Raw genomic sequence first — 262,057 nt, forward strand, 5'->3', positions numbered from 1 at the left:
GGTTGTGAAACGATACCTTTTCTCAGTGGTAGCCCTGTTAAAGCCACTATACAGAGGGCTCACATTGCCCTCAGGTCCTTGACAGTGTCTCAGGACAATAAATACCCTATAACCCAAACAAAATTACCAGCAGATATGCACTTGTCCATTTGAGAAGGTCTTGGTAGAGTCACCCTAATTTACTGGGTAGAAATTTTTTCCTTTATTTTTTCCCCAGGCAAATGTATATTAAAGGAGAGAGATGAAAAAGTAAGTCAAATATATAGTATTATTGTGTTAAATATTAGAAATACATATGCATAATTGGCACTAAGAGTATATAAGAGAACAAAGAATATGTTATATGAATATTGTGATTCCAATTTTAAATGTGCAATTAGATGATTCATTTAGACATATGATTTTAAATGCAAATGCATAAAAGAATTATGGGTTTATAAGCAATATGACAACATTTAGAATAATAAATATTGTAGCTTCCTCATGTTTATGAATATAATTTAATAGATTTTAATAATTTAAATACTTGAGAAAGTGTTATTTGATCTGATAATTTAATCACTCTAAAAATATCAAATGTGTTAAATGTATACATCCTCCTTAAAATTAATTTTTAAACTATACCAAATTTTTAAACTGAATCATTAGATTTATAAGTTTAAATTTAAAGCTTAAAGAAGAACTAGAGTTTGAATTTTGTAACTTTAATCAATCAAATATTAATTTTAAAAGATCAAAGCCAGTACAAATAGTCCTCTCTATGAACAAAAACTGCTCCCAAGAACAACCAAAAGACTCACCCTAAGGTTGGGATACAATGAGCCCGTGTTTATAACCACTGTGGACTTTGTATCTTTAAATAGGCCAATCTAGCAGCCCACAAGTACCTGAATTACCAGTTCTTCTCAACAGTTTTCCTTTTCAACCCCTTCACCACCTTGTCTGGATTGCAACTAACCTATTCATTGTCTGATTTTTTTTTGGAATTATCTCCATATTTTTTCTATCAGGGCCACAACTTTCAGAAATATGAAGATGACATCCAATTGGATTCTGCAACTCTGTGATCTACAGGTACAGACTTAGCTATGCTGACATTCTATGCACCTCAACCATTCCACCTTAAAGTAGGCAAGGCACTTTGTATCTCCATTGCTTCTTCCTCTCCCACTTAAAAATAATAATTTTTTTTTGCTCTCTCTCTCCATTACCCTGGTTAGCTGAATTTTCACACTTATATGAGGTGAAAGTACCAATTTCTCTAAATAAACAAAACAGCTTTATGTTCAGAATGTTAGGTGTATGTGGGAATTTGTTTTGTTTTGTTTTTCATTTGCTACTTTCCTAAGACATTTTGTTACCTTATTAGGTGGACTCTTTTTTTTTGTATGAACTTCCTAGAAGGTTACAGGGCATTGCCCAAGTAAATAAAACAAGAAGCCCATCTGTGTAAATCAAATTCAACTATTACCAATTTTTCTAGGTAGTACTGAATAGTAATAGTTGAATTTGATTTACATAAATGGGCTTCTCAAAGAAAATAAGTAAAATGCTTACTTTTTAAAATGCTGATTACTTTTCAAAGTCATAAATCAGTCAAAAGTTGAAAGACCAAAACCTTCCATCTCTCTAGTTCACTGCCACTCTTTTACATAAAATGGAAGCAGCGGAAAAACTCCTCTTCTGTCCTACCCCAAACCAAAACCCAAACCCTACGGCTGCCAAACTCACCTGGAATCCCAGTACTACCCGGAAATCCTGTGGCTTTAACTTAAAAATTCCCATGTCATGCTTTCAAGCTCCAAACCTGATCCTACTTCTTAACTTTCAGAAGATAAGCCCACTTATTTCACCGAGGAAATAAAAGCCATCCTTTATCTCTTCCCACAAAGCCATCTAACTAACACATCTTTAGTACCTACTATGTAGTAGCCAGGTAGTATGCTAGAAAAAAGCTATGCCTGAGAGAAAAATAAGATGTAGTCTCTGCATTCAAGAAATGCATCGCCTGATAAAGAGGAGGATGTAGAAAATAATTAAAACAAAATATAATAAGTGTAGCTGAATGACTTGGGACAGTAATTCACAAAATGTGTAGCGCTCTTATAATAGCAAGTATAAGTAAAAGATGTAGTTACCCGAGATTTTTCCCTGAATTCATTCTAACTACTAGCTATCTCCTAATTTATGATTTTTTTGGTCCATCATCTGTAATTCCTGCCTAATCTAGTTTAAAACAAATAAGTGAAAGATGTGAATCATTAAGAACAAAGAAGAAAAAGTAAATCACTATTATTTATAATATGAAATTCCAATTCTGAGTTAATATTTAAAATGTTACTGTATATCTTTTTAAAGGTAAAACTTTTGAAATTTTCTCTTTCTCATGTGAGTGTGGTTAAAAGGATGAACAGAAAAATACACAGAAACATTTAAAAGAAAGATAGATCTGAAACAACAACATATTTTAATTATTAACTGATTTACTTCCTACCACCCTGTACTTCCTGGCATCCCCAGATCCTTTCCTTTTTTTAAGAAAACAAAACAAAACAAAACAAAAAACACTTCTTCCAAAAGAAAAAAAAAAGAAAGCAAAAAAACCCAGTAGTATTGTGGTTACCTATTGATGCACTCAAAAACCACCCCAAAATTCAATGTCCTAAAATAGCAACCATTTTATAACTTCTCACTATTCTGTGGGTTGACTGAGCTCAACTGGAGGGTTCTTCTGCTCCACATGATATTGGCTAGGGGTACACTCTTTCTGGACTCAATTGGATTAGAACATCCAAGGTGGCTATTTACATGTCTGGTGCTTTGGTGAGGATGACTGGCAGGCCAGGCTCAGTTGGGACACCAGTATATCAGGAGGTCTCTCTCTCACTCATATTGTATAGCCATCACAAAAAATATATTGAGCCCCTTCTCTATATCAGGCACTGCTCTAGGCATTAGCAATACAGTGGTAATCAAGAAAGAAAATCTCTTTGCTTTCATGAATTTAACTTTTAGCATGGGAAAAAAATAATAAATAAATAAATAATAATTTTTAATAGCTACAAGTACTCTGAAGAAAATTCAACAGGTAATGTGATGAAAAATGAGGGAGAGGCATTTAACAAGTGTTTGTTGAATGAATAAGCAAACATTTAGTTTCTCTCTCAGAGACATAGAACCATTATCAAACTAAATAAAAATGAGAAAATGATTGTGTTAACATTTTGCTTAAATTAACATATTAAATTTAGATCACGTGTTTCAAAGTGAATTCTGTGCTAACATAAATTCTATGTTAATCACGGAACAGAGGATATGATTTATTTTATTTGCCACTGATAAATTTTATCACAGATACTGATAGATTCTGTCACAGCACTAACATTACTCATAGCTCATAGAATTGCAGAAGTAATTTTTTGTACACTGTTACTGTTCATACAATTTTTATTATGATATAAAAGACTATCATAGACATAGTTAGCCAATTCTGGTCAAAGATACACATTCCAAACCATTTTAAAATTGAAATTAATCCAATAAATTATAATAGCATTGAAGATTTTAGTTCCTGAAATAGTTTATTGTTGAGTGTTTACGGTATAACATGAGTTATCACAAAATAAATAGGATCTTTTAAAAATTAGTGAATCACAATGGCCTCGGTTCTCCAGTGATATTTTAATGGCAGAATATGTACGTGAACAGAAAGACAGTCATGAATTGATGACCATAACCTTGAACCAGGGTTCAAAAACTTTAAAACTGTGTTCTATCTTTGCTAATGACACAGGTCATAACTTCACGCAATAAAACTTCATTCATCAGCCCTTTCTTTCCAGTCCATTGGAAGTCCTGTCTCTACACCAACTACTCTGTGACAGAAAGTCTCTTGAATACTAAAGGGATCATAATACCGTGCCTAACTCACAAAAATGTTACAGAATCTAGTTATATAATAGATTGAAAAGTGTTTTAACACCATATGCACATGTGCATAATATGATCTTACTATTTAATGCTCATGTATGTGAGAGCTTGAAGTGGCATGACTGAGGAAGTTGATTTTGAAGCCATTTGAAACAAAAAGTCATATAAAACAATATAGTAAACTGAAAAGAAAATAGATACTAAAAATTATGTACTGCTAGGCCATTTCAAGCAGTGATCTACAGTCTTTGAAAGGAAAACATTTGCTCTCATTTTAATAGCAATAATAAAGTGTTCTGTGTCAGCCTAGCTTATGTTAGCCTTAGCAGTACAGCAAAGCCAAGTTCTAAGCTTCTGATTTCTTCTTGGACCAATCCAGAAATGTGGGGTCATCCAGGTCGCTATATGGTGCCAGTAGTATATGCCATATCCTTCCAGGTGTCCTGGGCATTGGCATTCCATCTTTCTTAAAAAATACTTTGATCAAGTCTAAAACATTATTGTTTTTCATCAAGTCTAAAGCATCATTGAATATGACAATCAACGTATTATTATTATACATAATAGACGTATATAATTTCAGAGTATGTGATAATACATTCATATAATTTGTAAAGATCAAATCAGTGTAATTGGGATGTCCATCATCTTAAATATTTGTCTTTTCTCTATGCTAGAAACATTCAAATTATTCTTTCAACTATCTTCAAATATACAATAGATTATTGTAAAGTATAGTCACCCTACTCATCTATCAAACAGTAGGTCTTATTTAATCTATCAAACTGTACCCATCAATCAACTTCTTTTCATTTCCTCCTCTCCCCTACTCTTCCTGGCCTCTGGTAACCACCAATCTATTCTCTATCTTCATGAGATCTACTTTTTTTCTTCTATATATGAGTGAGAACATGTAATATTTATCTTTCTGTGCCTCGCAACATTACTTTTTAATGTATCCTATGAAAGAAAGTTCTATTAAATTATGACATGCCATGGATTGTATAATACATGCCAATTTCAAGGATTTTAAAAGGTAAAAAAAAGTTTGTCTTAGAATCAATGAATATAATAATTATTTTGTTAGCATAAAAGTAATGTATATTTGTTAAAAACCTGAAAAATACTGAGTATTAGCTGAAATATGGTTGCAGGTAACAGAAAAGCTTGATTATGTAAGAAAAATGTGTGTAACTGAAAATCCAGAGGAAGAACAGAGGGTAGAGTTGATTTAATTCAGGAACTAATGGCTATCACAACAGCAGTTTCTTTCCATCTCCCTGCTATGTCTCCCATTGTGTCAGCCTTCTTGAGACAAGCTTCTTTCGTGGTATCTGTTCCAGGTTTCCCATCTGCACCCCCTACACTACAATGGAGACAGAAATTCTATCCTAGCATTCTAAGTAAAAAATCTTTTTTTTTTTTTTTTTTTGAGATGAAGTCACACTCTTGTCCCTAGGCTGGAGTGCAATGGTGCAATCTTGGCTCACTGCAACCTCTGCCTCCCCGATTCAAGTGATTCTCCTGCCTCAGCCTCCTGAGTAGCTGGGATTACAGGAACCTGCCACCACTCCCGGCTAATTTTTGTATTTTTAGCAGAGATGGAGTTTCACCATGTTGGCCAGGCTGGTCTCAAACTCCTGACCTCAGGCGATTCACCCGCCTCGGCCTCCCAAAGTGTTGGGATTACAGGCGTGAGCCACTGCACCCGGCCTCTAAGTAAAAATTGTAATATTCATCTGCTAAGGTCATCTAAGTCATCTCAGTTCACCTGAATTGTAACCGTTTTTAGGAAAGTGAAAATGTACATGAAATGTATAGGGACCGAACAGGGAAAACTGAAAAATTTTCTTATTACTAAAAAAAAAGAATGTAAAAATGAATGCTTGAAAAGTGTGATGGTTAATTTTACTAGTCAACTTGGCTAGGCAGTGGTGCCCAGTTGTTTGGCGTCAGCACCACAGGCCAAACACACACACACACACACATACACACAACTACATATACAAAGAGAGAGACTGATTTATTTTTGACACACAAAAGCCAATAAAAATGTCTACTAAAACTTTGGGAGGCCAAGGCAGGTGGATCACCTGAGGTCAGGAGTTCGAGACCAGCCTGGCCAACATGGCAAAACCCTGTCTCTACAAAAATACAAAAATTATCTGGGCGTGATGGTGCGTGCCTGTAGTCCCAGCTACTCGGGAGGCTGAGGCAGGAGAATCGCTTGAACCCAGGAGGTGGGGGTTGCGGTAAGCCGAGATCGTGAGATTGTGACACTGCACTCCAGCCTGGGAGACACAGTAAGCTTCCGTAAAAAAAAAAAAAAAAAGGGAAAAGTATAAAAAGAAAAAAATAGAAATCCCCTATAATCAGGAATATCACCATTTTAAAATGTTTTATTCAACTTTATCTATTTACTTACTTTTACATGTATGAAAACATATGGGAACTTACTTTACTCAAATGACATCACACTGCATATATCAGATTCAAAACCTTGGAATCTTGTTTTTGTCCCGTAATATATTAAAGTGATCATTTTTCCATGCCCCTAAGTATCTTTAACGTAAATACCTAAATATATTTAACTGCTGATTTTTTTCAGCAGCTACCAAATAATCCATCACATAACTGAACTACAATCTGTTTAACTAGTTGACTGTTTCTGGGCTTTTTGATGATTTCTTTTTCTTTAACTACACAGTGCTCTCTCCTGATTTGAAAAAGCCAGTCAGACACTGTTTCTGGAATCTGAGGTTTCTAGAAGCCAGGATCAAAAGTGTCGCACTTGGTTCCACTTCATGCAAGCTAGAGCTCATTATGAATAAAAGAGCATGTTGCTAACTTGGCCTTTAGCCAGAGTCTGACCTGGCATCAAAACATATCACTGTTCTGGAGATAATCACAAAGATCTGCAACCATCATAAAGGTTTCTGTGGCAGTGACATGGACTCCTGATCCCTGTTCCTATGTTGTCATTGCTATTATAAACATGCATTTGTATTAAACTAACATAGTAATGTTTGTGACTTGTCTAAAATTTGTTTAATCTTGTAAGATTCTTGTAAGAAAGAAAATCAACAAAGAAAATAAAAGGAAAGGAGGAGTTATGAATATACCTGTTTGGTATCTCAGTAAGAACATATTTTGTATTCTATATTTACTCATACTCCCAGTTATGAGACAAAACTAAATGTGTGCTTGTGAGTGATGAACAGAATGGATGTTCTTGGAGAACAAAGGAAACACATGGTAGCATGTGAGTGTTCCTCCAAAGCACAGTTGATTTGGGAGTTTCAGGGCCCAACTCTCCCATCACTGCAGATATTGTTCTCTATCCATTATCCTCATTTACAGAAATCCTGATCCATATCCCCAGAGCCAACATACAGCTCACAGCAGCTAGATTTCTCTGAGACAATTAAGTGGCTTTTTTCCCAGTTGCTCTTCCCAGAATTTAGACGGGAGAAAAACATTTTGTGAAATGTTAATACTCTAATGGCAAGAATTAATTTGTGGATGTGGTTAAATGCTATCTTAGCAACGCCTTGAAATGTAGCGTATGATTAGCACTTCACCGGTACAGATATTCATTGCCTTTAAGAAATTCATTTTAATGTCTCTTGTTCTATTATTGTTATGTACTGCATTTTATGCCTTCCTTTTAAATCTTATTTTCCATATTCTAAAGAAAACTCTTTCTTACGAATGATGCATTTTACTTTTCAGACTAATCTTAACTTTCCTACCTCTTGTTTGGAGACTCATATAAGATGTTTATTGTCTTCAGGATGTCTGTTAGCTAAAAGAAGCTTAGAAGGACATTTTCTCCTACATGCTGAATGACTGAAACTTGAATGTGTGAAAGTTACTATCTTACAATAAATTTATGTTACATAGTGTTTCTAAAAAACAGAGTCACTAAATTACGGAGAAATAATACAACGTGGTAAAGATGATTTGGATTAAAACAACAGGAAAAAAATTCAAATCAGGATATATTTATGAATCTATTCTTTTATTTATTTATGTATTCATTTGTTCATTCAAAAGTATTTAATTATCATCTGTCATATCTCAGACACAGTTCTACGCCCTGGAGACAGACCAGTAAACTAAAAGACAAAAATTCTTGTCATCTTGGGCCCCATATTCTAGTGGAGAAAGAGACATTCCTACACTAAAATAAATTCCAATTTTATAAGGAAATCACAGCATAAGTGCTGGAAATTTTAAATAATAAAATGCCACAAAACATAAGAAAATTCCAAATTTAAATAAATATATATTTGGCATAAAACCATATTTATGAGATAAATATTAGAAATAAAATTGTATGAAGCCTGAAATTATACTGGTAAATTATCTGCAAGTGCTTAGTAAGTATAAGGGAAAAGCAAACACTTTCTCTTCTCTTACAAAGTTGACTCTCTCACAATTTTGGTTACCAAAATGTTGGGGAGTGGGCTTCTCCACACACCAAGCAATTCTCCAGCAGACTCCAACTGGATGTCCTACAATTTAACTCAATTCTCACACTACCTACCTAGAAATAGCATCAGATCCCACAGGTTAAGGGCTCACTCCAACAAAACTACCCCCAACTGGAAATGCCAATCACAAATCTAGGCCTCCACAATTTCTGAACAACCATCTATAAATTGGAAGTTCCCACAACCCCCTCCTTGAGTTTGATTAATTTGCTAAAATGGTTCATAGAACTCAAGAAAGCAGATTACTTCCATTTACCAGTTTATTACAAAGTATATTAGAAAGGATACAGATGGACAGCAAGATGGCAGTGATGCACAGGGCAAGGTACGTGGGAGGGGCGCAGAGCTGCCATGCCCTCTCTGAGCAAGCTATCCTCCCAGCACCTCCACGTGTTCAGCAGCCCAGAGTTCTCTGAACCATGCAGTTCAGGGATTTTTGTGGAGGCTTCATCATATAGGCATGACCAATTATTACCTCAATCTCCAGGCCCTTTCTCCTTCCTGGAGCATGAGGGAAGAACTGAAAGTTCCAATCTTCTAATCATAGCTTGGTCTTTCTGGTGACCAGCTTCCGTCTAGGAGCCCACAGAAAGTTGCCTCGTTAGAACAAAAAATGTTCCTATCTCCCAGGAAACTCCAAGGGATTAGGACCTCTGTGTCAGGAGCCAGGGCCCAAGACCAAACATCAGCACAAAAGATGCACCTAACACCACTATCACTCAGGAAATTAAAAGGGTTTGAGGAATTCTGTGCCAGGAACCAAGGCACAGACCAAATATATATTTCTTATTACATCACAATATGACAGTAAGAAATTTGTAGAAATGGCATGGCTTGAAAGGCATTGTCATAACTCAACAAGAACATTCTTTGACAGGTTGTTCAATAAACAATATGGAGAGGATGGAGAGTTAAAGAGGAATCGTGCTATGGTTTTACAATGCTCATGGTTCCGTAAGAAGGAAAGGCAGGGTCAGGTGCAGTGGCTCATGCCTGTAATCCCAGCAGTTTGGGAGGCCGAGGCACGTGGATCACTTGAGGTCAGGAGTTCGAAACCAGCCTGGCCAACATAGGGAAACCGCATCTCTACTAAAAATAGAAAAATAAGCTGAGTGTGGTGGTGCATGCCTGTAATCCTGTCTACTCGGGAGGTTGAGGCAGAAGAATCATTTGAACCCGGGAGGTGGAGGTTGCAGTAAGTCAACATTGTGCCACTGTACTCCAGCCTGGGTGACAGAGTGAGACTCTGTCTCAAAAAAAAGAAGGAAAGGCAAGATCAGAAAAATCATTATTTCTATAGCACAATGAAAGAAAATAAATGACCCATTTGCACAAGGTTTTAGGTGATGCAAGAAAGAGAGACTATCTTACAATACACTGCAGTCTGGAGAACCCTTGAGGAATAACAAAATAGTGAACATGGAAAACCAGAAAAGAATTACATACTTTTAAAGAGGTCATTAGAGTGCAAAACTAGCCTAAATGTCCACTTAAAATTCTAACATTGTCTGTTTGGTAATGATGTATTGCCATTACCATTATACAATGCAGTAGTTGATTCTTAATCATTTTCATTATAAATAATTATAAATGTTAAGCTGTTACATTAATTTGTCTTTAAAGGAAGGGCTATTTTTTAAGATCAGCTGTTGTAGAAAGGGCTACAGATTGAGAAATAAAAGCTACTGCAAAATCTGTGTCTTTAAGCTCTCCTGAGCTTAAGATTTTTATTTAAACCACCCATTAGACATCTTTCCAGAATCCCTTAGGGACCTCTGACTTGACATGTCCGAAAGTGAACTCAGTATCATGCTTGATATCCCATTTCATCATCTCTACTAACAGTTCTACCATCCACTTAGACTGGCTAGCTACAAACCTGGAAATAACCTCTCTCTCTCTCTCTCTCTCTCTCACACACACACACACATACACACACATTCTCTCTCTCTCTCACACACACACACATACACACACACACTCTCTCTCTCACTCTCTCTCTTACTGAAGATCACATGTTTGGTGATCTCTCCTCTCTATCATCATTATCACTGTTTTAGGCCAGGTCCTCATCGGTTTTCATCTGGATCACGATACTTGCCCTCTGGCTGATCTTCTAGACTCCAGTCTCTCGTCATCTGTTTCATCCTGTGGCTGAAGTCATCTTCCTAAAAACAAACCAGATCATAGACACCATTTCCCTAATACCGTTTTTGGTTTTCCTTCTGCCCATGCACTCCTATAAGTAAAATGTTTATCTCAAATACACATATCCATTTGTAAATAGCATATATTATACAAGTACTGCATTAATATATCATACACATAAGAAAACATAAAAATTGAAAAATTAAAGGATGAGATGAAGATGAAATAACCCCTATTTTATATGCCATTTATTTATTATTTTTGTTTTTTTTTTTTAAGAAATAATGTCGTGCTCTGTTGTCCAGACTGGAGTGCAGTGGCATGATCATAGCTCACTGCAGCTTCTAACTTCTGGGCTCAAGCAATCCTCCTGTCTCAGCCTCCCTAATAGCTGGGCCTACAGGTGCATGCCACCATACCTAGCTAATTAATTTATTCCATTTATAATGGTAGATAAAAACCTTTTGCCATTACTAAAATGTTGTTTAGTGAGAGTAATATGGTTGAATATTCTTCACATTTTTTGGAAATTTTTATTGTGATAAGGCAACTTACAAATCTGAGTACAGCTTACTTATATTTAGTTTTTATGGCTGTCAGAGCTACAGAATACACCTCACATAGAACCACATATGCAAACAGAGGAAGCATTCATTGGATGAGCTTATGAAAGTATGATACTCATTTTTCAAAGACCATCCACCAGTTTTGCAAGGACTTTTGTTAAAATTTATTAACATTTGAAATATTCATGTTATTTCAATCTTTTTAAGTTATTTGTCCATTCTGTGAGGCTTAGGTTAGTCAATCCAGATAATATAATACATAAATCCACTTCACTGAGTAACATAAATTGCTGATAAATGGTAATTTGCTTTAAGAATGAACAAGGTTGTTAAGGACACCCCTCAGCTGTGGATCCCAACCTTCCCTCAGAATTCCTTGCACATAGCAGTCCCTCTGTCTGTCTGATATACGGACCAAGTGAGAGCGCCAATGTCAATCCATGTTACTTATTAATAAAGCATAAATCGTTTCTCACATTTTTGGATAGATAGCCAAGTTTTAACCTTTTCTTCCCACACCCCAGTATATCACTCACAAAGCCCTTGAGTGGTTCTCACCCTACTTTGGAGACCACTGGCTAATGTATTACATTCAAATATCTCAGCTGGACATGCAAGGACTTTCCTGGTCACCCTGAGCAATCTCTCAATTCCTCAAAGCCTACTCATCAGCCACGTTGAACATTTCATCATCCTCGAATCTGGTTATAGCTTTGTCTTTCACATTTTCTATCTAGAATACTCTTACCCACACACTGCCTTATCCAAAAACATCTTCACCTAGTACACTCTTCTTCATCCTTCAAGACATGCACAAATTAGAGCACTTTGATGTTCTTTCTGCCTGCCCAGTGTTCTGGGCACTCTGTTCACACCTTTTAATGCCCCTTGAGCCACACTATGGACACATATGTCTCTCCCTATGCTGGAAGCCCCTTGGAGCCAAAGACCATTTGAGTAATCACAGAGCCTAACACAGAGACTTCCCAATAGACAGCACCACAAAAAATATTTTCGGGATATTACAACTTAGAAAGATTGAGCAATTTTAAATATAAAAAGCAAAGAACAGCAAATATTTGTTGAAGAATTGAAGACCAAGAGGAAAAAGCTTCTGAGAAGAGTCAAGGAATCAATTCCCTGTTATTCTTACACTGGCTGACCAATTCATAGATAGGATATAAGGGAGCTGCAAAGAAGGTGCAACTGGCAAGGTAAGGTTTAATTAATCAAGAATAGCTTTTGATTCAACAAAAACTGGCTGCATTGTCTTCCAGAAGATCCCACGATGAGATGGTGGTGACCCCAGTGATCCCTAGAAAGCATTGTACTCCATAGAGCTGCAACAGAAAACTAGAAATTCCATCTCAGCCTCAGAGACTGAGGGGGACTGAAAAGATAGCTTTACCTTCTAAGAGATAATTACTAATTAATAAATTAATTAAATCTATTGCCTTCAAAATGTATAGAACTGATTACCTTCAGCTACACCTGTTCCAAGCAGCATATTAAAAAAATATATCCAACTTATTTCTTTGCATGTGAGTTTATTTTCAGTGTGACATAAAATCATAAACATTTCTATCACACGATGGTTTTGCATGAGCCCAGGTTAAAATTTTTCTCCTTTTGATGTACGTTAAACATAGCTTATAATATACATCCCAATGTGTATCATATAATAATTTTGCTTTTCCATTCTATGTTATCTTATGGAGGCAGCAGTTTTTGCCAGTGGTCATAGCCAGAAATTAGGACATGGGTGAGTCATTTAAGCTTTCTCCTGAACTTCACTTATAAAATGATGACACTTTTTAGTTGACTCACAAATACTCCTAAGAGCCCACAGAGTTCTTTGAAGGTGGTATTATTTTTTATTGCAACACTTACTCCATGAATAAACGCTAGAGTCATCATAAAGCAGTGATCCCTGCAAGCTGTCATTTCATGCCACCTTTGCTACTCATCTTAATAAACACTATCATATCTTGGTAATGAACACTTCCATCTCAGTTTCACAGGGTATTGCTGATATATTTATAAGTAATTCACTGTAGCATATTTCTTGAAGTTAAGATTTATATTTAAAGCAATATTACAACTTAGCAAGGACTCAGAGGCAAAAATTAATTATATAAAATAAAAATAATTTTAGTAAACAGCTTAAAACATTAATTGATAAACTTTGCCTCTCCTTTGTAGTCCCTTGTGCTAGATATTTTTGGAAATGTGTGATTGATTGAAATTCTCAGAATATCAGCTTTGGGAAGATGCTCATATTATATAAAAATATTTAATTGGTAACAGTCTTATAAAGAAGTAAATGTTTTAAAAGGAGAGTAGATGTCACTGATGGATGTGGGCAAAGACAACGTAAAACTGTTGAGATCAAGAACACTATTCAGTGCCCAGAAACACATTACAATATCCTAGATCTGCATAGCACTTCAGAGCTTACAGCATCCATCAGTCCTTTATCTCTTTTAAGCACATGAAGTGTTGGGAGATGCAGGAAGCAAGTTTAGTTGACATAATCTCTGCCCTTTGGAGAAAGAAACCCAAAACTTATTGAAAAGCATGATTTTATTTTTCTCACATTGATATCAGTGTTTTTTCCCTTTGTTTATGAACTGAATTTTACTCACAAAGCTTTATTTCAACATTCCCACGAACATGACAAGTAAATTATTTGGTAACGCATAAGCAGATAATCATGGGAAAAACATAGGACAATTTGATACCACTAAAATATTTCATTTATACACATACCTTCACTCCTCAAGGAGAGAATGACCAACAATGTCATCAAAATTAGCAAATTTATTTGTGTTAATGTAACCTTACTTACCTAATGGTTGGTGTGTTCCCTAGGGTATCATACAGATGATCTTTCCTGAATGCTGTGTCACAGAAGAGTTTGGATGATCAAACTGCACTCTAACCTGGAGTAGACTAACCTTGGCTAAATCATAAGATAACCCTGGCAGGCAGAGAGAGAGAATTTGTCACCTTTAAGTGTTTTTCTACATAATATTGTATAATGATAACAACAACATTAATGTTTCCCAAAGACTCTACATGTAACAGAGTACCTTCCTTGAACTGGTAACCTGTTGCTTATCCTCTACTATAGCTAGACTATTTTCAGTCTAGCTTTATCCCTAACCCTCCTATGCGAAATGGATCCCTGTGGCAGGCATTACTCAGAATCACCAAGATTCCTAGAAAGTACGATCTAGAATCTTGGTGATTCCTAGAAACATAAACATAGCCCTTAAAGTTAGGCAATGACCATGTGACTTTCCTTGACAAGAGAAATGTGAGAAGTGACCTGTATCACTTCTGGATGAAAGCACTTGAGGTTTGGTGTGCAGTTCTCCACATCCTTCCTCTGCCATGGTGCTCATGGAAATGTCACAGGAATGAAGGTGGCTAGAACAATGAGTCACTGTGATAGCAGCACTGGAAATTTTGCATGAGAAGGAAATTTACTTTTGTTGTATTAAGCCACTGATATTTTGATGGCATTTGTTACAGCAGCATAATTTAGCCTACCCTGACTGATACAATCTCTCACTAGCTCAGTCACCATTTATGTAGCATCCCACAACTGCATATGTGACTGTTACACCAGTAGGTAGTATATACATATACATGAGTTGACTCCAGTCACTGTTGAGAGCAATGTCTCAAATAAATACCTAGGAGCAGCAGGAAGGTAGTTGGGATAAATCACACTGGGTTCCACACCATTGCCAGGTCCCTGGATTAGCACTGAGGGCTCCCCACTGCAAATAACCATCTTGATTTATCACCAAGGAGGTATCAGTTTTATGGGAGGAGAAAGGGGTTTAATTTAGAACACACTAAAATCTAGTGGGTAGCCACATTGACAAATGGAATAGAATAGAGAACACAGAAATAAAGCAACATATTTATAGCCAACTGATCTTTGAAAAAGCTGACAAGAACTTACACTGGGAAAGGTCACCCTCTTAAATTAATGGTGCTGAGAAAATTGGATAGCCACATGCAGAAGAGTGAAACTGGACCCCCTATCTCTCAACATATACAAAAATAAACTAAAAATGGATTAAAAACTTAAAGGTAAGACACCAAATTACAAAAATACTAGAAGAAAATTAGGGAAAACTCTCCTAGACATTGGTCTAGGTAAAGAATTTATAACTAAGACCTCAATAACACAGACAACAGAAACAAAAATAGACAAATGTAATTTAATTAAGCTAAAAAATTTCTGCACAGCAAAAGAAATAACAAAATGAAAAGACAACCTGTTGAATGAGAGAAAATATTTGCCAAATATTCATATAACGGGGACTAATATCTAGAATACATAAGGAACTCAAACAACTCAACAGGAAAAAACAACCCATTAAAAAGTGGGCAAAGGACATCAGTAGACCTTTCTCAAAAGAAGACTACAAATAACCAACAGGCTTATGGAAAAAATGTCCAACATTATTAATAATCAAAGAAACTCATATCAAAACCACAATGAGATATCATCCATCATACCCCAGCCAGAATGGCTATTATTAAAGAGACAAAAAAATAACAAATGTTGGCTGGGATGTGCAGAAGAGAACTCTTTAATACACTGTTAGTGGGAATATAAAGTTGTATAGCCACTGTATAAAACAGCATGGCAATTTCTCAAGAAAACTATAAATAGGATTACCATCTGATCCAGCAATCCTGCTATTGGGCATCTACCCAAAGGAAAATACATCAATATATCAGAGATACCTGAACTGCCATGTTTATTGCAGCACTATTCACAATTTCAAAGATAGGGAATCAACATAAGTATCTATCAACAGATGAAAAGATAAAGAAAATGTAGTGTATATACAGAATGGAATATGATTCATCCCTAAAAAAGAATGAAATTGTGTTATTTGCAGCAAATGGATGAAACTGGAGATTATCATAAGTGAAATAAGCCAGGCACAAAATGATGTAGTATGTTCTCACATATTGTGGGAGCTAAGAAATCTGAACACATGGAAGTAGAGAGTGGAAATACAGACAAAGAAACTGAGTAGTGTGAGTGTAGTGAGGGGGAGGAGGATGAAGAGAAGGAGGTTAAAGTGTACAAACATAGAGTAAGAGAGAAAGAGTAAATTTAATGTGTGATAGGGAATAAGATGACTATGCTTAAAAATATATATACATATTATACTCAGGTGATGGACACTGTAAATACCCTGACTTGGTCACTATCCATTATATACCTGGGAAAATCTTTCGGGTACCCCATACATTTACACAAATAAAAATATAGTTCAAGTGGAAAAATAAATAAAATTTTAAAAGCTCGTGAAAATGGAAATTCCTAGCAACTAAGGGAAAGGCAGAAATAAGGCTTGCAAATGGGTTAAGAATGTGGGTACGGATTCAGAAGTAATCCGCTCACACTTGAAAGATGAACATAAGACACACATAAAATTTCTAAAGAAAATGGCATAGTGGGAAAAAAGGCAAGAAATTAGTCTGAGGAAACACTCATATTTGGAGGACAGAGAGAGAAGGAGAAGTAAGGAAGGAAGATATGAGAACTATGATGACAACAGCCATTCATTTTGAGAGCTAAGAATACCATATCTTCATTAATAAATTCATTTAAATTTAAATTTCAAGGTTTTTAACTGAGGATAAAAAATGTACTAAACCTTAACAATCCATGTACTGTCTCAGATATTAAAATAGATTACCCATGTGACAAGCAGCTGGACATTATCTGTAATAGAAAGCAAAATGATTTTTTAATTCAATGTCTCAGAACTAATTTATCATGATTTAAAGGAGAAGCAGAACTTTTTGAACACATACGATCTGTTCCACATTAGAGTCATTTATTTATTCATCAAACTTATCCTATACATCTGGCACATGCTAGGCACTACAGGGCACAGTCCTTGTTCTTGGGCAGGCTACCTCACCCTTGTGCCCATTTCACACATTGCTCCCCCTGCAGCCATGCTGCACTTGGTGCCAGCTTTCCCCCTGCAAGGATGACCTCTACAGTGACTTAGCTAGCATTTTCTGAACCCTAGGTATGTGTGCCAGGCACTACACTAAGTGCCTTATATGGACTTTCTCACTTAATCTTCAAGACAACCCTATGAGGTGGAAATTAGTATCATCCCTATTTTACAGTATGTGAGGCTTAAATGTTGAGAAACTTGCCTAAGATCATATAGCTTGCAAGTGGTGTAGTCAGGACTCAAAATAGGCTGGCTAATGCCAAAGCGGCGATCAACACCTCTCTACTGAAAGTGTGGTCCTCAAACTAGCAGCAATGCCATTAACTGGGAGTTTGCTAGAAATGCAGAATCTCAGGCCTAACTCTCGACACGCTCAAATTTGGCTTCAACAATATCCCCAGGTGATCCCTCTTAAACTTTGAGAAGCACTGTGCTAAATCACTCCACTACGAAGACTTGGCTTTAACGAACGCTGGGGGAGACATGGACAATCTTTCCCCTGAGTAGCAATGTGTAGGGCACAGGAGGGAAGGTATATAATGCGTTTTCCAAGGGCTAACAGAAGGATTCAGACAAATCCTTGCTGTTTCAAACACTAGAGATCACTGCGATCAGCACCGGTCGGGACCACTTCCAAAAGCAGCAGATCTTGAGCTGGGTCTTGAAGCCAGAACATTTTCTCATTTCATTAAAAATAGCTGCTGTTCCAAATGGACAAGCGCCCACATCAGTAGACTTCTGGAGTTCGCTTCTCCAGCCTGCACTCCATTTTCCAAATAGAACCCAAATATCAACAGCATCAACAAGCAGATTTGAAACCCCCCAAAAACACGCTATTATTAAATTGTTAATTGTATTAGAATTGCCTAGTTTAATTAGTAATATTCATGACAAAACTAGTTTGCCCCTTATCATCAATCGTGCTCCAGGTAGGAGTACAAACACTGGGTGTAAAAAGCAGATGCACCCCAGTTGGTGTGCAAGCCCCCGTTTGCAGGTAATTAATTCACAGTGTGGCGGCGCCTTTTCAAGCCCCCTCTGCAAGCCGCGCCGGCCTCCTCCCTCTCGAGCGGGGTCAAACCACTTAGTTTATTTCACCCGCTGGCACTTTCTTCCCTGTCACGAATTCAGCCTGGCTTCCTTTGGCCTGAGACAGCGTCTTCAGGCGGGTCGGCTCGGACCTGCCCAGTGGGGCGCCCACCTGCACCCGCACCCGCACCCGCACCCGCGGGAAGGGGCGGCGCTGGCCGGACTCTCTCGGGTGGACTCCCGGAGCGGCGGCGGCGGCGGCGGTGGCAGACTGCGAGTCACGTGCGACAGAGGAGGCGGAGCACGGCGGCCGGGTGGGTGGAGAAAACAAAGCCCCCAGCTGTCAGCAGAGGAAGGAGGCGACAGCGCCGGAGCAGGTGAGTCAAGTGCATTTAAAGCGGTACCGCCCTGGCGCACCCCGACACCCCCTGCACTGAAGCAGTCCCTCCCAGGCCAGGGGCTGGCTGCGCCTCCTCCTGCCGCTGAGGTCTGCAGCCCGCGGGGCTCGGAGCAACCGGAACCGGGGGTCCAGAGTCTAGCAAGAAGTTGTGCAAGGGTCGGCTAGGCGGTCTCCGGGTGTGCACCCCGCCGCTCTCCCGCGGGCCACATCTCTGGTTCGGTGCCCCAGCTCTGTGCACCCCAGGAAAGTGGAGGGAGGGAGTTGGGGCTGCCACGCTGGCAGAAGCGAAGTGGACTGGTTCTGAGGGGTGAGGCTGGGGCTGTCCAGGGTAGGAACACGGCGTTGGTGAAGGAGGGGGGCTCGCGACTGCGCGACCGCGGCGCACGACCCTCCAGGCTCTAGCTGGGGCGCCGGCACTGAGAGAGCTGGGGGCTCTGGCAGGGGCTGCGCGCTTGGGGGCAGATCAGGAAGTGCAGCGCGCTGGCGCTCGCGCGCTTGGGAGCATCCCCTGGACCCCGGGCACTTCCCCTTCGGCAGCCACCACTCTCCCACTCCGACGCCGGCCACCATCCGCGCTCCCGGGACTCAGGAGCCGGGTGGGTGCAAAAGGAAGCGGGTTGTTATTCTGCGCCCAAGCATCTCTTCTGCAGGGAGCCCCGGGAGCGCAGGGCGAGGGCTACTCAGCGACTTCGCACTCGGCTTAGTGGGAAATTCTTCGGTCTACCCTTAGAAGGGCTATGCGGAAGCCAGAAATCCCACAAAGAGCCAGGAGAGGGGTGGACGCGGAAAGCGGTCCCCTCTGAACCTGGGGCGCTCGATAAAGCTGATTTTCAGACCCCAAAAGGGCTAGTGGGTTTGGTCACTCCTCCAGTGACTTCGTCAATACAGTGCCAAGGGCAGAGCCGTAACCTCGGAGAAGGGGCGCTGCAGCCATTTGATCAGGAGAAGCCTTTGTCTTAACCCCCAAGCCCCTCCTGCTAGTCCTCGCTGGGTCAGTAGCGCTGGGAGTAATTAATATTACGAACATTAGCCTTTCCTTCACCTCCGCACCAGCCAACACTGCTGTCCCCTCCCTGATTGTCTTCTCTATCACTTGTTCACATCTCCTTTTCCAAAAAAAGAAGAACAAAAGGAAAATAGTGTAGACCCGCTAGGCAGGAAGAGGTCACTAAAAATACTATCGTGCTGTCAATGTAGAATGAAGGGTTAAGCGCTCAAACCCGCGCCCGCGCGCACCGAAACGGAAGAACTTCCTTGATTAGCATAGTATCGACCCTGGGGCCGCGCTGCGAGGCGGAGGTTCGGTCCCAGCTGGGGTGAAGTGTGCAGACCGGTTGCGATTGTGGTCAGACGCAGCACCTACTTCTAATCTGAGGACCCGCGATTTACACTTTTGCTGAATAGGACACTGTGGAATGAAACAGAACAGAGATCAAAAGGTAATCTGAAGAATGGCAACATTTCCCCTGCTTCTCCTGAACGCTAAATTTGGCCAAATTTTTATCAAGCAAAAAGGGGTATGGCTCTTGGTTAGCCAGTGTCCCCTCTGGAAATGAAATGCTTCCTTACTTTGCTTTCGTTCTTTTCTGCCAAACTGATTAAAGACATCAGTTAGGGGTAAGATAAGAGGTCCGGGAGCTCACCGAGTGATTGGTAGATAAGCTTAACTGGTAAATTTTCCTTGCGTGGGTAGAGCTATGCTTCTTCAAAGCACTGGTTCTCAAATTTTGCTGCATAGTGGAATCATCTGGGGAGCTTTGAGAACTCCTGATGTCCTGATCACATCCCAAACTATTTAAATCAGGTTGTTTGGGAGTGAGAAATAGGCACAGTATTTAAAAGCAAAAACAACTCCTGGTAACTTCATTGTGCAGCCAAGTTGGGGAAACTCTACAGCAAAGGAAGAGTTCAGCGGCCAGCAGCAGCAGGCATTGCAAGACAAGATGCCACTTTAACTACTTGGGTGGGTGAGAGAAAAGACGCTGAAACTGGAGTGCCGATGACTAACACCCTGGGGCGGGGAACTGTCATCTAGCAGCCTAGCTGGTGGTGACACCTACCACAACATTTTTCCCTTCCCTGGCTAGGGTCTGATTGGAAAAATCGAAGCTTACTTCAATGCCTGGTTTCTGCACTGTTGTTAAGGGAGACGGATAGAAACTTCCATTCCTGTGATGACTCATGTGTAGCAGTCAGTAGGAAAACCCAGCAGAAACATACTCCAGCAGCCTGGTGAGTCAGCAGGCTGCACAGCGATCCCAGTGAATAGGAAGTAATTACAGCGAGTAGTTTGTTGACACGCACAAACTGCACTCCTTTGAAAGCACATTTAATATCTGATCAGGATCTACTTGCTTGCAGGAGCCACTCCCTTTGTAGCACACCATTCTGCCTGTTTCATATAATGCTCTCTTCTGTTAGAAGGGGAAACACAAAGCTAACTAGACATCCTGTAACTTTCTTGGTGGGAAGCATGTAAAAAAAAAACTGTTGGGAAAGTGTAAACTGGTTTGGGTTATTTCAGTTATGTGAAGCAGAAAGGATGAATATGTAACACATAAATTTTGCATACAAAAAAGTCAAATACTACTTGATTATACATCCAGGAGTGAATTAAATGATCTATTTAAATAGAAATGGTTACACTTAACATTTTATATAAAACCTCATGTTGGCTATTAACCAAAGGTTTCTTGCCTTTAAAACTGTCATCCCAAAAGGATTACTCCAGGATAACCTGTTATCTCTGGTTCTCTGTATCTTTAACAGGTTATCTTAGAGTCATCAAAAAACAAACTTTCTTTTTCTTCTTTCAGTTTTAATACCTCTTCACTATTTTTAATATCACTATCACTCTCTGCACTGTTGTCTAAATGCTTTCTTCCCCTTCCTCAATTTCTTTTCTTTTCTTTTTCTTTTTCTTTTTTTCTTTTTTTTTTTTTTTTTTTTTTTGAGACAGAGTCTCACTCTGTTGCCCAGGCTGGCACGATTTCGGCTCACTGCAACCTCCGCCTCCAAGTTCAAGCGATTCTCCTGCCTCAGCCTCCTGAGTAGCTGGGATTACAGGCACACATCATCATGCCCAGCTAATTTTTGTATTTTTATAGAGATGGGGTTTCACCATGTTGGCCAGGCCGGTCTTGAACTCCTGACCTGAGGTGATCCACCCGCCTCGGCCTCCCAAACTGCTGGGATTACAGGAGTGAGCCACCACACCAGCCCTCAATTTCTTTAAGGAGGAAAAACAGTGTCTTGCACACAGCAAGCACTCAATATTTTTGGCCGTTGAACTTTATCTGAACCTCTCTTAGAGCATCTATTGTAGCCTGCTTGGTATTCTATTTTCTCATAGGGGCCTCAGTGTCTGTAGCCCCCAAAGCAGGGGCACAGACTCTGTTAGTTATTGATACTGCTTGTTCGTACTGAAGAGTATCAAAAGGTGGGGAGAACATTGAAAACCAAAGCATCCTGAGTACATTCAGTTTGCTGTTTTCCAAGACAGACATTCCAGATATATAGAAGCCAAAGTCCTGTCACAATTCTTACTTGCTATGATAGCTTATTTGTTCACTTACATTTCATACCCAACAATTTAGCATTTTGAGCATAACTAATAATTGTTATCACATTTAACCACACTCTAATGGGCCAAAACAATCACTTCACAAAATTTCACTCTCTACCCATTATTATGAAAAACCACATATGAATTTATTGAGCTAGGAGAAACATTGTAGAATAGATTAATAGTTAAATAGCTTTTATTTTCACCTGTGTATTGCCCATTAAAATAGCATAAGTACATTTAAATAGCCACCATATTAAAAGTAAGAAGTTGGATGTATTTTGTGATAAGTACAACCAAAACTAAATGTTAATAAGAATTTCCAAAGACCAAAATGATATAAATGCATTCATTCTCACTTCTTTGTAGCTTAGAAAAAGAACTGGGGAGGCACTTCTGAAATGTTAACACCTTTTTGGGAGGCATAAGAGATAAAGTAGTTTAGAAAAATAGAATTAACTTTGGGAGGCCGAGGCGGGTGAATCACCTGAGGTCAGGAGTTCAAGACCAGCCTGGCCAAACATGGTGAAATCCCGTCTCCACTAAAAATATGAAAATTAGCCAGCCAAGGTGGCACACACCTGTAGTCCCAGCTACTCGGGAGGCTGAGGTGAGAGGATCGCTTGAATCTGGGGAGGCAACAGAAGTTGCAGTGATCTAAGATTTCACCACTGCACTCCAGCCTGGGGGACAGAGAGGGAGATGCCATCTTAAAAAAAAAAAAAGACTAATCGGATTACTCCATATTAATCAGAAACTATTTCTCAGAGTATGATATATACCTAGCTCTGTAATATTTACAAGTAGCTAAAAGGGGTAGAGTAGAAGAAAGTGTGTCATCTCTATTTTATAAGCTCTAAAGTGTTTGAGAACAGACGAGAACCACCCAGTCTTATTACCTTAAATTTATATAGCCCTTTGGTCTTACTAACATATCAGGGCTTAATCATAATTGGGTAAATGGTATTCCCAGGTGCCAAATTACACAAGTGAATCCAATAAGTTAGGTGATCCTGGCAATGCCAAGGCATTGACTCCTGGATTATTGACTCCTTTTCCAGTGTTTATTGCAACATACAGGTTTTCATGTAGTCTTGCCTGGAGGCTTTGGCTACACAAGACTAGTTTGAATTAACTCCTTTCTCCTTAAAAAGTAGAAACTACTCATATACATCATTGTCTCAGCGACTTTATTTATTTTTTTTTTTTATTTTTATTTATTTTTTTTTTTTTTTGAGACGGAGTCTCACTCTGTCTCCCAGGCTGGAGTGCAGTGGCGCCATCTCGGCTCACTGCAAGCTCTGCCTCCCAGGTTCACTCTATTCTCCTGCCTCAGCCTCCCGAGTAGCTGGGACTACAGCCCCCGCCACCACACCTGGCTAATTTTATGTATTTTTAGTAGAGACGGGGTTTCAACGTGTTAGCCAGGATGATCTCGATCTCCTGACCTCGTAATCCGCCCACCTCGGCCTCCCAGAATGCTGGGATTACAGGCGTGAGTCACTGCGCCCGGCCAACTTTATTCTTAAATAATTAACCTTTGGAATTAACCAACCCCAAACATGTTGAGCCATCTTTAGCTTTTCATCTAGGTAACCAAAATAATAAGTTCTTCAAGTCTTTTTCCAAGTCATAGAAGCATAAACTTCACTACAGACCCTTAGAGATTAGTTCCACCACCCATAGAAATCTTAAATACCTAGTGCTTCTTCACTAAGGAGTCCTCCAACTTACACTTGACTGTCTCCCTCAAAGCACATTCCCATCTCTTCTTGCAGCATTCACCTATTGGAGGCCACGAAGAATAAATCCAACTCTACATAATTCACCCGCAACCATCTTAAACATTGAAAGAGAATTTATACTCTTTAATCTGAGATAAGAAAAAGTCTGGCTTTGGTATTTCAAATCTCTTAATTTCACAAAATTTTTGTTCCAAATTTGCAAGATTTGAGAAGTATCCAAAATTATATTTCTTAAACCAGAGCTTTATAGAATAGAATTAATTGGTAAATTTGCTTCCAATAAACCTAATCTAGTAATCTATCACTTCTAAAATCACTGGCAAACTTCATACAATTACATTAAGCTGTGTTGAGATAAAACTCACGACTCCATCTGTTTCTAGAATCAGCAAACTATAACCCATTGCTTGTTTTGTATGACCTTGAAGCCAAGAGTGGTTTTTATATTTTTTTAGTCATGGAAAAATATCCAAAGAAGAAAATACTAGAGGACACTTGAAAATTACATGAAATTCAAATTTCTGTGTCCAAAATAAAGTTTTATTGGACTGCAGCCATACTTGTTTGTTTACATCTTGTCTATGGCTGTGGCAGCATGGAATTGTTGAACCAAAGACTGTATGCCCACAAAACCTAAAATATTTACAGCAAAACTACTGCAGACCTCTGATTTACCCCAGTTTAACATACTTCAAATTTTAAATAAAAATTTGTTCACTTAAAGCCTTAGTCTTTTTTGTTTTTGTTTTTGTTTCCCTTAGAAAAGGTTAAGAAAAAATGTAGTTACCAACCATAGGTCAACTAATCACTAAAAATAAAAGATAGTTTATTTTCATATTCTTCTTGTGTATGTACTTTGCGAAAAGCAGTATATTTCTAAATATATGAATTTTAGTGATACGGTCAACTGTAAAACTTCTGAATCCAAACAAGCCCAAATAGTGCAATACTAACTAGTAACCGTTTCCAGAGCTCTAGAAAATGTGAAAACATGTCCTTAAGAGCAATCCTAATGTGAACACTTGCCTTAACTCTTTAGTCAATGTTTTTTCAACCTGTGAGGGCCTTCCTATGCTTATTTTAGTATATGAAGACATAATTTGGAAATTTATTCAGATTTAGAAACTTTTTATTCACTGTCACTTCCAACACTTAACATGATGTGGAAACTTGCTGTTTTTGGAAATAGCCCTACTATTTTATTTCTTTTCATTTAATTTCATTTATTTTATTTTGAGACCAAGTCTCATTCTGTCACCCAGGTTAGAGTGCAATGGTACTGTCTTGGCTCACTGCAACCTCCACCTCCCAGGTTCAAGTGATTCTCATGCCTCAGCCTCCCAAGTAGCTGGGATTACAGGCACATGCCACCATATCCGGCTAATTTTTATGTTTTTGGTAGAGATGAGGTTTCACCATGTTGGCCAGGTTGGTCTCAAACTCCTGACTTCAAGTGATCCACCCGCCTCAGCCCCCTTAAGTGCTGGGATTACAGGCATAAGCCACAGTGTCTGGCCTGGAAATAGCACTCCTTTTCTAAAACATGCATTTACTGTAAATTGCTTGCTACTTGTAATGGCAAGGATCACTAAATACTAAAAGGATATACACGGTTACTAACACTGCTAAAGCTGACATTATGCTGTGGACAATTTTGTTTAAAATTTCCAAATTCAAAAGTAGACCAGATTATAATCCAGAAATTCAAAATTCATCTTAAATTATTTCCAGTCTGCTCAAAGCTGGAAAGATTACCATTAAGATTCTAGAAAGGATATTTGAAAATAATAACTACATTGATGGGAACTAGTCTCAATTTTTTATTGTAAGTGTTGCTTGTCATAAAACTTCCTTCAGCTAAAAGAACTTCTTCCTTTTGATGAATTGTTAATGCCACAGAATGGGAGTTTGCTATGAGTTTCATTTAGATAATAGAGCAACTTTAAGAGTTATATATAACTGGTGTTCTCTTCACCCCTTCCAGAATGAGCTGCAATTTATAGACTGAAAAGACAAAGGGATTCCTTTTTCACCAAATCAAAAAACACATTATAATTAACGTAAGTTTTGAGGTACATAACATCAGCTAAATTATTTCTAAAAGCAAAAACTTGTAATTGTATTTAATCCCATCCTAACACCAGTGATAGTAATGGCATGTTAGGTCACTAACTTCCACGTTAACCCCTAGTGCTTCTGATGGGGGAAAGGAGGAAAGGGATGGCTGGAGATTGATGTATAACTCCCATGCTGACTGGGTAAGGAACCAATCCAAGTAAAATTAACTGCCCTCCTTTATCATAATCTACATTCACATTTTAATAATATATTATTTAATATATTACATACTATATATAATAATATATTAATATATAGTTATATATTATATAATTATATAATACTAAAAATATAAATATATAATATTTTATATGTTATATAACATATAAAATATATAATATATTTTATGTTATATAATATATAATATATTTTATGTTATATAATATATAATATATTTTATGTTATATAATATATAAAATATATTATATATAAAATATATAATATATAAAATATATTATATATAAAATATATAATATATTTTATGTTATATAATATATAAAATATATAATATATAAAATATATTATATAATATATAAAATAAAATATATTATAAAAATATATATTATATAATATATAAATATTATATACTATATTATATATAAATATATACAAATATATTTTATAATATATAAATATATAAAAATAATATATAAATATAATATATAAAATATATATAATAAAAATAAAATATATAATATTATATATTATATAATATAAAATATATAATATAATATATTATATAATATAATATATTATATATTATATTATATATTGTATATATTATATTATATATATAATATAATATATAATATATTATATTATATATATAATATAATATATAATATATTATTTTATATATATATAATATATAATATATTATAAATATAATATGTAAACTATATTATATATTATATTTATATAACTATATTGTATATTATATAATATATAATATATATATTGTATATTATATAATATATAATATATATATTATATATTATAAATATAATATATAATATATATATTATATATTATAAATATAATATATAAACTATAAACTATAATATATAACATATGATATATTATAATAATATATAACATATATATTATAATAATATATAACATATGATATATTATAATAATATATAAATATATATTATATAATATGTGATATATAAATATATATCATATAATATGTAATATATAAATATATATTATATATGTAATATATAAAATATATTACATATTTGTTTAATACCTTGTTGAAATAATCCTTAATAAGCTGTCTCTTTTAACCCCCTAGAAGAGAGGTAAAGTATCTTCCAGGTATGAAATATATAGCCTATTCTATACATGTAGCACTAATAGTTCTCTCCAAATTAATTTCTAAAATTAGAAAATAGTTAGGCTTACTATATTTTTACTAGAGCAGGGACTTCATAATTATCAATTGCTTAAACAGAGGCAAAACATCCAAAAGTCTTCTGCTAACAGGCAAACCTTGGTCCCAACTTATTATAAACATCATGGCAGGAATGACTATCGGTATTTGAAGTAGGTAGGAGGTAGGTAAATACACAAGAAAAGGTACCTAGAAATGAGTAGATTCCTTTGTTTTGCTGAAGTACCTGAAACTATTTACTGCACATCATACATAAAAATGAAATGAGAGGATTAGCTTGCTCCTTTAAAAGCTGGTAAAGGCTTTCAAAAACTGGTAAGAGATGACAGGGCCTGAAACCACCTTGAACGTTCCTTCCTTCTTTCAAAGATCATCTTAAATCTGATCAATTTAACAACATTTGATATGAAGAAGAAAAACCTTTCATGATTCTTACCAAGAAACTACTATCTTAGCTCTCCCACTGAGCAGCTTCAGCTCTCCATAAAGTGGAAAAAAAGAGAGACCTTACAAGAAAGACCTTGCTGGTTTTGCTCCACCTGGTTCTTCCCGGGAAAGACGCTATTGATATAAGTAAGGCTCTTCGGTAGTTTCACTTCCAGCTTGCCCTCTATTGTGATTTTTTTAAAAGTGTGGTCTCCTGGGCACAGATCCCCTAAAAGGAGCTTCCACAAATTAGCAGCAGTAATAACCAAGTGTGTGATGTAGTATTGGCAAATCCAGAAGCAATTCCCTCTACAGTTGAAATGTTTAGGCAACTCGGTCAGTGGGTCTGTTAATTCTCCATCCCAGCACCTGACCTTCAGCACTTCAAGATAAATTTGGAGGTATGCTTTTCTGTAGAGTTGCCAGGTAAAATGCAGGATAACCAGTTAAATTTGATTTTAGATAAGATTTGTTTTGGTGTATCTGAATTTGAATTAACTGAGCATTTCATTTTTCTGTTATTTGGTTTTTAATTTTTATTTTTGCTAAATTCAGCAATCCTACTTTTATGATACAATAGATTTCAAAATGACTAGCTTTCCTGGTCTGTAAAAGATCTGAGGTTATATTTATGAGATAATGAATTAAAAATGTCTTAGCTGCCTTCACTTACTCAAGGAAAAAAAGCCATTAACTGAAGTTTTTTTGCACAATTTACTAGATTGAGAGGAAATAAAAAGTAAAACAAGAACTAGAAAATTAGCAATGTTTTTAATTTTGTAAGATATTTTAAAGTACTTTCTATTCTTTCACCAATTTTTTAATAGAATAAATACTTCAATAGGTATATTGTTAGTTCAAGTAGGGCTAACATGAGAAATCCATCAACGATGTCAACAGTATGTTCCTAATCAAAGTGAGATTCCAAGTGATTGCAATGATGCCTTGCTACCTAGATGAGGCATCAGCATCACCTAGGAGTGTCTTAAAATGCAGAATTTGAGACTCCATTCCAGACTTCCCCAATCACAATCTTCACGTTAACAAATGAACACAGGTGAATCACATGCGTGTTGAAGTTTGAGAAGCCCTGAACTAGAGGATTCACTTTTTCCACACATTAAATTGGTATTTTTGTTTAATACCTTGTTGAATAATCCTTAATAAGCTGTCTCTTTTAACCCCCTAGAAGATAGATAAAATATCTTCCAGGTATGAAATCATTGTATTTCCATTTTATTCATATAAAATTCCTAAATGGCCATTTATAATATTATGAATCAATGTGAAAAAATATTATTTTTTGAGACAGGGTCTCTCTCTGTTGCCCAGGCTGGAGTGCAGTGGTACAATCACCATTCACTGCAGCCTCCACCTCCCAGGCTCAAGTGATCCTCCCACCTCAGCCTCTTGAGTATCTGGGACTATAGCTGCATGCTGCCATGCCCAGCTAATTTTTGTATTTTTTGTAGAGACGGGGTTTCACCATGTTGCCCAGGCTGGTCTCGAACTCCTGGGAACAAACAATCCACCCACCTCGGCCTCCCAAAGTGTTGGGATTACAGGCATGAGCCACCGCACCTGGCCTATAAGTCAACTTTTTCAAAGACCTCATGGAATAAATGAACAGGCTAATATATAATTCTGGATTTTCCTTGATTAACCTGTAAATTAGGTGGATCATAATTCCTGGCACTCAGATCACCAGCAAATCTCTTTTGTTTTTCATTTTATTATTGTAACTTACAGAACAGTATTTATATACCAATACCACATATTCATATACTTGTATCCCCAGATTCCTCTAAAACTGGACAAAAGGAGATCCAGTTGGGTCTATGGGAGATTCCAAACTATTCTTGTGAAATTTAAAGTTTTTAAAAGTAACAAAAAGAGTCCATAGATAATTCTTTTTGAGTTCTAAAACCTCACTTCTTTATGTCTGCTTTCCTGTCTTTTAGAAATTATAGTATTGTATCATAGAATGAATTCTGAAATTGGAGCAAGAATGCCAAGTAGCTTGAGTTTTAAAACTGGTTCTGCTGCTAACTGGGTGACTTTAGAGATGTTATTAACATCCTTCATCAACATCCTTCAAATTGAGTTTTTTCATCTGTCAAATAGAGAAAGCGAAGTCTGACAAGAGTTACAAGATCAGATAACATCTGTGTACATCTTTATGACTGTAGGACGTACAGTGATGTCCTAAGACTTGTTTAATGATCTGCTTCATATAGGGCTGCAGTTGACTATTATAGGATGTGGTTTCCTGCAACATGCCTGATTTTGAAGAAGGGTGATCTACACACTGGGAATGAAGCCACAGAGCATGTATGTTACATGTAGCTGCTGGCTATATATGTCCACGTCAGCCACACACTCCCTTCTGCTCCTCAGAACCTTAAAGTTCTCCTCATGGCTGGGGAACAGTGATGTGCTCCAGGGCTCCAAGCAATGGATTCCTCAGCAGACATTGCTCTGTGAAATCAAAAGGCAGGTTTTCTTTTCTTTTGTTTTTTTCTTCTAGAATTCTGTATAATCTTGCCTGCACTCTCTCTCAGGAAATGATTATTACCACATTATTACATAATTGTGATTAGTTATTAAGTAGCTTTTTATCTTATCCAATCATACAACCCCAAATTGGAAGAGCCTGCACAGTCATTTTCTTAAAACATCCCAGGGCAGAATTTCCACTACTAGCACACAAAGGAGAAATCTATTTATCCTTTTGTTGTTTTAATAAACATAAGTTCATTAGTGAGAGCCCAAACCAAAAAAGGAAGGAGGGGAGTGGGAGGAAGTACTCCTAATGTTAACCACCCTCATGCAACTATTACAAAAACTATTTTTATTATTGTGTAAAGTTCTTCTTGTCTGTATTTACATTCAACAATGTCTTACATAAAATGTTCCCTTAGCATTTGTAATGTTCCCTTTATCCAGCTTAATGTCTCTAGCTTTGGGGTCTTTGCCTGTGCCTTCTCTCGGTCTTCTATCCTGGATGTCCTAGTTGATTCAAGCTTGGACTTTGTCTTGTCTCAGGTTCTTGGTATGCAAAATGTGTGGTTCACCTGTGTGTGGTGGCTCATGCCTATAATGCCAGCATTTTGGGAGGCTCAGGCAAGAGGATTTATTGAGGTTAGAAGTTCAAGACCAGCCTGGGCAACATAGTGAGACCCTATGTTTACCAAAAAATTTTGAAAAAATTGCCAGGCATGGTGCCGTACTTATAGTTCCAGATGCTTGGAAGGCTGAGGCAGGAGGATCACTTGAACCTGGGTGTTCAAGGCAGCAGGGAGCTATGATCACGCTACTGCACTACAGCTTGGGAAGCAGAGTGAGACATTCCCTCTCTCTCTGTCTTTTTTTTTTTAAGTTGTGGTCCATTGACCAGTGGCATCAGCATCACCTGGGAGCATCTCATAAATGCAGAACCTCAGGGTCTTCTGCAGACATTCTCATTCAGAATCTGCACTTTAGGAGGATCCCCCGGTAATCTGTTGTTTGGCATTAATATTTGAGAAACATTGATATGGAAAGCCTTTCCTAACCTCCTAACCATGGTCTCCACCCATCTCAATGGGGTGAGTTAGGTGGCCCATATTTGGTTTGCTTTTCATCCCCCTTGCATGGCAATCCATTGAAGATTGCAATAAACTTTCATTCATTTCCACATCCCCAGATTCTAGCACAGTGCTTGACACAAGATTTTAACTTTGGGAATTGTTTCATTTTCCAATACAATGATTTGTAGATGAAGAATTGCAATGAGAATCTTCTTGTGCACTCAGAAAGGTTGCTCTCCACCATGGGACTACAGTTTGTTAGAGGGTCCCCTTTCGTTGCAGTCTTTCTTATAAAAAACATGCTTGGTGGGGAATGCTTCTCTGTGAATAACTTCTGGAAGTCCACTGCCAAAAACTTCATTTCTTCTGCTTTGTTAAATACTAATACCTCTGGGAGGGATGGCATTTGAGGCTTGGTGTGAGGGTTGACCAGTTGGCAGGTTTTGGTAAGGGTTTAGAAGGAACAGAATGCTTGTCTGACAGGAGAGGGTAAGGAACACTAGGAAAGATATATGGTGGACTCTTGGAGAATTGATTTCTAACTCTGACAGGTGTTGGGATATTTTTGTCTGGAATCTTAATGTAGGTCATTTTTTTTCATTTAGAAAAATCCACACTTCTTATCTAAAAATCTCAGATGTGACTTTTTTCTCCAATCCTGACTCTCATCTATGATAAATTTCATCTAGCGCTACGTTCAGTGTAAACCACTGATGCCCTAGGGAATTTTTTTAGATGTTTGTTTTAAAATTTTAGACAGTCAAAAGCACAGTACTTCTACACTGATGTTTCTAAGTTATATTAAGATTTATCAGGCTGGGCATGGTGACTCATGCCTATAATCCCAACACTTTGGCAGGACAAGGCAGAAGGATCGCTTGAGGCCAGGAAATCAAGGCCAGCCTGGACAATATACTGAGACTCCATCTCTATAAAAAGAAACACACAAAAAATTAAGCAATAACTGAACTATAGGGAGCTTTCGCTGTATTCATGGATCCCTTGGTCTTTTCATTGTGGAAGGAATGTTTTGTGAACTTGGGGACAGATAATCTGATGGGGGGAGGATCAGCTCCTGAGCCTCTGCTTTTTGTTTTTCAACTTCTATTTTAGATTCAGGGGGGCACATGCAGATTTGTTACAATGGTATATTGCATGATGCTGAGGTTCGAGGTACAACTGAACACATCACCCTGGTAATGAGCATAGTATCCAACAGGTAGTTTTTCAACCCTTGTCCACCTCCTCCTGCCTCTTTCCTCCCCTCTCTTCCTCTTCTCTCTCTCTCCCAATTCCCTTTTGTAGTCCCCAGTGTCCATTGTTCCCGTCTTTACGTCTATGTGTACCCACTGTTTAGCTCCCACTTCTAAGTGAGAGTGTGCATCATTTGGTTTTCTGTTTCTGTGTTCGTTCACTGAGCCTGTTTTGAGTAACAGGAGAGACCGAGTAGAGCTTTGGAACCAAGTTGTGCTCAGAAACAAGAAACGTCTGTCCTACAGAACTATTATTTGCCTTATTTGAAAGGAACGAGAGGCTCCTGGTACTGCTTACCCACAGCTCTCACAATTAGCCACACAGACTGCAAGACTAAAGGGAGTATAATCATATTCCAGAATGCGTGGCCTTTTTTCTCCTCTTGGGAGTCTACCGCTATATTATACTTACCCATCACCATGGACACAGCTCCAGGAGCATTGTGAATTGGAGTTAGGTTCATCTCTTTTGTGGAAGAGTATGTCAGGCTGTCTTTCTGGAATCTCTTATCTGAGTGTCTGTGATGATGCTATTCATGGTAATTTGCCCAGACCTGGGACCTTGGGTGGGGTTTGTTAGGAGTCATCTGGCACCTTTAGAGTATAACTTGTTGAGCAATCTGACGCAGGTAAGCCATGCGGGATAGGTAAAACAATTGTTGTGTTCTGTGCTCTATAATATCAAGTCATATTTTGAGTCATATTTTCCCATGGAGTTTGTGGCCCATCCCAATGGGAAGAGATTTTTAACACTATGTTCTTGTGAGGCCTAGTGGTGTTTTAAGGGTTGCTATTGGAATCTGAAAGCTGTGTGAATTTTTTCGTTTTTTATGTTTTGGGTTTTCTTTTAACATTAAAGAATGATTCATAGCCCTGAGCTTTGTTACCACCCTGTTAATAATTTTGTGTGACTTTGGTTGAGCGACTTTTGGACGCTGATTTCTCTAGCTGAAAAATTATGTAAATATTGTTACTATCATGAGTAGAGGCTCTAGAGATTAAAAAAATTAAAACAGCAAAAGTATTACAGACAAGTAAAATTAGAGAAATGATAAAGTGGAGACAGCAATAGCTACTAAAATATTCAAAAGAAAACATGAAGTAAGACAAAGAATGGTTGTCTCCAACTACCCCTCTTAGTTCAAAGTCTGTGCAATGATCTTCACTCAAAACTTTTGCAAGTTGAGCACATCATTCTTATTGTTCTTTATTATATGAACAATAAGTTAATTTGAACTGATTGTCAAGGGACCTAGTTCTTGCCCCAGCTGTGCTTAAAGTACAATCTAAGCCAACTCAATTCACTTTTGTGACCTCTGGTCTCATAATAAAATGAAAGCATCCTACATAACTTTACCCATCCACTCTCCACAAAATATCCCAGTGCTGTGAAAGGTGTTTGTTAATTCATTTTCTTATAATAAAATATAATAGAAAATAGAGTGGGAACTATATTTTTTTCCTTTGGGGAATCCATAAATTACATTTTAAACGTGAGGAAAACATGCAGTTTTGATAGTCCATTAGCACATTGAATTCTTTAAATTGGAATAGGCAGATGCAGTGATAAGTTTAAACATCCATTTAACATATGGAGAATGCCATTATAGCTGTTCAAAATACGAAAGCGGTGTGATTTCCGGCAGATCAGACACATTTTAAAAAGCACCCACTCAGAAAACTTCCTGAGCTCACGTTTCCCTGTGCATGTGGTTTTTAGTGTTGGGTTGTCTCTCCCTCATAGGCTGACAAATAAAGAGTCCATATATCATATCCCATTAGCGATAAGGGAAGACATGGAAAAAGCAGAACCACTGATGGAGCCCAGGAGTGAGTTGGATTGTGCTGCCTCAAAATACAGGTCAAGACACTAAGGCCTGAATCTTGTGATTTTGTGCTACTGCACAATTACTGGACACTGATTTATTTATAAATGAATGAATGAGTGAGACAGGATCTCACTCTTGCTCAGATTGGATTGCAGTGATACAGACATAGCTCACTGCAGCTTCAAACTCCCGGGCTCAAGTGACCCTCCCAAGTAACTGGCAATATAGGTGTATACCACCATTCCCGCCTTTTTTTTTTTTTTTTTTTTTACTTTTAATAGAGGCAAGGTCATGTTTTGTTGCCCAGGGTGGTCTAGATCTCCTCGGCTCAAGGGATTTTCCTGCCTCTGCCTTCCAAAGTGTTGGGATTACAGGCATGAGCCATTGTGCCTGGCCCAGGCACTGATACAGCACCTGCCTGAGGCACTAGATCATGCAAGAACAAGAAGAAAATAGACTTAAAACACAGGGAGTGAACCAACTATAACAACCTTTTCTTTGAGCCTAATCAAAGGGACTTCCCCTTTTTAAGACTGTAGTTGAGTCATGCTTGTGAGTATAGAAAGACCATACATCAACAGTTGTGAACAGAAGTCGGAATCATTTCTTCTCTTATGGCCCTGGCACCTAAAAGTTAATGCCAAATGATGCCCAAAGAGGGGTCTGTGATGAGCAAAGCCTTCTCCTGGCCAGGCCGTGGTGTTACTGTACTCTGGACCAGAGGTACAGCTCCATGACACTTTCTCACTCCTGATGGGAACAAATGAAGCTAGTTGTGTTCTACCCATTTTGAATGTCTGGCATAATCAGAGGGTTGACAGAGAGGGTCTCACAAAATCAGTACATAATTCTTGAAATATATGCCCTTCATTATTTATGTCGAATAACAAATTAAATGAATCCTAGTGTTTTAGAGCTGAGAGCAACCTTGGAGATGATCTCATTTAATGCCATTTTATAGAGGAAAAACTGAGGCATGGATTTTCTTTTTTTTTTTTTTTTTTTTTACTGAAACCACTAGTAATTGCAAAGTTTTAAATGTTTATAGCACATCATTTGCTTTTGACATTGCTTTGCAGATCATCTGAGCTGCTTCCTGGCTCTCCAGTACATTGTACTAACTGGGAGGATGGGGAGACATTTGCTGTCCCCATGGGGAATGAAAAAGGAAACCATGTGGGATGGGGAGGGGCAAGAAAGAAGAAAAACAAGCTTCTCTAGGCTCCAAAAAATTTGAAGGAAATAAAGATATTAAGCACTTGTTAGATGAAGTGATAGCTACAAAACACGTAATCTGTACAACAATCTTATGAGCACTATTCAACATTAAGCTAACAGAAGAAGTCTCAGTTGTGGTCAAAAAATAGTTTTGTTTTTTGGCTTCTGTTTTTTGCTTTTTTTTTTCTTTTCCTAGGCTGCCAACCTTAGAGAAATGATGGTCAAACTGGGGCTGCCAAGGTCATGTATTACAGAAGAGGCAGCAAAAAAGGCCTTGGCAGGGCCAGAAAGGCCAGAGAAGGTCCTGTTCCAAGGATTTCTTGGGGCCCTTTTCATCGAGGCCGCATCCACATGATCCCTGAAGATAGGTATTCCCTCCCATTCTGTTTAAGCTGTTAGTTTTCCCTAGATTTAATTCTATTGTAATATTTTATATCCCTATAATCAGGAGATATTTTCAAATTCAATAATAATAATGATAAATTTAATAAGTATTTTCCATGTACATAGAAATTTATAGTTGCTAAAGAATTTTTATATGTAACAGCAGCTCTTTAAGGAGCTGTACTTTACAGAAAACTGTAAAAACTGGGTCCCAGAGTTTAAGTGGCATGCCCAAAGTCACATAATTGGGAAAACCTCAAACCCAGGGGATGATACCCCAAGTCCCAATGCTCTTTATACCAGGCAGCTTTACAAATGATAGTTGAATTCTCAGGGTAGCCCTCAAAGATCCCTTTAACCCATAAAAGTATTAACTTATACCAGTATGTTAACCTCTAACCAACTCATATTTCCATAGAAACATGCATTGGGTTTTAAAAACTTAGGTAAATACATTTTCTGGACACATCTCCCTGTAGGTGAGGACTCCTGATATTCTAGCATCAGTGGGCGCTTCTTTTCCCTCAGTTTGAAAATGCAAGTGCACCAAGAGAGGAATGTTATTATAAAGTATGGGCAATCTCAAATTCATTTTGAGCCTGACACTTTTAGGCAGAATAATGGTCCCAGTATGGTATACAGTTGTGGAATCAAGTAATGCAGTTTTTAAGTTTTTTAGCTCATTGTTTGCTAGTCACAGAATTTGGCAGGACTTCCAAGCATCTTCCTATCTCTCAAGCACACTGGATATATGTGTGGCAGCTTCATCTGATCCAATTGCCTACACAAGAAAATAACAGTGGCTTCACTGAGGGTGCTCATGTAACAAGATCCAGAGACAGCCATTTGAGTCAGCAGAGGAAAAAATAACAAATTTTTGTTAAAACACTCTCTAATGCATTTGCACAAACTAGTTAATCAATTAAATACATATCATCTTCAAAAGGGGAGAACTTCCCTAAGAACCTGGAACTCTGGGTGAGTATGTTACCACTGGGGGCTAGGAATAATTGCAGGAAGGAGGAGCAAGAAAAAAGTGGTGTGCACCAAGGATGGACTTCACATCCTTAGTTTTGCTTGCTTGGGGGTAAGGTCTAAGCTATATGTTTGTGTCCATTGTTTGGTAGTAAGGTCTAAGCTATACATTAGTTTATCTCAGTTGGGATCATGTGAGTGAATGGCTCCTTTACCAAGCGCATGTTAATCTGTCACCATAGCAGATTCTAGAAAGAGCCTGAAGCACAGAGAGTGTGTGTGTGTGCCTTGCAACTCAAGGTGTGGTCTTTAGACCAGCAGCATCACCTAGAAGATTTTAGAAAGGCGGATTCTCACACCCCTCAACGGCTAGACGTACTGAATCATAACCTGCATTGTAACAAAATTCCCAGGTGATTCATAAAGTCAGGAAAGCGCTGTCACAGATGAACCTGATAGTTAAAATGCTTGTTTTCCTCTAATTTTCAGAATGAGAAAAACAAATGATCTTCAAACTCTATATGCTCCCCAAGAAAACAGCAGTCAGGAATTTTTCCACCCCTGCTGTCAATATCATTGCCTTCACAGCCCTGTGATATGATTATTTTGTGTTTATTACCTCGGCGGTCCTAAACCTTTTTGGCACCAGGGACCAGTTTTGTGGAAGACAATTTTTCCATAGACTGGGGGTAGGGTGGAGGATGAGGGATGGTTTCGGGATGAAACTGTTCCACCTCAGATCATCAAGCATTAGATTTTCATAAGCAGCGGGCAACCTAGATCCCTCATGTGCACGGTTCACAATAGTGTTCGCACTCCTATGAGAATCTAATGCTGCAGCTGATCTGACAGGAGGCAGAGCTTAAGTGGTTACCCAACTAGACTTAAGTCCTGGGTGGCTGTTCTGTGTCTTGTTCACCCTTAGAATCCCAGCACCCAACATGGTACCTGGAATCTAATAGGTGTGTATGGTGGTACTCAAGAGTCCCAGCTTCAAAGTACAACAAACATGGGTTGGAAGCTTCAGTTCATACATCTATGAGATGGGATAAAGAATAACACCTCTTATAGGGTTATTGGGAGGAGTAAATGAGCTGATGCACCAGAGCCCCTGATGTACTGTAGCTACTCATAAGTGGCTAATATGTTGAACAAATGAAAGAATAGAAACCTTGTATACGAAGTCTTCAGAGGTCTGAAATGTGGTGCCCTGTTGCTTCAAATATATGAAATTGAATTTAAAAACAATATGCAAAGGAAGCCTGATAAACATAAGAAAACGGTAGAATAGATCCATGAGAAAAGCCTGTGATTTGGAATCACAAGACCAGTGTTTGGGTTTCAACTCTCCCCTTTACTAGCTGTGTGATCTCATGCAAGAAACAAGCTTCCTGAGCCTCAGTTTCTTCACCTAAAGAGTGGAGTTAGTAATCCTCTTCTTTTCATGGCGTTATGCTTAAAAAAGGGGGGTGGGAGGTTTACAACTTGCAACATTCATTCATTATTCATTTTTGTATCCCTTATTCATTTTTGTATCCTCCTTATTCATTTTTGTATCCCTACCTCTCCTGACAAATAGTGATGCTCAATAATGCCTGTTTGCTCCAATGGATTACAGCATAAACTCTCAAGGGGAATGAAAATTGGATATTGCAATGGCTTGTGGCCTCCAAAGGTTAAACTTTATGGACAAAATCTTATTCCATAGCATTTAGGGGATCCTAAAGGATTTCTTAGCATCCTTAGGGGATACAAAGACTCCTTGTGAGTGGGGAGGAGGAGTGAGGAAGATGATTTTTAAAAACTTTGAGAAGCACAATTAGAGCTCTGACTCTTCAACTTGGTACCACATGAGAGCTCTTCAGGAAAAAGCATAAGGAGAGAAAAGCAGCTAACTAAAAGGCAAGCAGAGTGAACCTCTAGAAGAAGTAATAAAAGAATTACCATTTCAGCTGGGCACAGTGGCTAACACTTGTAATCCCAGCACTTTGGGAGGCTGAGGCGGGCGGATCCCCTGAGGTAAAGAGTTCGAGACTAGCCTGGCCAACATGGTGAAACCCCGTCTCTACTAAAAATACAAAAATTAGCCTGGCGTGGTGGCAGGCACCTGTAATCCCAGCTATTCGGGAGGCTGAGGCAGGAGAATCTCTTGAACCCAGAAGGCTGAGGTTGCAGTGAGCTGAAATTGCACCACTGCACTCCAGGCTGGGCTACAAGAGTGAGACTCCGTCTCAAACAAATAAACAATCAAAATGAATTACACTTTCAAGATCTGGGTGATGTGATATATATAAAATAATTTTGCAAAACTAAGAGCTATAAACAAGTATAATTACTAAAGGAAAAGCCTTTAAGAAATATTTTCAAGTTGTATATGTTACCTGGATTTATTTCCATTAATATATTGATTTCCCCAGTAGTTGTTTTAATCCCTGACAGTGTAATTGGGGTATCGGCTCCACAACTTCACTGGGATATTTCCCAGTTGAGTGGAATTTAGCATGAATTTTTTTTCTATCAAGGAATTTAGTTACTGATGTGGCCCCCAAACCTTTTGAAAGTAGATTCCTTTGTAAGGCAGACCCCACAGCAGGGAGCCCAAGAGCAAGGCTGTTTGTTGTTATGTCAGCATCCTGGGGTCTTCACATTGGCTCAAACAGGAAACTTATGGACGGAGGCTATGCTAACATTCCCACAGGTCTCTACAAGTCCCATTCACTTACCAGCATTTTTCTCTCTCTTTTTTTTTTTTTTTTTTTTTGAGATGGAGTCTCACTCTGTTGCCCAGGCTGGAGTGCAGTGGCGCCATCTCGGCTCACTGCAAGCTCTGCCTCCCAGGTTCATGCCATTCTCCTGCCTCAGCCTCCCAAGTAGCTGGGACTACAGGTGCCCGCCACCACACCCCGCTAATTTTTTTATATTTTTAGTAGAGACGGGGTTTCACCGTGTTAGCCAGGATGGTCTCGATCTCCTGACCTCGTGATCTGCCCGCCTCGGCCTCCCAAAGTGCTGGGATTACAGGCATGAGCCACCGTGCCTGGCCTAATTTTTTTATTTTTAGTAGAGACGGGGTTTCTCCATATTGGCCAGGCTAGTCTCGAACTCTTAACCTCAGGGGATCTGTCCAACTTGGCCTCTGAAAGTGCTGGGATTACAGGCGTGAGCCACTGAGCCTGGCCGAAGTTGCAATTTTTTTTTTTTTTTTTTTTTTTTTTTTGGACAGAGTCTCACTCCGGACTTGGCCAAAAATGTTAAAATATAATTTGAAAAGATTTCCACAGAGCACAATACAGGGCAAAAGGTCACAGTAGCCCTTGATACCCAATGTCTTTTCAGCCCTTTTGCTACTGTCAGTCTTACTTAGATTTCACATGTAACCCTTAGTATGTTACTGTGTTCCTTCTTTGCATGGTCAAAGGAATTACAGACTATAAAAACAGCAAGCATGGAAAGCAGGGCTTTAGTTTCCACTATGACCCAAACACTAAACTTGAACCCTGGGCTCTGAAATGAAACCTCTCTCTGTGCTACTTTGACACGTAACATGCATTCTGCCACGTAACATGCATTCTCCCACATTTCATTATTAATTGCACACATGAGGAGAGGAGCTATTCTATGCTTACGACTCTATTTTCAAAAATATCTGATTAAAAATGGATAAAAGGATAAGTGAAAATAATGTAATTATAGAAACACTTTACAGAACTATAATATATGTGTTATTTCCCATATATGTAGTTTTGTCTCATGTAATTTTTTGAAAGAATTTTACTTTTGTACATTGAGCACTATAAATATTCTATTCTAAAATAGAAAGGGCAATCTTAAAAAATATTTTAATTCTGATTCACATGGAAAGTAGCAGATGGATAAATGATGATTCCAAGAAGAAAGGGCTAGGCTACATTTGTACGAAAAGAACTGAATTTTTATTTTATTGTAACTATCATTTTAGGTATTTTCTGGGGATTATCTTTTATTTTTATAGAAACCTAAATCATATGACCATCAGTTTATAACATCATTACCATTCTTAATATATACCACCCAAATCCATTTAGCAGTGAGCTATAATTTTTTTGAAGTCCTTAAATATACAATATGGGTCATTTGGTAGTTTGTCTTTCTGAAGGAGAAGAATGAGTTGTACCAGACTTAACCCAAGATTCAGTGTAATCTGACCTCCTTTACTTGCCAGATACGCTCATTTGGTTTTTGGTTTCCCTGTTGTGTGCTCAGCTCTGTGCTTCCTGGCAGTCTTGCCCTGGGGAAGTTGCACAGGAGAGGGGAGGCAGTCTGGGCCTCCCCTCTGCTGCCCCTAGAGAAGGCCCTGAGCCCAACCCAAGACCATTAATTGAGGCAGTGCGTGGCGGCGGAGGCAGAGCTCTCTGAAAGATTAATATCTAGTAGGCTCCACCTCAGGATTAATGGCCTGTGACCTTCTGCTAATGCTGCAAGCTGCTTTATTCCTAGAAAGCTATGGACCTCCCACACTAAAGAATGTGATCTACAACTGAAGGGATTCAATATCTCAAAGTGGCCATGGGGAGTTTGGAATTCAGGATACAGCTTATTCTGGAGATCCAAAGACAGCTTAGTAAACTCCCTAGATGAAAACTTGGGCTCAGGCCCCAGTAGTGTTCTCTTCTTGGAAAAGCTGTGAACAGCTGGGGAGGTAGTAATGCTGTCTCTTTGTGAGGAGGATGCTTTAACCTTGTGTTGACCAGAAGCCTCACTGGTTAAACACATAGCAATGAAGAAAGAATGAAATCTTCTTTCGATGGCATGGCATGATTTGAAATATTTTTACAAACATATTTTTCATTCTGATATATCTTTCATGTTCCTGTAGATTTTGTGGCCAGACATGAAAGTAGCAGTCTTTGCCAGAGGATGGGGGGACTCCCTAGCTAGGATAGAGGTTCTGCTGCTATGCCTTGGACATGGGATGCTGGAATTCTGGATTTGTTTGTCAAAGAAAGAGGATTTGACATTTCTAGAGGATGGGGAAAATGGACCTTTGTAGAAACAGAGAATGTGCTTTGTTAAAGAGTCATGACTCTTATCCTAACAAAGATATTTGGTCTTTTCAATGAAAACAAAACCAACAAACAAGCAGAGCCATAAGCCAGAGAAAGCAGCTGGCTTATGGCTGCTCATTTCTGAGGAGCTGCCCTAGTGCTCACAATGGCTAAAGAATAAAAGTCAGTATGATCTTTCCAAACGCGAAGGGGGATTTTGCAAGTTCCTCTGTGTGTGTTGGCGATTAAAATTCTGTCGTTATTTAGTGTATGGTCCAGTTTTGAATACAGAACACCTGCCTTGTCATCCATAAAATAGTACCACAAAGGATAAAATTCCACTCCATACACGTACCTGTAGTCCCAGTGACTTGAGATCAATCCGGAGGCAGGTGGATCACTGGATCCCAGGAGGTTGAGGGTGCAGTACATTGTGATTGTGCCTGTGAATAGCCTCTTGTACTCTAGCTTGGGCATCACTGCAAGACCCCATTTGTAAAAATAAATGTTAAATATTCCATTTCTATGCAAATAAATGTGGACATTTTATAAGATTTTGAAAATTCCTAGATAGTGTGAACTTAAGGGTATGAGAGATAAGTTAAAAAATACAGGATATATCAGCTGGGTGCCATGGCTCACACCTGTTATCCCAGCACTTTGGGAGGCCGAGGCAGGCAGCCTCACTTGAGGCCAGGAGTTCAAGACCAGCCTGGCCAACATGGTGAAACCCCATCACTACTAAAAAAATACAAAAATTAGTGGGTGTGGTGGCACATGCCTGTAATCCCAGCTACGCGGGAGGTTGAGGCACGAGAATCGCTTGAACCCTGGAGACGGAAGTTGCAGTCAGCAGAGATGGAGCCATTGCACTCCAGCCTGGGCAACAGAGCAAGACTTTGTCTCAAAAAAAAAAAAAAAAAGATACGTGATGTATCAAGCTGCTATTTCAAACTCACTTCTGGTTTTGAATATGTGTATGGTGAATTTTAATGGATTAAGAAGGTACACGAGGGAGAAGGGAATAACAGCAAAGAAAATTCCAACATAGGCAACATTGGATAGCAGAACATTGGCAGTGGTTTCTGAATGCTAAGTTAGTGGGTGAGTTTTTTTTTTCTTGGATCTGTGCAAAATGGAGCAAACTCCTGGTCCATCTTGCCCACTGCTTTGGGGCTTTTGCTTTTCTTTGAAAAGGTAAGAAAATAAAACTAATGTATCTTGCTCAATTCTAGTTCCTGTCCAATTACCTGATTTAAAAATATATATATTTTGAGATGATTGTACAGTAAGATGTAATTGTAAGAAATAATATAGAGAGATCCCATATATTCTTTATCTAATCTGCCATGGTAGCATCTTGCAAACTTACAGCACAATGTCACAACCAGGATATTGATGTCAACACAATCAAGGTTCAGAACATTTCCATCACCACAAAAATATTTGTGTTGCCTTTTATAATCACACTCATTTCCCTCCAGCCCTCACCCCCTCCTCTTAACCCCTGGCAACCACTAATCTGTGCTCCATTTCTATAGTTTTCCCATTTTAAAAATGTTAGATAAATGGAATTATGCAGTATATAACTTTTAAGGACTTTCTTTTCTCACTCAACCTAATTCTCTGGAGATTCATTCAGGTTGTTACTTTCTATCAATAGTTGGTTCCTTCTTATTGCTGGGTAGTATTCTGAAGTTTGGATGCAGCACGGTTTGTTTAACCATTAACCTGTTGAAAGATACCTGGGTGGTTTCCAGTTTGGGGCTACTATGTATAAAACTGCTATAAACAAATTTTCATTTCTCTGGGGTATACGCCAAAGTGAGCAATTGCTGGGTGATATGGTAGTTGCATGTTTAGCTTTTAAAACTACAAAACTGTTTTCCACAGTAGCTCTACCATTTTACATTCTCAGAAGCAATATATGAGTGATCTAGTTTCTTCAAACCCTCGCCAACATTTGGTGTTGTCGCTATTTTTTATTTTAGCCATTCTGATAGGTATGTTGTGATGTCTCATGTAGTTTTAATTTTCTTTTATCTATAGGCTAATAATGTTGTATACCATTTAATATTATTTGCTTTCCGTATATGTATATCCTCTTCAGTTAAATGTCTGTTCATATCTTTTTCCCATTTTCCGACTAAGTTGGTTTATTTGGTTGCATTTTGAGAATTCTTTATTTTAGACACTAGTTCTTTGTCAGTTATTGGGCTTGCAAATACTTTCTTCTAGTTTATATCTTGTATTTACATCTGCTTCACATGGGCAAAAGTTTTTAATTTTGATGAAGTCCAATTTACCAATTTTTCCTCTTCCAGATTGTGTTTTTGGTGTCAAGGCTGAGAACAGTTTGCCAGCCCCGATCCTAAAGATTTTCTCCTGTTTTTTGTTTTTTCTATAAGTTTTGTAGTCTTACATTTCACATTTATGCCATGATCCATTTTGAGTTCGTTTTTACGTAAAGTGTGAGACTTGCAGACAATGAGAGCTCTACTCCTGCCAAACACAGCAGGAGCAAGCTTTGCCTCACTCCTATCCCCACAAGCAAAGGCTGCATGGGAAGGCTAGACTTCTATCCTTGCAAGGCTGGGACTTCTTGAGCACCTACCACATGCTAGGTCCTGAACTTATGATGATGGAGTGAAAGCTCTCCAGGTATTTCGAATCTATGTCAAATGACTGCTATTAAGGTATTTTAGTGTGGACATACAGATGAAAGAGAAAGGAGATAGATACTGGTCTGCCAGACTCAATTAAAATCTATCCCTTTCTAGCTGCATGATATTGGGCAAATTGCCCCACTACTCTGAGCCTCTGTTTCTTCATTTATAATAAGATAGTTTTGAGGATTAAATTAGATAAAATATGTGAAATGACTGGTGCATAAGGTGTTCAATAAATAATGTCATTCTTCTCCAAACTGATCCATTGCGGCTGCTGGAAAACCTAGCAATGGACCGTTGTCAGAAAATAGAAAAAGGCCAATTGTATACAGACAATTCTGAATTTTCTAAGGGCTAATTATCTGCTTTATAGATAAACTAGAAACCTTATGTTCCTGCTTCGTAGCTTGGTGGCCAGTGGCTTGCACAGCTACTGGGTACTATTAAATAAAGTAGATAAATGAAAATTTCATTCTGATTCAGTTGAACTTTCTGGAAAATTGAAGGACTTAAGAATAGAAACTGACATGGATGGGAACCAATATTGTTAAAATCTGAATTTAGGTTTATCAACTATCATTCAGTTGTAGAAAGATATAACGTATTCGTAAAATTAAATTCTGCTGCAAAATATGTAAGGAAATTCAACTTATTGTATCTGAAGGAAAAAACTTAGATTGTAGTCAATATATCTTAATTTAGTTATTGACACTATGTACACCATTCATGTTAAGTTTTCTGATTTTTAAACAAGCCCAAGTTTATTAATTATTTTTGAGATCCTTCACTGAGTAGTATAACAATTCAGTTGTCACCTTTACTTTTATTCTCTTGACTCTTGCCATTTTGTTTTTCACCTTTTTTTAACTAAACATCTCCTTTTTCCCTTAGAGAAAAACTATAAAATGCCACCTCCTCCCTTTTAATTAAAAAAAATAATAATTCTACCAGCAACATCTCCAGACCTGTGTCTCGGAATAATCACATCATGTTGGATCTATCACAAATATTTTATTTTTACACAATGATTTTAAGCTAAATAAACACCAAGTCATTTCTGAAATGGTCATAGAAAACACAGAAGAGCAATGTAGGGCTTAGGTGGAAAGTGGGGAAGAGAGTTAAGGCTCATATGTATATGCAAGTCAGGTCATTCATAGCAGCATCCAGTTGAAACATAGCAACCTCCTCCGTAACCGTTCATCCCCCAAACACTTGATTCTCAAAGCAAACTCAGACTCCTCCATTTCTTAGCCTCCAGAATTGGATTTGTCCCTCATCAGTTTACTGTCTTACTGCCTCATTTAGTCAAAGCATATTTTGAAAATAAATAGGTAATTCATATAAAGAAAGTCAATTGGCTGTGCACGGTGGCTTACGCCTGTAATCCCAGCACTTTGGGAAGCCAAGGCAGGCGGATCGCGAGGTCAGGAGATCGAGACCACCCTGGCTAACACGGTGAAACACCGTCTCTACTAAAAATACAGAAAAATTAGCCGGGCATGGTGGCGGGCGCCTGTAGTCCCAGCTACTCGGGAGGCTGAGGAAGGAGAATGGCGTGAGCCCAGGAGGCAGAGCCTGCAGTGAGCCGAGATCGCGCCACTGCACTCCAGCCTGGGCGACAGAGCGAGACTCCATCTCCAAAAAAAAAAAAAAAGAAAAGAAAGTAAATTACTAAATTACTGCTTATTGGTATGTACATTTTAAAGTCGTTTATAATGCTTATCCTGTTGAAATTAAAAATCTTTTTGACTAGAAAAAGCCTGTGTTGATACTAAATATAAAACCTGGTTAAACCTAAGTTTGGGGAATTCAGTACTTTAATTGATGTTGGTATTTGATACCCCACTAGAGGCACTGCTCCTTGGGGTTATCCGCCGACATGATTCCCGTCACATCAGACTATCAGGGCAGGGGAAAAACAAAAGAAAAAATATTTTCATAGGACTGACATTATACTAAATTTTTATCAACTATTAATCAATATAAGAATTGATCTAATAATATATATTGAGAGTATAATTCTATTGTCTGGCTGACTTAATCACTTTCATATGGTAAGATTGATTGACTTTTGGATATTTGGCGTGTATTTTTTCTTTAATTTTTTCCATTGCTGGCCACACCCACTAAACTAAATTATAACTCTTTGCTTCCATATTTTCATCATATTAAATGCTTGCACTCTTTTTTTCTTCCATTTTTACTATCCCAGTGTCCTGTTTCCCAGAGGAACAGTTCATTTCAACAGCCAGGGAGAAAGCCTGGATGCTCAAGGTAAGGTTTATATAAATTACGTTGCATGACTCCTTGCTTAAAAATTAATTTAAAGTGAGTAGTAATATTGTCATTGTAACAAATTTATTTTCAAAATTCCAGTACACAATTAAAGCCGATATTTGAGTAAATATGCTCTTTTAAAACACTATTTTTCAAATCAAATTCCATTTCCCAAGTGTACGAAGGGCTAATTAATTGCTATTAGTAATTCCTCCAAAAATGGTCAAGCCAATTAATTAAAGTTTAATTTTGAAAAATCTTATGATAGGTGGGGAGGGTAGAATATCAAGATATGGTCAAAATGAACTCATGACATCGCTATTTATAAATAAATGATTTTTATTTGATATTGTTAAGAATCAAGAAAGCCACTCTGTTGGCTTTGAGAGGCAGAAAGAGAGACAGAGTGAGAGCGTGCGAGCGTGCGAGCATGTCTGTGACAGAGATGACGAACCTGGAAAGCCTCATTTTTTTCTGTCTGGGATTTGTCTTTGAGATGCAATCATTTTGACCTTCAGTTATTTCGAACTATTACTCTAAGTCTCTGTAAGTAATGTCTTCAAGAGTCACCTCCAGGAGCCCTTAGAACAAAGGAACAATTAACTGAAATTCCACCAGATGGCAATGTTTGGAAAGCCATTCAGAGAGGTCCCAAGCTACAAGCTATTATTGTTCACACAGAATAGTCTCACAAAGTGTGGTGTAACATCCTATATTTCATCAAAGGTACTCTAAACATCTTTTATTTTACTCCTATTTCTCCACAGCATCAAACATTTTTACTTAAAAAAAAAGTGTGTGGGGACGTATGTGTTTTCTTCTTTCAAAAAAAAATTCTGGAATGATAAAATTAGAAACCTCATTCTTGAATAGTAATTCTCTAAACAGTAATGGTGACTATTAAAAGCTCAAATCATGAATAATATACCATATTTGTTTTGGGGCCTCATTGTAATAAATGCTATGACTGGTGGTCACTTTTTAAATATTTGAGAAGAGAAACTGAAATTCTTCCACTTAATAGCATTTTAAGAAGTTGTCTTGATATTAAAATTTGCAGGTATAAAATTCACTGTATTGACTTGGAACAATTAGTTTATTTAGTGTGGAAGAATAGATGTTTTCTCCTGTTGCTCTAGTGAAAGTGGAAATATGGAGCACTTTTGTAGGCTGAGGTGAGCACATTACCAGAGGTTAGGAGTTAAAGACCACTCTGGCCAACATGGCAAAACCCTGTCTCTACTAAAAATATAAAAACTAGCTGGGCATTGTGGTGCATACCTGTAATACCAGCTACTCGGGTGGCTGAGGCACAAGAATCACTTGAACCCAGGAGGCAGAGGTTGCAGTGAGCCAAGATCGTGCCACTGCACTCCAGCTTGGGTGACAGAGCAAGACTCCATCTAAAACAAGCAAACAAAGTGGAGATATGGTACCCTGCATGATGTTCCAACAGCTGGAATATTCAGGGGCCAGAGCAGGCTCTAGGACAGAGTTGGGACAGGGCTCAGTGGAAAGGTACCTGAGGGCATTAGAAATAGGAAGAACCAGGAAGAGAAACCACCTAAGCTTTCTGTGTCTATAGCTGCGGATCATAAGTGCCCTTTGAAAACTGATCTTGTACTGCTAGCCCTTATAGTAGGTGGTCCATATGTCGGGTCTGTATGAGGCAATCCTGGTTCAAGTCTGTGTTCCTGGAAAATAGTCTAGTTAGCACTGCCTTTCACCCTCAAAACGTTTCATTTTGGATGATAAATTATATGATCATCCTATCTTCCAGGCTGGTGAAGAAAAAGTAACAGGAAAAGGTGGCCCACTATCTAAATAGGGTGTTGCTTTCTAAATCTCCTTATATATGGGGGTATGGGACAAATGTGTTTTTAAAGAGCCAAATTGTAAATATTTTTTGCCTTGCTGGTCATACAAGTCTCAGTCTAAACTGTTCAACTCATTGTAGTGTGAAAACAGACAAAGATAACACATAAAGAGATGGCCTTGGCTGTGTTCAGTAAAGCTATTTACAAAAACAGGCAATGGACTATACTTGGCCTGCAGGCCATCATTTGCGCATCCATGATAGATAACAGAGATGGGTTAAGTTGGTAGGAGATGGCAGAGAACCAAAGAGAGAACCATCATTAGTCCCTCTCCCTTCTCTCTATATCCCTTCTGGGTTGCACCCTCCTTTATTTAACCCTTTCAGGAACTAGTACAGTTGACCCTTGAACAACATGGGTTTGAACTGCACGGGCTTACTTATAAGTGATTTTTTTTTTTCAATAAATGCAGTCAAACTTCCATATCCGTGGATTCCAGATCCGCAACCAAAAGTAAACTGAAAATACAGTATTCATCGGTATATGAAGCCAAAGGCAGCCAGCTTTTCATATTGCTGGATTCAGTGGGCCAACTGGGGGACTTGAGCATGAATGGATTCTTGTGGGGGAAGGAAGGTTCTGAAACCAATCCCCTAGGGAAAGCTGTATTGATCATTTCCTTGAATGAGTAATCCTATCTGCTATTAAGTGGTTCCTGAGATTCCTTTACTGGGTGTCACTTCTTGTTTCTCATCCAAATCTGTTCCTGCACCACACACAACATGCTTGTACTTTATACCTCATGATGTATAAGACTCAGGTGACACCTGAGTCTTAGTGTTAAATACTGAAGCAATAGCTCATTAGTAGGCAATTTAATTTTATGCTTTGATCCTCACTAAATAGTTATCTTTGGGAAATATAATCAGTCACGTTAAGGAAAAGTTCATGTCGACTATACCAAATTTTTTATTATATTAATGAAAAGTAACATAATACACTTAAAGAAAACCTAGAGGAGAAAATCACCCATAACAACACCATCCTAAAATAACTATTTTTCCATTTTTGCATATTTGGTCTTCTCACGGGCATTCCTAATTTTCCACAGTGCATATCATAATGAGTGTGAACTTTGTATTTTACCTACTGTGAGTCACAGCATCTTTTACTTTCATGGGTCATCAGAACTATTATTGGAATTGCAGTATAATGTTATATCAACATGCCATAGTATGTGCTTTAATTCTTACTATCTTCCCATTTTCACTATAAAAAATGCTATGCTAAATTTTTATACAGATCTTGTTGTTGGTTTGGTTTCGTTTGGTTTGTGTCTATTCATCTATTTTCTAAGGTCACAATCCCAGAAGTGGGATTATCTGTCAAGGACAGACCATTTTTATGACTTTTAATCTAGTTTACTATATTTTTCCCAGAGATTTGGAATAATTTACAAACATTTATAGTTTTAGGGTACTAGTTTCACCATAACATTTTCAGAAAGCATTTAATTTATTCAATAGTATTTACTGAATGATTACTAACTGTAAAGCACTGTGCTGAGTGTTTTGGGGTGTGTGTGTGTGTGCATGCACGTGTGTGTGTGTACATATATATATATGAATGATGTGCTCATTCTACATTTATTTTGTGCCTACTATCAGCTAGGTATTGTAGTTTTTCAATAGTGAGCAAGAGATAGCTTCTATCTCAGAGCATTTGACTTTACTGGGGAACTAAGATATATGTAAACGACTTTAGTAAGAAAATAAGATGCACCATAGGAGAAATACAGTTACAGTATAATGGGAGTTTGGGGAGGGGGAGGTAGAGATGACATCTGAGCTGAGCCATGAAGGTGAGTTGGTGTGGAATACTCAGGGATGGTGAGATTAGCTATTCATTCCATAAACATGTATTGATCACCAACTCTGTGCCAAGTTTTATGGTAAAAGCTAGGGATATAGAGGTGACCAAGGCAGAGCTCTTAAAGCATACTATCTAATAGTGTAAAGAATATTTTTTAAAAAATCATTATAAGGGTGATAAGCAGGCTAGCTTGCCTGGCAGAAGATACACAAGGTTAGGGATGAATGCGAGTTTCCCCTGGAATGAAACTTTTCCATGGCTTCTCTTTTGTAAGGCACAGCCTTCATCATCAGTTATTGTGTCAGAATCTGTGGGAACATCTGCTTCTGGAAGCTTGAAGTTTCTTGTAATTGCACTTGTACTGACCAACATTCCAATTAAAGTTGGCCTGCATTGACAGTCCCCTAAATGAGTACATTTACTGAGAATGCACGGAGGATAGGCCTGGGATCGGTGAGACCTACAACTTGGCCCTCACCAGATGATGATGGAAGTAAATCACTAAAAATTGTGGGTTTCATTTGTGTTTTGTCTTTAAAACAGCTGGAAGGAACCTCACTGATAATCTAATCCAACATCTCATTTTACAGATGAACATTCTTGAGTGAGGAGAGTTTGAGTGACTTTTCTAGGGTTAGACAGTGGCATTACCACAGCACCAGAACCTTCACTTCTGATTCTTCTTGTTCTATGGTCACTGCTTTAATTAGCCCTGCCTCATCTAAACCATAGAGGTAGTAAGAATTAGGACTAGATTAACCTAAGCATCCCTTGTATAATAAAAGCAATAAGATAAATTTTACCCATCTCACACCACAGTAACAATTTTTTAATTTACAATTTTTAATTAAAATTTTAATTTAGACCATGGTAGGTCACGCCTGTAATCCCAACACTTTTGGAGGCTGACACTGGAGGATCACTTGAGGCCAGGGGTTCAAGACCAGCCTGGGCAATATAGCAAGACCTCATCTCTCTACAAAAAAAATAAATAAATAAAAATTAAAAACAATTAGCCAGTGTGGTGGCCCATGTCTGTAGTTGCAGCTATTCAGGAGGCTGAAGCAGGCAGATCCCTTGAATCCAAGAGTTCAAGGCTACAGTGAGCCGTGATTGTACCACTGCATACCAGCTTGTGAGCTGGACAAATAGCTTGACCTCACTAAGCTCCACTCTCATCTTCAAAGTAGAGATGTAATACATCTTGTTTGTTGTGAGAATAATTAGAGGTAACATAATTGTTGGGTGCATCATGGACACTCAGAAAATATTGAAATATTGATTTTCTTTCCCCTTCCCTCCTAGAGCTACAGGTTCTTCATGGGATTCCTTTTGTTTATTCATCAAGTTGCCTTATAAGACTTCTGAGAATTAAATGATGGAATAAGGGTACATTTATAAACTGTGGTGCAGAGATTAACGTTCTCATTTCTGAGTTTTACTTAACTAGGCTTAAGTAGAGGTTTAGAGATTTTCTTTATGGTTCCTTTTCCTCCTTTTCTTCAGTAGCTTATCTTACATGTTCTATGGATGTGTTGGTAAGACTTAAGAATTCACTTGTTTTCTCTGTGTTTTACCTTAAAATAATGTGTCAAATAAATATAGAGAGGTAGATGGTTAGATAAAGAAAATATGGCTAAATGTTAACAATTGCTGAATATAGCTGGTGGGTATGAATGTCTGTTATACTATTATAAGATTTTTTTTACCCTTCTGGAGGTTTGAAATGTCTCAAGCAAAATTTTTTAGAGCATTATGTATCAGGTATTAAGCTTCTACCATGGCTCCATCACTGTTCAGGGGCAGAGGGTAGATTTTGCGTGAGACAGTCAGGGTTCTCAGCCCTGATGGAGATATGGCCCACTGCAGGGAATGTTAATGAAATAGGCAGTTCCATTCCAGAGTGCTGAGTGCTGTGGTGGGAGAAGTACAGGATGCCGTGGGAGTCCTCAGCAGCAACAGCTAAGCCAGAACTGGTGTGCAGAGGCCAGACAAGGCTTCCAAGTTTCGAGGCGTCTAATCTGAGACCCGAAGGAAAAGGAAGAGCTAGCCAAGTGTTGGGGAGAGGAGGACTTCAGAGAAAGGGAAATTGTTTGGGCAGAAAGAGTAGCAGCTTCAAAGATCTGGAGGGAAAATAAGAGAAGCATTTGGCATATTAATGAAATTGAAAGAAGTTAAGTAATGAGCTGCAGCATTGAGGGAATAGTGACAGGTAGGGCTGGACAGACAGACAGATCAGGAAGGGCCTTGCCAGGCTAAAGAAGAACTCTTGGTTGTATCATAAAAGATGTTGAAGTCCTTTAAGCGTAGAGGTAAAACTACCTGTTTTATATCTTAGAATGGTCACTCTGATGGCTGTGTAAAGGAAAGATCAGGAAGGGACATGATTAGACAGCAGAGAGACCAGGCGGAAGATGATTAGCATCTGGCTATAGTGGTGACAGCTGGGGTAGAGGTTAATGGGTGGATTTGAGTACTATTTAGGTGGCAAAAAAAAGGAAAAAAACCACAGTTACTTTTGCACCAACCTAATAGAAAGGACTGGGGAAGGAAGACGTCAAGGAGTTATTCATTCATCTAGCGAACACACAGTGAGTGCTTGCTATGTGTTAAATGCTGTTTCAGTGCTATGAAGAGAAGTAAAGAAAGGGGGACAGGAATACAGCCGGAGGAGGTGCTATTTTATGTAGGGGGAAGTAATGGAGAGGGATTTTCTAGAGGAGAACACATTGATCTTTAAGGGATGGCAAAGTGAGAAGTAGTCACCTAAAGATCTTGGGGTTCAGTGGGATCCCTGGGAGCCCCACAAGTGGCAGTGCTGTGGTTGGCAGAAGATAGTGCCCAGTGTCTGGCATGAGTAAGTGGGGGCTTTGGTGAGTGTTATTTACTGAGACAGGACACATTGTAAACGTGAGGACAAGAATCAGAAGCCCAGTATTGCCCATGTTGTGCTTAGGGTGCCTGTGACGTTAAAAAAGATATAGATATAGATATCTTTATGTATATATATGGATTTGAGACCTGAACTCTGGAAGAAAAAGAAATGAATTACAGCTTTGAGGGTCACTAGCATGTAAGCAGTAAGCCACAAATATAGATAAAATTGCCCAAGGAGAGTATAGAATGAGAAAGGGAGTCCAGAGTAGAACCTTGAAAATCACCAATATTTGAAATGTAGATTAAGAAAAAGAGAGAGTACACCTATGTTCACAGCAGCAGCATTCACAGTCGCCAAAAGGTGGAAACAACCCAAGTGTCCATTGAGAGATGAATGGATAAACAAAATCTGGTATATACATACAATGGAATATTGTTCAACCATAGGTAGGAAATTCTGACTCATGCTACAACATGGGTTAATCTTGAGGCCAATGCGTTAAGTGAAATACACCAGTCACAAAAAGACAAATACTGTATGATTCCACTTATGTGAGCTATCTAGAGTAGTCAAATTCATGGAGACAGAAAGTTGAATGGTGGTTGTCAGGGGCTGACAGGAGGGGGAAATGGAGAGTTAGTGTTTAATAGTTATAGAGTTTCAGTTTAGGGGAATGAAAACATTCTGGAGAAGGATGGTGGTGATGGTTGAACAAGAATGTTAATATATGTAATGTCACCAAACTGTACACTTAAAAATGGTTAAATTGGTAAAATTTTGTTATATGCATTTTACTACAATGTGAAAGTGAGAGAGATGAAGATTAGCCAGAAACACAAGAGAAAGACCAGTTGAGTATGCTATCATGGAAGCCAAGGGAAAATAGCATTTCAAGAATAGCAGGGTCAGGAAATCCACATGCCCATAAAGGTTATATAAAATAATAAACACTAAAAATGCCTATTGCTTTAGCAACAAAGAGGTTGTTAGTGATCTTGGTGAGAATAATTTCAATGTCATGTTCAGAATGGGAGCCAGATGCAAGAAGTTGAGGAGGAAGGGAGAAATTGAGAAGTGGAAAGGGCAGGTTTAGATAACCCTTAAGATACTGACTATAAAGATGGAGACAGAAAGCAGGACCTGTGGGGAAGAAGAGTTGATTTAAGGTAGAAGAGACCTGAGTGATTTAAACACTGCCTGGAGGCAGCCAGTGGACAAGGCATAGGAGAAACTGGTAGAAAGTTACAAACTAGAGCTTTTTAATTTTGTTAATTGACAAATAGTTCTTGTACATATTCATGGGGTACATAGTGATGTTTTGATATGTATAATGTAAGTAATTATATCAGGGTACTTAGCATATCCATCATGTAAAATATTTATAATTTCTTTCTGTTAGGAACATTTAATATTTTCATTCTAGCTATTTGAAACTATATGTTATTGTCAACAATAGTCAACCTACAATGGTATAGAACACTAGAACCTATCCCTCCTGTCTAGCTGTAATTTTGTATCCTTTAACAAATCTCTCCCTATCCTTTCCTTCCCCCAACCCTTCCCAGCCTCTAGTATCCTGTCTTCTACTTTTTACTTCTATGAAATCAACTTTTGTTTAGTAATAGCTTTCACGTATTAGTGAGAATATGCAGTGTTCAACTTTCTGCTCCTGGCTTATCTCACTTAATATAATGACCTCCAGTTCCATCCATGTTGCTGTGAAAGACCAGATTTTGTTCTTTTTCATGGCATTGTGTGTATATACTACATTTTCTTTATTCATTCATCTGTTATTGGACACCTAGTTTGATTTAATATCTTGACTATTGTAAACAATGCCACAATAAACATGGGGGTACAGATGTCTCTTTGACATAATGATTTACTTTCTGATTTAAATATACCAGGGCTTTGAAAAGGCAGGAGGCAAGAGGGGAGACCATAGCCCTTTATTGCAACAAGCAAGAATCCGAATAAGATGGCAATCCTTTAGGTAAATATGTAGGTTTGGGGACAGAAAAGTTAAATTCTGGTCTAATGGCTTCAATACCTTCTATAAAGTCAGATGCAAGGCCATCTGCTAAGGGAAGAGAAGGTGGTAGGGTCGGAGATATAAGGACACGGAAAAAGTATTGAAACATCTGGTTTATGAATAATGACGGAACCCAAACTAGGGAAACAGAAGGGTGATTTAGAAGCATTGAGATCCACTGGGTTTGGAGGCCATCAGTTTACAGTTGTGCTAGTCTCCCGGGCAGGGTGATTTTTTTTTTTTTTTTGGTCCCAGCAGGTCTCGGCAGTCTATATAAGGCATATATACCTGGCAGATAAAAATTGTATAAAAGCTCTTCTTTGGGGAAACGTGAAAATTGATCATGAGGGTGACACATTTATTTTTAAATGGACTAATGCTTTATTTCTTTCTCTTTACAATGTTGTAAGAGCCAAATGACTGGGTTAAGAGTTGCAAATTGTTTGGTTTATAATGAGTTTGTTATTGGTACAGAGATTGTAACTAACTCTCCAGGGCCCTCTGTTGACTACAGAGATTATTGGGGACCAACCTTAATTATCAATTGATCATTGATCAGAGTGAAACTTAGAACAACTTACTGAGCAGTTTGATGGTGTTACATCCCCCCTCACAAACTTGTATTCCCTTTTAAGGGTACTGTGGCCCCAGGGACAAGCACTGTGTTGCATATACAAATACATCTACACTATGCTTAGTGCACCTTTACCACGTTGTAAATCCATGGCATTGCCATAGATTTTTGCCTTTTGCATGGAGTACCAGGATCTAGTTAAGTAACAGTCATTTTTGCTAGCCAAAATGTCACTAAAATTACTCTGAGGTTGACATGTCTTATCAAAATTTTCTGTACAAGTAGGCTGTGGTATATGGAAAGAATGCTACTGCTGTCTCACAGGCCAATGCCTAGAATGCTTGTATATATTCAGACCCCTAAACAAGAAATGTGTTTCCTCTACCCCCCTTCACTTTCTGACTTTACTTTCCTGGCCAGAGAGTCACTAAGAATAACAAGTCCTGCCATCAACAAGTTGGTGATAGCCTAGGGATTCTGGTCCTGGTGAGGTTGAGTACAGGGGAAGGAGCAAGACCTGTAAACAGTCCACCAAGCCAAAGTGGATTCACCTTCATTTCCTAAACTGTGTAATACCTGAACACCAGACCCCTGTATATAGGGGAAAACATGTGGGAGAATAAACTTTATTTGATGCCTACGGTGTACCAGATACTCTGCTAGCAACTTATCCTCATATGTTCTACATGAAACTTCGTTGTTGCTTTTTACAAATGAGGAAATTGTTTCAGAGAGGTTACTGACTTGTTCAAGGCATATAGTTAGTAAGTGGTAGAGCCAAGATTAGGACCCAAGCGGGTGTGAATGCAAATTTGTTATCTACCCTAACGAATCACGTTTTATTTTCCTTCTAGTCCTCATTCACATAATTTTACACAGTTGGTGGGTGTGTATAGGGATGGCAGTGTGTGTGTGTGTGTGTGTGTGTGTGTGTGTGTGTGTGTGTGTGTATTTTTGCCTTTAAGCCCTGGTTGGGAAGAATTTTTTCCTTTCTACAGTTGTCAGATCATGAACAAAAATTCAGAACAAACCCCAATAAATTGCAGAAACACTAACTAAAATCAAATGCTACTTTTTACATTTCTACTTTTATTTTAGATTCTTGGGGTACACATGCAGTTTTATTACCTGGGTATATTGCACGATGCTGACGTTTTGGGTATAACTGATCCTGCCACTTGGGTACTAAGAAAAGTACCCAATAATTTTTCAACCCTTGCCCCCTTCCTTCTGCACTCTAGTAGTCCCCAGTTTCTATTGTTGCCATCTTTATGTCCATAAGTACCCAATGTCCAGTTCCCACTTATGAGAATATGTGGTATTGGTTTTCTATATCTGTGTTAATTTGCCCAGGATAATGGCCTCCAGCTGCATCCATGTTGCTGTAAGGGACATGATTTCATTCATTTTTATGGCTGCGTAGTATTTTATGGTATATATATATACCACATCTTCTTTACCCAATCCACTGTGGATAGACTCCTAGGCAGATTCCACATCTTCACTATTGTGAACAGTGCTGCAGTGAAAGTGCAAGTGTATGTGTCTTTTTGGTAGAATGATTTATTTTCCTTTGAGATATATATATATATCTCCAGTAATGGGATACCTGGGTTGAATGTAGTTCTGTTTAAGTTCTTTGAGAAATCTACAAACTGCTTTCAACAGTGGCTGAACTAATTTACATTCCCACCAACTATGTATAAGCATTCCCTTTTCTCGACATCCTTGTCAGCATCTGTCGTTGGTTAACATTTTAATAATAGCTATTTTGATTGGTGTGAGATGGCATCTCATTGTGGTTTTGATTTGCATTTCTCTAATTAGTGATGTGGAGCATTTTTCATAAGTTTGTTTGCCACTTGTATGTCTTCTTTTAAGCAATGTCTGTTCATGTTTTTGCCTATTTTTTGATGAGGTTATTTGTTTTTTGCTTGTTCCGTTGCTTAAGTTCCTTATAGACTCTGGATATTAGACCTTTGTTGGATGCATAGTTTGTGAATATTTTCTCCCATTCTGTAGCTTATCTGTTTACTTTGTTGATAGTTTCTTCTGCTGTGCAGAAGCTCTTTCATTTAATTTGGTCCCATCATCAATTTTTGTTTTTGTTGCATTTGACTTTAAGAATTTAGTCATAAATTATTCCTCAAGGTCAATGTCCAGAATGGTGTTTCCTAGTTTTTTTTCTAGGATTCTTACAAAGTCTTCACTTAAATCTTTAATCCATCTTGAGTTAACTTTTGTATATAGTGAAAGGTAGGAGTCCAGTTTTATTATTCTGCTGCATATGGCTAGCTAGCTATCTCAGTATCATTTATTGAATAGGAAGACCTTTCCCCATTGCTTATTTTTGTCAATTTTGTTGAAGATCAGGTGGCTGTGTCCCTTTATTTCTGAGTTCTCTACTCTGTTCTGTTAGCCTGTGTGTCTGTTTTTGTACATGTACCATGTTCCTTTGGTCTGTATATAGCCTTATAGTTTAAAGTCAAGTAATGTGATGCCTCCGGTTTTGTTGTTTTTTTTTTTTTTTTTTGCATAGGATTGCTTTGGCTATTTGAGCTCTTTTTTGGTTCCATATGGAATTTTATAATTTTTTTCTAGTTCTTTGAAAAAATGATGTTGGTAGTTTGATAGGTATAGCATTTAATCTGTAGATTGCTTTGGGCAGTGTGGCCATTTTAACAATATTGATTCTTCCAATCCATGAGCATGGAATGTTTTCCATTTGTTTGTGTCATCTCTGATTTCTTTCAGCAGTGTTTTGTAGTACTCCTTGTAGAGATCTTTCAACTTCTTGTTTAGATGTATCCCTAGGTTTTTTCTTTTGTTTTTTGTTTTTTGTTTTTTTTTTACAGCTACTTTAAATGGGATTTCAACCTTGATTTGAGTCTCAGCTTGAACATTACTGGTGAATGGAAATGTTACTTATTTTTGTACATTAATTTTATATTCTGAAACTTTATTGAAGTTGTTTATCTGTTCCAGCAGTATTTTGGTGGAGTCTTTAGGGTTTTCTAGGTGTAGAATTTTTATTATTCATGAAGAGAGATAGTTTGACTTCTTTTCCTATTTGGATGCCTTTTATTTCTTTCTCTTGCCTGATTGTTCTGGGTAGCACTTCCAGTATTATGTTAAATAGGAGGGATGAGAGTGGGCATCTTTGTCTTGTTCCAGTTCTCAATATGAATGCATCCAGTTTTTGCCCATTCAGTATGCTGTTGGCTGTGGGTTTGTCATAGATGGCTCTTATTATTATGAGGTATGTTCCTTGAAGGTTTTTATCATAAAAGGATGTTGGATTTTTATCAAAAGCTTTTTCTACATCTATTGAGATGATCACAGGGTCTTTGTTTTTAATTCTGTTTATGTGGTGAATCACATTTATTGACTTGCATATGTTGAATCAGCCTTGCATCCTGGGAACGAAGCCTACTTGATCGTGGTGGGTTAACTTTTTGATATGCTGTTGGATTTAACTTGCTAGTATTTTGGTGAGGATTTTTGCATCTATGTTTGTTAGGGATATTGGCATGTAGTTTTCTTTTTTTGTTGTGTCTTTGCCAGGTTTGGGTATCAGGTTGATGTCTGATAAAATGAGTTAGGGAAGAGGTCTTCTTCCTCGATTTTTAAAAATACTTTCAGCAGAATTGATACCAGTTCTTCTTTGTATATCTGCTAGAATTTGACTGTGAATCCGTCTGGCCCAGGGCAATTTTTGGTTGGTAGGGTGTTGTTTTGGTCTTTTTTTTTTTAATTACTGATTCAATTTTGGAACTTGATATTGGTCTGCTCAGGGTTTCGATTTCTTCCTGATTCAATCTTGGGAGACTGTGTATTTCCAGGAATTTATCCATTTCCTCTAGATTTTCTAGTTTGTGTGCATAGAGATGTTCATAATAGCCTCTGAGGATCTTTGGTATTTCTCTGGGGTCAGTTGTAATGTCACCTTTGTCACTTCCAATTGTACTTATTTTGATCTTCTTTTTTTCTGTGTTAATATAGCTAGCAGCTATTGATCTTGTTTATCTTTTCAAAGAATCACCTTTAGGTTTCACTGATTCTTTGTATGGATTTTTGGGTCTCAATTTTATTCAGTTCTGCTAGATTTTAATTTATTTATATTCTCCTGCTAGCTTTGGGGTTAGTTTGTTCTTGTTTCTCTGCTTCCCTTTGGTATGATGTTAGATCATTAATGTAAGGTCCTTCTTTTTGAGGTAGGCATTTAGCACTATAGACTTTCCTCCTAACACTGCATTTGCTGGATCCCAGAGATTTTGGTATGTTGCATGTCTGTTTTCATTTATTTCAAAGAATTTTTTTAGAATTTTTTTTTATTTCTGCCTTAATTTTATTGTTTACCCAAAAGTTATTAGGGAGCAAGTTGTTTAACTTCCATATTATGTACCTTTGAGGAGTCTTCTTGGTATTGATTTCTATTTTTATTCCACTGCGGTCCAACAGTATGTTTGGTATGATTTTGATTTTCTTTTAATTTATTGAGACACTTTATGGCTGAGCATGTGGTTGATATTGGAGTATGTTCCATGTGCAGATGAGAAGAATGTATATTCTGTGGTTGATGAGTGGAGTATTCTGTAGCTGTCTATTAGGTCCAATTGTTGAATTTGAGTCCAGAATTCCTTTGTCAATTGTGTATTCTGTGGTTGGTGGAGTATTCTGTAGATGTCTATTAGGTCCAAGTGTTGAATTTGAGTCCGGAATTTGTCAGTTTTCTGCCTCAATGATCTATCTAATGCTGTCAGTGGGATGTTAAAGTCCCCCACTATTATCATGTGGCTAGTTTTATACAGTTGTAACCAGGCCTTGTCATATTTTATTTTCTTCTTCTTTACTTTATGTCATAAGCAGTTTTCCATGCTACAGTACATATTCATGATTGTAGACATGTTTTAATGTGTGTCAAATAGTCTGTAGAGTTGACCATTATTTATCCAACTTGCCATTGTTTGCCATATGGAGTCTGTTTCAAAGTTAACTTTGGTGTGCCTGAAACTTATAGATCATAACTGGTTAAATAATACTCTGAGTGGCAATCTCATACCTATGTGTCCCCATATCCCTGTGAATATAACATGTTTTCTATTACAGCGTGGAATTCCTGATTGGATATTACCTCAGATTTTTAAAACCTTTTTCACATGTATAATTTTTGCTTTCCAAATAATAATATTCTTAAGAACAATGGATGAGGCATTCTAGTTTACTTATCTCCCCAGACATTAGATACTTAATACATACTTCTGAGTTCTGTAAAATCAGCTCGGCCTCAGGTTGCCTGGCTACTTGTACTGTGGATGACACAGATTTTCAGCACCCCTTACCTCAAATATCATTCTGCTTAAAATGTGTGCATGATGTGTTTGTCTCTGTTCTAAAATTAGCTGTGCTTCAGTCTTCAAGAAAGCAATTCAGATGAATCACAGATTATCAGGATAACATCAAACTACAGAAGGAAAAATGAATAATACAGGTCAAGATAAGCCCCAGAGTGCCTCCCTAAAGAACTCGATTCTAGGCCATGAGGATATTTTATTCTCCAGCTGGACTCTAAATCCTACTTTGGATGCTGATGTGTTATTCTGTTATGATTTTTCAAGGCAATGACTATGCTTTATATTTGGTTGGTAGTTTCTCTCATGGAATTCTTTAACTTTATTTTCGCCCTTGGTGAGTGCCATGTTCAAACCTGTGTCAGGTAATGCCATTCATGCAACATTACTTCGGTTTATAAGCTGGCCTGAACCATTTGCACCCTCTTTTAGTGAGTGCTTAGCTTAGAGAAAAGCTTTCCTTGGCTTGTCAAAAAAAAAAAAAATGTGCAGTGAGTGCTTAGAACATTTGTATACTGATATTATTGCCTCTGACCAGAAGCAACCTATTTCTGTAAAGGTGTCTTCGAATAAGACTATCTAACCACTCTTGCCTCCTACTCAAGAAAACGTATCCCCTCAATTATAAAATAAAAATTTCCTGGCTCGAGAACATTACTTTATTTAAAAAGCTGTGTCCATAAATTTGATATTTTCGTTGTATAGTGAGACATAAAAACATGAAGCATTTGCTTTTAAATTTTCATTTAGGTAAAATGATTTTAGATTATATACTAAAAATGGCAGAGAAGAAAATTCTGGTTGGAAAAATTGCCATTGCTGGCACAAGAAACAGAATTATTTGTCTGGATGGAACTCAATACATATTTTTAACTGATACAGAATTAGGGGTATCCTGGAATGTTCAAAAAGACTTCAGAAGATGTGGTCTTTGAGCCGAGCCTGCCTGTGTAAAATGGTAGATGAAAGGAAAAAGGACATTCCAGGCGAGAAATGAAATGTAGGCCATCTCAAGGGGGCAGAGAGAACCTGGTACTTTAGTGTGAATAATGGAGGATTAAGGAAGAAAGATAAGCTAGGGTCAAACTGTGCAGAGTCCCAAATACCAGACCATTACTTAAGCTTTATATTTTAGACAATGAGGGAAATGTTGAACATGATGCAAGTATATTCTAGAAAAATTCGTGAGTTTTAAGATGACAGTCTAAATACAGTTTTGCTCCCATCTTCCCAGCTCTTCAACTGAAATAACAAAATTTAAAAAGGAGAGCAAATCCATGACACTTACAGAAACATGAATGGGGACCAGAAATGGACAAAGTTCTGGAAGATGGAAAGGGCATAGGATTATATTGCCAGCTAAATAAGAGCAAAAATTGAAAAAGAAATAAAATAGCTAATTTAGATGAAGTAATTCAGAGAATAGAAGAAAACGTTTAATAAATATCCTTAAACAGACAAAAAGTATTGCATCCCTTAAACTTCACGGCCCCACTCCTCCCAGAAAAAAAGAGTTGCTATGAATAAGAGGTAATCAGAAAGTGCAAGAGCTTTGGCGAATTAAAAATATAATTAAATCAAAAATCAATTGGACTTAGTGTGGCTGAGAGTATCACAGGGTATAAAGCAAAAGATGAAAAGACAGAAAATACTAGAAAAGTATTAGAGAAATAGAAGAATGATCTAAATGGCCTGGCATTCTTTATGAAGAGTTTCAAGAAGACATTGAAGACAAAGAAATAAAGGCATAAAGATTCAGATTAAAAGAGGCTACTGAATGTTGACCACGATGAATTTAAAAAACCCAAACCTAGGTCCACCCTCATGAAATTTCAGAATAAAAGAGATGTTAGAGCTTGAGGGTCAGAGAGAAGAGTGATTACATACAGAAGAGTGATCACCTGAATGTTATAGACATCAATATGCAATTCTGAAGCCTCAGAAGCAGTGGAACCATGCTTTCAAAGTTCTGAGGGAAGTGATTTTGGACATTTCAACTATCAATAAAATATAAAAACAAATAGATAACTTCTAACATGAAAAGGTTTGAAAACTTTACGTCTCTGTATCTCTCAAAAAATAATTTCTAGATGAACTCCAGCAAAGTAAAAGAGAAAAAATAAAGAATAACATAACATCTAAAAATCTATGGAACTAATGAAAGAATCCAATTACAAGAAGTATAAGAAATACCAGGATGCTAGCAGGGATATCAAAGCAATTTGTTCAAATTAGTAAGTAAGTTTCATGCAGAATGTTTTGAAGAAAAACCCAGATTCTATGGTTTATACTTAGACCTAGAATCTGAGTATTTTTTATCATAAGATAACGGTATATGCTTCTTCTGTCAATAAAAAAGTAGTTAAAAGCTCTAGAAAAAAATATATATTAAGATTCAAGTTTAATCTTAAATTGAATCATGCTTTTGAACAATAAATGGCATGTGAAAAAAATCCATTTGACTTTGATGTTTTCATTGGAACATTCTTCGGGTTGCAAGATTTAATGAGAGGATTATATTGCCTTCTCTATGGAGGTAATACCACTTGATTCTGGAGAGGATAAGAAATTACATAATCATAAATCCTCTTTACTAGATTTCAAGCTTAGAAGCAATCTGTGTCAAAACAGGGAAGATAACCATAGTCACAGAACATAATGTAGATGCTAGTCATTTTTATAAAGAAAACACAATGAGAAAACCATACAAATTCAAAGTAGGAAAGGCTGCAAGAAAACACAGTAGAGAGTCAACAGGTACTGTGCCTTGGAATCAGCCAAGAAATATAATTTTAAGAATTTTACTTAAAGGTTGTAAAAGTAACCACTAGAATAATTAAAACTATTACCAATAAAATTCAGAGGGGAGGTGAGAAGTAATTAAAATGTGTAATAGAAGCACTATAAATTTCTTTTATAATACAAAATAGATACTGTGTTGATAAGAATAGAATATACCTGAATTTTTAGAGTGACACTCATAAGCTCAGAAAAACTAAAAACAGAAATAAGTTTAAAAACATTAACTCTTTAAAATGGGATTGGGTAAAGGCAAAGGATAATAGTTAAGAAAGATGTTTACTTTTCATATTATACATTCTGTTCCTCAATTTTTAACATGTGTCTGTCTTATTAAAAATATAAATTGTTGGCCGGGCGTGGTGGCTTACACCTGTAATCCCAGCACTTTGGGAGGCCGAGGTGGGTGGATCATGAGGTCAGGAGATCAAGACCATCCTGGTGAACACTGTGAAACCCCGTCTCTACTAAAAATACAAAAATTTAGCCAGGTGTGGTGGCAGGCGCCTGTAGTCCCAGCTACTCGGGTGGCTGAGGCAGGAGAATGGCATGAACCCAGGGGTCAGAGCTTGCAGTGAGCAGAGATTGCGCCACTGCACTCTAGCCTGGGCAACAAAGCGAGACTCCTTCGCAAAAAATATATATATATATACATATATATATATAAATTGTTTACATATATTAATGGATTGGAAGGAAGGGGAATAGAAGTAGAGAGATTCTTGGAAGTTATTGCAGTTGTCTACATTTCAGGTAACATGAATCTGTTGGAAATGAAAGATTGAGAGAGGCAATTGGAGAAGAATTGGTAAGATTTGGTGGTCCAGTAGATGTTCTGAAGAGGACAGGTTAAAAAATGAATATGAAGCAAAGATGAATAATATTTTTAGATTCATTAAAGAGATAATTGAAACTGAAGCCACTGACTAAATGATGCCCAGGATAATTCTTAATTTTTTTATTTACTGATGCCTTGCTGTTTTTCACTGAGTACTATGTCTCCAGGATAGCTGAGGAATCAAAATATAACCATTTTACTATATTGTCAAATATTGTCAAGTATGTACCGTAATAAGAATATGACAACCTAAATTTGTTTTTTATTTAATCACAAATGTCAAATATACTACCATAAAGAACCACCGTAGGGCACAGTAAAAAATAAGTTAAATAACATAATTTTTTGGTCATAATGTTCATATAAACAAAGCGTTGATGCTTCAGGCTAACAGTGTATGCTGGCTCTATCAGACACCTTTCAATGATTTGGTTTGTAGCAGGGGGAAAGTGCCCAAGTGTTATTGCATTAGAAGCACTCAGAGTTCTGGAGCTATCTTGTTCTGGTACCATGAGCTGGGATTTTTAGCAACTTTCAGGTCTTTGTCCTCGTTCCTAAAGGTTTTTAAACTCCTAACTTGAAACTAGGAGGAATAGAGATTTTCTCCAACCCCTCTGTAAATGATGAACTCTGTGTCCCTCTCCCTTTTATTCATGCTCTGACAGCATCCTTGACTCATGAAGTATCTTTTGCAATAGTTGCTGAAAGCCTTTTGACTATAAATGCTGTTTTCTTCAGAATGAAGTAGAACAAAGCATTTTATGCAAATGAACCTATTTCAGTTCTATTGATAACGATATAACTTGCTTTTATTCAGTAAATGAAGAAGAGAATCTGAAGATGAATAAAATTTACTACGAGTATCTGCAGATCAGGATCTGAAAGTTAATTTAACCTTCATTTCCCATTTTGGAGAGAATTATAATCATGCAAAAATTTGGTTCTTACATTTGCCTGGCTGATATTCAAGGGGAATTTAGAAATAGACCTTTTCAGTAAATTTAGTATTGTCCTTTATATCATAGACAATGTTAAGGATGGCAACATCTCTCATTGCTATAGGACATTCTCTTTTGTCAGATAAACTAGTGCTAACCTCTGAGGGGACTGATTCTTTAATTCGTTGCTGCTTGTTTTCTTTCTCCATGTTGTGAGTAGCTATTAATACAATGATGAATTTGCTTGGAGGGTGAGTGAGAAAAATATAAAAAAATACAGGTTAACTATAAATTTTAGAATTATATAATTGGGAAACACTAGAGGGTTATTCTGAAGTCTTTTTAGTGAAATCCAGCTTCTCACCTTGATTAGTACTAGCAAAGCCATATTTCTACTCTTGATCAAATGTGTCCTTTATAGAGTATTTGTACAAAGCATGACATAAGCATGGATTTGCAGCTGTTTCATAACCACTGTGAAGTTTCTTGGCTCTGCTCCACAGCACTGTGTCCAAGTTTCAGGAACTCTTCTCAAGTACTGTGAATGTGGAAGGAGGCCACTTGTGGAATGATTTACTTTACCCAGAGTTGAGTGTTTTGCGTGCAGAATGTGAAGCTGCTGTTCAGCCTGTTGTGTCCAAATGTAAGTGACTGGCCAAAGAAACTTTTTTTGGAGCTTGTCATCCAGCCTCAAAACTTACCCTCTGTGGATCTTTGCATGTTCTAACCATCAATAGGAAATAGCAATGCTATAACTTTTCATTTCTTCCAGCCAATAATCCCCTATGAATTTTTTAGCTGATATTTTAATGAGCTTAAAACATTGTGATTCTGACTTTAATGATGTACTCGATTGTAATTAAAGCAGTTATAAAGATGAGACAGTCGTGGCTGAATGTTCCCAACTCTATGTGCTCTTCACCCTAGGAGGACAGGGACTCAGAGGTAACAACTCGGATACTGTTAACATTTACATCATCAGAATTCATTTCACTAAATTGCCGTCCTCTCTGTAGTTTTTTAATAAAGCAAGCTGAAGTTATTTTCAAACAGTAGCTTAGAAGTCTAGCAGTTCCACTGAACATAGTCCAGTGGAATAATCAGATGTAGTAATAGATTCTTCCAAGAGCATTTATGAAGGATTCCAAATAGGAATGTTTACAGGTTCTTCTCTTTGTTTACCAAGTACAGAGGAAGCTTTGCTTATGCTGATACCAGGTGGCAAAACTAACATTCCAGGTTAGGCCGAAACCAAATTCAATCTTACTCTTTCTATACACGGTGGGGCATAAGTTTCTAAAGGTAGTTAGGTTTTACAGTGCCAAAAGAAAAACTTAGAATTTTTGTCTTGAAATGATAGGGAACCCCTGAAGACTTCTAAAAATGAAAGGAGGGAAGATAGAGCTGGTGGTGAGATGTGAATTGATTGTGAAGCAAGGAAACCTCTCTAGAGAGACTCATGAGGTAGGTGAGAGGAAGGAGCGTGTCTGAAGCAGGGTGTGAGCAGCGGGAGAGGAATGGGCAGGACATACCTGTCCCCCTGTGAAATGAACAGGTATGATGTCTGAATCAGACAGATGGGTAGAGAGGGAAAAACATTCTGAGGATTCAAAGCTAAGTGCTGGCTATCAGTTTAGCTCAAGCAGGAGATCTGGAGAGGGAGCCAAGTAGGAGAGAAGCTTCCTCATTAAATGTACTGTGTATTGTCTAAACCAATGGCCGCAACCTAATTTCTGTGCATGCCTCTGACCTGCTTATTCAGCAAGTGAGAGAATGCAGCGATGAATATGGACACCACACCACAGTCTCACATTTTTACAAGGTGCTTTTGGAAACCTGAATGGAGATTTGACTTTTTTTTTTTAGTTGCTTCCATGGCAACCCTCCCCATGAAAACAGGCGCAGTCTGCAGAGGCCTGTTCTTTTCTGTTGATGTTTGTCACTACCACATGGGGTCAGGTTTGTTCTTTCTCCCTCCCCAAAAATATTTGCTAGCTCTGTGGAAAAACTGCTGTTGCCCTAAACAGTTTACCTGCATCTGTACCCCGCTGTTCCTGTGCCAAGGTGACTAGGGACCTTCTGTGTGGCTTTGGCATCCCTCAGTTTCCAGATATAAAGCAGAGGACAGGTTCCCTCTACTCTCAAATTCCCATGGGCATGGCTGGGGATAGGAGAGCAGGCAGAGTCCCTCTTCAAGGACACTCACCAGCTCCTAACCCAACATCTCTAACCAGTCATGTAGTCTTGTGGCTTATAGTACGAACTTTAGTTTCTGAATCTTTGAAAGATCTTAAGCTTTTGATACTTGAAAATGAGACTCTGAGGCTCATAAACATTTCTTCAGGGTTTTTTCTCTGCCATGGGCTTACAAGTTGATTTTGAAACTCCGAAGTTGAACATTCATTCTTTTCTTCCTCTCTTGCATTCCTGCCCCATGCTGAAAACTCAGCGAGTAAAGAAGGTTCAGCAGGTGTGTGTGGCAGGTTTTCCAAAGTGGGTTACTACAATCTCTCCCATCCCACAGGTTTTCTTGCAGTGTGAGATTGACATTCCTCCTAGTTATGTTACCAGTGGTGTTGATAGCCCTTCCTCTTGAATCTGGGTGGAACTTTGTGGCAGCCCTGACCAGCAAAATACAATGGAAGTGATGCTCTGTGACTTCCAAGACTAGGTTTTAAAACTGCCATGCCCTTCTGCCTGCTCATTAGGGATGCTTGTGCTAGGAACCCAGCCACCATGCTGTGAGGAGCCCAGGCCACATGGGGAAGCCTTGCATAGGTGTTCCAACCAGAGCCCCAGCTGAGGCCCCAATTAAAAGGCAACGTCAGCCACCAGTCATGAGACTGAGGAAGCCTTTATGAAGACTTCAGCAGTCAGTCACCTTCCAACCATAGCTACATGAGAGACCATGGGTGACAACCACCTAGCCAAGCCCAGTCAACCTCCAGAATGACAAGAGATAATAATAAAATGATTATTGCTATTTTAATCCACCAAGTTTAGAGTCACAATAGAGAACCAACAGGGTTTTTCTGTTATCTGTTAATGCATAACAGCCTACCACAAAACTTATTAACTTAAAATAACCATTTGTCCTACATTATGGTTTTGTGGACCAGGAGTTCAGGAAGGTCTTGGTTAGGTGGGTCCTTTCTAATCCATATATCCATATAGTGTCAGCTGTGGTGGGTGAAGATGCAGGATGCTTCCTCAGTCACATATTTGGAGCCTTGGTACTCTTTGTGGTCTCTCCTCTCTTCCCCTCCCTCTCCATGTGTCCCACCCTCTGGGCCTCTCTACATGGTTGGTACTTCCCCCAGAGTAGCTAGACTTCTCACAGGGCAGCAGACCTGCCTTCTTACAGAGCAGCATGGTAGTCCCAGGGTAGCTGAACTTCTCACAGGGCAGCTGACCTTTAAGAGACAAAGGCAAAAGCTGCCTGTCATTGTAAGGTCTAGGTCAAGAACTGGTCGGCATCATTTCTACCAAAATCTATTGATCAAAGCTGCCACCATGATTCAAAGGGAGGAGAAATAAATCCAACCTCTAGAATGGAAGGGTAAGAAAAAATTATGGCCACAGGGGCAAGGCAGGAACCTAGGTTTATATCTCAAAATGTTACCTTACAAATCTTATTATACCTGTTTTATGGGTGAAGAAGCTGAAGCTAGAGGAGTTAAGTAATTTGGCCAAGGTTACACAACTTGTAAGCACTTGGATTCAAATCCAAAGCATATGCATCAAAACCATGAACTCTGAATTTTGCTATTCTTCTATGCAAAATATAGTAAATATATAATGTATACTATATTTTCTTAATTCCCCAGTACTAACTTTTATAAGGAAGATAACATCCCCCAACCCCCCAAACACATACACATTACAGCTCTAATTTTAGAAAAACCTAGAGAACTATTCTAAATGACCTGATTTGGGTCATAGGCCTATCTCTGCATCAATCCTCAGGGTCTGGAGGATGGAATAATTATATTTGGCAAGCTCTGCTACAACCACAAGGATTGAAGAAATAATTTCCCGAAAGAGGGAGGAGCAAACAAAATAATGTTCACTGTGCATGCTCTTTATACTGCAAGCCATTATTTCTCATTCATGATTTCATTGCATCATTGAAGGCAGATAGGATCTGTCCCAGTGAGACTGGAATTGTGGGCTGGTGGGAATGGCGTGAAGACAGGCTGTGTAGAGAAGTTCATTCCAAGCATTGATTCTAGATCTATCAGCTAACTATTAACTCATTATGTCTCACATATTAAGACTAAGACCTCTGGTTTTCCTAGGGGGCTGATTCCTTTATGTAGAAGTTAAATGGAGGCTTCTTAAAGGAGGCCCATTATGTTTTCATGTGCTACACTATGCAGTTGGACCCTTCATTTCTACTTTCTGTACATGTTGAGTCAATGTGAATTGAGAATAGGAAGATGCTTGGTGTCTAAGCACTTGAGGAAACAAAACATAAGCTCTAATTAAAACATTTCTGATGGGAAACTTAGTCTTACTTCATGATTTCCAGTTGCATTTTTTTTCCTAATGAAATAAGCTGCTTTAATTTTCTTTTTAAAAATTTTATTTGGATGAGGTCAGAAAATGAGGAATTTCTCTTCCATTACTCACACTGCTTTCCAGCTGCCGGCCTCATGTTCCCTTGACACGCTGTCGAGGAGCCATCCAGAAGCCATAGCTCTGCCATGGTACACACCAGACTTGACAGAGAAGTTCCAGGCTCAGGAAGACGCTTCCTTCCAATGTCCCTGGTTGCCACTTGATGGCCTGGGTTCTGAGTAGCTCTGGAACTCTGGAAGTCCCTGGTACCTGATGGAATGACCATTGCCCCACTTTCTCCTGACTTCCTTTGTATGTATATTAAGGAGTTGCCACTCAGCTTGCACTCTTTAATATCAAAGTCAGAAATAAAGCCCAGTGAGTTAGTTGATTTTTAAGAACCCTAAGGAAATCTTCTCTGGGAAGCTTCTGAATCGTCTGCAAGATAATTTATTTGTTAGCAGTACTTGGAGTCTCTTCATTTCTCTTGCCACCCAACTGAGCCCAAGGTGCCTTTTAATCCCTTTTAGCTGTCCTATGCAGTCACTTCAACAAGATGCATTTTATTTTAAGATGGAAATAAAATAGAGAAAGGAAATAGAGGAATTTCATAAAATTGGACATAGACACGTTTTAACGAGAGCACTCAAATAGACATGTCTGTATCTGGATGGTTGAATTATAACAGTCTTGGCATAGTGAAAATGAAAGCAGATTGTAGCTTTGAATACAAATACCAAAAAAATGCCTGCAGTTTCCTTTCCCTCCAGAAGGTATCAAAGAAATGGACATTGCTAGCTGACGCTTACTGAGAAATAAAATAGCTAATCACTATATAAGGACAAGAAAATTATTTTTTTCTCTATCAATCACATATACTGCTAACACCAAATCCTAGCATTTCTTCCTCCTTCCCCCTCCCTTTTTCTTAACCATAATTTACAGCTCCTCTCCCTCCATTTCTTTCAATCTCTCACCCTCATGGATACTGCTATCCTGTACAGCCTCCCATCCCTGGGTCCTTTTTATTCTCTCTGTCTCTCAGCCCTTGTATGTTTTTATTTCCTTGCTTCCTACACGGAAGTGCCGTTTTATGGCAGCAGTCTCTTGCCTCTGCAACCATCAGCTATCTCATCCCTGCCACTCCCCACCCTGGATTCTGCATTCTTCCTTCCAGGTTAATCAGACCTTAGTGGAAGGTAGACTGAGCTAGGGAAAAAGAATGACATGTTTGACATCTGGCAAGTGTGTTTGTGCTCAGCTCTGCCACTTCCTGTCTGGTTATTTGGCTAAGTTATTGAACTAGTTACCTCCTGTGACAATTGGGACTTAGAATAGCCCCCTTTCTTGTGAGAATAAAGTACCTCCTCATTGTTAAGCATAGCACTTGGCCCATAAAAAGTATTCAAATATTAGGTGTTGCTATTAATGTGATTAGAGAATATTCCACATCTCTGTTGCCACTACTAACACTCCTGCAAATGCCTGGTTTCTAACTTTGGTTTTAAGCCAAGTTCTTTACAACAGACTTTAAAAGCCCTGCACATTCTGGTTTCTCTGTGATCTTTCTGACCTTATCTTCTACAGTTATCTCTCCCATCCCCACAATACGCACACATTCACACTCACTGTGCTACATACATGTGACCTGACTTCCTTAATGTTTCTTGAACAAATCATGCTCCTACCTCAGGGCCTTTGCACTTTCTGTTGGCTCTACCTGAAATATTCTTCTGATATCACAGGTCTATGTCCCTCACCTCTCTCAGGTCATCGATTAAAGATTATCTTTTCAGGAATGTCTACCCTGGTCACCCCATTTAAAATTACAACACCCTTCCTCTGCAGTCCAAGTCCTCCTTCCTTGCTTTAGTTGTCTCTATAGCATTTGCCACCATCTGACACACTACATATTTTACTTATATATTGTCTGTCTCCTGACCCTACCACATACACTTGCTCATACACTCAAGTGTAAGTTCAGGGAATTTTGTCTACAAATTTCTGCATCTCTGATGTCTAGAATTGTTCCTAGCACATAGTAAGTTCTCAATAAATATTTGTAGAATGAATGATTGAGGACTAATTAAAATATTACTATCTTAATGAAGCTTTTCTAGTGTCCCCAGGCCTGACTACTTTCTTTTCTATATTCCTAATACTTAATACACTTTTCATTATAACTTTTATCACATTGTATTTTTATGGAAAACACATTTAAAGCTCTTAAATTTAGCCAGATGGTATAATTCAAAAGTACATTTTTGTTTAATAGACTGAAACCTCACATTGTACAGATTTGATTGAATGATTACAGAAATCATAATGCTCTGAGTATTTTTAAATTGCATTCACATCATGTTCTATGAGTTATTCTACAAAATTAAATCCAAGCTTGAGAAAATCTAAGAAAAAGCAGATTAGAAATAAATTCCAACACAGAGAGAAATCTTGTCTCATGCAATGGCATGTTCTGTGTTTTCACATCATGGACACCTTGCTATTTTGCTAGCAAGTATGAGACTTAAAAATTCTGCCTTTTGAGCATAAATAATCTGCAAAGACAAGTAATCTCAAAAGTCAATTCTAGAGGAGCATACCTGTGCATGTTGGTTTTGAAGAGGCTTTCTTCATCTGGAGGAAAACATTATTCACCAATTTTTTTTAAAATAAAATGCTATTACTTAAGGCCAGGAGGTATTTGCATGTCATGGAAATTTCACCAGATCCAGAAGAACTAATAAAATCTTCCTATGCCTCTGGGTGAAAGGTAGTGAGGAAGAACCAATCTCAAATACATTTCTGTGCCACCAGTGCAATTTCAGTGCCGGTACCACTGGCTGGCCAACCATATACTTTTTCACTGCTATCATTTTGGGTGTGGAGCATATATTTCAGCCATTGATAACTACTGTACCTGCCATTCCCTACTGGAAAATATCTTAAAATATACACATGGGGGAAATGGCTTGTCCTGAGCCAGCAGAGGTGACTGCTAAGTGGAATCTTCTGTCTGTATTTGAGGTGATAATGATCTAAGGAAGCCCCGATCTAAGGTGATGTGACAGCTGTGAATGCCTTTGACAGCAGTGATTATCAGCTTCAGTGAACACATTTTTAACCTGAAAAAAGGCATTCATGTGATGAGTAGGTGTTTCTGGGATTGAGTCAAGATTAACATTCATTCCTGGCTAGGGAATTCATGTCTTCTCTGCTATCATAGTTGAGAATTTCTCAAGTCCAAGGCAATGCAAAAATCCCTGTTCTAGATGAACCATATGTGTTGGAGAAGTGGAGGGATGATGATTTCTGTCAATACAGAATTATTTGTACTCTCTGGCCTAAGTTCTAAGAGAAACATGATTGTGCTATAAGCTAGGGACTCGAAATTAAAATTCGAGTTAATGCCAGGGTTCAGTCTTCCTCAATTGCACCTGTGTGCTGGGACCTCTTCCTGGGTTTTTTTTTGTTTTGTTTTTTTGTTTATTTTTGGCTCCCTGTTCTCATGCTTCCAGCTCTGTATCCTCTGGGTCCATTTTAGAAATCCAGCTCTCCAAACAGGCACTTTAAACATTTGTTTGTTTGTTTGTTTGTTTTTTATTTTTGGTGGATCTAGACCTCAAGAGGGGCCTGAAAGTAGGATCAATTCATCTGATGCCTAACAGTTGGTCATTAATTAACATATCCTTCCTGTATTGCTGGGAGCTTTTTAGTACAGATAGTTGCTGATTCCCATTAGTTGCAGATACGTTAGATACACCCTTGATTTAGTATATCTCTTCCTGGAATATCTTGCTTCAGTCATAAAATTCATGTTTTTATGAAAAATTGCAGTGGTCACCAAAAAAGAGAATTTTAGACCAATATCCTTGATGAACATTGATGCAAAAATCCTCAATAAAATACTGGCAAACTGAATCCAGCAGCACATCAAAAAGCTTATCCACCATGATCAAGTGGGCTTCATTCCTGGGATGCAAGGCTGGTTCAATATACGCAAATCAATAAATGTAATCTAGCATATAAACAGAACCAAAGACAAAAACCACATGATTATCTCAACAGATGCAGAAAAGGCCTTTGACAAAATTCAACAACCTTCATGCTAAAAACTCTCAATAAATTAGGTATTGATGGGACGTATCTCAAAATAATAAGAGCTATCTATGACAAACCCACAGCCAATATCATACTGAATGGGCAAAAACTGGAAGCATTCCCTTTGAAAACTGGCACAAGACAGGGATGCCCTCTCTCACCACTCCTATTCAACATAGTGTTGGAAGTTCTGGCCAGGGCAATTAGGCAGGAGAAGGAAATAAAGGGTATTCAAATTAGGAAAAGAGGAAGTCAAATTGTCCCTGTTTGCAGATGACATGATTGTATATCTAGAAAACCCCATTGTCTCAGCCCAAAATCTCCTTAAGCTGATAAGCAACTTCAGCAAAGTCTCAGGATACAAAATCAATGTACAAAAATCACAAGCATTCTTATACACTAATAACAGACAAACAGAGAGCCAAATTATGAGTGAACTCCCATTCACAATTGCTTCAAAGAGAATAAAATACCTAGGAATCCAACTTACAAGGGATGTGAAGGACCTCTTCAAGGAGAACTACAAACCACTGCTCAAGGAAATAAAAGAGGATACAAACAAATGGAAGAACATTCCATGCTCATGGGTAGGAAGAATCAATATCGTGAAAATGGCCATACTGCCCAAGGTAATTTACAGATTCAATGCCATCCCCATCAAGCTACCAATGACTTTCTTCACAGAATTGGAAAAAACTACTTTAAAGTTCATATGGAACCAAAAAAGAGCCCACATCACCAAGTCAATCCTAAGCAAAAGAACAAAGCTGGAGGCATCATGCTACCTGACTTCAAACTATACTACAAGGCTACAGTAACCAAAACAGCATGGTACTGGTACCAAAACAGAGATATAGATCAATGGAACAGAACAGAGCCCTCAGAAATAACGCCACATATCTACAACTATCTGATCTTTGACAACCCTGAGAAAAACAAGCAATGGGGAAAGGATACCCTATTTAATAAATGGTGCTGGGAAAACTGGCTAGCCATCCTATGTAGAAAGCTGAAACTGGATCCCTTCCTTACACCTTATACAAAAATTAATTCAAGATGGATTAAAGACTTAAACGTTAGAAACCATAAAAACCCTAGAAGAAAACCTAGGCATTACCATTCAGGACATAGGCATGGGCAAGGACTTCATGTCTAAAACACCAAAAGCAATGGCAACAAAAGCCAAAATTGACAAATGGAATCTAATTAAACTAAAGAGCTTCTGCACAGCAAAAGAAACTAGCATCAGAGTGAACAGGCAACCTACAAAATGGGAGAAAATTTTCGCAACCTATTCATCTGACAAAGGGCTAATATCCAGAATCTACAATGAACTCAAACAAATTTACAAGAAAAAAACAAACAACCCCATCAAAAAGTGGGCAAAGGACATGAACAGACACTTCTCAAAAGAAGACATTTATGCAGCCAAAAGGCACATGAAAAAATGCTCACCATCACTGGCCATCACAGAAATGCAAATCAAAACCACAATGAGATACCATCTCACGCCAGTTAGAATGGCAATCATTAAAAAGTCAGGAAACAACAGGTGCTGGAGAGGATGTGGAGAAATAGGAACACTTTTACCCTGTTGGTGGGACTGTAAACTAGTTCAACCATTGTGGAAGTCAGTGTGGTGATTCCTCAGGGATCTAGAACTAGAAATACCATTTGACCCAGCCATCCCATTACTGGGTATATACCCAAAGGACTATAAATCATGCTGCTATAAAGACACATGCACACGTATGTTTATTGCGGCACTATTCACTATAGCAAAGACTTGGAACCAACCCAAATGTCCAACAATGATAGACTGGATTAAGAAAATGTGGCACATATACACCATGGAATACTATGCAGCCATAAAAAATGATGAGCTCATGTCCTTTGTAGGGACATGGATGAAATTGGAAATCATCATTCTCAGTAAACTATTGCAAGGACAAAAAACCAAACACCGCATGTTCTCACTCGTAGGTGGGAATTGAACAATGAGAACACATGGACAAAGGAGGGGGAACATCACACTCTGGGGACGGTTGTGGGGTGGGGGGAGAGGGGAGGGATAGCATTAGGAGATATACCTAATGCTAAATGACGAGTTAATGGGTGCAGCACACCAGCATGACACATGTATACATATGTAACTAACCTGCACATTGTGCACATGTACCCTAAAACTTAAAGTATAATAAAAATAAAAAAAAATTGCAGTGCCTCCTACCTGTTAAAAGATTTCATTATTTTCTTCAGTAGTTATTGATGTGTCTGACCTGAAACCCAGCCTCTTAAAAATATCTTTAAGAACATCTTATCAAATCTAGTAAACATATCTCTTTCCTTATCTGATTCATACTCTCTGTGACATTTGACCTTAGAGACCTCTCCCTCCTTTGTGAGACCTGCTTCTCCTATGGGCCCACTGAAATCACTCCTTCCTGTGATTTGCCCTACTAGGTAAAACCCTTCACAGTCTCTTTTTGCAGGTTTCTCTTTTATCATCAGCCTTTAAAGAGTTTCATCTCGGGTCTTCTCTTTCCCCCTGAATGAGAGCGCTCACAGCTGTAATGACCACCTGTTACGTAACTTCCTCCAAATAATATGTGTCTCCAAGTCAAACACACCTCATCACATTAAGACCTATATATTCCCTTATTCAACAAATACTTAGTGAACACCCATACTACATGCTAGTATTTACCACTAGCATGTTCTAGAGGTACTTCTCTATGTCCAAAACACATTATGAGAAACTTTATCGCAAAAGAACAATTTAATCTGTATTCCTTAGCTTGATAAATGGTACTATTATCTACTTGGCCACTCAAGCCATACACTTGGGATTCATTTGAGATGTCTCTTCCTCCTTCATTACCCACTCTTAACTCCCACCGACGATTGCATCCACATCCAATTAGTCACCAAATCCTGAGTTATACCCCATGAATTTTACGACCCCTTGCCTCTGTTTAGTTTAGGTCTTCAAAATAAGTCAAAGAGTGATGAAGACCTAAACTGCTTCTTCAGTATATCCACCATACTACTGTCAACATCAGACTTTTTTGTTATGGTGCAAGTGTCACCGTAAATTTCCCTTCCTATGGCACTTTGTGGTTCCAGGTCACCTTCAGAATTAAGATCAAGCTCCTTAGCTTGGCCATAAGACCTTTCTGCACCTTCATCCTTGCCCCATCTCCTACCACTGTGTTTGCCGTCCATACTAAACAGCCTGCTGTTTCCGAGAGATGTTATAACCTTCCCTACCTCTGTATGTAGGAATAGTTGCATGAAAAGCCCTTTATCTTCCCTCTACACTGCCATTCCTCTTTTAAATGACAATATAGCCTAATGGATAAGCATGTGAACTTTTGGGCTAAGAAAACCTAATATCCAATCCTGAATGAGTTGCTTCTCTTTGAGCTTAATGTTTTCTCATTAGGGTTGTTGTGAGAATCAAATCAAATGATATTTGTTGAATAAATGAATTGATTATATATTCATTGAGTGCCTACTATCTGCCAGGTCCTGTTCTAGGAACTGCAGATAGAGCGGTGAACAAAACTCCTGAAGCCCTTGCTCTAAGGGGTCTCACATTCTGTCTGGTGCATAGAAAATGAACTATAAAGAAAAAGGTTACTATTATTATTACTCATCCAAGATTTTAGGTGTACTTTTCGGACCTACTTCCAAGTTTCCATTCTGACTTAGGTGCTCACCTTCGATGGTCCCATCCCACCCTATGTTGCACCATTGCTGTAGCACTTGTGTTGTAATCATAATTGACAATTATTTTTACCCTTGCTCACCTACAACACTGAGAGTTCCTTGAAGTGAAAGCCTGAGGCTTTTTTTTTTTTACCAGCTCCTAGTATACAAGGAAGCCAGTTTTAAGTTTCAAATGGATGAATGAATGTTTTAGGATATGCCTAACATGTTACTTAAAAATTACATTTACCACTAAAGAGCATTTGCTGTATAGCCACTGGGTTAAGTGCTTTAAATACATTATATAATTTAATCTCCATCTCCACAGCAGCACTATGGAGAAACCAGCATTATTACCCTACTTTATCGATGAGGAAACTAAATGTTAGAGATACAAAGTAACTTGCCAAGGTCATAGAACCTGCATCTGGTGAAGTCAATCCCAGGCCCCAGGCCCCCTCTTTAATGCTGATGCTTGGTGACAGGAGTTATTTTCCAATAGGCAGTTGGAGGTGAAGGGCAATGGTCAGCACATGCTTTATTTTAGATATGCCAGCACATGCTTTATTTTAGATATGCCTGTGTACATAAGACAAAACCTAAATCCACAGTCATACGTACAAACACATTTTAGCTTATTTTTTTTTTCCCTTAGGATGACCTGGGTAATTCTCCCTACCCTGCTGGGTAGTGGGGAACCGGAAATAGTCTTAAACTTGCTAGTTCACAGTATTACAGCCTCTTCCATTTTAGACCATCTTTGGATGGATGGCTTCATCTCTTGGGTGACTATTCGATCTCTATATATCTTTCCTTTCCCCAGCCCCTCTGCAAGATGGTGTCTGTAGGAATATGTGAGTGGGGCTTATAGGAGCACAACAGGGTTGGGAGAGTAGGGGCCTCCTGGTCTCATGCTGGTTCTTGGGCTTGTAATATCTGAGTCTGCTGAGGAGTCACTGGTCTGATCTCATCCATGGGCACTCTGCTGGTGGTCTATGCTGACCCCTACAGCTGTAGTATCTCTCTCTCTACAGATGTGGCCCTTGCCCCTGTGTAGATTCCTCAGAGCTAGCTATTTCTCCTATTTGGGCTCTGCCTTAAATGTTCCATCCTGTGGACCCACTTAAATATCACTTCACCTCTGCTGTAAAGACACTCCCTCCTGACACCCTCTACCACCACCACCATCACAAACTCAGCCCTCTGATAGCAACATCTCCTCCACTTCCTGATTATCCCCTTACAGGACGGACAGAAACTTCTAGATATCTTCTACATGGCATGCTAGCAAAAGAAGAGTCTGAGAGTGAAATTTAAGCCAACCCTCTCCTTAACCATACTAAGCTACTGATTTTAGTCTTTACTGTGATGAAGCTACACCTTGCTTGGTGTTGGGGAGACCCTCTTTATGGCAGTGGTTTCCTAGAGTATCAAATGGGAAATGATGCAAAAGGAAGTCCCTTAGGTTTAGGCTTTGCCTTCAGCCTATCCAATGTCTCCCTTCTGGGATTTGAGCCTGGAGACCTGAAGCTGGGAGGCCCTTCCTTGCTCTGCCTTCATCCATTCTTTCTACCCTCACTTGGGGCTGGAAAGAGTGAATTCTTCCCTCATCCTTCCTGAATTTTCTGTACTTTTCCTACATCGTACCATTCCGCTTCCCAAAGTGGAATTTGCCCTCCCTTTTCCCTAGGGCTCAGCTGGAAAATGGCTTCCAGGTAACCTGATTTATGAGGAGAGGAATGAAAACACATCTGTTTAATATTTTCAAATTATTACCCCTGTTACCCCTGCATCTCAGAGGGTAATCACTGGTCTCTGGAGTTCTGTGGGTCCCTTTATAGTAGTGTGGCTCAGAGCAGTCTTAGAGGAAGATTTACGCGGCCCTTGGGGCCCTTCACCTGACTCACAGCCCCTCCCTTTTTAGACCATCAGCCCAAATTCTTGGCCATCATCCCATCCCTTCCTTCATGAGCAGACTAGAAACAAAGTGGGTGTGTTCTCTCCACAAAATTAGTTGGTATGATCAATGAACTATGCATTCAAATTCTGACAAATTTAGTCCCCACAATGACACAAATTATGTTTTACATACTACTTAAATATGGGATCATGGAAAAGTGATCTGTACTAAAGAACCCAGATTGAGAACATACTCTGAGGACATTAAATATTTGATTTGTAGACTGTGCCTTTCAATTTCAGACTGTCCCCCCAAAAAGGGGAAGTTTTGTGAAAGGAAGCAAATTAGTAAGGAAATTGACAGCAGCAGGTCAAGTAACAGAAACAGTAAGAGGAAGCATGGGTCTTTGCAAGAATGACTACACTCTCATGCCCCTTTAGCTCATAGTGCAATGTGAAGCTTGGTGTGTATCTTTGATACTTAGATATTCATCTGTGTACCTTGTAAGTCTTAGGTCAGAATTGGATCTGATTGTATAAGAAAAAAAATCTTATGTAAAGTGAGATGTGGACGAAGGAATCAACTTGTGCACTGTGGACTAACTGGAGAAGCAAAAGATAAAATTATTAAAATAATAGCCCAAGAGGAAAGTATAAAATAGGAAGGAAAATAAGTAGGGCCCCTTGTTTGAGATTATCCTTACCATCTGGGTTGTAAAACATTTGATTCTAATTCCAGAAACTTGATACCAGAAATAACTTATTACCAGGGACATATGCTGAAGAATTGTCAGGAATGACAAAGTGTTTACTTGTTTTTAATATCTGTATCACAAAATGATAAAGCTGATAAACCATACAGTGATGTGAAGGAGTGAGTCATAGCTTAATACTTTATGACACATATATTTATGCTGTATCTTTTACACCCCAATTCTTCCCTTTTCACCCTATAAAAGGTCAGAGACCACTGCTGATAAGCAAAGAATCCTTCAAAATCTCTCCTGGCTGGGCGTGGTGGCTCATGCCTGTAATCCTAGCACTTTGGGGCGGGTGGACTGCCTGAGCTCAGGAGTTCAAGACCAGCCTGAGCAACTCGGTGAAACCCTGTCTCTACTAAAATACAAAAATTAGCTGGGTGTGGCGGCGTGCGCCTGTTATCCCACCTACTCAGGAGGCTGAGGCAGGAGAATTACTAGAACCCAGGAGGCGGAGGTTGCAGTGAGCTGAGATTGCGCCACTGCACTCCAGCCTGGGTGACAGAGCGAGACTCTGCCTCTAAAAAATAATAATAAAAAAAAAATCTCTCCTCTCTGGAGGACAGTACTGAACATATGCAGGGTCTTTTCAGTTTATAATCTAATCCGTAGACTGCACAGTGCTAGCAATTCTGTTCACAGTTATCTTTTCACAACAGTCATCTTGGAAGTACTTGATTCTTACCTTGATTTATAATATTTATTGAGCTCACATTACAGATCATTACTGTCCAGTCACATTGATAAAACCATGTCACTTGGAAGCTCCAGTTCACCACTCCTAGCTGTGTGACCTTAAGCAGTTTACTTAATCTTACTAGTTTACTCATCTTTAAAATGGGAATAATAATAGTATCTGTCACATAGCCAATATATTTGAAAGCGGTATTGCAAGGATATAGAACAGCTTGAATGTTAAGCACTTTCAAATACTAAGTGAGGTGATCACTTTTGTAATTCAAATGGAAATAGAATAAATGTCAATGAATTAATGATCTGTATCAGGAGGCAGCATAAAGAATTTGAATTGGAGGGTTTTGGGTAACTGGTAAAATGGTGGTTATCTTTTTTTAAAAGAAAAACCCTCTTTGGGGATTCCTTTGTACAGATGATCTCTTAATTTGCCATCTTTAATCCTCACATTATTAAAGGCTACATTGATTAGAAGGAAATACAGCTTCCTTGTAGGTTTTTAGCTTTTTGGCTTGTTTTTGGGGAGATGGTTGCTGCTATTTGGAGAAAGGGAGAAAGGCAGAAATTTTAACCTTAGTCTGATACCTTTTCTACAAGCTGGCCACCAGGTCCTTTTTAGGTTTTTCTGAAACCTGACCAAGTTTAATTGTCATGGCATAAAAACTTGGTATTGAAGGAGTTAAAGGGTCTCCCACACCCCTTTGCATGAATCGTTCTTTTGTGTACACAGCTGCAGTGGCAGCACGGGTCGGAAAGGAAATGGTTAGAGGAAGAGCTGGTTTTCAGACAAGGCGAGTCTGCGAGGGGGGCTGCAGGGTGGCCTGGGGTTTTACATGCCAGATGTAGGCCTGCCCCGGTGCCTGCCTGGAGCTGCTGGCGTGGTCACGCCGCGACCCTGTGCGAATTGAGGCGAGGTGATGAGTTAGCGGGTTGCCATGGCAACAGGCTGGCCACGTGACCAGGGTGCTGCTGCCGGCGCTCTGACGTCAGCTGCCAGAGGGCGGGGCCGCAGGAGGGCGGGGCGCGAGCGAGAGCTGGGAGAAGGCAGTGAGCGAGCAGGCGGCAGGCACGGTCCGTGCGGAGCAGGCGAGCGAGCGGGAAGACGCAGCCACCTTCCTCACCAGCCAGCCCACAGCGGTTTGTTCCCCTTCTCGGGAGTGCGCCAATGCCTGGGCCGACCCAAACCCTGTCCCCAAATGGCGAGAACAACAACGACATCATCCAGGATAATAACGGGACCATCATTCCTTTCCGGAAGCACACAGTGCGCGGGGAGCGTTCCTACAGGTAATGGGGCTGGCACGAGAGCAGCGCCGGGGACCGCCGTGAGGGCGCGCGGAAATCCAGCCCGTTATATAATGGAGCAGACACTGCCTGCGACCCCTGCTGCAGGCATGCATTTGTGAAGGCGGTTGTGATTATTTGGTATCTGTTTCCATGTGTCATGTTGGGTTTGCATTGAGGCTCCGCGACTGCAGATGGAAAGCATTTTGTGAATAGGTTTGCTGCCTTCGAGGGGTCTCCCTCCATCTCTTTCCTTCCACACTGATAAAAATGCATGCTGTTTTCCCCCGCTGTCCAAAGGGAGACAGGCAGTAGCACTTCCTTTCCTCCTTCCCTTTTAGATTTTAAAGGAGCCATTAGGTAGCAGTGCCAAAAGGCAGAAAACGGGAGGGTGGGGAGAAAAACGTTTGCGCTTAACCTGGAGAGTGTGCAGGAAAGATGGAATCCTCTAGATTAAGCTGCAGTCTGTGATGTTAAACCGCCAGATTGATGGAGCTTTGTAAGAATTCTGCTCGCTGATTGGTGCAGGGATTGACAGCAGAGGTGATAGTGTCAGACATTCACCAAAATTTTCTCCATAGAACCCTAGGTTTATTAGAAAGAGACTGGACTGCAAAGGACTTGAAAAAAACTGGGCGCTGTTATGCATTTTCTAAGGAGTTTATGGCCACCGCTTGGGTGGGGGAGCCTTTCCTTCTTATTTACAGTAGGAAGGTGATTCCTGGTCTTTTGCTGAGGTCTGTTTTGAGGATGGGACTGATCTTGGTCATTGTATTGTGAGCCTTTTGATTAATGAGTTGGCCTGTACGGTTGGCATCATTTTTACATTAACATATCTGGCAATATGTTCCAGTAGATAAGCTCATTAAAATTGTTTGCATTGTTTGATAAGGATAACAATGTAATGGAGAATGCAGCTAGAGTCTTATGCAGCTCAAGGCCAGACTTGAAGGGAGACTGATAGCTTCGGTCATATTTCCTCTGAAGTTCTTTTGTACTGGGGTAGTTATTTTTAAATGTTACCTTGATAAACGCTAACAATGCTTTTGCTTTGAGGCAGAGCACACATACCTCTAAAGCGCATCCTCTCAGCTGATGAGCAACAGGAAATAACTCTTTTTTTCCTTTTTAGAGCCGTCATCTAAACATTCAGATGGTATTATGGGTAGAATATTGTGTGTGTAAATGTTGCATATCACAAAATAGAACCAGAAAGTACCCTACTTCCTTTCTCTTTGGCCAAAGAAATGCAGTATTTGTTGACTCAAAAAAAAAAAAATTATAAGCAACCTTTGCCCTGTCATCTCTGGCAGTTACATAAATACTTGGAGTTAATTTTGGCTGTGCCCATGAGGTCACCAAAATCTCATGCCTTATGGTTCCAACTAATGTGTTGATATGGCATTCTTACAGATTTCAAGTGCTTGTTATTCACTTAATGTAAATCAAAATTCCTCCACAACTTCTGGAGATATCCTTTCAGAGACCCTGTGATTGGAAATTTGGGCCTCTTCTCCTCTTACTCCTCCACCTTTTTCCTCTGTGACCATCCCAAAGCCTAAAAATAGAATTTAAAAACAAAAAACTTGAAGTGATTTTAAATCTCACTAGTTTGAACTTTTTTTGTAGAAAATAAATTTGAAGCCTTCATTTTCTAAATGATTTAATCCCTGCTGTGTAGGTAGCAGTTGCTTTTAAGACAGAATTCGAATTTTACCCCACGGGCCAAAGGAAGTTGCCTGGTTGGGTTTTATTACTCATGTAAACTAACTTGAAACGGCAGTGGAAAATCATTTGACAGAAAGGTTAAATGTTACGTTTTGGTGACAGATTATTGCTTTAAAATGAAATTTTATTTACCTCTTTAATTCAACCCAGGCTATTATTTGCGTTTCCTAAATTATTTGCAGTTTGCTTTCTGAGTCCCTATAATGGCATTCAAAATTATGTAAAAAACAAAACTGAATTTTAATAAAGATCTTACTGAACAAATTCTTAAGTCCCTAAGAGCATCACTGCATTTGTATTTGATATAATAGGATTACTGGATGATATAGCGAGAGGTGTCATAGGCTAAATGAAGAAGGAAGCCTCTCAAATTGCATTTGTCTTGTGTTATACAAAGGGTGCACATGGAGACAGACACATTCGATGTTTTTCTTCTTCTGTTTTTCTTTCAAAGTGGATGTCCAGTGTAATAATTACCACTTATTTTTTTGGAGGGGCATAGGAAAAGGAAAAATGTGACACATTTTTCTATCCAGGAAGCATTCCATCATTATTTTGGCATCCCAAGACTGGAATATTATAGCCATTTAATTGCTGAGGAAACTTGGAAGGCAATTTGAAAGCGAAGAGTAGAGATTTAACCAAATAAAAGTTTTGCCTTGGCTATAGGTTTGGTATGGCCCTCAACAATGAAGATGTGCCTGGAAGTTCTGGGTGGAGTCCCTTATGGTGGGGTTGGGGTTGAGTGAGCCCAGTTCCCTGGCAAGATCAGAGGGAATTCTTTCCCTGGATCCTTTATTGACTTCTAGGTAGGCCCCCGAACAGGTCTTTATCTTAGGCTTTCTTTTCTTTTCTTTTTTTGCGACAGAATTTTGCTCTTGTTGCCCAGGCTGGCATGTAATGGCGCAATCTCTGCTCACTGCAACCTCCGCCTCCCGGGTTCAAGAGATTCTCCTGCCTCAGCCTCACGAGTAGCTGGGATTACAGGCATGCGCCACCACGCCCAGCTAATTTTGTATTTTTAGTAGAGATGGGGTTTCACCATGTTGGTCAGGCTGGTCTGTAACTCCTGGCCTCAAGTGATCCACCTGCCTTGGCCTCCCAAAGTGCTGGGATTACAGGCGTGCCCCACTGCACCCAGCCTTAGGCTTTATTTTCTACCTTTGCCTGTTGTATATAAAAATATCTAGCCCCCGTTGTTAGAGAGATATTGTGAGGCTAAACTCCATATTTAAACCAAGTAATTTCCTAAAAGAGCTATGTAACATAAGAATACTGTTGTTACTGAAAAAGGGCTCTTGCAGGGGCTCTTGGACAAGAACATGTCTCACCTTGCTGGCAGCACAGGTGAGAAGAGGAGGGAACACCTAGAGGATAGGGTGGCTCTCCTGAGCATTGTTAATGGGCAAGCAGTCACTCTTTGGAGAAGGAGACATTACTGTTATAGCATTTGCACCATATTGTTCATAAGTATGTCAAATTTGGTTCCTGACCCACATCTCTTAACCCAGGTATCTGATAGTGTAAACAAAGCCCATTTTCACAGCATGGAACAGAGTGGGTGGCAGCTCATTATTGAAACTAGCTTGCACCTTGATTAGAAAAGCAAGCTTCCTTTAGAAAATTACCCCTGGATTAGTAATTCCAATTGAAAAGAGTAAGTACAAAAATGGCTTAGCAGACTCATAGAGACATGTTTTCACTCCTGTGTGATTTCCTTCTCAGCCTCAGCTTCCTCACTGTGTTTATGAATGCTAGAAATCTATGTATTTTAAGACCTGCTTAAAAAATAAATGTGGTGTGGGCCATCCGAGGTGACACTGTTTAATTCACAGAGCGAATGAGTCGTGCTCTGGATCTCCCTGGAGAGGATGCTCCCCATAGCTCTGTTTCATGCAGATGCTAGTTGGAAATGAGATTTATTAACTGGCTCTCTGCCCACTGCATCTTTGTTTGTATACTCCAGGCTTTTAAGAATGAATGTATAAGTCTAGAGGACTATTTCCACATGGGTGTTTTGAGCATGCGACTACAGTAGCACATGTTTCTGAATACTTTAAAAAAAAAAATTACTTGGCCCCAGGAAATGGATTGCAGAGAAAAGCAAAACTAAAATTTAAGCCTAAAGCATTGGCCATAACATCCAGCTTTGCCAGTTTTAAAAAACATGCTGTTGTTAAGGAAAACAAAGAGAAATATCGTAATATTGTGCATGTGTGTGTGTTTTTTTGTGCACGTGTGTGTATAAAAGAGTTGTGAAAGTGTGTTCCATTCAATAGAGGCTATTGTAACATGGCTCACTTTTATCAGAACATAGGCTTCACATCACATTCCCCAAAACAGCAGTTATAGATTGCAAAAGTCTACGTTCATGTCTTTATTATGTATTTGTTAGTATCATCTAGGTTTAATACTGTCAAAGGAGGTTTTCCAAAAATAAAGATTTTTGTCCTTACTATTTTTCTTAGTGTTTGTAAAAATCAGAAGATTACTTGATGCTTTAGTACATGCCCAACTCTGGAACTTCTTTTACGGATTTTCAGAGCTTCTGTTAATGGAATGGTCTTCCGGGTGCTCTTGCTTTGGGGAGAGGCTCACTCCTGCTCTGTAGCTGGTATCTGTTGACAGTGCATTATCTTAGAGCAGTGCTGTGAGATTGTCCTCTGGAATTCAGAAGGTTGATTTCCTTATGCAGCATCTTTTCTTTATTTACAGGGACCTCTTGAAGCTGCAGTGAATAATTCTAGATTAATTGGAAGGGGAAATTTGGGACTAATTTAAATATTCTGTTTGGTTTAGAGAATTAATTAATTTTACAAATATTTGAAAGTCTGCTCTGGCCAAGGTCTGTGCTAGATGCCCCTTGAAGGATCTTGAGTCCTAGTAAAGTCCGATGGAAAACCGCTCATTTTGTAAAAGACTTACAGTGTTGGTATTTTGCTTAGTCTGATAGCGAAAGTGGTTTGCATTTCCTGAACCCCCAGTGACCCAAAGGGGGAAAAAAAGTTTCTCTGAAGTCCAGTGTGCTGTAGGAAGCTAAAAGACACTGAGAGAAACCAGAAATTTTGCTGAAAAGAATGTAGGCTTTAGGATCAGGCAGAATTTTCACTGGCCTGGCCAGGTGTGTTGGGCAGTGGTAGAAAATAAAAGCATTGAAAAGCAGGCGGGGTAGTTGGAACTTGGAAATAAGAAGCTACTGAAAGTTTATTGACTGAAGATAGTGTAATGAAAACAGATGCCTACTGCAGTGGATCTTCAGTTTTGAAATGAGAGCTAAAAGGAAAACGGGATCCCAATGCACCACTGTGTGGGTCTAGAATCACTAGAAAATACTTAATGCCATGCGAGAGCTTGAGCCCTCTAATGTGCAGAGATCAGGACTAGGTAGATGTTCTCTGGCTCAGGATGTCTTTCCTTGAGTAGAAGCAATGAATGCAGCTTTGTTCCATAATGAGACTGGTACTTAGCCCAGACAGTGGCTTTTATATTTGCAGATGCCCACTTCATAGCTATCAGTCTAACTTTTAGGAGTGGCAAGTGTGGAGAGCTGCCACTATTCTGATCTTCCCAAACAATGAACCAGGTTTCTGGTTCATTATGAAGCATCTTCCCTTGGCATTTAATGATGTAAAAAGTTCCGATGTGGCTGATGAAACTGCTCAGGACACTCCCTGTGACTTTGGGGCCAATTCCTCTGACAGTTAGAAGGTTATCACCTTGGTGGCAGACTCCAGAGTGGATGGAGTTTACCCTAAATAGTGTGTGTGTGTTTACTTCTTATTTTAGTCAATTTCACTTTAAAGGACAAATTGATTTTCTTCTCTCCTGTGAGAAGTATCTTTTTTCTACAGTGAATTAAGTTAGAATATATATCTAAGAACAGTTTTATTCTTCCTGACTTCAGGCCATCTTTCAGCTAGCTGCCTCTGTAATACTACATTGAGTATGTCAAACTTAGCCAATATCTGAAGCACTATTCCAACAGCCCTTTTTCTTTCTAACACTCCACACACATCCCATTGGTATCATACAAACCTTGTTTCTTAGCTCATTTTAAAATTCCGATTGTTTATCTTAGTGTTTCTGGCCCTTGGTCTTTATTATTAGATTGAGAGAATTCTCTCAAAGTGGAAACCTACAATTCACATAGGCAAGAAATTATGCAACATTTACCTTATAGCATAAATCAAAGAAATTTCTCCTAAATATGTTTTTATAAAATGCCTCCCCAAAGATGATCATTTACTTTAATGAAAATAAATCATTAGCAAGGTAAAGACTGAACAGAGTTTTATAGGCCACCAATAAATAATTTCTTAGTAGGTTACTTAAAAAAAAAAAAAAAACACTGTGTTTTCAGTGTCAAATCTCCCCAAGTGAATTAAGATTTTACTCACTTGAACCAGGACAGAGTTTCTTAAAGAATTACTGTCTTTTCTAAGGGAGCAGAAGTTTGTGATAAATACATGAAATGATCAAGTTGACAGCTTTGAGTGATGGTGTCCTCTAATGCTTATCTAGTTAAGAAAATATGGCAAAAACTCAAACTTTCTGTGATTTCTAGGCCTCTCTTTGTTCCAGCAGGTAAAATGACCATGCTGGAAGAATCTGATTTTAGCAATGACTTTGGAACAGAAAGACAACATGGCAAGAGGTTTAATTGGCTTACAGTTCTGCAGGCTGTATAGGAAGCTGGCACCAGCATCTGCTCAGCTTCTGGGGAGGCCTCAGGGAGCTTTCACTCATGGTGGAAGGCGAAGCGGGAGCAGGCATGTCTCATGGCCAGAGCAGAAGCAAGAGAGAGGGAGTGGAGGGGGAGGTGCCACACACTTTTAGGCAACCAGCTCATGTGAGAAGTCACTCAGTGTCATGAGGACAGCATCGAGCTATGAGGGACCCGACCCCATGACCCAAACACCTCCTACCAGGCCCCACCTCCAACACTGGGGATTTTAATTCAACACAAGATTTAGAGGGGACAACATCCAAACTATATCATATATTTATATAGTATTAACACATATACTATATATGTGTGTGTGTGTGTATTTATACATATGTACACTATAGAAAGTATATATACACATACATATATACTTTTAGAAAGTATAATTATATATGTGTTACATATAGTATTAACACATATACTACATATACTATATTCACACATATATAGTAGTAACATATATGTATTATATATGTGTGTATGTATACTATATACACATAGTATTTATAGTATTAACACATATACTATATGTGTATATGTGTTTATAGTATATGTATTAATACTATACGTACACTATACTATATATACTATTATATATAGTGTATATATAGTATATGTGTTAATACTATAACACAATGGTGAGAACTGGGCATATATAGTATGTGTTAATACTATATATAACACATATATATGTATATATAATTATACTTTCTAAGATTATACTTCCTAAAGGCATTTTGGCTATCCATAAAAATTTATACAGAAGAAAATACAAATTTTTATAGAAATTCACATTTTAATTGTGTGCAAAATCGATCCTGAAGTTTATGGCCAATGTTTGTTGTTGCGTATGACTAAAAAGATGGTGCTGTTGATGTGAGACACACTTTAGATTTCTGTGATCCTATTTCATTTTTCATAGAAGTAATACTTGTTTTTGTTTTGTTTTGCTTTAAAGACATTAATTTTTTGTTCTTTATTTAGTGTCAGCCTACCCTGGCAAAGCCCTGGGAGGTAATTTGTCAAAAACGCCAGGTAATTTGTCAAAAAACATCTCTGGGAGGCTTTCTTATGTTCACAGCTATACTTTGATTATAAACAGTGGTATCCCTGATTGAAGGGCCCTCTGTGATTCCCTGAGAGGTCTTCATTTGGTGCTGTGCAAGTCAGGAGAAAGTGAAGCTAAGTGAGCTCCTTCCCCCACTCCCTCACGCCATCTACTTCCTTTTTATCATTTTGGAGTGCCAGAAAGTGTTTTCAGGTTCTAATAATGTCATTTTTAAAATCCCCACTCTTGGGTTTTACACAATTATTGTTACATTAAAGTTTAAGCCAAAAATCCTTCTTTCAGCAGACTTACCGAGTTCCTTTAATGTGCCAACCTTCCTCCATGCTGGGCCCTTGGAATACAAAGATAAATATTGCACAGCCCTCCCTTGATAAGAACCTCCAGGGGCCTGGACAGTGGGCGAGAGTACGTGGTGGGAGGGATGTGAGATGGAGAGGTTCCCACACCTGACCCCAGAGTATACACAGGGTGTGTGTTTTGTTTTTTGCTGAGGTGTGGCTGTCATTGGTTCAGAAGTCTTCCTGATACTTGTCTGAATAAAAGTAATTTTGTGATTATTGTGTTGATACTTGGGAAGGGCAAAATTATCACTCCTATAATTTTCAAAAGCTTTCAGAAATGTAGCGTGTAAGTAAAAATGTGTGTGTACCCTACTATGACCTCTATATTTGTCTTACGAACATAGCCTTGAGGCACAAGCTTGGGCATTGTTGAGTGATTTTTGTGGCAGGAAGTTCATTTCTGCTTTTCAAAAAGTCGAGGAAAAGTAAAAGGCTTATTTATCTGTTTTGCTCTTCCAATTTTTATATTTGTATTGGTCATCACTAGGTTAAAAATATTTCAGTATGCTATTACATAAAAAGTGAAAATGAGATCATATATTCATACTTTATTCATAGAGAAACTGAAAGGATATAAACTAATAATGGTAAGAACTGGGAAGATTAATCACTGTGTACCTTTTTATGTTTTTTTTTTCTAAACTGAAACTAAATGCATTACCTCATCAATCAGTGATGTTTCAATTAGCCCTTTAATAGCATAGGTTTTTAAAATTAAATAAGTTTCAGTTTGAACTTAATGAGGTTTACATGTTGAAATATGTTAGGAAACATCTGATAGATACTCATGAACTTACCAAAGTCACATGGATGACAGTAAAGATTTGCCTAATGCAAGTACCATTCTTACATTAAACATCAGTAGTCACAAATGAAATGTGCTCCTATAGCATCTGCCTCATTTAGCCCTTTGAGGTTTCACACATAGCAATCCATAGTGGAGATTTTGTTTCATTTTCTCCAGAGTACATTGAAGCTGCCTGTGTGTTTTGTGATGCGTCCAGCCTGTTTAGTATGCTCTGTGAATCTTACACTAACTGCAAAATAATACTCTGTGAGGATTATTTTAAAATATCCTCTTTGCATTTTTGTTTTCTTCTCATTTATCAAGCTCCTGCCATTTATCAAGTACAGCAAAGGGCCCTAAAACTGAGATTGCAGGTAATTGCCAATTTTTTGGCCACTCTGAGTGCAGTCCTCTGTCCTCCTCCAACTCAGCCTAACCTCCCACCTTAGGGAACTTAATTGGGCAATATCTGGCCTTCATGTGACCCCTGTGTGTGATGACGGCCAGGAAACAAGCCATCTGCATTCACCATGCATTTCTGTTTCAGCCCTCTCACCCAGGAGTCTGGGTGAAAACTGAGAGAACCCCCAGGGAGACTGACCAATTAAGAAAAAAACAAGAACAAAGCTTTGAATATATTATCCTCAGTATAGGGACCTGCTCACTGTCAGCAACTCTGAAATAAAAAAGCTTGTGGAACTTACGAGCTGAATGTCTGCTAGAAAAGGAGGAAGCAGAAGACAGGATCATTGGGAGATGGAGTGTAATGGGAAGTGAGTGCAGCATGGAGGACAGTGAGGGTTTCTTGGGGTGAACATGCCAGCCTCTAGAGAGAGTTTAGTTCTCTGCCTCCCTACCCCCACCCCATCTCTCTCCCTGTCTTTTCAAGGGCAGAGTAAACCTTCCCTTCGACACTTGTTCTCCAAGGACAGAAGAAAATGAAGAGCTCTGTGTTAGCCTAGGCAGGGGTCTGGCAGGAGAAGGGAAACAGGACCAACAAGTCTCTCCCAAGTCCCTTAATGGGGCCTGGAATACACAGTAAATTGTTAAGTTTGAGTTTGGGAAGCCAATTTGGGAAGCCAAATTGATAAGTTTGGGTTTGGGAAGCCAATTTCTTTCCCCCTGAAATTTTTGACAGGCAGATAGCATTGTCATAACAATGACTTTAAGATGTCAGCATGTACCTATTTCCAGCCTGTATGATAAGTGTGTCACTGCTACCTCTACTCCAGTTCAAAATTTGGTCTGTACCGAAAAGGGAACCTGGATTGTCCCCTACCTCCTTTCCTAACCTCCAGGAGGACCAGTTGGGGTCCTCAAAGTGCACAGCCAGGAAGTTGCTTGAAGAGGCAGTGAGGTATAGTGGGCAAAGCTTGGCTCTGGTGTGAGACTTTTACTTTCTGTCCCAGCTCCATCCCTTTCTAGGGCAACATTTTTTTAGCCTCTCTAAGCCTCATTTTCTTACCGTGCATATGGAAATAATAGTAGCATCAACTTCCCAGGGTTCTTATGCAGATTAAATGTGTTACAGAACATAAGGTGTGCCAAACGGTGCCTGGTGCAAAGTAAATGCCTCAAAGAATGTTAGCTAGTATTATTGCTTGCAGCTTAAATCTACTCTTTTACCCTGTATTGATAAAAATCTATAATCTTTTTGTTCTAAGTACCCTGTACAATACTTTGCACATAGCAGATGTTCATTAAAAGTTCAAATTGAACCTGGAAAAAAGTCAAACAAATTATACTACAGTCTTTTTTCCCCCTCATCAACTTTATTAAGAATTTATGTACAGTAAACTGCAGCCATTTAAAGTGTCTGAGTCAGAGTTTTGGCAGTGTGTCCACCCTGAAGCCATCACCACAGTCAAGATGCAGAACATTTCCATCACCCCCAAAAGACTCCTTGTACCCTTTGCAGTCCAAATCTTCTCTGCCCAAAGCCCCAGGAGCCAGTGATCTGCTTTCTGTCACCACAGATTAGATTACATTTTATATAAATGGGATCACAGAGAATGCACTCATTAGTGTCTGACTACTTTGACTCAGCACAATGATTTTAAGATTCATCCATATGGGATGTCTCAGTAGTTCATCACTCTTTATTGCTGAGTAGTATTTCATTGTATGGCTATACCATATTTTGTTTATCTGCTCACCAGTTGATGAACATTTATGTTTCCAGTTTTTAGGAATTATGAAGCAAGTTTCTATGAATATTGTTATACAAGTCTTTGTGGAGGTGTTTTCATTTCTCTGGGGAAAATACTTAGGAGTGGAGTGATTGGGTCATATGGCTGGTGTTTAACTTTTTGAGAAACTGTTTGGCAAACAGTTGTCCAAAATGGTTGTACCATTTTACATTCCTAGCAGCACAGTATGAGAGTTCTGATTGTTTCACATCCTTGGCAACACTTACTATCAGTCTCTTAAATGTTGGCCATCCTTATGGATGTAGAATGGTATCTCATTGAGATTTTAATTTCTATTTTCATGATGACTAATGATGGGTATGTTTTCATGTGCATATTGGCCATTTGTGTGTCTTCTGTAGTAAAGTGTTCAAATCTTTTTCCATTTAAAAAAATAGGTTATCTTTTTAAATAGAATTATACACATATGTTTTGCATAATAATATAGTCTTGAATTGTATTTTAATATGTACAGGTCTTATATTCTTAACTTGAATATAAAGTCCCCCCCACACACACACACAAAAAGACCTAGTCTTTGTTCACAATGACTTTTACAGCAATTAGTTACATGGTCCATCCTCAGTAAGTACATATTAAATGAGTCTATTTAGCCCGGGCACTGTGGCTCATGCCTGTAATCCCAGCACTTTGGGAGGCTGAGGTGGGTGGATCACTTGAGGTCAGGAGTTTGAGATCAGCCTGGCCAACATGGTGAAACCCCATCTCTACTAAAAATACAAAAAATAGCTGGGAGTGGTGGCACTTGCCTGTAATCCCAGCTACCTGTGAGGCTGAGGCAGGAGAATCACTTGAACCCAGGAGGTGAAGGTTGCAGTGAGCCAAGATCACGCCACTGCACTCCAGGCTAGGCAACAGAGCGAGACTCCATCTCATAAAAAATAAAATAAAAATAAAAAAACAGTATTTAATATGTAAATAGAGGGTAAAATAGTAACAGAATAATTATTTTAGCTGAGAAAAAAAAAACACTGAATCTACCTTAGAAGTTTTATATGAACATGTTACATTTGGGAGGTAGTCTTGGTAGATAGGAGATGCTCTTCTAGTTCTGTGGAGAAGAACCCTATAATTAAGACATTCTTTTCTTTGTATTGTGTGTCCCCTTCTTGCTAGATTCCACTATTAAATTTAAGAGGAAAGTGTGCATAGAAAATTTTTTTTCTTTAATTGTAACAAGGATACCATATGTTCTCACAAGTGGCAGCTAAATGATGAGAACTAATGAACACAAAGAAGAGAACAACAGGCATTGGGGTCTACTTGAGAGGGGAAGGTAGAAGGAGAGAGAGGAGCAGAAAAAATAACTAATGGTTACTGGGCTTAATACCTGGGTGATGAAATAATCTGTACAGCAAACCCCCATGACATGAGTTTACCTATATAACAAACCTTCACATGTACCCCCAAACCTAAAGTAAACATTTTAAAAACTAAGTAAATGAAAAGAGGGAGGAAAAATAAATGTAACAAGGAGCCATTTGCATGCTTCCAAAATTTTGCCAAGAATAGCCAAAGCGTTGGATGCCCCCCTTTTAAAAATTTTTGTGGTGAAGATCCCTAAACTTGATCTCTTTCCATTCCCATTCCATCTAATTTGGCAGTTTTGTTGTTGTTTTGCTCCTGACTTCTCTAACTCCCTAAGAAGAAATTGTCTCAAGTAAAATTTAGAGACTGGGAAACAAAAGCTTAGTAAGGTCATAGGTTTGCCTAAAAGGATCGACTGAGGGACCTCGTTTTGGAGAAGATGAGGATCCTTGGCTCCCAGAATCTGTTCAGAAATCTTTCCAGCTAAAAGCCAGTTTCTTAACTACATATGTTTCAAAATCCAAAAATGCAAAGTTTAAGTTCACTAATGATTTCACAAATGTCCTAGGCCTACTACTAGATTTCGTGGGTGCCACTTATTTCGTTTAACATTTATTCATTTTATTGCCAAAAGGTTCAGGCCGAATTTCAGGTGAGTCGCTGCCTCCATGGTGGCGGCAGTCAGATGATTCTCTCTGTTCTGGTTGGGACTGAGTGGACCACAGCCACTCAAGGATCCCTTGAGAGTTGCGAGTGTTCTTTTTGATTTGAGGATGTGCCGTGAACGGAAGCCAAATACTAATAGACAGGACATCCTGTGATTCCCTTAGTTTACGATGGCCAAGGATGTGTGGGTTTTTTTGTTTGTTTGTTTCTTTTTTTTGATAAGATGATTACTTGGTTTTTTTCCTGTTAACAAGGGAGCCTAGATGATGATGTCCATTTGGCTTTTAGGACTCTTAACTAGCAAACAACTAAGCCCCTGCAAAATCACATGAAGACATTGGAAAATCTTTTTATGTAAGGCAGAGATGATTTGGTCATAGTTCGCAATGAAGTGACCGTCAGTTCTATTGGCTTGAAATAATAATGAACCAAAGAGGGGAAATGACCGAAGTCGAAGTTCTTGAAATTAAGGATGTTAAAATAAAATTCTGAAATCTAGTATACTGTGGTATACCTATACGGTTAAGTATTATACAAATATTACATGTGAAGAAAATATGAAAAAAGTTCACAAATGTACCAATGTTAACAGAAGCAAGATGATTATTACAAACGTTTATATGGATTATATTAGTTTTCCAGGGCTCCCATAACAAATTACCACAAACCGGGCGGCTTCAAATTGATCCTCTCACAGTTGTGATGCCGGAGGCTAGAAGTCTAAAACCAAGGTGTTAGTAAGGCCATGCTCCCTCCAACAGCTCTGGGAGACCCTTCCTTGTCTCTTCCCGCTTCTTTTGGCCCCCATGTGCTCCTTGGCTTGCAGCTTCATCACGCCCATCTCTGCCTTTCATTATCACCTGGCCTTCTTCATCTGTGTTTTTTACATGGTCGTCTTTTAAGGAACCAGTCATTGGAGGGCCCACCTTAATCCAGTATATCCTCACCTTAACTAATCATATCTGCAAAGACCTTTTTCCAAATAAAGTCATAATCTGAGGTTCCAGGTGGATATGAATCTTGCAGGGACACTATTCAGTTCTCTGTGTGTGTGTGTGTGTGTGTGTGTGTATGTGTGTGTGTGTGTATACATATGAACCCATTTTTATAAATAACTGTATGTGTGAAACACATACACACAGGTACCCCTCACCAGACACACATAAAAGATGTTTAGGGCCAGATGTGGTGGCTCACGCCTGTAATCCTAGCCCTTTGGGAGGCCGAGGTGGGCGGATCATGAGGTTAGCAGTTCAAGACCAGCCAGCCTGGCCAACATGGTGAAACCTTGTCTCTACTAAGAATACAAAAATTAGCCAGGTGTGGTGGTGCCAGCCTGTAATCCTACCTACTGGGGAGGCTGGGGCAGGAGAATCACTTAAATCCAGGAGGCAGAAGTTGCAGTGAGCCGAGATCATGCAACTGCACTGCAGCCTGGGTGACACAGCAAGACTCTTGTCTCAAAAAAAAAAAAAAAAGATGTTTAGGAAGATATGAATATGAGTGTTATAACTGGGTGATGGAACAGTGGAAATTTTAATTTTATTTTTTATCTGTATTTTCTGCATTAGTGAAAATGGACAGATTTTTTTAATAGAAAAATCTGGCTTTTTGAATAAACAGTAGCACTTTGACATCTTAAAAAAATTGTAGATTTTTATTTTTACTAGCATCCTACTTTAAGTTTGTTGTTACTTTGCCTCATCCAACTTTAATGAAATATTTTAACTTTAAATAATTAATCCTTTGTAGCATTATACATATATAAATATACATAATGAACCCATTAATATATTTGTGATATTAAATGTTTATTATGCTTATTATTATAACAATAGCTAAAGCTGAAATAATATAAAGTAAAATAGGTTTTTGAGACATTGAATCAACCAGTGTGATTGTCAGGTTTTTGGTTTAGGTTTGGAAAGCCAAAAAAAGAAAAGAAAACTTATAATTCTTACTCAATTGCTGAACTCAAACCTTTTTTTCCTTAAAAATGTTTTTAAAGTCTCTAACCCTAGGAACCTAGAAACTCGGTATGGAGGCAGGATGGGGAGGGACTTTACCAAATTTTTAAATTTCATCTGTTCAAATTGGCTCAAATACTGGGTAACTTTTAACACATGTATCTACTCTAGAACTACTTCATCCACTGACCCTTCTTATTTAGACATTTGTGCCTATAGTAACATCTCTAGTTATTTAGTCAAAAAGTTTACTAGGTCTTGTGGTAATTTCCTTTTTCTTAATTATCTTTGAATGCTTATTAACTAATTGTTACTGTTCTGTCTTTATCCCAAGTTTAACAAAACATTCTCAATTCAGTAATGACCCCTATCCCTAACATTTGTTAAACTACTGCAGTATACTGTATTAAAAATTTTGTCCTTTGCTCCTGTAAGTCCTCATAGCATAGCGCTGCAGAATCTAAAGAGGAGACTGCAGTTCAAAAAGCTTCCCTGCTTCCACTGTCCTTCCCAAACCCATGGTCTTACCATGTATCTGCCCCTCTGTTTTTTTGTTTGTTTGTTTTGTTTTGAAACAGAGTTTCACTCTTGTTGCCCAGGCTGGTGTGCAATGGCGCAATCTCAGCTCACTGCATCCTCCGCCCCCCTGGTTCAAGGTATTCTCCTGCCTCAGCCTCCCAAGTAACTGGGATTACAGACACATGCCAACATGTCTGGCTCATTTTTGTATTTTTAGTAGAGATGGGGTTTCTCCACGTTGGCCAGGCTGGTCTCGAACTCCTGACCTCAGGTGATCAACCCGCCTCAGCCTCCCAAAGCGCTAGTATTACAGGCATGAGCCACCATGCCCTCTGTTATTTCTATACCTGATTTGGTTCAAACATGGCACAATTTTTATCTGCTTTTTACTGGAATGCTCAGTTTCTGTACTTCCCTTTGAAAATTGTAGTGATATTACACTGATGCTAGAAATGTTGTAACTTTACGTTTGACCTGTGACAAGGTAGTAGAGAAGGAGAGCAGAGAGATACTGCAAGGAGTGTGTGCGTGTGTGTGTGTGTGTGTGTGTGTAAACTGATATTTGTCAGGGGCTGCTAGGTACTTCTAATGCAAAAGTCTGTCAGTTCATTCTTCATTCCAGTAAATAAATAAAGATGTTTATTGATTTAAAAAATTCTTCTTCTGTTCCATATACAATATATACAATGATGGTATCTGGTTGCCCAAACAAGAGTACCAGAAGAATAGGGAAGGGAAAAGAAGGATGAACTCTGATCCTGGGATGGAATTTTAAGAAGATACAGGGAAATCCATTCTCTGGCTGAAATGAGAGAATCATTTCACATGGGAAAAGAAGTTTTGGGGACGATGCCCTACGAAGCTGGTAGTGAAATAATGCTCCTAGTTTTGATAGTATTTCCCCACTGCTCCACCAACTTAGCTGAACATCGTTTATCTTAGCTCAGCTGTAGCAATGACCAAAATTTCCATTTGCTACTCATCATAAAGTGCAGGAGAGAACCTGTCTTGTATATAATTTGCAGTTTCTTCTTTGGGGCTGGAGCATGGGTTTGATGTAGAGGCAGATCAGTACCTTGCCAACTGAACCCAAGGAGTTAAGTTTAATGTTGTGCTATTTCCCAGTTTGAAGTTTTCAATTTTGATTCTGTGTCAGAGTCTACTATGGAAATAATTAAGAAGAGTAGATAAGCACAAATATGGCTGGGGGCATAAGGATGTCTTTTGGAGTCAGATTCACTGGAATATTTTTTGCCACTGGCCTGTACTTCCCTTGTCCTGTTAATAAGCTTAATTTTATTGGTACTTCATTTTCCATTTTCATTTCAAAATGTTCTCATGAGTTTAAAAATCAATTTTACCATAATGTAAATACAGACCTTTGGATAGGCACCAATCTCTAAGAGTAGAATACTGAGAGGCTTGTCTATTTTTTTTTAAGGAATAGCTTTTTCTAAACACATAGTCAAGATACCAATCTGAAGTCTTTCATTAGCTTTGAAAAAATTATAAGCAGTATAATGTACATGGTCTCTGTCCATTTTGACTAATTTACCACAAAAAGCAAATTGAGAGGCTTGAACCTCAAATCTGTAGTAACTAGAAATGCACGATGTGATGACTCCTACGATATTAACATACCTTATATGTTACAGCTGGCAGATTTGCCAGCCAAAAATTCATTCCCAGCGATAAACTGAGTAACTAGCCACCCAAATCTCTACATTTTGAGCTTTTCTTCACAGAAACTTAAAATCATCTTGGTTAAAGTGAAAATGTAAAATGAGATCTTGGTAGAATTTAAAAAGACAAAATGGCTTTATTAAAGACCACAATTGTGTCCTCACTTGGAATTATTTTTTCTTCCTGCTTAATCTCATGACATAAACACAAGAGCAGGGAGAGTCTCAATTAAAAGCAAGAATCCTGGAATTCATCCTAGGTCCAAATCCCTGCTTTGCCACTTAATAATGGTGACTAGACAAGTCACTAAACCTCTCCGAGTCTGTATCTTTTCCTACATAACATAAAAGCAGCAGTGATCACATGGCATTGTTGCAAAGATTAAATTAAAAAATTCCTGTTTTACTCTTTCATTAGGCATGTGGAAAGTTTTCAATAAATATTAGTTATTGTAACTTCTAATCTAGTTCCCCTTGTTTACTAGTGAAGAAAAGGAGATCCCAAAGAGTTGAGACACATGTGCCCACATTTATCCAACTGGTTGATAGTTCTGGAACTAGAAGCTGCTGCCCCTGATGCCTAGAACAGAGCTCTCATTAAGCTGCAGGGCAGCTAGGGAGCTTTTGGTATCTGTGTTCCAGACATTTCCCTACTCACCTTTAAAAAAAAAAAAATGCCTAGAAGACAGGGTCCTTTAATTCACTCAACCCTAGTCTGTTCCTAGCCATCTCACATAGCACTAGGGGCACGTATTGATATTTGCCTTTTGTATGATTTGGCACACCTTTGTTTGCATTCATTCAGCATTTATTTATTGTGTACCTACTGTGTGCCACACACAGTTCCAGACACAGGAGATAAAGCTGTAAACAAAACATATTCTATAAAGTTTCTGCCTTCATAGAGCTTACATCCTGGGGGCAAGAGGAGTGGACAGATGGTAAACAAACAAGATAATTACCAATGGTGTTAGTATCACCGAGGGCAGAGTAGAGAGATGTGGGAGTAACTGGAAGCGGCCACTTCAGAAGTGGGCATGGAGGGTTCACTGGGGAGTTGACATTTGAGCCAAACCTGAAGCATGAGATGCAGCCAACCCTGCCAAGTGCTGGAACAAGCTGCTCTTCCGTGGCATGAGGTCTTGAGCCCCAGTTATCCCTAAGGATGAAACTTGAGGCTTTGCTCTGTCATTTGTTTCTTATTATGAGAAGATTTAGAAAAAGCAGACACCGAAGTACCTGAGAAGGAACTAGCACCACCAAGAGTACAAGAGAGCTCAGAACCAGGAGGTGGGGACCACTCCTACAAAATGTGTGCACCACAGGACTTTGCCTAGTGGCAGCATGATTGTTTGATGACCGCATATGCTTCTGCTATATTGCATGCGCCTGATTTTATGCAGTGGACTAACAACTGAGCATGACCACCCACTATGGTACCAGCAGCACCTATGTCCTGAAAGGTTGACCCAGGGCCCTGCTCGTTGGGGGCAGCGTGGGCATGACTGGAAAAGACCTGGGATCATGGGAAAGAGCTAAGGTCAGGGTAAGAGGGAACGAGGCCAAGTAGGGCTGGGAAAGTAAACAGAAGGCATATGGTCAAGAAGGAGTGGATGTGCTGGGAGCTGAGTTGGCGGGGGAGGGGGTACTGAGAAAAGTTGGTGCCCTGAGGAGACCAGCCAAGCCCTGTGGCATGGGAATGAGCTCTAGGTCATTGAAATTATTTTCAGAGCATGGACGAAGCCACCCACTGCTAGAAACAGATGGACATTTAGGCAAATATAATCAGCTGCATTTCTGACCATATGAAGAAGCGTATGTCTATGTGGGGCAGGGAAGGGTTAGCCTTTTACTCTCTCATTGTACATGTCAAGTTTCATTCATATCCATGGACGTTATGAATGCTACAAAGAACTTTTTTAGAATTCCAAAATTTTGTCATACCCTGGATAGGAGCCAAATTTCCAAGTCATTTCAGGGCTGTAGCTATTGACTTGTTAAGTCTGAGTTTAGAAAACAAAACAAAAATCCACCCGTATATGCTGTTTTGAAAGTTTGTCTTTTTTGTTTAGTTACGATAGGGTGGCTAGCCAAACTAAGCCCTGTATGCAAGGAGCTGCCTAATGAATAGTAGTGGATGAGGTTAATGCAGATAAATAACAATGAGGCTGTTAAAAATGGAGTTGATTTTCAAGGTGACTTACGGAATGTCCTATTGTAGGCGGTTGGAGACACCTGTGTTTTAATGATATTCTGTTGGTTTTTTTTCTTAAAACATATGTAGAATACTTGGTGATATGGCAAGAAAGAGCTTAATCTCCGTGTTTTGAAAAATAATCATTAATGGTAAAAGGGATGGGCACCCTGAAAAAGAGTATTATTTTTATGTTCATTCTCTCTTGGAGGTGGCAGTTATTAGCTGTCGTTAGGAGTTCTGATTGTCAGACTAAATGGAACTTTGTATGCACATTAAAAGCATTATCATTAAGAAGTGACTGATAATGAAGAGCACATTCATATTGGAATGATAGGCAGCCTGGAAAAGCCTGCAGTAGAGAGCAAGCACCTCAAACCTGATAAAACTCACATTTATCTCATCTTCCTCTAAACAGCATAGTTTTGAAGATTCTTACATTGGTCTTCTTCACTAGTTCTAAACCATCAATGCCTAATTTTGAGAGAAAAAAATAGTATATTTCAGTGTCTATATTTTAATAAAGTATGTGCATGTTGTCATATGGACAGTGTCCTGATATTTCTCCATCATCCTTGTGTGAAGTCAGTTCCGTGCTCACACCCCTGCCACATGGAGAGGCCCGGCCGCAGGGAGGGTCTGTGCCTGGAGGAGTTGGTCTTGCATTGTCTGTCTAATCCCATCACAGTCATAGAGCCCCGTAAAAATAAAATACGTGCAGGTCTGCCCACAGCAGCTTATGTGTGCTATTACCTGGAGACAATAAATGACTTCTTAAATTCCCATTCCAGCCCTAGAATCCATGCATACGGCAATTAGTCCACAAGTTAAACAGAAGCTTTAATACCCAGTTTTAGGCGAAACTCCATAGTTCCTGTAATCTCTCTCCAGGAGATTTTATCCTGTCAAGGTTTGTCTTTCAGAGACACCCTCTTTGACTCCCTCTTTGCTCCATCCTGATCTCCCTCCTCAAACAAATACTTTCTCTGTGCCCCACATTGCAGGTCACAAATAAAGAGAAAGTGATGAATCTAGAATGATCTGGTGATATTCTTTCCTTGGGTGAAATGTTTAAATCCTGCCTCTCGAGGTATTGAACCTAGAGAATGAATTATGCGCAGATGAAAAGCGGGATATTTCTGGTTCAGGAGACACATTTACACTGTCCCTCCCTATGGAAGCCCAGTTCATTATTAGGGGAGGCTGTGGGAGATTTAACATCAGCCTTTTGTGGTGAGGACGCTGGGAAGGAGGCACGCAGGCAGGATCTGTGTTTACAAGGCTTTTCAGAGGAAAAGACGTTTGGGGGGATGTCTGTGATGGGACTGAATATCTTCATTCCCCTCCGGAGGATAACATATATTCTAATGCAGAAGTAGTCTTTGAGAAAAACTTTTGAGGTTTCTTCCTTTGGCTAAGTATTTAATCTGTGGGCATGAATGTACAATTTGCAGGTTATTTTAGAAAGATGCCACTTCTAAGAGAAGAAAATATTGGTGATTGATAAATCTCTTTTTAAATTCTCATAATATTTGCAGATACTTAGAAATGTTTACAAAACGGCTATTTCTGTTAGAATAACACAAAATTCTTCTAAGTAAAAAGCCTTCTTTACAAGCGCATTTGAAATAATGCACCTCACTTTACCTGCTATGCTGGAACAGGCCAACTTTGGCAATCCTAAAACCTTTAACCAGGAACAACTCTGTGAAATGAGAACTGACAGTGTGGCCTTGACCTGGACCGAGCGAAAGTCCAGTGACTGGCAAAGAAAGCCATTCTTTTGGATCACAGGTCCTTCTCCCCTGTTGGCATGTGTAGAAACACTTTGAAAGGATCTCAAACACCTAGTCAGTTGGACTTAATTTCCAAGGAAGCATCGATATTTCTAACCATTACCTTAATAAACCACTTGGGTTATAAGAAATTCAGAAATCATTATATGCTCAAGCCCAAAGAAATAAGTTTCTTAGGTGAAAGAAAAATATACTTTTTCTTTATATCTCTCTTCTAGTCTGCTCGTTGTTTCATTTATGTGAAACTGGGTGAAGAATGCACTGCATGTATTTACCCTAAACTGTTGGTAGTGGATTACTTTCCCCAGTGATGGGAGAACATGTTGAAAATAGAGATTGTTATGAGAGAAAAGAAAGACAGTCACACATATCACACATATGGGTATGGTTGTCACTGCAACATGTGTGAACAGAGTACATTGGCATGCGGTGGGTTGAACTTTCAGAACTTTTGTTGTTGTTTTTTTTTTGAGATGGAGTCTCACTCTGTCGCCCAGGCCGGAGTGCAGTGGCGCGATCTCGGCTCACTGCAAGCTCCACCTCCTGGGTTCACGCCATTCTCCTGCCTCAGCCTCCTGAGTAGCTGGGACTACAGGCGCACACCACCACGCCTGGCTAATTTTTTTTTTGTATTTTTAGTAGAGATGGGGTTTCACCGTGTTAGCCAGGATGGTCTTGATCTCCTGACCTCGTGATCCGCCCGCCTTGTCCTCCCAAAGTGCTGGGATTACAGGCGTGAGCCACTGCGCCCGGCCTCAGAACATTTTATGTTGAACATGAAGTTTCCAGTTGAATGTGGACTCCTTTAAGGAGTGACATAAAGAAGGTAACTTAAAAAAAAAAAAAAGGAGAAGAAGGTAGCTTAAATCCAAAAGGCCCTTTAAAGGCTCAGCCTCCAAGTGGGTTTGGTATAAGTAAATCCAGGCCAAATGGGGTCTCCTTGCAGCGCAGCAGATAGCAGTCAACCACTTATGGAGGCTGTTCTTCTGCAGATGAACTTGCCTGAATTTGGGAAGTTTGGTAAACTCAGACTTTAGATGATATAAAAACAAAAAAGTCAGGCTGGGTACTGTGGCTCACGCCTGTAATCCTAGCACTTTGGGAGCCCAAGACAGAAGGATTACTTTTTGAGCCCAGGAATTCATGATCAGCCTATGCAACATAGTGAGACCCCTGTCTCTACAAAAAAATGAAAAGTAAGCTGGGAGTGGTGGCACACGCCTGTAGTCCCAGCTTCTTGAGAGGCTGAGCTAAGAGCATTGCTTTAGCCCAGGAGATTGAGCCTGCAGTGAGCTATGATGGCACCACTGCACTCCAGCCTGGACTGCCGAGTGAGACCCTGTCTCTTTAAAAAAAAAAAAAAAAAAAAAAAAAAAAAAAAATCTGGCCAACGTGATGGTTCACACCTGTGGTCCCAGCTACTCAGGGATGCTGATACAGTAGGATTGCTTGGGCCCAGGAGGCAGAGGTTGTGAGCCAAGATCTCACCACTGCATTCCAGCCTGGACTGCACTCCAGCCTGAACAACAGAGCAAAGCCTCATTTCAAAAAAAAAAAAATCAAAATAGGTTCCACATTAAACCCTTTTCCTTATAGCCACACACCTCAAATGGGACCAGAGCCAGATCCCGGGACAACAACTGGCCTATCATGAAACCTGCTGGAAAAAATATACATATATGTATATATACTGTTTTGTCCTCCAAAATGAGTGATCGGTGAAGTGTGAAAAGAGAAAATGAGGACAGGCAGCCCCCTCCCCTGAAGTATGGCTGATAGTGTGTTTGCAAGGGGTGGGGCAGGGCAGAGAGACAAAATGAATTACATAGGAAATAATTTCAGTTAACACTCATAATGCTAGCTAGCACATATTATATATTTGCTTAATTTTGAAGAGCCACTTCTCTGGAATAATTCACAAACCTTGCCAAATTTGTTCTTGAACAAAATTGTTGAGTATTTTGTAGTTAAGCTTTAGGTGCAGAACTGGTAAAGGTGGTAGAATTCATATTTTGCTCAGTAGGCTAACTCAGGTCTCATTGACTCACATAAAACTCCATTTATTGTAGTAAGCAGAAATACAGTGTCTAATGTGTCTGATTCAATCACTACTGCAAAGCATAACCTTGCTGTACCTCTCCACCCAACACCACCGCCAAATACTGAATAAAGGATGAAACTGAGCAAAATCTACACATTGGCCCTCAGCTGGAGGCTTTCCTTTTTCTAAAGTCATGTGTATCAGTGGTCACTATCCACAGACAAGCTAGAATCGTGACTTTGCCTGCTAGAGGTCTGAAGGGATTTTTGTTTTTTCTGTGTGTTTTTCTCTCTTCTGTTTGCAAAACAAAACAAAAAACCAGCTGGGTGTGGTGGCTCACGCCTGTAATCCCAGCACTTTGGGAGGCCAAGGTGGGCAGATGGCCTGAGGTCAGGAGTTCCAGACCAGTCTGGCCAACATGGTGAAACCCTGTCTGTACTAAAAATACCAAAAAAATTAGCTGGGCGTGGTGGCATGTGCCTGCAATCCCAGCTATTTGGGAGGCTGAAGCAGGGGAATTGCTTGAACCAGGGAGGTAGACGTTGCAGTGAGCCAAGATCGCGCTGCTGCACTCCAGCCTGGGCGACAGAGTAGGACTCTGTCTCAAAAAAAAAAAAACAAAAAGTGTATTCCCACCTTCCAAGAAAGCTATTCTAATATTCATGTAAAAAGTGTGTAACTATATTGTGATTATTAGTTTATTTTCAAGTAGGGGCAATAAATGCAAATTTGTTTTAAAATAAAATTTAAATACAATATTAAAGTGTGGTGACCCAGGGACTGCAGTGCTAGGAAAGTGTTCCTCCCTTATCTCCTGCTTGTTGTGCTGTTGCACTGACCAGATCTTTATTTTTATTTATTTATCTTTTTTATTTTTTTTTGAGACGGAGTTTCACTGTCACCCAGGCTGGAGTGCAGTGGCCCAATCTCAACTCACTGCAACCTCTGCCTACCGGGTTCAAGCGATTCTCCTGCCTCAGCCTCCCTAGTAGCTGGGACTACAGGCGCATGCCACCAAACCTGGCTAATTTTTGTATTTTTAGTAGAGACAGGATTTCGCCATGTTGGCCAGGCTGGTCTCGAACTCCGGACCTCAGGTGATCCACCCGCCTCGGCCTCCCAAAGTGCTGGGATTACAGGCATGAGCCACCGCGCCTGGCCTGCACTGACCAGGTCTTAAACAACACAGTGATCTGGTTGAGATTCCAATTGAAAGCCACAAAGTGGGAGACAGCGCTTTGACTTTCTCCTTTGCAAGGATGGGACAGAGAGATGCTCATGTCCCAGAGGCCATGTGGCAAGTCACCTAAGAATAAACTGTTGTTTCCATGTAAAAGACATGCTGAAGATCCAAACATGAGAATAAACCCCGCACAGTGAGTTGCTCCTTGTTCTGTAATAGTTAGTATGACCTTACCTTTCATAACCATTTATCTTTCTTGACTGAGTCTTTGGGAAGTACTCCATGAATTAAAAATTAGCTTTTTGAATTGTATAATTCCTACCTTCCATAGGATGTTGATGTAATTGGTAATATCCCTAAGGACTAGCAGTCGTGAATTGAAGTTTGTGTCCACTTTTGTAAGGGAAGAGTATGATTCCTGCCCTGCTTTCCTCCCAGGATTCTTCCAAGGGTCAATAGAACCACTTTATCTCTAAAAAGATATAAAATTTCCTTGTGTTATCCACACAGCATTTCTGCAGACTAGGTAGGGACAAGTACTTTTACCTTTATATTGTCATATAGATTGAGACCCCAGAAATCATAATGAAATCTTAGGATTTTAGAATGTATCCACCTAGGGACTAGGACAATTTAATACTCTCTCACCTGAGTTTAACATTTGGAAAAAATATATAAATGTTCTGTGAATGTTGTAGCCACTTGTATCATTTAAGTTTAACTATATGGAAAGCATACCTGTAGAAAAAGCAGGAGCTGAAAGAATTGGGAAAACAAAAGGGTGGATGGCAGTGCAGGAATAGAATCCTTTTTCCACTTTGGCTGACACTTCACTTGCGGGAGGTTCAGGACAGTTCCCCTTCCAGGGAAAGTGAGTCCAGACTCAGAACTCTCAGGCCTAAAATCGGAAAAGCTGGCTTGTTTGGGTTCGGGGCAAACATTGGGAGCAAAGACAGCCACAGAGTGAAGTGCGCTTAGAAGTACCTTGCTGAAATTTGGAAAGAGGAAGATCGATTATAAGAATATTCCCATCAGCAGGGGTGTTAAATAGAAATTAACTATATTGATTTCATTGTTATTAATTTGAAGTAGGTATTGAAGTCTACTCATTTAATGTGTTGTTATTTTATTTTAGGAAATGGTGAAAAATTTCTTGCCTTCATTGGTTCACTTATTCTTAATCTGTCTTCTAAACTAGTTATCCCACAGGTCCCTTAACACATGGTAGCCCCTGCCACAGGGCTTGTGAGGACTACAGCTGTGTTGGCTAGCAATGGTGGAGATTTGAGTGGTATGCCTGGTAACTAAGTACCCAGAATTTTTCTAAAGCCCAGATCTGGTGCTGTTTTCATTGTTTACCTGATCATCTTAATGAACTGCTTGAAGGCAGATAGTGCCTTGACTTACCTTTGTGAGCTGAATGTCTGTTTACATTATGAAAGGACAATTGTTGTCCTTAAGTGAATGTTATCAGCAAAGACCTGGAGGAAAGTGTGATTTATTGACAAACTGCAGCAAATGACCTGCTTCCTTGTTTATATGGATTTTTAAAAAGCTGTCATTACTCTTCTACCTGTACTTCTGTTGTATATTAATTTCTCTTATGTAACCACAGAACGTTTTTACTCACTTGTGTATGGGTTATTTTTCTAAAACACAGATCTGTTTGTGTCTTTTCTGCTTTGCATTTAGATTTTTTTTAAATCATCTTGATTAAAAATTTCATCTCAATTTGGTTTGGTGCCATCTAGCATAACCCTGGGCCTCGACACCACATCCTCCATCAGTACATTGCCCGGTAATGCAGAAGCTTTCCATTACTGCCTGAAGAAGAAACCGCTAGAAAAGCCCATCAGCTGCCAAAAGTTATGCCAGTATATGATCATTTCATCAGTCCAAAATATTTTAAATTTTGAATTATTTACCCTTACTAAGATTATACATAATTTACATAGATGATTTTAAAAATTGACTACATTTAAAAAGCAAATGGTTTCGTTTAATAAATGATAGACTAAAGAAAACAGTGGAAGTTATTAACCAAAAAGTAAAAAACCTTCAATAATGGTGTACAAAGCAGTAATTATGGTCACACTATCTGAGATTCCTATGCTGTGAGATTTTTCAGATCCTTACGAGAAGACAATTTAGAGATAAGGGTGCTTCTGGGAATGGAGTGATAGATATTTATTTTTACATTTATTTCTAAATGAAACCTTCATTTAGCACTTTAAAGTAGAAAACAGATTTTTATTGCTTTCATGAGCATAAATAGGAACTCCAAACACAACTATTTCATAAAATGTAGATTTTTGTCTAAAACCTATATACTATAGATTTTGCTATTATATCTAGTCATGTTTAAAAATATTACTTCTATATCTGTAAATACCATTTTTCACTAAAAGGAATCAGGAGCGCTTGGAGAAATTACTGGTTTTAGGTCTGAGGCAAGAAATATACAAGTTGGCCTTGGAACATCTCGTCATATTGGAAAAGAAGAAGGTTATCAAAGACCACTAAGACTGTGTCAAAAGAACTTAGAGGCTAGCTTGAATAAGCTCTTGCAAGCTTTTATCAATAAAGGTATAATTTCAATGGATTGAAACATATCAAATATGTTTAAGTCCATGGATTCATAATTATACTTCAAAATATAAGAACAAAAACTTCATTGGTCATGTTTGGAGAATATTAGGGAACTACTCATCACTTTGAAAACTGGCAAATAGAGAAAAAGAGTTAGGCACCTCTCCTGCCTTTCCTCGATGACCTGTATCTCAGGGTACCTCAGGGGGAAACTTCTCTTTGTAGAATTATTCCAGCTAATAAATCAAGAATGAATAATAGAATATTTGAAGTTTTAGTGAATTATTGGATCTAGGCAAATATCAGAGCTAACAATATCATGGAAGCAGGCAGTCAGAGGTAATAGTTATCTGCCTTCTGATGGAAGTTCAAACACGGCGTGAAATAGTCTGTTTGATGCAATTGTCATATACTGGCATAACCTTTGGCAGCTGATGGGCTGTTCTATTGGTTTCTTCTTCAGGCAGTAATGGAAAGCTTTTGCATTACCAGGCAGTGTATTGATGGAGGATTAGGTGTCAAAGCCCAGAGTTGTGCTAGATGGCATCAAATCCCCGTCCCATTAGAACTTGAATAAGATCAAGGCTCTAGATGGAATTATCAGTCTGTAGGGATGCAGAGGACAGCGGAACATGTTAAACCACAGCAGTGTGATACAATGAGAAAAATCCAGAATGTGGAAACTATCAGACAACCTAGTTCCTTCAACAACAACTTTTTTTTTAATTGCAAGGAAAGATTAGAAATAGAGAAGAAACTTTATAAAGAAATTTAAAGAATGTATCAAAGAATCATAATGTATGAACCTTATATGAATCCAGATTCAAGCAATCTGAAGTTAAATTTGTATTATAATATATTGAAATGCATATTTGATATAAGTAATTATTTTCATTTTTAGGTGTGATAATATTCTGTTTTTTTTAAAAATTATTTTTCAGAGACACACTGAAACACTTATAGGTGAAATTATGTGATTATTGGCACTTACTCCAAAATAATCTGGCTTGGTAGGCTAGGATGGGATTGACACAAGGGGAGTTGATAGGAGTATAAATCAAACAAGATGGTCAAGTATTGATAATTCTTGAATCCAAGGGGTAAACCTAACTGGTTTGTTATTCTCTTCTCTCTCCTTTTGCATGTATTTGAAAGTTTCCAAAATAGAAGTTAATACATAGCTACAATATATACATAAACATACATATACAATATATCAATATATATATATTCCACAAACTAGGTAAAATTGCAAAGTTTCATCCAGGTTTAAATATTAAAAAAAGAATCCTTTATCACTGCACACCTACTAGAATGGCCAAACCCCAAAACACTAACGTTTCCAAGTCTTTGTAGTGAGTACTGAAATAATGTATGAAACTAACAGATTACTCTGGTGTATACTGCTACAAACCTGGTAACTTTTTAATATCACACGTAGACTTACAGTCAAAAGGGAGACTCTAAATTGTGTTATAAATTAGGAATCTCAGAACCTGAGGAACATTTGGATTTAGTTGGAGAGATATAAAATGGTACTGCATGAAAAATATGTGAAATTTAATAATTTTAATGCAAATATGTAAAATAGAAAAAGATGCTAAAGGGCTTAGCCAGAGCAGGACTTTTACATGCCCTGGAGTCCTGCCAGGATCTTGACCTCGAATAGGTATCTTTTGTGTTTCTGAGTTAATTTCCTTGTTGTTAAATAAACTTTGTTTTTTTTCTAGTTGGGGAATGGCGGTCAATGTGTATTCTACCTCGATAACCCAAGAGACTATGAGCAGACATGACATCATTGCATGGGTTAATGACATAGTATCTTTAAACTACACAAAAGTGGAACAGCTTTGTTCAGGTAAGACATATTCTTTTAAGTGTTTACCTAAATATTTACAGTCTGTCATGTGGAATGTGATTTTATGAACCACAGCTGCTATATTTTGGGTAGGAAAAAGTATATATTGCTATTGGCATGTAATTAAAGGGGGAAAAACTCAGATATAACTAAAGGACGTATTGGGAAAAGTGTTTATGAGCATCCAGGAGCACAAGCAGAGCCACACGGACACGTATTGGAAAGGTCTCTTGCTTGAGCTTCGTAATGCCTTTCACTGGCTCCTAGCCTCTTCTCTGTCATCCCATCTGCCATCACACTTGCCTCCTGAAAACACCAATTGGTTCTTACAACACTCCTCCTTTAAAACCTCTAGGGCTCCACGTTGTCCTCACTACAGGATAAACTTCAAACTCTTTTCATAGACTAATGAGGTCCTTATTAGTCTCAATTCCACCCTCCACATCTCTCTCCCTTATACCTCAGACCCACAATATAATCTTTGTTCCCTAAAGACTCTTTCCCTTTTGTATCCCATAGCTTTTTTCATGGTTCCTTTGCTGAGATCTTTCCCCTTCTTTTCATTTGTGGGAAAATCTTGCTCATACTTTAAAATCTGGTTCACCTGCCACCTGCTCTGGGAAGCATTCCCCAGCCTCGCAGGCTCCGTGGTGTTCCTGAAACACTGTGCTCATCCTCCAAAATGACACTTGCCACGTCGTGTTAGGATGTCTAACTCCTTCTAGCCCTGAAGGTGCTGAGAGTCCTTGAGGACAGGACTGCGTTTTGTTCTTTGTTGAATGCCTGTAGTTGCCTCTACTTGGTATGAGGTAGGTCTGCAAGGAATATATATTGAGTTAAACTTCTTTAAAAAATAAAAATATTTGACTTCAATGACAAAATAGGAGGATGTTTTAAAAAACGTGCTGCTAGGCCAGGTGTGGTGACTTACGCCTGTAATCCTAGCACTTTGGGAGGCCAAAATGGGAGGATCGCTTGAGCCCAGGAGTTTGAGGCTGTGGTGAGCTATGATTGTACCACTGCCCAACAGCCTAGGTGACACAGTGAGACCCTGTCTCTAAAACAAAACAAAACAAAAAATATGCTGCTAGTAAATTAATTCATTCTTAGGTCTGAGTATTTATGAAAGAAATAAGCAGTCCTCCTTTGGAAACAGGGAATGTTTCCTTCCAGTAAACAAATAGATAAGAGATTTCTTCTTTCCCTTTGGCTTCAACATGAAAATGGTATTAGAAAATACCACTGAAATGTATTTGTGTGAAATTTCATGAGTCAGAATAGGTAGGAAGAAGTCAACATTGCTCTTTTTCCCAGAGGGTCAAGTATAAAGATTTTATACAGTGCAGTTAGAATTTCAAAAGCCCCCAGTAGTCACTTTCAGATGTTGTCTGAGTCCAACACCCACCAGTGTAAATATTCTCCCTTCACCAGGTCTGGACTTGATCAGAATACTCCTAGAGCACTAACTTTGAGTATGATTGACATCCTTTTCCCTGTGATCATTTTTCCCACGAGGAAGACAGTAAGGTTGGCCAGAACTTAGGCGTTGCCTCACTCACAAATCTATGCCTAGGTCTCAGACATGAAGTCTTGTGATTTATGAGGTCAGTAGTGGGTGCTAGCTAACCACTCCTTTGCCCTTCAATACAAGATAGAGAAAAGCTGACTTAGACTACGATGATGATGTACCAGGCATGTATATTGTTGATCTACTGAAATGTCTCTAAAAGTTACTTTCAGAAACAACTTGTATTGCAGCTTATGCAACTTCAGATCTCTACATACCCAAATATTACTGTGCTGTTCTTGCTGTGCATTCTTGAGCTAATATTTTATTTTTAACTTGCTGCCAAAAAAGAAACCAAAAACAGTTTCTGTTATTAGCAATCACTTTGTTGATAACACATACCCCTTTGTATTGTAATTGTGAAATTGTCTATTTCTTCACAATGCCTAATGCATGGTTTTCCTTCAGAAATACTCATTTTGGAGATGAATGAACTGCAATTTGCAACTGCTAAGGGGCAAAGACAAAAATGTGTATCTTACCCACAAAGTGGGTATATGTGCATTTGGATAAGGGAAACAAGGTTGGTTATCAAGAAAAAGAGACATAGGAAGGAAGGGGATAAGGAAAAGGCTCACAGAGAAAATCCCCAGGCATGAGTCTTAAATGTTAAAGGAAACCATGAGGAACTTCCTATGCTGAAATACACTTGGAGAGTTTTTGGTAGCAAATGAAATAAGAACAAATTGTAATTTTTAGATACTGTAGTAAATGTATTTATAAGCAATATACATAATCTTTGCAGATCTTTGAAATTTCTCATAAAGCAAATTCAACAAAATTTTAAGGGACATTTGTAAAGGATTCATATATGGTGATCTTAAAGCATTGGTGTACATTTATGGCCTTTGTAGCTACACTGCCATCAAGCGTGGCTTGATTTAAAAACACAAAAAAACCTGTAGAAGCAATTTTGATCACTATCAAACAGATACACATAATTACCATTAGGATAACTTACTGGCTGCCTAAAATTACAGGATTGATGGTTCAGAAGAATGAAGTGGATTTAAAGTTTCCTTTCTGCTCTGAAATATGTTTCTCGCTAGAAAAAAAAAAGGAAGTTAATCTCCATAGTAGAGAAACAGGTCTTTTATTTTAGGTAGCAGTTTTCTCAAGGTATAAACTATAGACTCTATTCTTTTATAATTTCCTGGGGAGCTGCTGAAAAAAAGCAGATGACCTTCTAAATCGGTACCTCTGAGTATAGCCTAGAAATCTGAGTTTAACAAGTACAAGTTTAAGTACTTTTGTGCTGCAGCCTAGAGCTTGCAGTACATTTTACCCCAGACCAACAAAAATGAGGTTAAATTATCCAAACGTCCTTGGAAGTTTCCTTGTTCATAATTTAATCTGTGACTTTTGTCTTTAGCATTTAGCAGGAAGAAGCTATCTTTCTATTTATTTATTTATGAAATTATTTATTTATACCCTTCATTGTTCTAGAAAATATTTAAGGCAGCTAGGACAGTGCTATTAGGATAGGAACAAAGCCAAGTATTGTTGACTTAAGTGACTTATATTCCTCATACTTATGAGTAGTCAGATTTCTTATGTAATATTTTCTTCAATGTTTATTTCAATTTTTTTAGTTTACTGTGTGGGATTTTATTTTAGCAGTATGCCCAGGAAAAACATACAGGAAATACTTTCTCATATTTAAAATGATTTAAAATGTCAACATCATTTCTTACTCTCTTTCCTGAAGACTTACGCTCCAATCCTGGTGGTTCCCATTTTGAATTTTTTTCCTATTGCATTATTTCCTATTTCTGTTTTTAAAATTTTCCAGCTAAGAGATCTCCCTCCAGCTCAGTATTAAAACTAACACCAGCTTTTCTTTAATTTGTGAAGAGCTAAAAGATTGCCTCACATTGGTGTTGTGTTTTACTCAGTATTTTCTGCCTTTATGTAACATCTAATTTGTTTCCAGGTAGGCATTTTTAAAAGCTCTTTAAAGGAAAGATGGCGTGAGAAAGTAGAACACTTGGAAATATGTTTGTAGTAAGTTGCAAAACAGTGAAAATGACTCACTGTTATCTCCTGTTATTTTATCCCAAGAATATAACCTCATGAAAATTTTCTTTGAACATTAAATCTGGGTCATGTAATTATATGGGTATCTGGTTTTCATTTATTTCTTGTGACAAACAACCTTTAAGTTTCAAGTAAAAGGTGAGCTATATAAATGGAGAGTGGGCTATCAATGAATGTGAATACTACCTATAATAATTCAGCAATCTATTGCTCACCTAGATCTATTTTGAAATGAATAATTGTAGATTTTCCATGGTGGAGTGAGAAGGTTGAACCACATGTAGTATCAGATTGGTTCAGCTTATAGATATTTTATATTTTAATTCAAAAGTTATACAGCTTGGGCAGGGGGGTGATAGGGAATTTTTTTTTCATTTTTTGCTTTAGTACTAGCTCAAACTAATTTACTAAATCTTTTATAAGGTAGCAATGAGGGTGAATGGACAGCATGGTGCTAAAAATCTCTAAAAGCTTTAGCAACTTTAGATACCTTAGTGGAGGTGATAGAGAAGATAGGGGACTTAGAGGGGAAGAAAAGGAAATGGGGAGGGAGGAGTAGGGTGGAGTGGGAGAAAGTACATCTTTTCCTTGAAAGTACATATTTTCCTTCTTTTCCTCTCCCTCACTCCTCACCTCAAGCCTCCTTTGAGACTTCTTTGTGACATTAATTTTCTGTGTCTTGATCCTCTGCCCTAGGCTGGAGCTAAGCAGCAAAATCACTGGGTCCAATGCTGGGTCATTCTTGCTGCTTGGCAGACTGAGTGCCTGCCTTGACTCCCATCCTCACAAGGCTAGTGCAGCCTGCCCTTTTCTCTTTGTGCACCTTGCCTCCCTCCTCCCCACCCCTCCACTAGCCGAGCAGACACCTGACTTGGGGCAAATGTTAAATACAGTCTGCATGTAGGGCTGGCACTGCCTGGACTGTCACTATATCCTGGACTGTCACTGTCTGTCACTGAAAGCTGTTATTTTCCTGAGCATTTTAGTATTTTAATAAAATGTCATTTGAATTAAACCATTTTTAGATGGAAAATTGAGATATTTTCTTGACTTGCTTTAAAAAAAAGAAAGAGAAAATGATCAGGATTTGATTCAGTTTCAATTTGTGCTTCCCCAAATTGGTGCGAGCTTTGTCTTGGATCAAGTCACTGGTATTTTGTTCTTCCAGGAGAGCTTCTGAATTTGGCTAATGATATTGTAGTCACATTTGCAATTCTGGTTACGTGATGGCTATGTGGAAGGAGCAAGTATTTAGAGTACACTCTGGCATTCACACAGGTGTAGCCATCAGATGGCCCTGGGACCCGTGGTGCAGGTGCTCCGGGCCCCACCCTGATGGCCATCATTCCTGAGCCCAGCAGAGTGTTCTTTGTGACCATTTTTGGCCGCAGATTTGTGCCTGTTAGATAGGTTGATCCCAGCCTCGTGTGTTGTCCCTGTGCCTCCTCTCTTCCATCCACAGAGACCTCTGTCAGGACAGGTTACCGATGAAATCTGCTCAGAGTCTAAATTTAGTAGGGCTTCTCTTATTGGCTCTCTGGTATTGAAACCAAGTAAGGATATTCTTTCAGTGTCTGTAAGCATAAGAGTTTACTTAGCTTTATAAAATCATTGACTGTTATTTGCTGTAAGAAAGTTAGGTCATCTTAGATTATATTACTATTGTTAGGGAGGTAATTGTAATGGAATATTATTCATACTTGTGATATATTACATAGAGTCTTTTTGGTTTTTTTGCTGACAGTTTTTTTCTCTAATTATTTGACTCATGCTAATTTTAAAAGTTTACATGGTCTCAGCATATCAACTAATTGGAGAAGAAGGGGACAAAAAAAAAAGAGTTGGATAATGGTGGGGAGGGGTCTAGCCTCATGTTCAATTGCTTCAGGCAGTAATATATGGTAATATACTCTAGTGTCTCTACTAATGCACTGGTTGAAAGGGAGTTTATTTTTGGAGCAGGATAGATAATACAGTAGGTTTTTTTTCCCTCCAAATTTGTTCATTTACATCTTGACACTTTGCTCCCGAAGATGAACGTAAATTGCTGTTTCTGTTTTTCTTGGGACTTTTTGTTTGTTTACTGTCTTTTGTAATGCTGAATACCATGGTGGTGAAAAGTGTGTATGCATTCACTTTCATTTACCAAACTGCTCTATAATTTTTTTTACACATATGGATGATATATCTTTGAAAGCAACCAGCCACATCTTCGTTTATGTCCTTAACTACATTCAATTCTATAATCAATTTAGTTTTATTTAATAGGCATATTTTGAGCCTTTCTTTGGGCTAGGCCCTGGGGACCCAGCGATAAATAAAACATAGTCATTGCCCTCAAATAGCTCAGTACAGCAGAGTACTGTCCTACAAAAGACCAGAGACCACACTGTGGTAAGTGCTGGTTTGCAAGTGCTTTGAGCATACAAAGAAGGAAGTAAATGAAGGGAGGTAGGGACATAGGGAGTCAGTAGAGAGATTTACTCAGATTCTTTGGGAGTGGCTGGGTGCTTCTGGATGAAAGAATGGCCATCGTTTGGGAAACACCTCAGAAATGTCCCCCTCCCTCTTAAGTCAGATGGAGTGACAAGTGTGTATGTAGGATAATGTGTGGGGTACTTAGTTTCATTTACCCTGACAGACTCCCCAGGCTAGGGGGGCCTTTGTCTTATGACACAGGGACTCTAGTCAGTAAAATGCATGTGCTTTAGTGGGTACAGCCCTTAAGTACATGAAGCATATTGTCATCTCTAAAGAAATATAAAGGATTTTCTTGATGATCTCATCACATGAGTATGTGAGAATTGTTATTACTCTACTTGTTTGAAGGAACTAGGCATGCGTGTGGGATATTCTCAGGAAACCATAGAATTGGCCACTTCTTTGGGAGGAATGCACCAGATACTTTTAAATACTAAAGCCAAACCTCAGTGATAACTGCTTGGGTCTCTAACTGGGTAGATGTCATGTGACTGCATTAGTATTTATCACAGGAACAGACCTACAGATATATCCCTACATCCTATTACCCATTTCTGCTGGAGTCTCTCCTGGTTAGTGACGAACACCATAAATAAGGGGAAATTAGAAAAACAGGCTTAGGGAAAAATAGATCACCTGGAATGCCATTGTTTTATTGAAGACTAACAATATATATACTGAACAAAAAATCAAGGAACATGTGATCACAGTTAACTTTATATAGTGCCTTAACAGGAATAAGTGAATCAGTGACATATTAGAAACAGGATTAATAATTGCCTTTGAGAAGTCTCAATAAGTTCTCTCTCTCTCTCTCACAGATACGCGCGCGTGCGCGCGCGCACACACACACACACACACACATACACACACACACACACACAATTGGTACAAAGCAGTACCATTAGTGGGAATCTCATATTTTTTTCCCCATATGTGAGAAATTCCCAGATGTCATAGTTGAGTGCAGTCTTTGAGGTTCTTATTGAGTATATCACTAATTCACAAATGCTATTGTATCTACCCTACTATAGTAAGACCCTGCTGAGATTTACCTGCCCCCAAGCCATGAATAGGTGGGTGGTTGTGAGCCTAGAGATGAAAACTGTTGTACCAAGGGATGGGTCATCAAAAGAAATCTAAGTTGGATACAGTTAATGAGAGTGATACTGAACATAGTACTAAGGAGTCTCTAAAGCCTCATCATTGATTTCATTAACTTCAGTGACTGGAGCCCTAACTCCATAGCCCCAGGGATCTTGACAAAGGTTGTGAGAAAACTTGCTGGAGTCCAAGGACATGACAGGTTTTAAGACTCATTTATAATTCATAATTCTAATTACAGAAACCTTTAGAGCCATTTCTCTTCTGATTTTGTCTCTGTTATATGATAAGTTGCTTTCTTTTAAAGTACATAATGATATGCTTATTTTGAAATCATTCACCAAGATCAATAAAAACCAGTATCTTAACAAGAAAAAGATTTATCTTTCAACATATTGAAAGTTATTTTGAATTTTTAAAAACATGTCAATCACTTTATATGATGGATATGTTCCTTATAAAACACTATTTTGTATTTACCATGATACTTTTTCTTTTTCTTTTCTCCCTTTCAGTTTAGATTATCTAAAGACTTTAACAGGAAGAGTGTAAATTTGGGGAAAAATAGTCATTTCCTTTTATAAATGAATTTATGATTACTTAAGCACCTCATATGTTTATCTGAGGAAAGACTTAAGAATTACAGAAACCCTCAAATGTTTTTCCACAGATGAACTGGAGGATCTTAGAAATGTGTTCATACCCTTTCTTGTCTGGTAGGAAGCCAAGGACCTCATTTTATTCTTTGGTTCCTTGTCCTTTGAATCTAAAACATGCATTTTGGAGATTCATGTTTTGCATCTGAAACAGTCCAATTCAAGCCCATTCATTTTTATAGCTCTGATTATCTTAACCGGTTACATACTATATAGTTTTATACATTAGGGGTATAATGATGTCATAATGCCTCAGCTTTTATTTCTCTCTCTCTGCCATTTTCAGTGTGTTTTTATATGTATTATTTCTTTTAATTCATATAACAACCCCATGAGGAAGAATAGGAATATTTTATTCCTATTTTATGAGGCTAAAAGCTCCAAGAAGCCATGTTCACAGCTGATAATGAGAATTGAGGTGTCCTTGGATCATAGCCCAGTACTCTCATTGCTGTATGTGTGGCAGCTGTGGATGCAACGAAGGGTTCACTGTGTGTTTGCCCATGTGGATGTGTTTCTGATTCTTTCCATATCCATTTAGCAGAAGTCCTTTAAGCATCTCCTCTAAGAAAAGAAAGAAAGTCTTTATCTCCATCCTTTACATTCTACTTGAAGAAATGAGACATATCTGGTAATTCTACTAATGACAAGGGTGTGTCCCAATGGTATCATCATCAAGAACTTTCTTACCAAAAGTAACGAGACAGAGACATTTGCTCCTAGTCTTATGAAGTTCTTCCTTCTCCACCTGCTGCAAGTAGAGTGGGGAAAGAGCCGCCTGTTCTCTCTGATTGTTCTCCTTGTTCCTTTTCTTCCTCTAACTTCTTTCCCTCCAAGCAAGATGAGGTGGCTCTGAAATTTTGCCACCTGCCATGGAGGAACTTTGCAGCTCTCTCAGGATAATTCTTGGCCAGTGAAACAACAACCAGGATGATGCCTCCTTAGACATTTGCATGTGCATGTCTCTGCACTGTCTACATTTGAATCCCAAGAATATGGTCCTTTTCTTATTTTTATCCCAGGCTAGCTTTTGAACAAGCTTGTACCTGAGAGAACTACACATCCTTATTTCCTCCTTTCTATGCTATTGAGGAAATTACAACATCTCCTAGGATAATTTTCTTACAAGCTTGGTTCCCACAAAGGATTTACTTATCAAGTTATCACTGTTTTCCATGTATTTAATCCAGTTCAATAAACCTGTATTGCAGTAGCCATGCTAAGAGGCTCCATCAGTACTTCTCCAACCCCTTCTTTAATATGAAAAGTTGATGGTTTCTTAGTCTTACGTAAAAGGACTTACTAATGCAACATTTAAGAGTAGACACCGATTTCCCATCCAGCTCTATCCCTTCATTCCCATGTCTGGTTTCCCAACTCCAGCCAGATTGCAGCTCCTGAACTTTTTCCATATAGCCATTCTAGATCTGCCAGTGGGTATGGTAGCAGACACTGTGCTAGTGAAGTAGAAAGATGAATTGAACATCATCCCCAGTCTTAAAGATTTACTCACCAGTCAGCCAGGAGAGAGAACTAATTAAAATGTAAGTCAAATCCCTGTTAGATTTCTGTATCCAGTATAGTGAAACAATTTTGTGTTGGAAACAGGAAAGCTTCGTAGAGGAGGTGATGTTTTGACTAAGCTTTTAAGAATGAGAAGTTATTCAAGTATAAAAGAGGACGAAAGGACATTTTAGACAAAAAGTTTGATCAAGGCAAAAAGAAGTTGCAGTGTTTTGTGCATGTACATTGCATGTGTAAGACATCTGTAACATTAAAATTCAAGGCAGCGAAAGAGGGACAGTAATACTTCAAGTAATAAGTGCTGTATTCAAAGAAAGGAAAGATTATTTCCATCTAGAAAAGCTTTTTGTCTTACCCTTGTTTGGGTCTTTGGCCAAACAGTCATTCAAATTTAGTGGATGGTCAATAAATATTTATGAAGTTGAATTGAATTGAAATGCTATTCAAACTAGGATTTTAATATGGATAGGATTCAGACGGAGAAGAAGATGGTGATTTTGAGGAAAGTTACCATTTAGATATCATTTTGATATTCTACACATTGCTTTATTTATTCCTGCAGTCAGCAGATATTTATTGAGTACCTGCAATGTGTCAGGTGGTGGATTAGGATTGGAGGATACACCACTATACAAAACACAACACAGATCATATCCAGTTAGGACCTATCCCTTTACTACCAAAGTTCTCCCTGACAGGTCTATTCAGAGAGAGCAAATTCCTTTTTCTCAGCTTACCTGAGTATGAAGCAAAGGCAGAGAAAGGCCCCTGGAGAAAGGTACACGTCCAGCCTGTCTTGCCATCATTCAGTGTAGGGCACTAATGGGCAGTCTGTACATGGAAACATCTGAAATATTAGCAGGCATCTGGTTTCTACACAGTTAAGATAATCAAGCCAAACATCTCCAAATTCTTCTGCTCTTCAAAAGAAAACATTTTTCCTAACCAATTTTTTTCTGAATTGTGTTTTTAAATTTCTAGTTTATCAGACATGTAGACACTATTAAAAAGGAGTGTCAGAAATCACTGTCAAATGTTTGGGCATGTTAGAATTGCATACCTGGAAACAGAATAATGAAATTGCTTGGCAACTCGTAAAGACACCATCATTTTTCAGATTGCGTTTTTTTTTTTCCCACCCTGAAACCATTACGTAATTCTGACAAATAGCAAATTACCTGTGTTTGTCCCCTCCCTCCCAAGGGTGTGTTCTTACCCAAATATTAATACTCATAAGCTTTTTATGACCAAATTATTTGACATGAGAAGCATATAAATGTGAAACTAATGCGAGTCCTGTTTCCTGCAGTTTCTCTTCGCATTCTGCATGAGGAGGATCGTTCTCCATTTTCATTTCTTCTAGATTACATTTGTATGACAGCTCATGGAAGAACTTTACAAAAGTGTAGAAGGAGCCAAATTTTAATGAAAAGATGTACATCAACTTTAAAATTGCGCAGAATTGTGTTAAAATCTACTATTTAAAAACCTCACAGAAATCTTTTCCTGCTTCTTTTTTTTTCCAAAAATTATTCCATTCTTTTATTTCTACTGTGGTCATATGATTGAATCCCTGAAGTAAATACTGTGCATTCTTCAAACTGATTTGGGATCCTTCTGATACTAGAGTGTACCTAGAAAGCAAAGTATATTTTGGGATTAACCTGGGAAATATAAAGAAAGCAACTCATAAAGAACAATATTCTGTTAGTATCACAGTCTGCACGAATGTTATGTGGTGCCTGAATGTGAGTTCCTCTCTGTCTGTAATTGCTGGAGGCTTCCTTTGGTGCCACACCTGGCCTTCTGGGCTTTCTCTGGACGGGACTCTTTTCAGGGAGCTGCCGGGGAAGGAGCATCCTCCTCTGGAAAGTGGTAATAGGGGATGTTATTGGTGTAGATGAAAGCTAGAGGACTGGACTGGGGAGAGTGGCCATAAGTATGGAGTTCTCACCTGCAAGTCTTGGGGAGAGGGTGAAATGGCTGAAATCTGGGGAAGAATCCTGGAGCTTCTAGTCTCTAGTGCCAGGGATAGTGACCTCAGCCTCAAAATGAGCAACTTGAGAAAGGGGCGCATTGTGTAGACGTGGACCGTGGGTTTGCGCTGGTCCACTCATACCAGTATATTTTACCTTATACTAAAAGCCTCTCTGTGGGCTGCCATACATAGAGTTCATGTAGTGGCCTGGCCTGTATAACTGTTGATAGTATGATGTGGGTAATGGTTCAGTAGAAATTCTCTGAGAAAATGGGGAAAGGGATCAGCTTTAGGTTTCTTACTTGCAATTTAATTTGACCTAAAAATACATACGTTCTGGGCCGGGCGCGGTGGCTCACGCCTGTAATCCCAGCACTTTGGGAGGCCGAGGCGGGCGGATCACGAGGTCAGGAGATCGAGACCATCCCGGCTAAAACGGTGAAACCCCGTCTCTACTAAAAATACAAAAAATTAGCCGGGCGTAGTGGCGGGCGCCTGTAGTCCCAGCTACTTGGGAGGCTGAGGCAGGAGAATGGCGTGAACCCGGGAGGCGGAGCTTGCAGTGAGCCGAGATTGCGCCACTGCACTCCAGCCTGGGCGACAGAGCGAGACTCCGTCTCAAAAAAAAAAAAAAAAAAAAAAATACATACGTTCTGAAAATTAGAACTTAAAAATGGCATTCTCTAAAGACGTTTGTGCCCAGAAATCAGCATTGGTTTGCCTACCAAATTAGTTAAGCTTCTTCTTTTCCTGGCATTTAAAGCCTTGAGCAATCTAGCTGCATTCCACCTTTCCAACATTTATCCCCACAGCCTCCCTACCCATAACCTGTATTTCCTCAAACGCACGTTTCACTTATATGCCCTGATTCCTTGTCTTTGCTTGGAGTATCTCCTTTGAAATTCATATCAAATGCCACTTTGCCCTATTCTTCCTGATCACATTCAACAAAATGTGAGCTCTCTCTCTCTTTTCAATGATCAGACCTTTACAAAGCCTTACGCTCATTGAGTACTTGTTTTAAGTCTTCAGCATTCGGAGTTAAGCTCCTTGGGGACTGAAATGATCATGCAAGTTTGGCTTGATTTTATGTGTTTGATAATACTGATTACTCTTTGTTGTTTTTTTATTGGGCAGACTTTGAACTAACTGTATGGAACTAATATTTATGTATCTATATTTATAAATATTACTAATATTTATGTATCTAGGCCATACAGTTTAGCACTTATAGTTGTTTTGTATTTTTGCTGTTTTTCCATGTGTATTTCTCCAGACTCTCAAGACTAAGTTACTTGGTTCTTATTAAGACTAAGGTCATATTCCTCAATAAGTATTTGCTGGTTTGTTTAACATTGCTAAATAAACAAAGTGACATCTCTCCATGCCACCTACAGATGGGCATTTCTTTAGAGGTGACCTATGACTACAAAAATTAGATAAGATCTCATATCTTTTCAGATTCTTACCTTCTACTCAAGCTCTTCTTAAGTCTTACCTTAAATTTAAGTCTTACCTTAAATTTGACCTTACATATTTAATCAATCCTTTAAAAAATAAAGCACCTTTTTGTCCATTAAAGTAGAAGGGTAATACAAGTGTGTGAGAATACGTGAGTGCACATGTGGAGAAGCTATATCCCATGATATTAGAGCTTTATGAAACTTTCTATTTTCATGACCCTAATGAGAAAACTGACTTCTTCAGAATGGGTTTCATATGTAACTTTCGAACTTGTTTTTCATTTGTAGTAAAAGCTTTTTATGTCCCCTTTGCTCCTCTATCTGGAATGTCAAATTCTAACTTTAGCTCCACTCTCAGACTCTAGCCTGTGAGACATCGCACTGCCAGTTTCAGTATCAGCCTCCCTGGAAGCCAGTGACATTTTGTCCTGCACACCATTCCTGCCCTGTGCTCCCAGTGCCTCTCCTACTTCTTCCTTCTTGGCTCCTCTGGAGAAGCCAAATCATATTTTACCAAGTCAGACACCTTATTTTGGTAAAATTTGATGAGCACATTATCCTACAAGAAATCACTGGTGTTAGAATCTAGGCATGAAACTGAGCGCTGGCCACTGCACCATTAATCAGCAGACGAAAAGAAATCTGAAACCAATGAGATATTTTACTTGCCAGTAAAATCTCTATTTTCTAAAATTTACTTTTTAATAAAAATGTTGATACCTAAATCTTAATCAAGGGCTATTTGTTATATAGGTTTTTACTCCATTGAAATTTCCTTTTGAAAGATAGTAGAAAATACTCTTTATTCTTCCATGATGTTTCTATGAAGAAGCACTTTTAAAATCAATTTGTTACAGTAATATTAATATCTGATCAATTTTCTCTACAGCAGGCCTAACATTTAATGTAGTTCTGCAGGCTTCTTAATAAATTCAGATTTAAACATTACATTACTTTTTGGTGAAACCCTGTCTCTACTAAAAATACAAAAATTAGTCCGGTGTGGTGGCACACACCTGTAATCCCAGCTACTTGGGAGGCTGAGGCAGGAGAATCACTTGAATCTGGGAGGTGGAGGTTGCAGTGAGGCAAGATTGTGCCACTGCACTCCAGCCTGGGTGACAGAGTGAGACTCCATCTCAAAAAAAAATAATAAATAAAATAACATTACTTTTTAAAAAAGTATTCTTGGTTCTTGTTGAAAGCAGGTTATAAACAGAGGATACTGGCACCTTTAACTGCAGTTTGGTGCAGGCCTATAAGATTCTTAAAAAGGTTTTAAGATCATATGAATTAATGAAAAACTGAGGGCATTTATCAGATAAAAGACCAATCACATGATTTGACAAGGCCTTTTAATTAATCTGCTGATGCTCTTAAAAATCTGCCTCTCTGCCTGAATGATTATTACTAGCTTATTTCTTTTCCTGTACAAGAAAAGAGATGAAAATGTCCTTCAACAGTTTATTCTGTGTGTTCAAGGGAAAAGATGGGGTGCTTTTCAGCACTCTCTTCAGTTCACATAAGCCGCCTCTGTGTCTGTAGGAGTTGAAATCTTCCTGCTGGCTATTACTCCTTTTCCTCTACATGGGATCAGTTTGAAAGCTACTTGTCTTTGGACTTATTTACAATAGGAATAAAAAGCTTCTGACAATGTCAGGTAGTGGAGAGAAGCAGGAAGCTCAGCTGAGGACCATGGGAATTCAAGGGAGCAATCTCAGTTGAAACCGGATTTCTGAACTCTTGATCTTTATTTTGGCATTTGTGGCTCGGGGCAGGTAAGGTAAACAGTGTCCAAAGTTCCCCTTAACAGACTGAAATAATACTGTGGTAACTGAAGCTTTCAAGCTGCTCCTCCATGCCAGGAATGTGAAGGATGCCTATGAAAACAACAAAAAGCTACTACTAATTTAATCAGATTTTTGTTAGATTAGAATGATACAGTTGAACTTTGGGATTTTAAATTCCTTTAAAATGTTAATATTTCAAAGCATTATTTCACAATTGCCATTAAACTCCTTACAGCATGTATTTCTGTAGGTAGAGAGATTTCTGCTGATGTGCTGGAAATATGTAACCTTGTATTTTGCAGCCTCACTTTCCTCTTTAGTAAAGCCCTGATTTCCCAAAGGGGAATGCTTCCTTCAACACGAGGTTTGGGCTTAGGTAATAGTTGCAGTTCTGCAGGAACATCAGTTCAAGGAATGATGAGCTGAATGCCAAAATAAAGCTGGGATGACTTTATGATTATTGCGTATGAACAATCTAATATGAAGGAGATTTTTCATTGCTAATATTCAACTACTGGATAGAAAATATGGCTATGTTACTGAGTTTGTTAATGTCAAGATCTCAAAGAGAAGTACATGGAAGATAGGGTCACCAGAACTGAATCTGGAAAGGGTGTGTGTGCCCCCAGGAATATTCCACCAGAGGCAGCAGTGTTATTAGTAAGTCTCCTCTTATATTAACTATGACAAAAGCCAGTGATGGCTAGAAGCAAGAGCACTGGCAAACATCTTGGTCATATGAAGATGAGCATCATTGTCTCCTAATTAGCAGAAATATCAAGTATCCCTTAAAAGAGAACTTGGTGACAGACTGAGAATTAGAAAATCATCTAATTTTAGAGACCAGAGATCAGTCCAACACTGACGTTTTGCACATAAGAATACTGTTGGCTTAGCAGAGTGTGACGACATGTCACTGTTCATTCAAGATGAGAAGGCTCAGATCCAAAGGCCAACATAGTTTTCTGTTTCCTGCCTTCCCATTCTTTGTTGATACTAGCTTGAGATAATAAGCTTTTTTACAAATCATTTACCTGTAATGATTCACATCATGAAGAGTATGATCACATGGATGTGTCCAATTAATTGAGGTTGTTGTGCTTTTCTTCTAACCTTTCATCAGTACCAAATAAGATTATGGAAAGTGAAAAGTTGTAACTAAATCCCTCAGTGATATAGGCATCTCTGTATAATAGTTCCTTGGCCTGTGAGGAAATCAGATGGGCAATTTGAGTAGCTGTTTGTGGCAGAACCCAATCTGGCTTGATGTGTTTTTCCACAGATTGTGTTGCATTTCTGGAAAAGTGCTGTGAGACTTTTTTTGACACCAATAAGATATATATATACATGTATATATGAGATACATATATAGATATGTATCTCATATATATGGGCGATCAATAAGATTATATATAGAGATGATGTTTATTTTTATATACACATTGTATATATGTAAAATGAAATTCTTATGAGTGTATATATACTGAAATGGAAAGTCATGACATTGGAGCAGATTAATGATCTATCAAGCCCAAGATTCTACTATAAATAGAAAAGGTATAGCTGATACTTCTAACACCAGTCCAAACGATTTATATGTTCTCTTGCATTTTCCTTTATATTTCCTTTTAGAATTATCTATAAAAATCTATAAAAATTTCTAAAACTTAATCTATAAAAATTTCCAAACACTCTTTGAACCTTTCAATTTTTACATATAATTTCCTAAAAGCAGCATAGAAAAAAGGAATGTTTTTCTTAAAAAAAAAAAATTGAAGTTCAGATCAGAGTTTAAATTCCACTCTGCAATTTCTTAGCTGGGTGACTTTCTGAGCCTTGTTCCCATACCTGTAAAATATGGGAATGATAATAAAAATACTTACCTCTTAAGGATACTATGGGATTCAGAATGTTTAAAATACATATGAAAACGCTAACAGATTTTACCCAAATGTGGGTGTTTTTATGTCTTATGTTTCTTGCGTAATATATTCCATAAATTTGTTATTAGAGTAATATTTCCTTTTATCTGAAAATTTCCACTTTAAAAATGTCCATTTATTCTGATATTACTCTATGGTTGAAATCCTGGGATCTGGTGAAAATGAAATTGTCTTAGGCTTTTCATGATTTTATAGACTTAAATCATACACTCCTGAATCCTTTGAGTATGAATGTTCATTTTTGAGCTCTGCCATCTTCATACAGCCTCCCAGCTGTTCATTTTTTATTCCTGTCCTCACACTTGTCAGCTTCATTATGTCAATTTTGATGTATAACAACTGAAACCAATCTTAGGGCTGCAGGGGTACAGACAGTGTAGAAAGAATAGTTTTTTCCCCCCTACTTATTTCCAGATCATTTCAGAATCTTGTAGACCTTCACAATTGCAGCAGCACCTTGAGCTTATGGGCTCAGAGTATATCCCATCATAATTAACCTCTTAGTAGGCACAGCATCCTACAATTTGGGTTGTGTTACTTGAATGTGTTACCCTATGCTTAGCTTTTAAAGCTTATCTTTTACTTTTCTGCAGACTTGGTCTCTAGGGTCATTCTTATATTTGAGTGGCTTTAAAAAATTTTATTTATACCTCGTCAATTCTTAAAAGAATTTTTAGCAACTCTTCTCATAATATCTCTTTGGGGAGTTTGGCAACATAAGAATTTTACTGTTTACCAGCCCTTGTTGTGGTTCAACTGCTATGCAGATCTTCATTCATTAGCCAGATATTTATTGAAACCCACTTATGCCAGGTACTGTATTAAATGTTTAGATACATAGGGGACCAAGACAAATAAGGCACAAGTATTCTTGAAACTTATATTGCAGCGAGGGAAAAAATAAGCCACAAACTCTCTTAGTCTGTTTTATGCTGCTATAACAGAATACTTCAAACTGGGTAATTTATAATGAACAGTTATTTATTGTCTTCCTCTTCTGGAGGCTAAGAAGTCCAAGATCAGGGAACCAGCATCTGGCAAAGGTCTTCATGCTGCGTCATTCCATGGCAGAAATGCAAGAGACAATAGGGGAGAGAACAAGAGCCAAATTTGCCCTTTTATAACGAATTGCTTTCCCAAGAATGGCATTCATCCATTTCAGGAGGGCTGAACCCTCATGGACTGCTTACCTCTTAGTGGTCCTACCTCTTAATTACCATCACAATGGCAAATAAATTTCAACATGCATTTTGGAGGGGATATCCAAACCATAGCACCAACATAAGAGTTAATACAATGCCAACATAAGAGTTAATAAAACAGGATGAGGTGAAAAAGAGTGCTTAGAAGGCTACTTCATGTGGCATAGTAAGGGAGGACCTCTCTGAGGAGATGACATATAAGCTTTCATCTGAATGTCAAGAAGGTCACCATGTGAAGTTCTAGATGAAACTGTGTAAAGGTCCTAATTCAGGAGCAAATCTGAAGTGTTCTAGGAACAGCAAGGAAGCCAGCATGAAGGGAGCTTCCTAAAAGGAAGTTAGACAAGGGAGAAATAGACAGAGGCCTGATAACAGGGTATTTTAAGCCAGGGAAGGAATTTGGATTTTATGATAGTTTCATAGAAAACCACTGTGATATTCTTAGCAGGAGAGGGATGTGATCTGAATAAGGGTAACCGTGGCATAATGAGATAAAATTGTGTTTATTCAAAATGTACCTCACATTATTGCAAGGGTAGTTAAATGGCACAAAAGTCTGTGTATCTGTTGATGAGGAACATTCTGATTTGTGGCTGGGTAAGACTTCCAGGACACTGGCAATGATTCCTGAATATTTCAGTTTGTTGACATCTATTTTTATCTGATTAAAGAAGAAAATATAGAATTTCAAGAGCAAAAGAGGTGGTCAATAAGGCCAAATACTATTAAGAGGTTGAGTAGGATGCAGAAAGAAAAACAACTGTTTGATTTGATAGCAGAGAAGCTTTTGATGACCTTGACCAGAACATGGTGAGGTTGGAAGACAATTGAATTTGTATTAAATTGAATTGGATGTCAGATGAAACAATGAAAACAGAGACCATTTGAAGTTTTACTGTGAAGAGGAGGAGATAGTACATAGCTCAAGGATGATGTGGGATCAAGAAACTTTGGTTTTATTTTGTCAAAGTTGAATGATACTGGAGCATATTTGCAGGATTTAGGAATAACATATGCAGGAAGAATTTTGCATTGCAGGAGAGAATGAGGATAGCAGCAGGAATGACTCAGTGAGTAAGAGGAGACGTGACCCAGAGCACAAGTAGAGAGTTGAACTTTGATAGGAACTATGCAGTTTCTCAAAGAACGTGAGGTATAAATCGTCATGACCTTGGATTATGCAGTGGTTTTTGGTTATAACAACAAAAGCACAAGTGACAAAAGAATGAATAGCTAAATTGGATTTTATTGAAATATAAAACATTTTTGCTTCAAATGATACCATCAAGAAAGTGAAAAAACAGTCCACAGAATGGGAGAAAATATTTACAAATCATATATCTGATAAGGAAATTATATCTAGAATATAGAAAGGATTCTTACAATTCAACAATAAAAAAGCAACCCATTTAAGAAACAAGCAAAGAATGTGCATAGACATTCCTCCAAAGAAGACATACAAATGGCCTAAAAAGCACAAGGAAAAGATGCTCTAAGTCATTAGTCATAGGGAAATCAAAGCAAAACCACAGTGACATACCACTTCACATCCATTAGGATGGTTAGAATCAAAACGACAGACAAGTGGTGATGAAGATGTGGAGCCCTCATCTGTTGCTGGTAGAAATATAAAATAGTACACCTGCTTTGGAAAACAGTGTGATAGTTTTTCAAATTGTTAAACAGAGTTACCACATGACCCAGCAATTCCAATCCTAGGTATACTGCCAAGAGAATTGAAAACATGTCCATGAAAAAACTTGTACACAACTGTTTGTAGCATCATTACTCAAAATAGTCCAAACATAAAAGCAATCTAGATGTTCATTAATGAATGGATCAGTAAAATGTGGTAATTCATAAAATGGAATATTATTTGCTGTAAAGAAAAAAAATGAAGTTCTGATACATGGAACAACATGGATAAACCTTGAGAAGAGTTTGCTGAGTGAAAGAAACCAGACACAAAGGCCACATGTTATATGATTCTATTTATATGAATTGTCCAGAATAGTCAGATCCATAGAGACAGAAAATAGATTAGTGGTTGCCAGGGCCTGGAGGGAGGAGAGATCATAGAGAGCGACTGCTAATGAGTAAGAAGGGTTTTTTTTTGGCAGTAATAAATATATGCTGGAATTAAATAGTGGCAATGGATGAACAATTCTGTGAGTATGTTAAAAACCACTGAATTTTACATTTCAAAAGGTTGAACTTTAGGGTATATGAATTATATCCTAGCTTTACTAGGATAAGATCTGGAACAAGACAAGGATGTCCATTTTAACCACTTCTATTCAACATTGTTCTGGAAGTCCTAGCCAGAGTAATTAGACAGGAGAAAGGAATGAAAGGCATCCAAATTAGAAAGGAGGAACTCAGGGCCGGGCATGGTGGCTCACGCGTGTAATCCCAGCACTTTGGGAGTCCAAGGCAGGAAGATCACCTGAGGTCAGGAGTTTGAGACCAGCCTGGCCAACATGGTGAAACCCTGTCTCCACTAAAAATACAAAAATGAGCCAGTTGTGGTGGTGGGTGCCTGTAGTCCCAGCTACTCAGGAGGCTGAGGCAGAAGAATCGCTTCAGCTTGGGAGGCAGAGGTTGCAGTGAGCCAAGATTGCGCCACTGCACTCCAGCCTGGGAGACAGAGCAAGATTCGGTCTCAAAAAAAAAAAAAAAGAAAAAGAAAAAGAAAAAAAATAGGAGGAAGTCAAATTGTTTGCAGACAGCATGATTATGTATTTATATCCCTAAAAACTCAATTTTAAAAAACTGTTAGAACTAATAAACAAATTTTGTTGCAGGATACAAAATCAGCGTAACAAAAGTCAGCAGCGTTTCTGTATGCTGATACCAAACTATCTGAAAAATTAAGGAAGCAATCCCACTTATAATCACTACCAAAAAAATGAGACACCTAAGAATAAACTTAGCGAAGGAGCTGAAAGATTTCTACAATGGAAACATATAAAACATTGATGAAAGAAATTGAAGAGGACATAAATAAATGGAAAGCCATGCCATGTTTATGGATTGGAAAAATCAATATTGTTAAAAAGTCCATACAGGTTAAGTATCTCTAATCCAAAAATCATAATGCTTCAAGATCTGAAATTGTTTTAGTTCTGACATACCACAAGTGAAAAATCCACACCTAATCTCATGTGACAGTTCACAGGCAAAACACATTCAAACTTGTTTTATGCACAAAATTATTAAAAATACTGTATAAAATTACCTTCAGGGTATGTGTATAAGGTGTATATGAAGCATAAACGATTTTCATGTGTAGACTTGGGTCCTGTCTCCTAGATATCTCATTATATGTATGCAGATATTCCCAAATCTTAAAGTATCTGAAATCTGAAAACACTTCTAGTCCAAAGCATTTTGGATAAGGTGTACTTAACCTATACTACCCAAAGCCATCTATAGATCCAGTGCAATTCCTGCAAAAAATACCAATGGCATTCTTCACAGAAAGAGAAAAAGATAATTTTAAAGTTCACATGGAACCACAAAAGACCCTGAATAGCCAAAGCGATACTGAACAAAAAGAACAATGCTGGAGGGGACTGCAGCAGATGGGTGGGCTCCTTTGACTCCACTTTGCCTCCTTGGCAATGAGTGGGCTATCCCACTCTCCCACGGCATCTGTATTTAAAAAAAAAAAAAATACTGAGGCATCACATCGCCTGACTTCAAAATACACTACAGAGCTGTAGTAGCCAAAATAACATCATACTGGCATGATGTATTAGCCTATTCTTGCATTGCTATACAGAAATATCTGAGACTGGGTAATGTATTAATATTAAGAAAAGAGGCTTAATTGGCTCACAGTTCTGCAGGCTGTACATATTGGCTTCTGCTTCTGGGGAGGCCTCAGCAAGCTTCCAGTCATGGCAGAAGGCCAAGGGAAAGCAGGCACATCTTACGTGGCTGGAGCAGGAGCAAGAGAGAGATGTGGGAGTTGCTTCACACTTGCTACACACTTTTAAACAACCAGATTTCACAAGAACTCACTGCTTACTCACTATCATAAGAACAGCACTGAGGGGATAGTGATCACCCATTCATGAGAAACTGGCCCCATGACCCAGTCACCTCCCACCAGGCCCCACCTCCAAAATTGGGGATTACAATTGAACATGAGATGTGGGTGGGGACGCAGATCCAAACCATATCACCTGAAAATAGATACATAGAACAATCCAACAGAATAGAGCACACAGAAGTAAATCCACACGTTTGTAGCCAACTGATTTTTGACCACAGTGCCAGGAACATAGGGAAAGGACAGTCTCTTCATAAATGATGCTAAGAAATCTGGCTATCCATGTGCAGAAGAATTAAACTAGATCCCTATCTCTTACCACATACAAAAATCAACTCAAAATGGGCTAAAGACTTAAGTGAAAGACCTAAAATGATAAAACTACTAGAAGAAAACATAGGGGAAATACTTCATGACATTGATCTGGGCAAAGATTTTTTGGGTAAGACCTTAAAAGCACAGCTAACAAAAGCAAAAATAGACAAATAGGATTATATCGAACAAAAAAACTCCTTCACAGCAAAGGAAACAGTCAGCAGAATGAAAAGACAACCTACAGAATGGAAGAAAATATGTGCAAACTATTCATCTGGCAAGGGGCTAATATAAGGAACTCAACTCAGTAGAAAAAAGAACTAAATAAAAAATGGGCAAAAGACTTGGTTAGACATTTCTCAAAAGAAAACATACAAATGGCCACAGGTATAGGAGAAAATGTTCAACGTCACTAATCATCAAGGAAATACAGTGGGAACCACAGTGAGACATCACCTCACCCCGATTAGAATGGCTATTATCAAAAAGAGGCCAGGCGCAGTGGCTCATGCCTGTAATCCCAGCACTTTGGGAGGCTGAGGTGGGCAGATCACTTGAGGTCGGTAGTTCAAGACCAGCCTGGCTAACATGGTAAAACCCCATCTCTTCTACAAATACAAAAATTACCTGGGCATGCTGGCGGGTGCCTGTAGTCCCAGTTACTGGGGAGATTGAGGCATGAGAATCACTTGAACCTGGGAGGTGGACGTTGCAGTGAGCCGAGATCATGACACTGCACTCCAGGTTAGGAGACAGAGCAAGACCCTGTCTCAAAAAAAAAAAAAAAAAAAAAAAAAAAGGAATGGCTATTATCAAAAAGGCAAAAAAAATTGTTGGCATGGATTTGGAGAAAGGAGAACTCTCATACACTGTTGGTAGAAATGTGAATTAGTACAGCCATTATAAAAAACAATATGGAGGCGCCTCAAAACACTAAAAATAGAACTACCGTATGATCCAGCAATCCCACGACTGGATATATAGCCAAAGGAAATTAAATCAGTATGCCCAAGAGATATCTGCACTCATGTTTATTGTAGCACTGTTGACAATAACCAAGAAATGGAATCAACCTTAGTGTCCATCAGTGTGATTAATAGATGTTTAAAAAGTGGTATAAATACACAACGAAATACTGTTTAGTCATATAAAAAAATGAAATCTTGTCATTTGTGGCCACATGGATGAACGTGGAGGACGTTATGTTCGGTGAAATAAGCCAGGCACAGAAAGACAAATACTGCATGATCTTCCTCATGTGGAATCTGACAGAGTTGATCTCATAGAAATAGAGAGTAGAATAATGATTTCCAGAGACTGGAAAGGGGAAAGCAGAGGGAGGAATGGAGAGAGATTGGTCAGTGGGTACAAAGTTACAGTTAGGTAGGAGGAATAAGCTCTGGCATTCTGTTATACAGTATGGTGACTATGGTTAACAATATTGTGTTGTATATTTCATATTCCCCTTGCTCTCAAATCCCAGGAGTGTACCCTATTTAGAGCTAACATCTCCCTGACTTATATTGACCTTTCTCAAGACAAGAGTTTTTCAAATCATAGCATTATTTATAATTGAGAAAAATTGGAAAACAAGCACAAGGTTAAATAAGCAATGGTGAAATACCAAGTAAATATTTTGCAGCCACTTGGGAAAAAAATAGCGACTTTGAATGTTCTCACCACAAAGAAATGATAAATGTGTGAGGTGATGGATATGCCAAATACCCTGATTTGATCATTACACAATGTATATATGTATTAAAAGATCACACTTGTACCCCATAATGTATATAATTATTTATCAAAAACAAAATACAAATTAATAAGTTACCTGTTTTTGAAAGCTATTATTTTTATATGCCATGAATAACAAATTCAAAAATATAATGGAAAGAATAAATGGCATGATAAAATTTAGGAAAATTTTGAGAATAAGAGGAGGGGAAATTATTCTATAGATAGTAATACATGTTATAGAGTTTTAAATAAGAATGTGGAACTGCCATGGAGACAAAAAAGGCAATTTAAAATCTAGAAAGAGATCTAAGTACATGTATTAGGAAGGCAATAGATAGTAAAAATAGTGCTTCTCATTGGTGGGGAACGAATAGATTATTAAGTTGTGATGTTCAACACCTAGCTAACTTTATCAGTTAGTGGTTTAGGTTGAAAATAGTAGAAGTTAATCCTGGCAGGCTTAAGTAGAAGAACAATCTATAGGAAAAATGTTGGGTAGCTCAGAGTCAATGGAAAGCCGAGCTCAGAAGATGGACAGGAACCAAAGGATGCTAAGGAGCTGGGAACACAGCCTCCCTTGTGTCACAAGAATAGGATGGCACTGTGCTGCTTTTGCTGCTCAGGACTCTAGACCCCACCACTCTGCCACCACAACTAAACTCTAATGGTCCCTGTGTGTTTATATCATTTCCTCAACTCAGATACTGAGGCAGGATTCAAACACAGAGCCTAGGTCATGGGCCTTCATCCTTATTGTTGTGAGGGAAAGGGATGCCTGGCCACTTTCAGCTTCTGTGGTGGGAGGCAGGGCACTATAGCATCTCCCCAGGTAGTAGGTGTCCAAATCCTGGAGCCAAAAATGACAGATTTCCACCAACATTTGGAATGACTAAAATTAGAACCATACTTTATATCATAGACAAAAATAAATTCCACATGGATTCAGAATTTAAATGTAAAACTTGAGACCATAAAAGTACTTGACAGAAATATGCATATTTATGTATTCTTGGTTCGAGAAAGTTGATAAGCAAGATATAAAAATAAGAAAGCCATTAAAAATATTGATAGAGCATATTAAGTGACTCAGAAAGAGAATTATGATCTGTTGAGTTTCAGAAAGTTTACATTAAAAATGGGTATAATGTGATTACATTTTTAAAACAGGATCACATTTTTAAGAAAATACACACACACACACACACACACACACACACACACACACGCACACACACACTCCTTTCCAAAGAGGATTAGAATGGCATATACCAGAATATTTCGAGTGGTTCTCTGGATGATGACACTAGAGATGATTTTTCCTTCCTTCCCTCACTATATGGAAGAGGGTTTTTTTTTTTTTTCAAAAGCTGTTATTTCTTTTTAAATCTGAAACATGAGGAATTTGGTTGGTTGGTTTGTAAGAGTATATAGTATCTGGGTCTCCATAGATAAATTTTATGCTAAACTCTACAAAAGCGAAAATAACTTCTAAGACCAGGTAATGAGGCAGTTGTGTTTCAACAATCCCATCCATATAAAAATAATGTTAAAGTGGCAATTGGAATTTGCTCCATCTGGCGGTCCTTCAAAAGAAAGAACTGGATAGTGGGTGATGACTCAAAGAATACCCTCCAGATCATGATGTTTCTCTTTCCTCCCCCAGTGTCTTTTTTTTTCCTTTGATTTGTTTTATTTTGTCTTCTCTTTAAGAGAACCCATCTGCTTGACTAGGAACTTACTAGTTAGTATTCAGGGTATGTCATCTAAAGGACACCAGATGCAGAGACTCTAGAGATATTCGTTATGGCCTATGTTTTATCACTTTACGCTCTTACCTACAAAATAGGAGTTGCCCCAGCATTTCATGTTTTAACAACCCTTAGATTCCTGATGTCTTGTTCTCTCTTATCTCAGATTGCTGTCTCAGTAAAGGATGCCTAACCTTTATTTCACATGAGAGACAGAGCAGTTCTTGCTTCCTAAAGTGAGTCACCCAAGTAGAAGGACTGGCTCTTCACAGAAGTCTTGGTAGTGTAAAGGATGAGGGGAGGCACTTCATGTTCCAGAAAGACTGATCATGAGCACATCATAGAGAGAGACCAAGAGATCTGGAGATAGCAAAGAAAGAATGAACCTAAAAATGGTGACTTGTTCCTATTCTTGCCACTTGGTTTTCTTTCTTGTAAAAGAAAAGGAATCATTCTGGCTTCCAGCTTATTTTCCTAAATGCCATTAGCCTATACTAGTAAGAAGATATGAATCAGTAAACACAGCTTGCCAGAATTTCCCAGTTGTAGTGGTCATGTTCTAAGAGCTCTTCATATATTTTTTCAAAAGTCCCCTTTTTCTATGATCATTTCCCCAGGGGGCTCATTGGACATTTCTGTCATGTTTCTTAGTCATAAAGAACATGACTCTGAACTTCTATAGCTTTCAGTATCCATGTCTTCATACTTCATGTTAATATGGAAACCCCATTGCTCTGGACTGGAATTAAATTAGTATTAACTTGGCTTATAACAAAATTTAACAATTAAATTTACCAATTTAATACTTAATAATTAATAAGTATAAGTAATAGGTAATAAGTATAAGTAATAATAGTTAATAAGTATAAGTAATACTTAATACTTAATAAGTAATACTTAATAAGTAATACTTAGTAATACTTAATACTTAAATTGGTATTAATTGACTTGTAGTTTTCACCTGTGTGGGGGTTCTGTAGTTTTCACCTGTGTGGTATTTTGTAAATACCACAGCTATAGATAGAAAACAGCTTGAGCATATGTGTATTTTTTGAGCTACACATTTCATGAGAACTTTTGTAGTTCTCTCATGTTTTCCTCTCTTTTTCCTCTTAAGTTTATTTTGATGACTTGGAGCAGGTGGTAGCCAGGTGGAAGAAAATGTATATTTCTTTTCTCTGGTAGAAGCTAGAAGGAGCTCCTTTTATCCTGGTTTCCTTGGCTTTATAGTGTGAGGTTCTGTTGGTTGGTTGTGGAACCTGGTGATATTCTGATGCATGGAGTACAATACACGGAGTTTAGGGTTGGGAAGTGGCAGGTGCTGTATTGTTGAGGTACAGTCCCTTCCCTCTAGCTCCCAGATCCTGTGGACAAGGAGATATAAGCGCATTGGTAAGAAGGACACACTCTGCTCTGAGTGATGATGGTGCCTGTAAGGACAATCCCCTTCCAGCCTAGCAGTCCTCTACCACATCTGGGTACAGTGAGACTCACTCCAGTACTGTTCTTGTTTCTTTCCAGGAGCGGCCTATTGCCAATTCATGGACATGCTCTTCCCTGGCTGCATTAGTTTGAAGAAAGTAAAATTTCAAGCAAAGCTGGAACATGAATATATTCACAATTTTAAACTTCTGCAAGCATCATTTAAGCGAATGAACGTTGATAAGGTAGGAGACTTGTACCTCCATAAAATGTGTTGTTTTTTCTTAAAATTGTTTTTGTGCATAAATGCAAAAGTCCAGGAGCATACCAATGGGATATATCTTGATATCCCAACAGTAGGCTGGGGTCTGTACCTAGCATAAAGCATCACCCTAAGTTCTTGTATTTTTATGAGGTTTTCATTTCAGATTTTCTAAACTTGTAGCCAGTAGACTAAAAACTAACAGGGCTCACAAATGTTAAAGTGTTATTAGTTAAATTTAGCATTGCAGATGAGAAACTTTTAATGTTTGCCAGATGCCACTGTGGTTCTTTGTATTTTGTTCTTTTGGAGAAACATCATGTCATGGCAGAAACAGCATGGTTTTGAATCCCAGCTTCATGACTTGAGCAAGTTATTTAAATTCTGAGTCTCAGTTTACCCATCTGTACAATGGGACTAAAAACCCCTTATTCATGGTTATGAAGTTGACATGAGAAGCAGTGTCCGGTATAGTGTGTGCGCTCAGATTCTCAATGTCCATAATTTGCCCTTTTTTTCTCCCATGAATTATACTTTTGTCCTGGAGTGGTGCAAATGGCCTGGAGTACTTTTTCTCTCAATAAGGGATTATTGCTAAAACAGTCTCTTTCTGCATGTTTACTGCTATTTAAATACATACTTAATCTATATTCCTTATTTAGGATATATCTCTTAGCATGAATGAGCTTGGAAAGAAATGAATTTTGAATAAGGGAAAAGAGATAAACCAGCAGGGGAGAAATGGAAAACTGTTCTTTGCATAAACAGAGGTAATAAATAGGCTATGGAAATGAAAAATAAAATATCAGGTTATAAAAGACAGAGATTAAAGGAAAGTTTGATAAACTATGTATTTTGTAAGCTAAGGCAATTAATATCTTCTTGACATTCTTATCAATATATTAAGAAAATCCTGACTTCTCATTGTCTTGGAATTTTTATTTCAAAACATACATTCTCTTTAACATCTTAGCCCTTTGGATTATTTCCAACTTTATGTCCTTTGTCATGGTTAATTTCCAATTAGCTCTTTCCATATGTATTTAAAACTAGGGATATATAGGTTCTCCTTACTTTTATAATACCTCTTGTGTCTTTTTCATTCATTTCTCTATACATGCTTCTAGATTAGAAAGAAAAGAAACACCTTTTCATATGTTTATTGATGGAACTTGTCATACATCAAATTAGTGGGCTCCATATCTCTCTAGAAGTATATACACACAGAATGGATGAGCAGTTGTTAAGAATGTTGAAGAAAAAAATTATTGCAGTGGAAGGAGACTGGCCATGATGGCCTTTGTTAGCCTTTCTAGCTTTAGTATGCAGTGATGTGATCCAAAAGTACGGTGAGAGACAGCATTAAGTACCCTCATTCATGTGTGTCATAGCCTGATGGCACAATGGAAAGTTCTATGCTTTTGCTTGCCACCTAGGATTTTGAACTTTTGCCCTGAAGCTTTCATGTTGATAGAGAATGCAGAATTAAGTCCACAGAAGTAAATGCCTTCTTTTAACAGCTAATGTACCACCAGTGTCTAAAACTATTTATAAATGTTCATGTCTGGCAATAGACAAAATATAGTAGTTTGTTAGTTAAAAGCTTTTTATGCTCTAAAAAGCCTCTAAAAAGTTGATTTCTAACAATCAATATCAGCATAAACAAAAATTTTAAACTCAGAAGACATAAAAGTGATTAAATAATACAATTAAAAGTCAATTGAGGCTGAGCACAGTGGCTCACACCTGTAATCCCAACACTTTGGGAGGCCAAGGCGGGAGGGTCACTTGAGGCCAGGAGTTCCAGACCAGCCTGGTCAACATTGTGAGACCCCATCTCTACAAAATTTTTTTTTAATTGCCAGGTGCAGTGGCACATACGTGTAGGCTCAGCTACTCAGGAGGCTGAGGCAGGAGGATCTCTTAAGCCTAGGAGTTAGAGGCTGCAGTGAGGTATGGTTGTACCACTGCACTCCAGCCTGGGCAACAGAGTGAGACTCTGTCTCTGAAATAAAAAATAAAAATTTTAAAGCAATTGAGTTCACATGTGGCAGGAATTCTTCCTTGTAAGCAGACAATTCACTGAAGTTTGGGGGAAGTGAGAGAAGAGCAACATATCACCACCAAAGTCTATTACCCAAAGAATCTTCATGAAAAATATGGTATCTTCCAAAAGATTCCCTTCTCTTTATTTTGCTTTGTACTTGGTTTAGTTTCTATTTTAGCTGCATAAAAAACATTTGTGCAAAATTTATTGCTAATTATTTAGTTTAATGCGTGCTTCAGTTGCTTTTTTCTTCCAAATTTTCATTGATATGTAAGGTCTTTCTACATTTTCTAAAGTGGTCCTATTGATACATTTTAGGATATCAATGATGTGTAGCTCCCACAGTGGCAAAGCCTTGTTCAAAGTTTAATTTCTATAGCTTCCATTCATATTGTCACATAGCAAAGCTGTGAGCTGTGTGCTTGTCTGAATCACATGCTTACACACTCACACACATTCACACACTCACACACACAATCTGACTCACACTCTAGCTTTGTAACTATCTTGTGATTCACATTCAGCTAGTATTCCCACCCAAAGATGTAAAAGGTAAGAATCCAGTGATAATATAATTCACATAGCTAGATACCTTTCCATTTTCTTTAAAAAAACAGCAAATTACACCAGTGAGAATGGCTATTACTAAAAAGTCAAAAAATAACAGTTGCTGGTGAGGTTGTAGAGAAAAGGGAATGCTTATACACTGTTGGTAGGAGTATAAATTAGTTCATTGTGGAAAGCAATGTGGCGATTCCTCAAAGAGCTAAAAACAACTACCATTCAACCCAGCAATCCCATTATTGGGTATATACCCAAAAGAGTAGAAATCGTTCTACCTTAAAGACATATGCATGTGAATGTTCATTGCAGCACTATTCACAATAGCAAAGACATGGAATCAACCTAAATGCCCATCAATGACAAATTGGATAAAGAAAATGTGACACATATACACCATGGAATACTAGGAAGCCATAAAAAGTATCTATTTTATTGATTTAAATCTTATTCATCTCCACTCTCTAGTAACTATAATCTTTATATGAGTGTATCTCAACACAACTGGGCTACATATTACAAAGAAATTTAAAAAGTTTATCAGCCAGGCACAGTGGCTCACACCTGTAATCCCAGCACTTTGGGAGGCCGAGGCGGGTGGATCACCTGAGGTCAGGAGTTCAAGTCCAGTCTGGCCAACATGTGAAACCCCGTCTCTACTAATAAACAAAAATTAGCCAGACATGGTGGTGCATGCCTGTAATCCCAGCTACTCGGGAGGCTGAAGCAGGAGAATTGCTTGAACCCAGGAGGCGGAGGTTGCAGTCAGCCGAGATCGTGCCATTGCACTCCATCCTGGGCGACAAGAGTGAAACTCCGTCTCAAAATAAATAAAATAAAAATAAAAAGCTTATCAGTCTTGAAATAGCACAACATTCCAGGCGTCTGTTTTTCCAGAGAGACGTTTTGAGGATAAATGTACTATGAGTGGGACCAGCCCCTCTTGACAACTAAGGATATTCCTTTTGTCTGGCTTGTTCAGAAGTACTAAATATTCCAAGAAAATCAATAATGATGTTTTGGTTTAGTTCTTTTTTTTCTATTTTTAATTTTTGTATGTACATAGTAGGTGTGTATATTTATGGGGTACCTGAGGCATTTTGATACAGGCATGCAATATGAAAGAAGCACATCGTGGAGAATCAGTTATCCATTCCCTCAAGCATTTACCCTTTGAGTTACAAACAATCCAAGTACACTCTTTAAGTTATTTTAAAATGTACAATTAAGTTACTATTGACTATAATCACCCTGTTGTGCTATCAAATAGTAGGTTTTATTCATTCTTTCTAACTTTTTTGTACCCAATCACCATCCCCAACTCCCCCTTTCCAGCCACTAGTAACTGTCCTTCTACTCTCCATGCCTATGAATTCGCTTGTTTTGATTTTTAGATCCCACAAATAAGTGAAAATGTGTGATGTTTGTATTTCCATGCCTGGCTTATTTCACTTAGCATAATGATCTCCAGTTTCATCCATGTTGTTGCAAATGACTGCGACTCATTCTTTTTATGACTGAATAGTACTCCATTGTGTATATGTACCACATTTTCTTTATCCATTCATCTGTTGATGGACACTTAGGTTGCTTCCAAATCTTAGCTATTATAAACAGTGCTGCCACAAACTTACAAGTGCAGATATCTTTTTGAGATACTGATTTCCTTTCTTTTGGGTATATACCCAAACGTGAGGTTTGTAACTCACATAGTGATTTTTTATTGCAGGTAATTCCAGTGGAGAAGCTAGTGAAAGGACGTTTCCAGGACAACCTGGATTTTATTCAATGGTTTAAGAAATTCTATGATGCTAACTACGATGGGAAGGAGTATGATCCTGTAGAGGCACGACAAGGGCAAGATGCAATTCCTCCTCCTGACCCTGGTGAACAGATCTTCAACCTGCCAAAAAAGTCTCACCATGCAAACTCCCCCACAGCAGGTATTGTCACAATGAGATTGCGGGAGTTGCTTTCATCTTTGATAATGGCTCAGACCCTTCTGTTATTTACTGTGTGTTTCTGACTGATTCTTCTCAACAGTCAATATTTTAATGCCTTCGGATGATTTCTACTGTTGTCTGTTTCACCACATTTATCTTCCTGTGACCCATTTGTCATTAGTCTAACCATCTTCATTTAAACTATTAAAAAGGCAGAGCTATTTGCATTGTATCACTGAAGCTGGCAGTGAAAATAATGCTCCCAGGATAGATTTCTTTTTCCTTTTAGTTTTTCGAGAAATTTCAAGTAGCCTGTTTAGATTTTGACTGAAGTATTTTTACTGCTTAATTGCTGGCAGTACAGACCAGCATATGAACTGAACTCTGTTGTTAAATATGGATCATCGTCTCTAACCCTTCAAAGGAAATTCGTGAACTGTACATCCTACCTCCTCTGTAGGCAGTGGCAATTTTTATGCAGTAACATTCAGCAATACCCTATTTATCCAGCTTTGTCCAAAAGTGAAGTCGTTGAGGAAAAATATCTGGAACATTAAAACTTTTAAAACTTCTGTGGATAAAAAAAGAAAAAACCACTTTCTAAAATATATTATAAACATCCTTGCCATAAACAGCAGACCTTACCAAGCAGAATGTGTTCTTATAAAATTGGGTCATTATTAGAAACACAGTTGGGTACTGCACAATTAAGCATGAAATCATCCAAAATCATGTTTCCATCTCAATTGTGGAACCCAGTGTTCAAACTTGTTAAATCAGTAACCTGAATTTTGTAAATAAAACAAATTTCTTATTTGTGCCCAAACTACAATCTGAATGAAGTAGAAATGGTTAACAGGACCACATAGGTGGTAAGAGCTTTGAAATCACAGTTTTGCTTACTGTTAAACAGCATTTTTATCATCTTATTTCTGGATTTATGGCTGTATTCCAGGCAGACTGAAACCATTGGAAAACTGGCATTACTTTTTGAAATTTTTTTAATATTTAAAAATAAATATTTTTAAGGATAACATGAATACTCATACTCACTAGTATGAATTAGATGAATTCTTCATCTGCCTTAAAATAGTACTCATGTAGATGAAGAGGAATGAACAACTCTGGGAGAGTTGTTAGGAGGCAAAATAGACTGGATGTTGGTAATGGCTGAATGCTGGGATAAAAGAGAAGGAGATGTTAAACATGACTTCTTGTACAACTGGAAGGATTTGGGGTTTTGTTCAAGAAGTGCTGAAAGAGAACCAGATTTGGGAAGAAATCTTGAGTTTGTTTTGAACATACTAAGTTTGAGATTCTTTTGTGACATTTAAGAGAAGATCTACATAGGCAATTTTTGTGTTGGGGGTGGTGCACATGTGTGTCTGGAGCTCAAAGGAGTTATAGGCTAAAGATAAACATTTGTGATTCTTCCACATATTGATGTAATGGAAGCTGGAAGCAAATACTGAATGATAAAGGGTAGAGTGTCTTGAGAAACTTGGACATTTACTGGTTGAGTAGAAGAGGAAGGGCTTGCATAGGAAGCAGAGAAGGTGCCAGAAAGAATGAAGGAAACTAGGAAGTGATGTGTCAGGGAAGCAGAAGGTAGGGAGCATAATGGTCAACAATGTCTACATCTGCTGAGAAGTCAAGTTAAATGAGGCCTGAAAGAGTTCATTAGATTTCTCAACTTGAATGATTTCTCCGTTCAGTAGAATGGTAGAGCCAGGAATGGCTTGAGGAAAAAGTTGGAGAAAGGAAATTGAGACAGTGGAAAGATCCAACTTTGGAGCCATAATGGGTGAGCCTATATAGAATAAAGAAAACTAAGCACAGATCTTTGGAAATACATACATTTAAGGGGGAGGAGGAAGAAGAGGAAGCTGCAAAAAAGATGAACATCAGGAAGAAAACCAGAAGAGCTCAGCATCAGAGAACAAAAACCGTAGGAAATTTGTAGAAAGAGGGGTCACCAACAGTGCCAAATATTAATTGTGGCGATATCAAATAGGATGAAGCCTGAAAAATAGGCCAAAGTCTGACTCCTAGGAGGTGATTAATAGTCCCTCAGAGAATTGGTCCATTAAAATACTGAGGGCATAGGCCTAGATTGCAGCAATTTAACAAGGGCTTGTGGAAGTGGAGGCAGTAAGAGTAGATTCAACCTTTAACAAATGTGTCAGAAAAAAATGGAGGAAAATAAAAACATTTGGTTTGTGTAGGGAAAAGAGTGATAGTAGCTTCAGGAAATAAGATTGGAAGGAAGATGTTATTTTTTTTCAACTGTTCTTGTTTGCTTTTAGGATAAGGCAATGTAAGCAGGTTTGTAAGATGGGAGACATGTCTGTGGAGAAGGAATCATTGAAAATAGAAAAAGAGGGGAAATTGGAGTATGACGCTAAAGCTGAAAGGAAAAGGTGAGATGTCAAGGGCATAGATAAAGTGTTAGAAAGGAAAAGAGAGGATATTTATTTTCTTGGAGCCAAAGCGATAGGAGAGGCTGGGTAAAAATTAAGCCACAAAGAGTTTGGGAAACAAACATTGATGGCAGTTTAGATAGGCCTTCAACTTTTGTCAGCAGTTTTCATCAGTCTAGGAGCTGGGGTGGAGAAAAGGGGGATGTTGTGCCCTCTCCAAAGTCTGGGATTCAGGAGGTATGTCGGGTGGGAGGACAAAAAGCTAAGAAAATCAAGGGTGTCTGATATTTCTCATCTTAATGTCATTTTCTAAAGCTGTGAATGATGGATAGCTTGGACTCGAAACTCAACTGCCATTTTTTTCAAGTTTTCTGTAGTGAGATTGGACAGACCTCAGAATATTTTCTTCCACGATCATAACCTGTCCTTAATTTTTTTCTCATTGGTACCAATATTCCTCCACACCCAAATAGCACTGTTACTATGCTACCTTGGCCTCGTTTTCTAGGAATTCCCTCATCTGTCTTTCACAAAAGCTGCAGATAAACGTGTGCCATTTTGATAGAATGTCCATGAACCTGAAAGAGAAATATATATTTTCTAGAGCTTAACCTCTTGGGTGACAATGCTCAGGAAACACATTAAAGTCAACAGATAATAAATTTTATTTTTAATGTTCTGGAAGGCAGTAATTTCCTGAGACCATGTTCCTGATACCTTGACCATGTTTACGTTATTGGTCTTAATCAGGGAGAAATGATATTTTCAGAAGTCAAACTGCCATTCCCTTTCTAATAAAATATGCTCTGATTTTTGGGCATTGTAGGGTAGTAAAACTATACTGGGGGTATATCACATATAGAGTGTTATTATTAAAAGCCATGATAGGAGAAAGGCTCCTATAAATGCATTAAGACCTCATTTTTTCTAGAAGTCATATCCAGTTATTGGGAATACAGCCAAGATAATATAAGCCAAAATGTCTTCCAAGAGTCAGAATAGGTGCTATAAAATGTATGCACCTTAGTCTTCATTCATGAGTTTCTGAGGTACTTACCCAGAGTGTGTTTGCTCTTTCTTAATTTAGACATAATTGTAATAAAGATGGGGATGTGGTTTCTTAGCACATAGCTCATTAGGGCAAGGAATATACAGGTATCAATAGAAAGTACAAACCTCAGTTAAAAAAAAAAACTTAAAACCTTACTAAAGAGCCTCATAGTATCCTGGGATCTTTATTACAAAATCAAATCGTTCCATTGCCTCTCAGTAGTCTTTAGTATATGTATGACACCAGCAGGCAGTCATCAATACTCTCATAGGTCCCTTACAATTCTTAGAATTGTCATAATTCTCTGTAATATTGACCCTGATTTATTTCCCTCATGAGCTCTATTTTTACATTATCTAAACTGGCACCCCTGCTTGTGGGAGTCACTCAAAGCCGTTCTCTTTATACACAGTCTGCTTTTGTTCATCTGAAATTTAGAGCAAATGAAAGGTGATGGTCAGCGGTCTGGAAAATTCACATATCTGTATCACATTTATATCACAGTGTTGCCAGGTCACTAACATGTAGCAGTAATTTTGTTCCCACCTCTAAGCCTTGGTCATTTCTTAATTATCTGCATTAGTGGACGTAAGCAGTGGCTGGTATCATCAAAAACAGGTGATAGTCCTTAATTTTTTTTTATTTTGAGTTTGGAATACTTGATTTATTTTTTTAGTGGATTTATCTCTCCCCCAAAATTTCCTTAGGCCAATATTAAAATTAGCTTATGTCCTAACTATTATACAGTAAGAGCAGTAAGTGGCAGCTCCCAAACATTTTGTATGACAGAGGGACCAGATTAGAGTGGAAAAAGTGATCCTGGAGTAGATTGTCACCATGAAAGGACTCAGTCTACATTAGCAAGAAAAAAAATTGTGCTTTTACATTGTACAGACTACTTATATAAGCATGCACCAGAGATTGCTTATGTATAAAATAGATACATTCTAAATACTTGGTGCATCCTGTTTTTTTAAGAACATGCTAGATTTTTCAACCATTTTGATACAGATAAAAGCTTTTCTTTATGATTCAGAGAAGCCTTAGAATAGTTTGGCTGTGGCTTCTCTGTGTGTCGTTGGGGACTTTACTGTAACAAGCTTACTGCATAAGCAGAGGCTGTCACCTAAGGGTAAATGGCTGCTTGGTAAGTTTTATTGTCTACATTCTGAGGAGTTGCATCTTGAATTGGTTTTAATCTACCAACCAGGGGCATGTATTAAAATACACATTTTCACAATGATAGATATATAAGTACATGCATCATTGTGAATCATGATGTTTGTAAATTTATTGCTATGAGCCATATCTGCAACTCAAGATAGCTGTTGGTGGGGATTGGTTTTTATGTGTGAACACTTACTAAACATAAAAGGAAATTCAAAGTTATGTAGTTACTATAGCAACGACAGCTAAGACACATTGCAGATTCACATACATTCATGTATTTAAATCAAACGCCCATATATAAATATAGTGTGATAGATTTAGAGTTGCTATGGAAATTGAGTTTGAGCTTTCTGCTTTCCTTAGGGACTTCAGTGTTTTAGCCTTAAAATCAGATTAATAGGAATGCCACAAAAGTGGTTTCAAAAGGAAGCAACCTAAGTAGAATAGAATAAAGTATTTGAGCAATCATAATTAAATCCCTAAATGTAGATTTGAATAAATCCTAAGGTGTTTTTCAAGAACATTGTTGAATATTTGAATATTCTCACTCAACAATTACCCTTAATGTTGGGTTTTCTAAGGCTGTTTGTATGACTGTAAAATGTAATCATGTTTATTCATTTATTTGTTTAGCAATGTATGAGCATTTGTTGAGCACCTGTCATCTAAGTACTCATCACCTCTCACCTTCTTTTGGGAAATAAGAATTGCTTTACTTTGTTGGGTTTTTTGTTTGTTTGCTTTGCTTTTTAAGAGAAGCAGTAAAAAATAGCAGTAAGGAGTGGTTTTCATCCTTGTTCTGATCTTGGCTTTATGGCCCAGGATGTAGTCTTTTTTGGTCAGCGGACCACATGCACTTGAAAAGAATGTGTATTCTGCAGTAGTTGGTTGTATAGTGTTTTAGAAATATCAGTTAGATCAAGGTGTTTGATGGTATTATTCAGATCTTCTATGTGCGTTTTTTTACTTACCTAATACCAGTGTCAGAGTAAACAGATCTGTATTTTATGGATTTTTTTGTTGTCCAGTTCTAACATTTGCTGCAGAGTCTGTTGAATTTTCCTGCATTGATCATGGAATTGTCCATTTTTCCCTTTAATTCTCTCCATTTTTGTTTCTTGTATTTTAGTGCTCTATTACTAGATGTATATGTATTTATGTATTTACGAGTGTTAAGTCATCCTGTTGAATTGACCTTTTTTGTCTTCTTCTAAAAAAAAAAAGGGATACATGTGCAGAACGTACAGGTTTGTTACATAGGTATATGTGTGCCATGATGGTTTGCTGCACCTATTGACCAGTCCTCTAAGTTCCCTCCCCTCACCCACAACACCCAAACAGGCCCCAGTGTATGATGTTCCCCTCCCTGTGTCCATGTGTTCTCACTGTTCACTTCCCACTTTGAGTGAGAACATGCAGTGTTTGGTTTTCTGTTCCTGTGTTAGTTCGCTGAGGAAGATGGCTTCCAGCTTTATCCACATCCCTGCAAAGGACATGATCTCATTCCTTTTTATGGCTGCATAGTGTTCCATGGTATATATGTACCACATTTTCTTTATCCAGTCTGTCATTGATGGGCATTTGGGTTGGTTCCATGTCTTTGCTATTGTAAACAGTGCTGCAGTAAACATATGTGTGCATGTGTCTTTATAGCAGAATGATTTATATTCCTTTGGGTATATACTCAGTAATGGGATTGCTGGGTCAAATGGTTTTTCTGATTCTAGATCCTTCAGAAATCATCATACTGTCCTCCACAATGGTTGAAGTAATTTACATTCCCACCAACAGTGTAAAAACATTCCTATTTCTCCACAGCCTCGCCAGCATCTATTGTTTCCTGACTTTTTAATAATCACTATTCTGACTGTGTGAGATGGCATCTCATTGTGGTTTTGATTTGCATTTCTCTAATGATCAGTGATGTTGAGCTTTTTTTTTTTTTCATATGTTTGTTGGCTGTGTAAATGTCTTCTTTTGAGAAGTATCTGTTCATATTCTTTGCCCACTTTCTAATGGGGTTTTTTCTTTCTTGTAAATATATTTAAGTTCCGTGTAAATTCTGAATATTAGACCGTTGTCAGATGGGTAGATTGCAAAAATGTTCTCCCATTCTGTAGGTTGCCTGTTCACTCTGATGATAGTTTCTTTTACTCTGCAGAAGCTGTTTAGTTTAATTAGATCCCTTTTGTCAATTTTGGCTTTTGTTGAAATTGCTTTTGGCGTTTTTGTCATGTAGTCTTTGCCCATGCCTATGTCCTGAATGGTATTGCTTAGGTTTTCTTCTAGGGTTTGGGTTTTACATTTAAGTCTTTAATCCATCTTGAGTTAATTTTTGTATAAGGTGTAAGGAAGGGGTTCAGTTTCAGTTTTCTGCATATGGCTTGCCAGTTTTCCCAGTACCATTTACTGAATAGGAGATCCTTTCCCCATTGCTTGTTTTTGTCAGGTTTGTCAAAGATCAGATGGTTGTAGATGTGTGGTGTTATTTCTGAGGTCTGCTCCATTGGTCTATATATCTGTTTTGGTACCAGTACCATGTTGTTTTGGTTACTGTAGCCTTGTAGTATAGTTTGAAGTCAGGTAGTGTGATGCCTCCAGCATTGTTCTTTTTGCCTAGAACTGTCTTGGCTATACAGGGTCTTCTTTGATTCCATATGAAATTTAAAATAGTTTTTTACTAATTCTGTGAAGAATGTCAATGGTAGTTTGATGGAAATAGCTTTGAATCTATAAATTATTTTGGGAAGTATGGCCTTTTTATTGTATGAAGTGTTCCTCTTTATCTTTGATAATATTCTTTGTCTTGAAATCTATTTTATCTGACATTAATCTAGCTACTCCAGCTTTTATATGCTTACTGTTGCATGGCATCATCTTTCTCCATGATAAGTTAAATTTCTGCCTGTCTTTGTCTTTATAAAGTGTGACAGCATGTAATCAGGTCTTGCTTTTTTATTCATTCTGATAATCTTTACTGTTTAATTGGAGTGTCCAGCCCATTTACATTTCATATAATTATGTAATTATTGATTTGGTTGGATTTAGAGCTACCGCATTATCATTTGTTTTCTGTTTGTCCCCTCTGTTTCTTGTTTTGTTGTTTCTCCCTTCCTGCCATCTTCTGGATTTTTAAAGTATTTTTTAGAATTCTATTTTAATTTACTTACCGCCTTTTAAACTACACCTCTTTGCACTAATTTTTTAGGGGTTGCTCTAAGGATTACAATATATATTCTTGTTTTTTCACACTATCCTTTAAATTAATACTGTACACCTTTATGTAAAATGTGGAAACCCTGCAGCCACCCCTATAGTTGTCATATGTATTACATTTACATACATTATGAACCTCACAAGATAATGTTATAACTTTTGCTTTAAACCTACACTGTCTAATACACGTTGGCTTTTGAACACTTGAAATGTGCTTATTCATCATTAAAATGTGCTGTGTGTATAAAATGCGTGCTGAATTTAGAAAACTTAGTATGAGAAACAGAATGTAAAACATCTAATAATTTTTGTATTGACTACATGTAGAAATTATATTTCATATATGTTGTATATGTTTTGCGTATGTTAAAGTCAGTGGAGTTTTTTTACCTTTTTGATGTGGCTACTAGAAAACTTATGTGGTTCACATATTTCTATTAGATGGTTATGCTTTAAACAGTCATATCTATTGTAGAGAAATTACAGGAAAAGTTGTTTATTTCATATTTTTACTATTTTCAACGTTCTTCATTTCTGAACACCCAAGTTCCCTAGCGGTTTCATTTCTCTTCAGCCTGAAGGACTTTTGTTAGGATTTCTTATCCTGCAGGTCCAGTGGCAAAAATTATTTTAGATTTTCTTTTTCTGTAAATGTCTTTATTTTACCTTCATTCTTAAAGAATATTTTCACTTGATAAAGGATTCAAGCTGGGTTTTGTTTTTCCTTTTGTTTTATTTTTTGCCTGTAAGCACTTTAAAGATGTTATTCCACTGCATGTGGCCTCCAAAGATAAGAAGTGCATACTCATTCTACCCTGGAATGGAATACATAGTTTTTCTCTGAGTGCAGTCAAAATTTTCTCCTTATCTTTGGTTTTGAGTAGTGCGACTATGATGTGCCTAATTATGGTTCTGTTTGAATTTATCTTGTTTCAGAGTTCATTATGCTTCCTGAGTCTGTGAATTTATGTCTTTGGAAAGATTCCAAGCATTATTTTTTCAAATATTTTTTTCAGCTCCATTCTTTCTCCTGTCCTTCTGGGACTTCATTTATCCATATGTTAGAGCTTCTGAAATTATAACACAAGTCCCTGAGGCACAGTTGATTTTCTTCCCAGTACTTATTTTCTCTCTTCTTTAGATTAGATGGTTTCTGTTGATGTAAATTCAAGTTTACCCTCTCTTTCCTCTGTCATCTTCATTCTACTGTTGTAGAAGTCTTCATTTTTAAATTTCAGCTATTGTATTTTTCTGTTTACTTTTTTTTCTTTCTCTGCTGAGTTTGCCTACCTTTTCATTCATTATGAGCATATTTCCTTTACTTCACTAAACACGCTTATGGTAGCTGCTTTGAAAGTTTTTGTCTGCTAATTCCATCATTCTGGCCATCTCACAATTGACATCTGTTGATTTTATTTTTCTTTGAGAATATGTCACATTTTCCTGGCTCTTTATATGTCAAATAATTTTGGGTTATGTCTTAGTTATTGTGAATTTTAGTGCTCTGAAGACTGGATTTTGTTATATTGCTGTAAAGAGGGTTGATGCTTGTGAGTTAACAGGCACTTAACTCAATTAGAGTCCAAGGGAAAAATACTCAGGAAGTTAACTCCCATTCAAGGGGATCTTCAAGGGGATCTAACCTTAGCCTCAGGCCTGTCTGTGCCTTTATGCAAGACTTCGTTTTCCTTATTATTGCAAAGTGGCACTAAATCTTCATTTACCTTTTGAGAAACTCCTTAATTTAACCACAAATGTTGGTCTTTCCCTAAAGCCATTATTTGCTCTAAGAAATTCACTTTAGGTCAGTCTATGATGGCATTTGACTTACCGGAGCCCTGTAGGGTGGGCACAGGTACTCTTCTTGTCCCTTGATGGTCTTGCTATCAAGATGAGTCATGCCTGTTTATTCTTACAATTTTCCAGTAGATGCCTACTTGATACTGCTATTTTACAGTCCCCAGTCACTTATCCACATACCATCCTACCCAAGTACCTTACGTATGTCTTTAAGGATCAAATATTAATTTTAGAAATCATGTAATAATACAAGGAAAAGATGCATTTTTCTTACTAGCCCCATAATTAGCAAGACTTCTCTTCAAATAGATGTTAGTACTTCTCATTATTATGCAGAACACTGTTTCTTTCTTTCTTTCCTTCCTTCCTTTTTTTTTTTTTTTATGGACGGAGTTTCACTGTTATTGCCCAGGCTGGAGTGCAATGGTGCAACCTCCGCCTCCTGGGTTCAATCAAGCAATTCTGCTGTCTCAGCCTCCCGAGTAGCTGGGATTACAGGCATGCGCCACCATGCTTGGCTAATTTTGTATTTTTAGTAGAGATAGGGTTTCTCCATGTTGGTCAGGCTGGTTTTGAACTCTCAACCTCAGGTGATCCACATGCCTCAGCCTCCCAAAGTGCTGGGATTACAGGCGTGAGCTACCACACCCGGCAGAACATTGTTTCTTTTACCCAACCCCTACCCCATATTAGCATGGCATCCTTTTGACCTGTTCATATTAAGAAACTATCCCGTTGCTAAGCTGCATACCATTTAATGCCTACTCCCTTAGCTACATCAAGACTTGGAGCAAATAGAAAGAAATATTCTAATGGCCCAACTAATTAAATTATTGTAGAAGATCCCCTACTCCCTGGAAGAAGAGAGGTAGCAGTGGTTTTTTTCTTCTGATTACATGTGTAAGATGTATAAAAGACACTGCTAGACTTTTCTCCTCAAAGAATAACTGAAACTGCATTTCCCTACATTTTAGTCTGTTCAGGCTTCTATAACAAAATGCCATAAACTAGGTAGCTTTGTATAAACAACAGAAATGTATTTCTCACAGTTCTGGGGACTGGGAAGTCCAAGACCAAGGCACCAGCAGATTCAGTGTCTGGTGAGAGCCTGGTCCACATACATGGTGCCTTCTCATTGTTTCCTCAGATGGCAGAAGAGGCAAGCCCCCTTAGGCCTGTTTTATAAGGGCATTGATCTCATTCATGAGGGATCTGCCCTCACAACCTAGTTACCTCCCAAAGGCCCCACCTCTTAATACTACTGTGTTGGGGATTAGGTTTCAACGTATAGATCTGGGGGGGAACACAAACATTCAGACTATAGCACCTACCTCTTATGATGATAAAAACCCCAGCATAAAATATGAGCAGTGCCCTGCCTTGCCAGGACACTGAATATTTCTGAATTTAAACTATTGAGCAGAGAGAAGAGCAGAAAATTATGAAGAATTCTGGAGTTTCAAATAGGAATCTCCTGGCAGCGTCTGTAGAAAAGCCCAAGGGCTTCTTCCTAGGAAGAGCCATACATTTTTCATTGCCATCCTAATTTCTTTGCTTACTGAGGTAGCATTTTTGACAGATGATTTACTAATTCAATTTGCAATTTTTAATTATTTTGGCTTTCTGGGTCAAAGTATGTACATTGTTTTTTAAAAAAAAACTAGAGTGTTTTAAAGCTTAGAGATCAAAAACTACAGAATGTTGTGATACTATTACTTTGCAACTCAGAATCTGAATCTTAATATGAATAGAATTTTTCATGAAAGTTAAGGGAAATGAAAACATTTAAAATGTGGAAGGAAGGCCAGGCACATGCCTGTAGTCCCAGCTCTTTGGGAGGCCAAGGTGGGAGGATTGCTTCAGCTCAGGAATTTGAGAACAGCCTGGGCAACATGGCAAAACCCCGTCTTTTCAAAAAATACAAAAATTAGCCAAGCATGGTGGCACACACCTGTAGTCCCAGCTACTCAGGAGGCTGAGGTGGGAGGATCACTTGAGCCTGGGGTTCAAGGCTGCAATGAGCCATGTTCATGCCACTACACTCCAACCTGGGCAACAAAGTGGAACCCTGTCCCAAAAAAATAAAATATAGAAGGAGTCATCAGTAATATTAGCAAATATTTATTGAGCACATATTAAGTGTCAGCTATTATCCTAAGAACTTAATATGTATTCAGCAATTCTAAAAGACAGATCATATTATTACCCTCCACTTTAAAGTTGAGGAAACTGAGGCACGGAGAGGTTTAGTAACTTGCCAGGGTCACACACTAGAAGGAGAGGACTTAAGATTTAAGGCCTGACTCTGTGATTCCAGAATCCATGCTCTTTCATCATTATATTATATTGCGTCTCTCATATGTCATGGATGTGGTCTTGTTTTCTCCTCTTACCTCCTCCCCACACTATGCTGAACCACGGTAAATTTCACAACCAAATTCAAATTACATGGTGTATGGAGGATATACAAAGCTCTGCAATGTTGCTTAGGCTTGAGACAGCAGAACATATGCTGTTGTATTGCGATGACATTTTTTTTTATCGTGATTTTTCAAAAGTTCAAAAACATTTCCTTTCATCCTTACAGTAGGTTCTAGGGTGAGAGAGAGTTACTATACTGTAGAGTTACTGTCTACATTTATAGATGCAGGAAATGTTAAAACCATTTGTTCCAGGCCTCTTATTAGCTCAAAAGCAGAAGTGTATACAAAGCCAAGAATATTGAGCCCTAGATTAGTAGAATTACTAATCTCTGATTTCTTAATCCTTCAAGTCAATTAGCTCTCCGTGTGAATGGTCTGGGTGATTTGAAAGTGAAGGATAGATGCAATTGGCATGTATTTGGGCACTCAGAGTCTGTTCCTTCACACAGAGCTCTGCAGAGGAGGGCGAGGGTCTCCACTGTTGTCCTCCCTGCACTGGAAGGCAGACCATCCTAGCCCTTTTTAAAACAGCATTGGGTCATTAATCTTATATAGCTGTTCCTGATATGTGTTGAAATATTAATTCTATAACTAAACCCCATGTGCTCATCTGATGGATCATTCCTTTTCTCTCCATAGGAATAATATCAGATTTTACTTCTCAGCCTAGCTGTAAACCTCGCCAGGCCACACAAGACAGTGACTTAGGATTCATTCTTAGTTTCCACAGCAGAATATCATAGATTGTCTGTGAACCTATTTTTCTTTATTATTGATACTTTTTTTTGTTGCTTAGTATATTGGGCAGGAATCGAAAACAGCTTTGACTTGTAGAATTTTCTAGAATCCCTTTGAATTGGGTGAACTACACTATAACTCAACTTTGTCTTGCTCAATCATTGTTCCCCCATTGCCTGGCCTGTAGAAGGTCCTCATATAATTATTGAGTTGATGAGTTTAAGTTGAATCATTGCAGCATTCATCTTGATCAAGGAAGATGTAGTACTCAGTCAACACATGGCTGTTTTTGAAGTGCTCTCCAGTCATTTCCATCACCTGAGAAGCCCCTTACACTGTAACTTAGAAAGTATGCTAGTACACTACACAGTAGCTCAGAAAATGTTTCCTTTTGAAATTTTGTTTCAATAGTTTTTGGGGTACAGATGGTTTTTGGCTATATGGATAAGTCGTTTTATGGAGATTTCTGAGATTTTAGTGCACCCATCACCTGAGCAGTATACACTGTACCCAATATGTACTCTTTTATCCCACACTCAGCCCCCAACCTTCCCCACCCCCGAATCCCCAAAGTCTGTCATATCACTCTTATGCCTTTGCATCCTCATAGCTTAGCTCCCACTTAGAAATGAGAACACGCACTATTTGATTTTTCATTCCTGAGTTATTTCACTTAGAATAATGGTCTCCAGCTCCATCCAAGTTGCTGCAAAATATATTATTTCATTCCTTTTTATGGCTGAGTAGTATTCCGTGATGTATATATACCACATTCTCTTTATCCACTCATTGGTTGATGGGCACTTAGGTTGGTTCCATATCTTTGCTATTGTGAATTGTGCTGCTATAAACATGTGTGTGCATGTGTCTTTTTCATATAATTACTTCTAGAAAATGTTTCTTACCAGTTCCTACTTTTTGGATTCCTTGCTCTTTTTGTGAAAGCTTTACCTGAATTCTCAGTCATTCTTTTTTACTAATTGATTTAGTTTGTCAACAAATGTTTGTTGAAGCACTGTAAGAGATTCTGGAGATACATAGTGATTCTGACAAGACCTGTTTTCAAGGAAATTAAATCCTAGTGGGAAAATCTGACAATAAATAGGCAATAGTAATAGAGGCGAGTTCCTTCAGCATATATAGGAAGAACACCTGAGCTAGTCTTAAACATCTTCTATAAAGGTTTCTGAAAAAAGTAAAGTTCAAGCAAAACTTAATGTATAAGTAGATGTTAGCCAAACGGAGGTGTATTGAAGAGCATTCCAGGCAGAAAGACAAGGATGCTGAAGTCGAAAGAATGTGCTCCATTCAGTAAAGTGCATGTTGTTCAGTGTGGATGTTGAGATATGAGACTGCAGAGGGAAGCGGGGCTCTTCTTATTGCTACAAAAATAAAATCACAAACTTAGCAGCTTAAAACAACACTTATGCATTATTTCACAGATTGTAAAGTCCAGGCACAACTTAGCTGGGTTATCTGTTTTAGGATCTCACCAGACTATAATCCAGGTATCCACTGGGGTGGTGGTCTCATGAAAGGCTCAACTGGGGAAAGATTTGTTTCCAAGCCCCCTCAAGTTGTTGACTTGAGGCTGCAGGACCAAGGCTTCAGTTTCTTGCTGAAGGCCACCCTCAGTTCCTAGAGGCCACTTGCACCTCCATGCCTTATGGGCTTTTCCAACAAAGATGCTTACTTCGTGGCAACTGCTTCTTCAGGGCAGTAGGGGAAGTCTCTCTGGTGTGTTTGTCAGCAAGACAGTCATGTAGTAACATAATGGTAAGAGTGACTCCCATTACCTTTGCCATGTTCTGTGGGTTAGAGTCAGGTCACGGGTCTTACATACACTCAAGGGGAGGCTATCATACAAAAGCATGAACACCAGGAGGTGGAGATCATTAGGGTAAGGGGATTACTGTAGGATTTGTTTGTCACACCGAGGTTACACTTTATAGTAGGGAGTCATGGAAAAGTTTAAGCAGAAGCATGCTTTGTATTATAGAAAACACATTAGAGAGGGCACAGTTAGAATCTCGTAAACCAGCTGAGAGGCTTTGCAGCAAACCACATGGGAGAAGACAGTGGCCTTAATGAAGGTAGTAGCCATGCGGGTGATGGAGACCGTAAGATGATACAGTCAGCAAAATTGGATGATTAATGGGTTATGGGAAGTAAAGCAGAGGAGGAAATTGGGGATAAATGTTACACACATTTCTGACTTACTAGTCGGTTGATAGAAGCAGAGATCCCTGGACCAGGAGCCTGGTGAGCATGGGGCTCACCGCGGAGTTCTCCCTTCCCTGAGCTCCAGCCTGCCCTGTGGCCTCAGACCGTGTCTCTCTTAGCCGGAGAGTCTGGATAAGATGGTGTTAATGGAGCACAACAGGCTGGCCACCATCGGAAAAACAACCGCAAACACTGGTCTTGCTAGTTATTGGTCAACAGGGGTTCTGACTGGAGTCTAAAGGACAAGACATTATACACTTAGTACTTACGTTCCCCCAAAATGACCATCCTAGTGTATAAGCTTTTTGGTTAAATGACTGCTGCGTACCAGGAGTGCAGTAGCACCCTTGATGTAGTTGTTGTGGTGACACCTGTGTGTCGTCTGCCCAGTGGGCTGGCTCAGTGTGCTGGGCTCTGTCACCATCTTCCCCTGTTACTGCAGTAAACAGGCGAAGGGGTACTCTAAATTATTGTTGGGATGTGGTGTGTGTGGTTTTCACTGGGGTGAGTGAGCCTCACCATTTCTGTTGCTCTGAGAATGATCAAAAAATAATATTTTAAATGAAGATAGTGATTGGATGTGATACTTAATGTGTTTTAAAGGACACTTAATATTTTACCAAGATGCGAGGGGTGAAAAGTCAGTAGTTTATTGAAAGAAATAGCATGTTGAAATAACTATTTAAAAGAGAATTTTTAATACTTGAGCCATTTTAAGATGCAGAACGCTTTCCTGCATTTTTCCCCCTGTGAAAAATTCTCTGAAACCAGAGTGACTCAAGCAGAGCCTGGAAAATACTGGAGAATCACATGATGGCTAAAAATAAGCACATCATCTCTAGCAGGGACAGTAAGCAGCAGGGCAGAAGTAACTCAGTATGTGAAGGCTCACACTCACTGGACATGCTCAGGAGAGTCAGGCCCTCTGTCCTTGGCAGGGGCAGGCTTTGAGACCACAAGTCAGCGAAGAGAGGTCCTCAGGTGCTGACCACTCTGTGCCACAGCAGCCATGCCCTCGGCAGGCCCCTGACCTGCAGCGCGCCTCACTCGTATGCTCTCCCAGGGGCAGAGCCATTTATTTTACACTGTAATGACCCCTAAACAGTGGATTGGGAGGGAAACCGGCTGACTCAGCTCTTGTTACTGCCCGTTTTCTCTTAAGCCCTCCCCTTGGAATCAATAGCACATGCCATTGATCACAGAATGTCTTTTTGTTGCTGTTAACATTGCAAAACATAGGTTTTGTGAAATTGCTGGACATTTGGCGACTGTTCTGTAGGGTACAGAATAGGGTTTCCTAAACTATAGCATTGCAAGTACTTTACCAAAAACACAACAAATCTTGTCTTGGGCACTCACTGCTCATACCCAGGAAAATTACTGCAGTAGCCACCTAGCTGGCCTTTCTGCAGCTCCCCTCAGCCTCCCTGGTCTGTTCTCAACACAGCAGGCAGAGTGAGCCTTTTGAAAGCAAAGCTAGATCATGTCACTCTGTTCAGGATCCTGCAGTGGCTTCCCTTTTCCCTTGCGAGGTCCTTTGCGACCTGCCCTTCCAGTACATCTCTGACCTTCTGTCTACCTACAGTATCCCATTCTTACCCTGCCTCACCCACCTGACCTGGCTGCTGAGTGGAGAAGGCAGGGCCTTTGCACCCCCATTCAGCATTTCCTCTGCCTGGCCTGCTCTGCTCCTGGCTGTCCAGACGGCCACCTTCCTCTCCTGCCTCAGGTCTTGGCTCAGGTCTCACACTTACTGTGAGAGACCTTGAAGAAGGAAGGGTTACTCCTGCAACTGGCATGTTCCCTGCAGGGAACCTGGAAGTTGTGACTATGGAGTTTGTTACAAGAGCTGTTGGCTTCTGTGAAGAATGAGACTTTTGAGCCCCGGTGACCCCACACAGGAGGTTCTCGCCTCCCGTGTCTGTGCCAGACTGCTGCAGGACTCCCAGCAAGAGGGGCACCTGGCGCTGCCCTGCTGGTGCTTGGTGTTCTGACCTCCGTTCTTCTGGGTGGCCTTGGTGTGAGTGTGGCCCATGAAAGTACCATGGGTCTGAGTTGAAAAACTGAAACTGGAGGAAGACCCATAGTGGATGCTTAGGCCTTCCATGAAATTCCTATTTAAAATTGCTACTTACCCACCCGCAGCCCAGCTCTGTCTACCCAACCCTGCTCTGCTTTTCTCTTGTTCATAGCACTTATTTTCTAGTTTATTCTATCACTTCCTAATTTATGTTATTATTTATTGTCTAGTTCCCCTGTTAGAATGTTAATTCCACAAGGACAAGCATCTTGTGCGTTTCATTCATTGTTTGATCTCAACTGCCTGTTAGCTTCCCAGGTACATAATAGGGTTATGGCTCAATAAAAATTTGCACAAATGAATGAATTAGGATAATTTAGAAGAAGCACAGACGGAGATAGATAGGGAGTGCATGGAATGGAAGGAACCTATGCCTTGGAGCCCATTGGTGGGTTATGGGTTAATCACATTTTTTGGTTCTAAAAACAAATTTATTGAAGCTGAGCATATTTACATGATGCAGTTGTGCATCTTTATACAGTAGTTGTTCACTGTGTAAAAACTGGGTTAATCAATTTTTATAAAAATGTTCTTTAAATAAAAATGAGCCTTATTTTCTTAGTATTTCAGCTGTTTTTAGTAGTATCTAGAAATGGGAAACAAGTGCACTTTTGCATCATTTGTTGAATCAGGTCTTATTTGCTGAGTAATAATAGTAATGTAAGCTACCATTTATTGAGCACATGCTGTGTGCCAGACCCTTGTGTAAGCATTTTCCATGTATTAAGTCATGTACCCCTCCCAACTCTGAGAAGTTGGTGCTGCTCCTCCTTTCTTAAATGTAAAGCAAGGTGGCCACAAAGCCACACCAGTCAGGAAGTAGTGGAGCTGGGACCCCTAAGAAGGCTCTCTGGCTGCAGAGCCCCCACTCTTGACCACTGCACTCACTCCCTCCCTAGAGGCAGGTGAAGGATGTCCAATTCCCTACCAGGTCTTCATTCCCACGAGATTGGTGTGGCTAGTGCCTGCTGTGTGGAGCTGCCCCTAGCTGCTCAAGGAGGACTGCCCACTCTTAAGAGCCTCCACTGAAAAGGAAGAGCTGCAGACCTCACCACTGGCTGCACTGGTCAGAACAGAAGTCCTAAGGGCTGTAAACTGCCAATTTCAGAATTAAAAAACCAGCCTCCTAGTGATCTCATGAATCAGAGCATCCCAGAACCCTGTTAAAGTTTCATTTGGATGGAAATCTGTCCACTGAGGTGCTTTTTTGCCCTCAGCTCAGAGCAGATTACAGAATCTACAAAGTGACAGTACGGAGGCAGTTTTGAAGGAAAGACTAGGTCAATATAACTTGAATTTGCAGTAATCAGAATTCTGTAGGGACTGGCAACCCTATTGCAGTATGAGGGCTGTGGTGTCAGTTCAGTTACTGAGGAAGTCCTCTTCCTATGGAATTCACTCTCCTCATCAGTCTAGCCCATACCCTTTCTCCAGCAATGACATTACTTTTTTTTTTAACCAAGCTCATCATCTGTTAAAAAATATAATCTCTTTGCCAAGGTGCAGGGGATAAGAAAGTAATATCAAATCCATCCACAATGAATCAATACAGATGCAGTGTATCTTCTGCCATAGTTGTTCAGCTCTGGGTTTTCTTCAATTGAGTGAGAACGGCTAGGGGGATGGTTTGGGAAGGGAAGGGGCTCTCAAAGTAGAGAAAAATTGGGATTGACCATGACCAGAAGAGTGGTGGCCGCCTGCATGTGTGTGTGCACACGCTCATGTTTTTAATGTCTCTTGTCAACAGTATTAATGTCATATTTTTATCTCCTCTGTTTATGACTTTGGCAAAAGGAATAATATGGCAGATTATGTGAAAAGAATTTCTAAATTCCAGCAGAGTCTTGGCCATGAAGGATAAAGCCAAGTCCAGTGCTTTGATTTGCTTCATCCTTCTGAATCCATTGGGCCTCATATGCCCAACTTGTTGCAGCGTTTTCCATAAACATTAAGCAAGCTACTAGTTATTGACATTAGACACGGTAATGCCCTGGCTTCACTAAGGCAGTGAATCTGACCACTCCGAATTTTTTTACAACTATGGTTAAAATGTCAGAATCATATTTATACCCCCAAATCCTAAAGGCATTAATTAAGACACAACTGCTCAAAGACTAGCATTGTAAATCATGTCCAGTGAGCAAATTCAGAGAATTACAGGGACTTAGACAGAATTTATGCTTTTTTCCTCTGCTTCTGAGATTCCTTTTTATTTTGAAAGGTAAAATTAGGGAGGTAGAAAAGCTTGAGGGCAAAATGGTTACTTGTAAACAGGGCCACTACTAATTATGTTCTCAGGACATCCTCAAATGCAGCTTGAAAAAAAATTTGAAATGTTTGAATCAGCTGCAAGAAAAAAAAATCTATATCTGTATTACAGCCAAAGTAGGTGCACTCTCTGTAAAAGCTGTTATGTAAATGTTTTCCACATAAGCATCATTGAGCCAAGAGGCCTGGTAAAGGTACAGAAGTCAAATCACTGATGGAGTGGGGCATTCTGGGAAGCAAGAAGATAGCTATTGAGGACTTCAGTATCTAAAACCAGGATTGGATGCTGTCAGAGACATGTTTGGAGCAGTTTACGAGATTGGAATACAGATGGTAGCTCACATAAAAGTATTCTATCAATGTTAAGTTTATGACATTGATAACTGTGCAGTTTTGTGAGAACATTCTTGTTCTAGTGCCCAGGTAAGGGGGAAAGAGTATCTGGCAGCCCCAGAAATTTTAGAGTGTGGTTGTTAGAAGGCAGCGAGACCTAGAAAGCAAATAAACAAAAACAAGTTCTTAACTCTAAAGAGTTATGCTGTATGTTAGGATATTGTCTTTTATTTATTCTGAAAAAGAAAACATGAAATCATTGAATATAATGAGGACAAAAGGTTTCATTTTTATTTTTATACATTTAGTATTTCTTAATCATGTGACAGCTGTGAGGGGTAAATTACTTCCGTTTCAAATTGCAGCTTGGGATGATTTAATGAGCCCACTTTACATTTATTTGAAAACAAGCTTTTAGTTTAACTGTTAATTATGGGGTTTTTTTGTTGTAGTTGTTGTTTTACCCAAACCTCGGAAGATACTAAGATCTTTCCCATGCCTTTCCTGTTCTTTAATTTCTTCACATTTATTCATTTGAAGGTAAAAATGTAGTTAAGTAGGCCTGATCTCACATATCCTCATGCATCATTTATTTTCCTGTTATCAGTTTTTCTCCGAACAATAGAATTTCAAGATCCCTCTCATTTTAAATATCAAATACTAGTTACCTAAGTGATTGATTATTAAATGTTTAGAATTTTTTTTCCATTTCTTCCTTCACTCAGCCTGCACTGTGTCCCCGTTAGTGAGGCTTAACGGTGGGGCAGAAGCGGTGCTTCCATCCCACATGTGTGTAGGTGGTGGAGCAGCAGAGGTTGCCGAGCCTGATTTTCATCGCCTGCACCTCTCTCATCTCAAAGGGATCCAGGAGGTGCACGTGTGTGTGCCAGTGGGAAAGCCCTGGGGCCCTAGGCCACCACCTGACCTTTGCCTGATTCGTGAGCACAGATGCCATTTTAGGGCCGAGACTCTGCTGAACCACAGCTTGGTGAGTCCAAGCCACACAGGCAGGTTGAAGTTGGGCTCTGTTAACAGAAAGGGATATTTCCTCAGGGGAAGAAAACAAAACAAAACCTGTTTCCCCAAGTGGCTGTGTGTGGCTAGAAGGGGGAGAGCATCAGTAACTGCAGCAGCTGTGCCCTCCCTCCCTGCCGTGAGCCATGCTGAGCGCCTCCAGCGGCCGGGGATTCTCCCTGCGTGTCTCACTGCTCTCCTGGCCAGTGTCCTCTGCTTCTTCATAGTTGCTCTTCCCCGATAACGTGGCTTTGCCCAGGGGTTTGGCTTGCCATGACCCCTTCTACATCTTATCAAACATTTCAGTTTTTTTTTCAAGCTCTGTTTGATAATACCCTGAGAATATAATTAGTGGTAGCCCTTTATTGTAAGCAATCAGCTTCTGTTTCTTCCATGATTTTTTCTTTTTAAATTGACATCAGACTGGATAAGGCCAGATACCAGAACATGAGTGTGTCTGATGATCCTAGCTCAGTTATTGCAACGACTTTTTTGTTGCTGACCTGCCTATGAAAGACTGCCAGGGTGGGTGGGTCGTCACATGCTATCTAGGGAAGCCCCCTCTGCAAGGCTGTGTCCCTCAGGAGGGGCCAGTGAGCATGGCACAGGCTTGGACAGCCCAGCATAGACCACTCAGAGTTAAGCATATACTGACTGAGTTTACTCCACCTCTCCTAATTGTGTAGGTAAGGAGCCTAAGTAATTTACAGAAGGTAATCTTAAGAGGAAACCAAGGAGGAGCTCTCTTTCTGGGAGGCTGATGGTTTTTATTTGGTTTCCTTCTTGTCTTGCTGGTTCTTTGTGTCTGTGACTTTGACATTGGCATCAGCTCCTCAAGCTTCCCCTGGTGTCCTTACCCTGGAGAGATGCCTCTGCTAGGTCTTATATAATGAATTATAAAAACTATTATTGAATTTCTCTGGGTTAGGCACTGTGATTGGTGGTGAGAGCATAAGGTGACTAAAACAGATGAAACACCTATGTCCTAGGGTTTATGTTCATGGGAGAAGTAGACATTAAAGAAATAGCTGTACCACAACAGTGGAAAGTGTTCAGGGCACTGTGGCCTCCCAGACAAAGTGACATCTGAGCTGAGACTGGCAGGGTGGTAGACCTACTTGCTCAGAGGAGGTAGGGGACAGGAAGGAGGCAGAGAGAATACAGCCTGACTTGCATGGTGTATTAGTTCTTACAGTGCCATAAAGAACTGCCCAAGACAGGATAATTTATAAAGAAAAGAGGTTTAATTGACTCACAGTTTCTCAGGGCTAGGGAGGCCTCAGAAAACTTAAAATTATGGCTGAAGGGGAAGCAAACATGTCCCTCTTCACACGGCAGCAGGAAGGAGGAAGTGCCAAGCAAAGAGGGAAAAAGCCCCTTAAAAAACCGTCAGATCTCATGAGAACTCACTCAATATCACAAGAACAACATGGAGGTAACCGCCCCCCATGCTTCAATTACCTGCCACGGGGTCCCTCCCACAACATGTGGGGATTATGGGAACTACAATTCAAGATGAGATTTGGGTGGGGACACAGCCAAACCACGTCACATGGGATGGTCATGGAGTCATAGAACCCTGGCTTGTTCCTGAGAACATTGAAGGTGCCATACCAGAAATTCTTAGATAGCTGTTGCTCTGTGTGAGACTGAGCTAGAGAACAAAGACTGCATCTTAGGCATTTTTAGGGGCCTCCAGTGCATGGCCCATGGCAGGCACTTAACAAATATGTGTGTAAGGGGTGTTGATCATAGGTAGTCTTCGCACTGCTTTCTGTTAGACTTCCTTTATATTAAAATATGAGGTATTGCTTATAAAAAGATCTGAAAGAACTTGATATTTCCGAGCTGTCTCCCCAGCTGTTAGGCTGGTGGCTGCCTCAGAGAAGATTCTTTGCCAGATCAGGTGTCCTCACCCTGCCTCCCCTGCCTGCTTGTCTACTTGTTTTCTTTACCCAGTTGGTTTGCCTTTGGGTTAAAGAACTTGGTCAGCGGGACATGGAAGTAGTGTTCCAGGAGTGTTTTATATGGGCTTCAACAGAGCTGAAGCCCATATACCAGTCACAAAGCAAAACGTCAGCTCTCTGGAACCCTGGGGAAGCTCTTCTGCACAGATTTACCCTGAGAATATTCAAACTATTTTAAGTCTTTCCCAATTTAACCATTCTCATTTTAAAGTATATTAGGCACCTCCCTGTGTTTTTAAAGAAGTTTATTTTTTAAAAATTTTTAACAGAAAGGCTTATATTTAAAGGCTGTAATGCTGTCAGTGCTTCTAGGGGGTGTGACTTGCATCCGGAGCTAATGACCCCAGGCACCTGAAGACACAAATATAAATTTTATGGTCTTTCTGTTTGCTACTTTGTAATTAGGATGTTGGTTGAAACTTGTAACTGCTGTCACATACCTGTCTTTATAACCCTTCGGCTCTTGCTAATCTCTTGGTACTAATAAACTGTGAAGTTGGAAATAAACTGTAAAATTGGAAACCGCATCACTAAAAGTTTTATTTACTTGTTTATATAGTTAGTTAAACTTTTGCTCTTTAAGCAAATACATGTTCAGCTGAGCATTGTGCTACGCACTGGGGTTACAAAGATGAGTAAGATGTGTTTCTTGCTCTAAATAAGAGCAGGGGTTGGGGAATTAGGCCAGTGGGAGCACAGAGAAGGAACACCTGCACCACACTGAAGGGGTAGTGGAAGACAGAGATGCCACTTCACAGGGACTGTGTTCAGAGGAAAAGGGAATGGACGGGCCCCCAGTAGTGGCTTGGAATTTCATAATCCATGAAGTACACTGCGTATACATTGGGACATCTATTTTGGCCGCAGAGGCCATTCTTGTGTCTGCGCGTTGTTCTAGGTAGTGAGAGTCTATTGTGACCTGAGCTCCAGATAGGCGAGGTCTTACCTGAAACCAATGGTTTTTCTTTTTTCCACTTCACAACATTATTAGTGATGCTAAGTGGATCACTTCCTTAAGGTGCTGACTCTCAGATCTCCCCATTGTAAGGGTGTGTTTTCCCCTTTAGAGTAACACATGTAAATATCTTGTTCCCCAAAACCCTCTCACCTAAAGTTTACGTGTCCAATGACGAGCCCTTTGTGAATCGCTTATTAGTTACGGATGTTGCAAAATTGTGATTTATTTTCTAGTTCCAGCATTTCTTGCATATTTAGTGGCTGCCAGTGTTCCTTAAAAAGGATTGAAAAGATCTTTATATTCTTTTCTCTTCCCTCTCCCTCTCCCTGTCTTCCAGCCCATCTCTTTTTCAGTCATTATAGATTAATAGATTTTTATTTATCCAGTGCATTACAATAAATGAAGCTATTGTTCTTCCTGATATTCAGCTGTCCCAAGTGTGACTAGTTGAGAGCCCCTTCAAGCTCTTGATATAAATCCTGGAGCACCTCCTTGCTTTTTGACACAAGATATCCTAAGCTTACCCTGAACATTCCCTGCACCATCCCTAGAATCAGCCATTTCTCAAGAAGCCCTTTTATTGCAGAATAACATTTAGAAACCAAAGTTTGGGCATCAGGAGTGCCACTGCTATGGAGATGTCATTGCTCTTAGGTACTTTAGTGGCTAAAGCTAGGAAATGTTTTAAAAGAGAAAAAAATACATTTGGATTGATATTTCTGCTGAAGTATTAATTGGTTATAAGATCTTTTCTCTTGTTTGTTAGAAATTCAATTAGGGTGATACTTTTAAGTTTATCTAAAAACCTTTCCTCTTAAAAATCTTAAAATCCCTTTGTTCTCTTACTCTTATATCTCCAGAGGGAGAAGGGACAATGGCATTAACCTCATGTTACTTGAGGAAAAAAAAAACAGCACTCACAAAGGTGAGATAAGTTGCCCAAAACAACCGTACTTTAACTGTGTACACTCCTGCTGAAATATTTATACTCCTTCTATATGGGAAGGGATCACTGGAGGTATCTCTTATATGTTGTTGTAAGCTCTTTTCATATCATTCATTTTCTATGTATCTAAAACACACTTTTAATATTGCCAGTATTTATCATTTATTCTGATTGCTTTCAGGTGCAGCTAAATCAAGTCCAGCAGCTAAACCAGGATCCACACCTTCTCGACCCTCATCAGCCAAAAGGGCTTCTTCCAGTGGCTCAGCATCCAAATCCGATAAAGATTTAGAAACGCAGGTCATACAGCTTAATGAACAGGTAATGCATCAGCTCTGGCCACGCCTCTAGGAGCAGTGACGTGTGTAAGAGGTAGGGGGCCTAGGATCCCCTAGGACTGGGGTAAGGGAGGGAAGGGTAAGGAAGAATCCTTGGTTTCAAGTAAGTGAGAATAAAAAGAATTGTTCGAAGACAAAATCAGTAGCCCATGATGAATAAAAAGTGTTAGTCACAAATCTCAAAGCTGTACATTAAGATGGGGCAGATGGCTCAGCCTTGCTGCAGACTTCAGGCTACCTTCCCCTCCCCTGCTCCTCAGGGCCGTCAAGAGCTCCAGGCTAGACCGTTGCCCATCCTGCCCACTTCTGGCCATTCTAGATAGTGCTGCATTAGGGTGAGTCTGCCTCCCTCTCTTTTTAAAGGCTGGGTCAGGGTTAGTCTGTCTCCCTCCCACTCTCTTCTTTTTTCCCTTCTTCCTTTCTTTCTTCAGCTATTAGTAGTTGAGCTTATTCTATATGAAAGATATTACGCTTAATGCTGGTAATATAAAGGTAGTAAAATAGATACCTTTCCTTCCTTCATAGAACTTGGAGATAGCAGTTGCACACAGTAAGTTATTACACAAGCAAAACAAAAAACCTGATACTTCCCACAATGGCAGAAGTTGGGTGCTGCAGGAGCACCGAACCCAATATTTGGGGGATCTGAAAGGCCACAATTGTGTTTTAAGTAGAAGAGCTTTCCTTTTAATTTAATATGCCTCACAGTTATGGTAAAATCTAACTAGCTCCACTAGTCTTTGAAATTTTCATTATAAAATCTTAGGTACTGCTCATCTTTCCTAAGATTATATGTAGCTTAAAAGTAATAAAAGCAACGGGTAGTGGAGGGCCCATCGAGGAGAGCCTTTTATCCTGGCTACCCTGCCGCTATGAGAGGAGCCTTTACTTCAGGGCCCCAGGCTGTTCCCAGCCGCTCACTGGGCCCGTCGTGGTGATTAATCTTATTCTTGATGAGCCAGCAAGAGTTTAAAAACAGCTTTTGTGATAATTGTATATTTGTAATCAAGAATCTAGTTTAATGGAGGCAGTTTCTTAGCTAGGGTGTTTCTTTACAATTCTGATCACTTTATGGAAAAAGGTATAAAAACAAGCCATCCAGCAGGTAGGACTTGGATTTGGAAACTAGAATGTTCTAATTACCTGCTGATTCTCAGTTTGAGCCCTGTTTCCAATAATGACTTCTTCTCAATTAAAAGGCAGTAAGGACAGTCATAATGAACCTTGGTCCACATGCCTCAGGCTCCAAGAAAATCAGAGTAGACCTAAAGGCTGTAATGCCTTGGACCTAAAGTTAGTCCTCCCATATCCATGGGTTACCACATCTGCACATTCAAGCAACCAAGTATTGCAAATATTCAAAATAAAAAATAGCAATACAAACATAAAAGCTAATGCAAATTAAAAACAGTACAACATAACTTTACATTGTATTAGGTATTATAAGTAATGTAGAGATAATTTAAAGTATACAGGAGTATGTGCGTAGGTTGTATGCAAATACGATGCCATCTTGTATCGTCTTATATCAGGGACTTCAGCATCCATGGGTTTTCATATCTGAGGGACATCCTGGAATCAGTTCCTCTCAGATACCAAGGCACAACTGTAGAACTCTTTTTCCTTAAGGAACCCAAATTCTTTTGGTATCTTTCTTATCTTGTGTTTCTTCATGACTCCTCCCTCTCTTCCCCGTCTGCCACACCCAGTGTCCCACCTCTCCAGCCCAAAGTATAACCACGTGGAAACCTTGAGGTTCTCTCCCGCTTATAGCCTGAACCGCCCAGCCCCACTTCCCCTCCTTGGGGCTGGCTGTAGGCTCCCGCTAGCTCTCCAGATCACACACAGAGCCCCATCCCCAGGGAACTCAGACCTCTAAAATGCCTCCACTAAACCATGCTACCATCCACAATGCCACTCAGAGAACCGAGTGAGAAGAGAGAGGAATAGGCCAGTGCCGCCTTCCTGTTATAATCCTTTCATTACTTCCCAAAGGCCTGCCTCCCCATTTCTGCCCCCAACACCTTCACACCGAGGAATGTGCCTGCCCCTGTCTGTCCCTCAGAAGGAAGACACACCCTGAATTCTGAGTCCTTCAATCAGTATTACTGAGCACTTACTCCAAATTTATATCCGTGGTTCACTGTTGACGTTCCCTCCTTTTTCTGTCTTGGAGCCAACAGGATGCCCCCTGAGCCTGGTAGGGGGCCCCACAGGCATCATGGTGTTGGAACAAAGAACACTCGGGCGAGGAGAGGCTGAGGGGAGACCCTGATGCTGAAGGGTGAAGCACAGTCATCACTGAGAAAGAGACAAGTGCCATAAACTTAGAGGAGTCTCATTTGCTTGGCCTCCTGCATTTTCTCAGGCAATTTCCCATGATGCACTACAGAAGTACCACTATGCTAGACCATTCCCATGATAGAAATGAATCAAAAGATTTAGGAAAAGTCATAAAGAAAGTAATTAGGGACTCGTTCTGTATAGTGGGTTAGCCACCCAGAAGTGGGTTGGAGTCAGTGGATTAGCCAACTGGAAGTAGGTTGGTCTTCGCTCGGAGCGCGGGTGGGGCCACGGATGGGTGTCGATTAGCCCAGGCAGAGACTATAGCCATCACTGAAACAGCAAGGCCTGCAGGAACCTGCAGTCTATGGCCACACTGGGAGGAGTTGGAAGAATGGTAAGAAGAGTGCTGCTTCTCATTTTCTAAGATCATCTACAGCATCTCCTTCATTGCTTAAGCATCTGCCATAACCCAAGAGGGATGAGGCTGGCATTGGTCTTTGTGAGGGGGACTATGACAGTGGAATTTTGCTTGCCAATTGATCTTTCATCATGTAAGTTAGCTAGTGTTGGTTTTTACTAGGGAATGTTGGTAGTGGCAGCTGTTACCTAATGCATGTGGAATATCACTGAAGCCTGATTTGCACTAAAGGGTTGTCTGGAAAAGCCTCAGCTATGTGTTCATTGTGCAGAACAAAGCCCTAGGGAGCCAGACAGACCTATTTTCGTGGGTTGGATGTGTCCTTGCCTGGTACAGGGGGCTGGGGGGGGGTGGCACATCTAAGCTGCCACAGATCCATCTGCTGGCACTAGCACAGGGTTGAGATGGATTTTATGTCCAAACCTGGGGAGAGGTTGGTTTGTTTTAAAGCAGGAAAGGATTTCTAGAATAAGAGTTTTCTTTTTTCTGGAATTTAAGCTGGTCACCTTCAGTTTTTTTGTACATCTTACAAATGTGCAAGCTATAGTATTAATAGAAATGAGTTAAAAGCAAACTGGTTCTCCACTGCTTTGCAAGCAGCCACATGGGGGTGTCAGTGAGGGTAACCCTGAATCTACAGGATGGATATGGTTTGCCAGGTGCACAGGAAGAGGATGGACACTGCATGGGCTCAGTGTGTGTTTGAATGAATCAGTAATTCCAGATGGATAAAGCATACACAAAGGCCCAGAATTATTAGAAGGAGAGAGGAGGAAATTTGCATTCCAAATGTAATTTTTTGAAATTCTATTAGGGGTGATTTTTAAGGTAATGACAGAGAGATTTTACCTAAGGAGGGCCATGAAAGACTTAATTTACCACCTGAAGCATATACCCTACATAAAAATAAACGAAGGGTTTAAACAAATGGGGATCCTCAGAGACCAGGAACGGGGTAATAGTTTGGGCCTGAGTGTAGCTGCTGCGCCTGTGGGACTATGGTAGACTGAGATTTGAAACCAGATCTAGTCACAACCCCGTGAGGGTTTCTTTAGCTCTGGGTGTCCGAGTTCTTGGACCCTCTTTTGACCACTGCCTCCTCCCTTCACTTGGACTGTTCTGTAGCCACCCTGAGAAGCTGCACAACCCTGGAAACTCTGAACCAGGATCGAGGGGAAGAAAGAGGAATGAGGGCTACTGTGGTGAGGGAATAGGCCTTCCTTGCCCTCCTGCCTTCCCAGTGACGTACCCAAAGCCCGAACTAGAGAAATTGAGACAGATCCACTCAGCCAGGCTTTGGGTCTTACCCAGTTTTCCTCGTGTCACGAACCCTCAGTTTCTCCCTGGAGAGCGTTTGTCTAATGTGGCTCAGTATCATTTGTGAAAGGGTCTAGCTAAGCGTGGCTTCCATGTAAGTGATCTAAGGGACGGAGAGTCCTCAACATAAAACTAAATAGCCATGCTTACAGCCTCTCTGTTCTGCTTCTCTTTCCTCCTCCCATTCTCCATTTCCTGCAGAAGATGAACAAGTATTTCAGTCTGTTCAGGCTGCTAGAGCAGAGTACTGTAGACAGGGTGACTTATAAACAACAGAAATTTACTTCTCACAGTTCTGGAGACTGGGATGTCCAAGATCAAGGCGCCAGTAGATTCAGCGTCTGCTTGAGGCCCCATTCTTCATAGATGGCACCTTCTCACTGTCTTCACATGCTGAAAGGATGAATAAGCTCGATTGGGCCTCTTATCAGGGCACTCATCCTATTCATAAGGGCTCTAACCCCATGACAGCCACCTCCCAAAGGCCCCACCTCCTAACACCATCACCTTGGGTGTTAGGATTTCAACATACACATTTTGAGGAGATACAAACTTTCAGACCATAGTAAGAAGTTAGAGGAAAGATGTGTTCCAGCCTATGTTAGCAGGAGACGAAAGCTCACTTCCAGCCTGCGGGGAACCGCACAAGCAGAAAGACCACTCTGTCCCTGGTTAATAAACGCTCAGTTGCCTGAAGGGAATGACCAGAGTGCTGTGGAGAATTGGACGTTTTGGCCCAGGGTCAAGCTCCAGACAACAGCCCTGTTGTTTCTCCCTCAGACTTACACATTGGTTATTTCTGCTTCTCTCTCTCTCTCTCTTTTGGGTTTTATTCACAGGAATTGCTGGTCATGTCTTATACTATATTTTGGGTGGTTTTTTTTCTTCACTCTCACTCCCTTGCAGGTACATTCATTAAAACTTGCCCTTGAAGGCGTGGAAAAGGAAAGGGATTTCTACTTTGGGAAGTTGAGAGAGATCGAGCTACTCTGCCAAGAACACGGGCAGGAAAATGATGACCTCGTGCAGAGACTAATGGACATCCTGTATGCTTCAGAAGAACACGTAAGTGTGAGGAGCATGTGACTCCTGTGTTCTAAAATGACTCTCTTGGTCAAAACACAGTAGATCAGCACTCCTTAGAATACTTCCCCAGGACCTCAATGAGAATTACTGCTCAGCCAAGTGCACCTGATAGTCCCAAAGGAATAAACATCGTTATCATCATGATCTATTGACCCATGCCTGTGGGACAGGCAGTCATAAATTAATCTGGGAAGAGACAGGTGGGGTGGGGAAGGCTTTGACAGAAAAATATGCTTATGCAGCCAAACTGCAAGTGGTCTGCAGCTCTCTGAGCAAATGAGCATTAAGAATTTGTATACGGATTCCTCCTTCTTCATGCAAGTACAGAGTGTAGTTAAAGGAGAAAATAATCTAGATGCTTTTCCCATCCCCAGAAGCCCCATAATTGACTGTTTTTATTTCGTAGCTGGTTGTCTTGGTTACTCATTGCCAGGACAGACTAGAGCTGTGGGACAGCCACATGCCCATCTCCTTTATGGGGAGGAGCTGCCACCAGAGTTGCTATTCACAAGTGCTGCTATTCACAAGTGCTGCTATTCACAAGTGCTGATGGAGACCCAGGATGTGGCTGTGTCAGGGTGATGAAAAGCAGATGTGAGAAATGGAGGAGGAATAAGAATCTAGGAAGCAAGGAGAGAAAGCGGGGCAGGATGCATGGCAGAGACTGAGGCAAGGCACCCCGGGTCTGCCAGTGCCAGGAGAGAGAGGCCCAGCAGCCAGAGGTGGAGGTGGGAGCCTGATGTGGCTTCACCTTCCACAGAGCCAAGTTGAGGGGTTGGGGTGTCCAGCTTCTCTTATGCCAGGCTGATGCTAGTGGAAGTGTCCCGGTCTCTGGGTGTTCTGAGCCTGTGATGTTCTGAGGGCCTCCAGTGGAGTTGTATGTGTTGATATTTCTATAGGACATAGCAAGCCATCAGCAAGTTTACTCTCTTATTCCAGCTGAATCCCAGGCAAATGTTTACTCCATTTATGCCTCAAAATACTAGCAGTGAAATTCTCCTAAACTGTAAGGCACTGTATCTGTGGTTTGGAAGCTCTTTATCACTTTTTTTTTTCACTTCTTCCAAATATTTTGATTTAAATTATTTATTGGTTATCAATAGCTCAGAATTTGAAGCCCTGATAATCCACCTGGTTTCCATGATGGCTTCATAAAATACGGTTCTCAGTATTTTCAGATCTGATGGAATAAACCAGAGACTGATTTGTAGTATGTCTGCAGCTGCCACAGTGTCACATATATGACGTCCTGTGTGTACAGAGTGCTTGCCCTCTGTAAGCACTAGATGGACTATGGTTATTCTCTTCACAAGCTTATTTGAGGCTAAATCAGCTGAGATCTCCACAGCGCCATGAGACTGAGTGAATGGCGCTGCTGTCTGCGATAACGCCTGCTAGTGGGAATAAGGCCGGCGTGCAGGATCAAATCTTCTTCCCAGCCCTGCACTTCAAACGGGGAAACCCTGAGTCTAACCTCATGCCAGATTTTGTCCCAAGAGGGAGTCCATGTGCAGGAGCACTGTCTGACAGTGAACTCCAAATGAAGTGTTGGAGAGGTCCACTGAATTCCCGGCTAAGATAGGTGGACAGCCTCAGGCAAGAGCCCTTGCCTCCTGGGTGTGATTTCCAGGGGGTCTACCTAGATGACCGCACTCAGTTTCTGTTCTGCCATACCCATCACCACCCGACCCCACACACACATACATCCCAGCACCACCTTGCCACCATCTGGATTCAGAGAGCCATTCCTGCAATGTACATGCAACTAAAATGCAAGCACCCCAAGAAGAAATAACACTTTAAGGCCTCATCATTCATTAAGACTAAATAATAAGTTTAGCAGACACCTCTTCTGAGACACCTGGTTGGGGTTTGAGGTAGAAGGGTCTAGGACTTGACGTATATTAGCTTATTAGCTCCTATAATTCTCTAGAGAATCCTATTAGGTAGCTATTGTCATCCCATTGTACAGATGAGGGAAACTAAGGCAGCAGAGAGGTTGAATAACTTTCCCAAGTCTAGGAGCAGAATAATTTCCATTTGAACCCTGAAATCTGAATCCTGAGTTTATGTTCTCCCTTCTCCAAGTCTGAGGCACCTTTTAAGTGCTATTATGACAGTAGTAATGGCTAATACTGATTGAGCATTTAGCATGTGCTAGGGATTGTATTCATTTACTACGTAGATTACTGACCTTAACCACATCCCTGTGAGGTGAGTAATTACTTATCTACATTTTACAGATGAAATTACTAACCCAATGGCTCATAGTTAATAAGCTCCAGCACTAGGATTTGAACCCAGGTTTATCTAACTCAGAGGCTAAAATCATAAGGACTGAGTTACCTCCCTCGCCGAGTGGTGGGTACCATGGAGCAGGGAGGAAACGAACATAGTACTAGTTGGGGAAAGCCTCAAGATTAACTGTCTACTTGACAGTCTTCAGTTGAACACGCCCTGTGTGTGAAGAAGAAAGTTTCCAAATTTTTACGTGGGTTTTCTCTAAATAACTCCCCTTACCTCGTTTTGTTGATTTTCACCTTCGAAAGCCTAGTTGTGGCCTCTTTTTCGGGGCATTCATCTGATTTTAAATGAGCATCCACAAAGAACTTCAGTTTTCTTCTAGCCAGTTTGTAACTTTTTTAAACCCACTTTGTTGTTGTATCTCTGGCACTGCGCTGACATCATCAAATAGCTTTAAGGGAAGGAAGAGAGAGGGAAAGAGACAGAGGCATTGCCCTGTAAGTATATGCTGGGGAGTACCCAAAATTCAAGAAGAGAATTACTCAGAGTAACCAGGCAGTTGAATCTGGCAGAGAAAACAGCCTTAACATAAATTGCATGTGTGGGTTACCAGAGCAAGATGTTCAAATGCAGTTACTGGCTTAATTTTTCTAGTTCCAGGATATTTTTATTGCAACTTTGTGTCTGCAAAACTCCAAAAGAGACACATCAGGCTATACTGAGTTTTCTACAGAGAGTAAGCCGTTTGATCTGGAATATGCCAGGTGTCCTTATTTGGAATGTGACAAGACCCATTTGTTTAAACCTTGGTTTTTATGCAGAAAGAAAAGGAAGGCTGCAGTGGGCCTGGATGCCGTGCTGGGTGCTTTCCATATCCTGTGCATGCATGACTCTGCCGAGAGGCTCAGGAGCAGCTAGATACTCTCCTTTCTGCCCCCTAGCACTCCACCTCCCAGAGGTCCAAGAAATCATCCTAGATATCTTAAAGCCTCCAAGCATTTTCATTTCTTCCTGAGAATATGGAATCTGGTTTCTCTGGAACCACCCAGAAGCACATAGCCAGTCCTACACTGGGGGAGTGAGCCTTCCTAAAGCTGTACCCTTGCCTGCCTTCCCCTATGTCTATGGTCTGGAAAAGCAACGGTTTTGAAAAACAATGTGCTTAGTGGTTACGATGCCATCATACACCACTGCCCCCATCTCTGGGAATCCTGCCTTTGCCCCACTGTGCTTTCCCCTGACATTGTGTCCTGTTTTCTGGCCAGCCCCACACTTGTGTGATGGGTAGATTTGCACCCATGTGCAGGGATGATGTACATGGCGTCTGGGAGGAAGTGCCAGCACTTTGTTCATGATGCTGTTGGTACAGCTGTGTGTACAGAGCTGAGATGGCACAGATGCCTGGTGGTCTGCCTTTCCCAGAGCCCTCCTGGAGCTAGAAGGCCAGGTTGCAGCACATGCTGTTCAGCTAAACATAGATGGACATGCTTTGCTTTGACATTTGAGGTAGGAGTATTTGCTGGGGAGATCTCTTCCCCTGAGTGATTACTTAACACTCTTATTTTGTGATGATTGGCCTCTGATTGTTATATTTAAGCCATCCCAGAATATGGTGTTTGGAAGATGTGAAAATCCAGGTGGGAGTTTTGAGCAGAAAATCAACAGAGGTGGTTCAATTCCCAGTTGTAGAGACCTAATGGAAGTTTCCAGAGCAGATACTTATTCTCATTATGTTTTCCCCTGATACGTAACTTGGAGCCACAGGAGTCTGGGCTGAAGCATTGGTTACCTGCTCCCTGTGGATTCTGTCAGCTGAAGGGCACCAGCTTATGAACAGTTACTTGTTTCCTGCAGGGACAGGCTGTGCTTCTGTCACTGGAGGGCCTCTTGTCACTGGACTAAGTGCTGGCTATAGAAAAAGACCCAACCCTACCTCAGAGGAGCTCCCAGTCCCAGTAAGGGAGACAGACAGGGACATGACTAACTGGAATATGTGTCAGATGATGACAAATGTGATAATGGGGACATAAATAAACTTGTGTGGGGAGCAGATAAAAGCCGCCTGGAGGACCACGCAGAGACTTCACAGCGAAGATGGCATTTGTGTTGGATGTTACAGGGTGACTGGGAACATCAACAGCTCTAGAGCTAAGGTAGGGAGAAACTGCATGAGCAAAGCAGAGAAGAAAGACCAGCAGCCACAGCTGGCAAGGTGGCAGGAGACAAGGCTGCAGGGTGGTGCCTTCCACAGCTAGGAAGCCAGGAGCTGTTGGAGCTTCCTGATGGGCCTTCCTCTCTCCTTTGCCCCCATTTTCCTCCCACAGTGGCCTAGAGCCTTCTTCAATACCATCTTCCAGTTTGCCTCTCTATCTAATGATTATAAGGAAACTAAAGAATGATAGTTTTCTTACAATCACTCACAGCTCAACGGAAAGATGTGAATAGATTGATACGCACATATTAGAATTATTAGGTGATGCTCTGGTGCATTAGTCTCATATTTGGTATAGGTTTTGCCTGGCCTCCTACTTAGACATGGGTTTAAGTTCTTCATTCTCGTATAAGGCATAGAAAAAGATTGTTTTTTCCTGTGAGCCTGCAATAGCATTGTGTGGGCTGTGAGCTCTCAGTTGTGATTTGTAACACCCCAGAATTACAGATGTGTTCTGCCAGACTCTCAGACTGCCTTAACTTGCAGGCCAAGCATGAGCAATCCATTGATAAATTGGGAGCTTTGCTGGTATTTCCCAGTGAGAGTTGTCTGGGGTCCACAGTTCCTGCAGATGCATGACATCACAGAGGGGTCCTGTGACTGAGATTTAAGCTGGATGTGCATGAGAAGCAGCTGCCCTGGGCATCTGGAAGCCTCAGAGCCATAGAAAAGGCCAGCAAACCTGCTGCCTTGTTGGATGTGTTTGGAAAGGAGGCCTAGCCTAGTGGCTTCCTGGCCCTCTAGTTTATTACAGGCTCAATGATTACTTGAATCTAGGTCTTTCAACTTTAGCTCCATTAGCCCACAATAAACTCCCAGTTGTGACGTGAGCAAATGAGAATTTCTGCAAAATGTAAAACAGTTCCTCATTTCTGAAATCTTCTTTTCAGAAGTCTAACATGCACAGAAACAATTATATAAAGAAAAGCATACTTTAGACCAGCTGAAGTTTGAGCAATACAATATGGAAGACACCACACTCACGTTCAAGAGTTAGGATGCTGAATAAAACAATATAACTCACCGTGGAGGGCTCAGAGCCCGGCTGGAGAGACAGATGTGTAGCCACCCAGCAAGAACACACGCGGGACTGTGGTGCGCCCTCCCACCGAAGCAGAAACTGAGGATAGGAAGCTTGGAGAGGGAAGCCATTATCTCGGGGCTGCAGGCAGTGAGAGAGGCTTCAGGGAGGAGTGACTTTCTCATAATTTAGAGGAGCATGTGGCGGGACAGACAGCTGGGAGTTCCCAGCCCACCATTCTTGTTAAACTCCCATGAATGTTAGTTTCATTCTTCTCCCTTGGATGAGAGGAGAGCACTGGCTTAGGAAGGCCAGTAACTGTTTCTTGTCCTGCGCTGGCCCAAGAAGAAGTTCTCTCCTGCTCCCCTGAGCATGTATGGCCACACTGTTGGTGAGGCACTGACTCTGAGCTGAGAGGACCAGCCTCACATGTGCCAGACAGAAGGCAAAGCAGTGTGCAGAGGAAGTGCCAAGAGCACAGCTGCTGTGATGCCCAGGGGTCTGGGGTCGATCCGGCAGAAGGGGAGTAAAGAGGGGATCAGGGCTCTGAGATCTCCCTGAGGTCAAAGAGCACCTGCAATTAAGGAATTTGGGAGTGCAAGGGTCAGGAAGACACATGATGTGATCAGAGAGAGCAAGAGATTGGGCCTAACGTTCCAGAAGTGGAGCTAGTTCTAGGTGGTGAACACAGGGTGGTCATGGGGTAGGGAGAGCTCACATTTGCTGAATAAGGGGCCTGTCGGCACGGTAAGAGACAATGCCAGATTTTTCCCCAAGTTTTCAACACAATGTCACTGTCTACTGTTGGTTGACACAGAAAGGGTTACTTTTTTAAAAAAATTACTTGCACTTCTAGAATATATTCCAGAGTTCTCCCACTAAGAAATAATAATCACAGCTCACATTTCTATTTACCATGTGCCAAATACTCTTCTAGGCACTTTTCCTATTTTAACTCATTAACTCCTCTGTTGGATTCGAGGAGTCCTTTGATTCATTGACTAATGAAAATGCATTGAAAATGCTCCTACATGGATACCTTATCCCCAACTTTACAGGTGAGGAAACTGGGGCCCAGAGCAGTTAAGTTCTAGACCCAAACCCACACGGCCTGTAAATAACAGAGCTGGGATGTGAACTCGAGTCCATGTTGTAACCTTGACATTCTACTTACTGCCTCTCAGAAAATAAGTGGCTCGTGACCTTGGCTGATAGTCTGATAGTCTCAGTCATTCATCCTTGAATCCACTGCAATTTGTTCCTCTCAACACGACATGGATTGAGTCTTACATAAGAAAGATGTGGCACCGAGAATCCGATCCCTGACCTCAGTAACCTCAGCATCCAGTGGGTGGGGCCAAAAGGGTCAAGACAAGATTCCAAATCAGTGTCATAGCAGAGGAAGAAAACAAATGCTGCAGGAGAAGAGAGAAGGAATTCTGGCTCAGTGATCATGCCATATTTGAATTGGCTAAAGATGGGTTTGTCCTAAGCTCCAAGGAAGAGGGGCCCGACAGACAGGGAAGGGCTTGGGCAGTTCAGTGCTCGGGAGCCAGCGTGCCAGGTGTGCGAGGCATGGGCACTTCCATATGTCCCAGCACATGCTCCAGACTGCATCACAGAAGCTGTGTGCCCTTACTGAGGGAACAGGGAACTCCTTTGATTAGCCATGCTCCCTCAGCTTGGGTAAAAAACAGCAAATATTTTGTGTGAGTTCAGAAAATGAATGAATGTACAGATACGGCTGACTGAGGCTAGTGCTCCCTGGAGTTGGTGTTCATGCCATGCTTCACTGGGTTAGATAAAGGAATAAATAGGGCTGTTTATTTCTAAATAGTGGGAAGAACAATTCACCTATCTGATTCTCAGTTGATAAACATAACGTAAGCCAAAAGGGCCCCAAGCAGTCTAAGTAGATGTCCCAAAGTCCTTGAGCTAAAGCTCCTGAGCTCCCTCATTGGGAGGGGCCTCTTTGCCTGGGACAACCCATGAAATGTGGCTGCTGTCCTTTCCTTAGCCTGGGAACCTCTAACACTGCTGCTCTGGTATCTAAGCCTACATCAGGTTAGTAACATAACAAAGGGTCTCCTTCAGGGCGACACTGCCGAGCAAGAAGAATGACAGCAAGGGAGGGACTAGGAAATGGAGCAAAAGCCCACATCCCTATCCATTAGTGAGGAGTGACACCCCCCACCAAAATACCATGGAGGCCAGGGGTGCTGCTTTTATATTACAGCAGCTTTACTCATGGTTGTCATGATGCTCTTGGATCACTGTGTTTGGTTTACTCTTTTACAAAGGTTAGGAAAGTATGCCATGTATTCTAAGAAGATTTCCTTCCAAAACAAAATAGTTGGGTGCCTAAAGCCTGACGACTGTGCTTTCTAGAATGATCTGTTCTTTGATCACATGGGGAAGCTAAGGCGCCCCTGCATATGTATCAGACACCGGAAGCTGGGAGACGTTTGCATGGCGAGTTGTGCCTAACTAAGCCTGGTGCCCTCCACAGCCTTGAGACGCCATGCTGGCAGTGGCAATGGGCTGGGATGCTGCAGGGCCCCATTCCCAGTCAATTATCTCAGCTGAAACTTCTCCCCTGCCCACAGGAGGGCCACACAGAAGAGCCGGAAGCAGAGGAGCAAGCCCACGAACAGCAGCCCCCGCAGCAGGAAGAGTACTGACCCACCCCGGCTGCTCTTGACACTTCCATTGTGTGTGGGAACGTTTCTTCTGGAGAATTGGAACATGTGTGGCCCCAAGCTCAACAGAAACCAGTTGTTCCCAATCTGCCGTTACCATCAACGCACTGTTGCATATGCCAGCCACTGCGCTTGGTTCCCATTTTCTTTGCCAAGGTGTATTAGCGGACGGCCCTCTGGCCACCTACCCGAGAGATCGTAGGGTCACATACATCCAACTTCACCACTTGGCTGCTTGAGATTGGTTCTGCTCTTTTCTTCATTTCTTTCCAGAACAACTCTTTCCCACCCCAACACCACTGCCACCACCCCTCTTTTTATCCTGGTGTGAAACAATGGTAATTTGATATATGGTATTTATATTGGCATTTTTCAACCCAGTGTCACTAGATGTCACACACATTTGTGGTGCTTTGATGTTTGCAAGTCTAACCTCTGAACATAAATTTGGTCAAATAATTGGAACAAAGGGAAACAGATACTTGATATGAAAGCCATAATGACGGTGACTTGTGTCGTGGGGGAAAACATAAGGTCATTTTCTCCCTCTACTCACAATACTAAAGGGAAAAAATGGATTCAAAGCTAGGATTTCAGGGCCCAGCAGTGTTCCTCCATCAGCATGTTAGACAACTACACAGTATGTTGTTAGTTTTGAAAGACATTCACTCAAGGAAAACACCATCTCAACTTTGCCCGCTCACCATGTCCCTTGCCCCCATGTAGCCCATTTCCCAGGTTATGCTCTTTTCTTTCTCAGGGTCCTCTTTGGTGGGCAGCCACTCCCCGAGATGTTGCCATCAGTTTTCTGCAGTCCAAAGAGGGTATGGTTAGGTACGGGTCTTCCTGCCTCATTCCTCTTCCTCTTTGTGTAGGTTTCAGCCACAAAACTGTCATTCACTCTAGGGGACCCCTACTAAAGGGTAACTTCAGGTGTGCAGCCCTGAGCTCCAAGGCTCTGCACCATGCCACACACTTGCTGTAAGGCTAGAAGTGAAGACCTTATTAATAGGAGCATAATTGCGAGGGAGAATCATGGTTCTGCAGTCTGGTGTAGACACTGGAATAACAGCACAGAAAAATCTATGACTCCCAATATCTTCTAGAATAAAGAATTTTCCCTCTTTAACACAAGGGCCCTCCTTGTCATTGACCTTAGCTAAACCATGGCAATTCATAAATAGAGGAAACATTAATGAATTAAAAGCATTCCTTATTTTTTAACTAATATTTGTACATTTTCTTAGTCTCTTTCCAAGTCTTTGCCTCTTTTTTTTCTTTATTTTTATTTTTTCCTTTGACAGATGGTATCCCTTCCTGGATCATTCATTTCACCTTGGTTTCTAACTTTAGGTTTACTTTCACTTGTTATTTGACTTAGCAGGTGCAACAAAAACAAGAAACAAATGTGCCCACCCCACTTTCCGCTTAACTGAAAAGCTTAAAATAAATTTCTGAATTATGTATCCTGAAGCTTTGAAATTTCTTTATTAATCGATGAAATATGAATTCTAAATTCTAGCATTGAAGCTTTTCACCAAAAGAAGTCTCTCCAAAATAAATCTTTTGCAGCAAAGTGATATTTATTGAGTTATGTGGAAAAGATGGCTTGTATTTTTCAGATTATTACAACACACTGTGCAGAATTAGACAGATGTTCCGTGGTGTTTGGTTTCCCTTTCTTCTCTCTCCTGCTCACTCTGCATTATAGCAGCAGCTTATTTCTCTAAGGCTGGACAGCCTGGCTCTCGGCAGTGACGTCCTCCCACACCTGGTCACAAGTAGTAGTGGCTGTGCTATACCCAGCATCATGCTTAACAGCGTGTTGCCCTTCTGAGCCTGTTGTACTCACTGATCTCTTTAAAAACAAAAAATAGCTCTTGTAAAAGGTCACAATAACTCTATGCACCTGATACTGCAGTGGTTCCTAGGCCATTCTTCATCTGCTCTGGACATCTCAGTCATACCCAATGCTCAGTGGATCATGACCAAACTCCTGTCATGTGGATGCACGTGAGTGGGTAGCAGGGAGTCAGGATCCTGCCTTCTCCAGCAACCCCTTACTGCTGTATAACTTGCATAAGCCTCCCTGGTGACTCTTGCAGGAACCACTCCATTGCCCTCCAGCTCCCCAGCCTTCTCAGTTATAAACATGCTGGCCAGATCTCTTAGCCTGCAAAGAGAACTTTCCCCAGTCACCATAGACCATTCTCCTTCCTGAAGGCTTGGGGCAGACCATTCGTTTATTTAGAGAAGAGCTATACATTCTTCTTTCTGGTCCCATCTTAAACGTCTTCTGTTGTGCTGCACCCCAGATGGTGTCTCAGATGCTTTGGGGAATCTTTAACAGCTGAATTTGAGTCAGTCCTCTTAGGCTGCACCTCCAGCCTCTGCAGATCCCCCCTCATTTCCCATGGATGGTGGGACCCCATTATTCTCTCATCTCGGCATTCAGGGAACAGTTTCCTTAGCGGCCCCTGGTCACATGTCATCGGGCTGGGCAGGAAGCGTCCCTGATTGCGTGCTCCACTTCTCCCTCTCAGGAAGCCCAGTTTCATCCTTAGTACCCCCCCTCGTGCCCGCTGTCGGCTGGTTATAGCACTTCCACTGCTACTGTCAGATAGGAAGTGATCGAAGCAGGGGGCAAAGAGAAAGCCCATATTTGTTCTAAGCAGAAAAGCAGGAAAAAAAAAAAAAAAAAAGAAAGAAAAACACCTGTTGACCTGAGAGAAGTAAATTCCAGAAGGGAACCAAGAACTCTTCCCTTCCCTGGTGAGTATTTCCATTATTCCGTTAAGGTTTAATATGCATTCAGATTACTTTTACTAAATAGGACACCATAAAGCTTTTGTTATATATTAAATGTAAACTGAAAGGAATGTAAACATATGTATTGTTAATTATAAATATAGATAAGTAATGACATAATAGATGAAAAAGTCTTATTCAGATGTATCACATTCATTTTACATTACCCACCTATTGTCGCATGGTAGAATAGTTTTTTGTCTCTGAATATGTGAATAACTTGACTTGCATTGATCTTTTTACATATTTAATAAAAAAAAAAGTATATGTTAAAATCTGCCTGGAGTTACAGATTCTTAAATTTTTATGCTGAAGCTTCCCTTTTCAGTCAGCATGTGAATAGGAATAGATTTGTGTGGATTTACACATCTACCCACATTTTATTATGATTTCCCCGGGGCGGGGGTTGTCTTTGTTTTTATTGATGGCCAATGTTGTTAACAAGAGTTACAGACTCGTATTTGATATCAAATGTAGCAGCTATAATACCTTTTAAAAACTTTACCAAAAAAAAAAAAAAAAAGACATAAAGAGAAAACATTCCCTTGGGAAACATTCCACCTGCAAGCAAACAGAATCCTAGCTCCTGCAGGTCCAGCATACTCCATCTGGACAAGACAGTGCTGGGCAAATAGGAAACTGTGGGAGAAGCAGGCAGATGTTTCTAAGTACAGCTTTGTGGCAGAATGACCTGCTTGACAAAAACCCTTTGAATAAGTGTTTGTTGACTTTAAACGGCAATGATTTATCGACATGAGCTATAATTGTAATAACAATTTAACAGATACAGGAATAGGTGAAAAGAGAAATGTATTTCAACTGGCCCAGTAATCACCTGTGGAGACTGCAGAGCAGGCCACACTGGGATGCAGACGTTACCCTGGAGCCTGCAGGTTACTGGGCTTCAGCTAATACCCTTTTCACCGTGAAGAGTGCCAGCCTTCCCTACGCTGCTTCCAAGCACCACCTAGAGGCCAGTTTGGTTTCTCTACTGTCCTTTGGCCACTATTTTCCAGTCACTTGCCTTTAGGCACATTTCTATTAAAATAAGTGGGAAAATAACAGAAAGCAAAGATGTTACCCCTCTTCTCCATCTACATTCATTTCCTCCCAAGGTACACCACTTGTGACAGAAGTTTGTGAGCCATTACCTGGGTTTGAAATTTCATGCTCAAAGTACATGTGTGTTTCCCATTTAATCCACGAACTCTGGGGTTTTAAACACTTGATCTTAGACATTTGTGCACAGACAAAAATACATGTGATTCATCTTACAAAATGTACACTGGTGGACTCTAGTAAATCTGTCACTGATGGTTCAAAGGTGGCGAAATAACATGCTTGTTCTATTTTATTAAATCTGACATCATTTCTAAAAATTTGTTGCTTCTGGTACTATGGATAGGCTCAAGTCCAGAGACACCCCTTCTCAAAAAAGTTAATGGAATTCCATTGAATTTGAGTTACAAAATGCCAGTTCTCTAAAACACACACAGACAACTTGGTTTCTGACTTGTTTTATTCCTTTTAACTGCTAGAACACAACTATGATCATTAATTAAGGCTGCTATCACTAGTAATAACTTTTACTGACCCAGTTTCTCAGCACTGAGGCAATGTTGCCAAATAGCACAAATGATGGATAAAAACATCTCCGTGGATGTCTAATAGCTCCTGTCTTGCCAAACTAGGAACTCATAAAAGATGTTTTCCACTCATTAGAGGAATCCTGGCTTTATTTGCCTAAAGGAAAGCAAAGCTGAGGAGAAAATCCATTGATCCCTGGAGGACCCTCACGTGGCATTGGTACTTTGGATCACAAGACTGCCCCACGGGCAGACCCCCCAACTCTGAGCCAGACCCCATGTCTTGTATAGATTACGAGTACACAGAAGGTGCATTTACTGAGGCTGTGCTTCTGTTTTGGGTTTACAAATGTCATCAAAATGGAAGACCCAGCTGAAGTTAATTTGTTGGATGCCTTTTTCTCTCAATTCACTGGAAAAAAAAAATGTTTAACTTTTTAGCTTCCAAGTTTTAATTTCTAAAACAGGTTTCTTGTGGTATTTTGCAACGATTTTATCATCAAGCCTGGTGATAAATTGTTTTTAAAGGGTAATGATGTATTAATGTACCTTTGAATTTACGATTCTCAGTAGGAAACTAACCCAAGACCTAAATGTTTTCTTTTCTAGAGAATAAAAAAGTTAAGTACATGTTTCCTTCTGTGTAGCTAACATCCTTCATATTTTTACACTATGGTATTTCTTTAGGTCTTGAAGGTTATCCATATACAATAAAAAAAAATATGTTTAGTAAAATGGTTTTTGTCAAATCTGAGAGCTTAAATGAAACTTTGGAAATTAAAAAGTAATGAAAAGGTCTCATAAATGTGTTTGGAACTTACTACTAGGATGCTGTCTTCTAATCTGATATATTTATTATGTAGATGAAACATGAACTTCTAACGGAACAGTTTTTCTTCCAGCTTGAAAGATCTTTTAGAAAAAGACCACAGAAAACCAAGCCAAATGTTAGTTTCTTTTAGGCTAAGTTATGTCAAGATAGGCTCAGAGGCCATCCTGTCCTGCAAACAAAGACATTGTCCAGTCACCTGAGCTTTAAAAAAAAAAAAAATGCAGAGAAGGAAAATGTGAATTTTACCCCAGAACTTTTTTTTTTATATTTTACTTTAAGTTCTGGGATACATGTGCAGAATGTGCAGGTTTGTTACATAGGTATACATGTGCCATGGTGGTTTGTTGCACCTGTCAACTCGTCATCTAGATTTTAAGCCCCACATGCATTAGGTATTTGTCCTAATGCTCTCCCTCCCCTTGACCCCCCACTCTGCAACAGGCCCTGGTGTGTGTTGTTCCCCTCCCTGTGTCCATGTGTTCTCATTGTTCAGCTCCCACTTTCGAGTGAGAACATGTGTTTGGTTTTCTGTTCCTGTGTTAGTTTGCTGAGGTTGATGGCTTCCAGCTTCATCCATGGCCCTGCAAAGGACATGATCTCATTCTTTTTTATGACTGCTTAATATTCCATGGTGTATATGTACCACATTTTCTTTATCCATTTTCATTGACGGGCATTTGGGTTGGTTCCATCTCTTTGCTATTGTAAATAGTGCTTCAATAAACATACATGTGCATGTGTCTTTATAGTAGAATGATTTATATTCCTTTGGGTATATACCCAGTAATGGGATTGCTTGGTCAAATGCTATTTTTGGTTCTAGATCCCTAAGGAATCACCACACTATCCTGCTCAATGGTTGAACTAATTTATATTCCCACCAAGAGTGAAAAAGCATTCTCACTTCTCCACAGCCTCGCCAGCATCTATTGTTCCTTGACTTTTTAATAATCACCATTCTGACCGGAGCGAGATGGTATCTCCTTGTGATTTTGATGTGCATTTCTCTAAGGATCAGTGATGATGAGCTTTTTTTCATGTTTTTTGGCCATATAAATGTCTTCTTTTGAGAAGTGTCTGTTCACATCCTTTGCCCACTCTTTTTTTTTTTTTTTTTTTCCTGAGATGGAGTTTCGCTCTTGTTGCCCAGGCTGGAGTGCAATGGCACAGTCTCGGCTCGCTGCAACGTCCGCCTCCCGGGTTCAGGCGATTCTCCTGCCTCAGCCTCCTGAGTAGCTGGGATTATGGGCACGTGCCACCACACCCGGATAATTTTTGTATTTTTAGTAGAGACAGGGTTTTGCCATGTTGGCCAGGCTGCTCTTGAATTCCTGACCTTGGGTGATCTGCCTGCCTCAGCCTCCCAAAGTGCTGGGATTACTTTTTGATGGTTTTTTGTTTTGTTTTGTTTTGTTTTTGTAAATTTAAGTTCCTTGTAGATTCAGATATTAGACCTTTGTCAGATGGGTATATTGCAAAAATTTTCTCCCATTCTGTAGGTTGTCTGTTCACTCTGATGCTAGTTTCTTTTGCTGTACAGAAACTCTTTAGTTTAATTAGATCCCATTTGTCAATTTTGGCTTTTGTTGCAATTGCTTTTGGTGTTTTTGTCATGAAGTCTTCACCCATGCCTATGTCCTGAATGGTATTGCCTAGGTTTTCTTCTAGGGTTTTTATGGTTTAGGGTTTTACATTTAAGTCTTTAATCCATCTTGAGTTAATTTTTGTATAAGGTGTAAGGAAGGGGTTCAATTTCAGTTTTCTGCATATGGCTAGCCAGTTTTTCCAGCACCATTTATTAAATAGGGAATCATTTCCCCATTGCTTGTTTTTGTCAGGTTTGTCAAAGATCAGATGGTTGTAGATGTGTGGTGTTATTTCTGAGGTCTCTGTTCTGTTCCATTGGTCTATATCTCTGTTTTGGTACCAGTACCATGCTGTTTTGGTTACTGCAACCTTGTAGTATAGTTTGAAGTCAGGTAGGGTGATGCCTCCAGCTTTGTTCTTTTTGGTTAGGATTGTGTTGGCTATACAGATCTTTTCTGGTTCCATATGAAATTTAAAGTAGTTTTTTCTAATTCTGTGAAGAATGTCAATGGTAGTTTGATGGGAATAGCATTGAATCTATAAATTACTTTAGCAGTATGGCCATTTTCACGATATTGATTCTTCCTATCCATGAGGATGGAATGTTTTTCCATTTGTTTGTGTCCTCTCTTATTTCCTTGAGCAGTGCTTTGTAGTTCTCCTTGAAGATGTCCTTCATGTCTCTTGTAAACTGTATTCCTAGGTATCTTATTCTCTTTTTAGCATTTGTGAACAGGAGTTCATTCATGATTTGATGCTCTGCTTGTCTATTGTTGGTGTATAGGAATGCTTGTGATTTTTGCACATTGATTTTGTATCCTGAGACTGTGCTGAAGTTGTTTATTAGCTTAAGAAGTTTTGGGGCTGAGACAATGGGTTTTCTAAATATGGAATCATGTCTTCTGCAAACAGAGACAATTTACAATTTGACTTCCTCTCTTCCTATTTGAGTACCCTTTATTTCTTTCTCTTGCCTGATTGCCTTGGCCAGAACTTCCAATATTTTGTTGAATAGGAGTGGTGAGAGAGGGCATCCTTGTCTTGTGCCAGTTTTCAAAGGGAATGCTTCCAGCTTTTGCCCATTCAGTATGATATTGATTATGGGTTTGTCATAAATAGCTTTTATTATTTTGAGATATGTTCCATCAATACATAGATTATTGAGTTTTTGACATGAAGGGATATTGAATTTTATCAAAGGCCTTTTCTGCATCCATTGAGGTAATCATGTGGTTTTTGTCATTGGTTCTGTTTATGTGATGGATTACATTTATTGATTTGCATTATGTTGAACCAGCCTTGCATCCCAGGATTGAAGCTGACTTGATCGTGAGGTTGTAAGCTTTTTGATGTGCTGCTGGATTCCATTTGCCATTATTTTATTGAGGATTTTCACATCAGTGTTCATCAGGGATATTGGCCTGAAGTTTTCTTTTTTTGTTGTGTCTCTGCCAGGTTTTGGTATCAGGATGATGCTGGCCTCATAAAATGAGTTAGGGAGGAGTCCTGTCTTTTCAATTGTTTGGAATAGTTTCAGAAGGAATGGTACCAGCTCCTCTTTGTCCCTCTGGTAGAATTTGGCTGTGAATCCGTCTACTCCTGGGCTTTTTTTGGTTGGTAGGCTATCACTTCCTCAGTTTCAGAACTTGTTATTGATCTATTCAGCAACTTGACTTCTTCCTGGTTTAGTCTTGGGAGGGTGCGTGTGTCCAGGAATTTATCCATTTCTTCTAGATTTTCTAGTTTATTTGCGCAGAGGTGTTTATAGTATTCTCTGTTGGTAGTTTGTATCTCTGTGGGGTCAGTGGTGTGATATCCCCTTTATCATTTTTTATTGTATCTATTTGATTCTTCTCTCTTCCTTATTAGTCTAGCTAGCGGTCTATTTTGTTAATTTTTTCAAAAAACCAGCTCCTGGTTTCATTGATTTTTTGGAGGGTTTTTTGTTGTTGTTGTTTTGTTTTGTTTTTTTTGTCTCTATCTGCTTCAGTTCTGCTCTGATCTTAGTTTTTTTTTTTTTGTCTTCTGTTTTGGATTTGTTTGCTCTTGCTTCCCTAGTTCTTTTAATTGTGATGTTAGAGTGTCGATTTGAGATCTTTCCAGCTTTCTGATGTGGGCATTTAATGCTATAAATTTCCCTCTAAACACTGCTTTAGCTGTGTCCCAGATATTCTGATACGTGGTCTCTTTGTTCTCATGGGTTTCAAGAACTTCTTGATTTCTGCCTTAATTTTGTTATTTACCCAGGAATCATTCAGAAGCAGGTTGTTCAATTTCCATGTAGTTGTGTGGTTTTGAGTGAGTTTCTTAATCCTGAGTTCTAATTTTATTGCACTGTGGTCTGAGAGACTGTTTATTATGATTTTAGTTCTTTTGCATTTGCTGAGAAGTGTTTTACTTCCAATTATATGGTCGATTTCAGAATAAGGGCCATGTGGCACTGAGAAGAATGTACATTCTGTTGATTTGGGGTGGAGAGTTCTATAGATGTCTATTAGGTCCACTTGATCCAGAACTGGGTTCAAGTCCTGAATATCCTTGTTAATTTTCTGTCTTGTTGATCTGTCTAATATTAACAGTGGGGTGTTAAAGTCTCCCACTATTATTGTGAGGGAGTCTAAGTCTCTTTGTAGATCTCTAAGAACTTGTTTTATGAATCTGGGTGCTTCTGAATTGGGTGCATATATATTTAAAATAGCTCTTCTTGTTGCATCGATCCCTTAAATGCCCTTCTTTGTCTCTTTTGATCTCTGTTTGTTTAAAGTCTGTTTTATCAGAGCCTAGGATTGAAACTCCTGCTTTTTTTTTTCTTTTTCTTTTTTTTTTTTTTTGGCTTTCCATTTGCTTGGTAAATTTTCCTCCATCCCTTTATTTTGAGCCTATGTATGTCTTTGCACGTGAGATGGGTCTCCTGAACACAGCACACCAATGGTGCTTGACTCTTTTTCCAATTTGCTAGCCTGTGTCTTTTAACTGGGGCATTTAGCCCATTTACATTTAAGGTTAATATTGTTATGTGTGAATTTGATCCATCATCATAATGCTAGCTGGTTATTTTGCACGCTAGTTGATGCCGTTTCTTCATAGTGTCATTGGTCTTTATATTTCGGTGTGTTTTTGCAGTGGCTGGTACCAGTTTTTCCTTTCCATATTTAGTACTTCCTTCAGGAGCTCCTGCAAGGCAGGCCTGGTGGTGATGAAATCCCTTAGCAATTGCTTGTCTAGAAAGGATTTTATTTCTCCTTTGCTTATTGAAGATTGGTTTGGCTGGATATGAAATTCTGGGTTGAAAATTATTTTCTTTAACATGTTGAATATTGGCCCCCACTCTCTTCTGGCTTGTAGGGTTTCTGCCCAGAGATCCACTGTTAGTCTGATGGGCTTCCCTTTGTAGGTGACCTGACCTTTCTCTCTGGCTGCCCTTAACATTTTTTCCTTCATTTCGACCTTGGAGAATCTGACGATTATGTGTCTTGGGGTTGATCTTCTTGTGGAGTATCTTAGTGCTGTTCTTTGTCTTTCCCGAATTTGAATGTTGGCCTGTCTTGCTAGATTAAGGAAGTTCTCCTGGATAATATCCTGAAGTGTGTTCATTCTATTCTTCCTGTCTCTTTCAGGTACTCCAGTCAATTGTAGGTTTGGTCTTTTAACGTATTCCCCTATTTCTAGGATGCTTTGTTCATTCCTTTTCATTCTTTTTTCTCTAATCTTGTCTGCATGCCTTATTTCAGCAAGGTGGTCTTCAAACTCTGGTATCCTTTCTTCTGCTTGATCGATTCAGCTATTGGTACTTGTGTATGCTTCATGAAGTTCTCATGCTGTGTTTTTCAGCTCCATCAGGTCATTTATGTTTCTCTCTAAACTGGTTATTCTAGTTAGCAGCTCCTGTAATCTTTTATCAAGGTTCTTAGCTTCTTTATATTGGGTTACAACATGCTACTTTAGCTCAGCAGTTTGTTATTACCCACCTTCTGAAGCCTACTTCTGTCAATTGGTCCATCTCATCCTCTGTCCAGTTCTGCACCCTTGCTGGAGAGGTGTTGCGATCATTTGGAGGAGAAGAGGCATTCTGGCTTTTGGAATTTTCAGCATTTTTGCACTGGTTTTTCCTCATCTTCATGGATTTATCTACCTTTGGTCTTTGAGGCTGATGACCTTTGGATGGAGTTTTTGCGTGGGCATCCTTTTTGTTGATGTTGATGTTACTGCTTTCTGTTTGTTTGTTTTTCTTCTAACAGTCAAGCCCCTCTTCTGCAGGTGTGCTGCAGTTTGCTGAAGATCTACTCCAGACCCTGTTCTCCTGGGTATCACCAGTGGAGACTGCAGAACAGCAAAGATTGCTGCCTGCTCCTTCCTCTGGAAGCTTTGTCCCAGAGGGGCACGGGCCTGATGCCAGCCAGAGCTCTCCTGTATGAGGCGTCTGCCGACCCCTGTTGGGAGGTCTCTCCCAGTCAGGAGTCACAGGGGTCAGGAACCCGTTTGAGGAGGCAGTCTGTCTCTTAGCAGAGCTGGTGCGCTGTGTTGAGAGAATCTCCCTTGTCAGGATCAGCTGCTCTCTTCAGAGCCGGCAGGCAGGAAAGGCTAAGTCCACTGAACCTGCGACCACAGCCGCCCCTCCCCGCAGGTGCTCTGCCCCGAAGAGATGAGAGTTTTTGTCTGTAAGCCCCTGCCTGGAGCTGCTGTATTTCCTGCAGCGATGCCCTGCCCAGTGGGGAGGAATCTAGAGAAGCAGTCTGGCCACAGCCGCTTTGCTGCACTGTAGGGAATTCCATCCAGTCCAGACTTCCCAGTCTCCTTAGCACTGTCAGGGGAAAACCACCTACTAAAGCCACAGTAATGGCCATCGCCCCCCTTCCCACCAAACTCAATCATCCCAGTCCAACTCCAGACTGCTGTGCCCTCAGTGAGAATTTCAAGCCAGTGGTTCTTAGCTTGCTGGGCTCCATGGGAGTGGGACCTGTTGAGCGAGACCACTTGGCTCCCTGGCTTCAGCCACCTTTCTAGGGGAGTGGACGGTTGTCCTGTCTCACTGGAGTTCTAGGTGCTGCTGGACAATGAAAAAATCCTGCAGCTCAGTGCCTGCCCAAACAGCTGCCCAGTTTTGTGCTTGAAACCCAGGGCGCTAGTGGTGTAGACTCAGGAGGGAATCTCCTGATTCGTGGATCACAAAATTCCGTGAAAAAAGTGTAGTACCCCGGGCAGGTAGCACAGTCCCTCACTGCTTCCCTTGGCTAGGGGAGGGAGGTCTCGGGCTCTGTGCACCTCCTAGGTGAAGCGACGCCCCACCCTGCTTCTGCAGCTTTCAGTGGGTCACACCCACTACCTAACCAGTCCCAATGAGAGGAACTGGGTACCTAGGTTGGAAATGCAGAATCACCCCCGCCTTCTGCATTGGTCTCGCTGGGAGCTACAGACCGGAGCTGTCTATTTTCAGTTTTTCTTGGGAGAATGGTTTTGAAATATCACAAGATGTTTCCCAGTCATTACCTAAGACATCATCACCACAGCACCCAGGGTTTTCTTTAGTTTTACTTTCTCAAAAGTTTGGATACCATTTACTTCTGGATGAGAACCATTCCTTTTAAGCCAAAGATTTAATAGGCACAGAGTGAATGGTTGTGTTTGTCATATCCACAGTAGATCTAAAAAGGCTCAAATGTAAGAATTTATCTCTCCTGAGAAGACGGTGGTAGAAATTGACAGGCATATAGTATCTCCACCATTTTTTAACTAAGCAAATACTTTACAGTGTGGGTAACTCCTAGTTAGAACACACGATTTTGTTACATAATAGCCAGTTTACGTACAACCTAAAAGCAATACTTTGGACCACACAGCTATGCTTCATTGTGATGTTCTGTGACCCAAACTGGTTTCCAAGCTGCTGTGAATGCGTCTCCCATTTTCTTGTATGACTGTCCTGCATTCCACAAAGCCAAAAAAGAAAAAAGTGGATTTATGTATAGAAGTGCCCCCAAACCCAATATGTATGTGCTTGTAGGCCTAAACTTATTATAAGCTTTGGAAAACCTAGAATGAGAGCTCCTGAACAGTTGTAGCTTTCCAAGCTGTGCCAGTATGGGCTTCCGCTCCCTGGTTGACTCCCGTTTTCCATGGGAGTCCTTTTATGTAGTTTTCCTTCTTAAGGAAAGAGAGAGGAGAATAGAAAAGGTGACAATGGTATGAGACGTGGTCCCTCTTGCCTTCAAGATATTTTAAGAATATTCATGTGTCTGGGCCCGGGTGCGGTGGCTCACACCTGTAATCTCAGCACTTTGGGAGGCCGAGGCGGGCAGATCACCTGAGGTCAGGAGTTTGAGACCAGCCTGGCCGACATGGTGAAATCCCATCTCTACTAAAAATACAAAAATTAGCCAGGCGTGGTGGCAGGTGCCTGCAATCCCAGCTACTTGGGAGGCTGAGGCAGGAGAATCACTTGAACCCAGGAGGCGGAGGTTGCAGTGAGCTGAGATCGCGCCATCACACTCTAGCCTGGGGGACAAGAGCGAGACTTCGTCTCGGGAAAAAAAAAAATATTCATATGTTCTTCAAGTCACTTGTTCCTGTTTTTAAAATAGCATGCTGAGGGATTTGGTCATATCATTAGCCCAGACATAGCCTGACAAGACCAGCCCTTGTGTAATGAGATTGGTTTGAGGTAGGAACTGTACTTGCTTTCTATGATGGGCAAGAGGAGACCCCAGGCTCTGGATGGGAAGCTGAAGGCTGACCAAGGGTGGATGAGGCAGAGGGCCTGCGAAGGGGACTCCACAGAGGCCACACGCAGGACAAGAGCAGCACTCTACTCCAGGCTTCATCCATCGTATGGAGGTCTGTGGTCATTTCACCCATTCATCTTGCTCCTCTGGAGAACCCAAACCCCGGAAACCACAAAGGGAATCGACTGCTGCTTCACAGGAAGGGTTTCATTCATGATCACATTTCTTTACTGAAAAAGATGGGTATATTGAAGCGTTGACTGCCTCCTCAAGAAGAAACAGGAAGTGATCATTACCAAACAGAGGCTCCCTTTAAATTTAAAATATGTAGCCAAGAAAGAGGCTAACACTACCTAAGAAAGACCCCAATTAAATGTTTAAGCTAAAAAAAGCAGAGGGTTGGGGATAGGGCATGTTTTTGTTTTGTCTTCCAATTTCAGTGTTTTTAAAGGCTGAGCACCAACTATGGGCGAAGCACAGGAGTCAAAAGTAACTTTACTCCTAAAATATCATATCATTATCCTTTTTTTTTTTCTTGCTCTGTCGCCCAGGCTGGAGTGCAGGGGTGCAATTTGGGCCCACTGCAACCTCCAACTCCCAGGTTCAAGTGATTCTCCTGCCTTAGCCTCCTGAGTAGCTGGGACTACAGGTGCATGCCACCACACCCAGCTAATTTTTTGTATGTTTTAGTAGAGGCAGGGTTTCACCATGTTGGCCAGGCTGGCTGAAGTGCTGGGATTAGGCGTGAGCCATCATGCCCAGCCTCATCTAACGATCTTTAAGTTATTCTAATGGAGCTCTATAGAGAGGGGTATTCTGAATCCATTAAGTTAGGTCTTGCCTTAATCCAAAAAAATAAACTAAAGCTGTCTGCATATTTTTAAGGCAGTATATTACATATAAATGAGGAAATCAGCATGAAGGGAAAGTAAGGCAGGAGGGAAAAGACAAAGCCAGAGGTAAAGTTAGGAGCCTTACACATGCCCTGAGGTCTTCTAGACTTTACTAGGACTAAAGGAGAAAAAATGACCTCTGTGCTTCCTAGTAGCCAACAGAGAGGAAAGTACAACCAGCCCTCTGTATCTGAAGGGTCTACATCTACAGATCAACCATGTATCAAAAATATTTTTAAATAAATAGAAAATAATACAAATTTTTAAAAAATACAATATTAGAACTACATATAGTCCCTGATATACAATGGTTAAACTTACAATTTTTGGTCTTTATGATGAGTTTATCAGGATATTGAATGCATTTTCAACTTATGAAATTTTTGACTTAAAAATGTGTTTATTGAGAAGCAACCTCATTATAAGTGAGAGCATCTGTACTTAACATTTACATCGCATTAGGTATTATAAGTAATCTAGATATGATTTAAAGTATATGGGAGAATGTGTGAGGGTTGTATGCAAATACCATACCAGTTTTTACTAGGGACTTGAACATCCGTGGATTTTGGTATTTGCAGGAGCAGTGTGTGTGCGGATGGGGGTGGGTGGAGGAGGGGTCCTGTTTAAACAAATCAGTTACTTGGGAGCACAGATATTTCTTGGCGTTACCTCCTAGGAAGAAATTGAATGATGTAGGGAGCCTGACCTCAACAACATCTCACAGCAAATACAGTAACACTGTAATAGGACTGCTTCCAACTATCCCTGATGATATAATGCCAAGATGTGGTTCAGTCGAAAGCAATCTACCAGGGACTGGAGCTGTCTGTGCATGTAAACAGCTCCTGGGAGGTCAGGCTTCATCCCAGGATAAACTATAGAATCATAGGGCAGTGATGGGGGCGAGGGGAAGGGTACTGCAAGTGCTACTCCCTGCAGCCTAAGTTTAGTAAATACTGAATGGCAGTGTGACCTTGGCAACTACTAAAGGACAGACACTGAATGCTGCTGATCAACACCCGGTTCCTTTCCCAACAGTCAGCACATGGAGGGGAGGGGCTGTTCTCAGGCTACAGGCTGAGGAGCCCGGCCAGGCCACAAGCCACAGGCCACCCCACCCCTGGCAGGTGGGAGGAGGGGTGCCAGGGTCCGGGTCACACTTTTCCCCAGAAGCATCATAAGGGTTTGACTTTTGTGAGTCTGTTTTGCGTTTGGTTTTGGTTTTTCAATTATCCTTGGCAATTCACTGATAGGGAAATTTTCAGTGTAGATTATAGATATGAAGCTATTAGCTGTTCCACACTCCTGTAAGCCTTAAAATTGTCCTGGAGAAAGCCCACTGACAGATGGTATGCTTCCTAAGTCAAAACACAAGTCTGTAGGGGAAAAGAGAGTATTTTAATAAAAATCTTATTATATCTATAAAACCCTTTACAGGTTGCAAAATGGCTTCAAAGATGATAATTATTAGAGGAGAAAGAGAACAGGCTTTGAAAATTACCTAACTGGATTCCAATTCCAGCTACACCACTTCTACCTGTGTCCTTTTAAATAAATTACACATAATTTCTGAGCCTCAGTTTCCTCATCTGAACATATAGATGATACCTACCTTGCACAGTTGTTTTGAAAAATAAGTGAAGATGGTGTGTATAAAGTACCTTGCACATAGTCGATACTTAATAAATGGTGGCCAGGCGTGGTGGCTCACACCTTAATCCCAGCACTTTGGGAGGCCAAGGTGGGCGGATCATTTGAGGTTAGGAGTTTGAGACCAGCCTGGCCGACATGGTGAAACCCCATCTCTACTAAAAAAATAATAATACAAAAATTGGCTGGGTGTGGTGGCATGCGCCTGTAATCCCAGCTACTCAGGAAGCTAAGGCATGAGAATCGAACCCAGGAGGCGGAGGTTGCCGTGAGTCGAGATTGCGCCACTGCACTCCAGCCTGGGTGAGAGTGTGAGACTCTGTCTCCAAAACAAAAGGCCGGGCACAGTGGCTCACGCTTGTAATCTCAGCATTTTGGGAGGCCGAGGTGGGCGAATCACAAGGTCAGGAGATCGAGACCAGCCTGGCCAATATGGTGAAACCCTGTCTCTACTAAAAATACAAAAAATTAGCTGGGCATGATGGTGGGCGCCTGTAATCTCAGCTACTCGGTACGCTGAGGCAGGAGAATTGCTTGAACCTGGGAGGCAGAGGTTGCAGTGAGCAGAGATCGTGCCACTGCACTCCAGCCCAGGTGACAGTGTGAGACTCTGTCAGAAAGAAGAAAGGAAAAGAAAGGAAGGGAAAGGAAGAGAAGGGAGGGGAGGGGAGGGGAGGGGAGGGGAGGGGAAGGGAAGGGAAGGGAAGGGAAGGGAAAAAGAAAGGAATGGAAAAGGAAAAGGAAAGGACAAAGAAAGCAAAGTTAGCTATTACTACTAATTTTGGCTTCAATAGCAATCCTGTGAGGGAGGTAGTACAGATATTACTGATATTATAATAATAATCTTCTTAGCCTGATGCTAAACATTTCAACACCGCCCACTGCTTTCACTGCCCTGCAGCAAGAGCAGTCCTAGGCAGCCACATGTTACGTGGTTCAGAGTGGGCGTCTAACCCAGGGCCAGTCAGTATTAGGGTTTTCAAGTGACCACATGGTCTGCCTCTCTGATGGCAATTAGATCCTCCCTCTGCTCTCCCCTTCCCTCTCATTTGCACTAAGGATTGAGAACCTTAGCAGTGAATACCAGAGCTTGAAAGGATGCACAGGGAACGAAGCCACGAGGAAGGATCACAGCATGCTGATGTTATATATGAGCAGTTGCTCTGAAATAGAAAAAAGGTGAAAGTGGTCAAAAGAAAAGAGAGGCCTGGGCACAGGGACTCCCACCTGTAATCCCAGCACTTTGGGAGGCTGAGGCAGGAGGATTGCTTGAGGCTAGGAGTCTGAGACCAGCAATGTCAACATAGCAAGACCCTGTTTCTACAAAAAATGTAAAAATTAGCTGGGTGTGGTGATGCACACCTGTAGTCCTAGCTACTTGGGAGGCTGAGGCAGGAGGATGGCTTGAGCACAGGAGATTGAGGCTGCAGTGAGCTATGATTGTGCCACTGCACTTCAGCCTGGGAAGCAGAGCAAGACCCTGTCTCTAAAAAAAAAAAGAAGAAAAAGCAAACACTCAGGAAAGAACCAAGGAAGGTTTTAAATACGATTTTCTGGAATCTAGTTGACCAGATTTATAGAGCTCACATTTATGTGTAATTAACATAAGTCAGAGGTAACTTAAATGAGTCGCTTCCTTGCAACCCAACACATTCTCATGAAGTGAGGTTCTCGAAAGGGAATAACTTTCCCAAGTTGATAGAACAGAAGGGACCTTCAAGACAATCCAATACCAAGCCCAGCTGAGCACCTAGATGACAGCTAGCATCACCTGCCAGCCCTGTGCGGGAAGAAGCCAACTTGGACATCCAGCCCCCTTGGGCCTTCAGATGACTCCGAGCATCTGTCCATCTGACAGCAACCACAGGAGAGACCTCAAGCAAGAACTGCCCCGCTATCCCATGGAACCATAAGAGAATAATAAATTGGTTCAAGTCACTAAGTTTAGGGTGGCTTCTTGTGACACAGCAATAGATAACTAGAACAATGTAGTTGACAGTGAAGGATAGATTTCATTTTGTTATTTTATACAGGCATTTTGCAAAAAGAATGTGAATTGAGTCACATTTATGCTGTAACAGCTGTGAAATAATTTGAGCATATCACTTTGGTGAGCTTCATAAAATTAAGTGTAAAATGAGGGAATGAGACTAGGTAATCTTTGACATCCCTTCTGGCACTTAAAAATTCTGATTCCCAATAAACTACACAATGAAAAACAACATGGCCCCCAGGGGATAGTTACCTGAGCTAGGCAGAACTTTCCTACCCTAGAAGCGGAGGATAGGAGGGGTGGGGAGCAGGAGGATAGGAATCAAATGCAAGTATTTTTTATAGGCTGCTTCCCAGCACATAGTAGATGCCCAAAAAAGTTGTTTGAATGAAATGTCCCTTTCCTGGGTGCTTTGATTTAATTTGTTTTTCTCACTCAGTTATTTGATCTGAGGTCACTTCCCATGCAAATGAAATAAGAAAGAGGAATCAGAAACACAGACAGGTCCTAAGTGAATTTTTGACATAAATGAGTTTTTAAATGATCTCCATGTTGTTCCTTCACTCTCCTCTATCGACTTGTACTGAAGTTCCCAGAGTGTTCCAGGCAATGGGCATGTCTAAGTAACCTGTTGCCTCTTGGGTTATCCCACTCAGGGGGCTGAGCAGGTGGAAGCCACAGAGAAGTCACACATTATATACAACACTCATTCTTCATACAACCCCGTCTCTGCAATAAGGAAGTGGCCACATCTGCCTCCACCTCATCTGTGGCACTTTATTTTCCACTTCCTGAAAAGAAACAAAGCATCATATATTTACCATGCACACTGTCATGGCCATTACTCAGTTTGTGATGCAATGGATGGGACAAGTGTCGACTCCTCCAGCCTTTCCAGAGACCCTGTAACTGCAGAGAGGACCATAGGGCCAGGAGAAACAGGGCCAGTGAGAGACTCTGATGTCACTCCTCAGACCAACATCACTCTGCGCTGTTCAACAGCAAACAAGCACATACTATGATGACAAGGGAGGTAACTAGGCTAAAAGAAGCTCATTAAAAATCAACTTTATCTATAAAAATTTCCTCTTCTTCCTGCCCTGCTCTCTCCCCACAACTTCCTTCTCCTGAAAATACCTTCGTTAAACTAAGGACTAGAAAACCTGGGTTATTTCCAAAGGGAAGGTCATGGGAAACGCTTCCTTTGGACAGTTTTCTTCATTGGTTATAATTTAAAAAACAGCTCAGGGGTAATTTAAAACACATATTTTACTGGACATGCTGTTCACTTTCAACACAGAAATCATGCTATATACCTTTCTCCGTATTCCCAACTTCTGAATATCCAAGGAGGAAATCCAGTCATTGCCTCATTCATGAGGATAATGGCTCCCAATTGCCCAGTGAGAACCCATAGCACACTCTGCTTTAGCCACCTCTAATGATAACTAAGGCAGTGACCCACTGATGGTCTATTCTCTGCTCCTTCCGACATGCACTGAGTCATTCTTCTACCAGCACAGTGAGTAAGGACTCGTATTTTAAGTGTGCAAGTTGTTGGGTTATTTACTGAAACTTACTCAGCTTCCTTCTCTGGAACCTAGAGACAATAGCAGTAGTCTTGTTGTATGCCCACAGCCTGGTATACAATAGGTGCTCAATGAATAATAGTGTCATACATGTGCAGGGCACAGTGTCTCATGCCTGTAATCACAGTGCTTTGGGAGGCTGAGGCAGGAGTATTGCTTGAGGCCAGGAGCTGGCCAACTAGCCTGGGCAACGTAGTGAGATCCCATCTCTAAAAATACAATAATAATAATAATAATAATCAACTAGCCAGTCATGGTGGCATGCACCTGTAGTCCTAGCTACTCTGAAGGCTGAGCCAGAGGTTCAAGGCTGCAGTGAGCCTTGATCAAGCCATTGCACTGCAGCCTGAGTGATCTCTTAAAAAAAAAAAAAGTTACATACATGAGCACAGTGTATAATTAACTACCTACATATAATTACTAGTGAGATTATTTAGCTAATTTCTTTTCTTTTCTTTTTTTTTTAATAGAGACAGGGGTCTCACTATTGTTTAGGCTGGTCTTAAACTCCTGGCCTCAAACAATCCTTTCACCTCAGCCTTCCAAAGTGCAGAGATTACAGGTGTGAGCCACTGCACCTGACCCGTTTGGCTAATTTCTAACCTTTTACTGCTAAACTCCATGCACCATCACCATGTAGACTATGTCTGCCTGGCTCACCATCCTATCCTTAGCAACTAGCACACTTAACTAATACAAAGAAGGTGCACAATATACTTATGAATGAATGGAATGAAAAGTGCCTAGATGTAAGGTTGCTAAGAGGATGTAATAAAATAATACATGCAAAGAGCTTATTATTGTGCCTGGCACATAGTTGTACATTGTTGCCTACTGCAATTAGTGGTGGTGATGGTGGTATTGGTATAATTTCTCTCAGTCCATACCCAAACTAAAGTGTGATGTGCAAGAGAGATACTCTCTCTGTTCTCCAGAGACAGCCACCCAGAGATAGCCCCTATTCTACTGCTCCTTATTAGGCCCCCAGCACAACCATTAGCACTTCTAGCTCTAAATTCCTGCCTCCCCTTCCCACAGTTCATCCGCCTGCCATATATTCAACTTTCTAATGTATGTTGAGTCCCCAGAAGAATAAAGACTTTCATGGCTAACTGCTAGGTGGTAAGCTTTCTGCGCAACACTAGGCACTGGATCTACAGTGCTTTTTGGATCTACACATGGTCTCTTTTGACAGAAGTGGATTGGAGATCATCAGTCACCTACTATTGTTTTAGAAGTCAGAAGTACCTTGCCTCAGGTCACTACACATTTCTTCTGAAGGGGTTAGATCTTCTCTTTTAACACATTATGTTGTGATTGCTGGTGCTGAAGACTGTGTTCACCCTAGGGCATGATTTTAGGGGTGGGACCATTTTGTCCACGAATTTAATGTCCCCAGCACCTAGCAGTTTTGAGCACATAACAGAACTTGGTTTACCAAATAAAAATAAAAGAGAGAAGGGAAAAGGTGCAGTGGTGAAGTTTAACATCAGAGTTATTTCCTGTATATTCATTTTTCTCTCCATTAACACAGAGAACAAAAATTTAATTTTACATCAGAGAAAATTTACAATCCAGGTGGTCAGAACAAGAGAGATGAAAATGCAGAATTGCAGAGAGCCATGAAGCGTAACTTGACTCTCATGAGCATGGAAGTTTAACATCATGACTTTTAAAAATCTGTCATTTAACATATGATGTGTTTTCAAGCTTCAGAGACTGAATTCCATCAATGAATATTATATTCTGACTGCATGCTTGTGTTTGATTTTGAACTTTCCTTATATAAACCTCAAAACCAAAATTGAAAAGCCGTGTACAAGAAAAATAAAATGTCAAGTTAGAAAAAGATTTAGCAACACTGTACATCAATGATTTCAAATGTGATTCTGAGACCCTTGGGGAGTCCCCAAGAGCTTATTAGGAAATCTTCCAAGTCAAAATTATTTTCCCAATGAGCCTGAGATGTTATTTGCCTTTTTCATTCTTATTCTTTCACCAGTGTACAGTGGATCTTTTCCAAGGTTACGTGAGGTGTGATATCACAGCAAATAGTATGCAGAAGCAGATATCACAGTCCAACTGTCTAACAGTCCAACTGGCAGAAAAGTAGTGCTTCTAGCAGTCAAGAGCAGCCACGTTGAGATTGGTGAAGTCAATGAACCCAGTGCTGGATGGCAGGTACTAAAGGTGGAGATGTCCTGCCGATATCAAGATACAGAACTGCAGTGGAGGTGAGTGGTCAGAACCAGTGATGTGGATTTAAAGGTTAGTCCTCTGTAATGACAAGTAGCACCCCAGCAGTGAATAATCCTACGGAGTAATGAATGCAAAACATGGAGCTGTCCAAGGCAGAAGCTGTGGGAACTGGCACATTTTGGAGCAGGAGATAAATAAGAACCTAGATGTTGGGAAAGACTCACTGAGCGACCAGCTATGCAGGGCCCTGAAAAAAGTACCTTGGCATGACATAGCTGATAGACAGAAGGAAGGACAAAAGAGAGAAAGATGGAAACCAGAGGGGACAGCTTCAAGGAAGATTAGTCAACAATATCAAAGTCACATGAAAGACGCGAATGGTAAATTCCGATAAGCTAATGGATTTGACAAGAATTGGGTCATTGTCAGCTTCAAAAGAGAATTTTTAGTAAAGTAATGAGGTCAAAACAGCACATGAAAACTGCATGGGGAAAAGTCTAAAAGCAGAGCCCAGCACGGTGGCTCAACTCTGTAATCCTAGCACTTTGGGAGGCCGAGGCAGGAGGATTGCTTGAGCCCAGGAGATCCAGGCCACAGTGAGCTATGATGGCATCACTGCACTCCAGCCTGGACAACAGCATGAGATCTTGTCTGTAAGTTTTAAAACTTTTTAAAAATAAAACCATCTAAAAGCAAAAGGAAAAAAATAAAAGGGATACAAAACCCAGGAAAGAAAGATTTTTGGTTTAAACCAAGACTGTATACGGACATGAAGGCAATCCCCAAGGACCTCAGAGCCACTGAAGGTGCTGAAGGCAAAGGGAGGGTACCAAGGTATCTTGTGGGTACCAGGACACAGACTCTTCTCTTAAAAACACCCTGCTCATAAGACTACTTCCTGGTCCATCAAAACAGAATCCTAAGGAATCCTATTATTCACCAGTCAGCAAATATTAGGATGATGATGTAATGGTTAAAAGATCTACTCTAGTCAGATATCATTTAAAAGGCAACATTCAGATTTGAATAGGTCTTTTCTTGACATGAAGTACAAATAATAAAAATCCAAGTATCAGAATTTCATGTAGGAAAATAAATTGCTATGACAACCACAACTCAGTCTCCACAGAAAATATAAATAGGAACCAGAATGAGAAAATTATAGAGAATTTTTTCTGATTTGGAAACAATTTCAACTATGATTCTTTAATGTTTTGCTCATTTGGCTCTAATATGAGAACAAGAAAATATTCTTCTACTTCAATAGCTTCTTTGTATTACAAATTAAAATGACCAGACCAGCACGTATTGGAATGAAACTAGAAACCAACACCATCTAGTGACTTACTCCACCAAGATACCCCTGTTCCCTTCACTGCTAACTTCTAATATTTAAAGGACCACACCTAAAATTAAAGAATAACTTGCATCAAATGCATTATATTTATATTACAGGCCAAATAGTAAAAGCAGATAACAGGGGATATGAAATCACCGCATCTTCAACTGCCAGGTTATAAAGCTTCAAGTCAGTTGTAAAGGACCAAAGTTTCCTACCTTTTCTCCAGCATTTGCCTTTAACCATGACTATTCTGGACTCCTGCTATGAGGTTTGCTATTATTTGGATGACGAGAGAAGGCAGAGTAGGGCAGAGTCCAATATTCCCACTTCTCTCAGGATAACCAAGGCACTCCCTGGAGCCCACTCTCCCGAAGCCAGAACAACGAGACCTGCAAGCCCAGCTGGGGTCTCCAGGGATTCGATCTTTTGCACAGTGCTTTTGACTTAAGACATTTTCACTGCAAAGTGAGTGAGTGGGTTGCATATAGCTCTGTAATTAGCCAGGTTGTCCAATGCTGCCCAGGGCCCTTTAGAGTTCTGCCTCCGACCTGCCCTTGTATATGCCCTCTCTCAGCCCAGTGTCCTCAGATACAGTGCCCTCGTTTCAAGCCCAGTTTTTCTCTCCCTCCACTGGCATGCTTCTCATCTGGTCTGGCACCTTACTCAAGCTTTGGCCTCGATTCTGTCATTTAATCATCCATGGCTCTGTGCTGTGCAGCTCACGGGCCAAGCCAGCCCTGCTCTTCCCCTAAATGCATCTCCAGCTCCAGGAATCTGTTTGGAACTTCAAGCCACTTCCTTGTTGGGTGGAGTGGTTTGGACATGGAACAATTCTAACTACAGGCATTCTCCAACAGTACCGAGCTTCCTCCCATGGCGCCCAAGTTCAACACCTTCCCAAACAGAAGGAAAATGATTCACTGATTCAGTGTGCCTGACAAAAACAATCAGTACATGAGAGAACTTTTGATGCTGCTATTGAACCATAAGGAGAATCATCCCCTGTATTAGCCAAACTAATTAAAATCTGTCAGTTATGCCATAATAAATAAATTATAAATTAAAACACTAGTGTCACCATATTCAGAGTATATTTTGATAGATCTTCCATAAATAAACTTACATAACTTGTAATCATTAGCAGGTACAAATGTCAAAACATACAGGTCATCCGAATTAAGTTCAAGTTCTATGAATCCAAGATCTTTAGTTTTGAGAATCTTCTACATACCAACCCATATAAACTCCAAGTCTTAATATAGGATCATCAAAGCTCAGGGCATCCTAAGATAACTTCAGCCATCCCTAGCACCTGAAGGCCTGGGCAACATAGTAAGATCCCCATCTTTACTAAAAATTGAAAAAAAAAAAACACCCAAATAGCTAGTTGTGGTGGCATGCGCCTGTGGTCCCAGCTACTCAGGAGGCAGAGGTGGAAGGATTGCTTGAGCCTGGAGTTTAAGGCTGCAGCGTACCATGACAGTGCCACTGCACTCCAGCCTGGGAAACAGAGTGAGACTCTGTCTCAAAAAAGAAAAAAGATAGATAGCTAATAAATATGCAAGGTATATTCTGCCTGGATTTATCAAAGCAAGCCTGGTTCAAGGATTCACATCAAACTTTGGAGGAGCCTTTGCCAGGGAAATGACAGTAGTGAGGCCTTGAGATCCTTACTGACATTGGAGAAAACAACACCGGATATGAATATAAACATGGGATAAAGCCAAACATAAAGTAAGGACAAAAAACAAGAAGGCAGGAGACACCAAAGGGAGCAAAGCTTCCTGCAACCTATCTCTCTTCAGGCTTTTCTACAGATATGCCCTGCAAAGAGAAACATAGAAATTGGCATTAGAAGACTTTCTAGTGATCATGCTAACTCTCAGAAGTCTAACATGCTTTCACCTTTGCCACACAGAAGTATTTGAGCTAAATACCATCTTTTAAAAACCTCAGGATCAGGCCAGGCACAGTGGCTCATGCCTGTAATCCCAACGCTTTGGGAAGCAGAGGTGGGTGGATCACCTGAGGTCAGGAGTTCGAGACCAGCCTGGCCAGCATGGCAAAACCCCATCTCTACTAAAAATAAAAAAAAATTTAAAAAAATTACCCAGGCATGGTTGCAGGTGCTTGCAGTCCCAGCTACTTGGGAGGCTGAGGCAGGAGAATTGCTTGAATCCAGGAGGCGGAGGTTGCAGTGAGCCAAGATCACGCCATTGCACTCCAGCCTGGGTGACAGAGCAAGACTCCATCTCAAAAAAAGAATCAAGATCCCCATTGTTGAGCATACTCCGGTTTTCCTGCCTCAGGGCTCTTTCCCCTTCCACCTCTGATCTCCTAGCAACCAGTGAACAAGGTGCAAGCCAATAATGGAAAAGAAAAAGGAGGATGGGAGAAGTTCCGACATTGCCTTTAATCTGCTTCACTGCTCTTTGTTCCCACTAAGGCAGCAGGCCCGGCTGGGAACTACAGTTTGTCTTATGAAAGATCCCTCTTACTGGACACAGAACCTATGTCAAGCAGAATTTCATGAGATTCAGTGTCTTTTTTTTTTTTTTTAAACACACCATTGCTGGCTTGAAGGCTATGTCTTTTTCCAGAAGATCTAAGACGGAAACTGTGCCACACAGCTAGTGAGTTTCACAGCTGAGCTTCAAATTCAGCCCGATCAGAACCAACAGCTCCTTTTTCCTCTAGTCCCTTCTATTTTACCTTTTTAGGTTTAAATTTACCCGTAAATGCTGTGCAAAGTCTGCATAAAGGCAAGAAATGCACAGCAAGCTGACAGAAAAAAAACAGACATTTATAAATGAAGAGTTGTTTTAATTCCACAATAAGTTGTACCATAGTAAAAACAACAGAAATATTTTACTGTCTTATTATAACATAATATAGTTCGTGACTAGACACACTAAATTGCTCCCTGTAGCAGTAATGGCATCACTAACATAATAATTGGTGGTGTTATACATATATGTTATTTTAGAAGTACCAGCTACAGGTTGTTAAGGTTTTTTAAAACCAGATGCCCAGCATTCCTAATGAGAACATGATAGAAATCTTAAATTTCAAAGAAAATGTCAATGCCAAAACAATAAATAATTTTAAATGTTCCTCCCACAGAATACTGATTCTACATACCATGGCCAAGTGTACACATGTAATCATTAGCAGGTTCACGGGCGCACAATGGACCAGATGCGAATGGGACTCTAAATCGCTCATTTAAGAATTCTGCACATGTACCCCAGAACTTAAAGTATAATAAATAAATAAACTTAAAAAATAAAAATAATAAAAAAAAGTTTTTTTAAAAAGAATCAAGCTCTCCAGATGCTGTTGGTCCTGAAAGACTGAATCAAATCAACCAATAGAGCACGTACAGTGGGAAGGGGGATATGGATGTCATCCAGACCAAGTGCCCATTCGGCACATAAGTCTCCTTGTAAGATCCCCAACATTCAGTCACCTGGACGCATGCGAGAGTGAGGCTAGTCACCCAGTGACACTGACGCGGAGCTCAGTACATCCTGGAAGAGGCCACCGCTCCCCCTTTGAACAGCTCTGTTTCATAATTCGTTGTAACCATCAGAGTAAACAAATCAGTGATTGGTCTGAGGGCATGGCATTGAGTTTATTTTCCTCAGTAACACAAATAAACAAGAATGTCTCCAATCAAGTAAATCTAAAGGTAATTGTGACACGTATGTTTAGCCTAGTTGAAACAGATCAGGTAACTGGGCCAGCGAAGAAAGGATACCTAAACCATATGAATAAGCTCACATGAAGCATCCACATTATGCAGAGTTTTTGCCCTCTTAAATAAATTTGCCACCGACATTTAAAAAAAAAAAAACCCTCAGATTGCTGATTCAGTACTGATCAGCAAATGCAGCATTTCAGCCAAAGGAGCTGGGTTTCATCGTTTGTATTAGAGTCATTGGGTATAGTGGATCTTTCTCCAGCCAGCTGACCTAGAGAGGGGGGATGTGGCATGGAGCTGAAATTGGCAACGTGAAAGTTGCTGAACTGCTCATATGGTTTGTGCAATTCGCTGAAATAGTAGAAGAACTAGCTTTCTAGATAGAAAATATAGGCATTGTGTACTTGGAATGCGGAGTGTTAAAAAGTAATATCTTACCCATATTACAGGCTGCCCAGGTAATAAACTGACACTCATACCAGTTAAAAAAAAAAAAAAAACACATTTTAGAGAACCACTTTTTCAGTTCTTAAGCACTATTTTCATCTTTAATATTTTCGTTTGTTTTTCAGTGTCTTTTTCTCAGAGGGAAAGTTTCTCCCTGAAATAGTGGAACAGTTTAAGGGTTTGTAATCTAAGTAAATAACCTAAATATATCTTCTCCACATGTACATGCTCAAGATTACAACTTGTATTCTCTGAGTTTAATAAGCACTACAGTTTGACTGTTTCTCATTAAAAAGAGAATGGGAGTAAGGTAGAAATTCAATAACTGTTCAAGTAAAATACAGCCATCCTAACATCTGTATTATATTAGAGGAGACACAAGACAAAACATTGACTCTTGAGGTTAAATCTAAATTTCCTGCTGCAGTCCTGAAAGAGTTTGAGAATCTAGATCAAAAAAGCAACAAAGAAAATGGGACTAAAAATGTCTTCAAGCATATTTCAAAAGCTATTAAATGCCTACACTTAGTTATTTCCTAGAAGCACCAACTTAGTCAGCAACTACCCAATAGCCACAAACAAAAATAAATAAAAATTATGTGCCATGCTCAAATCCTTTTCCAAGTCAAAGAATATGCACCTGGAGTCTGGGTATCATAGAGGTGTCAAAGCACCTCCTCTGATTCTCATATCTCTTATGAGATGTTGTTGAATTTCCACATCTTCCTCTGTAATATATTTTTACATCACCCTTGAATTTCAAAAGATATTATTTCAGCCTCCTTTTGGAATTGACTGATCTTTAATTTTATAACTCACACTGCAAGAAGAAAATCCAAGCTCTCAATGGGTCAGAGGGCAATAAGCAAGACAGACTATCACGGCAAAAACTAAAGAGCACGAAACCATGACCAGGATTCAGGATATTCTGTCCTTAAGCCTGGCTTGCAAGTCTACAACCTCTTCCTTGTCAAACTGGGGAGGTAAACTGAGTTTTAAGGAAGTAATGTTGACCTACTGTGTGGCTATGTGGAAGCTTCTCTAAAATGCTGCCATTTATATATATATATATATATATATATATATATATATATAGAGAGAGAGAGAGAGAGAGAGAGAGAGAGAGAGAGAGAGAGAGAGAGACGAAGAGTTTGTTATTGTTATACTGAACTCAGAATGAAATAGCCTCTCATACCAAATTCCAGGGGAGAGTGAGGTGCATATTTCTAAACCTTGCACATTAGAAAAATTTTCTCAACCATGAAGATTCTGATTTAATCAAGGAACTGGGATTAGAAGGAGAGATTTACCATGAAGTCATTTTAGACAAGTCTTATATCAATTTTTTTTTTTTTTTTGATGGAGTTGTTGCCCAGGCTGGAGTGCAAGTGGCGGGATCTCGGCTCATTGCAACCTCTGCCTCCCAGGTTCAAGCAATACTCCTATCTCAGCCTCCCGAGTAGCTGGGACTACAGGCACATGCCACCACACCCGGGTAATTTTTGTATTTTCAGTAGAGACAGGGTTTCACCATATTGGTCAAGCTGGTTTCAAACTCCTGACAGGTGATCCACCTGCCTTGGCCTCCCAAAGTGCTGGGATTACAGACATGAGCCACCGCAGCCGGCTCTATATCAATTTATATTTCAGTTTCAGCATCTAAGAAATCTAGATTCTATGCTTGATCTTCAAGACCTTTTACTAATTTATTTATTGTCCTATCTCAACAGATTATTAGCTCTCCACTGGAGTCAAACACATCCTATCGCTATTCCTTCTACCTCACTGGTTACTCCTTCTCAGTCTGTTTTGCTGGTTTCTCCCCTTAATATTGGAAGGTCCCAGGGCTCAGCTCTTGGTTTTCTTCTCTGTCATTACTCACACCCTTGAGAGCTCATCCAATCTATGTATGCCCAGACTCTCAAATTTATATTTTCAGCTCAGACCTCTCTCCTGAACTCCAGACTTCCATCAACTGCCTATTTAAAACTCCAATTGGATGTGTAATAGACATCTCAAGCTTAACATGTCCCAAATTGAACTCCTGATTTCTCCCTAACCCATCCTGCAAACATACTACCCCTACAGGCCTCCTGTTCTCAGCTGATGACAGCTCCATCCTTATAGTTCCTCAAGACAAAAACCTTAGTGTCACGCTTGACTGTCGCACTCCACATCTGATCCATCAGAAAACCTGTTCTGGAGGCCAGAAATCTGAAGTCAAGGTGCTGGTGTTGCTTTAAGCCATCCAGTTTGTTCTGTTGTTACAGCAGCCCTAGGAAACTAATACACTCATTATTTGGGGGCCATAGATTGAGCTGAGACCTGGTTAGATATTCACATTTTGAAATTATGCAGGTTGTAACACATTCCCTGAAACTGAAGTTCTTCAACTGATTGTCTTATTTCTGAAGTGACTTTGTAATTATTACTTTAGAATCATTTCATTGATAAAATGTATCATTGGGAATAAAGGAATTGTCTTTCTACTACAGTTATCATAAAGATCCTCTCATTGCAGAGAAACAGGAACACTTATACACTGTTGGTGGGAGTGCAAATTAGTTCTACCATTGCAGAAAGCAGTGTGGTGATTCCTCAAAGAGCTAAAAGCAGAATTACCACAGCAATCCCATTACTGGATATATACCCAAAGGAATATAAATCATTTTATTATAAAGACACATGTACAATAATGTTCACTGCAGCACTATTCACAATAGCAAAGACATGGAATCAACTTAAATGCCCATCAATGACAGATTGGATAAAGAAAATGTGGCACATATACACCATGGAATACTATGCAGCCATAAAAAAGAAGGAGATCATGCCTTTTGCAGGAACACAGGTAGAGCTGAAGGCTGTTATCTTTAGCAAACTAATGCAGGAACAGAAAACCAAATACTGCATGTTCTCACTTACAACTGGGAGCTAAATTATAAGAACTTATGAACACAAAGAAGGAAACAACAGACACGGGTCTACTTCAGTGGGGAGTGTGAGAGGAGGGAGAGGAATAGGAAAGATAACTATTGGGTACTGGGATTAATACCTGGGTGATGAAATAATCTGTACAACAAACCCCCATGACACGTGTTTACCTATACGACAAACCTTCATATATACCCTCAAACCTAAAAACCAAAAAAAAAAAAGTTTAAAAAAACGAAAACCAAAAACAAAAAGATCCTCTGTTGTGAGTCCAAGAGAGGATGACTAAACAGCCTTATAATTTCTACAGGCAAGCTGGCCCACAAAGCTGAAGGTTAGAAAACATTCTGTACTATTAATTGGCAAGTACATGTTTGAACTGGATTCACAAAGGGGGAGAAACTTTGGAAAATCATTCAAATTTTCCAAGTATGACTAAATTCAACCTAATTGGATCAAATTTTATAAAAATGTCTGGCTTGAGTTACCTGGACCAGCTGCCTACAGTTCCTTACTTTCTAGAATAATATGCAACTAAGTTCTTGGCTTTGACAGCGTGGTACAAACCATATTCTAAAAGGTAACAAACAAGAGCTACTGTTTTAAAGTTTATACTTCAGGAATAAACTCAGTTCCTTTGCAGGCTGAGCAACTCAGCTTATTAGACCTTTCATAGATAGGAGGATGAGAACTGAGTCACATTTGGGCATGAAGGACTTTGAATTGTTTTCTTCCTGCTGTGCCTTCAGATCAGATGACATCTGCCCAGCCTCATTTCTTCCTAGAGCTAAATGTCAATAACTAAGTATTTCCATGACTGCACTGTACACCGGTCTAAAAAGAGAATAGTTAAAGTTTAAACACGCCTGTTAGTTACTGGATATTTTCCAGCAAATGAAGAATCACAATTAGCTAATCAGATAAACAAACGTCTTACTAACACTGCAAATTACAATATTAGTCTATCATCTATTGAGCAGTCTTACTAAAGCTCCAGATGTTTTTTAGACATTATCTCTAATCATCACAAAAACTATGCGAGGAAGATGTTATTCTCCATTTTACTAGGGAGAAAATGAAGTTCAAAAGGCTGACTGGCAGAATTAGGGTTTAAACCGAGACCAGCCTGGCTGCAGACTAAGCCACTGAACAACTGCCATTACAAACAGCTAGTTCCCACTACTTTCCAGAGCTTTACCTGTATTACCTGGGTCTTTAGTTTTCAGAATAATCCTCACAGATGGGTATTGCTATGATCCTATGTCACTTATGACAGGACAGGAGTTCAGGAAGGTTAAGGGACTTTCTCAAGGTCTCACAGCTAGTGGGCTATGGAACTCGTTGAATTCCAAAGCCTTTCTTTCATTAATCTAAATACTTCCCTGTATTGAGCATTGGCCTAAGCTACTTAGAACCATTATAACCCACTCTACAAGGCAGTCCGTCTTCTCCCCATTTGCCATATGAGGAAGGTGAGGTTCACAGCGAAGACTGGACTTTTTGTGTCACAAAGCCATCAAGTGGCAGAGCTGGGGTGAGCAGCTGGGTCTGAGGATTCCAAGCCCATGCTCCTGCCACTGCCCCAGGGTGCCTTGCACAGGACATTTAATAATTAAGCCAGTATCTTGTAGAACACCAGGCTAACTGTCAAGGGCCTATTAAGGCAAAGGAGAGCACTTGAGGTAGCATAAAGGATTCAAGTGAAACAATTTGATGATACAGTAACAGGAAGAAAAAGTAAGATCCAAGGCAGCAAAAGGCGAGTTCACACTGCCAATGCACAGAGCAGCAAACATTCTCTATTTTCCAAGTAATCATGCTTTTAATTTGATTTGCATAAATTCAAATAAATAAATAAATAGGTAAACATACATGAGTAGAGGAGGAAGGTATACCTTGCAAGAAATGAGCTTGGTATCAAGTGAGAGAGGCCAATATCAAGAATTTCTATTTGTTTTATTGATTTTACTTCAGTTTCAGAGGCTCATCCCTGCCCGTATTCCAACTCTTGTTTTCAGTAACAGAATTCTCCTGCCTCTAACCACAATGTTGGTTTGGCAGGAAATGAGGAGAAGGTTCCTTTTGAATTCAGACTATTGCTCTATGATAAACTCTTCTCCCTTGGGTGAGAATCTGAAGTCCCTTTGCCAAAAAGGCAAAGAAAGGATAAGTTTACAAGACAATACTAGTCTTTCTGTTACATATTGCAGTGTTACAAAATACTTCCACATACATTCTCTCACTGGATACATCCTCTCACTTTAGCCTTAGGAGGCAGACAAAGGCTATATCATAATCCTCATTTTACTGAGAATAAAACTGAAATCCGATTAAGTGACTTCTTCAAGATCATACTGCCAGTAAAACCCAGACTGGGACCCAGATATTCTGTTACTAAATCTCAGGTCCTTCCCATCCCATAATGTCACTAGGTTTTGTTTTGTTTTGTTTTGAGGCAGGGTCTCATTCTGCCGCCCAGGTGGGACTACAGTGGTGCAATCACCACTCATTGCAGCCTTGAGCTCCTGGGCTCAAGCAGTCCTCCTGCCTCAGCCTACTGAGTAGCTGGGACTACAGATGCACACTACCATGCCTGGTTAATTATTTTTATTTTTATTTTTGGTAGAGATGGGGTCTCACTATGTTGTTGCCCAGGGTGGTCTCAAACTCCTGGCCTCAAGTGATCCTCCCACCTTAGCCTCCCAAAGTGCTGGGATTACAAGCATAAGCCACAACACCTGGCCAGCATCACACTTTAAATTACCTGTGAAGTATCTATAATCATGATTACTTTGGGAACTAATGTTACCTAGGTCTCTGTCCTCCACCACTACATCCACCAGCCTCTTCACCCCACCGCTCACTGAGCATGGGGTTACCAGTCCTCTTAGTTCTGTCTAAACCCTCACTAAATCAGAATGCATAGTTCAGGCCAGACTGATTGGGGAAACTGAGACACATTTCTAACAGGACTTTCGCTTTTACAGCCTCATAATAACTACTATTGCAACATTATACTAAAAACAGTGCTGATGTTAATAATAATGATAATAATTTATTAAGTTCTGATTATATGTCAGGTACTTTACATATTTAATCCTCTCCAAAACTTTATGATAGAAGGTCCACAATCCTTATCCACAATTCTGAAATACAAAAAGCTCTGAAAACCCAAGTATTTTTCCCTAAGTATATGGCAAACTCTTCTTGTGGTAAAACTTGACCTGAACCAACATGAATTTTTAAAAAATAATCTTCATTTATCCACTTAGAGTGAACATTCATACATTTTGCTGCCACACAGGTCACATGTTTGAATGAGGGAGTGCTGTCCTAGGCCCTCCTGTCATGTCACATCTTATGTTCTTTGGAGTATATACACTTTTTTTCTTTCTAAAATCAAAATTATCTGAATACCAAAATACATCTGGCCACAAGAATTTCAAAGATCCCCACTTCTCAGATAAATAAACTGAGATTCAGAAAGAATACATTTTTAGTACACATCTCCTCTAAGTCATCAGAGCCCTTTTACTAATGTAATAGTCAATACTTGTTACAGGCTGAATTGTGTCCTCCCAAAAGTCATATGTTGAGACCCTAATCCCCAGCATGACTGTATTTAGATATGGGGCCTTTGAAGAGGTAATTAAAGTTAAATGAGGTCATAAGAGTTGGGGCTTAATCCGATAGGGCAGGTGTCCTTATAAGAAGAGGAAGTGAAACCGTAGCACTCTCTCTCTCTCCCTCCCTCTTTATCCCCCTCCCCCTCCCTTCCTCCTTCCCTCCCTCTCTCCGTTTCCCGCCAATCCCTCCCCCACCCACTCCACCCCCATCCCCACTGTCTTCCTGCACAAACACAGAGGAAAGGTTGTGTGAGGACACAGCAAGAAGGCAGCCATCTACAAACCAGAAAGAGAGGCTTCACCAGAAACCAATCCTGATTTTGGGACCTTGGTCCTGGTCTCCTAGCTTCCAGAACTGTGAGAAAATAAATGTCTATTGTTTAAACCACTCAGTCTGTGGCAGTTTTTTTTTTTTTTTTTTTATGGCCGCTCAAGCAAACTAATACAAAATTTATTTATTTTTTTAATTGGGAAAAGGGTAGCTATTATGTCTTCATATAAGCTAATAGTTGTAGTTAAGTGGACCACTTCAATGTATACGCCCTTCAAACTATTTTAAAGGCCACTGGCTCATGGCTGATCTGAGAGAGCTGGGATTGCATTTATCATCTGTTGTCACCCTATCCAGTCTTTCATGAGAAAAATTCAGCAAACAGCAATGATTTACTATGTGCCAGGCACTGTTCTAAGTGTTTCATGTATATTAACATGTTCAGCCTTCACAACAACCCCTTGAGATAGACACTATTATATCCACTTTACAAATGATGAACTTGAGGCACAGAGAGGTTACATATATTGTCTCGCTAGTAAAACTGGCAGAGCAAGCATCTGAATCTCAGCAGAAACCAAACAGGAAAAAATCCTTTTCCTCATAGTGCTTATAGGGAAAGGTAGGGCAGAAGGCAAATAAATAAAATAAATAAGCAAATTATATAGTAAAGTAAAAGGTTATAACTCCAATGGAGAGGAATTATCTAAGCGTTTAACAACTAGACCGGGCACTGTGGCTAGCTGGGCACAGTGGCTCACACTTGTAATCCCAGCACTTTGGGAGGCCAAGGCCAGTGGATCACTTGAGGTTAGGAGTTCCAGACCAGCCTGGCCAACATGGTGAAACCCCGTCTTTACTAAAAATACAAAAATTAGCTGGGCGTAGTGGTGGGTATTTGTAATCCCAGGTACTCAGGAGGCTGAGGCAGGAGAATTGCTTGAACCTGGGAGGCAGAAGTTGCAGCGAGCCAGAATTGCACCACTGCACTCCAGCCTGGGCAACAAAGTGAGACCCTGTCTCAAAAAAAAAAAAAAAAACGGTCTCACACTGAATGGAATACCAGGTCTGGTGTCTGAAGGGTAAAAGAGAAATTTCAGCACAAATATACTAAATAATAAACTCAAAGCAATCAAAACAATGCCTAAAAATAAATGTATTTGTTTAAAAAATACATAAGAACATTATGTAAAGCTACAGAAGAACTATGATGGAGTCACAGGGACCCGATTGTCCCCTCCTACCTGAAGGAATAAAAATTTTTAAAAACCAGACTATATATATGAAACGATGATTCTCAAGACATACTGGATATCAGGTGATGAAGGACAGTGATTTCTGAGAGATGAGAAACAAATGAAGTGAGCCCTGTGATTTACCCAGCCTACTGGCTTGAGAGAATTTGCAGGCCATGGTGCAGGGATGCGGAACCACAGTAGAACCCATTATGAGATGCCATTAAAGCAGTATTTGAAGACAAATGTGTAGCTCTAACTGCCTACAAGAGAAAGAGAAAAGAAGAAAGGTTTTCTTTGAAAACCTTTGAATCAATAACCTCAGCTTCCACCTTAAACTGGAAAAGGAAGAGCAAATTCAACCCTAAGTAAGATGAAAAAAGAAGATGATAAAGAATAGAGTTGAAAATGATAAAGTGGAGAATGGAACAACAATAAAGAAAAATAGATGAAACCAAAACCTGGTTCTTTGAGAAGATGAATAAAATTGATAAATCTCTAGCCAGGCTGATCAGGGAAAAAAAGAGAGAAGAATCAAATTATCAATAATCAGGAATGAAAGTGGGGCTATCACTACATAGTCTACATATATTTAAAAGATTATAAGGAAATATTGTGAACAACTTTATGCCAATAAATTCAACAACTTAGATGGAATTAACATACTCCTTGAAAGACATAAACTACCAAAGCTCACTCAAGAAGAAACAGATAACCTGAATACCCCTATAACTACTAAAGAAATTTAATTTATAGATTAAAATGTTCTGACCAAAAACAAAACAAAGAAACAAAACTTTTCAAGCCCAGCTGGCTTCACTGGTGCACAGGTGGATTCAACATTTTCTCAGCTACTAGGGAGGCTAAGGAAGATCACTTGAGCCCAGGAACTCGAAGCTGCAGTGAGTGGTGATTATGCCACTGCACTCCAGCCTGAGTGACAGAGCTAGACAGTATCTCAAAAAGAAAGAGGTATCATAGACCAAAATATAAAACCAAAAACTATAAAACTTCTAGAATAAAACATAGATGAAAATCTTTATGACCTTGAATAAGACGAAGATTTCCTAGATACAATACTAAAAGTATTATCCATAAAACAACAAGTTGATAAATTAGACTTCACAAAAACTAAAACCTGTTGAGATTAAAAGAAAAGCCACAGACTTGGAGAAAATATCTGCAAAACATATATCTTATAAAAGATTTGTATGCAGAACATAAAAAGAATTCTCAAAATTCTAAACTGAGAACACACAAACCAAATATAGATATGGGCAAAAGACATGAACAGACACTTTATCAAAGAAGATCTACGAGTAGCAAATAAGTACATGAAAGGATGCTCACCCTCATTAGTAATTAGAGAAATACAATTAGAACAACAAGAGATAGCACTACATACCAAATAGAATGGCTAGAATTACAAAGACCCACAATAGTGAGCGTTAGGGATGGTAATGAGTACCTTTCATACACTGCTGGTGGGAACGTAAAACAGTATATTCACTTTGGAAAACAGTTTGTTAGTTTCTTCAAAAGTAAAGTATATACCTACCACATGATCCAGCCATTCCACTCACAAGTATTAATATTTATCCTAGAGAAAAGAAAGTGTACATCCATACAAAGACTTATCCACAAATGTTCATAGCAGCTTTGTTTGTAATAACTAAAAACTGGAAATAATTTAGATGCCCATTAACAGGTGAATGATTAAACAAATTGTGATATATGCAGATAATGAATTACTCCTGAACAATGAGAAGGAATTTACTTATGATACACATAACAACCAGGGTAAATCTTAAAATAATTATGCTAAATAAAAAAAGACAAAAAAGCTTTCATATATATGAAACTCAAGAAAATGCAAACTAATCTACAATGACAAAAAGCAGATCAGTGTTGCTGCCTGAGCTGAGGAAGGGGAAGATTAGGGTGGGAATCAAGAAGGAGCAATTATAAAAGGGCACCAAGGAAACTTTGAGGGATGATGGATATGCTCATTATCTTGTGTTGATGGTTTCATCAGTGTATACATAACACCAAAACCTACCCAGCACTATCTGCACATACTGTAAACATGAAGTTTATTATATGTCAATTGTAACTCAATAGATCATTTTTTAATTAAAACATAAAAAACTAAACTGAATTTTTCTGTCAAATTTAGTGATATTATATTCCTTTTACAGAAAGGCATGACTGACTGCAAATAAATAAGTGGGCCCTGTACAAAAGCTAGGAAGGATTTAAAGTTCTTCAAAAGATTGTTATTAATGGGTCAGATTCAGAGACAATCAACTAGTTGATTCTAGTTCAAGGAGGAAGAGATTTGCTATCTTTCTTTGCCTTCCTTATAAAAAAAAATCAAGATTTCAAATATTTTATAAACAACTTTTAGCACATTCAATAAATTTGTTTATTATGTATTCTGATTATCTACTGCTGCATCAAAGCCCACTCTAAAACTTGGCGTCTTAAATGCAGTTTGGGCAGAACTCAGCAGGAACAGCTCATCTCTGCTTCACTCAGAGCAATTTAGACTGGGAGCTGGCACTATCTGAAGGTTCACTGATTCAGTTCTGATGGATGAAACTGGCTGTCAGCTGAGACCTCAGCTGGGGCTAGACCCACAACACCAAGCCTCTCCATGTGGCCTGGGCATCCTTACAACATGGTGACTCATCCCAAGAGAGAGTCAGTCAGAAGCTGTGTCACCTCTTTTAACCTAGTCTTTTAAGTCAAAGAATTTGCAGACAGTTTTTTAAACCACCATACTGTGCTTATCAAAAATGCAGATTCCTCACCATTCCTTTCAAATACATGGCCGTATCAGGAGCGTTAATAAAAGGAGCACTGCACCAAGACTCTGGGAAACTAGATTCAAATTCTGATACAGATTCAAGACTTTCAACATTTATGGATGTTAATTTTCCATGTTCAGAATAGGGACTAGAAAACTGGTGTGTTACAGATGAAGTTGAAGTGGGACAGAAGAACAGAGAGACGCAAGGAGACAGATTGCACAGTTCAAGTATTTAGCAGAGAAAGGTAGTGAAGGCAACTGGCAAAACGCTGTATCTAAACTCCAGTAAGATGCTTAAAACCACTGATGGGTCAATCCCATGAAAGCAGAGTGGAGAAGAGTGGTAGGCCTGTCAGCAGCCACCAGCAGTGACATCTTGCAGCAGATAGCAGATGGCTTTGAGGCCACAATTGGGTTTTGGTACCCCTGTCCCTGGGCAGAACTGTGCTTCCTCTGGACCCTGAACTTTCTGCTATTATTGAATCAAATCATACAGAACTATCATTGCATGCTTATATGACCAACTCTCCTGCTAAACAAATATGCTGCATATAGGCAGGGAATGTATTTTATTCATTTTTGAATCTCAGCACCTGTCACGTTACCTTCATTGCCTGGGACTCAGCAGGTGCTCATGAACAAATGGAACTGAACTATCAAGGTCAGAATGGAAAACCAGTCTCAAAGGAGTAAGAGTTTAGGGCAGGTTGTCAGGCCAGGATTTAGAACTCAAGGTAATAAAGGCCCAGTTATTAGATGTTGTGTTGGTCTAAATTCTATAACCAAGACAGACCATCAGTGACCTGATTCAGTGCTGAGGTCCTGAGTATGAGTGGCAACAAGGCCAATCTGCCTGAACTCTTAAATAAGGGCTCCTTAATTTCCCCCAAAATGAATCCTAAAGCCTGGGGTATAAGCCCTCAGGAAGGGAACAAGTAGTAGGGATAGGAAGGTCTGTAGCTATCCCATGTGAAAGAGAGCAGCAGGCAGCCTGTGAGGCTCTTTCTGCTCTTTGCTTCTAAGATCATTCCGCTTGGAAACGGGGCTGCCTAAGACCCAGTACACTCTGGGTAACATGCCTGGGCATCTCCCACCGTGCCATGAGGCTTCTCCGGGCCAGACTTCTCTGCCGTGAGCCCATCTATCTGACTGCTTCTAGACACCCACAGGCATCCAATAGAGCTCATCGTCATCCCCCAAACCAGTGTGCTCCTCTGCATTCCCTGACACTGACTCCGAGCAACAGAATCGTCCCCAACCAGCTGGCCAAGCAGAAGCCAGGCCTTGATCATGACTTCTTGCCTCACTCATTCCCAACTTGCAGTCCTGTTCTTTATCATCACTCAACATGGTCTCCTCTTCCAAGACACCCTTCCCTGACCCTGAAAGAGTTGCTCTGCCCTCTCTCCTGTCTTCCCATGGCATACCTTGATCATAACCTGCCATACCTTGATCATACCCTGCCATACTTCCGACTTCCCCACTGGACCGGAAGTATCTTCCGATCCTGGACCATGTGTTACTACACTGACCAAATGAAATGTTTGCTCAACAAATATTTGTTGGCCAATGAATGAACAAGCAAATTAATCCACAGTTCTTGTAAACCATGCCACCACCTAGCACTTCCTAACCCCCGACCCTTCTTCCTTTTTCTCCATAGCACTTACTGCCTTCTAACATATCATAAATTACCTTCTTTCTTTTGTGATCTCTTTGTTCTCAACACCACTCCTTGAATGTAAGCTCCATGACAAAAGGGATTTTTTTGTTGTTTTACTTCTGTATCCCAAGGGCATGAATTATGCCTGGCACTTAGTAGGTACTTAATAAATATGAATGAATGCTGAGCCTGTGCTGCTCAGCAAGGTTCAGATGGCCATGGCATTGTCTCAGCAGCTATTCCCCTAGGTTCTCTAGCAGTCATGCCTCCCAGTGTGCTACCCTTTCCCCATCTGAGACTTACTTTCCTCGTTGGCCTGAACAACAGCTTATTTTAGGGCAGCTGCTACTGCTGCAGAATCAGCTACCAAAGAAAACACTTCTCATCTTAGCATCTGGAAAACTCACTTTGTGTTTCAACTCTTATGTGCTCATGTGCCAGCAAAAGTACCTTTTTCATTTTTTACAGTCAAATATTCAAGTGACTAGAAAATATTAGTTTCAAAATGCATTTATGAGGAACTAGTTGGTTCCTGAAAATTCAAATGTTTGTCAAATTTTAAGATTTTTTTTAGAATTTGGTTTCAGGGAATATTAAATTTTGATGTATGTTCCTAAGTCAGTGCTAGGAAAATCACCTCTATTTTTATAATAACAAAGTCAAGGTTAGGGGCTGCCTACAGTCAGGAAAATTATGTTCTCTATCTTTTTAAAAAATTCATATGAGGTCTAAAATGCCACTAAAATGATGTTTTCAGGATTCCTTACATAAGAAAGGAAGAAACTACTGTTTTTCAGCACTTACCATATGCAGATACTTTAGATATGGCATACTGTTTAATTCTCATGACTCTGGAATATAGGTATGACTACACCCATTTCAGAGTTGAAGAAATTCTAAATCAGAGCAGTTCAGTAATTAACGTGATATGTTAATCCTCAACAAAAAGAAAGAGATCTGAAATTAATATGGCAAAATAAGATTTGACACAGATAAAGGGTGGGTAAGCAGTTGTTCTCGTATATATTTTTCTGTGAGCTCTGAGATACTTCCTAACCAAAAAAAAATCAATAAATGATGGCAATACTTCACCCTCATTACAGTGCCAATTAGGAGCAGAGCCCACATGCAAATTCACACCTGTTTGATTCAGAAGTCTATGTTTTTTCCACAATATTGTGCTTCCTCCCCCGAGTAGAAACTATTATATATGCTTGAAATAATATATAACCAAGTTAGAAGACCTGCAAGGTCAGTGTAACTCATCATTAAATAGAATTCGTATTAGCAGTACTAATAATACAAACGTGACAAATATTTTGGATTCATATACTACCTTTTATCCAAATCATTGAGATGATTCCATAACCCTAGACAAGGAGATTTGGAAAAGTATCCCCGTTCCTATGCATCTTAGGCTATTGCCTATAAGCTTAAAACCAGAATCTCTTTCTTACAATTCAAGACAGAATTAAAAATAAGGAGCATTAAATTTAGGAAATTTTATGGTCAAAGAAGAAAATGTGAATAAACCAAAGAAAGTAAGTAGGTAGGAGGTAGCTGGGAGTGAGTTCTGGAAGAGGAGTGAGAGAGAATTTTGAGACTCAAAGAATAAGAATAGGAAAGAGTGGGAGGGAAATGATTATATAAAGAAAAAAAGCATTAAAACAAGCAGAAAGTGAGGTGAAGTCTGAAGGTGGAGAAAGACAAGAGTTAGAGAAAAGAAAAGGAGAAGAAAAATTAAAAATTAAAAGAGAGGGGTAAAGAAATCGTGAGGTAAAATGAATGGTAAAAAGGAGAAGGCAGACACAGGCTACCAGTCATTTCAGAAATTAGTCCCATGTCCTGCCATGTGGGCTTTTCCCTGGCTTTACTTATAGTTACAAGATAGCAACTTTGAGTGATACATTTTGCAATAGCAAGGTAATAAATTAAAAGCATCAATGAGCAAACAGACCTCTCACAATGAAAATTAAGCACTGAGGAATGCTAATTTCAATTCCTACATGACATAATGCTTAGAAATGTGGCGTGTGGCACCTAAACATGATGTTGTTCTGGAACCATTTTCAATTCTGCAGCGAGCCTCCAGACCGCAGGCTGCTGCTACGGACTTGATTTCTTCCATCCCTAGTCCAGTCCACCAAGCTGTGGATTGGAATCTGACTCCATCTTTACTACCAAACAAGCAGGAGGAATCTTCATAGCATACCCCTAAACCCACACCCTCTCCTACCAGCATTCTTAACCAGCGTGATGATGCGTGGAGCATCGCATCACATCAGCGGGAACACACATCAGTGAAAAGGTGCACTGTTATGAATGAGTTTTTCTTTCTCTTTTTCAGGGGATTTTTTTTTTCAGAGATTTGCTCTGTCATACATACAATCATAATTTGTCAATTAAGAAAATTTTTCAAAAAAATTAACCATATGCCAGATGATCTATTAAAGATGATCTTTATGTATAGGCAGTTTCTTTTTTTTTTTTTTTTTTTTGTGAGACGGAGTCTCGCTGTGTCGCCCAGGCTGGAGTGCAATGGCGCGATCTCGGCTTACTGCAAGCTCCTCCTCCTGGGTTCTCCTGCCTCAGCCTCCGCAGTAGCTGGGATTACAGGGGCCCGCCACCAGGCCTGGCTAATTTTTTTGTATTTTTAGTAGAGACGGGGTTTCACCGTGTTAGCCAGGATGGTCTCGATCTCCTGACCTCGTGATCCGCCTGCCTCGGCCTCCCAAAGTGCTGGGATTACAGGCGTGAGCCACCGTGCCCGGCCCTGTATAGGCAGTTTCTAAGGAAAAGTGACACAAACATATATACAACATATACACACATATATGAACATATAAGCAATAAGCATATCTCACCCACTTTGCCATTATTTCAACCTCCTACCATTGAGAACCACTAACTCCCAACCTCCCATTGTGATGTTGAAAACTACCCTAAGCCGTACAACCCCCAGAGCCCTGGATCTTCACTCCCCCGGCCCTTTCCTTGTACCTTCTGCCCCATCAACACTGCAGCCCCACTTGGCATATCCCACCCATCTCCGTGACTGACCCAGCCTCCCACCTGCCCAGCCAGTGCTGTTTCCTGCATGGGACACCCCGTGTGAAGCCCTGAGGGCTGCATTGCTGCTGCAGGTCAGGGGCGGAGTGGACACTGTCCTCAGGCTCAGAAGAGCTGGGTTGGAGCCTTACTTACTAATTGTGTGGCCGTGGGCAATTGATTTAACCTCCGGAAGCTTCAGTGTCTTTACGTTTAAAAATGGGGACAGGATCTCCTCTACTGTCTTCATAGGATTGTAGTGAAGATTTTGTGAGCCTAATATATGGGTAAGTATTTTCTAAGTGCTAAAGTGATATATACCTACTCAGAAGTAACCTTTTTACAGATACAAGGTGGTAAACAGTGGCTCAGTTTTACAAATTACAGTATAGTGGAAAGGTCACTGGCCTGAAAGTCAGGAGATGTGGATCTGGTCTTGCCTCTGCTGGATAACCCTAAGCAAGTCCCTTAACCTCTCTGATCCTTTGTACAGTTTAATGGTGTTACTAAATTTGAAGATCTCTGACAACCCCTCAAATACCAATAATCTGTGAGTTTAGAGCAGCATTGTTCAACTGCACATGTATTAAGTAAGCTTTTAGGAGCCAGCCTGGGAACGGAACTAACCATATAACATTGCTTATATGGAAAAATGAGTTCTGAGCGCCAACAACTAGCTTACAAGTGAATTTTTGGAACAAAATCAATTCACAGTTTGGAGATTGCTTGTGTCACTACGATAGATTTCCATTAAAAACAAACAAAAAACTGAAGTTGGGAAATATCTCCATGCTGTTCTGGAGTTGATTTTCCACAACATTGGTGCTCTGACACTGGATGAGATTCAATTTTTAGTTAACCAAACCACCACCATTTCTAAGGACAAAGTGGATTTCCCCTTTGGCACATGATTGTGTGTTTGTGCATGTGTGTGTGTGTGCGCGCATTGCAGGGGCAGGGGAGGGGACTGACATAGGATTTTATTTAAAATGTGACATTATATGAAATTATGTTATAAAAAGTGTACTGAATTTTTAGAAAAAGAAATCTGCAATAGCCAAACACAGTTTTATTGCTAATCTTTATATTTTTCCTTATATTATTCTGACATTACTCTTTAAAGTGAAAAATGAAAGTGGGTAATACATCCCTTAAAAATTATAATAAAGGCAATGGGATTATTACTGCTCTCTGGAATTAAAAATTAATATAAAATTAAAATACTTCCTTCCTCAATTGCCATCCTCCTAGCAGGGAAGATGTGGACTTACATTAACCCAAGGGTCCTGAGTGCAGCAGAGAATCTCTGGGCTGACTGCCCCTATTACAGTGATGAACAGATAAGAATGTGCTGATGGATGGAATCCCAAAACATAGAAAAGTAAGTCTTTAATTTGGCTGGCCAGATTGATCAAAATTTCAGTGGGGTTATTTTCTTACTACAAGAGAGATTCTAACGGTTGTAGTAACCGTTTGAGGGTATGAAGGAGAGTGGAGAGATCCTAGGATATTGTTGTCATAGAAGCTTAGGGATATAGAACAAAATCTTATCCTTGCTAAGCTCTGAATGGGGGACAACCCATATGGAGGAAGAACCAACAGACCCAGAAACCTGATTTTAAAATCCCACGTAGAGTGGCTCCCATCCAATTTCAGAACCCAGTTCAAGTGCAGCCTCCATTCTACCAATGGGCCCTGTCTAACTCAAGGAGATCTGGCAAGAAAACAAAACAAAAAAACACTTTTGTTCCTCCTCCAGAATCAAGAATCCAAGGAGCAATGAAAATGTCACAAAGGCAATATAAAGAAACCTCACTATTGTGACACTGGAAAATAATTCATTTACCCAACTGTCGATCCATTCCCTTCGACGTCCTAAAGATCCCATGCTCTTCCTGCTCCCCCCATCCATCATAAACCTTCATGGCACAGGCAAAGTCTCCCTGAATATTCATGGCAGAAAGCCATTCCATCGTGACCCAATTGATCACAGCTGCTGAGTGGCAGAGGCACCAAATGTATCATCAAAAAAGGAAAGTTTATGGACGTACAGAGGGAAATAATAGACACTGGGGACTCCAAAGTGGGGCATGGGGTAGGAAGGGGGAAAGGGTTAAAAAAGTTACCAATTGGGTACAGTGTTCACTATTTGGGTAATGGGTACACTAGGAGCCCACACCTCCCCATTATACCATATACCCATGTAACAAACCTGCACATGTAACCCTTGAATCTACAAAAATTTTTAAATTTTAAAAAATAAAGGAAAGGTTGTAAACACTGTTTCCAATGATCTCATAGCTGTTCCGTTACCTAAATCGATTGTGAAGATGGCAAAATTTAAGTGGTAATTTTTAATTATTCTAGAAACAGAAAAACATTCTCCACAGAACACTATTGGAAATAATTAAATCAATGCCCCACAGACAAAAAAAAATTATAATATTCTTTTTCTAGTGTATTAGTTTTATTTCTCTACGCTGGATTTCATTCCAGAAAGGACTTGTGGTAATCAGAATGCCTTACAATCATGTGTTAAAGGCTCTGTTCTTAAAATGCCACTGAGTTTGTTCTTCAGGGTGAAACTACTTTGTTCTTGGCATTTCTTATGGGAACTGAAGTCAGGCCAAAGTGTTGCCAAACCAGAGCTGAGAATCTCTGGGCTGACTGCTCCTCCTACAGTGATGAGCAGGTAAGAAGGTACTGATAAATGGAATCTCAAAACATAGAAAAGTGAGTCCCTAATTTGGCTGGCCACATTGACCAAATTTCAGCGGGGACACTTTCATATTATAAGAAGAGAGAATCAAACTAAAAGAAACACAGAAAAGGCCTGTTGTTTATAATGGAAAAATTGAGTGTATATAATAAGTAGCTAAAATGCAATGTTCATGGGTTCATCTTACATGTTCCAAAATTAATGTTTTGGTGGATGGTTTTTAGGATAAAAATAACCACAACCTAAGAAATCACAGTTATGAGGACATGTTACTCTAAGACATTTTTCTCATGTATTTTCTTTCTATTGCGGATTAAGCTGTATACACTGTTGAGAAGTTAATGCTTTCCCATTCAACAAAATTTTATGTTCTACTCATTTTGTGGCTTATGATGAGATGCACAGATGTTTTTTCCAAAGTCATGTTTAAAACATCATATTTCTAAACAAAAATAAAATGAACTATCCATGGTTAGGTTCCAGAAATAGACCGCCACACAGTTTTTCAGAAACAGTGCCAAGAATCCTGGCAGCTAATGTATAAAAGTCATTGTCCTTTCCCCAACCATGGTGGTATTCTGTGTCTCATGTACTTTCCAGAAATTATTACCATCCAGTAGATATTAACATTGTCACCCTCTAACAGTATAACGTATTCATGGAAATGAAAAATCAGAAACAAAAAAGGTGAGTAATATCATTTTGTCAATTGTCAGACCTCTAATAGGAATCAAATTAGGGCTTCCAAGATTTAGCTGACTGGGCACAATGCTAGGCAAAGCGACAGCACTAGATGCTACTTCCCCTCTGCAGGAGGTCAAAACGGCCCCTCAGGGGAATCTTTGTCTTAGTCAATAGATCCTTCTGAGATTAAGACCAAAGCAGGCATGTGTTAAAAATATGATCGCTGGAGGATTTGATGAGCTGATTACAACAAAGATGACACTGAAGTGGCTAGCATGTATTGATCATTGCTATGAGTGAAGCATCATACCAAAGGCTTTCTATAAATTAGCTCGTTTAATCCTTACAACAACCCCTTGGGATAGGATTATCAATGCCATTTTACATATGGGGAAATAAGCTTGTAATGACTAACTTGCCCAAAGGTACATGGCTAAGAATTAGTAAAGCTGTGATTCAAATTCAGTTGGGTCTGTATGCCAACTTCTTCATTTGCCAGATTCACTCTCCACCTAACTTCAGTGCCAGGTGGTCAACCTCTACAAACTGCATCCATGGGTGTCAGTGTCCTTCCTTCTGGATTCCAGTTGATTCATCCAATGGGGGCCAATCAGGAGATCAGAGGCTGAGGTGCTTATTCCCTGGGGTCCCCTGCTGTGGAGTCACCTCAAGCTGTCTATGTCCCTCAACTGAAGATCACTGTGCTTCCCAAGGTGGTACTCTCTACAAGACTCTCTCCCTCAGCTTCCAGGAACCAGTTTCTCCACTCCTTCACCCCTTCAAGCCAGAGGCAGTAACAGCTATACTGTTGCTAGCTCTGAGGTTCTGCACCATCCAATGTGATTTCACTTTATCCTTGTATATAGTCTCTGAATTAAATCTCTCATAAATTAAAATAATTTGAATGTATCTGTTGATTCCTGCTGGGGCCCTAATTAATAGAGTCTGATTCCAAAAATCATGCTCTCAACCACAAGGTTAAACTCCCCACTAAGTTATTTGAGAGTCTTAGGTGTTCGTGCTCTAGGATAAAATTACCTGGACTCCAGTATTACCTTATGTATAGCCTTGAACACTGTGAGGTCCCTTGAATTAGAGTCGTTGTTAAATCATTTCCTTACACCTTACTTGTATTACTTTATTCCTTTCTAAATCATATTACATTTTATATTATGGATGGAATTATCAATTTAAATATTAATACTTATAAAATTGATAATTTCTGATGAAATTTGATCTTTCAGAAAAAAATGGCATGTTTTTCCTTTCTAGGTCTCAGTTGTCTAGGACTTGGCTTTCTTTCTTTTTTGAGAATCTAAGCAGTAAAATAAAGACTACTGTGAATATTCGTGTTCAAATTCTTTAGAATATTGAATGGCAAAGTAGCTTCTGCTGTCTCTTCCTCTTTCTTTTAAGGATAGTGGCCATATTGGATTAGAGCCTCATCCTTATGACCTCATTTAAACCTAACTACCTCTTTAAAGGCCTTACCTTCAAATACAGTCACATTCTAAAGTACACAGAATTTAATCCACAATAGACACATTATAGATATTGTTGTTATAACAGCTTTTTATTGTTATAACAATGCTGCAATGAACAGTCTTGTAAATGTATCTTTGTACATGTGTCAGTAAATCCATATAACAAACTCCTAGAAATAGAACTGCTGAGTCAAAGAAATACATTTACATATATACTGCCAAATTGCCCCAAATTTGAACCTCCATCAACAGTGTCTGCGAGCAGTCATTTCCCCTCACACCCAACACATGGCATATTATTGAGCTCTTTTTTATCTTTTCCAATCTGTAAGTAAAAAAATACCTTATTTTAATCTGCTGCTTTTAATTATAAGTGAGGCTTTCTACAATATAATTTTTTATAGGATGATACCATCCTTTTTTTATACATGTTATCATATTTATAGTAATTAAGTGCTTACATTCTATATATTATTTTAGGGAATTAAAATTGCTAAAATATATTTACTTGAGTCTTATAGGCCACTATTGGCACTTTGGTTCCAATATATCTAATCCAATATAAAGAAGCAAGGCCACATATGCTTTGCATAGAGTCTGTTCTAGATAAGTACTTGCCGAATGAAACTGGTAATGATCCCATTTACTACCAGTTCTCAATGCTAACAAAGCAAGTCCCTAATTATCAGTCCATTGTTGAGTGGTTATGCGTCTCTCAATATCTTTAAATTAAGTCACGTCTTTTTTCCTCTAGGGATTATTTTCCAGTTGGCATGTAGGTATGACCTAACCTAGTGCTGTCAAATTGGTTGAAAGAAAAAAAAGATTGGTTTTAACCTTAAACTTACCTGGAAAAGCTGGGCAAATAAATCAAATTTAATTTTTAGCCTAAGACTAGAGCATACTAAACTGTTCTTGTGCACCACTATGCTTTTAGAGCCTCTGTAAGGCATGATACCAGAGCAGCCTCAAGATAGGAGTCCCTATTGGAAACAGGCATTCGATATGAACCAGGACAAGTTCAAATGAATAGACAAGTTGTCGGGAGAAAGATAAGTATGTTTACTATGGAACATAAAATTTTAAAAAGAAAAATTGCCTGCAAGACTTTGGCGTGAGTGCATTTATTGGGATGGGGGCCCCATAGTGAGGGAGGAGATCGTTTTTATATTTAATAGAACTGTCCATGTTTCCCAAGTGCCTCTTAATAGCAGCAGTAATATTTATGAACAGATACACTAGTCAATTCTGTTTGCCACATGTAAATCTAAAAGTGCAGGTTAAGTTTCCCATGTTCCAGGATTTCATCATGTTTTTGGCAAGCATACATACACATAAGGAGACCTTTTGTTAAACCACATAACTCTGATCTTGTTTATGAGCTCTAAAATTAAATTATCTTGCATAAATGCTCAGAAGGTAATTTTCATATTAGTCTCAATGGTCCACAGTACCACCACAAAAGATTCAGTCACAATTCATTCTGTGACACTGGGCAGCCTGTCAGCTTCTTTGGTGGTACAATGTGCTGCTTCATGGGAGTTTCATGACCTACAGACTCTCAGGCATTTGCAGAGGGAAAGAGTAGCTGGAAACACTTTTGCCAGATCTGTGGCAAACACATTTACCATCGAATAAAGAAAATATACTACATACCAATGCAATAGAAGGAAGACTATAGTTCAGAGCCTGCAAACTTTTTCTGTAAAGGGCCAAATAGTAGCTATTTTAAGTTTTGCAGGCCATACAATCTCTGTCACAGCTACTAAACTCTGCTTTTGTATCACAAAAACAACCATAGACAATACATAAATGAACAGGCATAGGAGTGTTCCAATAAAACCGTATTTACATAAAATGGATGGCAGGCCAGATTTGGCCTGTGTGCCACAGTTTAACAACTCTTGCTTGAAACTATATTGATCCCTCTCTTCTCTAGGATTTTCCCTTGTAAACATACACAGTTACTATGTGTCAAGCCCAACTGAGCTTTTTAAAAATAATTCCATCCTCAAAACAACTCTGCTATTATTATCTCTCCAATTTCGTAGATGAGAAAACTTAGGCACAGAGAGGTTGAGTAACTTTCCCAAGGTTGTACAACTAGTAAGTGGCAGAGCCAGAATTCAAACCCTGGCAATCAGACCTCAGAGACCACAGCTTGCCACCCTCTCCTGTGAGGTTTTAAACTGCGCTAGAGTTTGCAAAAATTCATCTGCCCTTCCAGGCTCTTCAACTCTGGCTGGTACCCAGAGCAGATTGTTCTTGGGGTCCCAGGTTGACTCTAATCCCTTGTTAGACTTCTAGAAAAGAAATACAAGGAGATTCTGAGGTTTCCAAGTCTACCCTGGTATTTGGAGGTTCTCAGATGCCTTGTAATGGGCTCTGGAACTTTATCCAGCACCTTTTCTCAATTTGCTATAAGTCAAGATGTTACTTTGTTCCCTAAGAAATAATTTAGGACAATATTATGCTACCAAAACATGCTATTTAAAAAACAAGAGAAGACACTAGAAACTTGCCATATTTCAGGTAAACTTAATGCCTCTAGAAATAAAAATGTAGGCCCGTTCATCATGTGAGGACATAGCTAGAAGGTGCCATCTATGAACCAGGAAGCAGCCTTCACCAGACCCAAATCTGCGGGCATCTTGATCTCAGACTTCCCAGCATCCAGAACAATGAGAAAAAAATATCTGTTGTTTATAAACTAGGAGAGAGAAAGAGATTTACCCAAAGTTCTCTTATAACCCAAAAGTATGGTTCATCTGAATGAAAACAGATGAACTTTGTCATCTTAAGTAAGGGGATACCATCGTGAGGTTTGGAATTTATCTCTTGTAAATCTGAAAAAAGTAAACAAATCCTAACTATTGATATTCTGATAGCACTGAGGACAGGAGTTGAATTGTAAATTGCTGCTTACCTAGCATTCTGCATGACTTGGTCTTCCCTCACCACCCTATCTTACCATATGGATTTTTCTTTTGATCGACACTTAACTCTTTCAGTAGGATTAAAACCACCATCCCAGATAATTAAAGATGAAAGTAAACTGAACATTCCCTTTTGGAACTTGGAAACTCCCTGCGGTTGCCAAAAAGAACTTGAAATGCTTTAAGATAGAGATTATACATTCAGTCAAATCAGCAATTATAAATTACTAGCTTTGTGCAAGGCTTTAGAACATAAGTAGAATGAGAAAAGAGGTTATTCTCTGAAACAGCCTCTGGGAAGGGGAAGTGGGTGTTTTCACGTCCCATTCATAAAACCTAAGGACAAGTCCATAAACTTTTCTCTGGTCTTTACTGCAGAGCAAAGAAAATCCACTGTTTCTATTTGTTAAAAAGCTTCAGCTTTTATGTCTTGTGAGAACAGAGAATGCTTGACCCTAAGGGGCCCACAAATCTTATGCAGGACCTTTTTTGTAAGTTAAAAAACAAAACAAGAATATTTTATCATGCAAATGTGTCTTGTCATTCATTAGAAAACACCACTGTGGTATTGTGACCTGGGTTCGTAATAAGCTCTGAAGTGTTCATCGAATAGGAAAGATATGAAAGAGTGGAGGAGGAGGAAACATGTGAGGCCTACTATGTGCCAGACGCTGTGCTAGGGAATGTAATATGCATTGTTACACTAAGAAAATAGCTAGCTGTGGCCCGGCTCAGTGGCTCATGCTTGTAATCCCAACACTTTGGGAGGCAGAGATAGGCAGATCGCTTGAGGCCAGGAGTTGGAAACCAGCCTGGGAAACAGTGAAATTAAATTAAATTTATTTAAAAAAAGAAAAAAAAAAAGATAGTTGAAAATATCTTCTGTCTTCACTTTTTGTTTCGTTTTCATTTTGACATGGGGTCTCTTTATGGTGCCCAGGCAACATAAAGAGAACTCCTGGTCTCGAACTCCTGCTTCAAGGGTTCCTCTAGCTTTAGCCTCCAGAGTAGCTGGGACTACAGGCACACACCACCACGCCCGGCTGTGTCTTCAATTGATGAAGATTGCCGATGATCATTTAAAATACTTTGTCATCTCAACTGCTCTCTGGAAAATTTTAATTTTATTGGGAAAGCATTTCTTTCTTTTACACTAACACCCTCATTTAAAGCAGGCCGAGGAAGACTTCACTTTGAAGCCTTTATCCTGCTCGAGGTCAAGGATTGTACCTGCCCATTTTGTAACTGCTGTGAGAGCAATGGAAGCTCCGCAGCACTTTTAGTTATCAAGCCCTTCCTTTCCATCTCCCAATCCCCATTGTAGACTAATAAATTTTTCAATATGAAGGCTCTTGTGTGTTCATGACTGTGATAAATGAAGCATGGCTGAAGTGGCTTTGCAAGCAGCTGGAATATCCCCTGGAGAAGTCATTTACATAATTAAACCTTGGAGTATCTGAACATGGTTCAGACTGTGACCTACTCTTGCATCTGAGGTGCCTCAGAAGCAGTGTCATATCATACACGTCCTGCTGCTGCTTGATCAGCTTCGCTTCTCTATCAAGCCTTCTCATTGTGACCTGGAGAGCTTCTTCAAATACCACCTACGAGCTGCCTTTCCTCCCCATTTCCCACTTTGATTTTGCTGAAAACTCACTTTCCTTAACTTAAACTAATTTAATCTTTTTGCTGTTTTCTATGTGCCCTGGATATCGGAGGGATTATTTAAGCTGTTTTAATTTTTAATATAAAGAATATAGGGCTCTGATTATAATCATCTACTGAGTACCTAGGAATGAATGTCATACTCTGCTCTGTTTGGACAATTTGTGTTTTCTTTGTACAGATAATTCAGCTCCCTCATGTAATACCCATGTTAACCCAGAGAGGTACATATTATAATCCCTATTGTACAGAAGAGGAATCTGACCCTTCCAAGTTAAGTTAGAAATGGGAGGGACAGTGATAATGATTGAAACCTAAGATTTGACTCCTGAATCCCACTGCTCTTAACCTTTGGAAAATATTGCCCATCAACTTCTCTTTATTCAAAGTGCCTAATACAAAACCACACATAAATGCATCCTCATAAATTATCTTCAGCTATATATTTAAACTACATCTTTTTTTAATTACTGTTGTAAGGCTACATGTAGATAAGCTAGTTCTCAACATTATTTTGTTTGTGGATGCCATAATTTGACAAACACTGAGGACCCTCCATCCAGACAAAAGCACACATGCCACATATACAACAGGTCTAGATGGCTGCCAACTTTAAGGGTCTCTTTCTGACAGATTAGACTCCTTCTCAGTCACAGGCTAATGTTGCCAAGTCATCTCTCTGCAGAGGTGAACGGCAGGCACTCTCATTGTTTGCTCTTCTTTCTACTGAAGTGAAATATACCCTTTCCATTACTACACCCTGGCCATGACACAGGGAGATGGCTTACAATAGACTTTCACACTGCTGAGTCCCCATGTCTCTAACAATGATATTAAAAACAGTGTGACCTTCTGCTCCATCAACCTCAGGGATGTGGTGTTGTTTTGCTATGCCAGTACATTTTTCCCTCCTGTTCAAATAGTCTTGACTTGTATATTACAACACATATAATAATAAGGCACAATTCGTTTTCCTAACATAGAAACTTTCAGAGAGAAAGGGTTTGACCACAAGGCATAATAAAAAAAAATACCTAGATATGAAAGGCCGTCTAGAATTGTATGGTAGTTAAGAGACCAAGTTTTGGCTTAAGGTGGCTATGAATTCAAGTCTAGTTCTGCCACCTACTTCCTATGTGACCTTGAGCAATTTACTTAACCTCTCTGAGTTTCTTAATCTGTGAAACAGGGACAATACTACATTCTGCATGGTGTGAGTTAATGTTAAATGAGATTTGATGAGAAATACACGGAGCATGGCATAGAGTAAGCACTTAATGATGGATGCTATTATGATGTTATTCATAATAGCAATTTTCGATGCACTGGCTATCTGGCATGATTATTAAAAAAAGGTATTCTAGTCAATAGACATTTTCCATATATATATTTATCATTGTTAAAAGTAATATGTGGAATTAAACTGTGGACTTTTTGCCTGTACACAAAAGGAAATTCAATCAATTGAATTACTTCTTTTTATGGAATTAGAATATAATAAAAATGCTTAAAGATGAAATTATATGATTACCCTATATTTTAATCATTTGGAAAGATCCTCTGGGCCTAGGGGTATAGTAAGAAATATTAATCATCATTATTATATAACAGATAGGAAAAAGTACAGAGTAAGTGAGGCTACCTGATGATAAAATATCAATTATTCTTTTACTGTAGTAAAATATTCTATGATGTATCCTTTCATTAAGAAGTCATCTGGAAGATTTACTTTTATTGAATTAAAGGTCAAATTGAAAACTATAGATACCAGGCACTGCCTGAGCAACTTTATGTATTCTCTGTTATCATGACTCACAACTCCCTAGCAGGATAAAGATTATTATGACTCCTTTATATTTAAAACAATTGTGTAGTACACTGTGTAAAGTAACTAGTACACTTGGCCCTCTATATCAAAGTAACTAGCACAGTTCTTCCTGGATATTCATGGGGAATATCCTCTGTAAATACTAAAATCCAAGGATGCTCAAGTCCCTTATAAAAAAATGGTGCAGTTTTTTTTGTTTGTTTGTTTTGAGACGGAATTTCACTCGTCACCCAGGCTGGAGTGCAATAATGCCATCTCGGCTCACTGCAACCTCACCTCCTGGGTTGAAGAAATTCTCCAGCCTTAGCTTCCCAAGTAGCTGGAATTACAGGTGGCCACCACCAGGCCCAGCTAATTTTTGTATTTTTAATAGAGACAGGGTTTCACCATGTTGGCCAGGCTGGTCTCAAACTCCTGACCTCGGGTGATCAGCCTGCCTCAGCCTCCCAAAGTGCTGGGATTACAGGCGTGATCCACAACGCCAAGCCTAGTATTTGTATATAACGTACACATATCCTACCATACACTTTGTTAAAATAAAATAAAATAAAATATAAAGAAGAATAAGCGAAAGGTTTTATTTACGAATATATATAAAAACAGAATTGCAATTCAGGATGTACTCACAGACCAGGGTGGTCTTCAGTATGCCCAAACAACAAAAGAAAAGATTGAGGTTTCATTGGGATAGAGAAATGTAAAACATTTCGAAAGAAAGTTCATTGGCGCTAATGAGGTCTTTCTGAGTGGACAAACTGTGATTGGTGAGTGATGGCAGTAGGTAAAGCTCTTAGAGTCAGGGCAGGTCCATTCCGCAGCTACTAAAGTTGGTCTTAAGATTACAGCAGGTCATTTCAGGGGCTGGGCTTACAAGACAGTTCCTGCAGCAGGCACTTTGTGCCCTGAGTGCTTTTTTCCCCTGTTCCTTTGAAGCATAACTCCAATTTGTATAATCAATTTTCACAACTTTATATACTCTCTATATTACTTATAATACCTAATACAATGTAAGTGCTATGTAAATAGTTGTCATACTGTATAGTTTTTTTATTTGTATTCTTTTTTATTGTTGTATTTTTTTCCCAAATATTTTCCATCAGCAGTTAGTTAAATCCATTATGAGAAATCCACAGATATAGGAGGGCCGAGTGTAATTAGTACATCAAGATTCCAATCTTGGCCTAATTTCCAAAACCATGTTGTTGCTACCATTCTCTGCTGCCTGCCAAATTATACAAAGAAAAACACAGAATTTTCTTTTTTTTATTTTGAGACGGAGTCTCGCTGTCGCCCAGGCTGGAGTGCAGTGGGCAATCCCGGCTCACTGCAAGCTCCGCCTCCCGGGTTCACGCCATTCTCCTGCCTCAGCCTCCCGAGTAGCTGGGACTACAGGCGCCCGCCACCATGCCCGGCTAATATTTTTGTATTTTTAGTAGAGACGGGGTCGATCTCCTGACCTCGTGATCCGCCCGCCTCGGGAAAAATATAGAATTTTCAAACCCATCAGGATCTCTGCAAACAAAATGTCTTACTAGTTCCATCATCAATCTGATAGCCTCCTGAGGGCGGGGGGGGAAGGCAAATTTTAAAGAATATGTATACAGAATCTGCTCTCTCTAGAGTAAAGAGGGAGATTTCAAATTTGGAAAATAGAAGGTAAGAAGTTCAATAGAGGCTGGAGTGGTGGCTCACACCTATAATCCTAGACCTTTGGGAGGCAGAGAGTGGAAGATTGCTTGAGGCCAGGAGTTCGAGACCAGCCTGGGCAACAAAGTGAGACCCCCTTCCCTACAAAAAATACAAAATTATCTCAGCATGATGATGCACAGCTGTACTTCCAGCTACTCAGGAAGCTGAGATGGGAGGATTGTTTGAGCCAGGAGTTCCAGGTTACAATGAGCTGTGATCCTGCCACTGCACTCCAGCCTGGGCAACAGAGTAAGAACTTGTTTCAAAAAAAGAAAAAGAAAAAGTTCAATAGAACTCTGATCTGAGGCAACAATTCAATTCAAAAATACAACGCTGTTTTTCTGGTTTATAATGTATCTTCATATGAATGAGCTGCCATCCCAAACTAATTAAAACATCAGTTGTAAACCAAACTTGGCAATTTGATTACTTACTAATCTGAATAAAGCATCGCAAAGGGCAAAGGGCACATAACTGTATGCATAAATCACGAGAATTTCTCCAATTTTAATGAATCATGTTTTTAGGAGATAAGCCACAGTTAAAAGTTAGTTTATGTGCCAATTAAGGGAGCTGTAATCATAAATAATTTGCCTATGCCTGGAATAAAATTTAATCAATTTAGAATCATTTCCTTTTCATCTGTGCAAAGAAAAGACTACCAACTTATTTATGTAATTACCAAGAATTTGAAAAAATAAAAAGTATTAGAATTCAAGGACTAGAGTAGAACCGAGCATCAACTGGCAATCTAACATGAACTAATAATTCAGGCACTTCTATAGGTGCTGCTTAGCCCTTGAAATGTCTCCTGTATAGCCAAGAAGACTAATGAAAGATAAAGATCTGTTATGAGTTTTGCTAAGTCTCACAGAATACAGAGAATAAAGAAATTCTGTAGATTTAATTGATTTTATCCCCTTGATACCCCTGGCTTCTCAAAATGGTACCAGGCCCCTTTGTTGTAGACGTTATCTGACTTAATTTTTCCATTAGGATCAAATTGTTATCAAGAGCCAGAAGTGTGGGTACAAAATGAGGTAAAATGTCTAAAGGTAAAATAATGCAAGTTAAGGCTCAGTTAGAAAAGCCAAGAAAAGCATTTAGATGCTTTGTTTTATTCATGAGACTGTGCCAGCAATCACTGACAGAAATGAACCAGTCAGGAAATCTCAGCCAAAGCCAAAGATTTCTCGAGAATTCAGTCTTCTCTCTTGAGCATAGCTGTGTCATGCAACCTAATAATAAAGTCCAGAAACCATATTTTTCATAATTTTATGACAATACACAGACATGTTCAATGCAATAATGACTGTATTAATAGAAATCAAAGCATAGCCCTCTGTCTCTGAATATAACAGAGGCAATGAAAACTTGCAGCCTGCACAACTGTTCTAAACTTTAAGTAGCAACAGAATTCAATAGTGTAGGAAGGGGTGATCAGAGTTTAGGAAACCTCCTCTCATGGTTGCTTAAGCATTCATTTTTCCAGCTCTTCATTTTTCCTTAATTTTCCTTTTAAAGCCACAGAAGCACTAAAGAAAGTTTGGGAAATAATTAAAGATCATCACCCATATCCCTGCCACCTTAAAACAATTATCACTTGTAATATTCTCATATAGTCTTAGTTTTTCATATATATAAAATGCCATTTTTTACATCAATAGGAATATATTACATGCACCTTGCTTTTTTTCACCTAAAATGTTTCTTAGAGAGAATTTAATATTGGCATGTAGAGCTGTCTCATTCTTTCTAACAGCTACGTATTTGTTTGATGTATGGATGTAGCATAATTTATTTACCCAATTCTTACAGAATAAAATGAATTGGGTACGTTTTGCTGTGACAAATAATGCTGCAACAAGCATTCTAGTACTTAAATCTTTATGCAGATATGCAAGATATTGGTGGGATAAAATCCTAGATGTGGACCTTTCACTTGAAGCTTTATGTAATTAAAGTCATTGAATAGACACATAGCATCTATTCAATTTTGCTTCCTGGATATCTCATATTGGATATTACACACAGTGAACATTTTCCGTGGTGTTGTACAGCCTCCAAGATTAAAGTTTTAATGGTTTATTATTTCTTATTATGCGGATACACTCAACCTTTCCTCTATTGTGAGACAGTTCAACTGTTTCTAATTATTTGCCTCATAAAGAATGCAATGACTATCCACATCCCCTGTGTCTTACCCTTGGCCCATTTGCGCTGTCTTCTCACTGCATTTTTCTTCACAGGGAGAGGCACCCCCATTCTAGAACATGGGAGAGGCACCCCCATTCTAGAACATGCTCCAGGTCCCCATGACCCTGGAATTCCCTAATTGAACCCCAGTCCAGTTTCTAGGCCCATGCATCCCTTTTCCCAGCATGCCAGGGGTGGCTGTTTGGGGAGGTGCAGAGGGATGTGGAACTAGGGCTGCCACCTGGGTCTCCACTTGCATGCAAACAAGGCCTATGTCCAGTAGGACATAAGCTAGGAGTGGCAGGAGAAGCAGGGAGCAGTCCCTGGACCTCCATTTATACTAGCTTACCCAGGCCCCCTAAATGTTGGAATGGTTCTGCTATGACACCCTTACCTTCTTTTCCCAGATTCAATAGAGTTCTCTAAAGTAGACCGCTGGATTAAAAATAAAACCGATCAACCAACCAACAACAACAACAAAAAACCCAAAACTTCATTTTCCAAAGTTATTTGTAAACTTACCTCTTTTGCACACCTGTTATATATTGCCAAAATTTATCATTTGCGAAATTTAAAGACCTGTGCCATGAGAGATGATTTGAAATTGCAAAAAGGACAGTGTCAGGGGGAGCAGTTGACTTCACTTCTGATCTGTACTATCAAAATCCTGCTCTAGGGCTGGGCGCAGTGGCTCACACCTGTAATCTCAGCACTTTGGGACACCAAGGTGGGCAGATCACCTGAGGTCAGGAGTTCGAGACCAGCCTGGACAACATGGTGAAACCCTGTCTCTACTAAAAATATAAAAATTCGTTGAGTGTGGTGGTGCACACCTGTAGTCCCAGCTACTAGGGAGGCTGAGGCACAAGAATGGCTTGAATCTGGGAGGCAGAGGTTGCAGTGAGCCAAGATCACATCACTGCACTCCAGCCTGGGCTACAGAGCAAGACCCTGTCTCAAAAACAAACAAACAAAAAACCACCTTGCTCTATGAATTAGAGATCACTTTTCATGCCTGCATTTTGTTTATTTTTTATTGTTTATTTTTTTTTGGAGATTTTATTATATGAACTCCAGTGTCCTTTTTTATTTTTAATTTCTATGATTCTACATAACCAATTCAAACTTAAATTTTAAAATGCATTACTTTTTGTTCAAGCTCCTGGAGACTTTTACTGATCCCCCTATTTTGTATACAAATGTTTGGGTGTTTGTTCTTCGCTTTTCATAGTTCATTTGAACTTGAGTTCCTCTTACGTGAAGAACATTATGGTGAAGAGAACAAAGACGAAATGAATGGCTTCTCTCTCAAAATACTTATAATGAGGCTCACATTAAAAATGAGGCTCACAACCTGACACTTAGCTTTTCTACTCCTAGGCAAACAGGGGGCAATGTACATCTAGTGCTAATTAAATTAAATACCCAAATACTGGGTTTTCAACAAACACAAACAAATTCAGAAGAGTGAACTATACTACTTTACTTGGAATATCAATGACAGCCTAAGTAACAGAAGAATAAACCTGGATAACAGTGGATGGTAACTACATAGTATAACTATTGGCCAATTTGGAGAATTTGGAACATAATCAATGAAACAATATCAATATTTACCATCCTAATTTTAAGTGACCTCCAAAAAACAACATGATGTTACATAATCCCTTTTTACTCTTTATAAATTATGAGAAATTCTTAAATTATGTTTTCTGTAAATTGTTAGCAGAAACATGATTTTCCCTGAGTCTTGCTGCTTGGTATAGATCATAACCCTAAGGAAAAAAGGAGCCTCCAGTGTTGTCCTTCTCTGGTGGGAAGTTAAATAAGACAGTGCTCAGGAAGGGAACATCGTATGCACAGACATTTGTTCTCTCAACACAGAACTAGACTGAGATCTCCTCACATGCTTCTATCTATGGAATCTAGAATGAAAAAGAATTTTAAAAAGAAGTCGAACTCGAGAATGTTTAAAAGAATTCTACTTCGTGGATTTTTACAGTCAATACAAAATAGTCTTATGGTTCTTTCAGCATATATACTTAAATTCAGCCTATTAAAATAGTATAATATGAATTAAACTTATTAACCAAAATTAAGAGTACATGGTGCTAAAACGATTGGTTGATTCAGTGGCAGTATTTATAAGTACACTATAAACAATTCCCCAACTGGCAATCATCTTTAGAAACTTTAAATTTTTGATGTGGCTCAAGTCTGACTCTAAGCTTTTGGGTTTTCCATCTTAAAAAGCTCCCCTCCCTTACTCCCACATTGCCGCCCACTACATTATAGAAACATTCTCATATAGCTTTATTTGTTACATTTATATCTTTATTGCATCCCACTCGTCTGTATTTGAACAAGCATTGCAAAAAGATACACAGCAGACTGTTAACTTTGGTTATCTAGACTTTGCCTTTATACTGTATAACTGGATCTGTTATAATATATATATGTATTGCTTAATAAAGAAAGAAAACAGGCTGGGTGCAGTGGCTCACGCCTGTAATCCCAGCAATTCGGGAGGCCGAAGCTAGAAGATCGCTTGAGCTCAGGAGTTCTAGACCAGCCTGGACAACATGGCGAAACCTCATCTCTACAAAAAATACAAAAAATAGCCGGGCATGGTGGTGTACACCTGTAGTCCCAGCTACTATGGAGGCTGAGGTGGGAGGTTCACTTGAGCTCAAGAGGTGGAGATTGCAGTGAGCCATGATTGTGCCACTGCACTCTAGCCTGGGCAACAAAGAGAGACCCTGTCTCAAAAAAAAAAAAAAGCAAGTAAGAAAAGAAATGAGAAGAAAAGAAAGAAAAAACAAAACCAAAAAACAATACTGTCTAGCTCTAAAAAACTATAAATGTAAACATTACCATGTTCACCGCCAAAATGAGAAAAAGAATAACATAAAACAATTCACTGGGGAATATTCAAATGTAAAAGCCAAATATTAATCCAGATTCTAAATAACCAGTCCTTGTAAACTATAGAATAGTAACTTTTTTCTTTTCCCTCAAATGATTTAACCAAATGGAACAATAAATAAACCCATATTCCATGCCAGATAAAATTAAACTGTGGTTCACCTAAAGATCAAGCTTAGGCTAATTAGTAAAAGGGGCCAGACCAGACGGTGATAACCAGCCCGACGGAAAGAGAAGCACATGATTAAGCAAACAGATGGCCACTTGCAATTTAATGAGCAGACACTTTGATTTGGTTTGATGGCCCAACTAGGGAAGGCCTTTAGCTTAAGCTTTTCCCTTGAGAGCGCTGTATGGCTGGACTCCAGTGATTTGTTCAGGTTTGAGCCCTTTTCCTCCCAGAAATGGCTTCCACAATTCATAAAAAGCTTACTGTTTATATCAAACAAGCACAGACCAGGGCTCCACACTCCTTTAGATGGCATGCTAACTTACTCTTCACTTCTGGCCTCCGGAAAAAGCCCAGTGGAAGGAAAAAAAAAATGCTTTTTCATCTTCCAGTGATCTTGTTTAAAAAAAAAAAGATTCCACAAAACTATATCTTACTTAAATCATTTCAAGACCCACCTTAAGTCAGTGTTAGCAAAAATTTGTTGACAGCCATATGAAGGTAGAATCAGGCCACGGGATAAGGCCCAAGGATAGAAGTGGATGAATTCAGGAGAGAGAAACAAGGTACAGATTTAAGAAGGGGCCAGAAACATGCCTTCATGTATTTCTTAATTTTGTTTAAAATGAGCACATCCTGTACCATTTATGATCAGCTCCAAAAGGTCTTCCCTGGAGCGAACTGTCCATACAAATAAAAAAATGCCTGTTTATTAAATTGCAAGTGGCTATCATATATAATAGAAATTCCAAACAAAGTCATAGATATTTCTGACAAGGTATAAGCAGAATATATACACCTTTTTAAGTATACTTTTTAATATACTTTTTAAGTATATTCTCTTTCATGTAAACATTTATAAAAACCAGGTGAAGAAACAAATGTGTAGAAAAGGAATTATGGCTCAGTCCAGCTATGAATTTTTCAAGGGGTTGCAGCTCAAAAAGTATTTAAATAAATAAAAACTGGTGGTTTTTAAAGTTAGTCTGAAGTTACTGCCATAGTCTCTTGGGTTTTGTTTTTGTTTTTGTTTTCTAGATTTATATATATACAAAGCTAGGGAATGTAAAGAATATAATACATATTATAATATATAATATAATATATAATAAAATATATATTGTATTCTTTTTCTAGCTTTATATATGTACATGTGTTACATATTTATATATGAACATATATAAAGCTAGAAAAGGAATATATATTTAACTGTATATATAAAATAAATATATGAAATAATATAATACATACATAATATATATTTAATCATACACATATATATATTTCTCTGTATTAATTCCCCTTAAAAACCAAAATTTTCCAAATTATTTCTCCCAGAGTCAATATCCTTTTCATTCACAGCAAGTTCTAAGTTGAAGACTTACAAATTAACACTCAAACATTTTTTTCCCAAATAACTTCACAAACATGTTAAACAGGAAAAGGAAGTTAGAGTTAGGAATTGTGAGGCTATAAGAATTTTTCTTTCCTAAAGGATTGGATATGACTGCCAACAATTCCGTGGTTTTAGCTGCTTTCAAAAAAAGGAATGTGATAATAGCTCCTGGGTGGAATAATTTTGGCTGCACTTGATTAAATCTAAGCTTAAAACTTACAGAGAACAGCTTGGACTGCATTTCTTTTTTTTTTTTTTTAAGAAACAGCATTGCATTTCATTTTACTGTGTCTTTGCCAGATTTGGGCCTTTGGGGAGTCTGGCACTAGATTAGACACTAACAAAGCGAGCTGTAATACCCTGGGTAATATGAGTTACATAACTCCAATCAACACTAATGAGTGTGTGTCTCTCTAAAACCCTGCACGTGTAATTTTGGAAAGGAGTCCTAAATGATTTTAAGGCCCCTTCCTTTCACAAAGCGCTATCTTATTCAGCTCCCAGAAAGTAATCATTCCAAAAAGCACTAGGCATACCCAGCTGGTATTTTTGTTTGTATTCTATTGTCTTTTTCTTTTGGTAAATAAATCATCTTCATTCCCTAGAAAAGCATCTACATTTTGCATCCAATATCTTAAACTTTGTTCTTGACATTTTTCTGGTGACTTCAAGACACATGATTTTAACACCACCAGTGAGAATTTTCGAATACTTGAAAAAAATCAACTATATATTAGAGAGCTCCTCAACTCTTTGTTTTTCAAATTCTAATACAAATAATATTCAATACTAAATATTGTTCTATTAGTTTCTGGGTCCAGTACAAGATGGATTCCTCCCCACTCCTTCTGCTAAGTATGGCTAGAATCTCTGGATATTATATATTAAATACACATAAAAAGACTCTGAAAGGTAGAACAAAAAAAAGCAGCCTGTCTATGGACCACATGATCCAAGAAAGATGCAGTGATAAGTTTCTTGGGTTTTCTTTTTCTTCACGTATTCCAGACGTGGAGCTGGAAAAGCCAGCAGCTTAGAAATACCAAACATCCCAGAAAAAAACAAACAAAATCTCTCAAGAAAAGCAAGCACTCTCTAGCCAAAAGACCTAGAAGAAGCAGCCTAGAAGGAGAGAAAACTTTTTTGGACAATAACTCTCAACTCCAACCAAACACCATGAAAAAAAAATGTGAACCCCACCAAGCTCCATTAGCAAAGGCCAAAGGGCAAATGGGAAGCCTACACTTCCATCTGCATCCAGCTGTAATAAGGTATCACTCCCTCTGCCAAGCCTGTGTCAGAGAAGAACAAGTGGGGAGCTGGGACTTTCATCCCTGCTTGACAGTAACAAGGTACTCTTCTCTCTACTCAGGTAGTTTCAGAGAAGGCTGAATGAAAAGCCTGGACTTTCACCAGCACCCAGAGTTGATGACACCCCCAACAATACAGCATCAGTGGAGGCCACCTGGAGAACAGTAACAAGATGCCCTTCCCTGTCCCAGCCAGCGTGGTGTCAGCAGAGGTCTAGCAAGAAGACTGAACTCCCATCTCTATCCAGCAGTAACAAGGCAGCCTCTCCATCCTGGGTGTCAACAAATGCCAAGTGAGGAACCTGGACTCCAACTCCAATATGGCAGTAACAAGGTGGTACTACTCTTGCCCCACCAGTGTGGATTCATAGGAGGCCTGCTGAAAATACAAGATTTAAATAGGATCCAGAGTAGTCTCATAAAAAAATACCTAATATGTGCTGGATATAATTGAAAACTCACTCAACATACCAAGAACCAGGAAAATCTCAACTTGAATGGGAAAAGATAATCAATAGTCACTGACACCAAGATGATACAAATGTTGGAATTATCTGACGAGAATTTTAAAACAGCCATCACAAAAATGGCTAAGAACCCACTTGAAACAAATGAAAAATACAAATGAAATAAAGCAAGTCTCAGCAAAGAAACAGAAGATATAAAGGAGAACAAAATGGGAATTTTAGATCTGAAAAATATAATAACAAAAATTTTAAAACTTACCAGATGGAATGAACAGCAGAATGGAGAAGACAGATTAAAGAATCAGTGAATTTGAAGATAGAGCAATAGAAATGACCAATTTACCAATCTGAACAACAGAGAAAAAACAGACTGAGAAAAAGATGAAGCAAATTTAAGAATTTGTGGGACTATAACAAAAGATCTAACATTCATGCAACGGTGGTCTGAGAAGGAGAGAGAAAAAAGGGCAGAACTGAAAAGGTAGTTTTTAAATGTATGCCTAAAAATTTCCCAAAGTTGGCAAAAGACATAAACCTACAGATTCAAGAATGTAAATAAACTGTAAACAGAATAAACACAAAGAAATCTACACCATGACACAGAATGGTCAAACTGAAAACTAAAGATAAAGAAGAAAGTCTTGAAAGCAATTACAGGAGAAAACATCTTACCTATTTTGGGTGGTGAATGGAAGGTGGTGGAAGAAACAGTTTCATTGACAGCAGATTTATCATGAGAAACCATGGAGGCCAGAAGGAAATGGCACAATATTTTTCAAATGCTGAAAGAAAAAAACCCCTTATCTAGTAAAAATATCCTTCAAGAATGAACAAGAAATCAAGATAGTCTCGGATGAAAGAAAAGTAAGAGAACTTATTGTTAGCAAACCTTCTCTAAAAGAATAGCCAAAGTTTTTGAAACAGAACAGAAATGATAAAAGGTATCTTGAACATCAAAAAGTAAGAACAAGAAAAGTAAAAATTGGGGGAGGAGCCAAGATGGCGGAATAGGAACAGCTCCGGTCTACAGCTCCCAGCGGGAGCGATGCAGAAGATGGGTGATTTCTGCATTTCCATCTGAGGTACTGGGTTCATCTCACTAGGGAGTGCCAGACAGTGGGCGCAGGCCAGTGGGTGCGCGCACCGTGCGCGAGCTGGGGCAGGGCGAGGCATTGCCTCACCTGGGAAGCGCAAGGGGTCAGGGAGTTCCCTTTCCGAGTCAAAGAAAGGGGTGACGGACGCACCTGGAAAATCGGGTCACTCCCACCAGAATATTGCGCTTTTCAGACCGGCTTAAAAAACGGCGCACCACGAGACTATATCCCACACCTGGCTCAGAGGGTCCTACGCCCACGGAATCTCGCTGATTGCTAGCACAGCAGTCTGAGATCAAACTGCAAGGCGGCAGCGAGGCTGGGGGAGGGGTGCCCGCCATTGCCCAGGCTTGCTTAGGTAAACAAAGCAGCCGGGAAGCTGGACTGGGTGGAGCCCACCACAGCTCAAGGAGGCCTGCCTGCCTCTGTAGGCTCCACCTCTGGGGGCAGGGCACAGACAAACAAAAAGACAGCAGTAACCTCTGCAGACTTAAATGTCCCTGTCTGACAGCTTTGAAGAGAGCAGTGGTTCTCCCAGCACGCAGCTGGAGATCTGAGAACGGGCAGACTGCCTCCTCAAGTGGGTCCCTGACCCCTGACCCCCGAGCAGCCTAACTGGGAGGCACCCCCCAGCAGGGGCACACTGACACCTCACACTGCAGGGTATTCCAACAGACTTGCAGCTGAGGGTCCTGTCTGTTAGACGGAAAACTAACAAACAGAAAGGACATCCACACCGAAAACCCATCTGTACATCACCATCATCAAAGACCAAAAGTAGATAAAACCACAAAGATGGGGAAAAAACAGAACAGATAAACTGGAAACTCTAAAACGCAGAGCACCTCTCCTCCTCCAAAGGAACGCAGTTCCTCACCAGCAACGGAACAAAGCTGGATGGAGAATGATTTTGACGAGCTGAGAGAAGAAGGCTTCAGACGATCAAATTACTCTGAGCTACGGGAGGACATTCAAACCAAAGGCAAAGAAGTTGAAAACTTTCAAAAAAATTTAGAAGAATGTATAACTAGAATAACCAATACAGAGAAGTGCTTAAAGGAGCTGATGGAGCTGAAAACCAAGGCTCGAGAACTACGTGAAGAATGCAGAAGCCTCAGGAGCCGACGCGATCAACTGGAAGAAAGGGTATCAGCAATGGAAGATGAAATGAATGAAATGAAGTGAGAAGGGAAGTTTAGAGAAAAAAGAATAAAAAGAAATGAGCAAAGCCTCCAAGAAATATGGGACTATGTGAAAAGACCAAATCTACGTCTGATTGGTGTACCTGAAAGTGATGCGGAGAATGGAACCAAGTTGGAAAACACTCTGCAGGATATTATCCAGGAGAACTTCCCCAATCTAGCAAGGCAGGCCAACGTTCAGATTCAGGAAATACAGAGAACGCCACAAAGATACTCCTCGAGAAGAGCAACTCCAAGACACATAATTGTCAGATTCACCAAAGTTGAAATGAAGGAAAAAATGTTAAGGGCAGCCAGAGAGAAAGGTCGGGTTACCCTCAAAGGGAAGCCCATCAGACTAACAGCGGATCTCTCGGCAGAAACTCTACAAGCCAGAAGAGAGTGGGGGCCAATATTCAACATTCTTAAAGAAAAGAATTTTCAACCCAGAATTTCATATCCAGCCAAACTAAGCTTCATAAGTGAAGGAGAAATAAAATACTTTACAGACAAGCAAATGCTGAGAGATTTTGTCACTACCAGGCCTGCCCTAAAAGAGCTCCTGAAGGAAGCACTAAACATGGAAAGGAACAACTGGTACCAGCTGCTGCAAAATCATGCCAAAATGTAAAGACCATCGAGGCTAGGAAGAAACTGCATCAGCTAACGAGCAAAATCACCAGCTAACATCATAATGACAGGATCAAATTCACACATAACAATATTAACTTTAAATGTCAATGGACTAAATTCTCCAATTAAAAAACACAGACTGGCAAGTTGGATAAAGAGTCAAGACCCATCAGTGTGCTGTATTCAGGAAACCCATCTCACGTGCAGAGACACACATAGGCTCAAAATAAAAGGATGGAGGAAGATCTACCAAGCAAATGGAAAACAAAAAAAGGCAGGGGTTGCAATCCTAGTCTCTGATAAAACAGACTTTAAACCAACAAAGATCAAAAGAGACAAAGAAGGCCATTACATAATGGTAAAGGGATCAATTCAACAAGAGGAGCTAACTATCCTAAATATATATGCACCCAATACAGGAGCACCCAGATTCATAAAGCAAGTCCTGAATGACCTACAAAGAGACTTAGACTCCCACACATTAATAATGGGAGACTTTAACACCCCACTGTCAACATTAGACAGATCAACGAGACAGAAAGTCAACAAGGATACCCAGGAATTGAACTCAGCTCTGCACCAAGCAGACCTAATAGACATCTACAGAACTCTCCACCCCAAATCAACAGAATATACATTTTTTTCACCACCACACCACACCTATTCCAAAATTGACCACATAGTTGGAAGTAAAACTCTCCTCAGCAAATGTAAAACAACAGAAATTATAACAAACTATCTCTCAGACCACAGTGCAATCAAACTAGAACTCAGGATTAAGAATCTCACTCAAAGCCACTCAACTACATGGAAACTGAACAACCTGCTCCTGAATGACTACTGGGTACATAACGAAATGAAGGCAGAAATAAAGATGTTCTTTGAAACCAACGAGAACAAAGACACAACATACCAGAATCTCTGGGACGCATTCAAAGCAGTGTGTAGAGGGAAATTTATAGCACTAAATGCCCACAAGAGAAAGCAGGAAAGATCCAAAATTGACACCCTAACATCACAATTAAAAGAACTAGAAAAGCAAGAGCAAACACATTCAAAAGCTAGCAGAAGGCAAGAAATAACTAAAATCAGAGCAGAACTGAAGGAAATAGAGACACAAAAAACCCTTCAAAAAATCAATGAATCCAGGAGCTGGTTTTTTGAAAGGATCAACAAAATTGATAGACCACTAGCAAGACTAATAAAGAAAAAAAGAGAGAAGAATCAAATAGACACGATAAAAAATGATAAAGGGGATATCACCACTGATCCCACAGAAATACAAACTACCATCAGAGAATACTACAAACACCTCTACACAAATAAACTAGAAAATCTAGAAGAAATGGATACATTCCTCGACACATACACCCTCCAAAGACTAAACCAGGAAGAAGTTAAATCTCTGAATAGACCAATAACAGGAGCTGAAATTGTGGCAATAATCAATAGTTTACCAACCAAAAAGAGTCCAGGACCAGATGGATTCACAGCCGAATTCTACCAGAGGTACAAGGAGGAACTGGTACCATTCCTTCTGAAACTATTCCAATCAATAGAAAAAGAGGGAATCCTCCCTAACTCATTTTATGAGGCCAGCATCATTCTGATACCAAAGCCGGGCAGAGACACAACCAAAAAAGAGAATTTTAGACCAATATCCTTGATGAACATTGATGCAAAAATCCTCAATAAAATACTGGCAAACCGAATCCAGCAGCACATCAAAAAGCTTATCCACCATGATCAAGTGGGCTTCATCCCTGGGATGCAAGGCTGGTTCAATATATGCAAATCAATAAATGTAATCCAGCATATAAACAGAGCCAAAGACAAAAACCACATGATTATCTCAATAGATGCAGAAAAAGCCTTTGACAAAATTCAACAACCCTTCATGCTAAAAACTCTCAATAAATTAGGTATTGATGGGACGTGTTTCAAAATAATAAGAGCTATCTATGACAAACCCACAGCCAATATCATACTGAATGGGCAAAAACTGGAAGCATTCCCTTTGAAAACTGGCACAAGACAGGGATGCCCTCTCTCACCGCTCCTATTCAACATAGTGTTGGAAGTTCTGGCCAGGGCAATCAGGCAGGAGAAGGAAATAAAGGGTATTCAATTAGGAAAAGAGGAAGTCAAATTGTCCCTGTTTGCAGATGACATGATTGTATATCTAGAAAACCCCATCGTCTCAGCCCAAAATCTCCTTAAGCTGATAAGCAACTTCAGCAAAGTCTCAGGATACAAATTCAATGTACAAAAATCACAAGCATTCTTATACACCAACAACACACAAACAGAGAGCCAAATCATGAGTGAACTCCCATTCACAATTGCTTCAAAGAGAATAAAATACCTAGGAATCCAACTTACAAGGGATGTGAAGGACCTCTTCAAGGAGAACTACAAACCACTGCTCAATGAAATAAAAGAGGATACAAACAAATGGAAGAACATTCCATGCTCATGGGTAGGAAGAATCAATATCATGAAAATGGCCATACTGCCCAAGGTAATTTACAGATTCAATGCCATCCCCATCAAGCTACCAATGACTTTCTTCACAGAATTGGAAAAAACTACTTTAATGTTCATATGGAACCAAAAAAGAGCCCGTATCGCCAAGTCAATCCTAAGCCAAAAGAACAAAGCTGGAGGCATCACACTACCTGACTTCAAACTATACTACAAGGCTACAGTAACCAAAACAGCATGGTACTGGTACCAAAACAGAGATATAGAACAATGGAACAGAACAGAGCCCTCAGAAATAATGCCGCATACCTACAACTATCTGATCTTTGACAAACCTGAGAAAAACAAGCAATGGGGAAAGGATTCCCTATTTAATAAATGGTGCTGGGAAAACTGGCTAGCCATATGGAGAAAGCTGAAACTGGATCCCTTCCTTACACCTTATACAAAAATCAATTCAAGATGGATTAAAGATTTAAACGTTAGACCTAAAACCATAAAAACCCTGGGAGAAAACCTAGGCATTACCATTCAGGACATAGGCATGGGCAAGGACTTCATGTCCAAAACACCAAAAGCAATGGCAACAAAAGCCAAAATTGACAAATGGGATCTAATTAAACTAAAGAGCTTCTGCACAGCAAAAGAAACTACCATCAGAGTGAACAGGCAACCTACAACATGGGAGAAAATTTTTGCAACCTACTCATCTGACAAAGGGCTAATATCCAGAATCTACAATGAACTGAAACAAATTTACAAGAAAAAAACAAACAACCCCATCAAAAAGTGGGCGAAGGACATGAACAGACACTTCTCAAAAGAAGACATTTATGCAGCCAAAAAACACATGAAAAAATGCTCATCATCACTGGCCATCAGAGAAATGCAAATCAAAACCACTATGAGATATCATCTCACACCAGTTAGAATGGCAATCATTAAAAAGTCAGGAAAAAACAGGTGCTGGAGAGGATGTGGAGAAATAGGAACACTTTTACACTGTTGGTGGGACTGTAAACTAGTTCAACCATTGTGGAAGTCAGTGTGGCGATTCCTCAGGGATCTAGAACTAGAAATACCATTTGACCCAGCCATCCCATTACTGGGTATATACCCAAATGACTATAAATCATGCTGCTATAAAGACACATGCACATGTATGTTTATTGCGGCATTATTCACAATAGCAAAGACTTGGAACCAACCCAAATGTCCAACAATGATAGACTGGATTAAGAAAATGTGGCACATATACACCATGGAATACTATGCAGCCATATAAAATTATGAGTTCATGTCCTTTGTAGGGACATGGATGAAACTGGAAACCATCATTCTCGGTAAACTATCGCAAGAACAAAAAACCAAACACCGCATATTCTCACTCATAGGTGGGAATTGAACAATGAGATCACGTGGACACAGGAAGGGGAATATCACACTCTGGGGACTGTGGTGGGGTGGGGGGAGGGGGGAGGGATAGCATTGGGAGATATACCTAATGCTAGATGACGAGTTAGTGGGTGCAGCGCACCAGCATGGCACATGTATACATATGTAACTAACCTGCACAATGTGCACATGTACCCTAAAACTTAAAGTATAATAATAAAAAAAAAGAAAAGTAAAAATTGGAGTAAATACAACAGATGTTCCTTTACCTCTTGAGTTTTCCAAATTGTGTTTGATTGTTGAAGCAAAAGAAATGTTAACATCATTTGATTTGTTTCTTAATACAGGTAGGGGAGATAATTTAAGATCATTACATGATAAATGGGGGTAAAGGGGCTTTTAAAAAGTAAGGTTTCTATACTTTATTTGAACGGTTAAATGTCAATACCAGTAGACTACAATAGGTTGTATATATATATATACACATACATATATGTGTGTGTGTGTGATATAACACCTAGAGCAACCACTAAGAAAACAAAACAAAGACATGCAATTAAAACACCACAGATAAATTAAAATGGATTTTTTTTTTTTTTTTGAGCCGGAGTCTCTCTCTGTCGCCCAGGCTGGAGTGCACTGGCGCCACCTCGGCTCACTGCAGGCTCCGCCCCCCAGGTTCATGCCATTCTCCTGCCTCAGCCTCCCGAGTAGCTGGGACTACAGGAGCCTGCCACCATGCCCGGTTAATTTTTTTGTATTTTTATTAGAGATGGGGTTTCACCATGTTAGCCAGGATGGTCTCGATCTCCTTGTGATCTGCCTGCCTCGGCCTCCGAAAGTGCTGGGATTACAGGCACTGAGCCACTGCGCCCGGCCAAATGTTATTTAAAAGTGTTTTAATAACTCACAATAAGGCAAAAGAGAAAAACAGAGGAATTTGTCCTTTTGTGACTGGCTTATTTCACTTAGTGTGATGTCCTGATGGTTCATCCATGTAGTAGCATATGTCAGAATAGCCCTCTTTTTAAGACTGAATAATGTTCTATTATATGGATACATCACATTTTGTCTATCTATTCATCCATGATGGACAATTGGGCTGCTTCCATGTTTTAGCTATTGTGACTATTGCTGCTATGAACATGGGTTTAGAAATATCGCTTTAAGTCTGTATTTTCAATTCCTTTGAGTATATACTCATAAGTGGAATTGCTGGGTCACATAGTAATTCTATTTAAAATTTTTTGAGGAAACCACAATATTGTTTTCCACAGCAACTAGACCATTTTACATTACCACCAACAGTCCACAAAGATTCTAAATTTTCCACATCCTCACAACACTTGTTATTTCTGTTTTTTTTTAATTGGTAGTAACTATCTTAATGGGTATGAGATGGTATCTCATTATATTTTTGATTGCATTTCCCTAATAATTAGCTTTTCATGTGCATATTGGCTATTTGTACATCTTCTGTGGAGAAATGTCTATTCAAGTCCCTTGCCCATGTTTGAATTGGATTGTTGTTGTTGTTGAGCTTTAGGAATTCTCTACTTATTCTGAATATCAACCTCTTATCAGATATATGATTTGCAAATATTTTCTCTCATTCTGTAAGTTGCCCTTAGTTTTTTTTTTTTTTTTTTTTGAGATGGGATCTTGCTTTTTTGCCCAGGCTGGTCACATATTCTTAGGCCCAAGTGATTCTCCTGCCTCAGCCTCCTGAGCAGTTGGGACTACAGGTGTACACTACTGTGCTCAGCTATAGGTTGCTTTTTCACTCTTTTGACATTATCTTTTGATGCACAAAAATCTTTAATTTTTAAAATTTTTTTTATTTTTTGAGATGGGGTCCTGCTCTGTCACCCAGGCTGGAGTGCAGTGGCATGATCAAGTTCACTGCAGCCTTGATCTCCCAGGCCCAAGCAATCCTCCCATCTTAGCCTCCTAAGTAGCTGAGACTATAGTCCCATGCCCCCACACCCAGCTAATTTTATTTTTTAAGTAGAGATGAGGCCTCACTATGTTGCCCAAGCTGGTCTGAACTCCTGAGCTCAAGCAGTTCTCCTGCCTTGGCCTCTCAAAGTGCTGGGGTTATAGGCATGAGCCATCATGCCTGGCCAATTTTTAAATTTTCATGTAGTCTAATTTGTCTATTTTTTCTTTTGTTACCTGTGTTTTACATATCAGCCTACAGAGTTTCTAGCCCTTCTGCTAACCCCCAAAGTTTCTAATGAGAAATCAGCTGATAATCTTATTGAGGATCCCTTGAAAGTGATGAATCACTTCTTTCTTACTGCTTTCAAGGTTCTCTCTTTATCTTTGTATTTTCATGGTTTGATTAAAATGTATTTCAGTGTAAGTCTCTTTGAGTTCATCTTACTTGGAGTTTTCTAAGCTTCTTGGATGTTTATATTGATGCCTTTCATCAAATTTGGGGGACTTTCAGCCATTCTTTTTTTCTTTCTTTCTTTCTTTTTTTTTTTTTTTTTTTTGAGATGGAGTCTCACTCTGTCACCTAGGCTGGAGTGAAATGGCACGATCTGGGCTTGCTGCAGCCTCCACCTCCTGGGTTCAAGCAATTCTCCTGCCTCAGCCTCTCTAGTAGCTGGGATTACAGGTGCCCACCACCACGATCAGCTAATTTTTGTATTTTAGTAGGGACAGGGTTTCACCATGTTGTCCAGGCTGGTCTTGAATTCCTGACCTCAAGCAATCCACCTGCCTCAGCCTCCCAAAGTGCTGGGATTACAGGCGTGAGCCACTGCACCCGGCCAAGCCATTTTTTTTTCAAATACTCTCTCTGTCCCTTTCTCTCTTCTTCTTCTAAAACTCCTGATATGTGTATAGTCATCCATCTGCTTGATGGTGCCCTACAGGTCCCTTAGGCTCTATTCACTTTTCTTCAATCCTTTTTCTTTCTGTTTCTCAAACTCAATAATTTCCATGCCCTACCTTCAAGTTTGCTCATTCTTTCTTCTGCCTGCTCAAACCTGCCTGCGAATCCCTTCAGTGAACATTTAATTTGTTATTGTATTTTTCAGCTCTAGAATTTATTTATTTATTTTAGCCTATTTCCTTACTGATACTCCCATTTTGCTCATGCATCATTTTCTTGACTTTCTCCACGTTTCTTTTGTTGTTTGAGAATCTTTAAGACAATGGTTTTTAAATCTTTGTCTAATAGATCTGCCATCAGGTCTTTTTCAGGGACAGTTTCTGCTTATTTTTTAAATGAGCCAAACTTTCCTGCTTCTTTGTTTTCCTTGTGATTTTGTTGTTGTCGAAAACTGGACATTCAAATCAAATAATGTGGTAACTCTGAAAATCATATTCTCCCTTTTGCTGTTTGTCTGCCATTGCTTCTGTTATTCTTTTTGTTTTTCTGATTGTTGTAGGCTGTTCCAGTGCCTTTTTCTAAGCAACTATGGTCACTTTCCAATTGTGCTCATATATCCAGTTCCTTTTGAATGTTCCAGTCTTTAATGTCTGGCTCCCAAAAGGGAGAAAAAAAAAAAAAACTCAAGAGTAGGGGAAATATAGAACTGGCCCTTTAAATCCCCTGGATGTCACTTCAGCCAGAAGGAGAAAGGTTTGCAACAATGGGGGAGGTGTAGCAGAAGCAGCAACAATGGAGCCAGGTGATCAGAAGCAGCACTCAGCAATCAGAGTACAGATCCCCCATATTTGTAGAACAGGGTCCTTTTTGCCCTCCTTGGCTTCCACAAGCTATGTGCAAGCTGCTCCAGGAATACATAACTAACTATCCCAGGACTGGAGGTGGGGGATATGAACTGTTACTGTCCTAAGGGCTGAAATTGATTTAACTTAACCGCAATTTACTTGTGCAAGCCACTCTATAGAAATTGTAAGCCTTCAATTCAATAGATGCCAGAGTTCCAAAAGTATTTACATCAGACAGATTCTGCTGGTGCAGTTGCTGTCTAGGTGAGGAGACAGATTCCTGAGACTTTTTACTCTGCCATCTTCCCAGAATCCTTCTAGTTTTAATGTTGTACTCTCTAATGAGATGTAACTGTTTACCCAATTTCCCCAATTGCTGCAACTTATGGTTAAATAAGATGGCTATATAAGTTATATAAATGTTTACATCTTATGTGCATCTTCTCCAATGACAAAACCACTGGGGAAAACTTGGTAAAGTGTACATAGGACCTCTCTACCATTTTTGCAGCTAACTGTGAATATTTAGTTATCTCAAAAACAAAACAAAAAACAAGAAAAAAAACAAAAAATTGCCAAACTTGAAATTCAGGCTCTATTACTGTCTGTGTGAACTTGGGCTCATTTAACCAATCTGTGACTTGGTTTTGTCATCCATAAAATAACAGTATCTACCAAGTTATGGTAAAAAATAACTGAAATAACATATCAAAAGAAAAACTGTTTACTTATATCCCAGTTGTCACTTTTCACTTTCACTAAGCCATCATATCCCCTGTGACCTGCATGGACACATCCAGATGGCCGGTTCCTGCCTTAACTGATGACATTCCACCACAAAAGAAGTGAAAATGGCCTGTTCCTGCCTTAACTGATGACATTACCTTGTGAAATTCCTTCTCCTGGCTCATCCTGGCTCAAAATCTCCCCCCAGTGAGCACCTTGTGACCCCCACCCCTGCCCGCCAGAGAACAACCCCCCTTTTTTCCTTTACCTACCCGAATGTTATAAAACAGCTCCACCCCTATCTTCCTTCGCTGACTCTCTTTTCGGATTCAGCCTGCCTGCACCCAGGTGATTAAAAAGCTCTATTTCTCACACAAAGACTGTTTGGTGGTCTCTTCACATGGACGCGAATGAAATTTTGGTGCCGTGACTCAGATCGGGGGACCTCGCTTGGGAGATCAATCCCCTGTCCTCCTGCTCTTTGCTCCGTGAGAAAGATCCACCTACAACCTCGGGTCCTCAGACCAACCAGCCCAAGGAACATTTCACCAATTTTAAATCAGGTAAGCGGCCTCTCTTTACTCTCTTCTCCAACCTCTCTCATTATCCCTCAACCTCTCTCCTTTCAATCTTGGTGCCACACTTCAATCTCTCCCTTCTCTTAATTTCAGTTCCTTTCCTTTTCTGGTAGAGACAAAGGAGACCCGTTTTATCCATGAACCCGATACTCTGGCACCAGTCACAGACTCGGGAAGACAGTCTTCCCTTGGTGTTTAATCACGCGGGGATGCTTGCCTGATTATTCACCCACGTTTCAGAGGTGTCTGACCACGTGGGGACGCCTGCCTTGGTCCTTCACCCTTAGAGGCAAGTACCGCTTTTCTGAGGGGCAAGAACCCCCTGACCCCTTCTCTCTGTGTCTCTACCCCTTCACCACTTTCCTGGGGGGCAAGCACTCCACACCCCTTCACTCCGTGTCTCTACCCTCTCTTTTCTCTGGACTTGCCTCCTTCACTAAAGGCAACCTTCCACCCTCTATTCCTTCTTCTCCCTTAGCCTGTGTTCTTAAAAACCTAAAACCTCTTCAACTCACACCTGACCTAAAACCTAAATGCCTTATTTTCTTCTGCAATGCTGCTTGACCCCAATACAGACTCGACAGTGGTTCCAAATAGCCAGAAAATGGCACTTTCAATTTTTCCATCCTACAAGATCTAAATAATTCTTGTCGTAAAATGGGCAAACAGTCTGAGGTGCCTGATGTCCAGGCATTCTTTTACACATCGGTCCCTTCCTAGTCTCTGTTCCCAATGGAACTTGTCCCAAATCTTCCTTCTTTCCTTCCCGCCTGTCCCCTCAGTCCCAACCCCAAGCGTCACTGAGTCTTTCTAATCTTCCTTTTCTACAGACCCATCTGACCTCTCCCCTCCTCACCAGGCCGAGCTAGGTCCCAATTCTTCCTCAGCCTCTGCTCCTCCACCCTATAATCCTTTTATCATCTCCCCCTCCTCACACCCGGTCCGGCTAACAGTTTCATTCCGCCACCTGTCCAGCAATTTCCTCTTAAAAAGGTGGCTGGAGCTAAAGGCATAGTCAAGGTTAATACTCCCTTTTTCTTTATCTGGTCTCTCCCAAATCAGTTAGTGCTTAGGCTCTTTTTCATCAAATATGAAAAACCCAGCCCAGTTCATGGCCCCTTTAGCAGCAACCCTGAGACGCTTTACAGCCCTAGACCCTGAAAGGTCAGAAGGCCGTCTTATTCTCAATATGCATTTTATTTTATTACCCAATCTGCTCCCGACATTAAATAAAGCTCCAAAAATTAAATTCCAGCCCTCAAACCCCACAATAGGACTTAATTAACCTCACCTTCAAGGTGTACAATAATAAAGTAGAGGCAGCCAAGTAGCAATGTATTTCTGAGTTGCAATTCCTTGCCTCCCCTGTGAGACAAGCCCCAGCCATATCTCCAGCACAGAAGAACTCCAAACGCCTGAACCACAGCTGCCAGGGGTTCCTCCAGAACCTCCTCCCCCAGGAGCTTGCTACAAGTGCTGGAAATCTGTCCACTGGGCCAAGGAATGCCCACAGCCCGGGATTCCTCCTAAGCCATGTCCCATCTGTGCAGTACCCCGCTGAAAATTGGACTGTTCAACTCACCTGGCAGCCACTTCCAGAGCCCCTGGAACTCTGGCCTAAGGCTCTCTGATTGACTCCTTCCCAGATCTTCTCGGCTCAGCAGATGAAGACTGACACTTCCCGATTGCCTCGGAAGCCTACAGGACCATCACAGATGCTCTGGGTAATTATCACAGTGGAGGGTAAGTCCATCCCCTTCTTAATCAATATGGAGGCTACCCACTCCACATTACCTTCTTTTCAAGGGCCCGTTTCCCTTGCCTCCATAACTGTTGTGGGTATTGACGGCCAGGCTTCTAAATCTCTTAAAACTCCCCAACTCTGGTGCCAACTTAGACAATACTCTTTTAAGCACTCCTTTTTAGTTATCCCCACCTGCCCAGTTCCCTTATTAGGCCGAGACACTTTAACTAAATTATCTGCTTCCCTGACTATTCCTGGGTTACACCGACACCTCATTGCCGCCTTTTCCCCCAGTTCAAAGCCTCCTTCACATCTTCCCTTTGTATCTCCCCACCTTAACCCACAAGTATAGGACACCTCTACTCCCACCTTAGCGACTGATCATGCACCCCTTACCATCCCATTAAAACCTAATCACCCTTACCCCACTCAATGCCAATATCCCATCCCACAGCATGCTTTAAAAGGATTAAATTCTGTTATCATTGCCTGTTACACCATGGCCTTTCAAAGCCTATAAACTCCCCTTATAATTCCCCCATTTTGCGTGTCCTAAAACCAGACAAGTCTTACAGGTTAGTTCAGGATCTGCACCTTATCAACCAAATTGTTTTGCCTATCCACCCTGTGGTGCCAAACTCATATACTCTCCTATCCTCAATACCTCCCTCCACAACCCATTATTCTGTTCTGGATCTCAAACACGCTTTTTTACTATTGCTTTGCACCCTTCATCCCAGCCTCTCTTCGCTTTCACTTGGACTGACCCTGACACCCATCAGGCTCAGTAAATTACCTAGCCTGTACTCCCGCAAGGCTTCACAGACAGCCCCCATTACTTCAGTCAAGCCCAAATTTCTTCCTCATCTGTTACCTATCTCAGCATAATTCTCATAAAAACACACATGCTGTCCCTGCCGATCGTGTCTGACTGATCTCTCAAACCCCAACGCCTTCTACAAAACAACAACTCCTTTCCTTTCTAGGCATGGTTGGATACTTTTGACTTCAGAAACCTGGTTTTGTCATCCTAATAAAACCATTATATAAACTCACAAAAGGAAACCTAGCTGACCCCATAGATCCTAAATCCTTTCCCCACTCCTCTTTCCATTCCTTGAAGACAGCTTTAGAGAATGCCCCCACCCTAGCTCTCCATGACTCATCCCAACCCTTTTCATTACCCACAGCTGAAGTGCAGGGCTGTGCAGTCAGAATTCTTACACAAGAACTTGGACCACGCCCTGTAGCCTTTTTATCCAAACAACTTGACCTTACTGTTTTGCCTAGCCCTCAAGTCTGCATGCGGTGGCCGCTGCCGCCCTAATACTTTTAGAGGCCCTTAAAATCACAAACTAGGCTCAACTCACTCTCTATAGTTCTCATAACTTCCAAAATCTATTTTCTTCCTCCCTCACACCTGACACATATACTTTCTGCTACCCAGCTCCTTCAGCTGTACTCACTCTTTGTTGAGTATCCCACAATTACCATTGTTCCTGGCCCGGACTTCAATCCGGCCTCCCACATTATTCCTGATACCACACCTGACCCCCATGACTGTTATCTCTCTGATCCACCTGACATTCACCCCATTTCCCCATATTTCTTTCTTTCCTGTTCCTCACCCTGATCACACTTGGTTTATTGTTGGCAGTTCCACCAGGCCTAATTGCCACACACCAGCAAAGGCAGGCTATGCTATAGTAGAAGCCACTAGCCCGCCTCTTAGAACCCCTCATTTCCTTTCCATCATGGAAATCTATGCTCAAGGAAATAACTTCTCAGTGTTCCATCTGCTATTCTACTACTCCTCAGGGATTATTCAGGCCCCCTCCCTTCCCTACACATCAAGCTCGTGGATTTGCCCCCACCCAGGAATGACAACTCTTAACTCCCTGTTAGAGTGGACTGATGATCTTTGCTGGCAGGGGACCCTCCAATACTTTCACCCTGATGAAGTTCTGTTCTTTACTTTTATACTCACTCTTATTCTCATTCCTATTCTCATGCTACCCTCTACCTCTCCCCAGCTATCTCCACCACACTATCAATCTCACTCACTCTCTCCTAGCCATTTGTAATCCCTCCTTAGTGAACAAACGCTGGCTTTGCATTTCCCTTTCTTCTAGCGCCTACACAGCTGTCCCCGCCTTACATGCAGACTAGGCAACATCCCCTGTTTCCCTACACCTCCGAACTTCCCTCCCGAAGAACTCATTTACTTTCTAGACAGGTCCAGCAAGACCTCCCCAGACATTT

At 39.5% G+C, this 262,057-nt stretch overlaps 1 protein-coding gene and 1 long non-coding RNA gene across 6 annotated transcripts, besides 13 other annotated features; one reads left to right on the top strand and one right to left on the bottom strand.

Moving 5' to 3' along the window:
- Positions 1–8,668: 8,668 nt before the first annotated feature.
- Positions 8,669–15,215, bottom strand: LOC124904282 (uncharacterized). The gene is made up of 2 exons (XR_007066336.1): positions 13,989–15,215; positions 8,669–10,594 (listed from the first exon to the last, which is right to left on the bottom strand). It is a non-coding gene; the product is annotated as an uncharacterized LOC124904282 (long non-coding RNA).
- Positions 18,304–18,583: a silencer, noted in NCBI's record as "silent region_9394". NCBI's record gives its function as "represses an Ori minimal core promoter by ATAC-STARR-seq in GM12878 lymphoblastoid cells {active_cell/tissue: GM12878}" and the evidence as "EXISTENCE:reporter gene assay evidence [ECO:0000049][PMID:35858748]".
- MAPRE2 (microtubule associated protein RP/EB family member 2) lies at positions 18,505–184,948 on the top strand. Of its 5 annotated transcripts, none has more exons than NM_001143826.3 (8): positions 18,505–18,557; positions 46,970–47,031; positions 111,673–111,800; positions 138,924–139,069; positions 143,424–143,637; positions 168,426–168,565; positions 173,510–173,668; positions 181,773–184,948. In NM_001143826.3, the coding sequence occupies exons 3-8, from the start codon at positions 111,680–111,682 to the stop codon at positions 181,845–181,847; spliced, it is 855 nt and encodes a 284-aa protein (NP_001137298.1). In that variant the 5' UTR covers positions 18,505–18,557; positions 46,970–47,031; positions 111,673–111,679; the 3' UTR covers positions 181,848–184,948. The 5 variants fall into 5 exon arrangements, 4 of the variants coding, with proteins under 4 accessions (NP_001137298.1, NP_001137299.1, NP_055083.1 ...); NM_001143827.3 differs by lacking the exon at positions 18,505–18,557 and adding an exon at positions 19,846–20,019; NR_046177.2 differs by lacking the exons at positions 18,505–18,557; positions 46,970–47,031 and adding an exon at positions 82,891–83,244.
- Positions 19,399–19,900: an enhancer, noted in NCBI's record as "H3K4me1 hESC enhancer chr18:32557885-32558386 (GRCh37/hg19 assembly coordinates)". NCBI's record gives its function as "activates a minimal SCP1, AML or CMV promoter by ChIP-STARR-seq in naive H9 embryonic stem cells {active_cell/tissue: H9 hESC(naive)}" and the evidence as "EXISTENCE:reporter gene assay evidence [ECO:0000049][PMID:30033119]".
- Positions 19,399–20,944: a biological region, named in NCBI's record as "P300/CBP strongly-dependent group 1 enhancer GRCh37_chr18:32558231-32559430".
- Positions 19,745–20,944: an enhancer, noted in NCBI's record as "P300/CBP strongly-dependent group 1 enhancer chr18:32558231-32559430 (GRCh37/hg19 assembly coordinates)". NCBI's record gives its function as "activates an origin of replication core promoter dependent on BRD2, BRD4, P300/CBP, MED14 and CDK7 cofactors, with strong dependence on P300/CBP, by STARR-seq in HCT116 cells {active_cell/tissue: HCT116}" and the evidence as "EXISTENCE:reporter gene assay evidence [ECO:0000049][PMID:35650434]".
- Positions 19,901–20,400: an enhancer, noted in NCBI's record as "H3K4me1 hESC enhancer chr18:32558387-32558886 (GRCh37/hg19 assembly coordinates)". NCBI's record gives its function as "activates a minimal SCP1, AML or CMV promoter by ChIP-STARR-seq in naive H9 embryonic stem cells {active_cell/tissue: H9 hESC(naive)}" and the evidence as "EXISTENCE:reporter gene assay evidence [ECO:0000049][PMID:30033119]".
- Positions 82,851–83,000: an enhancer, noted in NCBI's record as "active region_13218". NCBI's record gives its function as "activates an Ori minimal core promoter by ATAC-STARR-seq in GM12878 lymphoblastoid cells {active_cell/tissue: GM12878}" and the evidence as "EXISTENCE:reporter gene assay evidence [ECO:0000049][PMID:35858748]".
- Positions 91,854–92,354: an enhancer, noted in NCBI's record as "H3K4me1 hESC enhancer chr18:32630340-32630840 (GRCh37/hg19 assembly coordinates)". NCBI's record gives its function as "activates a minimal SCP1, AML or CMV promoter by ChIP-STARR-seq in naive H9 embryonic stem cells {active_cell/tissue: H9 hESC(naive)}" and the evidence as "EXISTENCE:reporter gene assay evidence [ECO:0000049][PMID:30033119]".
- Positions 113,438–113,507: an enhancer, noted in NCBI's record as "active region_13219". NCBI's record gives its function as "activates an Ori minimal core promoter by ATAC-STARR-seq in GM12878 lymphoblastoid cells {active_cell/tissue: GM12878}" and the evidence as "EXISTENCE:reporter gene assay evidence [ECO:0000049][PMID:35858748]".
- Positions 180,283–181,278: an enhancer, noted in NCBI's record as "H3K4me1 hESC enhancer chr18:32718769-32719764 (GRCh37/hg19 assembly coordinates)". NCBI's record gives its function as "activates a minimal SCP1, AML or CMV promoter by ChIP-STARR-seq in primed H9 embryonic stem cells {active_cell/tissue: H9 hESC(primed)}" and the evidence as "EXISTENCE:reporter gene assay evidence [ECO:0000049][PMID:30033119]".
- Positions 193,267–193,767: an enhancer, noted in NCBI's record as "H3K4me1 hESC enhancer chr18:32731753-32732253 (GRCh37/hg19 assembly coordinates)". NCBI's record gives its function as "activates a minimal SCP1, AML or CMV promoter by ChIP-STARR-seq in naive H9 embryonic stem cells {active_cell/tissue: H9 hESC(naive)}" and the evidence as "EXISTENCE:reporter gene assay evidence [ECO:0000049][PMID:30033119]".
- Positions 195,390–195,489: an enhancer, noted in NCBI's record as "active region_13220". NCBI's record gives its function as "activates an Ori minimal core promoter by ATAC-STARR-seq in GM12878 lymphoblastoid cells {active_cell/tissue: GM12878}" and the evidence as "EXISTENCE:reporter gene assay evidence [ECO:0000049][PMID:35858748]".
- Positions 246,951–247,564: an enhancer, noted in NCBI's record as "H3K27ac-H3K4me1 hESC enhancer chr18:32785437-32786050 (GRCh37/hg19 assembly coordinates)". NCBI's record gives its function as "activates a minimal SCP1, AML or CMV promoter by ChIP-STARR-seq in primed H9 embryonic stem cells {active_cell/tissue: H9 hESC(primed)}" and the evidence as "EXISTENCE:reporter gene assay evidence [ECO:0000049][PMID:30033119]".
- Positions 247,565–248,177: an enhancer, noted in NCBI's record as "H3K27ac-H3K4me1 hESC enhancer chr18:32786051-32786663 (GRCh37/hg19 assembly coordinates)". NCBI's record gives its function as "activates a minimal SCP1, AML or CMV promoter by ChIP-STARR-seq in primed H9 embryonic stem cells {active_cell/tissue: H9 hESC(primed)}" and the evidence as "EXISTENCE:reporter gene assay evidence [ECO:0000049][PMID:30033119]".

This window comes from Homo sapiens, chromosome 18 (assembly GCF_000001405.40).
Source record: "Homo sapiens chromosome 18, GRCh38.p14 Primary Assembly".
NCBI classification, from domain to species: Eukaryota; Metazoa; Chordata; class Mammalia; order Primates; family Hominidae; genus Homo; species Homo sapiens.

What these genes read in the sequence shown, in the direction of transcription:
- MAPRE2 (NM_014268.4), top strand. Translation starts at nt 83,018, where the DNA reads ATGCCTGGGCCGACCCAAACCCTGTCCCCAAATGGCGAGAACAACAAC. An exon ending in CGCGGGGAGCGTTCCTACAG is followed by an intron (nt 83,140 to 111,672) that starts GTAATGGGGCTG and finishes TTTTTTTTCTAG; the next exon opens with TTGGGGAATGGCGGTCAATG. An exon ending in AGTGGAACAGCTTTGTTCAG is followed by an intron (nt 111,801 to 138,923) that starts GTAAGACATATT and finishes GTTTCTTTCCAG; the next exon opens with GAGCGGCCTATTGCCAATTC.